At 39.0% G+C, this 247555-nt stretch overlaps 3 protein-coding genes across 8 annotated transcripts in view; 2 read left to right on the forward strand and 1 right to left on the reverse strand.

Moving 5' to 3' along the window:
• The window catches only part of TBC1D5 (TBC1 domain family member 5), a 315237-nt gene extending 308612 nt beyond the window's left edge, over positions 1–6625 (forward strand). For all 5 annotated transcript variants that reach the window (XM_050307600.1, XM_050307606.1, XM_050307620.1 and 2 more), the window contains one exon: positions 2720–6625. In XM_050307600.1, coding sequence (XP_050163557.1) covers positions 2720–3013 — 294 coding nt within the window. In that variant the 3' untranslated portion in view covers positions 3014–6625. The remainder of the gene's footprint in view (positions 1–2719) is intronic.
• Positions 6626–46931: 40306 nt separating this feature from the next.
• On the reverse strand, positions 46932–144416 carry PLCL2 (phospholipase C like 2). Of its 2 annotated transcripts, XM_050311760.1 has the most exons (7): positions 144149–144416; positions 142887–143433; positions 89205–91691; positions 85603–85806; positions 71531–71606; positions 56248–56357; positions 46932–48202 (listed from the first exon to the last, which is right to left on the reverse strand). In XM_050311760.1, the coding sequence occupies exons 2-7, from the start codon at positions 143202–143204 to the stop codon at positions 48023–48025; spliced, it is 3375 nt and encodes a 1124-aa protein (XP_050167717.1). In that variant the 5' UTR covers positions 143205–143433; positions 144149–144416; the 3' UTR covers positions 46932–48022. The 2 variants fall into 2 exon arrangements, with proteins under 2 accessions (XP_050167717.1, XP_050167722.1); XM_050311765.1 differs by lacking the exon at positions 144149–144416 and having other exon boundaries at positions 142887–143441.
• A 73701-nt stretch (positions 144417–218117) lies between these two features.
• DAZL (deleted in azoospermia like) lies at positions 218118–227551 on the forward strand. The gene is made up of 11 exons (XM_050332943.1): positions 218118–218159; positions 219085–219219; positions 219577–219668; positions 220832–220883; positions 222027–222093; positions 222421–222560; positions 223894–223974; positions 224773–224829; positions 225924–226025; positions 226663–226761; positions 227491–227551. The coding sequence occupies exons 1-11, from the start codon at positions 218118–218120 to the stop codon at positions 227542–227544; spliced, it is 921 nt and encodes a 306-aa protein (XP_050188900.1). The 3' UTR covers positions 227545–227551.
• Positions 227552–247555: the final 20004 nt, after the last annotated feature.

Here is a 247555-nt window from a genome sequence, read left to right on the forward strand (position 1 = left end):
TTTGAAATTAGGCTGTTAATTGATGGGGTCAGTTGTTGGCCCAAACCAGGCCACGGCCCAGGCTTTTAGCTCTGCTGAAGAAAATGAGTTGCACTGGTGCCCTGGGTCTTGCTGGGAGTACCTACTGCGAGCTGAAGGGGGATTGAAAACAACCACTTCTACACCACTGAATGCATTTCTTGCTAAGTAAATTTTACTGTATTGGCATTTTCTGTGACTTTGGTAATGCATATAATTCTATTTGGTGTGATTTGTACTGTAGGGATTTTTCTGTGCTGCAATTATAGGGATATTTTCTAGGACAGCTGGAAAAGTTACAGGTGTAGCTATTCTGTAACTGAGATAAAATCTGGTCTTTTGTGCTTGGTTGTTATATAAGTATAAATTATCATTTTTGCTTTTTTTAAAGTGCTCTTCCTCTTTTTTGCCTCAAAAGCCCCTTCTGGAAAGCGAGGATAAGGATATAGCCCTTCTTTAGAAAGGAAAGCTGCAAAATTAAAAATGCAAAAAAAAAATTTAAGATAAAGGCTCAAAGAAAAGGAGCATTTTTTGGAATGTTTGGCTTTGGTAGCAGTATGCAGTTGACAAACAGAAGGCTTCTGTTGCTAAATAATGAATGATAATTAACACATTATCTTGCCTTTATGTCTGTTCAAAGGAGGAGGCAAAACGAGCTGCTGTTCTTCTAAGCTTTCTTAGAATTGTATCCTTGCAGTTAGTTTTAACTCCTTCACAGTGTGAAGGCAATTGAAATAAGCCTGGTCCTAGTAGCTGATATTCATCAGGAAAAATTGTTTGGAGAAGCCATATGGCAACGGGCGTAAGGTTGTTAACTTTCAAAGCTACTGGAAGTATAATTCTGTCATTTTTCATTTATTCAGTAGTGGCAGCAGATGGGAAAAAAACATGCTTCACGTCAGCATGAGTTTCCTGAAACAGAAACAGGCAGAAGAAAAAGGAAGGAGGTATTTTACCTCTGGAAATATCAGTACCAAAATACCAGTGTATGCCAGGGATAGGCAAACATTTTCAGGAGACCCTTTTATAGCATTTTGGAGTCAGTATCTCTGCTTTGCTGCTTCTCTGGTGCTTCAGTGAGATATAGGTCTCCTTAACCAGACCAAAAAGTGTGGGTAGCATGAAAAGTAGTGTTACAAAGCAACAACACTAACGAATTGGATGAGTATTTTCCTTCCTTTCTTTATTAAAGGAGAGGATGATTTTTTAACTGCACAAGAGTGCATTTTTGAAAGCAGAATTCAGGAAATTGCAACAGCAGTACAAAGTGTTTATGATGGAGGGCCCTTGCTGAGTGTCATTGCCAAAGGCAAGACACCCTGTTATCTTTGGGGGTGCCGGCGAGGAAAATACTGGTCTTGATGAGCAAGTCTGTCACGAGGTCAGAACTGTTGTTACCCTACACAAGGTGGAGCCGTCTTGGGTGTGAGGACTTAAATAGAGTATTCTTGATAGCTTGGAATAATAAAGTGTATAATTTGGCAAAATGAGACTGTACTGCATTCCCTGAGAGCATGGTGAGACACTGGAACAGGTTTCCCCGAGAGGTGTGGATGCCCCATCCCTGGAAACTTTGAAGGTCAGGTTGCATGGGGTTCTGAGCAACCTGATCTAGTTGAAGATGTCCCTGTACCTTGCTGTGGGAAATGGACTATGTGACCTTTAAAGGTCCTTCCAACCCAAACTATTTTCTGATTCTATTTTGATGGAGCAGAGCCACGGTTGTGTGCTGCCTGTGTCCTCACCCCCTGGAGATGACAGCTGACTGACTGACAGCTCATGAAGACAGCATTTCAAGCAGACAAGATGAAAGCAAATGGCTAATTAACAACAAATGATGTCTCAGCTCAGAAGTGTTTAAATAGTGAAGTATCTCTGTAGGATAGATCTGTTTGTTTTTAACTTCATGGAAACTGCTTGAAGTTTTTGGTATTTGAACTACTCTGGTTCTGTGTGGATCAGGAAGTTTTGAGATCAATTTTGATAGCACTCAGCAATGGCTAGTTGTTGATATTTCTAAAAGAAATCTGCTGGGTTTTGTATGAATTTTATTAAGTCATCTCAGGAAAATGAGTTTGTATCAAAAAATAATAGGTGTAAATTTCTATCAGTGTGATTACTGTCTTCCGCTGGGACTTGTAAAATTAAAACAAATACCTTGGACTTAAGATGTTTCCATTTGAATTGCAAAGTATTAAAATGAGTTGATTACAAAACAGAATACTATATATTATTATAGTAGAATAATATTAATAATATAATTCTAAGCTTTCTTAGAATTGTATCCTTGCAGTTAGTTTTAACTCATTCAGTGTGAAGGCAACTGAAATAAACCTGTTCTACTTCTACTCAAAACTACTTCTAATTACTACAGAAAAGCAATATAATTACTGAAAATCTTCACAACTGTAATGTATGTGTTTGATACTTAGCTGCTGTGATCACTACATGGGTGCACTGTTATGATGAGACATGTAAGACTGCTGTACCCAATAAAGTATTTTTAGAGTGTTCCATTTTATGCTTTGTAAATAACAAATAAATTATGCCATCTGAAGTTAATATCCGCTTTATTTTTTACTTTATTTGGACATTGCTACTTTTGGATAATAACTATAAATAATATATATAATACCATAAAAGTCATTATTTGGTAAAATTGGTACATACTTTAAGTCCTTTCTGTGCTGTTGTCTCACAGACTACGACTGACTCGAGCACTAGTGAGAGCAAGAGTGCTGATGACTATATTATGGTTTCCAAAGAAGAGGAAGGAAGTAAAAGCACTGTTCCTGGGCCAGTGCAGTCCCTTCAGGCGCACAAGGAGTCGGTGGTGAAGCCAGAAGCTCCGTCTCGTTCTTCTTTGATATTCTCTGACCCACTGATGGGTTCCATTTCGGCCTCCTCCAGCAACCTGAGCTCCAGCCCTGATGACGACAGTAGTAACAACAGCAAAGATTCTGACTTTGCTATTGTCAGCCCACTGGACATCTAAAGAAACAGGTTGGGAGAGTTTTGGAAGTCAGTCATTACAACTCAATTCAAATTCCTATGATTCCACGGGCTGGATATTTCTTTGGATTAGAAGGGCAGAAAATAGATAGAGGTAACCCATTTCAGCTGCCAAAAGCCTAAATTAAAATTTAAAAAAAAAAAAAGGCAACACAAATTTGCCCTTTTCAAAAATAATATACACCTTTTAATAACTGCCTTAAATAAAGACTCAGTAAAACCCAGTTCTAATATACTGTTATTCTTAGTTATGCTGTTACATTACTTAAGAGCTTTTATGCATTAGAACTGTTGCTTTCCCAAAACATAGAATAGTATGTGCTAGGTACCATAATGGAAATGTGTAGATACTTGGCATCAGACCTGAAGCAGCAAAGACAAGCTAGATTTAATGTCATCCTTTTACAAAATATGCTTGACTGGGTATTCTGAGTAGGAAAAGGTACTGCTTCTTATGAGACTGTGATTGGAGAAGTAGGGAATGAATATCAGAAAGATTAAAAGGATCATCCTGGTAGTAAGTTTGTTCTCCCTTAAGGAATCCTAGTTTCTTCATTTTCATCCAGCATAGCCTGAGGTGTGTTCAAGGCAGAGGTTTGTGTAGTTGTTCCTCAGCGCTTACAGGAGGCTATGTGACAAACTCCTTGAGAATGGGAAGCTATACAAAAGAGCCTTATTTCCCTTTGTCTACTTTTTTTTCCCCTTGAGATTTCCCAGTTCTGCTCTTTTCCTTTTTATATTTGTCTACTTTTACTTCCTCTGGCATGAATTATTTTTTATTTTACTGAGACTACCACAGTTAAAACAGTAGGTGCAAGGGAAATAACAATATTTCATAGTGTAGACCTGAGCCAATTGAACTAAAACTAGCTTGAGTATAATAACTTTAACAGGGAAGGTTGCAAAGTGAAATGAAATGTTCATAATTAAAAGCACTTTATGTCTCATTGCTATTATGTTCTATCTTCTATAGACTCTGTTTACATATATACCTATAGAATTTCCATATTTCTAGTCAAGAAAACATAATGGTGCAGCAGCATTAACCAACAGAAAGTTTCTAATAAACTCTATAACTTGTTCTTTTATGGAAAAGTGTATTTCTTTCCCATCAAGTAGATAGTGCATTTCATAAGAGCTTTTTCAAGTAGATAAGGGGGTTTTTTGTGCTCTCTCTGATCCCTTTAACCTCTGTTGGAATTCAGAAAATTAAAACGGTGGTGAGTGGACACCTGCTCTTGCAGGGTCCACACAGAGCTAGCTTGAGGAAGGAAAGCTAGTATGTCACTCTGTAACAGCAGCAAAAAGAAAGTATTGTTTGCTTTGAAGATGCATATACATTATACTATGCAACAACTTCATAATTGCATGACAAAGCTTGTGTTTGTTCGAAGGTAAGAAATGGTAGTTATTTGCTGCTTAGTCTGTAATTGTAGGTGGAGTGAAGTACCATGTTCCAAAGATGAGGTGATGTGTAATTTGCTGATCTTGGATTTTACAAGGTCAGTGCCAGAGGCTGAACTGAGGAGTTAATTGTCATGTAATTACACGGTAGTTGCCATATCCTTACGTGTTCAAAAGCCGTCATGTAGTCCTTTGGAGATTATTTGTGCCTTGTAAAATGTTAAAATACTAGAATGTTATGAGCAGGCATAGCATCATACCTCTCTGCAACAGAGTGATGCGAACAGTCAGATGACTATTTAGATAAAAGATCTTAAATGCGTAACATTTATGAAAGGTGTTTATTTTGGTTTAGTTTTAAGCTTCATAGAAAATCACTGTGGAATTCAGCATGCATGCCTGTTTTCAAGTTTATTTTATTTCCCTGAGTTTGCATGAATGCCAGGGGATTAGGTGGCTGTTGATTTATTTAGGTCTTTCAAGCTTTTCTAGCCTTAACCCATTACGCAAGGCTTGTACCACACCACCAAAAAAAGGAGAATCTGTTCAAAAGGTACCTGTGGAAAGAGGAAAAAATACTCTGGGGACAGAGAAAAAAGTTCTTTTTTCAGTGATACATAAACCTTCAAAGATTCCAGTACTTTGGCAGGAGAAAATGTTTTTACTTCTTTTTTATTTTTTTAAGCATCTGTCTTTTATTTTCTATTCTAGTTGGTTGTTTCAGGGATCACATTTGCTGTTTTCTTGAACAGTCTCATTGCCAACGGAAGAGTGTGATTTGTACAGGTTTTTTATTTTTGTAAGTTAGTTGTATCTTTAATATTGCATATTTTAAAACAGCGGTAAAAGTCTATAAAGATTTTGGGAGTTTCCAATAAGTTTTCTTTGATCAGTGAATACCGATGAGCTGAATGCGTATCATGCCATGGGACATGATAAAAATCTTCCAACACAGAGAGATGATTATACAAATAAGAACAGAGCATCTTCCAGTAAATGAATGTGCTTTGGCTGTACCATGTCCTTCCACATCTCAAATATGTTGTCTCTGATACTTGATCATGGTGCAGAGATAGTTAGAATTTTAGTATATTCATCAAGTTAGAAACTTCTAAGTTAGATAAAATGTCAAATCATTGTCCTGTCTTGTGTTATGTTAAGAATATACTGAGAGAGAAATTGTCATTTAAAACATGAGATTATTCTTTTTCCTCAAAAATGACCTGTTCATAATGCTCATGGATAACAATAATGAGATAGAAAAATTACATGCATTGCAAATTACCGATGAAAACTAATAAGGCATGAAGATATGTATCTGAGACTGTTGTACTGTATCTCACATCTGTAATTTATTACATTAAAGTCCCGTGCTTGTCATGTCAGTTGTATGTACTGCAGAAAGGCAGTATCATATTTTGATTGGGTTTTGATTTAGCGGTGGAGCTTTGCACCTTTACTCTGGAAGAACATCTAGCCCGCTTTATTAAAGGAAGAATTAACAAAGTTTCTGGGCTGCGCTTGTGCTGTTTTCTCAAAAAAAGAGGGAAAGCTTTTTGGCTGGAATACTGGAAGTATGATTTCCGAGAGCTAGGGTGATTAAAAACTTCAGAACTATCAATATAAGCACAAAGTTTATTAGTAGTTTAGTCTGATTTTATATATGTGATCCAGGGAATAAAACTGCTTGTCATTTATCTCAACTAAACAGTATAGAATATTTCCTATTTTACCGTATTTCTTGTATCTGAAAATAACAAACCAGAATTTAACATGGTGTAACTTTTCTGCAATTTCATAAAACTCGATATAGTTTCATCGTTGTGTCTCAGTCACAGTGCCTGTTTCTGTACAGTGCTTACCTGAATCTCAGTACTTTATTCCACCTTCTTAACTGTTTCCCATGATTCTCCAGTGTGTTCTCATTAGGTGGCACTGAGGCAACTATTTAAAAGATTACATTTCAGATTTAAGGTGTACTTGTGCCTGGCAGTTACCATGTCATCTGTTCAAATACAGACACAGCAATCCTAACATGAACAGATTTCCAAGTTCTGGGTGTCAGCCCTTAAATAGTACTTCTGATTTTGTGCTGCATGTGTTGGTCTTGAATGAATGATTCTAATGTTTTATTAGACTTGAAAAGGTGCAATTTCATAAAATAAACTTCCACTTGACTACGGAATAGTAATTACAATGTCTCAGAATCTGTGCTGTTCTTTTGGGAGTGATTATATACAGTCTCTGCATTGGTGTTTCCTGTGTCACTGAATCTGCTATGCTCCAGCTTCAGCAGTTAGCTAAATTTAGAGATGAAAGAGCATGAAAGAAGGTCATCAGAGAAACAGCAACTTCAAGTGTGCACACAGGCAACTTGTTTGCCTGCTTCTCACAACATATTCAACCCCTACGATGGTAAGGGAGGTTTTAGGTACGTGGGAGGATTCTGCAAGAGGCAAAAGGCATAACCCTAGAAACAGACAATGAACCAGAAGGTCTGCAGCTTGAGACTCTCTTAAACTATGGGTTCTTTAGGGCAGGAACCATCTTCTTCTCTGTTTGTACAGACCTTCTAGCATAGTTCACCATGATCACAAACACTGTCAAGATGGTGACAATGATAATAGTAGTTATAATAATAATAATAATACACAGATTATTTCACCAGGTTTTGCTCTTTCAAACAGCAAGCTAGATTTAATTCAGTAACAGTAACTCAGCTGATAGCAGTAGTGTGGTAGCAGAGAAATTCGGTCCCACGCTGCTAAAATAAGTGCAGCTAAGGAGCAGTCACTTAAATAAATAAATTAAAAGCAAAGAAACCCCACACGAGAAACAGGACAAAATTACTGCCAAATACAAAAAGCTGTATTTCTTTCCAGACATATATGAACAGAAGAACTGTTTTCTAAACTGTGCTTCAGGTAGACCTTGTTTGACTGCATCAGGTAGGTTTGTGCAAACCTATCTTTTTTTTTAGCTTGCAAAAGCCTAGCTGATGCAAGGATGAGGGAAGCATTAAAATATGTCAGCTGCAGAGAGAAGACATTGTGGTTCCATTTTCTGTGAATGGTAAGAATGTGATCTTTCAAATCCCACTGATTTAACACTTTCACTGTCCTCCATGGTGACAACATGAAAAACCCTGTAATCATTTCCAGAGACCTGATGGGAACTCTGCTGCTTAAATCATCACATGCAGTCGTAGAGCTTTGAGATGAGAAAGTTTTCACAGCTTTGCCTTTGACCGTGAGCTTCAGGGACTGAGTAACTCATACAAAGAGGCATTCAAAGATACTACAAATTATCGTGTCAGTATTTGAGACCTTTTGGAATATAAATGGCTACGTAATTTTGAGATGTAAGAATAGCTGTCACAATATCTTTACTTCCCACCTGCTGTGTTAGTTGAATTCAGTGGATGGGGAATATAGTAGCATTTTCAGAGTATCATTAAATTGCCCTTTAAAATAAGAGAGAATATAAAACAAACAGATATTAAAAGGCAGATTGTCAGAGGTGTCATATAGCTTACTGGATAATATATACCTCTGTGCAATACTCAGGAACATGTATAATTTTTATCCTTAAATGGGGGGACTTGCAACATGCTGAAACACATGGCAAAAAAAGTAAGTAAACATGAGCCTGTTCTTAAAACCATTCCTAAAGCTCCAAGGATAAAAATACAGCAAAAATATAAAAAAAAAAAAGTTTAAATACACACAAAACTTAATTAGGCTTGCAAAGCTTATCAGGTATCAATAAAGTTTCATCTACTTTAGAGAAGTTATATGGAACTCCAGCCTCCAGGTAATAGCACAGTGTGAGTTACAGAAGCACCTAAAGGTGACAGATTGGGACCACATTCAACTTGTACTTCAGACCAGTAACTTTCAAAACCTGGAGAAAATTAATTCCAGTATATAAGCAATGAATTGCACATGTTTACTACGTTGTAAAGAAGTTGTGATGGGAGAGCCCCTCAGCAGACCCTCTTTCCAAACTTCTTTTGTTCTCATTTCCCACAGTCAAGCCCATCTGGCACTTTTGTGATACCAGGCATAACCCATAAAAACTTCAGCTGTTTAGTCTTCTTAAATAACTGAATTCTCAGTCACTGTGATCAAAGTTAGCTGTTCATCATCTGAGGATTCCAATACCCTATGCCTGCAGCCTGGCCACCAGCCCAAGCAGTGTGCTTCTTGTTCTCATGTAAAATCTGAAATCTTATGAAAATCTCACAATACTTACACAGCAGGTGGTATCCATATTCAGTCCTCATGACTTCCCTGTGGTAAGCTTTATTGTAAGTTTTATTGCCTAATATTTTCTCTATCCATACTTCCGTTATAATCTGTACAATCAAGAAAAAAATTGAAGCATCTTGGCTTGGCTCAAAAATGCTTTGTTTTTTCTTTCCTCCCTCTCCTGGTAAAGTATCTTTGCTAAGGATTTTTAGTTCTTCTACTTGAAAAACAGCCTATGTGTACTTAAACCGCTTGTGAGGTGAAGTTCTGATATGTGTTGTCTTAAAAATGCTGAAACAAGACATTGATTTCTCCAAACCTTTTCCTGTACTAGGGGGGGCTTGAGTTAAGCATCAGCTTTGAAAATGAATGGGAATAGTGTGTATTTTCAATCTCTAGAAAACAGCACATTTTGGTAAAAGCACTGGACCACATCTGGGCAAATAATACACTACAGAACTATGCCCTTTTGCTTTAAAAGGAAATTTAAAATTCACTACTCCCCCTGGTCAGACCACAGAGATGGCCTCAGGCCCAGGAGGTCTGTGTAGTGTGGTAGTGGAACTTGTGTGTGTCCCCAGGAGGGACCACAACTCTGTTTGGGGCAGGGTGCTCGTTTGTGCTTGGGGGAAATGTGGGACACCCAAGGCCACGCCACACCGGTGTGTGCCCTTGAGTGTGGAGCGTGGGAGGCTCATCCTTGTGCAAGGGCCGTGGGCTGCAGTGTTGATGGAAAGATGGATCAAAAGATGAAAATCAGTATTTGTTACCTTTCATGGATCTTTAAGCTTCAGAGTAAATAAAAATGGGAAAGCAATTGCTAAGCATCATTAACCATGCTGGCATTGCAGCCATTGCAATGTGCTTTCTTCAGTATTTTCTTTCTGTGGGATGCAAATTTTGCATCATAAAGTGGCTTGTAGCAGAAAAGAAAAAAATCTCCTTTTTCATGTTTGGACACTTTTGCTGTATGTGAATATTATGGGGTTTTTAAGAAATGTTATTATTGTTATGCGTCCACAGAGAGATTGCAACAACCTCTCTTCTCCATGTATCAGACATATTGAAGTAAGCAAAAGAAAAGAGAGAGAAACAGCATCTTTAAAATTCTTGTAATCTAAGTGTTGAGTTTTTTACTTATGTTTGGTAGCTTGCACCAAGTAGAAAACCAGCATCTATTAAGACATGTTGGAGAGGAAAAAACATCTACAATTTTTCATCTGTGTGAGCACAGGACTCTCTGTTTTGCCAGTGCTTATTAAGGGGCATTTAACCTTATTGAATAAAGGTATATGATGAATATGGCTTCTGCAGATTTTTATTTTTTTTTTTGAGAAAGAAAATCAGTACATGCTTTTTGCGTATAAGATTTACTGTTGTTTTCTAAAATCTTTCATTCTCTGTAAATATGTTTTTGGGCTGCTTCTGTGAGATATGTCAAGACTTTGTTTTCCCTGTCTTCCTATCTGTGCCCTGGCATGTGTACAACCTGCAGAACCATCTCATCTCCCCACCTCTGCCTACCCCAGGGTGGGATTTACGAGAGGTCAAGTTGCAACTCATTTGGGGAAAACCACACCAAATGATGTGAGGGTACAACACAAATCACAGCCTGACCCGAATTAGCAAGTCACACCTTGCCAGAAAACATTTGTTGGTTCTCTGGCCTTGCAAAGCCACAAGCATACCAAAAGTTACAGGCTGTTGAGGAGTCGGGCCTTTTATTAAGGGTAAGCATTCATAGGAAGCAATCTGCATGATAAAGCGATGTACCATTATTTGAGACTAAATTATCCTTTACCTTCACAATCAGAAAAGATAACTTTCAGCAACTTTATGAAATGCACAGCAAAGGCATCATAAGTACAGAGAAGCTGCCAAAAATTCTGTCATTTCGTGAGCCTTTGTTGTCAATGCACACTGTGGATGCCACCACGATCAAGATAAATACAGGTACTGGGCACTGGTGATAAAAATACAAACTTCAATGTCTGCTGAAAAAAGGCTGGTGAGGCCACATAGAAGCATCAGGTAGGAGACAGGTGAGTTCAACAAACTGTGAAATATCACCCCCTTCCTTCAAAAAGAAATCATAAAAGTTTCAAGTATACTGTTTTGATATTTTCTTAGGTAAAATCGCCACCTGGTTCAAAATCACTTCATTTGGAAATTTTATGTAATGCTTTACAGAGAGTATAACATGTAAAATATATACAAAACATATACAAGTAATTATTTCAGTTCATGACATTTTAAAATTCCTTCATCAAATCAGTGATTTTTGGATGGAGGGGAGCTTATCTTCAGTGGGAAATAAAATCTACATCAGGCAGGTGGGCCTGCAGTGCTGCGGGATGCTCCTTGAGAACAGAGCCAGACAAGTTTGGAATTGATATATACTTAAATTGAAAGTGGAGCTTGGCAGCTTACGCTCACAACCAGGCCTGGCATTTTGTGCTGCTGGCTGCTGGATGTAGAAGGATTCTGACCCGAAAACCTCACTCCCCTAGGAGAGCCAGTGAGCAGCACAGTCAGGGGTAGTTCATACACTGAGGCGAACGAAGCTGGCTTTTTACATGCCCCGCCATCTGTATGGCAGACTGGGATGCTGTATCAATATCGAAACCATGTGTTTCGATAGCTGTGTGATTGGTATTCACCATATTTTGGATGAAAGGACATTAGGTTAACCCACGGTTATAGCAGTGTGCTGGGAAATGTCCTCCCTAACCTTATCACGCATGCAGAGCCACCCTGGGGAGAGGTAAATCCACATTTTCAGAGCCTGCAGTTCATACAGACACCCAGCCTGCTTGGATCAGACAATCCTGAATGTAAATCAGCACACTTCTACTGATGCCCACAGTCACAGCAGCTTATTCAGATCAGATTCAATTTCTTTTTTCCTCCAACATCTTGTGGCCTAGATAACCACGGGCATCAGTGGTTCACTGCCAGGCTTGGGGTGGCACTGCAAGCCAGCAAGTCAAGGTAATGAGAATGGTCTCCACAAACAAAGGCACCAAGAGAATTTTTTTTTCCTCATAAGAGAATCTGTTAAAATTGGAGAGTTTTAGAGAGAATGACTGAGGATTAAACCTGTTGAGGGCATTTTGCTTATCAGCTACATTGCTGCACCAGTGACTTAGGAAACCTGGATGCTGGGGAGAGCTTCCTCTCCTCTCCTGCTCCATCAGAATAGCTCTGTGCTAGCACTTGTTCATCTCTGCTGATAGCAAGTATGTCCTCCTGATTTAGGACACCCATAAGAAGTGACAGGTCCTTATCCTATCCAGGGTCACTGTAAATGCTCATTGCAGACAAAGTCCCTAAGTACCCCTTGGTCTTCAAAGATACCAGGCACTGATCACACTTAGACTCACGAATCTGGTTGGTTGTGCATAAAACATCTGTGTTAAAAGCATTTTTACACCTCTGCTGCAGGCAGTTTACCACAGATCCTCCCTGTCAGCTCCTGTCTCAGCTGCTAATGGCACTTAATCACGTAGCAAAACCCAGCGAGGGCGGAAACGGCTGGTGCTTCTAGGAAGTCATCATTCAGGGGAAGTCTAGAAGAGGAATCACAGGCCACCAGGTACCAAGGGCGGGACACTCACCAGCAACCCAGTACTGAGCACTCGCAGCATACAGACAGACACACCTGGCCCTTGCCCACTTTTTTCAGATGCTGCATTGATTTTTGGGGATCCATGGTCTGCTTGGCACCCATCCTGTGACGCACTCCCTGCCAGACATCCTCCCCATGCTCTGCTCCCCAAGCCCTCAGCATCATCTGTCGCTGTTCTGGGGCTATTGTGGAGGTCATGGCAAGGTTGCAAGGGCTGTTGGTGTGAGTGGGCACTAAGCCTCATACAGGCTGCTGTAGTCTAGTTGTCATGCATCCATGTGTTCTCCAGTTTGGCTACATCAGGGGAGAAAGGCTTCCCTTTTGGTTGTAATTGGCTTATTGCTGAAAATCATCACAGTTTTTCTTGGGACTTGAACTCAGCAGTGGCGGGGGGAGGGGTGAGGGCGTTGGCTTTCTTCACTCTTTCAGAGTCAGGAATGTGTTGGGGCTTCTTTTCTTTCTTTTAGATGTGCACAGACCCTCCTTCTGAGGATGGGCACGCTGCCTCTTCAGTGCTGCTCTGTGCCATGGGTGGTGGTCACAAGTCACCAAATTGCCACCGAGCTGTGGTCGAGAGGGGGCAAGTGGTACCACCAGTGATGGTGGGAGAAGTCTGCATCTGAGCAGGTAGGACCATCCCATACACACCCTGAAACCCAACCTTTGCCACAGCCCGTGTCACCAGCAAGCTGGGGAGCACAGCCTCCAAGTTTCTCCGTGAACTGGGCTCTTAAATGGGCAGAGCATGAAAAGCCCTGTTACCAAAGGTCCTCTACAGTGCAGTGCATGGGCCAGGCACTGCCCTGTGGACTGCAAGTGCCACATGGCAGAATGAATCTGCGCTGACCTGAATCAGCATTAAAAATAGATCCCAAGATACAAGACTGGGGAGAGGGGAAAGGCACAGCATAAGCTCATTGCTGCTGCTGACTTTTGCATTTGAATAGATTTTCTTAAACAAGTAAACAAGAAGCTAACATCTGGTTAGACTTTTGTTATGGAGGCCATGTTTTAGCACCGTAATTACTGTTGCATTCATAGTTTTCCTGAATTCCCTTATTTTACATTTCATATAGTTTAATGAAAGTGGCTAAGAGATTTTGCTGAAAATGCTTGTGTAATATTGATTAGGAGGATACTTTTAGGAACATTTAGCAACTAGAACACATTTTCTGTTTCATAAAAAATACTTCTTTTTCCAAAAATGTTTTTTATATATACATATACATACATATATATATATATAGTGTCTTGTGATTTTGAGACCTATCTTCTCAGCTAAAAATTGAAGATGAGTTTTTCAAAGTAAAGGTGTAGGAGAGTAAAAGAAATAAACTGTACTGTGATAATAACGAAGGGAGGGTGTGAGTGCAATGTGAAGGCTGTTGACTCTAGTTGCATCAAAACAAATTTACAAACAGCTCAAAGAATAAATTGAAGTACACATGAATAACAAGTGCCTTAGTCACATTAGGTCTTAATGAAGGGTTTATGAAATAGCAGCCTTGTAGTACTGTCCTTCAGAAGTAATTCACTAGGATGGGTCTGATAGCATCTGAATTTAATTTGTCCAGTTTATAGGGCACTTAGGAAGGGAGTCAAGGATATGTTACATAACATTGCTTCAGGATTATCAATCAATTGCAGAAAGTTAGAAATTCTCCTGGAGCATCTGTGCTTTGCCAGATGCAGCTTGATGTGCAGCAAATTCACAGGCAACATTAAAATCAAGAGCAAAGCCTACACTGAGCTCAGACTTTCACACAACTCTTGGTAGGAACAGTGCAAGAAATGGGGACTGAGAGATTCAGTTCATAACAAATGGAGGTTGCCAAGCACTTATCATTTAATTGCCTCAATGTGAGGCAAAGCACTGCCTTTTCTGCCCCAATTGGACACTTGCCCATGCTGGGGTTTCTTGTTTGATGACCTGTGACTAAGGAGTCTGAGATTCTCCAGGAACAAATACTACCATCTCTACTGTAATCTCTACGGTCATTACAGAAACAGGGAACTACTTGTGCTCCCATCCCAGCTGCATTAAGGTCCATCAGCTACCCAAGAGTCATACAGAGAATCAAGGAGACAAATGCTTTGGCCTTGCTGTTGGAGGAGACTGATGTGACAACTCATCAGCAAGCTGGAAGTCTGATCGAATGGCCAGTGGGCAGAGCTGCACCAAGTGGGAGCAGGAACTGATTGCTCTTTGGCTGTAACCTGAGGCAATCTGCAAGGGTAGAGAGGGCTCATGGGTAGGATGCTGATGTGGGACCAGACGGAGTTGACATCTGAATGGATTAGGTGCCTAAATACCACTGAAGTGGATATTTGGATTTAACAGTTTTGCCACTTCTGAAAATACCACCAGCAGTTTTGAAAGTCTTGTCTGAGCTATTCTGTATGCCATTTTCCAAGCTCTGGAGAGTATAATTATAGCTCTTTCCTAATATTACATAACAAATACATGAAAAATTATATCCTCTGCTGCTGAAGCAGTGGGGAGACCCTGCTTTACTTCAGATTGATAGTTGGAGCGTGTTTATTGAATACAGCATTCCTGAGGACTATAAACTTGGAAAAGAAAGAAAAATAGTTGGTTGCAGAGGTAAGTTTAAAGGTACTGTAGATGTATCATTAATATCACATACTTGTTTGTATAAATGCTGCAAAGAAGAAGCTGCAACGGCCTAGATGCTAAGAGCATACTGGCTTCTCTCTGCTTTGATTTTCTACATGATTCAGACTAAGGCCATGTTTGAAGTATAGCCTGGATCAAATAGGTACATGCAACGGGAGTAATTGGATTAGACTGTGTTTGCTGCATTTAAATAAAGTTGCTGCTCTGACAAATCATTCTGTGACAACAATAACTCTCAGGGCATGGAAATATTGACTGATAGATGCATGACTTCTCCTGAATTATCCCTTCCCTGTGTGTACTAATGCCAAAAATACAGACAGTGCCTACTCTTTGCCACTGACTGGAAAAGTAATTCATGCTCTAGGTTACCTTTGTAGTTTTCAACAATAAAGGCTGGACCAGCTTTATGCTTTCATTAAGGAATAAATGCAGCACAGACAAAAAAGGATGTTGGATACGTCAGCCTCTGCACTGTTACGTGCCAATTTAGCCAATATCATGCAGTGCAATCTCTCTGCAGCATGAGAGAATGAAAGAATTTAGAGCAGGTTCTCTTCCTCGAAGTCTTTCACAAAGTACATTTCCAGATCTTTGCAATTCAACCTATTCCGTGAGGAGGAAGAAGTAATTCTGTATGCATGTGTGTTTTTTCTTTCAGGGTGTTTATTACTTTTGCATAAAATTGCTGAACTGTATTTTAATTCATTAGTCCATTTGCTTAGAGGGAGAGGGAGTTTTCTGAAAAAAAAAAAAAAAGAGTTGTAGAAGTCTGTGCAGAACAAATATGGTATGCTTTGATGTTTGAATCTGGAAACCAAGACTTCTCCTTTTAGAAAGTCTGAGAAAGAATACCAATGAACTCCTACGTATGGGATGACTTTAAATAATCTTCTTTAGGCTGGGAAACTCTAACATTAACAGAGGACCTAGTATTTTGGGGGAGCATAAGCAAGCCTTTATGCAAGGATGAAGGGGTTTTGGACAAGGATGACCTGCCCAAGATCAAAAACCAACTGGTTTGAAACATTTTGGAAGTTGCTATATTTTAACTTGTTCCCTTTGTATGTAATGAAAACCGTCATTAAAACAAGTAATTAGCTTGCTATGTTTATCTGGCCTTACATAAGATATTAGCATGGTGGTATTTGACAGTCATCATAATCACAGAGAGGACTGTTCCTTCAGCTATTAACTTGCTTTATAAAGCAAATTGCTCAGTGTGCCTTTGATACAGTAAGTTCAGTAAGTTTTTAGGGTGGAAAGAACTTACTGCCAGATGGCTGACACTGCCAAACTGGTCTTTCACAATGATCTTCACCTTCCAGTTGCTATGTAAAAACATCTGCCCGTTCCTCCATGTCTGAACATCTTAGATAGTGAGATCCCCAGAGGATTTCCCAACATCCATCTTATCTATCTTCTAAGGGTAAAAGACTAAGCACAGGGCACAAATATTATTCTGTTGGGACTGATTTAAACTTCTTTTGGGGAGTGGGGGGAATGGGGGACTCCTTTATGATGGAGAGGAATCTTACCAGCATTGCTAAAGTTGTTCTTAGAGAAGAGAGCTGCATCCAAGAGCATCACTAGAAAGCATTCCCTAAAGATCAGAGCTGGAGTTTACCTACCCTGGATATCTGTTTTGGAGCTACAAGCTAAAAATGGAATGAAAACTAACATGCTATTTTCCCCAATTCTGTCCTAATACTTTTTCCTTGTTGTTACTATTGTGTTTCTTACAAAATACCCAGTGTGATTACTAAGGCTATAAAGCCCTTGCTTTTCAGATCATATGATAAGTAACCTAGATCAGGGTAATTTTAGTGGAGAAAAAAAATCACCTGCTAACAGTGTACTTGATGATATACTGAAAAGTATGGCCTTCAGGAAGTGGGGAGATGTCTTTCTTGCATGTTATCTTACTGTATTTCCTGTAAGGCTCAGCATGTTGGTTGGAGTAAACAAGGGTACACCCAGACGGGTGCTGCAGGTTATTATGAGTTGAAATAGCAGGTAGTTCACGTTATTTGTGTACAAAGTTTCAGTTCCTGAATAGCATACCAAATCTTGAAAATAGGCTTATGCACCTCTGTTGTACTTGGGAAGAATGAACGTTTCTCTAGGAAGGATTTCTTAAGCAAGTACAGATCTTCGTGCTTTTGATTACAGTTTATGTTAACCAGGATTCTCAAATAGAACCAGTGAAAATGCAAATAATGCTTCTTCCTTTTCATGAGAAAGCTTCTAAGAGCATATAAATATTTTGTTAGGAGCTCCATTTCAGCTAGCAGACCTCCAGAAATTAGGGTACTGAGCTGTAAATTTCACATCCTGGTTTTGCCTTAATACTATCTGGGGAAAATAATGGAATCTAGGCTTTACTGTCTTCCCACAGATTATGCACAAGATAATGGTGCCAGCAAAAAGGCTATCGCTTGCTTTGTTGTGCTAAGACTGTCACCAATCATGTGAAGCCTAAACCTCGTATTAATCTCTGAACCACAATGGCTTCATTTTCAAAGAAGCAAGCTTCATTGAAAAACTGTATATGACTTGAGGTTCTGGCTGCCTGAGGCTGCTGTGGTCTATAGGTCTCCTTACAGTGGCCATATCTCATCTGACTCCTCAATAAAATGTGCTACGCTCACTCACTGCCCTCGCAGGAGAAACCGAGATGGGAAACTTTGGCTCTGGACTTGCTTCTTCCCAAGCATTGCAGCAACATCAATACCACTGGATTTTTTTAGATTTTTTTTTTTTTTTTAATCTTGTGTGTTATGTTGACAAATAAGGATATAGACTGTGCTCAGATCACTAACTCACATAAGCCAAGGAACTGCATGTCTCGCATCTTCTGCAATGCACTCATTGTGGCATTGGTACAGGAAGAGGAGACCTGTCAAGGCTCTTTTTGCCACAGAGGATTGAGATGTTGCACAGAGGAAACTGCAAACCTGTCAGTATTGTTATCTAATTCTGCATTCTTCAAAAAGAAAAAGAACTTCTGGTTTTTTTTCAGAAATGCAGCAATGGGATAGTTCATGATTTCTATCTTGGTCTCCATTTTCAGAAGAAACCTCCCAAGTGGTTACTGCTAAGGACTTGACTCTTTCACATTTAATGTAACAGGAATAATATTAATGGGCTTTGAGTGTTTGTTTGCTCATTAAGCAGTCAGCAGGAGCTCACTTAATGGAGCACAAACTCGCAGTTATTACATTATCACTTAATTATTCAGCCCTGACATCACTGCCTCTTCACAGCAGGCACCCGTACAACTTGGTAAAGGGTGCATTTCACTTCAGCCTTGTATGTCTTTGGTGAAAATAGGGTAACAGGAGTGACTGGAGGCAGCACTGTGGCAAACTGATCCTACCTTACTGCATATAGCCTTTTATGCAAACCAAGCTTTTGGCGCAGAACACGAGCCACGGGAAGTAATTCTGAAATAGGGCTGCTACAGAGAAGAGTAATCAGTGCAAAGGAGCTGACAGTAAAAATGTCACATTGCTGTACAACTGTACTTCCTAAGATATTTTTAGGTTGTTTAATAGATAGAAAGAAAGAGAACGGTGGATGTTTTTGCAGTGGTAAAAAAAGTGTTCACCTAAATTTCCTGAAGTCTCAATTCTTGTGTTTGTCCATAGGTAAAACAAAGTTAACACCATGAATCTGCTGTTTCTCTGTGAGTTAATTTCTAGAGTAGCCTTCCATGTAGTCCTTGGGGAGTTAACTGTTTCTGGAGTCTTTCCCAAGCAAAATCTTGTTGAATATCCAGGCAATGCAAGCCAGATTATCCCACCTCTCCACAAAGCTGTGCTACAGGGGGATGCTGTAGAGTTTTTATTCTCATGGTGGCATTTTAATCACTCTTCTTTCAAACATGCAGCACAGCAAAGGCCAGGTACCATGCAGTGTAAGAACTCAACAGAGTCTCTTTGTACAACAGCTACGTTGCCAAAGTCAGTCATTGTTCAGGTGGTAAAATTGGGGTGAGTCAACAGTGTTCAGCTTTGCAAGGCCATGCTCTAGCTCGCTACAGAAAATGTGCAAAAGCAGCAAGGAAAACAGGCAGGAATACTCTGCTCAAGGGTTTGTGGGTTTTTTCATTGTTCTGTGCAGAAGAATATGTTCTTTTAGCGTTTTCTCATGGGAAAAGAAAAATCTCTTTGGACAGAATTTTGTTTTACAGAAATGATTGGCAGATTCACTCAGCAGCACATGCCTGCAGATAAGTGATTGCTTCTAATATACAGGAACAACTTTTTCAGGAAGTCCTGGAAGTACAACTTTTGAATATCTTGTATTCAATGTTAAGAATACAACATGACACAGGAATTTGTATCCACCACAATGAGATAAAGAGCTGTGAAGCTTCTAGTGATGACTTTACAGATTATGTTCATTGCTGTGTCACTCTGAGATTTAAAGGTGATTTTAAAGGATGATGTGTAAAGGCAGAAATGTTTTTGTTGCATTGATATTATCAGGATGCCTACGTTTGTGTTGAGTCAATGGATCAGGATTTGGGAATTTGCAGCCACAGAGGGATCTCTTCATCCCCTTCCCTTCTTTATTTACCTTTCTGTCTGTCATTTTTTTATTGTACTTAGCAAGACAACACAACAGTCATTACAGCTGGTAAAATTCATAAAACCTTGTTTGGCAGAAATTACTCATTTTCTATTGCTGGAAAATTGTCTGAGAAAAGGAAGCCAAGAACGAAAGGGCAAAATACAGACAAATAACACATGAGGCTCAAGAAGATGGCTCTGATGACTTATAGAATATTGAATATCACAGAAGAGTGATCCTATATCTGTAGATATGGTTTGAACTCTACCTATTGAAAAAGTTACTGCCTGGTATGATTTCACTGAGTTCTTTTGATCTTTTGGGTAGTTTGAGTAGACTTTCGAAATCTTTTGAGTGTCTTATACAGGCAGGAATGTATTGGAGGTACATCAGATCTCTGATATTTACTGTATAGGCTTTATATCATTTCTATGGATTCTATACTAAGACTCATGGAATTTTCATGAGGGGAATGTCCTCTGTATGCAACACAGAAGAGGCAGCAGTTCTGGCAGAAGCTGAGCAGCAGGAGCCCTAGAGTCTGGTGCATGCAGATGGTGGGGTTATGAACTTCACACTAGTTTCCTTCTCAGAGATGCCTTCACTGCATATTTAACCTAGATGATTGCCATTTGGGGCTAAGTACCCCCAAATAGCTAAATATAGCTAAATTCAAGTGTAAGGAACTGCACTAGAATCCAGACTGGTGTCATATTCAGACTTTTTGGGCTTAGGGCATTCTGCAGCCACAAAATCTTCTTCTTAATATCAAAAGAATGACTCAAAGTCATCCTGTGATTTCTTTTCCTGCCCCAACAATGTTGCAGGAAGAGTTTATAAAATTGTCCAGCCACGTAGGAAAGCATGACCTTAATTCAATTATTTATTCAATAAACAATTTCTGACTTTCTGTCTATAGCTTTGTCCCAGTGGAAAATAGCTATAAACAGCCAAGGATGGTGACAACTTGTACTAGTATCTGGCATCAAGACATATCTATTTTTGAGAAAAAGAGGAGGTGCCTAATAAACCCAGGGCATACTGGGGCAGTTCCAGCCGCACATTACCTTGAGAAGTCTGAGTAGCTGCAGCACTAGATGGGCTTTGCCAGCTGCATACTTCTGGTCCAGGGAGGCCAGCTTTCTCAAACAGCAGGTGTTAGCTGTGCCACAGCAGGACACACAGAGACAGAGGAGAGCAGGAAATACTGGGCTGTCTACCTCCTCAGTGCTAGCAGGGACCAGGTCAGATCTTAAGTCGCACCTGTGCAAATTTGCTGTGCGGCCGTCCCTGTGGCTGGTCCGTGTGTGGTGAGGGTTCCTGAGGTCTACATAAAGGGGTAATAGATATTCCAGACTCCACAGCCATCAGGGTGACCCAGCCAATAGGTCTTCTGCAACACCTCCAAGTGTACTATTATTTGCACATCATGAAAGCCTTCACTGGAGGAAGTTAGGAATCTACAGTATACCAGAAAGGTGCCAAAGCATACCAGAAATGCAGTGCTGGGATTTTAAGTTCTTCTTTTTTTTTTTTTTTTTAGCTGCTGCTGATGCTATTCAGGAGTTTGTAACCAGTGGAAGGGAAAACAACTATGTGGAGAACAATGACTAATAATGAAAGTGCAGATGTGACACCAGGACTGGTATTTCTCTGACTTTCAAGTCTCTCACAATAAGCAGAATCTCTTTATGTTTTATTTTTGTAACATCATTCTGACTCCCACATAAAAAATGAACTTTTTATTCTCCTTAGTTTGTTTTGCTCTGCTCTCAGTCAGAATTGTGACTTGTGACCTTTTTGAGCTGTGACCAGTTTCCTGATTATGCATTAGCACAAGCTATTTTATGCATTATTTGAGAACGTTGAGATGAAAGAAATAACAGTAAGTTGATTGCAAACATAACTCCTGCAAATTTTGCCTTGCAAGTACTCCACCTTGGGAATTCATCTGCTGCTTTAACTTGATACAGAGAAAGTTGTGTCTTCATTGCTTACCCGCGTGCAAAGAGATTGCTAATTGAGCTCTTGTCATCTTTGTTGCAAATGAGACCTGCATTCTGGAGCTGTAGTCTCAAGAGGACTATTAATCATCTTAAAGTGTCCTTTTTACTGCAAGCCCAGAGTAATGTAGATTGATTAGGAAACAGGGGGAGACGTGTGAAAACAATGCGTCTGACAGATGTGCCTATGGCCACTGGATTAAAAAAGAAGGAAAACTTACTTTCTCTGGATTCGTATTTAGCGCTATTAAATGCTATAAGGAAAATTAATGTAGCTATCTAAGTGTTCAAGTATTAATAATTCTCCTCAAAAGGATGGAGCTGCCTCTAAAATACCCCTGTGAATTGAAGCAAGGACCTCCAGGAAGGTGGCATCCCCTCCCGCAGCATGAAGAGGTGCAGCCCTCTCTGATTTCTCACAGCTCCTCCTTACTTTGTCACTCTAATCCTGAGAGGCTGAGGCTAACAAGGGAGTGATAATTACGTGCTGACTGCCCTTGTTAACCTTCAGCAACCTCCTCCTGCCGCTGCGCTGCCAGGAACCCCCCTCCCACAACACAGGGAAGTGACAGAGGTGCTGCTGGTGCCCCAGTGGGTGGCTGCAGCCTTACATGTGAGTGCAGCCATCTGTGCTCCCTGTTGATCTAGCATGTGTAAAATACAAAATTAACATGATGAAGGCAGTCGGGGGCAGGTTAGTGTAAAGCTGGAGATAGACTTTTTCTTCCCCTGATCTTTTACTCTACTGCTGTTTTACCGTGATCTTTTAAAGGGTTTTTGTCTGCTGCATGTTGATGCTTCTGAGCAGTGCTACTGCTTCTCTTACAGAAAACTGTAAGATGTGCCTCTTCAGGGCATTTAATTTTGATGCAGGAATCTCATATATGGCAAGCTACAGAGGTAATGCTAGCAGGGATTACTACACTGTGGTTCACATCATGTGCACTTATACAGAGTCTGAGATGAATCCCACAGGAAATTTAGAAGCTGCTTTCCAAATAGTCATGGCTAGAACAGAGAAGCAAGGACCTGCCAGCATGGTTGGTACTTTCCCTTTCAGCAGAGAGTGGACAGGATAATGTCAACCTCTTCTTTCCCTTCTCTCCACCAAAGTTTACCCTTCTGAATCCACCAACAAAAGGCTGATATTGATCTTTGCCCTGAGGAGGAAGAACACAGTTCGGGTGACCTGCTCGGCAGAAGAGGTAGATGCCTCAGTCTGTTCCCAGCCCTTTGCGGCATCTGTGGGGAAAGCAAGGACATTGTATCCCTCTCCTTCATTCACCTCCAACAATTGCTGTCACGACCAGCTCTAGATCGCTTTTTTTTCTTTTTTTAAAATGCCTTTTGTTCTCTGCACAGAAACATGAAACTGAGAGGGATTATTCGTGATAAGCTCAGGGTTGCTTTAGCTTTCATTTCCCTTTTGTCCTGTCTGAGTTGATTGTTCATAAAAGATAGTTTTATTTCTTTAGCTTCCACTCAAGCTGGGGTCGTGGGTGTATATGGACAACACAGCACAGTGACCTTCCAGCCTTGCACCAAGGTGATGTCCATGGCTGGAAGCGGTGGGCTGGTGTTAACACGGTGTTGCACCATGGCTAACTTCTCCTCTCTCACGAGAATATCCTTGAGACTGCCAGCTGAGCAACAGCCAAGTAGTCACGTTCACACTCCTTGCACAATGCAGATGTGCAGTAACACGGGATAATTTAAACTATGTGCTGTTCAGGTCCTGCACAGGAATGAAGTAAGCAATGTGGCAGCTTACCTTAGAGATGTCTGAGCTAGCTGGAGGGCTGCACTGGGCCTGCTCTCTGGCTCTGGTGGAAGTATTCTTAGTGGTCTTTTGAAAATGTTCCATAATGCACCAATTGTTCTTCATAAGCCATATTTTGTCCCTCTACTCTTTGACAGCCATTATTGTTAATGCTAAGTTATGCAGATGTCTTGATCAGCCTTATATAGCATAAGCAAGTTGGGAGGTTTGAAAGTTATTGGACATATGAGAATGGCTAATACTGTGTTGCCTTCAGATTGCCTGAAAACGTTCTTAATTTTATCCTTCTGGGACAGTCCTTTATCACAACCCCCTATAGCCTCCATCCTTCTTTCTCAGAAGAATCTGAATCATATCTGTGCAAAGGATTGCTCTCTGTTGGAAGTTAAGAGAACACTTCTATGAACAGACTTTGCAAGGTGTTCCCACACTGAATTTCTTAGGTTCATGGGACATCAGGGTTTTGAAATGAAAATCCAGAAGGATCCACAGATCCACTACCTGACACAGGTGCAGGTGGGAGGAGCTTGTAATGTTTTTTTGTGTAAGGATTTATCCAGCCTGCTCATCTGTTTGAATTTCTTCTCAGGTTTTTATGGATTCTTTTCATTCCCAAACTGTCTCTTCAATCTTTCAAAATGTAATTAGTAAAGTTTAGCAAGTGTGCCTGCAACCTACGAGAAAGCAAATTTGAAACAAGTGACTTGTGCTTCCCTAGCTGTCTGGAATGACATGCTATATATGCATAATATTCTGCCTCTGCTGAACAGTATAGAAAAGTACTTGCATTCTCATGAGTTATCTTTGGAGGCATAAAATGGTTTCATTTGAGTCTTATTGTTACATGGTTGGCTAGATTAACCCTAATTCACCAATCTTGTCCACACCAGCACATCTTTGTTTGCTCCAAAGTAGCACCTGAATAATCTGAGCAAACTCTAAGTATCTCAGCAAGGGATGCAAAGTTACATTTCTATATTGGCACGGAAAAAGAACAGTTTCACCTTCAAACAGGACCTCACTTCCAGGAGGATTAGTGAACGAGTCATAAGAATTAATTATGACTCTTGGTTTCTTCCCTTCATTCTAATATCCACATTTTTATTTTCGTAAGTGCAGGAATGCACATACAGTCAACCTGGCTGTGTCTTCATGGAATACACTTCTGAAAAGGAATAAAAAAGGGTACACAGAAATGCCATCTAAAGCTGCTTTCATAACATAACCTCTCCCACTCCAGTCCAAAACCGCAAATCACTGATTTCACTCAGCCGTGAGGCACAGAGAAAAGAAGAAAGATCAAGAAATTTTTGACAGGGAATTTGAAGCAAACAGGGACCATAAAATGAATGAATAATTCAGTTAACTCTTATTTAAACAACATTGGTAGAAGTCCTTTGAGTGACTTCCACAAAGCTTTACTGAGGCATCCTTTTACACTCTTCTAAAAGATTAAAGTTAACTTTCATAGCTTTAAATCTCCTCTTTCATAGATGCCATATGCTATCATTCTTGATACGTATAAAAGAGAGCTGATTAGAGAGCCACCTTGAAGACATGACTTTACTGAGTCATCCAGTTTTGGAGACACATAAAATTGTTGCTGGTTTCTGGGCATTTTTCCTGAGAGGGTGAATGAACTGATTAAGCTGAAACTGTCATTGGCTTTTTATTGCCCACAGAACCAGCCATTGCCTCCAGTGAGAGGATAGAGAGGAAATGCTGCGGGCAGCTCTTTCAGCAGTACTTTACCAAACAGATTATGCACGATTTGTCTGGCATTGAATCACTGACTTGTGTAAACACCAGATGCAAGTGAAATGCAATGTCTTAACTAAAATGCTGTGTTTTGGCCCGTGAAAGCAATATAATATTAAAGTTAATGCTACTGTTACCTATATTTGGGTTATGTACCTGTATTATCCTCCCTGCCTCCCCTGGCTGTGCCAGGGGCTGCTCTCATACCCTGGTGCTGCTGGTCTACTACCATGAAAGGGTGCTGCTGAGACCCCTGTGTGTGCCTTGCTCTTGGGGTGGGCTCAGAGGGAATGCTTCTTGATGTCTCCAGAAATCAGGTCTTGCTGTTTGATGCCCTGAAGATGGGCCTGGTCACCAGCAATCTTCCTCTTCTCGCTCTAGTGCCTGCACATCTGTCCTTGGGGTGCACTGACTGTAAGATCCCCAGGGAGAGGCAGACATGGGGCCAGAGGGAAGCTGTGGCCATGGCCTGCTGGGACGTTTAGAGGAAGAGAGGCATCCTGCAAGCATTTAAATTGCAGAGACACAGCCTATGTGGTCAGCTCCTGCCACTCTGTCCTCCAATGGCTACCAAGAAAATCTGCAAGGAGATGCAGAGAAAGGGCAGAAAGCTGTTGTCACAGTGCTCTTGCCTTCCCAGCTCAGTCTCCTCTACACCACTGCTGTCTCCAGTTTCAGGAAGGGCCACACCTTGTGTCTCCAGGTGAGTACAGGACATGGGTCCACGCAGGAGGGGTCTTGCTGGGTGATCAAAGGAGCTGGAGGTAGGTGTCCCTCCTGAAGGTGTTGCCCTGGGGCACCTTCCCTAAGCCCTCCCCAGGTATGCATCTCATCAAAAAGCACACCTGCAGACTGCAGACATAGTCATTCAAGGTGCTGAACCCTGAATAAGAAAAGTATTTAGGTGCTGGCTGATGAATGTGGAGTCACCAGGGTTTTGTAGGTGTTTATAGTAAATATAGTCCTGAAGATGAAGATTTTTTATATATATGTGTGTGTACATATATACACACAGACCATGAAACTTTTCATAGTCTCACAGCAATCACGTGCCTGAACCTAGAACCACACCCGCTCTTGCAAGACCTTGCCTTGGGTTTTGTTCCTGGAAGGGCAACAAAACATTTCATTTCATTCCTTTCAGCTCTTGGAAGAACTGCATTATGAAAACACTCCCCAGGGATCTGCAGAAGAGAATGGAGAAAGCTGTATGCAGAAGGACAACTGGTGACAGTGGTACACTGCAGGTCTCTTGTGAGGAGGGGATTCAAGACTGTCCAGAAGAGTTGCTGGTGTGTCAGAATGGTGTGGCCAACTGGCCAACAGCATAATAAATTACTACAGTTTGCTTGACAAACAAACAATTATATAAATATGTGAGGTCTATTCAAGTATGAAGGCTGGTGCTACAAGCATTAGGTAGTGAAGAGACTGAACTTACAGGGAATTAGTGATACGTGATAGTCTTATGGATTTAGTCACAGACACAAAGAGATTTCTGAAAATTGAGCTAATTCTGCATTTTATGTACCGCCTAGCCAGGGTTGAGTATCTTGTCCCGTCCAGCCTGGCTGCTTTTTCTGCTCTGTAACTATCACAGCCAGCGATGGAGACTGCTTAGTCTCCTCTTCCAGCAGCCAGATGTGGCTCCTCGACTTGACAGGAAAGGAGGAAGAGTAATGCTTCATGCTCAGCGTGATACCTGCTTCATCAACAAAGTAGTACAGCAACTGAGGACAAGGTCTGAGGTTTTCCAGTACTGTTCCACTATGAGAAAAATAATTCAATTATCTGACAAAAAAAAAAAAAAAGAGACTTAGAGGTATGTGGTGCTTAAACGTGTTCCTTCTCAGCAAAAACATATAGTTAGGGAAAGTCATTAATCTTGCTGCAGAAGAGCTGTATCTTGATGCTTTATTAATCCAATGACAAGATGCGAGGTACCTGCTCTAAGTTCTCAGCTTTATTTAAGCCATCTGGGATCTGCACAAGCCATCTGATAGCAGGTTTGCACCACTGGTCTGTTAAATGAACTTCATTAACCTCCACTCCATAACAGTGCGTAGCTTCGTGTAGCTTTCTCTTTCTATCATGCAGTTCATTGAATTACCAAATATCCAAGAAAAACAGTGTTCTGTGAGGCTGGAAATGGACAGAAAGCATAGTTTTGGTCACAGTGTTCTTGAGTCTGAACCTTTTAAATTAATCCCCTGTTCCTTCTGGCCTCTTTAAGAGGGAAAGGTTTGCAACTTTCTCTTTTATTACTGTGGCACCACGTAGCGAGGAATGAACTAGCTTTTCCATTACAAAGCACTTTTTCATTTCTCAGCATGCTGAAGCCTGGCACACAATGCTAACCCAAGATGCAGGAAGGTTTTTTAGCAGCTTAAAGCGAATTAAGCTCTCTTCGAGTTTTGGGAGCAAACAGAGTTGTTTGTTTCTGAAGGGGAAAACTGGGTGGTTTTAGCTGGAGCCTGGCAAAATCGTGTATATGTAGAGCCAGGAAAGCCAAGTTGTTTTGCTGGTCCTAAATATACTCTTTCCCCTTACTTTGAAAAAGACTTTATTTTTATAAACAGACAAGATTCCAGCAATCTTAGTTCTTTCTTTGAATAAGTTCCCTCTTTCGTTCCTGTACTGCGTTTGCCTTTTTTTGTTTTCCTTATTTTGCTTTGCCAGTTCAGCACTGAATAGAGCCATCCCCTGGCCTAGATTTATCTGCACAGGAAATCAATCCTGTTTCCACTGCAAGCAGCTTCTTCAGGTCACCCTTAACACAACACTCTGCAAACAAGGTGATCACAAACAACAGACATGTAATCCCTGCATGATTTCAAGGGAATATAGAGAAGGCTCGTGCTGGTCTTGCAGTAACTTTACCAAAACACATTCCTGTCCTGAGAAACGGTGTCAATTTAATGAAGGTGCTGGGCAATTATGTATGTGTCCACTTCCATTCTTAGCTCTCCCCAAGATGTAGCTCTCATTCCCCAGTGAGAGGGTGGGCTTTTCTCTCCTCCATCGCTGCTGATGAGAAAATGTTAATAACACTACTGGTAATAGCATGTGCTTTATGGTCAGTTGCCTCTGTTTTATTTGTAAAGTATTCCAAGATGCCTGAATAAGTCCAAAATACCCTCCAGCCGTAAGCTGTGCTTGAGGAAAATTGACTGAGTAAACTGAAGTCATTAGAGGAAGTAAACAGTGTTAAGCAAGATATATGAATGTATAAATCTACACTGCTGCTTTGTCCATTTGGAGATCATGATGGTAAGACAGATCTATGATGTCTAGTTTAATTTTGACTTAAATTGGTTGCTGTGTATCAAATGCTATTTTCTGACTAAAATTAGGTATTAAATAGAACTGGTTTTTTAAAATTATTGTCCATCTAGATCCCTTTGAATCACATACAGCATCAGCAGAGGCAGGGGTTATTTTTGCTTTTATAGCACCAATACAACAGCAGAAATGTCCACTGAGCGCTGCCATTTATGTGCTGCCTCCTCCTAAAGGCAAAATTGTCTGTGTGCCTGTGTGCAGTGAGCATAATGAACATTCTATTAATTTAGATCCACCCTCAAAAACTAGACTAAGACAAAACCCAAATGGAAAATCATTAAAAATAAATGTCCCTTCTCTGTAAAATCAGAACATGGAAAAAGCCACCCTTGTATAAAGTTAACCCTTTTGTGTCCTTTTGAGCATGTAGCTCTCAAAGCAATCTGCCGGGGGAGTTTTCATCGGTATGTGCTTCATGCTCATATAACAGTGGGAGGAAGCTGGTATCACCCATCTGTTTCACTTTTGAGGTACAGAGCTTCGGAAGCTGATTTGCCGTGAGTGATTTGACGCGCTGAATGACAACGTCAGGAAGAGAGCTCAGGTCTCGTGTGTGCACCGCTCTGCTCTCACTGGCTAAGATCAAAGCAGCCCCTTTCCCTTGGTGCATCTGTCACAGAGAAGTAGCTACATAAATAGCCTTGCAGCAGCACTTGTGCTCTGACTAGCACATGATTCAATCCCTCTGAAGAAAGTAATGCTGAGCACAGTTACAGTTAGTGTAAGTGTCCCGTAGGAGAAATAATGTCCAATGCACAACTTGCAGGCCTATTTTTCAGTCTCAAAGATTTTAGGCTTCAGTATCATTCTTTTGGCTCATAGTACTACATTTGCTACATGAAGAACCTTTTGCGACATCAATTCTGAATCTTGTCAGTAGTTCTTGTGCCACTAAAACCACAGCGAACACACAACAGCAGCAGAAGAGTAAGTGGTTGGATTTTTTTTGTCCCCCAATTTTTATGAGCAGACTTTTCTTTTTGATGCAAACAGAAAGATCTCAGGTGTGTCCATAGCATAGAAGTCACATTGTGCAACTGCCTCTCTTGATGGCACAGTCAGCTTTGCTTGGACACTTTCTCTGCTGTGTGTATCTGCAGGAGAAATTTAGCTGAATACTGTGTAGATGGTGAAAATAAGGACTTGAATAAAACCTTCAAAACTCTATCAAGCCAGTTCCTCATTTTAACAAAACCTGTAATTCTCTTCCTTTGTTGCACAAAGTAACTTTCTAGCTCTAAGAGCCAAGGACAGAAACCCAGTGAAGTAAAAGACACTGTAAATGTATGATACAGAGAAAGGAATACATTTAGTGTCCATAACAGTGTCAAAATCCCATTTAACAAACGAACAAAAAAGTATGGCATGTTTTTGTAGCTGTGTATTAGCTATTGTAGTGTTAAAGATTGCAGACAGAGCAAAAAAATAGACCAATTTTTTGAGTCAAGGCAACTACTAAAAACTTGTTCAATAGATCAAGGCAGGAGGATTTAAATTAAAATATTTCTGAATTCATATTGAAAATTCTCCAAATTCATTTTGTCCAAATACTGCCTTCCCAGTGGGATCCCTGACCACCTGGACTTTTATTTAACTTTCCTCTTCCAGTGTTGGTGGTCTGTGCTCAGAGACCTTTTGTAGAGCATGGTGCACCACCCTTCATATTGATGGAGCTTTTAATGAACAGTATTAAGTGGAGATGATAGATAACTGCCTCAAACAAGGTGAGGATGATCCGTAACATCAGAGAAAAGCTCAAAATGCACCAAAACCAAAGGCTGCCATGATAGTTCTGGCTTTCTTCTTGTTGAAGCCAAGGGTTTGTTGTTACGTATTACCTCATGTGAGTTTTGTTTCCCATGTACTTCTCCAAACTGGCCAGATCCTTGTGCAACTGAGCTGGCACCTGTCCACTGAGGAGAATTTGCTGCAGCAAACCCAGCTCCAGTGCCTGCCAGCCTGCGAGCCTCTGTGGTTAAAGGATCAGGGCTGAGAAATAAAAGGAAGACAGAAAGTAGCCATCTTTGCTACAGGCAAAGAGATATTTCACACAAAAACAGTAGCTTACTAAGATCAGCTTTTTACCAGAGAGGCCAGGCTGTGCAGGGAGGGAGACAGAGGTGTCTCTGTGGCTGCGTCCTCAGGATGCTGTGAGCCAGCAGAGGGAGGAAGCTGAGCCAAAGAAAAGAGGTTGAGACCCAGCCACAGTGAGCTGCTACAGACTCTTTTATCTGAGAAGGTAACCAGGCATCTTAACCAAGATTAAGTGCTAGAAAATCGCTCACTGGCTGCTGCAGAAACCTCCATTTACAGAACCCCTCTCCCCGAGCCATTAAAAGGACACCCATGGGTTTTGGGTGCTCCGTGAGCACAGTTCTGTCCTGGCTGCATGCATTTGCACTGAACTTGCCCTGAGCTTGCTTAGACCAGGGACATCAGTGTGGTCACCACCGAGGACTGAGGGGCTCCCTCCAGTAGGGACAGAGGCACTGTTCAGTCTTCCCGGGCTTCCGGGCCCACTGCAGGCAAAATAATGGCACTTGGGAATGGTGTAAAAAAACCCACCCAAAACCAAACCGAACAAACAAAAAACCCACACAAAAACCAAAACAAAAACCCCACAAACAAACAAACAAGACAACAACAACAAAAACCACAAACAACCCCCCCACCACCACCACAAAAATATCCCACCAAGTCCTGCTTATTAAAGCTTTAAGGCTGGCAAAAGTCATCATGATGAGCTTTCCCCACCTCTTCATCCAGTCACATTTATCTTCTTGTCAGGCCTTCTTGTATCCAAACAATAACAAACACGCCAGCAGTTTAAAGCTCATTTCCCCAGCCTGCCTAGGAACCACTCCAAGTCCTGACATTTACCCGATCCAGAAACTGTTTTATTTTGCCAAGGTTTCTCCAGACCCCACATAACACCTTCAAAACCCCTACTTCTCAACCTGCACCATAGCTACAGAGTAGCTGCTGTTCTTAAAAGCAAGTTTGTCAAAGCTGAGCACAGCAGGTATTGATAAACAGCTGCTGCTCTTCTTCTCGAGCAAAGCAATGAGAAGCTGCTGAAAATCTGTTTACATGATTCTTAAAAAGCAAAGTTCTTTCTCCCCAGAAGCGTTATTGATTTAATTGAAGAACTCCCCTGGGGGAGGGGGTTAGCTGCAGAAAGGTTACAGCCTGTTAAGAAAAAATTATCTCCATCAATTGTCAGCTCTTTAACCTAATGATGACAATCTTGAATAGCTTTCTCTACTCCGCAAAATTACATAAAGCACTTAATTAGATTAATTAGCTAAACAGAGTTATCATAAAGAGTCTGGCTCTATATTTCAGTGCCTGAAAGGAACGGGGAAAAATAAAAAAGGGGGGAAAAAAGTGTGTACATTAGTCTGAGTGAAACGTACCACTCGTTAAATAGTAGCTGGTAACTGCTGTGGTTTGATTGCTGAAAATTTGTTTTCTTGTCTATCCTGAAATCTGAAAAAAAAAAGCTTAAAAAGCTTGTCTTTTTTTTTCTTGATGGATACTTGCAATGAATGCGATTTAGGATTGCTTCTTCCAAGGAGTAGTTTCAGTACAATGAATCTATCCTTAAACTAGTAGAGAGGTGCTGTAAAGGGAGGTAGGCGAGGCAGGAGGTAAGAGGTAGGGTTGGCTGTGTCAGGTTTCTCAGTATAATAGTCCTGTGCAAGCACAAGCTTTACCAATTTCTTCAGAAAAAAAAGATACGTAAAAAAAAAAAAAAAAGAAAGAAGCGCATAAACTGATGGTCTTGCCAAGCCTGAGACGTGTGAGACTCAAAGAATAATGTTTTGTGGGTTTGAAGTAGACACCAAAGTGAGTCAATGTTGTGTTTCATATTTCCTGCTCAGGGAGCATCAACACTCACATGATGTTCAGCAGCAAAACCCCAAAAATGCTTTGTTTATTGAGCATAAACTCCTGTTTCACACTGAAGACGCCATCTGCTCTCACTGTGTCAATCAGATGTTTCCAAGTTGTACAACATTACTTCAACCAAATGTACATTGCTAAAGGAGTGGTAGCCTCTAAGTAAAAAGGATAGATTTGGTTCCCTATTTTCATGTAGGCCTATTAAAAGAATTGTTCAGAAACTTTCTGAACCTTTGACTTTGTTCCTAACTGAGCATGGTAAGCTGAAAAGTTCCCAGAACATAAAAGTCAGAAGACCTGTAGTACTCCAAAGGAGTAAGGACGGAAACTGCATTAGCTGTGCTATCCTGGGGGGAAAAAGCATAATACATATTTATAGGAGTCAACTGGGCCAGAGGGGTGTGGAGGGAGGGGGAAACAAAGGACGATGACTTATTAAATTTCAATAAAAATTGTTTTACTAAACAAAATGTCAAGTAAGCTTAACTTCTTATTTGATGCAATTATAACTTGATAATTTTGTACAGAAATTACTGATATTTAGAATTTAGATATTTAGAATTTAAAGTAATTTAAACTATCTAAAATTAGTTTAATGGTATTAATATGTAATTAATTTGACTGGGAAGACACTACCCAGAAGAAGCGTTTCTAGCTGAGTGCCATGTAGTGCCTGATGGTTACTTTCAGTTTCTTTGTACTGATCTGAAAAACAATATAATTAAAGATTCCGTTTACAGAGGACACATAACTGGAGTGTAAATAAAAGTGAGGTGAAAACATTTGTACATATGGATTTGCATCACTTGACTGTATGACTGCAACAAAAGGAAATTTCCTAAATTTAGGAAAAAAACCCACTATGACTGGCAATGGGACCTCATGTGATGTATCACTAGCAGGGACTGTGTCTCTGTCATTCCTGAATATGTTTTCATAGTGTCAACATCGGAATTTATTCTGAGAGATCAAAAAGGATTAATAATGAAGCCAAAAGACTAACTTGAGCCATTGACAATGCACTTCAGTGAGATACTTTGATCTGATACATAATATATGTTTCATCATGATTGTACCACAGGAAAGATTTCTGATTATAATGAGATCTGTTATCTGGTGAATGAGTGAAAGCTCCAGGCAGACAAACTCGAACTAGAAATAAAGTGGAAGTTCTACCATGAAAAAAATTAACCTTTGAGAAACATAACCTACAAATATTGTTTAATTTTTAATTTTCATAATTTCATAGCTCTTAGGAAGGGATGTGGATTTAAAGAACTGCTGCAGGTAAAGAATCCAGACAGGAGACACTAGGTGAACTTGTGCTTATAATGTGGTTCTAGGCAGACTAAATTATCTGAAGTGGTTCAACCTAAATTTCTTAATACCTCTTTTTCTCATGTATTGAAAGGGTATTTGCCATAAATTTTCAGTAAAATGGATCTGAGATCAACTTAAGCCTGTACAGTGGCATCCCTCATGCTGAGGAGATGGAGCTGTGATTTTTTTTCTTTCATTTTCTGCAGAAGTACAGAGTAAGCAGTGGCTGCTGAGATTATAAATTTAGCCTTGTAGCAACTTTCAGGAAAGGAGGCAAGAGTGTTATGAATAGGGGCTAGGCAAACCAACTGAGATAAAGTTAGAAACAACCTCAGCCTGGACCACAGACTAATATTTACACAAAATGTGTGGAGAAAATGGAATATAAATAGCTGTCAGTGGCTAAAGTCAGGATGCTTTATATGAGTAAAATAGCCCAGGGAAGGCATCCGATGGTTATTTGCATCGTGACCGACAATTTCAAAGATGCGGCCCCAGAGGTGTAGCCCAACAAAACCTTGATTTTTAGTGGTGTTGCTCTATTTTTCAGAATTTTGGTCTACATATAGCCATTCCCAACAGCAGTGATGACATCCATCTGGCCCAGCTCTTGCTCACCTGGAGCTCAGTCCCTTCTAAACAGCACATGAGATCTCTCAGCATGGAAGTGTTTTAGTTTTGTTGGAGTATACTCAGGGAGAAAATCCACAGCTCTGCCACAGGGTAGCCATAAATAGATTGTGGTGTACCCCAAGTAACATGTTACACATAAACCATACAGAGCCTTCCTGCCAGATCCCAGGATGCCAGCACACCTGGCAGTCTCATGGACACTTAGTCATGTGTTCAGCTGGGCTCAAAAACACAGTATGGTTTGAGGTCTACAAAAATATATTCTTTCTCAAAATAATGCCAGCCAGGCCAGCCTAAGCTCAGTCTCCAAACACCCCTGAGATCTCATTTCTCCTCTCTGTTCCAGGCACTAAACAACTCTTCCTCTACGTGTGATTTTCTTCCTCAGGGAAGCAATTTGGAAGTTAAGCTCAGCAAGCACAGACTTTATTCTACTTGGAAAAAGATGCAATTATATTTCTTAGTAAGGTCTTGGCCACACTTTTCAAGACATTGCCGTTTGATTTCAGAGTTTTCCTGGGTCAATAATAGAACAAGAAGTAAAGCTATCCCAATGTGAGCATTTGATATAGGTCTCTGGAGACAGACAGCTCTGCAGTGAGCTGACTTAGACACTGAAACTAGGAAGAGGCTATACTGGATTTCACCTCAAAATGCCTCTGATGCATGTGATATGTTCCAGACCCATGCACAAGGTCTGCTCATACCTGTATGATGTTGTTATGTCTTTTGATTTATATATTAGAAGCTCCTTTAGTTAGGGCAGCCCTCTCTATCTAATACTCCAGCAGGACTCAAAATCCTTCACCAGTGCTGTGCATCGACATCCTGCTTGGCAGAGCAAGCCCGAGGAAAGCACACAAGTAACAAAGACAACCATTGCTGCAACTCTTCCAGAGTCATTGCACTTTCTATTAACAGCTTGTTTGCTGAGTCCTCTCTGTCTGGCTGTGTGGTCAAGGTGCAGTGCAGGATGGATGCAGTCGTGGTTGGTCATATTCTTACCTGAGAGCATACAAGGCCCAGTGGAAGACAGGCTACATGCATGTGGTGAGCTGTTGGCAACATTAAGCCTAAAACTGTTGCCTTGGTGGGGAGTGCATTCGCACCTAACGTGGAGCATGTGAGAAAAAGAACAACTTGCTAAGTGCCTGATCCCCACCTTACTTAAGGTAAGTAAGTCCCCTTACCAAAGGGGAAAGACCTGACCACTGTCCTGCCCTGCTCTCTACTTGGTCGCTCTGTGTGTGTGTTGGATGCAAAGGCAGCTGCTGTGCTGAGGGGATGAGGGGTTGGGCTGATTGCCTGCCTGCCCACTGCTGTGACATTACAGTTTGAAGCGCTGCAGGGGAAACAGTTAATAAAATAAGCGCGCTCTATTTCTCAGTCATTAAAACTGTTTTCACTTGTGCCAGGTTTCATTTTACAAACCTCTCGTGTGAAACCAGTTGGCAGTTTGAAGCTTTTGAGAACTCTTTCACAATTGATCATCTAGTATGTGGTAATTCATCTTTATGACTAGTGTTTCGTATTTCTTCCCTCTAGGCCTTCCAACTGAATTTGAATTTAACTTTGTTTGCAGCATAAGCATCCCTCCAACTCTGTATCACCTCAGCATGCTTCAAACTTTCAGCTTGTATTTGCAGTTCAACTGACTACAATAATTTACTTGAGAAATAGTTGGTGATCTATCCTATTTTGTCATCTTCCCTGCTTCATTTGCAATGTTAGAGCTCTTTCATTCTTAGAAGAGTTGTGCGTATGAGAAGAACAAAGTCCTACTGATGAGACATTTAAATGCCATAAAATGTCACAACATCAGACAAGCTTCAAGATCTTAAAAAAGGATTAAATGTGCAGAGACTTTATTGGATGCTGACATGCAGTTAATAGCACTTTTGCATGCAATGACTTTACACACTGTTACTGTGCACTTTTAAATGTCATGTAAGTGTATAAATTCCACTCAAACATAACCTTTATTATGAGGGCATCAATAACAGAGAAACCTAATTAAAGAACAAAAGGCATGGTGGAAACATAACCTTTTTCATATTAAATGAAAATGAATTAATAGAATTCCATGAGGGATATTGTTTCAGAGGGGCACTTGCAAGCACAGAGAAAACCCTACCTTTCACCACGTGGTTTAGTGGAAGTAACTCCTCTCTCTTCAGCAACCCATCCTCTCCCTCTATATCCTGTGGCTGCATCAAAATACATGAAAACAGCAGCAGGACCTTTGAAATCCCCCTGTTTCTTTCAGCTCAGTTCATCTACACTGGGACACTTGCCACCATGCCACAGTCTATTACACCCAAGCCTGTGGCTGATGAATTACCGCTCTGTCAGTCCTCCTGTCTAGCAAATTGCCAGTGTATGAGAAGGAACCCATTATCACTATCAGCATTACAGAACACCACGGACAACGTAATAGCAGACTATGTTTCCCTCGCTCAGTGCCTACGCCAGAAAACTAGGCCATGGTGTCCTTCAAACCATAATGAGAATTGCTATGGAGAGGACTGTCAATCTACATAACAGAAGAAATGAGGCTTGACAGTTCAGAAAATTGGGGATAAGTACAGTAGCAGCACCAATTACTGAAAAGGATTCATTTTTTTCTCCATATTCAGTCTGAAACATCTAGAAATGACCTAGGCCATAGTTGTTGCCTAATTTTGGCAATATATTCTTATCTGTTTCCAGCTGTTGCTTTTGGCTGGGAAGACTTGGAATGTGATAAAGTTCCACTTAGGGTTTGTCTCTCCCTAACCATAGCTAAGTGTAAGCTATGAACATGCCACGTCACACTGCAGATGGATGATCAGGATGGCTCTTATCCTTTTCTGTTTCTTTTACTGTATTCCTATAGAATCACTATAAATATAAATATCACTATATATAAAAATAAGAATATTTTTATCTTGTTCTTTGCATTTCCAATCACTTGCTTTTAGTCTGCATTGATTACTCAGGAATTATTACTATCCCTTTCAGACTACTGGAAGATAGTACAAGCCACTTGATAGATACTGTTGACTGACAGTGAGAAGAAAGGTTCAGGAGGGCATCTGAACACCACCAGTTTTTCAAATGCCTTTGCCTTTGACCCTCTGCTCCCTAATACTGCAGGGTTCCCTCACTCTTGTTTCAGAAGTGCTTTCACCATCAGATGCCTGCCCCTTTCTTTCTCAGATCTTGCAGAACAGTCCTTCCTACAGCTAATCACAGAATCACTGAATGGTTGGTGTTGGATGAGACCTCTGGAGGTCTTCTAGTCCAAACCCCGCTGCTAAAGCAGGTTCACCTAGAGCAGGTTGGATATGATCATGTCAAGATGGCTTTTGAAAATCTCCAGAGAAGGAGATTCCACAACCTCTGCAGACAATCTGTCCCACTGCTCTGTCACACTCACAGGAAAGAAGTTCTTACTCGTGTTCAGGTGGAACTTCCTGTGTTCCAGCTTGTGCCCATTGCCCCTTGTCCTGTCACTGGGCACCACTGAAAAGAGTCTGGCCCCATCTTCTTGACACTCCTCCACTCAATAGATTTGTGAGCATTGATAAGATTCCCTCTGTTTTCTCCAGGCTAAACCAGCCCAGGTCTTTCAGCCTTTTCTCATAAGAGAGATGTTCCAGTCACATCCTCATCTCCATTGGTTTCTCCTCCAGTAGTTTCATGTCTTTCTTGAACTGAGGATCCCAGAACACAATACAGTACTCCACATCTGCCCTCACCAGGGCTGAGTAGAGGGGTAGGATCACCTCCCCTGACCTGCTGGCAATGCTCTTCCTAATGTGCCCCAGGACACCACTGGCTTTCTTGGCCACAAGGGCACTCTGCAGGCTCATGGACAGCTGCTTGTACACCAGGATCCACAGGTCCTTCTCCACCGAACTGCTCAGCAGGTTGGCCCCCAACCTGTCCTGGTCCATGAGGTTATTCCTCCCGGGGTGTAGAACCCTGCACTTGCCTTTGTTGAACTTCATTTGGCTTCTCTCCACCCATCTCTCCAGCCTGTCCAGTTCTTGCTGAATAGCAGCACAGCCTTGAGGTGTGTCAGCCACTCCTCCCAATTTTGTATCAACAGCAAACTTGCTGGGGTACACTCTGCCCCTTCACCCAGGTCACTGATGAGTAAGCTGAACAAGACCAGACCCAGCACTGCCCCCTGGGTGAGCACCGCTACAGGTCTCCAACTAAACTCTGTGCTGCAGAACACAAACTGAGCTCTGGTGTTCAGACAGTTCTCAATCCGCCTCATCATCCACTCATCTAATCCATGCTTCCTGAGACAACCTGTGAGTATGTTATGGGAGACAGTGTCAAAAGTCTTGCTGAAGTCAAGGTAGACAACATCCACTGCTGTCCCCTCATCTGCCCAAACAGTCATTCCATCATGGAAGGCCTACAAATTGGTCAAGCATGATTTCCCCTTGGCAAATCCATGTTGACTATTCGTGATAACCTCTTTTCCTCCACATGCTTCGAGATGACATCCAAGATGAGCAGTTCCATCACCTTTCCAGGGATTGAGGAGAGGCTGACTGGCCTGTAGTTTCCAGGGTCCTTCTTGCCCTTCTTGAAGTCTGGACTTACACTGCCTTTCCTCCAGTACTCAGGCACCTCTTCTGTTCTCCATGACCATTCAAAGATGGTGGAAAGTGGCTTAACAATAACATCTGCCAGCTTCCTCACCACTCGTATATGCATCCCATTGAGGTTCCATGGATTTGTGGGATCATTGGGGTCCATAGGTTTGTGGAATCAGGTTTCTTCAAATAGTCTCTAACCGGATGCTCCATGACCAAGGGAAAGTCTCCCTTTGTTCAGACTTTCTCTCTTGCCTCCAGGGTCTGGGATAAAGCTGCAGTTGCTGGGTCCTGCAGTGCATCAGCAGCTCATCAAAGCTGCAGATCTTCATCTCTGCAACTCTTCCACCCTGCCTCAAAACTGCTCTGTGGGGTAGTTTGAGCTCTGCTGCAGCCCAAGCCAGGTCAGTAGTAGTTGTTGGAGAGAACAGTAACCACAATGGAAATGGCAGGTTTGAAAGCTGGGAAAAAAGAATGTTACAAAACCATGTTTCTGGGCTCCCTGAGAAGAGTCTGTCGGAGCATCACAAGGAAAGCTTCCTGTCTTCTTGATGTGCTAAGTGTAAGGACTTTTCTGTTACAGGTAACCAGTGGCAAACAGCAGAAATCACAGATCTAAGCAAGAAAAATGGATTCAGAGATTCACGTAGAGCTGACAAATACAATGGGGAGTTTAAACGCAGACCTGGATGCCACCAGCTGGGTGTCTTTCACTGCTGTTGTCCCCTGCCTTTCAAACTGGCTCTCCAGCTTTATTTAGCAGCTGTGCTAAGCTAGACCCCTCTCAGTGTCGGGTATTTCATGGATCTTTTGCTACACAATTGGGAAATTCTTTTGGATACGAAACCTGTTTTCTGAATCCCAGTATATAGTTAGGGCTTGTGGGACTCGGTGCCATCATGTGGTTCTGAACAGGTCTGAAATCTATGTCTAGTCCTTCCTACTGGCACTAATGCCACAGGGGGGAGGCTTGTTTTTAACATGTTTATGGTGCAATAACACTCCTTGTAAGTCGTGCACTAAACATAAACCATAAATATCTACGGAAAACAGAAGATCTCCTGTAGCAGTGGGCATTGGCCAGTGACCTGTACCAGTTGTTTCAGTAGATAAAGTTCTCAAATATGATGAAATAGAGATTATTTAGGGCCCTCATGCATGACATCTAATCATTCTTCATTTAGTGCAACACACTAGAACTCTGTGTTTCTGTGTAAACTGTAAGGTATTCTTCTTGAGCTTGAGAAGCTGGCCTCAATGAAATCCTGCGGCTGTGACTACTAGCCGCTATAAAGAGAACTCCTGGATGGATTTTGGTATTTTGCAGCCTTTTATTTCATTAACGTGTTCCACCATTTACCTACTTTATCTGTATTTGAAACAGCAATATTTTAATATCAAATATAGCTATTCTTATAGTGTTACAGGTACTATTACTTGCAGCACAGATCATAAGATAATTTTAATCTGGCTCTTCTAATGAATAGTCTATGAACAGAATCTTAAATGTGAGGGTCTGATTTTCAGAGAGATTCAGCACTTGGGGGAATTGCATTGACGTCATTTGCATGTTATATACTCAGGCAATTTGCAAAAGCTGCAATTCCAGCATTGCTTTTTACAGTGCTATTTATTAACTATCTTTCTAGTTTGTTTCTGCACAAGAAAGTAAGTACATGACAAATATAGCACTGCTTGGAAACTGGATTGAGGTTGTCTTTTTCTATGCGGATTATGAAAAATCTCTACCAATCTCTACCAATACAGGTACACATTATCTTTTCAGGGTCCTACTCCTAGGATTGCTCTATTTTTGGTAATGTGGCTATGGTAGGTAAAGCATATCACTGATTAGCTTCAAACACTCTGCTCATATTTAATCATTGTTCTTGCAGTTTTCCTCTGGGCTTTGAGCTGTGGTAGATATTTTATGTAGGTAGAAAATGCTATTTTTCTTTTGCTAGAATTCTTCTGGGGAGATGCTGTCAGAGAGCTCCATCACATGTGACGGATCATCACTTACAGAGAATTATCTCTAATACAAAATTGAGTTTTTATCTTGAACTGTCATGTCTGAGAAGTCTCAGCTGTGACACAAGGAAGTAGAAGGACCTGGATTTAGTAGCTGATTGCTCTTCCAGGACTGAACATATCCTATCTCTTATACCCAGTTCTGTCCTTAATCTTGCAACAGCTGCCACCTCCCCTTCATGGGCTAACATTATAGTGACCAAATTTTCAGTCCAGAATCACGTGTTGTCAGTGCTGACATCACTAGTGCTCTTCACACACTCTGGCTCTTACTATTTGTGAGCTATTAGCTGCTAAAATCATGTTGGAAAGAGTGGCAGAAAAATACTCAGGAAATCAATGCAACAATCTCCAAGCAAATAAACTTTGAATACTGATTGTGAGTCAAGGCTTAAAAAAACCCAAATGGTTGTGAGGAGTAAAGTGTATAGTTCTGTAAAACTGTGTACAAATGAACGTAAGCACAAAATATTGTATACTTGAGAATGCTGTTCAGGAAATGCTGTTTCCAGTCCTGCTTGCTGTCTGCTCCCTGACACATGCATGGGACTCCTTGAAACGCAGTGACAGCCATTACTCCCCTGGGAAGCTCCCTATCCACCCCCACAATTACAGATTCCTGGTCTAAGACATGATCCTTATTTCTCCATCCAAAGAAATTGTCTTTTTCCAGTAATCCTGGCACAACTATCAGAACCAGTACAATATATAAAAAGATATTTGAAGATTTTTGTTACATATTCATACTTGAAAAATTTAATCATTATTGGGCTAAGGGCATATCAAAATCACAGTAGTTATCATCATTTCTGGAATTCAGAACAGGGACAGCTGAATCCTAAGGCTTTTTCTGAGATTTCTGTGAGGGGTTTTTTTTTTGATCCGTAAAATAATGTCTGAGAATAAAAGAAGTGCTTCATGCTGTGAGCCACAGCATAAAGTCTATATTTATAAGAGTGTAACAAATTTTTCTTTTACTCTCTTACTACACAGTCAAAATATTGGAACTCCCCAGGACCTGGGACCCCACACAGGCACGATTAGTTTGTAATCCATTGACAGGACTTGTATTTCATAGTTTAAAATCAACTGATAGGATTTCTATTTCAAAATACCAATCACCAATCAGTAGCACATTTAAGAATGCCTGCTAAGAACATGCCACTAAAAAGCTATGTAGGCATCAGTGCACTTTGTAAAAAGTGAAACCTAATGTACATGGCATTCAGAGTGCTGCCTTCTCACGAAGCACTATTTATATGTCAGTTTATTCTCTCCTAGCCACCATCTGCGGGGATTATTTTTTTCTGCCATTGCACAGTATGTTTCTTCTGCTACTTCAAAAAAGTGGTAGGTGTCATTTCCTCCAATTTATTGATGGAGGAAGCTGAGGGCCAGAGAACAAAGCCCAGGCCTTTGAGTTCCTGCGCTCTGTTTCCTGGCCCTGCTGCTTTCTTCTCCCAGACGGTCACCAGTGCACAGGCCAGCGCTGCATCCAGCCGAGAAGATTCTCTGCTCCTCTGCATTCATCTCCATGGAAAACAGATTACTAATAAAACATCCAAGCTCATTCAGAAAGCTCTTCTACAGACTGCAGGTGGCTTATCGAGGCTGGATTGCTCTTGACAAACAGGAGAGGTTCATGACAGCTGAATCACTATTTGGTTTTGCTACTCCCACTCCAGCTCAAGCTGCCTCCTTTCATACCACCCTCCCACGCTGCCTCTCAAACGCTCTCCTCCTGATCACACACCCCCTCCTTCCTCTCAACTCTGGTGTGCCAAAGTGGCACTAAGTGGGAAGTCCTATGAGTTCAAGTGGCAAAGGTATGAAGGCCAAAGCAGCACATGCAGCTGGGCCCAAAAAGAGAAATTAAGAGTTCAGCATTTGTACCTGATCACTCTCTTTGCCACACCAGATGATACTGTAGAGGAAAGAAACATAACATTTTGTTCCAAATTACCAGTAACCAATGGGAAGCATTAGGGATCCAGCAGGATAGCACTGGGACCACATCATGCCCTGGTTACCTATACTTCTGGGAGACCTTTTTTTTGTTTGTTTGTTTTAATCATCCAATTCTGCTTGTCTTTCTCACTGCTGCATTTCAGTCCTTAAGTGCCTTTCCAACTTGGTTGACTACAATGGATGCTCCCCAAAGCCTGTGAGGACTTTTTGTGGCTCTTGTATACGAAGTCCTGTTTCCAATCTTTCTGCTGTGCTCCTTTTGGCTATCCTATCTTTCCATAGCCACCCAGAGAACAGAGGTGATGAGTCAGGAAGGGAAGTTTAATAGCATCCAGAAACAGAAATAACTGGAAAACCTCAAGAGTTTTACTACTGAGAACAAATAAGTTGCAACGAATAAAGAACATCACATGGGTTAGTTTCGAAAATTATCAGACTGACTTGTCCCACAGCTGCTTTTCATAACAGAGAGCAAAAGGAATCAGGGAGTGGTAAGAACTGTGGAGGGTTTAAGTGTTTACAGGAGTTCAAAAGACTGAAGGTCATTATAGGATACTTACAGATCTATTAATCTTTAAACCGAGTTGTTAAATACTCCATTTAGAAAGCTTGGTCAGGGTGAGTAGGTGTGAATAGAAAAAGAAAAAAATTGTGGTGAAGTCCTACACCCATTACAGTCAAAAAAAAGCTAGCTGGTGACTGTCACCACTTTCAGAATTTTGCTCATAGTATCAAAACCCCATGGGCTAGTCATCCTGTGGCAGCAGCACTCTGACTGTTAGCTATATAGGGATATAATGAAAATACAGTGAAGAACATGCCACTGCAAGAGCATACTGTGCCATGAATATGGTTGTATGATCCTCCTCCTTGCAAATAACACTCTATATTAACTTTTAACCCTCAATTAACAGAAGTGCAAACCTAGGTAGGCCAAGCCTTAATGCAAGATTATTACACTGTGCACAGGACATTCAGGAGTTTCCTTGATCTGTGCAACAAACAATGCATACAGCAAGAAGAAATCAGCATTACTTATAACATCCATGCAGCAGAAAACTAGGAAATCACACAAATGGAAGGGATACTCAAGTACCATAAGAGTGAAGGATTGGTTCCTCTCAGCATATTTTATTTGATTAGTAGACCAGTGTTAAAATTTTTGGAACTCACTTCCAGTTTTCATGCTGGCAACTCTGAATCATCTCTCTCTGATGCTTCAACTTCAAAACAGGAAAAAGTGAATACGGTAACCAGCCACGGAGCCTTATAAAAATATTCCTATGTTGTACAAAGTAGCCGAAAAAAAGGTTGACTCATGCAGCATCTTTCACCATGCCTGCCTGTGAAATTGTGAGGGGCACCGTTCTAGTAGTCTTTGTGGCATCAGTGCAAGAGCGTGAAGAGAAGGTAAAGAAAAAAAGACCAGAGACAAAGGGGAAATTTTGCAACACTGCACTTCAATCTCAATCCTACTGACTTGAGCAGAAGACTACCATTGATGGCACAAGGGTCACGGTTTCACCAGGAGAGATTTGCCCCCAGTAAAGAATGACCCCCAGTTCTACTTTGAAGGCTTTTGCTGTTTTGGTGGCATCAGCAGACTCAGAAGTGCCCCTCAGTAACTGCTGCTGGAGGAATACCTAGAGAAAAGAGTTGTCCTCTGTAGCTGGCAGGATGGAAGGCATGGTCCTGGGCTCTGTGAGTAAATATCCAACAGCTGCTACATACTACACTCCCCGGGCAGATGGAGCTTGTTAGCCCTTAAAGGCAACCCATCTACGTCCTGAGGACCTCGCTGCCACCGTCCAAGCTCGCTTGGCCCCGGCAGATGAACCTTAGGATTAAAGGGTGGGCTCAGTTCCGCGCACACTGTGTCTCACCTAAAAAATCCAATGCGCAGGCTGGAAGGTGTAAAGACCTTCCCTGGATCTTCGCTTGCGAAGACTGGCCATTATTATTATTACCACACCAAGCAAAACCAATGGGGAAGGAAGTTTAGGCAGGATGAACGCAGATAAGGTTTAGTGAGATGCTCCTTTTTCAAACAGGCAATGTTCCTCCTTTTCCTCATGTTTTAAAAAAAGAATTAACTGTCTACATGATTAATCTGTATGTGAACTTTTCCTTTCCCCATTAGCATTTTCTTTTAAATTGAGCAATATGCTGACTTAGGTCTCTATACATACCCACACTCACCCACTGTTTATTGGAGCCAAACAAAAGCAAAAAAAGGCATTCAGGTAAATAGTCACTTGTGTTTTGCCTTCATCTTCCATAGTTAAAAACTATGTAGACTGTTAAACTGTATTACAGTTTATTTAAAAAAATAAAGGCTCAAAAAACTGTGAAGTCAACCTGTGAATAATGTTATTTGGAATACTTCACTGGATATGGGGTGCTTCTTTCTATATAATCTAAAATAAACATTGTAAAAAAAACGGACTGATAATATGGATGCAAAGAATTCTTTAAGAAAAAACAACTGAGAAAAATATACTAATACATTTGGGTTTGAAATTATCATCACTAGGTCAACAATAGAGCCAGATACTTTGCTTGCAGGTGTTTGCCCTGAACTCTTTTAAATGCAACATGTAAACTCCCTGAAGGATTTTTCAGCTACACATCACCTTTCAGAGTGTCTGCTTGACTCAGCTCATTTTAAGACTCAGATTTCAACTGAGCATGAATAATGCATGAAACTGACCTTCATTTTAAGGAATCAGCACTACACTCAAATCCTAACATATTTAAATGGTCACTTAGCTAAATGCATGTATTTTAATTTTTTAAGGCAATGTTATATATCAATTGTTATTCTAACAAGATAGAACATGATCAGAGTAAGCAGATTACATATATTGTGGAGTTGAACATACAAAATCTCTCAAACCTAGCGTATGAGATACTCATTTTTCACTTAACTATTTTTTGCCTTAAAACCAAGGAATAAAGCACCAAACTATGTTGAATGCTTTCAGTGTTCCCTCACCTCTCTTCAGCTTGTAATGTGCTAAACAGAAATACATAAACACTAAGAATTCCCAAGGCATCGGTTCTGGTAACCTGGTTGGAGGAAGAAACTTTACAGAAATGGTTCATTTGTGATATAAATTATGTCATTCCTTACATGCCATGCAAACAGTGGTAGGGCAGGACTGCAAATGGAACCTTACTGGCTTTTAGGCCTCTTTGAAGCACAATGCTAATTCTGACAATGACATTTTCCCACAGTCTCCATCCTTTAAATTAAGACTAAAAGTCAAAACTAAAATTCCAATAGCCTAGGTTTTGGGCTTTCTGATAAACTGAAACTGACATTGTATATTTATGGCACGGATGAACCTTGATGCAACACAGTCATTTTTCTGTAGATAAATCAGATTTAGATGTGATAGATTTGGCCCTGGAAGACTAATTTCACACCAGCTCAGAATACAGTTAGTGACCGTGAATTTCATGTTGCTTCCCATCAACTTCAGGTTCAATCAGAAGACTTCCAGCTGCCAGCACAGAGAAGGACTGCCTAAAAAGCAACACCTGCAGGTGTTTACCACAGGCTAAATGTTTCATTTTGTACAACACAGAATTGAACTTGCTCCTGGCAAGATCATAATATTAAGGCACATGATCTGTAACTAGACACTGAAAGAGCTTAGCACCTTCTAAGACCATTCCTAACCCATACAGTTTGACATTTAAAAGTGCAGGCTCAAGACGTGACATTTACTATGCAAACTGTTTTCATCCCGTTCCTGTCCCTGCTTTAATTTTATAATAACTAGAAAATAAATCAAGTCTCTAATAATTCAGATGAAGTGCAAGTATAGAAATGTTCTTGTTCAGAGCTCTGTTGACTTTTACAGAATGTTATACATATGTAGATGTTCATTACAGTCTCAATGCAGAAAGAGCATCTTGAATTGGTTAAAAAAAGAAAAAAAAATCCACATAGAATGCACATCTTGAAGGCCTCTAATTAAAAAAACGCTTTTAAATAGACATCACCATCTTCCCCGTTTTCCCCATAACTGAACAAAAACTGCATTTTCATCTCTGTAAGATTTTGCTTGTTTTTCTTCAAATTTATTAGCTTCTGTAATTATATAGTCCATTTTATTGTTAAATCAGAAACAGTAAGAGAACACTCTAGGTTGGTATAGTCATTTTACAATGAGCATATCAGCTACAATACCTTTATCTAATGTTTTCAGAAAACCAAAACAGAACCAGAACAGCAATTGATTTATTTTTTTGACAAACTTGCTTATAGAGATATCACCTATTCTGTAAGGAAGAAAATACTCAAAAAATAAAAAAGTTAAAATTTAGTTAAAAGCTTTACTTGTTTGAGAGCAATCTCATAAAACTCTTTTTAATATGAGCACTTCACTTCACAAAATGAAAAACTATTTACATCATTTTACTTGCAATTTGGTCACATTATCTACACACATTTGCAGAAGATCTTAGGCAAAATAGGTATGTATCTTCTTCTGACATAGGCTATCAGATTGATTGCACATTTTCCTTTTACATAATGGCTCTCCAATAGTGCACTGAGGTCAGTGATCACTGTCTAATTACATTCTCATTTTCATTTATGGCTCAACAATAAAATCAATAACACCTCAAACCCAAATATCTGAGCGGCTGAATCACATATAGTGTGAAACGTGGATTCCACTTTTTTTGGACCTGATTTTCAAAAGAATAATACATCTCACTAGCACAATTAACAAATTGTGCAAAGAAAGAAACTACCTGTGCATCGAATTAGTCTGAAAATCAAGGCATCTTGTCAAATTCTGTCAACTGATTTCCTGCTAATTACACCTCATTTAAAAGATGTTCATTTCCCAATGGCACTACAATGAACTTTTCAGCACGTAATTACTGAATTACAGTATCTTTTACATATATTTGTTATATTTAGGCCAATAATGTTAGACCAATTTCCATGTTACACAATGTCATTGCCTTCACAAGCTGAGTTGCTACATACATTCACAGTTTCAATAGATTGTAATTAGCTTCTCCAGTTGTGCTTTAAAAATCCCAAATATTTTCCAACAGTAAGTGCAAAGCAAATGTCCTATGCAGCTACAATTGGTCACAGAGTTATAAACTCCAAAATTACGAGAAGAGCCTTCTCTCATTCTCCATTTTCATCACCTGCTTTTTCAGGTATGACCTCCAGACTTCGGCGAGGCTTTGAGATTTCTGCATTTTCAGTGCCTCGCTTATTGAGTCCACATGAAAGAGTGGCATAATGGATTTGTTTCAGATTTTCCAGTGCTTCATTTTTAGCATATTTGAGAAGATCAGCTTGTCCCTGTAAGAAACAAAACGCAGTTGGAATAGGCAGTTGGTACTAAGATTTCCTTCTTTTTGACCCTTCTGTTTGTTTTAGATTAAAATTATAGTTGCCCTGCTCAAAAAACACCCGAAAAAACAAACAAACAAACAAGAATGAGCAAACAAACAAAAACAAAACAAAACCAAACAAAAACCCACAAAAAAACCCCACAAACAAACCTTCAGAAACCAAACAAAAACCCCTCAAAATTAGATTATTTGATGTATGAACCAAGCTCTTTGCTCTTTCGGAAGCCCATCACTAGCATCAACAGGGGTAATTTCTGCCTAACAGTTTTCAAGGAAGTAATCTATGCTGTACTTTTAATCCATGGTGACTATAAATGTTTCTGCATAACTGAAATAAAGGCTGAGCCTAATACTTCAGGGAGCCATTTAAAGCTTTTCTTAGGTTTTTTGTTCTTAGAGATTTTTTTATTCCTAGCAATGTGATTCCCTCAGTGGTAGGATGGTAAAGGACCAATGCTTCTGGCTCCTGACAGATACTTCTCTTGAAGAGATGCTAATGTCTCTGCTAGAAATATGCTGGCCCTCCTTCTCTGCCCAGTAAGTTTGAAGTGCATCTTTTCATCTTGATTTTAAAAATAAAGGAGGAGAGAGAGAATGGCAGTCCAAAATGTGTGCACTCATGGTCTGATACTTCTGATGCTTCTTTAGCAACTCAGAACATAAATACTATCCTATGAAGTAAGCAGAATTATGCATCTGAGGCACACAAACTGAAAACAAATACTCTTCCTTCAAAGAAATAATACCCCCCCTTCGTTTACCCAAGACTCTAAGAGCCAAAGTCTTCTTTTCTGATCACTAGAGAGGAAAAAATCCAGGAGTTCACTGATCCCAGCACATGTTTCCCTAATATTTTCTTCTAAAAAAAACCCCCAAGGCTACTTTTTAAAAAAAATCACTTTTTTTTTTCCAAACTGACAAACAACTAAAAGCTAATTTAAAACACTGCAGCCCTCTAAATGAGTCATATCTGGAGTGCATCTGTTTCTAGCCCAAGTTCTATTTTACATGGATTAGTTGAATATAGTTCTGGAACTTTAATCAAGTTGTTTATTATAGGCAGAGCTGCTAACAAACAGTCTATTAATAAGGTTGCCCAAAACTTCTCAATTTAAACTTCCCCTGCTTGCCAAACTTTAACTACTTAAGCTGATACTTTCTATCCAGGATTCCTGTCATTGGCAGATTTTATTATTATTTCTGTTTAGTATTATTCTTTAATCTCATCCATATGGTTCACTCAGCTCTAAGAATAAAGACAAGAAAATGCCATCAGAACTTTTTCAACACTCTTCTGTACTGCCTTCCCTACTCTCACTTGCCGTAGGGACTTGTAATTCAAATGACTTCAGGGACCCATAGTAGTGGATCCAAGTTATGAGCTTTTAATAAACAAAAATCAGATTTTGAATGTGGTTAGTAAAATCACTTAGGATTCCATTTTTGATGATCCTTCATCTCTTGACACAGCATGCACAGAGCGATGTGGCCAGACAATACGTATTCCATTCCAACAGAATAATGAATGTGCATTAGGAAAAAGGTTGTTTTTTTCCTGGATGACTTCTCCAAGCCACCAACATTGGGTTGCCAGTGCAGGCAGTCCAAAAGCCAGATTAGAGGAGGGGAAGGAAGAGCCTGAGACTCTCTGACACTCTGAGGTGGATGGAGAAAAGGAGGGGGCAAGAGCAATCTCTTGAGACTGACCTGGCAAGAAGTCTAGAACTGCAGAAAGGGAAGTTGGACTGCACTATACAAAGTCGATATCAGATTTTGCTGAAAGAGGAGATGGTGAAACCCACAGTGCAACAACACTGAATTTGGATCTCAGAGGTGAGCAGAGAAAGATTGAGGCAACACTTGGGGTTAGAATAGAAAAAGAAAGAACAGACTGACAAAATCCACCATGTTGAAAGAAGTCTAAAAATTACAGACAAGTTAGTTGAAAGACTAACAACTCAAAAAAAGTGAGAGAGCTTGGTAATGAGAATAAAAGCTGGTGACAAAGAAAACCAAACAAAAACATGGAGCAAGGAGAAGACTGCAGAATATAATCAAGTACGGTGATGAAAAAATGAAAAGTAACACTTATCAGGAAGGCTTTCTAGAGGTGGCGAGGGGGCAATATGAACTGGAAAGCAGTGGGAAAAACTGACAGAAAATTAGGCACCAAGTGGGAACAGAATAGAGGAGGGAGGCAAGAAGAGAAGAAGGAAGTCAAGAGTTAGCTGGAGTGGCTGGATTTTCAGCAGGGAACTGTGAGTGCCCGGACAATACTGACCAGAGAACAAGAATTTTGTAGACAAAAGAGAATCTGGGATAAAGGGCTGGATTATTGCAGAACAAGAAGTGATCAGATTAAACACCTTTGGCCAAGTTACATCAAGTTTAGACCAGATGTTTGTGAAACCAACTGTGTTGTCATTATCTGCTGGTATGTCTTGATCTCAAGATAAAACAAGAACCAACCCTGCTACCAAATATCCCACAAGCTCAAGTGAGAGAGGTCTGTGCAATTGTTATGAAGTGCCTAGCTCTGTTGATATACCATTATGAAGCCATATGCTGGGGAAAGAAAACAGCATGCATCTTAAAAATTCAAGTTGTACTCACAGTGAACATTGTGAAAAGTAATACAATACAAAGGCAGAGAAGTTAAAAAGTCATCCAAATCTGAAAAATTTGCCTGCATGCACTCAAATGAACTCAAAGACCTTCCTTCTAGTTAAGTATCAAATGTCTCTTGTCCAAGGGCTGCCAAGATCCAGTTTCAATTCTTTATATTCTATGCATCCTGACTTTCACAGTAGGTGCCAATGACTCAAAAGGTCAAAGTCAGTTGACTACAAACTGGAGCACAGCAATTTCTCAGACCTATGGACTACTCAGAGGTCTTTCACCTTCTTACCAGTCCCAAGTGACTGTAGCAACTTGCTCTGATAAAATGCATATTGTGAAGTCAATAAAAGAAACTTACCAACAGCTCAAACTTTATCTTAAGGGAGTACCGAAAAACCCACATTCAAAGAAACAAAGTTGGTTCGTGCAGAGAATTCAATGCTGGAATCTGGAGCGGCTGCAGAGCCAAACCCATATGTTTCTCACCAAGTGGTAGGGCTGTCTTTGTCAGGTTTTCATCTCAGATTAAGTCAAAAGGTAAATGAATTTAGCCCTTAGTGCTGGTCTGGCAAACACACCACAAAACTTGAATTTACTCCCAGAGCTGGGGATAACAGGCAGTTTGTGGTAATTCCCACCTGGGAGCGGCACCGGTCTAGGCCTTGCACATCACAGGTACAGAGCGCTCTCCTCACCGCAGCAGATGACAATCACTGCTCCCTTTCCTTCACCATGGTTAAAATGCACTAACAGAACCGAGCACTACATAACTTGAATGCCACCTATTTCATGTATTGATGTTTACAAGCGTCAGAAGAAGAATCAAGCAGCAAGTTGTTTTTTAGGCAAACATGAAAAAGACCTCAAAGACGATCAAAGAACAAAACTGATATTCAGTCGAAACCTTTTTATAAGCAACAACAATAAAGGATATGGATTACTGTGGAAGTCTAATTCAGCATCCTTCATACCACTCTGTTCCAATATGCCTGTGTCAACTAGTCTGGTTTGATTTTTTTTTTTTAATCAACATTAAAAACATTGTTTTTGTTTTGAAAATTTTGGTTAAAAGGCAGTGTTCTTATATCACAGCTCCTTAAAGGTAACTAAAACAAAACCAAAATCGTTCCTATCAGTTCTCATACCTATGAAACGAAGTATGATTTCAGAGTCAACTGGATATAGGATTGACTGGAATGTCTCAGTACAGCTATCTTTATAAGCTGTTATGTATTCACTCATGATTTTTGGTTAACCGGTTCTTCACTGGATGTGGGAACATGAAAGCAAAACTGTAGAGATGACATTTGAAATAACTGCATGAACACCCTTTCCCCCAGAATCCCAAGAAACTCTATCATTAACGACTGGGCTTTAGCTCAGGTTCTGGAACCCAAAGCTTTTATCAGGAAATGTAAGTAGCCCATATCCCTTTCTCCAAGTGTTTCTCTGAGCAGTGGCTGCTTGGTACAATGGGACATTGTTTTGAGCAACCTGGTCTAGTGGAAGGTGTTCCTGCCTAGGGCAGAGGAGTTGGAACTAGATAGATGATCTTTAAGGTCCCTTCCAACCCAAGTCATCCCATGATTTTATGTTTCTATGACATTACAGTGATCCATGCCAAACTGACATGCTCTGAGTGCAGTTTTGGAATCAGGACATAAAGGACTTAAACTGCCTAACTTTTAAATAAAGCTTTAGTTAGGAGCCAAAATCCCATCAGTCCAGCAACTTCAAGAGACTAGTAGTTTCAGATATTTAAATAGAACTAGGATGTGGGAAGTCATCCAAGGAACTGTAGGACTAGGCAGCAGCTATCAGAGGATTTATGAATGCCTCATGGCTGCCTGAATCCCCTTGGAGATCTGGTTGAAAAAATTCAGATGATTTAAAAAAAAAAGAAGTTGCAGTCCTGTAAGTGCCTTATAAATTTCCATTTATAAATACATTTTTAAAATTAGTGTAGGTGCAGAACCAATGTTATTACAGAGATAACAGATGCCATGAACTGCATGCACTGGGATTTCTTTCAAGAGAAAGTAATTCATGTTGTCTAACCATGACTTGTCTAAAAACTCATAGCCAAAAAAGAACATCTAACAAATGCTGAAGTTAGGAGTCCCACCTTCGTTCTGAGTACTTTAATTGAACTCTCTCTTTGTGTTTAGAACAGCACTTTTTTGCAAAGACTAATTTACAGATGCTGTTATGTTCTTCCTATGGGTATCTCAAATTCTCAGCCCATAGAGAGTTTTTCCTCAAAGTTTTGCTATGCCACACAAGTCCATAAATTTTTACAATAGGTTGTTTGTAGGACTCTGCTGCAACAGCAGTTGAAGTAATTTTCTTTCTTTAACTGTGTACTTTCTGGCAGAAAATGTGATTATCCATGTTTAGAAAATATGAATGCTATCAGTCTGAGCAATAACAATAAATTACTACCAAATGATCTTGCAAATTGCGTATTTGAAAGAGATGAATATTCTAACACTGTACAATCTAAATCTCTCAGGCAACAAAGTTCAGTAAAGGAGACCAAGCAAACTAAGTTTTGAAGTTAAACAAATATCTCTATATACATCTATGGGGTGAATAAGAATGGGCATGTGTGCATATGCATGTACATAAATCGGATGGAGATATTTCAGCTGAACTCAAACATACTCTACCAATAATAAACTTGGCCACATGGTTTCAAATTAAGAAAAATTAAATCCTTTAAAACAGTAACTGTAATGCATTTGCGTGCAGACACACTTATAGATATTTAATAGCTATGTCAGATGTTCTAAACAAAGAGTTCCCCTAGAATTAAGCTGTCAATTTTGTTATTTTATCAAACTTTCCATTGCATCAACTGTATTCAAAATGTCCCAATTGAAAGAAAATGATCAATAAGTATCTTGAGGGTAAAATGCAGCTTAATTGGTTTGGAAAATACATTAGCCACACCATGTAAGCATTCCATGATTCCTCCGTGAGGGAGCTGAGGATGGTGCTCATGCAGAATTATTTAGTAATGCTGTTCAGAGCCACACGGCACCTCCTGAACCGTAGCCAAGAATCCAGGCAAAATACTTTTCCTAACTACAAGAAGAATAAAAAGGTAAATCCATCTAAGCACTGCACTGCCTTCAGTGTGTTCAACTGTCTTGCTTGTTGGACAGCAAAATCTGGAGCCACTGAATAGTAAGGCTTTTATTTTTGCTGTTTGAGAAGGAACTTAATTTTAAGCAAGCAGGGAATTCAACAGATAAAAGAAATTCTTCTTAAAGTGACTCAGATTGTCAGTCTCAATTTCTACTCTAAAAAATGTGGACATTCACTTTCCATCCCTGTTCTTTCACAGTTTTCAGGGAACTGGAAACATGGAAAGAGTAAACCATAGATCGAAATTATGATTGCAGGTGTTTTTCTCCACAGAGGAAGAGTAGTGTCTTGGAAACGGATCAACTTCTACTTGGTTATATGACACAAGGGAAGTTATGCTTCCAGCCTATAGTTGAGAGTTTAGAGTGAAAAACCTCGTTGTGTCATTTCAGACACATTGGTCTCTAACTTTTTGTACATCTAAATGTAACAGCACTTAGCAGATGCCCATCCGAACTGTAATAGCTGTAAATAACTTTTCAGATGTAACAACATACCAGAACTTTCTGTAACACCTCCTGTTAAGTTTCAACAAGAGGCTGATTAAACTCTCACCAATTTTTTAAAACAAAATATTCATTATGGGACAGATTGTACCTTCCTACAGAAAGGATCTTAATCTCTGAGTAGAAAAAAACCACCAAGTCAATGTTGAAGAGATTTTCTCAATAATCTCTTTAAAAGGAAGGCCTTCTAACATCATAATTACGTTAATCCTAAGGACATGTACATAAGCCCTTCAGTGCTCTGAGGAGCCAGATCTAGCATGTGGCTTCTCCAGTTCCTGGCTAACACAGAAATCACGACTTCACATTTCAGTCGCTCACCAACTGCAAACCTCCCCTCCACCATCCCGTATGTTCTGAATGGAAAGCAGAGATGAAGCAAAGGTACTACTGTTTCAGGCAGTATTAAAATAGATTTGCCTATCCAAGGTGGTATCTGACACCTTTGACAGAAAAGAAGGGATAAGAATTTATTCTTTTGACATTAGCCCAAACCCACTGTACTGACTCCTTCCCACCTCCTCAGAAGCACAGGACTGGTACGTGACACATCCCATACACTGTCTTCGGGAAACTCTGTTCTCATAAAGAACACGTGACAGTCTGGTCCTTTACCTATAAGCAGAACCTGCATTCGTATTTTTAGAATGTATTAATGTACATGCCGTAGCAAGTTTCTACCCCTTTTCTCCTTGGCATTGGATTTGTGCAGTATAACACAAGGGGGATGGAGCAACATCATGGAAAGCTTAATAGCTGACACCAGCACGGAAAGCTGCATAAGTATATGTGTATTACTCTGCTTTTCTGTAGTAGTTCACTGTAAGAAGCAGTGATAGGGAATTGTATTTTTAAGAAGAATTAAAAACAAAAAATAACCTTCTTTATAATTAAAACAGACTTGATAGTTTAATGTAGTGATGAAATATTTGATTGAGTGGGAGAGAAGAACTCATTAGCAGATGTAAACACAAAACTTGAATAACTGGGCTAGAAGAATAGTGTCAAGGGAATAAATTAAGGGAGGCAGTTTTGCTGTCTCTATAAATTTTGTTATACTCTGCTGAGATGAAAGACCAGAAACAAGAAACCTGAACTGTTCCACATTCTAGTTTCCTAAGGGTCTCTGGCTGAAAGGTTTTTTTTATACTTCATCATTTACTCTTTTGTCAAAATGTAAACAAATGCGCTCAACAAAATGTAGAGAATCTCCAGCTCATATACACTCAACTTACTCCAGACTGGATTATGAATATGATTTGTTTCTACCATTAATCACCATTCATCACTGACTGCAGTAGTAACAGCCTCCCTTTTGTTTTTCAGTAACTGCATTAACCTTAACACTCTTGCTCCCTTTCAAATCACAAAACAGGCTTCCTTCCAGCCTGAGTCACTTTGCACAAATCAATACTCATTGTTTCACCCAGGTATTCAAGATTACCAAGAATCCTGTTGATGTTAAAAGGTTGCAAGAAGAAAATGTCAAACAAACTAAATGAAATAAGCTTCCACAACAATAGAAGAAAATTTCACATTGAGAGTCTGGTGAGTTTCAGGTTATATAAGCTAAACTGACTGTGGTTATAGAAGTGAATAAATCCAGCTGAACTGTGACACAGAATAGTAATCAGTAACAACATTAGAATATCAATATTAGAATATTTTCTGTTTTGAACAGAAAAATACAGTAACTAACCAAAGGAAGACACATTACCTTTAAAATTGTAATGTTCCACGTAAAACTTTCAACTGATTTTTGCAGTTTTCTTTCTTTTAAGCCTTCTCTTGCTCCTATATTGTGCAGGTTTTCATGAAATTCCATTGCTGTGGAGAATAAAAGAGGGAAGAATATAGTATCTATTTTAATGCATTGTTGTGGTCACAGCAATAGCAATTTGAAACTAATGTGGCAAAAAGACAGTGAAAAAGCTTCAGAAATTTTACTCTTCAAGCACAAATCTATCTGATCTAGTGATGTGCAATGCTATACATCATGCCAATATACACAAATCTCTCTAAGCACAAATCCACTGAAGCACCTGTTGGGTCATTGCTGTACAAAGATGAAGCCCAGCAAGTATTTCCTATACAAAAGCTATCTCTAAGCACAACTGAGTTTGTTGTGCCATATGTAAAAACCTTTTTGTGAATTGCTATAGGATGGAAACGGTAATTTCATTAACTACTTTATCGCAAAAAATTTATTTTGTGCCTTGCTCTTTTAGGCACTAAATTTACATCACAGTTGTCCAGCTAACAGCTTATGTGCTGAGGCCAGCCCAGAAAATAACCACCTCATGTTATACCTGCAGAGAAAAGGAATAACTGTGAAGGAGGAATGCCAAGTGAATTGCCAAGGACATTTCTCAACACCGTGTAAACTACTGTGTCCAGAAAATCTGTACCCAACAAACTCCAAATCAAAAACTGTTGGCAAAATTCAGATTAGCTTGATCTAAACACTGAGTGGATCAACCAAAGCTTTCGTTTTTACCAGCACACTGCACAGATAGAAGATAAAATAATTTCTTTCCATGCTGCAGTTACAAGTCATATAAAAATAAACTTTAAACCGTTTCCTTCATACAGGAGAAGTAAAATGTTCTTCCATGGGTATACACAACGACCCAACATGGACTACATCAACTCTCCTATGAAAGTCATTTTAACTGTGCTCTCAGGATATCTCTATCTGTAATAACATAAAAGGTATTTTGAGGTCAAAAGCTGGCAAGTGGTTCTGACTTAAAACTATGAAAGTAAACCCAAACTACAGTTAAAGTAAAAATTGTAATTTTAACTATGTTGGTTGAGATATTCCACTTGTCTAGTGACTGTATGTGTTTCAAAATGTGCTTGAATCTGTGAGAAGACTAACTTTTAAGGACATTATTACCTCTTCTTTACAATCTCTCTACCTCACACTCATATTTCATTGAAAGTAAGAGATATGGGCAAATGTTTCCATTGTACATTGCCTTACTTTACTCTCACATATATATACACACACGTTTTAAAAAATATTCATAGATTCATTTGAAAGGCAAGATTGTTCTTTTTAAGTTTTCTTACTATTTTGAATTTTGCTACAAGGAAAATAAATGGAAAATATTTTCTCCAAATTAAAGTGCTGTGTATCATTTTTATTTCAGTCACTTCTCTATAGCTCTCACTCTGCCTCTAAAGTCTCAAATAATGTTCCTATTTCCCCAAAACAGATTTCTAAACAGGTGAGAAATTAAAGTTCATTAATCCATCACTGTTTTCAAGTATCCATTTCCTGTTCACATCAACAATAAAAAAAACCCCTCCAAGTATGACCATGGAAAGATTATGTACAGATCCGTATTTACAGCATTACATTTCTAGAGACATCGTGGCAATACAAATAGTCTAATTTGTACCATGAATTCTAAGACAAACTGGTAAATGTCTGGACTTCTGTACTTCATTTCCATCTTTATAATTATTGCTTTTTAAGTCAATGGATGCTAGTGAACAATAATAATCTTGAACTGAAGCCACTCAGAGAGATATCAAGAATAATGCTGAGGGGCTTCATGATAAATGAAGTGAAATTGTTTCTTTGTAGATTTCAGATTATTTTTATGTATATGAAATCCCTGCTATCACAGACATGGACTCAATGTGACCGCATATTCTGCCAGCCAGAAGAGCTCCTTTTTGTTCACCAACTACCTCCTGTGGTGATGCTCTTCCTTCTTTACCCTCATGCTATGGTACATTTCTGTTCTGCCAAAGCCATTCCACTCCAGCTAAGTATACTTGGCAGTTAGCAGCAACATCTCATCACACTTCTTCAGAAAATAAAACGAAGTCAGATCATCCTATCAGTGCACACACATGTAAACCCCTCAGCAAACAGGCGTGTCCTGCTTAAATAGCACTAATCACCTCCCTATCCTCAACATCTCTTACAGACCGGCCAACTCCTCCTCATCATGCTACATTAAACCTGTCCTACTCTAAGCCTAAACATAGATGCAGGGACAAGTAGATTTGAATTTTATTTCCATTTCTGTTATTAGCTCTTGCCTGATAAACTGAAATTATGAAGAGGGCTAGGATGGCAAAAAAAATGAATAAAAAAGCCATGTTTATATATTCGTTCTCCTTGTTCCCAAACAATAGGTATATTTATATAAACAAGCCTCTTTTGGCAGTTTTCCTGGTAACTGTTCCAAAACAAACTGGGATAACCAAAACAATCCCCGTACGGGCCACCAAAAAATATGTGATGGTTTGGACTTGGCTCCCTGCCAAATGCCCAAAGACTCAGTAGGAGCCCCCCCCCCTTCCCCCTCCCTTCTTCCCCCAGGGCAAAGGAAAAAAAAACTATGCAAATTGAAGAACCCGAAAATCAAGCTAGTTATATAAAAAATACATATTTGATGTATATTACAGTTAAGATGCTATGTACACAGCAAAAAGGAATCCAAACACCCCCTGAAGGGATAGGGAAAGGGGAAAAGGAATAAAAGAAGACAAAAAAAGGGACACCGAGCAGATATACGTAATCAAACTTGAGAATTAGTAAAATAACTAGTAAAACAAATCTCACCACGTCCCTTAGAAAAGCAGGATTGGCAGACACAGCCAGCACTCTCCAAACCCCCACGTGGCAGGCCAGTGGTCGCTGCAGGCCTCAGCCTTAGATAAGCGAGACCAATGCAGGGACCCACTGTTCCTGAACCTCACCGGAAGAGAAGAGAGTGAAGGCCTCTCTTCCCTTCTTATTTATACCCCGATTTACATAAAAAATCGTATGGAATAATGGAATATTACTTTCCTTGGTTACAAACTGGTAACCAAGGAAGGCCTAGATTAAAACTACCACATTTTGTCACCTCTTAGTCTCAGTTCTTTCATCTGTTGAAAGGAATGAATTATATTTGCTACACAATATATGGACAATTAAATTTTAGAGTACGAATGCAGCATAGCATTTATTTCCCTTACTTGTTCTTGCTTGGTTTTCTCACATTTTGCCTTGTCAATCTCATCCCATGCATTAACTATGGCAAAGTCAAAATACAAGTGTTAAGTTCCAAAATGAAACTGCTTACTAGAAGATAACAGAAAACAGGAAAAAAGAGGAAAGACCTTCTCAGATAAATTAATAAATTATATGTTCATATAAACTCATGTAAACGTGCCTTTAAGATATGCTGTCAAAGAAAACTGAAAGCTAAATGACTTTTTTTCATAAATACACAGAATTTCCTGTCTCTTTGCAAGTAAAAATTAAGCTCTTACTCTCATTAAGATATAGTAAACAAATCACTTGGCCTCATTACTTCTAGAATTATTAGTCCATTAGTAATTTCAAACTGCCTGAGAGCTCTTGAGCGATAACAGGCATACTACTAACCTGATGTATCACCCAATATATTTCTGTACATACCATCTGCTTAATCAAAAAACACAAATTACTCATGTTTTTCATTTATAGTGGCAGATGTTAAAAAGGATATCATTCACAACTTTCTAAGTGATCATGAAGATTATGGGTGTTCTGTTTAGATGGTATTTCCTGTGTTTTAATCTTTGCCTTTTGCACAAACATATTTATCTATAATGAAATTATTATTGATTGCTATCTTGAGCCAAAAAGCTCAATTCTAAACAGCTCCTTTGATTAGTCAACTTTACCAAAGTCCTTATTTACAAAGAATCACTGAGGTAGGAAGGCACCTCTGGACATTGTCTAGTCCAACACCCTTGATCAAAAGCAGGATCAATCAAATAGAACAGGTTGCCCAGGACTGTGTCAAGTTGGCTGTTGAATATTATCAAGGATGGAGACTCCACAGCCTCTCTGCAAGACCTCTTCCAGAGACCACACCAGGCCCTCACTGAGCCTATTCTACTGCAGGTTGAATAGTCCCAGCCCTCTCAGCCTCTCCTCACAGGAACCATCTCTGTGGCCCTTGCTGGACTCTCACCAATATGTCTGTGTCTCTCATGTACAGGGAAGTGCAGATCTGTATGCAGCACTGCAGATGTAACCTCACCAGTGCTGACTAGAGGAGAAGGATCACTTCTTCAGCCTTCTGGCCATGCACTTCCTTAGGTATATTTGACTTCTTATCCATCAGAGCACCCAGATCCTCTTCTCCACACTGACTTCCAGCCAGCCTGCAGCTAGTACTGGTGCATGCATAGAGTCATTCCTTTCCAGGTGCAGTACCTGGCACTTCTCTTTACTGAATCTTTTTTATGTGGTTCCTATTACCCACTTCATCCAAGTCCCTCAGAGTAGCAGCACAACCAGCTGTCGTATCCACCCTCCACAGAGTTTGGTATCTTGTCACCTTGCTGAGGATGTTTTTGGCCCCATCATCCAGGTAATAAATGAAGATATTTAAACAGTAGTAGCTCTAGTATCAACCTCGGAGGCACATCACTAAGTGACTGCCCTCCAGATGGACTTCATGCTCCTGATCACCATGCTTTGCACCGGGCTGCCCATCTAGTTTTCAGCCTCTACACACAGTTTGTCCAAGAGGATTTTACAAGAGACAGAGTTGAAAGCTTCAGTGAAGTCAAAATAAAAAACACCCGCTGCTCTTCCCTTTTCCACTAAGCCAGTCACGTCATTATAGAATGCTGTCAAGCTGGTTAGGTCTGATTTGCCCTTTGTAAATCCACGCCGATTCTTCCCAACCATCTTCCTATTCTGCATGTGTTAGAAAATGGTTTCCATGAGAATTTACTCCACCATTTTTCTGGAATTGAACTGGTTTGACTGCGGTAACTCTACTGCTTGTGACAGTGTGATGAGGTTTCAAACATCATTATCTGATTGCCTTCTGAGCTGGGGACACTAAGTTGGCATAAGCTGCTTTAAGAAGTCTGGTCACCGCTACTCCACCATAAGTAAGGGCAAGGTGACAGAAGCCATACAATTTGCAAAATAAAAACTGATTCAAGTCTTCCATGTTAAAAAGACCAGCTCTTCAATGACACATTCACCCCACCTATTAAGTCATGTAAATACACTGTAATATATGTAACAAAACAGCAATAGCATGATTCAACAGCAGGATTTTAAACTGAAAAAATAATGCAAATAAATTTTCCTAATCATAACCAGAGATTTCACAGCATATCTTTCTCCCCTGCAGTACACTTATAAAGCATACTCATAAAGCAATCCTCCAGTATTTCCAAATAATATTTTCCCCTTTAGTGCTGAATCTCTTTCTGGTTCCCAGTGAATGCTGGTTAGTTTGAATTTCCTGATTGTCTCAGCTTCTCCCTCTCTCTCAAACCCTCTCCCCCAACCCTGGAATGCATTAGATGGCTTTAACACTTCTTCATCCCCTGGGAATACCTTAGCATTCAAGATGCTCTTCTGAAATTTTACATACAATTCTTTTCTCCCATTTTCAATAATTTCAAACAGCATGAGAAAAAGAGAAGTGCCATAAAACTGCTCAATGAGTAGCAACCCTATATCATGTGAGGAGACTAATAAAAATTTGCTTGGCTAGTCTAGCAAAAAGAAAACCAAAAGAGGAGCAAGTGCTCTCTAGATACGCATCAGTCAGGTAAGACCTTGGACAGCAAAGGATTGCTTCAGCTACAGGAAAATATTAGGATGAATGTCCTTCAGCAAAACTGGAATATATGTATCATTTATAACCACTGCAGATGTGGTTCTGTAAACAGCCTTGAAAAGGAGAATATTACTCAAATCAAAAACTTTGACATGATCAATTTCCAAAAACTGTACTGGGTAGTTGACTTCAGGACTTTCCAGTCCTGCGTATCCTCAGCCAGCTGCATGATGACCTCTCTAAATAGCATTACATGGTAGATCTCAAACCTGCATTAATTTATGCTTAACATATTCTGATGGAACATTTATGTCTATAAACTAAACAAGGACTACATGACAGTATTGAAAGCAAGGTGTCTTATTGCTATGACATACTTTAATAACAAAAATTCGTTTCCTAAATAAAACATAGAAGCCAATACCACAGTCTTGACAGGCTGAAAACAATTCTGAGCTATCACTTGTCAAAATAACTTCCAGACTGGAACTTCAGCTTTGTTTAATGTCCTAGATTCTTAATATTTTATTTGTCACAAATATTTTCAGAGGATACAAAATCTTTCATGACTTACAGCATGCATATAAGATTATAATATGTGTTATTGTTTTGCTGATGCTTGAAATAGCAATATATCTCAAAACCAACACTGTAGATACTACTAAAAGTTAGTCATCTTCAACTGTATTTAGCTTGAAAAACCAGCTTTTTGATTTCCTTAAAATGAAGTTACTTCATAGGAAATTCACTCTCCTTAATTACTAACTAGAAATGACACCTGCTGAAAGCTGGTTAGCAATTCCTCCCATTACTGGGATTTCACTATAGCTCCAAAGTACTATACTTAAGATATTGATTAAAATGTGACCTATACAGCAGCATAAGTGATTCTGCTATTTTTAAAGTAATTAAGAAAGATACATTAAAAAGGAAAGTGCCCTTAAGGTACTGAGCTGCACGTATTTATGTTTTCACTTTATTGGTATACAATATATGTATCTTTGTTGGAACACTCTGATGATAGTTACACATTTATTAAAATCAAGATGTGAAAAGAAACTGAAACATGGAAAATTGGAGTGCATGTGTGTACTGTAGGAGTTCAGGCTGTTGGAACTCTGAGATTTGTTTGCCTTTGTAAGAGTTACTATCACAAAACCCTGGCATACTATCTCAGTTTATAGGAAAAAAATTCACGCCTTTTCTTTAACTGAGAATCGAGATACTAATTTTTCAAGGAAAACTCATTTTTCTTAGCACAACACTTGCTAGACTGTATTTCTAAAGCCAAATCTCTACTTGACATGCTCATTTGTTTTCTTTGATGAAAGCTTTCTTGCCAAGAGCATGATTTACAACCTAGCTGAGACATGACTACACAGCAGGTGGGCTCCTCCTGGTATAGGATTTTTCTCTTAATAAAGAACTTTATCAATGAAAGAGCACAATGGTAAAACTTTGGCAACAAATGTATATACTGAGTGGGCCTAATATGAAATGAGTAGCAAACAAAATCTGACTATATTTATATGAGATAAACACTGGTAATACTCAGGGTGTGAAGCACTTAACTGCAGTCAAGACAAATATATTTTATTTCACTCCTGGCAGAACACTTTGATTTAAAAGCAAATTAAATACTTTTCAAAAGAGTAAAAAATAACTATCAAAAATTGAATAAATATTACATATTTTTAAATGAAAGGAAAATACCATACAGCTCTTGATTAGGTTACTCCATCTTGCAGGTCAATTACTATGTAGACTCATCTCAAATACTTACAAAGATTCTGTGAGTAATTTGCATAAACAGATTTGTTCTTTACTGGAAAAAAAATCCAAGTGCTTCACACATTAAAATATTTCTTTCTACACTGTGTAAGTTAAATAGTAATATAGGAAAAGAAAGAGTGCTAGAAAAGAACTTAAGCTGTAAGTATTCATTTCACATATAAATATGTAATTTGTTCTGACAACTGCTATTCTTGCCCCCATCTATGAAATCAAGGGCTTTCATTTTTAAATATATTTTAAAAATATTTTTAGTTTAGATTATATTCCTTAACCACTCAGGTATTTCAGCCTCATAAACAGCTTCCTTTTAAAACAAAGTTTATCAGAAGTAGTGATTGGGAAAGAAGTCTGGCAACCAGATCACATCACCAATAAATCAAATCATGTTAGAGAAGCAACCAAACTCACTATACTTAGAAATTCTCCCATATTTTGCTTACAGAACACTCTTCACTCAAAGATTTAGAATGAATCTTAATAACTTAACGTTTAGAGTACCTTTGTATTATCTAACAACTACTGACTGCAAAACCTGAGTCTTAACAGGAACAAGGATTATATCTTGAAATACTTCCAAGCACCTACTTTCCACTGAAGTCACTCGAAATATTTTATGTCATAACTAGAGAATCGTAATTTTTTTGTGGATTTTAAGTGTGTTGTTCTTCAGCTTCAAGAAGCTCAAGGTACGAATTATTTGCATTCAACATATTTAGATTAATACTTGACAAAAGAATACAGGAACTTAATTAGTTGTTTGGTCTTTTTAAATTACATCAACTTCTTTGGCAATGTGCACTGTCTCTGTAGTAAGTGGAAACATTCCCCAGACACAGATGTCTATGCACTGCCCCTACTTAGCTGGTTAAAAAATGTTTTTGTGCCTGGTACCCTATTATTCTTCATAACGGGTAAAGACAAATTGTGTGCTTGAGATAAACTTCTTATCCCAGCATCCCGAACAACAATGGCATCACAGCCTGCTGAACACCATCCTCTTTGCAAGGACAAAATTAGTATTTAGTCTTTCAATCCAGACTCATCCAGTCATATTCAGTCACAATAATTCAGTTTTCAATATAAGACACTTTCTTTAATGCTGGAGAACCACTTAGGACATAAGATGCTGACCAACTTCTTTATGAACCACTGTCAGAAGAGATTCAAAGTAGTTGTAGCACCAAGCTTATGCTGGTATGAAGATAAAAAGAGGACACCTGTAAATCTGGCCTCTATTTAATTACAACTTTGTTACTTCCAAGAGTTAAGTAACCAGCTCCACCTTCCTCGAACACTTTCAAGACAATCCGGTATAACATTAACCCTCTCGAAACCAAAGTAAACAAAAATAGCATCAACTGACAAAACACATAAAACCCACACCAGCATTCTCGACTTCCAAAACAGCAGCACAGAAAACCAGATCTTCACATATTAAAACGGTTGTTCTGGAAAATTGACACATAGTATTCTACCTCCAGTGTACAGAAAATTTTATTCCACAAGGACATTTCTCCGTGAAGACAGACTGTGTTTCTAAATATGGGTAAAGTTAAGCCACCACATGTATTAGAATGAACTAAGACTGTCAATAATGGGCGTAAACATAGAGGTACAAGGGAGAGGATTGCTTCCTACAGAGTGCTGTTTCCATCTTTTATTTATCAGCCTTGATCCTCAAGAGAGACCACTGAAATTTTATGGAAACATTTCTGATTTTATTTAATGTTAGAAAGCAGACTTAATCAAGTCACTGATTTATGGCACATCAGAATTTCTCCAGTGTTTAGATCTGGCTGAGCCCCTGTTGTTTCACTGACAATAGTAATGAATCTCTTTCACTTGCACAGGAATCTAACTACTTTCTTTTCTAGTACCTTCTGCATATGAGAAATTTGCTACCCTTTTCTTTCAAGCTGTCTGATTAATACAACTCATTTAAACTCAGGGCCATTTCCCCAGCCTGTATTTAACTTGGTATTTGTTGTTATTGCTTAAACTATAAAGAAGAGGAATGTCTATCTGAAAACCTGTTCAACTTTTCAGCCCTCCAGCTAATAAAGCATGTTACCAAATTTGTCTTTCAACCATGCTGATTGTAACACTTTACTATCTCTGTTTTTTCATAATTCCCATCTCTGGATAGTTGGAACTGTTGACTGGTCTCAGTCAGCAGCTGTTGTACTAGTTTGTTCTCACATATTGATACAGAAAGCCCATGGGGGAGTAAAGGGGCTCCTTGTACTTTCCTCTCATTTTGGATTAGATAGTAGTGATGATAACCACGCAGCCTTTGAGCAGATATTGGTACATGTGTGCTGTATTTGTGCACTCTAGTATACCTCTTTACATCTTAGGAGATATAATTAATCTTGTCTCCTTAATTTTTTGCAGGTATAAGGCAACTGCTAAAAATACAAACTAATATAATAGATCAATTTTGTAAGTATTTCTGTACTGGGAAATGTCTATTTAAAATCAAGAATTCTACTTTAGCCTCCTACAATGTCAATCTGATTTTGAATACACAATCACATTTTCCAACAATTTTTGCTCACTGAAGTTGCTGAAAGTTGTAAGTGCAGTTCTAGATAGTCATCCTTAATATGATCTGCTCTTTTACTGGGCTAGAATTATATTAACAGTAGGGGAGAAAAAGACGTATGAAGGGGTAAAATCAAGAGGGTAGTGCAAAAGTCAGTGCTAGTAAATTATTTACCCTAGTCGCAGTGAGATCATTAAGAAGTATGGGAGATGTCTCCTAGGAATCATCTACCCATGTGCAAAATATATCAGATTCCCCAAAAAAACAGTACCATCCAAGGTGTTGCAGTGAGATATGTATGAGGAGCAATACAGGGAAAACATGGTTGTATGTCTGGTGTGAATAACCACGGTGAAAAACATCTGAGCATAAAGAAAAATGACTGATCATCTATTCACTGATACCACCTAAGTCGATCTAAATGCAATTCTTCATGTCCCCCTTCCCAGCAGAATGTGGCTTCAAGAATATTCAAGGCACAGGAGAGGAACAGGATTACAGAGCCAGGGAGTACATGTGTGTGTGTGTGTGTGTATATCTATATATATATATCTCAGCATAACCTAAGGTGCTGTGGAGCTGTACCTGAAGGGGATTAGTGAAGTTGTTTGAGGAGGAAAGACAAATAGGAAGGAAAAAATATAGAAAAAATGGAGCAGATAGAGCAAAGAAAAAAAAATTATGGACTGAATACAAAAAGAAAGTTAAGAGACATAAATGAAGGATTGCCTCGAACATGTCCTTTATTTCCTTAACTATCACAGAAAGCCTATTGTGCTAATAAACACTGAAAACAATGTTGTGACAAGTGTGGAGAGAGGGAGCTAACACAATTTGATAACTGGCTTAGAAAAAATGGAGACATGGAGAAAACGAGGAAGAGCAGGTGTTTCAGAAGCATGCAGGCTGGCTGGGAAGGGCCTCAAAGTGCTGTTTTAGTCATAGCAGGTGATGTTGGTGGTAAATATTGTAGATGGCTTATTTTTGACAGTGAATCTCATGAAAAATACAGTGATGGACCCAATTCTAAGATATAACTTAAAGATCAGCCATCCTATTGATGTAGTCAAACAAATTAAATATTCTCAGTCATGGAGTCCAACAATAATGGACAAAGCAGCATTCCTTCACTCCCTATTTATGAAATGATAGCTTAAATGCCGTGGCTTCTAATCAAAAGCCAAGACTTGCTGATGAGAGGCAAGACATGGATTAACAAGTTCTGCTGAATTTGTGTAAACTCCACAGTAGCCAGACCATAAACACTGCAAATTCTCTTTCAAGCCAGGGATAACTGCAGAAATATAGGGAACTTAGTCATTGCCTTTCACTGTTCAAATAAAAACTCAATTGCATGTCTATATACCCAGTCAAAAGTGCTCCTCAATATTTAATTATAACAATTTCTTTTGCAGGATTATGTAATCTGTTATAAGACAGAATTTTACTTTTTCTTACATGCTTTGTTTTGATGGGCCCTGAAGATTCAAACCCCAATTCAGAATGCAAGTAAGAGGAACAAATAGTAAAAGAAACAGCTCAAGAGCTCCACAAGTGTCATTTTGCTGCAAAGCTTAAGCAGTAATGAAGGGGAAGTAAGAGTTACAGCTACTTGAACAAAATTGATTTTACTCCATTAATTTTCAACTACAGAAGTATCTGCAGTATTTTGGTATGGCCATCACCCTAATATTTTTCTGCATGCAACCCAGATATAACTTTTTCCCAACAGATAATGTGTACTGTGTTTATCTTCAACAACATCCAGGATGGCTGAATATTTCCCTTCTTGAAACTGTATCCTGTTTCTGACACTGCTGAGGGACTGCTTTGGAGTACATGTACTCATTTTCTGTCTTTCACTACTTGCATTATTAAATAAAGTCAGTTACTGTACAGATGGGATAAATAAGACAGTCCCTGCTCCAACAACGCAGAATCAAAGTATGAGGAAGAAAGAGAACAGATGGATCCAGAAAGAGTAGGGAGTACATGGCAGCAATGAAAACTATTTTGGTTAAGGTGGTAGGAGGACATGTGTCAATCTAGCTATATTTGTGGGATAATTTTAAAAACAAATTCAAAGGAAGTAGCCTGGTGGATGTTTACAGTGAGCCCGTGGGACAACATGATAGAAAGCATGATAATGGCTGACAATCTATCAGGCAGTGGAAACTCTTGCTACCAAATGAGCAAACACAAGAGAAGCGAAAGCAGCTCAGTCCTGACGCACAATGAGGAAAAAATATCAAAATTCATCTAGGACAGACATCATCAAAACTACAGCCAGGAAAATGACGTGCGTAAAGCAAAACTGTAATGGTCAAATGCAGAAAAAAGATAGTGTAGCCAAGATCCCAGAAAATAAGAATCTTAACAAGAGTTCTGGCAGCACAGATGACTAGGGATGGCTATGCCTCTAAAACCACATGGAAAAAAATATGTATGTTTTTAATGAATCTGAATTATCAGCCCACAGTGCTGAAATGCATATTTATGCATCATTTTAGTCGTAAATTGACGTTGCTAGAACTGTATAAAATAACTTCATTTTCTGAATTAAAACAGAAAATTCAGAGACCATTCCTTGCAGGTATTGTCAAGGCTACCTTTTCCCCAAACTCATTAATTTACCCCTACTGATGTTATATTTCATAAGATTATAGAATCATAGAATGGTTTGGAGTTGGAGGGATCATCTAGATCCAAACCCTCTGCCATGGGCAGGAACACCTTCCACTAGACCAGGTTGCTCAACCTTCTTCCTGTACTGTTTCACATTTGATTACATGCAATGATTGTCACCAGCAAACTGTATTTGCTCATTATTTGCCTCCCATCATTTAATGAGTACTTGGAATATCACATGTCTTTTTGAGCTTCTGCTGCTAAACATGAAAATGAATTCCTAAGGTGTGGTTCTCTTTTAACCAGTGATGAGCTCAGCCAGTATTTGAATTATAAACTAAAAGAATGCAATGGAAGATTCAAAAGAGGAGATGAAGATTGATGTGAGTTGGGTACAAAGGAGGCTATGAATGGGGTAAGGTGACCTAGACATTCAAATTCTTTACTCTAGCAAAGATTCCCTTTAGCACCTACGTTGTATTTTCTTGAAGGATCTTTAACTGGCTTAATAGCAACAAAATAAATGGCACTGCAGTCATCTTGAAGTTATGTGGATTTTTTTCTTAATTCTGTGAATAAGAAAAGTACAGTGGGAACCAAACCACTGTTATGTTATTATTTGTTTTTTTTTCATTATGTATCTACAATGCTTTCAATAACTAATTAAAAACTGAATGTGCTGAGCTGAAATTAACATGCTGATATGAAGAAAACAGATAATTTTTTATATGGTTTAAAGAATCAAAATGAGAAGAGATGTTTACAGTTAATGCTCTTGAGAGTATTAACATTAATTCTGAATTAATTCTGAAAATAACTATCTCAATAATCGTTTTTTTGCTCATTCAACAGGCCATCAACCTAAGTAAAAAAAAAACCAGTGTATTTATTTTAAAATTAGTTCTGAATTTTATAAGGCCAAAATTATTATTAAACTTAGGACAGAAAACAGTTTAATAGAGTGAGTCTACTTTGCGTATTTAACAAAATTCTATTATAAGCCTGTCCATGATAACAAAAATTTACTGCTTATTAGCAGCTTGCGTATTTCTTCTTATTTTAGCAGCTTTTTGACTCTTTGAGCCATAGGATGAAAAAGCCCAGACAAGGGCATGATTTTGCTTTTTCCTTATCAAGAAACTACATAGGAAAATGTATAATCTTTTACTTGTAATTAAATAGAGCAGCATCTGATGAAATCAAGAGATCAATCAGTCATAAGATAATCTTCAAAAACCATTGATATTAAAAAGTAATCCAGTTCAGCTCATTCATCTTAAAAAATGTCTTGACCCTTCAGGGCTAAAGCTGCCCTAAATAGCAGGATCTATTACATAATCCATACTTAGGCTTATGTACCATGCTGGAGGGTTCTCATTTAAACGAGATCAAAATCTCCACTATTTAGCATGGGCTTTAAGTCTTTAGCATCCTTAAACAAAGGATTCTTGGACCCAGTTGTCCTTCAAATAAAATAACGTGGTAAGACTCAAGAAAAACAGATATATGGAAATTTACTGGAATCCATATAAGCTAGGAGGAAGAAATCTTTTCTGAAGGGCAGCAATTCTAAAACATGAAAAAAAAAAGGGCAATTAGCCTTTGCCTTACCTCCAACCAAGGATCTAAACTGCTTGAGATACTGGTGATGCTAAAAAAATATGGCTCACCATCACCACACGAATGGGAGATGATTTAAGAAGCACACGAGTCTACCAGACAACATCTTTATGACAGCATCATGTATTTTGCATTTGGTATTGTTGTGGTTTAACCCCAGCCAGCAACTAAGAGCCACACACTTGCTTTACTCCCCCTGGGTGGGAGAGGGGAGAGAATCAGAAGAGTCAAAGTGAGAAAACTCATGACTTGAGATAAAGACAGTTTAACAGGTAAAGCAAAAGCTACACATGTGAGCAAAGCAAAACAAGGAATTCACTCTTTGTAAGCACTGCTCAGCAGTAACAAAAACATCTCAATATTATCAGCCCTGTTTTAAGCACAAATCCAAAACAAAGCCCCGTACCAGGTACAAGGTAGAAAATTAACTCTATCCCAGCCAAAACCACCACAGTATTTTAGATAAATAATTCTCATTAGACAGATAGCTCTCTTTCCTGTAATCCTACATTTGCATTTCTGGAAATGACTATATTGACAAGCTACTGTCCATATATGAAATGCTCATGATTTCCAAAGTCAAGCTGTAATTCTATGGATCCTTGATTTCTATGGCTTGAAATGTCCTTTTCACTCTTACTGTATGTGCCTAAATTACAACAATCTCTTTTTTTGTACGTTTTTTTGTTGTTGTTTGATTGTTGAGTTTTGGTGGGTTTGGGGTATTTTTTTGCTACAGTTAAATAAATAAACTCAATTTAAAAATTTGGGAAATAAAGAAAAATGCGGTAAGTTCTGTATTTTTTTAAAAAGCAGCTTGTACTTACCTGCTTTCTGACACTGTACTATCCTCTCATATAAGCTATCTGTATTTTCAACTAGAGTCCTGATTGCGTGAATCATCTGCAGAGAAAATAAAATATACAGGAATATCAGTAAAATTAAATTTTTACTGAAAATTTTTAATCTGGAAAAGATGCTTAAAATTAAACTCAAATAAATAATATATTTACCATTAACATAATGAATACACTCATTTTCATTGCCATGACAAGGTAGAGAAGTGCCCTAAATGTAGCATAAAGACATAAAACATATGATGATTTTGGGCTGGGATCTGTGAACACTGAAGAAAAACATCTACCCCGTAATTCATTGCCTATCAAAGCAAGTGGAAATGATACAACCAGGTAATTCACTTTTGGTGGCTTGGGTGAGATAACCTGGATGCAAGTTTCCTCTTCTTCACTCCAACATTCAGGATGATGGCCACTCACCACCCACTGCTTGATTTTTCCTAGGGATCATGCCACCGCTTTTCCAGATTTTCCCTTTTTGTGGCTTGACCTGTACATATGTATGAGACAACACTCTATGGAGGAAAACAAATCATTTGAGGCTGGTACTGGAGGATAAGAAAAATAAATTATTCCTTTACCTGATCTTTCTAAACAAAAATCCTTTCAGGGAGGCTCAGCTGAATGCACAGTAATTAAGATGGAACTGTGCAGACTTTTCAGCCCTAGGGTCTATATTGAAAAGTAACAACTTTGCTGCACCTTACCCACTGACAGCTCTGGTATCTACTCAAGCAGACAATTTTCTCACCACTAAAACAATGACTAAAATTTGGCATGTTAGTTATGTGGGTGTTCATGTGGAACTTACTTATTCTTAGGAGACCACAATTTGCTGTTATGAGCAGGAACATTCCATGATATAGGAAAACCACCCCCCCCAAACTTCTCTAACACTTTCCTCAGAGAAAAATTGCTGTAAGAGGCATGACTATCATGGCAACCCTTCCTCACACGTATTAGAAGGACCCTCCTCCAGCTGAATGACATTGAGGCTGTTTGTCTGAACATTCCACTAAGTGAGGCATAAATCAATTTTGAGAAGCAGACAAGTAAGCCTCAGATTTTTGATCATGACAAGTGTGCAAGCCAGTGAGGAGGAAAAACACCTGCATAGACAAACTACTCTACAGACTTCTATAATTGTCAGCTACACAAAACTCTGGTTTAAACAAATGACACAGCATTTAAAAATAATTCTAGTTCTGTTTCTATTATTTCAATTTAAATCAATAAAGAAAATTATGCAAACCCTGAAGTTTTTGGTTTATTCTACATATAAACAGCATGTAAATAAGCAACTTCAGAGTATGTGGAGGTCATCATACTGGATAATTTAATTTCATCTTCACGTCCTGATTAATCTGTATTTAAATTCAAAGTATCTATTTAGCCTGATTTATAGTTTGTCAGTTGAGAGGGTTTGGGCTTTTTTAAAATAAATGTAAATCATAATAAATGAAGTAAAAATAATTTGATCAGGTTGCTAGGCTGCAAATGAAAAACTTTATCTTACCCATTTTTAACTGGATTGTTCTTTGAATATAAATATCAATGTTCACTCAAGCAAAAACTACCTATAAATAGAATTATGCTGATTATTATTTAAGTGTAACAAACTGAAGACAACTTGAATAAGAGAATACTATATTTCACCCACATAGGGAGCACCGCAAACTGATTATTCCCAATTGGTCAAGGAGAAAGCCCTATTTCACTATGTTTCATTACTATTAAGTCTTTAAAACAGTATTCAGAAATTGAAATAAGGTCACTATAAATTTGCTTGAAAGGCAAGGATTTTACCTGTTTCAATATGTATGTCATGTAGCACATCTGCTTCTGCAATGACCTTAAATCAAGAGAACTAAAACACAGCCGATGTCCATCACAAATATACTTCCAGTAACTGGTGTTATTTTGCTAACTAGCTGAAAGGAAGCTGTAAAGCAATTTTTTTCTGCATTGAAAATCCCCTTAAAAAATGAAATGCTGACCATATGTGCCTTTTGGTTTTTTCAAGATGCTAACACACAATAATAAGGACTAGATTCCTTTCACCTGAGCACCCATTTGACTGGAGTTCATAAAAAAGAGAGACCAATAGTGCTGCCTGTTCAAATATTTGTTCTGTAGGAACTGTAAGAAATATTGCAATATTGCAATATTGCCCTATTTTTTCCTGACCCAATATGTATAACAATGTAATTTCTAAGTCATCTCAGTTAGGTCCCATTCCAGACACAGAACATATCTATCTGCTCTGCTTCCCTCATACAATACACTCTACATGTACATCAGATAATTCAGAAGCAGTGAAGAACAAGTCTCAGCTGATTAGAAAACTTACTCTGAGACACTGCACTGATTTTCAGAAATAAGATAATTCGAAGATGAATAAAAATGCTTACATTACTGCTTTTTGTTTACTGTCTGTATTGACAAAGAAAGAAAGTTGCAGTAGTTCTGCAGATGAAAGGAAATGAAACTAATCACTGTATTAGTGCTCTTTCATCACAGCAAGGCTAACATGGAAGAACAATTTATAGTAACATGCCGATTTCATATTTCACAGTTTCTGTATGGAAAGCTGCTAAATACTCTGAGATCAAAAGCAATGCCCACTTTTCAACTTTGGAAGAAAAAAATGTCACTGCATTTATGTGACAAATTATTCTAATATCCATTTTTATATTACCAGGACCAGTAACAGTTACTTTCTTTATCTTAGGTCTCTAAAATACATACCAAGCTGTATTTAACAGCACTGCAGAGCAAAATTGACTTAGCTAGCAATAATTCAGGGGTTGTCTGCCACTACCATTTGATCAATACTGTGGAACACCCCAATTTTCTTATGTCCTTCACTAAGAAAATAATGGAACAGTATGCTGTGTGCATGAATAGATGCACCTTCTAGTTGTGCTTGATTAATAAAGTAATAGTATTAGTTCATTATAATTTTATTCTTACATTGCTCTTCACCATGCAGTCACCTTTTAGTATGTATTCAGCTGTTAAATTATTCTTATGGAGTGTTTGAACATATGAATCCTTCCTGGTGCTCAGGCCAAAATTATGACATCATGAAAACACTCTTGTAGATATTAACAGAGACTGAAAGACTTTTGGTAGACACAGCATATGGAACAACTAAGTATAAATGGCTATATTTAAATAGAAAATTAGCCTAATCCAAATGATACTGGTATGTATGTGAATGCTTGATATAAGAGCAAAATAGAAAACGATGAGTAAGGAGCAGCTTCAGTGTGAAAAACACTGTATCTGCAGCAGATTAAGATAGGGAATTCTCAAGGCAAATAAGTTGTGGAAACGGAGGAGAAAGACCAGGTAGAATCTGCTATATCCTACACTAGTCTATACTGAACAAGCCAGTCAATAACCAGCTATTTGCTAAATACAGCCAACTTTAAGAATATTATCAGTGACAAAACAGGAAGGAGAAATGCAAACAAATGTAATAGGGAACAAGCAGTTACCAACTGACCATTAAAAATGTATTGCAAATTACCTATGCTTGTTCTAAGAAAAGAACAGGTATTATATGAAGTTTAGTAAGCTATACTTTCTAGCAAGTCTTTCGCAATCCTAATTCCCATTTCTAACCTACATTGCTTTTTTTCTGGAAGTAAATATTCAAAATATCCAAAAATATACTTGAAATACAGAATTTGTAACGCTTTCTGGAATTGCTTCAATTCTCCCTTCAATTCCCACCACCACACTCCAGTCTTGGTATGACCACAGAACTTGCCTGGTACCCATTACATACCAGACTATGTTCTTTTTTATTTTTTTGCTGGTCAATGAAAAATGGGAAATGCAGAAAGGTATGCCTTATGAGCCTTGAAGTCATCACATTTTTCCAGAGGTCAGGCTGTCAGTTTGATCTATTCTTAAAATTTGTTAAATCATATAAGCATTTTACCTAGTTATCAGAAAAACTGCCATAAGTTCTAACAAAAGGAGAAAAGTCAAGAAAGATGTAAAAAAAAAATTAAATTATTATTAGGAAGTTTTAGAAATAAACACTAAATATTAGTCAAGAGTTCTCAGTGAGGATTGGAGATTAGTATATATTGTTCCTGCCTTAAAAAGATGATGATGGTAATGGTTAGAAGTCACAATTTTTGCTTCAAACTGATGTAACTGTACTGTTATCTGTACCATTCACCCCTTATACGACACTGTCTTCACAAACCAAATTAAAAAGACATATACTGAAAAATTATATCCTCCCTCTCAGCAAAATAGAACTCTGTCATTAAAACAGTTACAGAAAATTAAAAATAGATACATGTCTAGACAACCCCTTAGAATGTTTTTTTTTTATGTTTCAAAGTTTGTTAAGTCTGTTTTACTGTTCTTTGAAAGAGATAAATGCTATGAACTAACGCTGTGTAGATCTATGTGTGTATGGAAGTGCTCACACATATGTATAAATGCATGTTTTTGAGACCATTCATTCCATTTCAGCTGAATTTGAACAATGAAGATCAATTTCTACGAGGCTCACAAAGACAAGTCTTCTGGTAGAAGACAAACCATCCTGTTTATGCCTTCAACTTAGGGAAAACATGTAGATTGAACTTAACACTACATATTCTGAATACTGTATTTAACAAAGACTACAGATCTCGAGAAAGAAATCTTTCAAAACCCCCAGGATTTAGTCATTCCTCCACATGTGGAACTGGTTGGTAGCACACCAACAGAGACATCAGCTGCATTTTAAAACAGAAGAACCAGCCAATGATAAACTGTGTCTGGCTGATGAAACTCAGTGAGAGAAAATACCTTCAACTGACAGAATTGCAACACCAAGGATGAATGTTATTTTTAGCAAGTAAAGCACACCACACATTTACATCTCGAAATCTGTGAATATGTGTTGCCAATACTGTTAGCCTTACATTCCAACAGCAAAACTGAAACTCTACTTACAGTAGGTATAAACCAAATCTTCATTAAAACGGTGCTCACATTCTACTTTCACCCAAATCTCAGCATATTAGGATTCTGAAACCACAAACTACAATATTTCTGAAAACATTTTAGTATTCAGAGGCCAAAATGGAGCTCTTAACAGTAGTAAGAAAAATGTAATTTGCATTGTCCGGACATTTTAAGTCCAGGATAATAAAAATGGCACCAATAGCAAATTTCCATCAAAGCAGTAAGGTTTTTAGCAAAAGGTTTTTAGTCTAAATCAGAAATTATTTCTTCAACTAAGCAAGTAAATAAATTTAGCAAAGAAACAGAGTCATTGAGGTTAGAAGGGACCTCAAGAGGTCATCTGGTCCAAATCCCCCATCTCATGCAGGGCAACCTAGCATGGCTGGCTGCTCAGGACCATGTCGAAAAGGCTTTTGAGTATCTCCACAACCTCTCTGGGCAACTTGTTTCCATGCTCAGCCACTCTTACAGTCAAAAAGTCTTTCCTGATGTTCTCGCAGAGCCTCCTGTTTTTAATTTCATGCCTCTTCTCCTGTCACTGGGCACCACTGAAAATAGCCTGTCTCTGCCCTCTCTGCATCCCCTCTTCAGGCATTTATACATGCTGATGAAATCCACCTTGGCCTTTTCTTCTCCAGACTGAACAGTGCCAGCTCTTCCAGCATAGAAGAGATGCTACATCCCCTTAGTGACCTTTTGTTTGACTCTCTTGTGCATGCCCGTGTTTCCCTTGTACTGGAGAACTCAGCACTGGACACAGCACTGCAGATGTGACCTCACCAGTGTTGAACAGGGCAGAAGGATCACCTCCCACAATCTTAACATATATTATGATATAATTAGGCATTATGTTTCTCTTTAGACTTCAAATCAACTGTCGTTTTCCAAGAAAAATGCAGATGAAATTTCCATTACGCTTCCTGAGCTCACTGGCATATTACAATATAAATGTAATGCTGTACCTCACTGACAGTGGCAGTATATCTCTGTAAGTAGAAAAAACACAGGAATAGACTCATGGCTTAACTTTCTCAGCCTTCCTTTTCCCCTCTCACCTCTTTTTGGAATGTTTTACATTCTAGGAAACACATACATGGAAAAGGGATTTTTGTCTTCAGAAAGAAGCACACTGAGATTATGCCATAATACAGCCCAGGAGCATAAGGGATGAAATCCCCTTACCAAAACTAATTCTTGTAGGCCCAAGAAAAAATATGACATAATCTGTTCTTAATTCTCCAGTATCCCAAAATGAATTAGATTTCCCACAGGTCAAGAAAATTTTTCAAAGGAACAAACAGTCCACGAGTTATCCATTAAGAAGTCTTCTATTATTTCTTAATTCCTCTTGAGCAAAGTAGAGTAAATATAATAATCAGCAGCTCTCTTCTAAACTATGTGCCCAATGACAATAAACTCTTAAATCCGATAGTCATTTCTCTTCGCTTTCCTGATACTCTGGTTGTTGTAGCAAAATGATTTTTGTAAGTTTTTAAGCTAAAGTTGATAGAATGAAAAACTATACAAAAAGTGGACAATAAAGAAGCACGTGTATATGAAAGGAAAATATCTTGTATCTGTATAAGAAGAAAAATCTATCATCTGTGTGAGAAAATTAACAAGTGATGTTTTGTCTGAAACTAAAACTGTCAGTAGCACAAATGTTTTCACACAGATGTGAGTCAAAAAGACAAACAGAAAATTTGGAATTTATTGAGAAAGAAAAAGAGAACTACTATTGGAAACATGGAATACAGTTAAGAGAAGTTGCTACGCATCGGACCTATTTTTATGCTCTTCCATAAACGTTCCATTGGACTACATTAGAAAGAGGACAGTCAGCTACATGAACTCCTCTTCCTAAGTAGCTGTATTATTTTATGCTCTTATGAATACTGTGAGTCAGCCATTAGACATAATGGGATTAGCAAGAGGATACAAAAAGCTTCCCCTTTCATGCTCTGAACAAAAAATGCAGAAATCTTGACTTCACAGAAGCATCAAGTTGTCATTATTGGAGCTTTTTAATCAATGCAAAACAGCTCATACTTTACAACATTTGGCACTGGAGCCTGAGAATCCAAAATTAGACGTTTGCTTCTGCCCTTGTGGACTGAAAAGCCCAGCGTAAGCTGAGGTTATCATCTGCAGTTCTGTTTTTGGAAGCATAATTACAACGATCACAACTGTTCTGTTATAAAACAGGAAAATAAAAACTGATAATAAGCAGCATAATTCCTTCTGAAGAAACTGCCCAAGCTATTCACTATATTTTCCATCAATACTTATTTTTCCATCAGTTTTTGTGACAGACAAACAACTACACAGTCAGTAACAATTTCAATTCATCTCAAAAAACAGGATCTACAATTATTATAATTTATTAAACATGGCAAAAAACATTACCTGGGCTATTTGCAATATTAAATTCCACTGAATGATGTATGTTTTCCCTTAGATCTGTTCACCACTGAACTGTATCCATTTATTACCTAAATAAAGACAGTTCTACTCTGCAGAGATTTGATAATGAAAGCAAGAATACTGTAGAAAGCCAGAGGCAGTAATGGAAATAGTGAGACAGTGTGTGTAATCGCAATTTAAATGCTGCGTTTGTATTGCCAACTCTGAAACTTACTGTTTTAACACGCATTATAACAATCTACCACTAAGACTGAGAAAGTTGTTGAAAGTCTAAGCAGCCACATACCTCACACCTTGATGATCTTTGCAAATCTGGAGGCGTCATTAATTCAAACATCTTCAAGAGTACCTCGTTACTTTAGAGAGATCACAATTGTTGGAGCTATACCTACCGTCTCTAATCTGCTTACTGGAAAAACATACCCTAATGCAAAAATCAATACAAGCAACTGTCTTTAACTGTTGTTTTCCTGCTGGAACATCAGGTTAAGTTCAACATTCACTTCAGCTATCAGAGAAGATCTAAGAATTTTAAAAAGTTAAAAATTTAACGGTTATCTTCATTTCAATATGAGCATTTGAAAAGGGACTTTGTCAAATGCTTTGGAAAATCCAAACAGACTGATCTTCTGTGTCTACGTGCTTCTTGACTTCAAAGAACTCCAAGGGATTAATAAGCCCTTCATTTTATAAAAGCTGTATTGACTCTTCCCCAACATGACACGTTTCTCCATGTTTCCTCTAATTTTCTTCTTCAAAACAGTTTCTACCCATTTTCACAGTACAGATGTCAGCCTGTCTGATCTGTAATTTCATCATATTCCCTGGAAATCTCTTAAAACACTGGCACCACACTAACAATTTTGATAGTCAGTTGCAAGTGAGAGGATACACACAACGATTAGCACTTTTAATACATAACTCTTGAGATCTTTCAGAACTCTTGACTAAATATCACCTCTTTCTGATACATTATTTTCTCATTTTGCCATTCCTGTGTAATATCTTCTACCAGCATTTCAGTTAAAGATGAATTCTTCAATGAGTCCCTCACAAAGAAGCATTTCATATGGAAATTTAATCTCCACAGGTAAATGCATGCAAAAACTAATTTAGTGTTGTGGTTTTATCTCTTTAGCTGGGGCTTTCTTTTATATGTTGATCAACTAGTGGTCTTACACACTCTTTGACAGGCTTCCTGTTTCTGGTATATTCAGAAAAGAAGTTACTGTTATTTCTAAGTCTGTGCAGGTTATTCTCAGCTTTCTCATATTTCTTATTTAACATGGCAGGGTTAAATATCTATCCTGTCTTCCCCATTTGCACATGACTTCATCTTTTTGGAAGAAGCCTTTTTTTATTTTTTTGTTCCACAACAACCTCCTTGTTTTTGTCCTCCACAAGTCTTTTTTGATAAGTAGTACATATTTATTTCAAGCTCCCCATTTGGTATCTTTAGAATGTCTGTTCTTTTGACTACTTCTCTTATCTAACAAGGTTACTTATTTTTATGCATTTTTTTAAAAACTATTTTTAAGAGTAGTTATGCTCTTAAGTGTAAAAGCAAGAAATAATAGTTTTTCAATCTTCTGTGCAAAGCCTACACTGTTTTCTTTATAAGCCAGATAATGCTAAGAGTTAAACCGTAACATGGAATACCCATGGAGCTCGACTGCAGAAGACATGGATTCAGGAAGAACATTCTGAACCAACCGGAAAACACAACACAGCTATCATGGCCTATGCCAGTCAAGTATTCCTCAGAAAAAGTACCAGATGGAAAAATCTGGATTTTCTTCAAGTGCACAAAGCAGACAGTGGTCAGATGTTACAGCGTAATTTAAAATCAAATGAGATCCAAAGACTGAGTTCTAATACAAGAGACTGGTGACCACGCTGAACTCGGCCTCCTCTGATAGAGTCAGAAACTGAGTATTTAGATCAAAAGAAAGCTGAAGAAGTATTAAGATCAAACAGAGTTGAAGTAACCTATTCACTCACTTAGATTTAGGAGATAAACTGGTAGTTACCAGCATTAGATCCAGTATTTTTTTTGGTAACCCCAGAAGTTTGCAATCTTAAAGGGCAGTTTCTGGAACAAAGGCTTCTCAACCAAGTAACTCTGGCACATTAGTAGGCTGAGATGAAGTAGAAAAGTCTTGATCTACTTGTTTTCTCAAGATACAAATCTGTAACCACAGCACAACAACTGTAATCCTTCTTACCTTATTTGTAAAGTAACCATAACCAAGGACATACATCAACAACAAGGTAATTAATACAGATTTTATGAGCTAAGCATATCTCAAAACAGATCTGCTAATGACTCCTTCTTAGGCCCTGGGAAAGAGGCAATGGATATATTCTTTGCTTCCTTCAGAATTATGAGCTTCAATCCAACATGCCTGACAAAGAAACGCTCCACCCAATTCATCTATATGAATATCACACCGAGTTTTGAAGGTGAAAAATATTCAAGATTTTGAGCAGTAGCTGAACTTTTGTGAAGTAGCTGAAGTATGAGAAAACTATTAACATTTTACCAAGACCTTGACAATCAACGCCTTTTAGCTTGTCTTTTAATAAGCCTTACCAGTATCTGTCCAGTCCATAACTCTACAAGGTTTAGTGTCAAACTATCAACTTCCCTATGGGACAGACACCTTCAAGTTCCAAATATAGACTATCACATTTAGTTTATGTCGTTGACAAAATTTTAAACTCCATAACATGAAGTTAACTTCTGTATGATTGCATATGCAGTCTGCTGTATTGTGTCAGTAGCTGAAATGAGGCAACAATAAAGCACTTGGATTTAAGCTCACTACAGAGCTACTAATCACCAATCATATGGTGTTTTCCAACTTAACAACTTCACTCTGTTTTAATACCTCCCATTTTCATTATCTCACAGCCCCCACCACCAATAAGTTCTCAAGTCCATCCCTAAGGTAGGTATACAAAATCTATTCATCTTACTTGATTTCACTTAAATCAAATACAGACCTCCTATACTGCAGTCTGCAGATTAAAAAAAAAAATCAACAACACCCCCCGCCAAGAAACTGGGGGAAAAAAAAAAGGAACTAGCAGCATTATCTAATTAGGATTTAATAAAATTTAATCCTAACTATTGTAGCAGCATTACTTTATCTTTTGCACACAGGTACAGTTATCTGCCTGTTTTGTGTTAGTTTTTCTCTTAGAAGTAATTGCCTGCTTCCAAAGTTCAGAAAACCTTATCTTCATCAGATGGGGCACTTCATCCTCCACTAAGGGCAGAGAGAGACAGTCAAATTCTCAACAGTATCTGGTTTCATTTGAATGCTCCTCTAGCATATCTTTGCAGTGCTATTATACTCATCACTGAATAATGCTGCAGACTTAGGGCAAGATAATTTTGTTTTGTCTTGCCATAGCATAACTTCTTAAGGCTTACTTACGGTTTATCTTAAAGGTTATAAGATATTAAAAAAAACATGCAATGTTGTGGAAGAGGCACTTGCCTTAACTCCAAAGCTTCAATCTGCAGCACTGATCAGTGATGGGTGTGATGACACCAACAGAGTGCATGCTGAAGTATCACATAAAGGAAGCTGAAGTTCATGAACAAGAGGGAAAAATAAAACATTGTTAAACAGTGAAAAGATGGTAGGGTGAAAATTATTCAGGAGAACGGAGAAGTGAAAGAAAAATACACAGCTTAAACTGTTGCCTTTCAAAAAACTCCTTGTTATATTTGGTTTTCATTATCCTGAAAAGATATCCCAGTTCTTATAACATGGATAAAAGGTTTTAACCCATGAATAGTACTAGCCTTGATCACTTACAGCTCCTCTACTAATACAGCAGTGCGCGCAGACAATTTAAGAAAGCGTTATGTGCTATTTGTTTAAAGGTAAAGACACCAAGTATCCAGTGATATACTAACTTATTATGATTTGCCTCGTTGTTTCTTTAAAAAATACATGTACCTGTGCTACAGTGAAGATACTCTCTCCTTTTCATGTGCCCCTGCAGTATTGGACGTGTTTGTAATTATTTCAGTGTAGTCTGACTGTCCCGCTCTAAAGGTCTTGCATCCTTTCTCACTTTACAGACCAACAAGTCCTTTAAGCACTCCCAATGTAAACAAACTCTGAAGAACTAAAATCTCAGCTGAATATTGCTTTCTAGGTTTATTATCAGTTTATAAAAAAGAGAGTATTTCTTACAAATAAGAATTAGATGAAAACATCATGAACCTGAAAGAGCCATACTTTGAGAATGCCATTACATGTGCCACATTGAGAGGGCACACAAGGTAATGACAAGCCTATGCATTTATGGTACTAACCAAGGTTTGTTTAATAAACATTTAACACTATCTTTGTTATCAACACAATTTCATACAGGACTTAACACACTGGAAGTACATAGTTACATAATTTTGACCTACACTGAGGCCTAAGCCAGCAGAAAATAAGACAAGTAGGTAATCCTCAGTACATCAACAGTACATCTATCCTTTCTCAATTCTGGATAAGATTCTCATTATTAAGCAGGATTTTACACCCACATACTAATTAATCATGACAAAAATATCCCCAAGTTAAAACAAACAACTGAGGTAAAATGTGTCATTTCGAGGGTTCATTATATGAATTTACACCAAAACCATACAACTCCCCTGTGATCTATAATAATATCAGACTCTAAACATCTGCCACTATAGCAAATACCAATATATGAACTAAACAGCTTCACAACTCTTCTCAATTTGACGAAAGTATGATAGAGATGTATCCCACTGTTTCACAATGTGCTTTCAAAAATAAGAGCATAGGAATATGGCTCCCATGGCTGACTTCATTTCACAGTATACCTGAAAGATTTTAATTGCTTAAAATCTTTTGTCAAACTGAATAGAGTATTGGCAAGACACAAATTTCACAAATTAAAATGGATCTCATTATTTCAAGTTTTGATTTAAATAATATTAAATTTAATTATCTTCTTTAAATATCATTTAGAGTTAGAAGCACTATCGTACTCTTTGTTTGAAATTGAGTATCTTTTAGGGAAGAGAGGATGGAAACATTTTTGACGCTAAATTAATATTTTAATACTCTTACATATGAAAGTAAAGTATAGATTTCTGAAGTACACAAATATTCAAATGTTGTATAGCCTGTCAGATGGGGGTGGGGAGGAAACATGAGAGACCAAGGGCAAACCAAACTCAGATTGTAAAGATTTCTGGAGTCACAAGTCACCTTCAAGTGACACTCAAACAAAAAAAACTTATTCCAGACTTAGAATAAGATTTTAAGTACCTGGAAGAGCTTAATAACTAACAACCAATATCACCACGTCAGAACTAACTGCAGGTAAAGACATTTTGGTCAAGAAGACAGAACTTCTTTACTTATGTGTTACAGGTGTAATCCCAACAATCAAGCTTGTTTGCATCCTAATTATAGTGATACTCTGTAAGGCACCACTAAGAGGATATACCACTATATCCTTCTAACTGTGCTACTATTTCAATCAAATTCTGTTGTATTTACAGCTTCACTGAACTATACAAACTCTGTCTAAATTGCTAATTATCAATGAGTGCTTTTTGGACTTTAGTATAGCATAGTTCTAAAGCTACTTTTTCTTTAACAAACAGTTTACAATATATATATGAAACTGGGCTACTGGTTTCTTTTCCTCTATTTTCATTCTTTAAATGGCGAGTGACTTGGGCCTACCAGGTGGGGTTTCTCATTTTAGTGCACAAGATTAATGTAAAATTATCCTACAAACATTTACTTATTATCAGATGATATATTAAATGAAAGAAATGATATATTAAATAAATGAATAAATAATCAATTACTCTGTGCCAGATTACTTCAGTGGAAGTAAGGAGGACATTTCAAATCACACTCATCTGGATTTTTTTCCACATTTCAAATTAATGCAAGGCTGATGTAAATCATTATTTATCACTGAATTAGTTCTTCCTTCCTCCCTTCTTGCAACATGTTTAATTTCTAGTCTCTAAAGACAGAATTTACATATTTACTGAAGTATAAGGGCTGAAGTTAACATTACAGCTACTTACATATGGAAAAATGCCTAATCAAATGAGATCTGTAAGAAGAGATAGAAAAGGAAAATAAAAATGCATGTGTAGCATTTTACACTTTGAGGTGCTTATAAAACTAAAATACCTAAAAGCAGTGCCTGACACTTTTTTATTCCCTGTTGAGTCAAAGCCAAAATAAATCAAGGTCCACAAAGTGGAAAATGTAGCATTAGCAAATTAACATAAGGTGTTTATAGATACACAATAGGTTTCTAGTTACTGCAAAACTGGTAAATTAATACATCCTCTTCATGGTAAATCCTCTTGATTATAACCACTTTGCTTTCTGAAGTGTACAGACACGTGTTCATATGCAGTATATTAATCTCTCTGTTCTACTCTGTATGAAAACACTATCAATTGCTGTACATTCCTGGGAATAACTTTCAAGTACACGTACTGAAGCACGAAATAGGAAGTCACAGGTTAAAATGACTTTTCAAAACAGGTATGGTAGTGGATATTAGATATATTTTTTTTAAAGTCTTTCAAATAGCATATTAGACAAAGAACTACTCACCATTTCATATGCTGTTACAATCTTTTTCAAGACCTCTGGAACAATCCCTTGGAGCTCCATAGTCGGATACTGATCACTGAGATTCAGTACTACCAAAGGTGTATTATCAGGCCCAACCAAGTGCATAGACACTGCCAAAATGCACTGCATAAGATTTGCTACAGGAGAGAGGCCACATAATTCTTTGAATGAAACTACTGCATTCTGCAAAAAGGAAAGAAAGAGTTTCCTTTATAGTCAAATATGAAATTTAAAGTCTCATTCTCTCAGGATAAAATACTTTAATGTTACTACAATGTGGAATTACCACAGCTTTTCCCTGAAGAACTGTCAGTTTTCCAAAGCAACCAATATTGCACGTATATTTTTAAAATATGTTAAAAATTCAAACAATTCAATACATGCCGTAGAAAAAACCATCTATTTAGAACAAGTGTATCAGCTCCCTATCACTGCTAAAATTAACCATGCAAATAAACAGTTTCTAAAACATACTGGTTAGATATTTTGAAAAATTCTATGACATTTCAAAAACATTTTTTAAATGCCACCAAGAGAAACAAAATATTAGATGCTGAATGTCCCAATTAAGCAAAGTGAAGTGGAAGGAATTCAGCACATTTGTAACTTTAAACATACCTGAACTACAGTCCAGACGTGCTGTGGATCTGTTGGCTCCCATTTGGTGTGATTCACAAACCCAGCACTCCATTATCGATGTATTCCTATCATAGAATCACACTTAAGTGAATTTTTAAGGTACTTTAATAAAAAATACCAATTTTGTACCTTTCCCTAAGATTTATCACAGTTACATTTTATATTCAGTATGGTAGAATGTAAAACCATATGTTTAAGCTTGGAGAAAATTTACAGTATTAGAAATACAATGGGACTCCAAGTAGCCACTGAAGTTCCATGGTGCAAATATTGTCAGCACTGTATTGAATTTAGGATTTTTGTACCAATTGGGAGCTGGTGATCTATGGCAGGTCTGGAGTTTGTGTTCCTGTAGGAAACAAAAACAAAAATATGGTATATTTAAGTTACAAATGTGCTCAGTGTTCCTTTCTCTCATGTCATACCCAAGCAGGGTATCTGACAGAGATTTTCATTTTAATTTAAAGCCCTTTTCACACTGCTGGCATGGTAATACTCATTTGTGGACATGTCTCCTAGAAAGACATAACACCAACCTTAATGCAAACGGGAATCAAATGTGAAATATTTTGCTGTCCCTTTATCAGAAAAATACTGAAGCAGACTTCAAAATATGCACATATAACATATTCATGCAAAACTATGTGAACACTAAATTGCATCTAGCACAGTCACTTACACTGTACTTGAAGTAAATGTTTAATAGCATCTAGTAAATGTTCAGGAAACATAAACTACTTTTATTAACTGGACTACACCTTAATGACACAATAATTACATAGCTGAAAAGACAGACATCGGGAAGTCCATTCAAACGTATTTTGTTTGAGATAAGTATTATGAGTAAGACATTATGAAAAACAGTTTTACAGAGAGGTTAATGAGGACCAGGGAATGTATATATTCACTAATGGTAGGCAGGACAGGAATACCATATGCTACTACTACAACCCTTGCCTTTGCACTTCTCTATATGCAGAGACCATTCCTCATACTGTTGAATAATTTAAACATGTAACATCACATTCTGTTTAATCACTCATGTTATACTTTTATCAGTGATTAATATGTAGCAGCAAATTATGACATGAGCTTTTGTCACAGAAACATAGGAACAAAAGGAACAAAAAGGCTATTTGTATACAGATTTAGAGAACATATTAAACTCACTGTTACACACTTTCCTTTTGTCTCTTCTTCCATCTTATATTAAAGAAACACAAACCAATCAACTTTGCCCTTTTATAATCCGGTTTGTGGTAATATTATTTCTGCATCATAGATATCATAACAATTTATAATGTAAAATTTCAGTAATATAGAAATTAAACAAACCTCACATTCCCTGTTATAAGCTGATACTTACTTTACCTGAGTGGTTTATTTACTTTTATTAGCTGTAAAACCTTAGTTACACAGGTTACAACCCTAAATTGTGCACATTATATAATCTGTTAAAGTCTAAAATACCTTCTTGACAGCATTTTGAGAGATGATATTGATAAATTTAGTTGATAGCACATCTTTCAAACTGACAGAATAAAATACATAGAATACCTTTTAATATCTCATGTTCAAAGAAACCACACTGTAGAGTCTGTTTTCAATTACATCATTATACTGTGCATATTGCAGCGTGCACAGTAAACAGTTTGAAGTAGCTACACAAAACTGCATGTTTTCACTGATTTCTCAAGTCAGCTCTTCCTTAAAAACTGTCTTAAAATACAGTATCCTTTACATGACAGAATTCTAGCCTTCAATAGTTTAACTACAGGTAAAGTTCACCTTATATGCAGCCTGTAACATGAAACAAGTCAAAATACCATTCCCGTATTTTTTAATTATTTTTCAGTATCGAAATTTTATATACCAAGTGGAAAGGGAGAGCTTCATAATGATGTACTAATTGCTTCTTTCATATGAAGAAAAATTAGTTTTAGAATTGTATTACTATTAAAATCTGTTTAATGTAAGATTATTCAAGAAGAAAATTTATCTTATATGCCTTTCAAATCCAGAATTAAGACTCAGATATTTTCTTTAATCAGTTTCTCCTTAACACTGCCTAAGAGCAAGAGGATTTAACAGGTCACTTCATTTGAAATTACTATGCTTAATTTTACTGATCACTGCTAGTATTCCATCAGAAATTCATAGATAGTTAAAAGCTTTATTAAATGGAACACAACTTTACAATTCAACTTTAATCTATTTCTAAAAGGGGTTGTTTACCTGGAATCTTTACTGGAATCTACAAATAATAGATCTTTTGAAGTGAGATCTCTTGGCTTCCACAAAACCAAGCACCTCAGCCTGTACTTTTTACTGAAATTCAATGTGTTTACTAATACATGACCTTTAAGGTAAGAACAATTTCTTCTAGAAGATGCCTTCTAATACCTTAGTGCTAAATCTATGTATTTCTAACATATTACAAGGAAGAATCATGGAAAGCAAATGGGTCTTTCTGAAAGCACTGCCTCCTATTTGTGAATAAAGAAAAATCATCAGTGAAACTATGCTAAATACACTTGGACATACAAGAAGGTCTCTAATAAACAGTAAAGTATTCTTTTTCTATCTGCTGTATTTTCCTCCTGCATTTATACTTAAGTTTTAAAAACTAAAATACTGACACACATTCTTCTAATGTATTTCTAATATTCCTTCAAAGGCATAGGACAAGTCAACATCATTGAGCTGAGTTCTAACGCTGGAGTCACATTTCCAGTTCACATTCAACAAAATACCCATGTGCATTCAAGGTCTCATCAGCAGACAGTTTACCTAAAAGGCTGCTTTGACATAATCCACTTGTAAAGCTGTTCAGAATCAGACTCAAATAGCATAACTTACAACACTCTTAAAAGCATATATTCGATACGCATCATAATACAAAGACACATATAAGAACCAGTAAATTCATTATCGAACCGTACCTGCATATTTTCTCTCAAATCCGTAGCATCCCGAATAGGTTGGAGGGCATTCTTGAACACTTCATCTATTGTTTTAATCCATAATGTTCTCATAGAAGCATATTCCCTTGATTTCTTGCCCTTCCTCACAGAGAGGCCCCGCTTATGAGGTTTCCCACCACCCCTTCTATTAGTAATGGCCACATGCACAAACAAGGAAGCATGTGCTAAACTTTCACCAGTCAAAGACTGCAGAGGGACGTGCCGGTAACCAGTCTGTAGACACTCAAAGGGAATAGTGTATTGCCCGATAAACTCGTCCCCAATGTAATCATCATCCAGTACTACAAAACGCACCATAGCTAGTTCTGGCAAATTTATTTGAAATTCAAAGCTTTCATCAAAAATTGGATTATCCCCGTTCTGATGCATAGTTTTCGTCCTTTGCTCTGCACAGTCAGCAGGGATTCCATGTATTTCGACATAGACATAAGGATCCACGACATCACCTTTGGCACCTGATCCTTTGGGTTTAGGGAAGTTTTGCCCACTAATGATTTTAATATGAAGCAGCTGAGGCGAAACTCCAGGCACGGTGTCTTTAGTATTTGCGCTAAAGAAGGATACTTCTTCTCTCATGATAGCAGGACGAAGGACATAGCCACAGTTTCCATTTTGTCGAAACCAGCCAATGTTAAGGTCCATCATTAAGCCAGGTGTTTGAAAGTTCATTGCTACTATCTGACAACCACATTTCCAAAAGTCCTGGGGATTCATATTACTAGAGTCAATCCTCATAGGACTGGGGAAAACCCTTGCAAGAAAACGCTTGTTATAATTTACAAAGTCTCCTGGGTTTTCGTTGGCATATTTGCTAGCAAGCACTTCATTAAAAGAGCACACTTCCCAGTACTTCTGGAGCTGAAATGAAACTTGAAACTCTTTGAACTGAACCGATTTACATATGCTTACCAATTCAGAGAGATCTTTGCAGAGCTGAAATCGTTTCCCAGTCATTGAGTTTTGCTGTTCTACCCCCTCTTTTGCCACTCTCTGTGACATTTCTGCTCCTTCATCTTCATCTGTAACATCTCCCTCCAGTCCAGAACAACTAGCAGAAAGCTTCTTTGCTTTGATTAGAATTTTCCCTTTAAGTGATTCGGGTGATGGAAGATAAGTCTCTTCAATGTTTGGAGACTGTGTATGCAGTTTGTCCCCCAGAATTTTCTTCATATGTTGTACCATCACTTTCTGCTGCTTAATGGAACAATGATTTTCTAAACACAAAATAAGAGGGTATTCTGAAGCAAAAAATGCATACTTGTTAATAATGTCAATCACACTACGGAAGACAATCTGTGATGTCATCGTATGCCCTGTGTAAATCACTGGCTCGTTATCCGGACCATCCCATACATCCAGTTCAACACTTCGACAACCCATTTTTAGAGCACGAATGTAACCTGTGATGTCAGAAGGCCCTCGAAACTGATCCTCGATCAAGTATGTATTATGAGATGAATTTATAAAATAATGAGACAAGGGTTGTTTCATATCTTGGCAAACTTTTTTATGCTCTGGATCAAATATGTGGCAGTCTGGTGAAGTAAGGTAATTCGTAAACCCATCTATAGAAAGACAACCCTTTTCCTGGCCCTCTTTGGCTGGCTCATATTTCTGAATAATTTCAAGGCTTATTTCTTCTGTGACCTGTGCCATACCCTGTTCTGCTTCTAAAAACATCATGAGATCCTTGGTATCTAGAAATTCTTTATTGCTTGAAAATTGAACTAACAGAAAATAGATTTCAGGTCTGGTACAAAGCTCATGAAAAACTTCAATAAACTCTTCTTTTGTTACTTCAGTACCAGTTTTTTCCCTGGATCTATGTAACTCCTTGAATTTTAGTTCAATTTTGTTAGTTTTTAAACCAGGATTTAAGTCTTTTATAAACTGTACAGCATTACATAGGGGTATATGTCCCAAATTATCTACATCTGATTCACTGAACATTTGTGAAAGCCATGAAGTCCGCATATTATCTTGAGTACTTCCTATCATATCTAGAGTATGTTTTCCATAGGAAATCAGGTACCTTAAGCCAGTAACCCAGATATTTGCAACATCTGCTGAGTTAGCAACAAGATCTAGCGTCTCGTAGTTTTCTCCATATATAATTGAAAATGCACAGTCTTCTGATATCTGGTCGTATATTCCATTGCTGCGAAAAATATCCGTATTTTTCCCTGTTCTTACTTCTTTGATTGATTTAATATCAATCTTTGCTTTCTCAGAATCCTTTTTCGAAGGTTCCCAGCGCAGAGACTGCATATCCGCATCCAAAAGAAAGTATCGGTGATACACCCTGGAGTTGGATCGAATCTTTCTGAGCTCAGAGCCTTCAACCATCGCGTTTATACAGTCGCTTGCACTGCTGATCTTCTTCTCTGTCGGCATGCTGCTAAAGGACACAGTCTTCTTCCGTTCTCGCTTTTGTTTCGTACCATCCTAGTAAACACGAAGAGGGGAGGGAAACAAAACATCTCTCAGTATGATTTTGCTCAACATTGAAATAGGTTTCATAAAGTAGTTCAGTAAGGTCTGTGCAATGACAAATAAGATAGAAATTCTTACTAGAATCACCACAATCAAAATACTAATAACAGCTTAATATTTGTTCTTGATTAAATAAATAATCTTCCAGTCTTTTTTTAAAATGTTTTTTAGGAGAACAAAATTTAAAAAGCAAGTTATAAATGCTAATGAAACAATAATGTTGTATTATTGCCTATATGTACATGCATTTTATTTTATGAGTAATATCCTACTTACAGAGGCAACAGGTTCTACAGTCAAGGGAGTAGGAAGTAAGCTTTCCTCCAAGTCCTTATAGATACTTGCTGAACTTGTCAGTACAGAATATAATATTTTGATACCATTTAATGCTGACAGGGTATATTAAAACACAATTAACTGCATAAAATCCACAGGACATGGTCCTAATCTAAGCATACAAGACGTTAACAGCACTTATTATGCACAGCTCCCTTCACTGCTGCACCCATGTGTGCTCTTCCCACAGATCGCCCACAGCACTCACACATGCACCTCACTCCTTTACTAGGAAACTATCCATGATAGTCTAAAGAAGCTGCACAGAAACACAAGGGACTGGACTCGAGCAGATGTAATTCACTGTAATTCTGAGTTTCAGAAAACACAACAGTGACTCAAGAGGGAACTTCTGAGAGGATTAAACTGTTTCCAAAGAACCAGTGTATCATTAGAAATAAATTGAATGGAAGAGCTGGTCAGGAAGGGAAGCAGAAGTGATTTACCTTTGGTCTTAAAAAAATGAGGTAACTTGGAGGTCTTACTTTAATAGAGGAACTTTGGGTATACAAGGATATATAAGTCTAAAAGAAATTCATTTAGCTACCTCTATTTCTTGTTTGTATTAATTCAAACAAGTGCAAATAAATCAGTAACACATGACTTAAGTACAATCAATTCCATAAGAACTGAATTTAAGAAACCTGTGTGCTTTCATTATTTGCATTTTCTGAGACTGAAAAATGCTGTGGGTTTTCTTTTTTTTTGTCTTGACGACCCAACTCTCAGTCTGAAATAATACTTCCATTAAATAATCTTTTTACATTAGATATCCTAATTAGAGCACAGCTCAAAAAATTACTTTTCAAGCTTTATAAAAAAACCAATGTTGATATTCCCTCCAACAGTTTTCTATTTGAAGTATGTTCCAGTGCAAATCAGCACTGCTTGTATGGCAGAAAGGAAAGTGAAAGAAAACCTTTAACGATTGCTACGCTGAACAGATGTTCAAATAAAAACCATCCATTACAAAATGCATTTACAGTTCAGGGCATATGTGTTGTATGTTTAATTTCATCAATTTAAAAATGCAGAATCCTGGTTTTGTCATTTAATTTATAAGCATTCAAAAAGCCATACATTGAAAACAATGATTAGTAAAGTGAGCAGACTTAATATTCGCTGTTCCGTGTTTGAGAAAATTAATCAACCATACAATTCTTGCACTTTTAATGACAGTAGAATACAAATTCTCAAGAGACCAGTAAAAGCAAATAACCCTGTAGAAGACTGTTTTATTTCTAACTGCAGATCAAACACCTGCAATGGATACTGCACAGGGTTGACTCTCAGAATCTCATTACATGTAATTTGGGCATATGGATTGTTTTCAAACAAAAGCAAATTTCCTTTAAAAAAAAATCAAATGTGATTTTTGTTGACAAAGGTTTTTGTTTTGTTTTAAGCCTAGCCTCTTGTCTGGCTACCTATCTACATCTCCTAACCTGAAAAAGTGGCAAGGGTTCCCACAGAAATGAGCAATGATGTTCCCTGTCTGGTATTTCAGGGCTTGGAATGAAGCATTTTTTAATTCCTTAATGCTCCAGATTTATCACTCACAGGAATGAAATACCTTTCTCAAACTGTTTGGTGAGAGATAGCTGACAGATAACCTTCTGACACCAAAACCATCAAGGCCTAGAAAGTATTACCTTGACTAATCATGATCAGAAGAAAGGTCCATGCCTTTCTCTGTGGTCACGACTGTACCTGATCCAAGACACTGAACTGCAAAGGAAAAATAAAATCTTCCATTTCTCGATGCCATCTGATGTAAAGCAGTCCATCTCAAAGCGACCCCAATCTCAGTGCTAGTTTCCAAAACACTGAATAGGAGTTTATGCATGTGGATTAGAGGAGTAATTCAATCCACCACCTGCAAGATCATTTGGCTTGCCTGCCAGATGAATTTGAAGCCAGTTCACAGTATTCTGCATTTCTGCAGGGTGAAGCAGTCTAGCCACTCAGTTTATTTATATAAAGCCTGCAGCACAGTGTAAATGACCGTGAAGACATTCTGAGCTCCAGAACACCCTTCATAAGTTTTTGCTTGTCCAGAGATCAATGACCCCAAGCTACCAGATTGCCTGTGCAAGTCCCCATCCTGACAGAGGCATGGCAGTCGTGATCAGTCTGTATAAACAGAACTTAAAGGATAATTTACCAAAAACATTGGTGAGAATTATTTGCCTGTCTGAATTACCCACCTGTCTGAAAAGAAACAGAGAAGAAACTCTCACTCATAAGCTGAGAATGCAATTGCACAGAGCGCACACAAACTGTGTGAAACAAGTTGGTGAGCCACAGGGATACAGTCTGGCATGGAGAAGGAGACAGATATATTGTGTTCTACGATGTGGAAAATTTCACCCTTACAGTTGGGTGGCATCCATGAAATGGGTCAGGTCTCTCACAGCCTTAGGTGTGGTGTGCCTTGAATCAAAAAGACTGGCCCATCAGAAAACTGTTATATGTCTGAATGAACACGTGATTTTTCGGCATTCATGAGACTTACAGTGCTCTTGCTGATCAAGATGTTTGAAGTGACACTGACTCAAGGGTGCAGATGCACAATTCTGTCCAAGGAGGCAGCTACAATTTTTGTGCTAAAACAACTTTCAGTCATTCTAGGATCTCTCACACAAGGAAGATTATGTCAATCTTCAAATTATAACATGTACTGGCATTTTAACAGGACTTGCCCTAAAGACAGTCTGTGCTTCAGAGGACTCTAATCACTGAAATCAGAATGACCACCTCATCAATACATTTCCTAACACTGGGTTCCACAGCCAAGGTCACCTGCAAGAAGTTTTGCGGAACAGACCAGAAAACACATAAAACCGTTTTGAAACATTGCTCATAAGTACTACAAGCAACTACACAGAGTTTAGTTTATCCAGGAGTTCCTAGCAACAGAAAGAAAAGCATCTAGCAGTTTAAAAACCAGAAATAATCCCAGCTGTCATTTGTGGCACTTAAGAGACAGAGACAGCTGGAGAAAACAGATTAAAAGAACAAACAGGGAAGAATATCTCCATGATAACTTTATTCCCCTCAAGGTACCGACAAAGAAATAGTTGAGTGACTAAGACAGCACTATCTCCAAAACAGAATTCTGGAAACAACAGAGAATCTTGAGTCAGACACTGGGAGAGATACATCATCCCTGAATTGCAAAGCTTTTAATTTATGCAATTCTAAGGTAAAATTACTTAAAAAGCAATTCAAATAACCACTGGTACTTACAGGGACAGCAGTGGAGTTCAAACAGCAATCTGATAACTTAATAAACCAGGATGACAGAGGAAAACAATGACTAGTATAAGGTTTGTAAACATCTACTAAAGGGAAGGAAACAGAGAATGAACTTTATGACCTGTAAGTGTCCAAATGAATCATGCCCCAGAAGCAGTACTTCAAAAAAAACATTCAAACATGGATTTGCCAAGATGTTTAGGTACAGCTTGGTCCGATGGAATTTAGAACACTTACAGCTGGAGGCGGAGGTTTGCCAGCTAAGTGTGGGGCTGCAACCTGAGCACAGTGCAGGACAGTCCTTCCACCTGTCAATACAGGATGATCCTCCCACTCACTAATGGAAAGTCTGAAGGCGAGTGCCTGCGATTCTGCCTCTCTCTCTCCATGACTAAAGCAGCCACCTGCAGCTTTGATGAGGTAGTGTTGCTAACTAGGACTGGAAGATCAATGCCTCTACCTGCATTTAGCCCAACAAGGTACTCTTTGAGACAGAGGACTTTAAAAAGAACAGACAACGGTAACAAGAGGAAGTGTCACAATGACACATTTTTAGAGCACTCATCTGGCATCTGGGAAGTGAAAGTCCCTGATGTCATTGCTCCATAAAAAACATTCCACCTGGTGACCCTGAATGCAAAATATACCGACAGTCCATGTAGCAGGGACGTGAACCCTGAATTTTACCTTCTCAGAGGAATACCCACCTCCCCAGGTGCCAGGTCCTGCTGCTACTTGCTTATGCTCTAACCGTAAAAAATTTCCATTTTTTTTTTATACACCAGAGGTTAATCGAAATGTGGAAGGCAGCTCCATCCTAGTCTTGAGAGCATGTGGCTGAGCATTTGAAGATCCCCAGGCAGAGGGACTTGAGCCCAGTCACTTCATGAGGAGGTGAGTGCTCTGCCAACCAAGCAAACCCAAGGAACGGAGCACAAAACACCCCCTCACCCCGTCACAACTGCAGCACCTCAGTGCATGTTTTTTGATTGTTAATGGCTGAGCTTTGACAACCTGTGAGAAAACTCACACACTCTGAGGCAATGATGGCACACAGTCTACGGGAGCCACAGCCCCAAGAATGCCTATTTAATTTATCGCAAAAAGGCTTAGAAACAAGATAAATGTGAGCCATTCAGCCTAGCAAAAATGGCAATGTCCATACATATGTGTGGTAACAAGGCTGCAAGTATGTACAGTGTCTCAAAAGCTTTTAAATAAATCAGTTGGCTTTTTTTTTTGCATATAAGTTCTGAATTAAGTGACAAGTTTGTGAATCTGAGGGCTAGTGTTGTGCCAATACTTTGAGCAATTACTGGTAAGTGAGAACACAAGCCATGCCTAAGTTTGGTTAATTTTAATTTTTTTTTTTAAATTACACCATTATTTCATGTCATATAGTGTAAAGGCCATTTTAGATGTAATTTAATGTATATCTGCAGCCAACAGTTGCAGTACAATTCACTGCTTTATGATAACAGGCAGCCTAATGATCTTCATGATGAACACAGAGTGAACTACTCTTCTGACATGATATAACCCATTGATGACTTGCTTTTATAGTGGATGTGATGCTTAAGTAGCCAATTTGAGTACAAAAACTGCCTGTCTTCAACAAATGCAATTCAGCAACAACTGCAAAATTACCTAGCTTAACAACATGATGTATAACAAGCCTATTTCAGGAAGTGGTTAGTTAAAAAAATAATTGAAACTTCATTTATTTAATTAAGATTCCTACGCATTTTCCTTCAGAACCTCGCAAAACAAAAACTTGAATTTTACAGATTTTCTTCACACCTCAGAAAGCATTCAGGTGTGTCTATGTATAGTTAGGTCTACTCAAAGGTAAAAAAACCACAGATATTTGAAGTCAGTAGTTTAAAATATTCAATTTCCAAATGCATTTTGTTAAAAATATTATAATATCTGTAATTTGGTTTTTTCCAAGGCTTAACCTGTGGTTTTAGAGATATAAATGCAGGCACAGAACAGCAAATTAGTTACATATGCAACATAAATATCAAATTATCCTTATGTTTATAAATATTTTTATCACAAAAATATTTAGGGTTTTCTTGGAAAAAATACCTGTAACTGAAACAGCAATAGTAAACAGGATCGCTAATTTTTGCAAACGCACACAAACCCCCTCATATTATGCATAATTTACCAATGTACATCTGCCAACACGTTCCAGAACATAACATGCAGCATTGTAAGAGGCTAAGCAAGTTTTTGTGTGAACGAGCCGGTAGAAAAAAGGAAGGAAAATAGCAGGTAACTCAAATCAGCAATGTTTCATCTTTGTTACACAAAATTTAGCATTTCTTTTAAAAGTTACATGCAGTTAGAGGCAGACTGAGAGTCTTCTCTGGAAGAGGGTGGGCGAAAAAAGGGAGAAGAGGGAGCAAAAGAGAGAAGGTGGTGCAGGAAAGGCATTTCACCATTAGGAGCCATGTCCCAGAAGACAGGAGCTCTATGTCCTCAATGCACCCTCTCTCAGCCTAATTCTCCTGGAATCAACAACTCAGCAGACGAATCTGCTGACAGCCACCACTCAGCCTCGTTCCTCCAGCCAAGCATCTCCATTCTCTCTAGTCAGTACCTTTTAATTTGCCATTACTAGAGGGTTCTTACTAACACAGTGACCCAGATTCACTAAAAGGCACGTAACTTTGTAATGCTTTAGCACAGCAGTCCAAAGCTTCCAGAGCATGTGAAAGCCAAAACAAGAAAAAAACTCTCCAAGTAATTAGCGGTTCAGCTGACAGGATCCCAAGCACTTCAGAAATGGCACACGTTAAATCACACTGTGTACAATAGTTTCTGAATGGAACTGTAGCCGCTGTTTAACTGTACACAGCACCAAGCAGTTCTATTTAAGACAAAGTAGAGTCCTCAACTGAAATAACAGCCATTTGGGAGGATTCAAAACATCAGCTATTTGGAAAACACAGGGCCTCCTACTTGTTGTGAATCACTATATTTGTGCTCAGCATTTAAATATTTCTCCGAATTGGTATTCACGACATATCTGTTCTTTGCAGACATTTTTAAAGAGAATTTTATTTTTCCAATGTGTGGTAGGTTGACCCCAGCCAGATCCAGTTACACAATGTTATAAATAACAATGAGAAGGAAAGAAAAATATGAAGATTAGTTGCACAAATAACAATTCTTCCTCCTTTTTCTTTTTTCCCCTCATCTTTTTTTTTTACTAAAGGAATTCTGTGCTTAAAGGAATATGGACACAGGGGTAAGCCTTAGTTCAATAGTCAAAAACTACCTATATTATTTCAGATGGGAAAATTGCATGGTTCATGATACAGTTAAACCAATTCCTTCTTCAAAACATTAATTTTCTGTCCTGTCTCTTCCTCCTCCTGTCTCAGCTGCATCTCCATTCTCCCCACTCCAGCTCCTCAGGCCCTCATTAGCACCTGTCTGAACACAGTAAATTAATTTACCTCACTACCTCAGGAAACAAAAAATCTATTTTCTTCCAAATTAGTCCTGCAATTTTAGTACACTGAAACAATTTGCCATTTGATCAGCTAAGTATCAGAGCTGGTTCAAAATAACCACTAGAAACAGGGAACTGATTAAAAATAGGAGGAAAGAAAAGAATCACTCATTTTTACCAAGAAATTAATTCAATTAAAATGACTGCAGTTGAAACTGTTCTGTTGATCTTACATGACCTGACAAGAGCTCTTTATGTCATTACGTTAGTGGTAGACTTTACAGTGCTGGGTTAACAGCTGGATCTAAAGGTCTTTTCCAACACATTTCCTTTTTCTATTAGGTAAAACAAAATCTCCTATCTTGGTCCACCTCATAGAATGTACATCAACAATTTCATAAAACATAATAAACATAACGGCAAGATATTGGTAATGCCAACAGAATAAAATAACAGAATTAGGGTTCTCAGGTTCTTGGGCCCATTTGGCTCTGCCTCATTTCAAGAAAACAGACACCAGAAAATTCACGACTATGATATGACAGTATCACTTCCACACTACATATTAGAAAGGGCAGCAAAAAATGGTAGCCTGTGTTGGTCTTGCTGCTTTTATAGTAGGCAATTTAATTCAAAGACTGTGATGAGCAAGGAAATAACAGGTTATGCTTTTGTAAATACAGTATAGACTAAGGCTTTCTTTGAGACTCTCCTGTTTATTTAATCATTTGATCAGTTTACCAGGAGTATAAAGAAACCACTACTTAATTTTTTTTGTACGTTGGTGTCTTCAGAGAATCACAGAATATGCCGATTTGGAAGGGACTCAAAAAGATCATCGAGTCCAACTCTTAGCCCTGCACAGGACCACCTCCAAGAGTGCCTGAGAGTATCATCCAAACACTTCTTGAATTCTGTCAGGCTTCCCTGGGTAGCCTGTTCCTGTGCCCAACCACTCTCTAGGTGAAGAACCTTTTTCTAATATCCAACCTTAACCTTCCCTGACACAATTTCAGGCCATTCCTTGGGTTCTGTCACTGCTCATCACAGAGAAGAGATCAGTGCCTGCCCCTCCTCTTCCCCTCATGAGGAAGCTGTAACTGCAGTAAGGTCTCTTCTCAGTCTTCTCTTCTAGAGGCTAAACAGACCAAGTGTCCTCAGCTGCTCCTCATACAGCTTCCCCTCAAGGCTCCTGACCATCTTCACTGCCCTCCTTTGGACTCTCTCCAACAGCTTAATGTCTTCATTATATTGTGGTGCCCAAAACTGCACACAGTATTCAAGGTGAAGCCACCCCAGTGCAGAGCAGAGCGGGACAATCCCCTTCCTTGACCGGCTGGTGATGCTTTGCCTGATGCCCCTTCAGACATGGTTGGCCCTCCTGGCTGCCAGGGCACTGCTGACTCAGAGTCAACTTGCCCTCAACCAGGACCCCCAGGCCCCTTTCCATGGCACTGCTTTCCGGCATCTCATTCCCCAACATGTACAAACATCGAGAGTTGCCACATCCCAGGTGCAGAACCTGGCACTGTCGAATTCTCTAATGAATTCTTAAATATCCTTAGATCCTTCAACATTCAAGTACTCCCCCAGTATGTCACAGGGGAGCTTTCCTTGATCCTCTGCTACAATCCACTTCTTCCACCAAGACTCCCAAGACATCCACATGCATGATGCTGCTTGATCCGCCACTTCTCACTCAGTTCTTACATAAATCCACTCTACAATTTTTTCCAAAGAAAGGAAACAATCTCATATTGCTTATTCTGCTGAAAATAATAAAGGAGCTGTAACTACTTTTACTATGCTTAACGTTGACCTGAATTTTTGAAAAGTCCAGAGTTACTAGGGCTTCTCCACTCTGCAGTTTCACGATGCTATGTTTCATGCTGCCTTCTAGCAGCAACTACTATAACTTACAGAAACATAGGTATGTTTACAAAGCAATGCACATCATGAGAGAACTTCAAGGCCAGGCTGGATGGGGCAACCTGGTCTAGTGGAAGGTATCCCTGGCCATGGCAGGCAGAGGGGTTGAAACTAGATGATCCTTAAGCTAGGATTCTCTAATTTTATAACATAATTTTGTAATATAATTACATTATAATATACACATTATAATTATATATCAATATGTTATATTATATAGTAGATAATATATCTGAATATTACAATACAGTACCAAAAATGAAATACAAATACCATTGAGGAATTCTTTCATATGTAATTATGTCTGCATATTTATGAAATCAAAATGAAGTGGCATTTGGTTTCAGGGGTTAATTTACAATATAGATGAGTAGGGGAAAAGGGAAAAACAGTCTGATCTCAAAAGAAAATAAATAAGAAGCATTTAAGGAAACTACTCAGACTGCTGTGAGCACTGAGAGAGCCAAAGCCTGAGTTATCCTTGGCATGAACATCTCAGTTCTTAGTCTTTCTGAGTCAGTTACAGTTCAGGCTTCTGGGTAAAATTTCCAATGGAGCAAAAGAGGTATCTCGATTTTCAAACTCAATAAAAGCAAAACATGTATATCTCAGATCAAAACAACTAATATTTTAACCCAAATTCATATAAACTACAATCATTATTTATGAAAACCAGCAATTAATATGTACTGTTTAGTCTTAAACTGAGAAAACTGCACTGACAGAAAGCTGTTAAAAATTACTTGGTGCCATGAAAAGAATTTCAGCCCTAGATAAGTAAGTAGAAAGTATTTCAGGCTCCTAATTTCTCACATACTTAAGAAATTATATCTAAACTATGCCAAACAGACGATTTTAACTACTATAAACTTCTGTTTATTATAACCATTTATTTTTCAGCCATCAATTATCAGAAAAAGTAATAATAGTTACATATGCTTTCAGCTTGAACAATAACTGATGATGACAAAGCTGACACTCTACATGAAGGTACTGAAGGATTTGAACATGCATATTGGCTCAACAGGTTTCACTGTGGCTCAGGAGTGAAGAAGGCTCTGAGTCTTCACTGCCATCCCTAAAACCACAAGATGCTCTTCCTGCATACATGCACATCCATTTAAGCTCTCAGCATTTTCATTTTCAGTTCTACAATAACGTTTTAAATACCCAAATGTTATAGCTACAATGCACTTTCAGAAGCATTTTAATCAAGAAGACCTATCAACAAGATTTAATAAGCAGAATATCACAGCAATCAGTCTGAAGTTGAATATCAGATTTTTTCAAGTATTCATAGCTGCATGTCAGTCCCACTGTTAGAAAGCACAGCATTTTTCCATTTCTTGTTTCAGTCATAAACAACAATTTTACTGAATTGGCAAAATAAGTAACACAGCTGTCAGGCTTTAAAGCAAAAATACAGCATGTGGGTGATTTCAAAATATAACAGAATAGCTGCATTTAAGATTTTTGTAATTTCAGATGCAGGTCTGCAGACAGCTGCTTCACTTCTCCAGCATTGCAGAGGAAAGATAAGCCAATGGCATGACCAGCAAGAGGGGAAAGTGAGCACTGGCTCAAGCCTCCCTACCCTTTTCCCACTCCTGTTGGTAAAGCCTTCCCAGCAGCTTTTCCAGGATTTCCCACAAATCTAAACTGTTGGTTTTGGTTTGGTTTGGTTCGGTTGGTTGGGTTTTTTACCAACATTCCTACCTAGCAGGCCGAGACACTATGCTATTCGATTCACAACAAACCACCCGGCAAAAACAAGCTTGTAGAGCATCTTAGGATGTCATTACAAGTATATACTCCATGAAGTTACATGTATTTAAATACTATAAAAAACCAAAGGACACCTCATTCCATGCAGGCAAGATTCATATTTTTTCCATGCTGCAAATGTAGCCAACAAATGAAAATAATTGTGTTTGTTATGAATGACTAATGTAGTTGGAAAGCAGAAAAGTACATTATCTCTCCTCTACTGTGAGAAATATGATAACTACATGATAATCCCTTAACTGTCAACAACTCTTGCTCACGAAAAATAAACAGCAGATTGACCATGAATGTGTTATATAATTTAAAGGACTGGCTTTTTCACACATCCTTACAGGGCATCCCACCCAACCTCTCAGCACAAGGTTACTACTAAATCACACATTTCACTTTCACTGATGTCGCAAAATGTTCACCTCCACCTGTACTGTCAATTCATGTGTTTTGTCCAAATTTCAATCCAAATGTCATCTCCTCACTTGGAAAGTTCCTGGTGTTCTTTTGTGTTCCTTCCTGTCGCTAGGTGTTTTCCAGAGAACAACATGGAAGTAAAAATATCACCTAAAGGTTATTTTATGCAAGTCAAACTTTCATGCTTAAGAATAATAAAATATAAAAGGTTTTTTTCATTCTAAAACCTATCATTACCTCTGCCCTGAAGCTTTCTATTCATCAACTGATCTGCTTTATTCCAGTGATTGATGAATGGTGTCTTCAGATTTGCTTCTTGACTAATGGTAATTGGATGAACAAATTTCACAAGATAACTTCACAAGCTGAATTGTTCTCCTTTTGTGGTTTGAGGTAAGTTCCTTTTTGTCAATTAGGAGAGTGACTATTATCAACAGTCAATGCCATGAAGAGTTCATGTACATAATTCAGTATTAAATTATGTTAAAAAGTTTGAATTTTTAAAACCCTCCTACTTCCTAAACAAATACTATCTTGTAAATTCTTCTTGGAGTTGCTACTCTAGCCTGATTATTTAGATGGTAATTATAATTAAACAGTGATAACTAGCTGTTGAATTTCAAGCAGATCACTTCCTATGAATTGGATAAAAAAATACTTATTAGGTTATCACTGCTCAGCGATCACACAGGCAGAGAAGATGTGAGTACCCAAGTACCTTTGCTAACCACATAAGGCTGCTTCTGACTTGCTTTCCTGGTTGATTTTCAGATGTATTTAATTTACAGTTGTCAAAAAAGTATGGGAAGTTCTCATTCTGAATGCTACATCAATGTCCTTCTCCCCTTAACTCTGTTCTTTAATTATTCATAACAGTTACAAGCACTTAGGAAAGAACAGTGAATTATAAATATTTAATATTTAATACAAGATGCCTGTAACAGAAAGACATGAGAGAGCCTACAAAAATCAAATAGTATAAAGTATTTGTTTATCCTAAGCAAGGCATATGATCTTTGTATTTATATAAGCGTTCATAGCTTTCACAACCCAAACCTAATAAATCGTCTGTATGCTTTACCAAATAATTACAACAAAACAAATAAAAATTAACAGGTATATCAGTCCTCTCTAGACTTTTAGTATTTTAAAGGGATCTATTTTGAGACAAGCTTACCTTGCAAAGAATGCTGAATAAGCATCACTACAGGACATTACAGTTTGAAGATGTTAAAGGACGCAAGAGTCAAGAGCAAATACACTGAAGACAATTTCCGAATTCCCAACCACAACAGCATAATCTTAGCAAGTAGTTGCTAGAAAATTCTCTGTACATATAAGAATTATAGCATTTGGGGTGGTAAGAAAGTATGCAAGAATTTAAAATACTGTAAAACAAGGTGTACAGCCCTTCTAGATATGGAGGAAGGCTATGGATATAGTGTGCACTCAAACTGTTGTATAATATGGCAGGTAAAAATAATGCTACTTTTAATTTTCATAGCTTACTGTATTTGTGGTATGGGCAATAATGAAAATATGGTAATACCATATCTGTGTTCTGTGGAGGAAAAGATAACTGCTAGGAAAACAGGACTTCTTTTTTTGAAACCACTAAGACATACAAGATAAATATCATTAATCTTTCATTAAAATATTCATGTACCATATCTCTATACACCATATACAGCTTTCTAAGTATCTTACATATCACAAATACTCAAAAAAGTCACAGTCTAGAGCACAAACATAACATCCAAAACTAAAACCAATCACAGAAGCAAAATAGTTTTGTCATTCTTCAAACTGAATTACTGTCTGCTCACTCTGAAACCAAAGGCCTCTATCGATTCTGCTCAGCAGCAAAGGGTGCTGCTACCCCTGTCCTTTGAAACCAGGTCAGTGTCCCACCACACAGGCTCATCTGCCTAAACCAACAGGAAAAAAATGGGCATGCCTGGAGTGGTCAAGAAAAGGCTGCAGAAAAGTTTAGCTAATACTTAGAAACTATATTAATTTTTCTTATCTCAACCTTATAGCCACCCACCATGTTAACTCACAGTGATTAAATGACTTCATTGGGAGAAGTTTTGTTCTTGTTTGGTGCAGTAGAGAGACAGAAACTAAAACTGGTCCACTGTAGTCAAGCCCTTCACTCTCCCAGCCTTCTACATTCAACTGCTTATTCTCTATTTTGTTAAAATTACTGATTTAACAAAACTTTTCAAATACATTTTATGATTTTAATAGTTCATATTTTATTATTTTTAAATTATTTGAACATTCACCTTTAACATGGAAACCTTTGTGCAAAATATGGGGTTTTTTTCTTTTCCTTATACTGTTAATCAGAACTGAAGATGTATCACAGGAACCATTTTTGTACATAAAGCATGCAGATAACATAATCAGATGTGGAGGTGCAGAGTATATTTAGATTGTAATTGAAATTCTGGCTGTACAGTGGACAGTAACGTAAAGAAAATCCCAGCGGTAAATGACACCAGTGTACCAGAAAAGTACTAGAATGGACACAGTTATATTTGGAAATGTGTGTTTTAGTTACTTAGCTTACTCCTCCCAGTAGCTGGATTACACCAGGAAAATAAGCCTCCTGTTAGAATCTGTGTGGTCCCTAAAAATAGATTTGGCCCTCATGTCACCTGTACCAATAAATCTATTCGAAAGCAGACAAGCCTTCAGTATTAATACTTACACTTGAACCCTGCAAATAAAGACAAGCATTCAAATGGCATAATGAAATCTGAAGGAAGAATATTTTATATATGAAATAACTCTCAGAATAGTTTATCTGATACAGAGACTAAAATACTAAATCTTTAACTTTTTTCAAAGTCAAAGAGATTATCAGACTTCTTTTTTAAAAAAGAAATACAACAACATTAGAATTTAAAACTCTTGCCTTTTTTTTTCTTTAAAAATAGACTGTATGCAAAACATTTAAAAAGCAAGTCTTTAACCAACTTTGCTTGGATTTCTAAGGAATTTTGTAAATTTATGCTGCAACATGACTCGCTCTGTTGGACTCAACAGAACTTAAGTTTGAAATGACAGAGGAGCCAAAGGGAAGCATAAGAACTGAGGGGAAGCAGATGTGCCATTAGCAAAATAGAAGACTTGGAAGATTTACATTTCTGTACTAGGCCAGAATAGAAAGAATACATCTAAAAGAAAATAATTTGCTGAATTAATTTGATTCAATGGCTAATTGAAAAGTTAACAAAAATATTAAATTATTTGAATACTGTATTTTGCATATTTGTATATTTGAATATAGAATTCATTATCTACTATCCACTTTGAATCCTGAACTAAAAATAGTAAACTTATAATTGAAAATATTATAAATCAACAAATTCTCTGGGGTACAAAGTTAACTGAATATAGCAAAAGCAATCTGGCAGTATTAGTGGAACTATCTTATTTGTAGCAACTTGTTGCTGGTCAATTTTCCATATAATTGGATTTTAAGCTTCAGTATAGTTCAGTAGGAAAGAACAAACAATAAGTGGTAAAACTATTTCACTGATCTTTGGTAACTTCTCATTCAATACATGTTGAATCCTTATTTCAGTAACTTGCTTTATGCTGCAACTCTATTTCAATCCTTTAACAAAGTGTAAATTAGCTAGTTGAACTTATAGAAATAGGAAAGTAACTTTTAATGGAAAAGTGCAAAAATTTACAAATTTGGAAAATCAACAGTGATTTGGTTCCAGCCCATTGCACCGGATAATTTACTTCAGCATTTTTTAAGAACAGTTGTAGTTGCACACATTCCATCATAAAGGATAAATTATGCCCCCAGTAATTTATTATAAATACCCTTCATTTAAATACCCATCATCTTCTGCCAGTCCCATCCAGAACAATATTATTTCCAGAATGTTAAGGAACTCAAACCTTTAGATATCTATATTAAATTATCTGCTCTCAAATACAGCAGAAATGTCCCAGTTTACATAGAACCTTTTCCCTACCACAGTATTTGCACACTTCTCACAATGGCCTTTAGTTACAATGAAAACTATTTCTTAAAAGATTTATGAGAAGGAAGGAAATCATGGCAGAGTAAGCTTCGTGATGATAAAAGTGATTGAGATAGAAGCAGGCTGTTTCCAGGGCTACCAGTGAACTGTATATTATGTTTTAGATGGTTTCCTAGGAAAATAAACCTAGGGAATCACATCATCTATCTCTTATGCATTCTTTCTCCAAACTTTAAAACTTACTCCTTGATTTCAAATAATTCTGCAAAAAGAAAAGGTCTAAAGACAACAAGGCTTTCCAAAGCCAGGAAGCTGAGAAGAAAAGAAGAATCAGTAAAATTCAGATTATAAACAAAGCACATACCAGAGAGTTCACACCTCCTTCGATCCCCAAATCAACCAAGAAGACACCATCCTACAGGAGTTCTCATGTCATTAACCTTGTGGCACACACAGCTGGGTTCCAAGAAAAGCAAATATCCTGCTACTTTCCACAAAGTCCTGACTCCCAGAGGGAAGTAAAATTTTAGCCCAAAGAACAATTTTTTCCTTCATTTTTTCATTCTGGCTTCACTGAAATGAAACAGATATACAGCACTGAGATCTAAACATCTGAACACTTTACTGCCTCTCGCTAAGAGTTCCTCAGCAGACATCAAGGCACTGCCAAGATCTCTGGAGGGCTCAACAAGAAAAACAAAAGCTTGTTGTCTAACATTATCAGTCAAACCCTGCTCCAAGAAGGGCAGGTGTAGAGTACCTGCCTCTTCAAAGACTACACCCTCTCCTACTACACAGATCAAGACTCCTTATCTCCTCTAGGCAAGACACCACAGAGGGGCTTATCTCATCAGAGCATGACCTCATGTCTTCCCACAGAAGTTCCTGGCAATTTTGAGAGAGAACAGGAAAGGTTTCAGAGCAGATCTAAACCTGTGTCAAAATCCCTACTGTGGTATTTCTTTCAATGCCAGAAATTCAGGTATTGCCTGAAGTGTTTAAAACCAGCATTGTACTTACTATTCACCCTCTTTTTCTATCAAGGTAGCTGTAAACTGCATCAAAATCAGCCATCCTATTGACCTTAGCAGATACTGACAAACGCTGGATGCACACAATAAAGTCACAAAGCTTCCTTTTATGAGCAGGCTTTTGTCTGCATTAGAACACCTAAATTAAACCATAAGATTTCAGAAATTACTTCTCTTCAGATTGCCCTAATCTCAAATGATTTCTTTTCTTAGGGGAGATCAGAGTTTTGTAACACTGGAACATTTTTCTGTACACGTTGCTACTGAGGGGCAATGGGCTTTGAGCTGAAATAATACCAAAAACCTGAGGCATGTCAGGTTTTAGCCTGCCTAGTTGTGACAGCAACGATCTAATGACCAGGTGATTATTATCTGCTTTGGGTCAGATTTTGGTGAATTGTGCAATGTAACACTATACATTTTTGTAGCTGAAGGACAGTAGTAAGGAATAGATGACCTGTGTAGAATAAACAGGCTGCGACTCCATAATAAAGCACAGAGCCGGGAAGATGGCAGGGGCCTTGAAAATGCATGAACAGAATGATACTGGACACCCAAAGGCTTTAACTGTCCATGACTGATGGTCAAAGGAATGCAGACTTGGAAGTGTGTAAGAACAGTTTTAAAGCGTAAAAAGAACAAATAGAGAACTGAGCCCTGGGGAGCACCACTCGTGACCCAGTGCCAGCTGGATGTAACTCCAATCCCCACCACCCTTCAGGCCTGGCCAGTGATCAGCTAATTCACACATCTTTCTGCGTTCTGTTAATTAGAGAGTAGAGATACTATTAGAGCACACGGCTTATGCACTGGTTAATAAAGAAAGCACCGATAAAAGCAGTGCTGAAAGTCCTTCATGACATGGTACACTACACATACCACAGTTTACTGCATATTAATGTCCATTATAAACATTCTGAAAAACCTCAAGAGAACATCTTCTATGCTTTTCAAGATTTATGACCTACAGTCTACATTTCTCTCAGAGGTTCTGGTTAATTTATAAGTGATACATGAAATGTAACTCAAAGCAAGCATGATGTTAGACACTTTCCCTATTATAACACTACCAGGTAACTCTGGATGTCCATAAACTAGGTAAGACTAGAATACATTAGAAAACCATTAAGAACTTCAAAAATGTTATGAAATGTTGTTATTAGAGAGACCCAAAATTTCTGGAACAGCTATTGATTTTTGGAGCTTACTTTACAGCTGCTTCCACCAAACCTGTTTTAAGTGATCCATTTTCCTGACTCCTAGCAAAAATCAGTCACTCTTTTAAGGAGGTGCTGGAAGTCAGGAATCCCTAAATGAACAGTACCACTTGCTATGTTAGTGTATGTTCAACTTTGAGCAAATTTTACACGACTGTAATCCTTTTTACTTCCTAACTAATTAATAGTGGGTAAAGCAACATCATACCAACAACATTATCCTTCAAGACGTATGAAAATATATCTAAAAATTTTCTCCTCCATTTAGCTGTTCACTGCACTTTGTATGACTCTATTGCAGCTACAGAATGATGATTCAAGTTTTGCTCCCATATGCCAGATTGAACACATGTTATGCAGAGAAAATAGATACATTTTATGGATGTATGCAAGTATATTATTCACTGATTTAAGACACTGGCAGCTAAAACGAAATGTTTACACAGGCAACCTTCCTAAAATTCTATGTTGTATGGTAATAGGATTGCAATTCTGCTTGATGTTAAAAGTAAATACTGTATCCAAACCCAGACTCCAGGTATAAACATAACTTTATGAATAGCAAGTGTGCCATACACATCATTTTGTTGTGGACACAAGTGAACAACATACACATTAGCAATACAAGACTCTTCAAGAAAAACTGGCAGACTTCTCAGAGCTTGGGATCTGTCAGTGTGTGCAGAAATGATAAAAATGAGTAACTGGATGGCAACAAGTGCTAATGGTGAGACTGCACACACATCCGTTGGCTGGTTCCAGAAACAAACTGAACAGCTGAACCCGAAGGCTAAACAACAGCAAATTTTTTGGATGCTTCTCATCTAAAGACTTCAACCAGTTTCAGGAAATTGTTCCAAATTCAGTCAGCAATTCTGCCTCACTATGTTAGATTCATTTGTTTTAACTGATTTTAACCTCTATAAATGCAGTCCAAAGTCTGAGGAAAATGGATGGGCTCACTTGCTGTCATCAGATGAAGAATTATAAAGACTACCAAGAATATAACAGGAAGACTAAGATTCAGGAACATGAAAGACAAGGTACTTGATTATGTATTCTTTGCCTCACAGTCAGCTCCCTAATACATAGCAACAGAGATGAGGAGTACTTCTGTAAAGGTTTTTCTTTGGTTTATTGTATGTCATCACAGCAGGCCAGTATTTATAAAATCGGTGACCTTCTGAAGCTTGTTTGACACAGTCATAACATTCACCTGGTAATCTTTTTTCTTTATTTAAAGACAGTATTTAGATAAATTACTTCTGTTAAGTAATATATAGTAATAGATAAATTGCTATTACAAACTAGTTTAAAGAATATCACTTAGGTTCCCTTTGAAAAATAAATAGGCATTTCCTTTAGGAATGGGTCACTCTCACTGTACTACAAAAGCTTATCAATTGTATATGCTGTTACACCTTTTGATATTTAAATATAATTTTTTTTATTCATCATTCAATAACTGTGGTGTATACATTTCTGATTTTCTTATTTTATAGAAATTACAGCAGAACCAGGAAGTCTTCATGACAGTAGTCTAAATTCTTGTTTTACTAAGGAAATTCCACTGAAGTATGTTTTGAACCAAGCTGTACAGCTACTAAATTTAAATGTGCACCACACGTCAAGATTTAAGTACAGATTTAGAAGTCCCACTTTGTCTTACGTGGAATAAACTAGACTGGTTTCTACAATTTCTATTTATAGCTGGTCATGAAAATCCACAAAACAAAAGAAAAAGCATTTCAGGCATTCTATGGCTTAGGCAATACTATTCACCTTCCAACTAAAAGCTAGTAGTAATACAGCTCACTCTTTCTCTGAACTGCATAAACAAATGCAAGGTGCCAACACTACTAAGTCACTTCCTGCTCAGTGTTCACAACTATGAGAGAAGGAGGGAAAGAAAGGGAACAAATCCTTAAAATGAAGATAATTATTCCTTAAAATGACGAGAAATTATATGTACCAAAACTCTGCTGAAGTATCAAACATTCAACTGGTAATACTAATCCATATGGATTTTCCATATGGGGGAAAACAAATTTTATTGATTAATTTAATCATTTATTATTTACATTCATTAAGTTTATTAATGAACATAACCACTATATAATCTACTTGAATACTGGAGAATTAGATACGGAGAGACTTGTTCAGTTGACTATCCCACCACTGTGTAACTGGTTTCTACTGAAGCTTTTAAAAAAGAACAACTCGAGGCGGTATTACTTTTGTCTCCGGTTACAATATTGTATCTTAGAGGCTTCTTCTAGAGGCCAACAGTGTGAAAGTACCTTGATCCACACCTCTTTCTTTTATATCTTGTGAAGGCAGAAGTCATTCTTCTAATGACTTAAATATAATTCTTACTAAATTAGCTTAATTCATTAATTAGGTCATTAAAGTAAAAGTAGAAGGCATCATCAAATAATGGCTCATAATTTGGAAGAGTGTTCATGATACTTTCTTAGGAATTTCCAAGCCACATAATCCTAAAGATTTTTCTTATTTTTATATTCAGGTAATCCAAACCGCCTCGATATAGCAATTTTAAACATAAACATAATTACTCAATATTTTTAGACACTGCACTGGTATGTAGACTTTCAGACACCTTTAGGGTATATTTACAGAGGCTCCTGGGACACAGTTACCAGGGCAACCTCTGAGGTCACATAAGTTAATGTAAATTACAGAAGTTTCAAGAGACTCCAATTCACGTTAAAATTGCACATACCATGCATGAGTGCAGCCCGCTGCACCGCACCGAGCCAGTACAGCTGCTGCAGCACTGCAAGGCAGCCCAAGTCCAAAAGGATGCTTCAGGGAGAACTCCTCTTAACAAAACTGATTGAGGAGGCCATGGAGAGGAAAATAGTGATTCTCAGCCTCAACACACCTGAAGCCACATCTTGTCACATTCCCAGGTTCCACAACTGCTGTAAGGCTCATGTTTGATGACATTCCTGATCTTCTCAATCACACTCACTCCCTTCCATTATCTCTTTCCATCTTTTACAGCCCCCACCCAATGCCAGCAGTGCTCCTACCTAGCTCATGCAAATCCTGATCCTACCCTTTGCTTGCAGGGCTTTCAGACGGCCAAGGGACAGCACATGTTGCAGCTCCTTTGGAACGACACCTGTGCAGAAAGGTCTGGCAATGCAGACCTGGTGCCTTCTCAGAAAGTCATTACTGAAAGGACAGATAGTGACTGTGCTTTCCCCGAGTTACTGCAGTGATGAATAAATAGTGCCTCTTTTTTTCATTCAGCTGTAAATGTTCATGAAATCTAGAAGAAATAAAAAGTACATCTGAGACATCTTTCCTTTAGTCTCATTTGCTAGAAATTAGTTAGCAGCAGGCAGATGCTGTAACTCACGTCCTCAGGACACTTCGCTGCAAAAATTATCTTCTCATAGAACGACAAAGTAACTTTTATAAATACAACTGGAAATCCTTGGATTAAACTCTGATATCAAGATAATTAGTTTATTATATACCTCATTGACTTTTGGCCTTTTTTTTCTTTTCCTCCCAGCTAAGTAAGGAGATGCAATTTGTTTGGATCTCCAGATCATTAAAGGGAAAACACATAACATGGAAAACATTGTCTGAGCACTCCAGACAGGAAGCACATACAAAAGATGTGCCTCCTGCTAGCTTTATAAAGACCAGGTATCTTTTATAGAAGAGAAAAAACTACAGACTTGAAGAAAACACAGTAAAAGCTGTGATGTTTTCTCATTTATCAAAAATGTTTTCATGCACATACAGTTAAGTCACACTGCCACACAGAACCTTCTAATTTGTTTATTTTACTATAGCCACTCCTACATTTGAAACTTTGTGCTATTCTCTGAAAGAATCACATCTTTATATTTATTTAATTTACACACCTTTTGCTAAGATTTTTAATCAGCAATAGAGAAGAGTATCTGCTCTTTATTATGTCTTAGTTTTGAAAGGAGACTGGCCAAGCCAGCCTGTAGTATAAAGAAAAAGCTTATTTATAGAAGATGCCATCAGTCAGTAAAAAAGCCAGTAGAGTTCTAGTATCTATAAAATCTTGCAATAAAACACACTGAGATGATCAGTAAGAGTTCTAGTATTGTCCTCCAAGCTCAGGACAGATAGAAGAAAGCACAGCTCTGCAACCACTTTCAAAACAGTTGACCCCCTACTCCTCTTTAGCACAGTGGTAACAGGGGAAAAACTGATCATCACACTCTCCAATAACTAATATTAAAAAAACAAAACAAAAAACCCCCCCACAATATATTCAAAATTACAAACTGATATAAAAAGATAAAAGATTCTCTGAGTTTTTCCACTCATTAAACAACAAACAAAGTAATATCCTTAAAATAACATTAAAAAAAAAAAAGGACAAAATACTCTGGCTTTTTTATTACATTTTATTTTCAATATTAAAATAATCTCTTATGCACAGCTTATTTGAGTTAAAAACACTTCACAGTAAAGATTCAAATTTCTGAAAGAGAAAAGGACCTGTTTTTACAGTGGAACCAAGGCATGACTCTAAAGCATTACACATCATAGGCTATACTATATGAAATTAAGAGTATAATGAAACACCAATGATTCTACCTGGGAGAGAGAAATTTAGGGGTACTGGGTGTGTACACGAACATACACGTAAACGCAAAAAATAAAAGAGGATATGGAATAGCCATCTTCCAGTCACACATATTTCTACTTTTGAAAAGAAGCACAAGGCCCTGCATCCCACCAAATTTCACCACCAGTACATGTCTCATGTACTTTCTACAAATTAGTATTAATGATACAAATATGACCAAATGGCAATTTTATAGAATGTTTGCATACCATTTGTCACATGCAGAAGTGACAATTTCAGAACAAGTCTTTCAAACTTAATCAAAACACACGTCAACCTGATTTTTCAGTGCTTTACAATTAGCAAGAATTGCCCAGATCTGTAAATTATGGGCAGTTTGAGTGCATTCAGTAATTTATATACACAAGCACTGTAAAAAACAAATTTACAAGAATTTGTAGAAACAATGTTTTCTAGAAACAAATGTTTTCCTTCCAGTGAAACATGTTATTTGAATTACAAGTTCACCCACAACATCTGAGGCCCAAATGATGCATAAAATATCACATGCACTAGATAAGTGAGAAATACAAAAGAATAGTTGGTATTCATACTGAAAGCTCATTCCAAAAAGGAATGAAAATTAAAACTGAATTATAAATGTTTAGTTAGATTGGTCTCCAAGTATTACTCAAACATATTCTCTAATACTTCACATATGTACAACACGTTCTCTACATTTTATAATAATGAAGGTATGCAATATTGTTCTCAGGAATAAGAGTCAGAAAACATTTCTAGGCATGTCCTCACTTCTAAATGCACAGTCAAGTGATCATAGCTACAGATTGGAAGCAGAAAGTCCTTTGTTGCTGCATAAAGTGACATTCCCAACATTCTCTAAGTTTTGAAATTCCCCCCCCCCCCAAGAGTGCTATTCTTTCACATTTCAATGTAAATATTTGTAGATACATTCAATTACTATCAAGTAGGTACCAAATTATTCTCAAAGGAATGTCCTGTACTTTAGGAACAAATATTTTGAAGGGTATTAGCTACACATTCTGATTGGAAAGAGGGAAGGACACTTTGACCCATGTACTTCTGAACCATAGTTTTTTTCTAACATCCTCTAAAAGTGTCTGCATTTAGAAAGCCATAGCATGTACAAAGACACATATCAGTGACTGATCTGGAACTTCTGTGATATAGGTAATTTTTGAATTCTATATGCCTGCTTGAATAACACATAACCTCATAGGTTTAACCTGAAAGAATTGTCTGTAAAACACAGACAAAAAAAAAGAAAAATTAGGGATGACTAAAAATAAGCTTATCCAGTGCCAGTGATCTGAAGATCCTGTCTGCTCTGCAACCCATCCTTGCAACTGATTCTAATCCTGTAAAGTCAACATTCACAAATAAGCAGAAACTACAGTGGAGTGAGAAAGAGTTCCTTTTAGAGAAAAGACTATATGCGAAACAAAACTACTCATATGGCAAATAATAAAGGCTGCACTTACAATCAAATATATTTCCACAATTTTTATATGAACCAAGTTTAATGACCGATTCCTCTCTTCTTATTGCATGCATTATTTGCCTTCAACCTAAATTTCTTAGCTAAATGCTAGCAACTTGCAAAATTAAATCCTACTTGAGGTCTTCTGGGAGTTACTGCAAAGCACATGAAACAGTTTTGTAAAAAAAATTCCAGGCAAAAACTGAAGTTAAAAAATTATTAGAAAAAAACGGTAACAACTTGTTTAATAAGAACTTTGTATTCCAAAATTTATGACATTTATACTCAACCCTGTCTCTAATTCCCCCCAATAGAAACCTTCTTAGCTTAAGCATGCTCTAACTATTAGCTGCAGAATAGCATCCAGATTCCCCTTGCTGATCTCCTTTTAAATCAAGTGTTAAAATCAAGTATTCTGGATTTGTAGTGCAGTGCAACTGAGCAGAACTTTTACTCAACATGAAAATTACAGCTAGTAGAACTAGCTTGTTCTGGCCACTTTTAGAATATAACTGGTGACCTTATTGTTCACAGTCTCCATGGACTTCCTTATATAACTTTGTAGGAAATTGAATCTAGTATGTATAAGTTTTATTTCATGGATGGGTTTTTTTTCCCTTGCAGACACTACAAAAATCTTCATAGCATGCATTGCAACAGCAATAATCATGATGAAGGAAGCCAAAACTATTCACCATTTCCTAAACACTGTTTTGTAAAATTCTACAATTCTCTACTGTCCAATATTGTAAACCAATTGCTCCTAAGAAGACAAGAAAGGGTGAAACCAATTTTTCTTAATTCAGTGATAACATGAAGTTAGAAAGCGAGTTCTTTAGTAAATAGCAAAAATGTGTTTCTTCCTCTGCTAATGCTAGTTTAGGTTGCCAGAAAGATTACCACCCATTTTGCAAAAACTAGCAAGTGTTTTTCATTTAAAAGTATTTGTCAAGTCCTCAACCACAAGAGCCTCTAACTACCACTTGTAAGGTCACTGATTGTACCACAAACATTAATTAAACAACCACTGCAATAAAAAAATAACAAAAGAAAAAAATCATCTCTTAGAACATGTATTTTAATCTTACAGCCTTTACAAAACATGTTTACTAAAATTAGCTTGCAAAAGCACTGGGCCAAAAAGAGTCTAAGTACAGTTTATTCTCTTTCCTGTTGCAGCTGTTTTAAGCATAATTAAAAAGCTTCCCTGCTCCCCTTTCAAGCTTGCAAGTTCAGCTGACAGAGCAACCTGGCATCAGGATTTAGAAAGGATGCAGCAGATCACAGGAATGCAAAATAGTAGGAAACTAGTCAGTCAGGCTGCAGTTCCAAACTACAGTTCATGAAAAACTTACATAGCTTCAAGTGGTACAAGAGTTACATTACTATCACTTATCAACAGTCAAAAGCTCCCCTAACAAGAAAGCAAACTCTTATAGAAGAATGTCAAGCAGAAAATTTATGGCCAACTGACAACTGAAGCACAAGAGAAGTAACATAAGATCTTGGCATTCTTCTAAAAAAAGGCTTTTTATCCTTATTGATGTAATTAAGTTTCTTCCTTCAGACACAGATAAGTCTGTATTTTATACTAACTTACTCTAAGAACACATAACTATGTAAATACTTTAAACAGTCACCTAATTGTCTGTCTTTCCCTCTTATATTCTTTCCCTCTTACTTATAGCTTTTAAATGTATTAGCCTATCTTAAAGAAATCTGAGAAACAAGACAGATATATCTTCATATCATTTTATTCCAGCAGTTTTCCTAAACAATGGTGGGAGGAGGGAGATGTAAATTAGTATTTCTCACTCGAAAAAGTGGGCAAAATTAAGCTGTTTATCAAAATCCACCACTCAATTGGCCTACACAGCTGCCTCTTCAAGAATGGAGCTTAACATGAGAACTTCATTGTCGTTATTGTAAAATTCTTAGTTTCCTAAAGATATTTATCAAACATTACAATCATTATTGTAAAGCTTTATTTTTTCCAACTACCTGTAAAACACCTTGATGTTCCTAACTAGGAAGATGCACAGAAGTCAAGTGTTCAAGAATCTCAAGATCTGCATTGAATCAAACGTCTTAGATACAGAATTTCAAACAAAACTATATTCTACCTTCATCTTCAGGTTCTCAGGAACCATAGCTGCTGACTTGGTAAACTCCTACAAATCCATTTTGGCTTGTGCCTCACTTTTAGACCCAAGAGATTACATTTCCAATTTCATCTTCTCCAAAATGGAAAAATATCATTTAAGGACTAAAAATCTGTGTTTTGACTGAAGAACTGTTTCATTAACACTGTGACTTCCAAGTGCCACATTTCTTTTCCTGTAGACAAGGGCTCAGACACTCTACTCAATGAGATTTTACGTAGTCTACACTACTGATAAACAGCCTACAGCTGGATTTAAGATCTTAAAGTCCTGGTATACATAGTTAATCCACTCTGAAACTCAAGTAGTTGCAGCAGATGGTAATCAGAAATCTCTCATCAGCCCCAGAATACCCTCATGGTATACCATCCTATAAATAAAGCATATCCCCTTCCCCCTGGGCTGTAGAACTGATTATGGAACATCAGAAAATTCTCTAAATTATAGAATGTTCAGAAAGATACTATGCTGCAAAGGCTTACATCTCATAATTTTTGAGTGGAATATTTTTAGGACGAAATTAATGCAGTTTGTAAAAATGCCTGATTCATTTGAAGATTATGCAATTGCAATTTTACACTAGAATTTCTAACTTATAAATGCAGTTTTTAAAGCATGTTTTGTCTTACTACTGCTACTATCCACATATTTTGAGTTTTACAGAATTGCAGTCAGCTAAGAATAAAAATAATGAAGACTGATGACCTGATTTGGTTTGCAGAATAAATTAGCTCTACACATTTAAGAGCTAGTGCTACTTATTCAAGGCAGAAAATGGTACATCTGAGGTTTGATCACTGTTGATAGGTAATGAGATATATTAAAATCAATTATATTCTGGTTTCTTTCCAGACATTTTCAAGAACAATTCAGCATAAGAAAGAAAACAAAGAATCAAACATCATTACTTCTGACTTTGTTCTTATTTGGGAGGGGAGAAGGGATTAGCTGGCTCCAAACATAATAAGCCACTATTTCACCTTATTCATGTCCATTGCTTTTAAAAAATAAAACCTGAACCAAAACTTGCATCTCAAACTTACTTCCCAAACATCAAAAAGTAGTAACTATTTCTTCCCTTAAAATATTAATTTGCAAATGAGAACATCATGTTCTGAAAATTTGGGAAAAAAAAGGTTATTTTTAATTACTTCTTGAATGTGACAAAGTCAACAGTCTTTGTTACCTCTCCTGGCAGCTTGTTGCAACTTCTGGGATTTCCTTGGTTGTAGGGACAAAAAGGAACTTTGTTTTCATCTACTCTTATAGGAGGTTATAAAAGTTTACCAAATAAGAACAACATCGGCATCAAGGGTTCTTGTTGACCAGGAATGTTATTTCTAGAAATGTGAAAAAATGCAGACTCATCTTTTGGTACATGTTTACATTTGCAAAAAAAAAACAAATTTCCTCAGACAACCCAATCCAGCAGATTTGAATCCTCGAGCACAATGCAATCCCTATCAGTACTTTACAATCACATGAAATACTGCAGAATACTTCTGAAATACTTTATAACCAAGTGAACCCTGACATGACATTAGCAATTAATTTATAGCATTCTTCTTGGAGATCTCTTCTCCCAACCCATACTTGTCTATACAGAATGTCAACAGATTCAGCTATTCTGAAACTTCTGATTGCATCAGCAGCACAGTCGAGTACCCAAATAAACATAAGTAACTGAAGTAATACTGCTTTTATTAAGCAATCAGAAGCTCACACATTTCACTTTCAGTATTGCACCACCTAGTTTTACTGACACAAGGGCAGCAGCCACAATCAATGTGTGAAAACAATTACATTGTGTTTCTAGTGATATAGATCCTAATGATGTGATAGACAAAAAATTATTAGATACCAAGGGTTATGCAAGTCTTTCAGATACTGGGGCAATTCAGACAACTTTCAACGCCAAATGTGGAATTGTTTTGGTTGGGAGAGGAAGAAATTACTTCCTGTGACTCCTGACAATCGCACAAACAAAAAACCTCTTCCTGCTTCTTAGTAAAGCAGTGAGAAATATGCCTGAATCCTGTATTTTACTAAGAATATGTCACAACATGGTAGAAATGGTTAGATGTTTCCCAAAATACCTTAAAATGTTAAAAAAAGTTAAAAAATATTTTTCAAGTCTTGATTTTTTAATGAAGCTATTTAAATAACTGTATGGTTTTGGAAGTTTTCTGTTACAGATCTTATTAGCAATGGTCAACACTGATTTATATTCATTATACTTGGGAACTTGAAAGTCAATTCATACCCATTTTTCTGTCATTACACTGTTTATAACCTTGCCCACTTCATGTCCTTATTACTATTACCTTGTGATATATAACACTAGAATTTTCTACTTACAAAGTCCTCAGTGAAGGGGGATATTCTATATGAATAGCAAAAGCATACTCTATATGAATAGCAGGAGCAGCTTTTAAAACACTGCCTTATCCACCATCTTACTTGCAGCTTTGTTTTAACCATATATACACTGAAATAAATACAAGGAAATTGATGTCAGTTGGACAAATATAAATATTTTTAAGTTTTACTAAATTATAAAATCTAGATAGTACACTTACATAAACATATTACAAAAACAAGCTGCTAATGTCAGTGCTGCATTCTGTGCCCATCATTATTTACAACTGGTAACAAGCTGCTGCTTTGTAATTAACTAATTTCTGTTAGTTAGACACTCACACTTCTAGCTGCCATGCCATAAAATCTAAGCAAATACCAACAGCTACTGCAAGCATACTAACTACAGAATTATCTCAGCAAATTTATTCTGCTCTTGGGTGAGAGATTACAAATGTTTGCACACATTTAGCTAATTCCTGAAGGCCAGCAGCAGGAAGAGACATAACCTCTATACTGTCCTCCAGTGTTTAAACAGAAGTGGGTGCAAAACTATGTCAGTTAAACAATTACTACAGTATGTTGTGATAGTGCCTAGAGGTACAGTTAGGAAAGGCACCTGAATATAGTTACTAGAAACTGCTAGTCTCAGAATCTACAAAAATAAATCAAGAGTCCATAGGTTTTGCTCTACAGTCTGTAAACTGCTAAACATTAAGCCTAAATATGCCATTGAAGATCAGGAATTTTATCATACACTGGAGCTAACAAATCTTGCAACATTAAATCATGTACAGGTATACTGCCTTTCACTGCTGTCAGGGCACACAGAACGAACCTCACAGAGAGAATAAGACAGCATTTGTAATCAGCAAGCCTTGAGGATATCCCACTGGGAGTGGGAGAACCTACGGAAAGCATAAATAAAATAAAAGAAAAATTATGAATAGAGAAGTGAGGGAAACAAGGAGATATTGTATCACAAGTGGTGTGATGAGAGCAACCAGAGGAAAATAAGCAGCACTGGTGAAGTAGAAGGCAAAAGCCATATTAGTCTTGTATGTTTGGGGATTTTTCGATTTTTTTTTTTTTTTTAATTAAGACTGGATTTTGTGCCAGTTGATGAAGATTGGGAAGCAGTTCTGCTTGACCCACAAGGTCACGGAACTGGAGGAAAAGGCAGCCTGAAGAAGCCTTCACATGGAAAAGAGGGGAAGAAAGAAAGGAAGTGGTGACTTCTCAGCAATGTTTCTCATGGTAACTACCCTAACCTTTGAACCACTTAATGAAACTCAATCTCAAGAAACTGTGTTCACAGGACAGATAATACTCCTTCCTCAGCACACAAGTCCCTTGCAAGGTAAATGCACAAGCCTCAGAATGATGCTGTGCAGGCACTTTTATAAATGGCAATACAGAACTACTTTCACTCTTACTCCTTGGAATAAGGATATTAATTATTGTTAATAGCATTAATAATGATTACCATTTGTAATCAATAGTTCTGAACATCTGCATCTTAGCTGAGTAAGTCTGCAACTAAAGGAGATTGACATTTCCTTTTTTTTTTTCCCTTTCAGAGGTATATTTATACTGTGACCAAGAACAGACAATATTAGGGCATTCACTTGGCTGCCATGGCCTGCTTCTGTCTCTACAGAAGTACAAATCTTTATACAGAAAGATTCTGGAAGTGGTCATGCCATCTGTGTATTTCTAGAATCTTGTTTAATGAGTTATATCCAAGCAACTTAAGAATCACCTATCTATGTGCAAGCTTGGGTGATTTTTCTATGCTTTTACTGTGTTTTATTAACATACTTCTCCTGCCTAAATATTACAAGTACTCTGATAAAAGTTAAAATTAAAGGAAAAAGTTCCATTTTTAATTTCAAGTGTCTTCAAACTACATACACCTGCAACTTAGAGAAATGGCTTTCCTCATGACACTTTCTTTGAAAACAAAGGACTGAAACTCATCTGCAATTTTGTTATTGTTTCTGACTACAAGTCAAACAAGCAGTGCTGTTCAGCTGACCTCAGAGTCTAGATAAAAGTTTCCTTCCATAGGTAAGTTTAATAAAGTGAAAGGGGAGCCAGCTACTCAGAGTCACATCTTTGGAGGCAATGCAGAAAAGCATCACAATTATCTCATCGTTTAGAATTAGCAAACACTGCCTTTCAGGTCAGATCTTATTCTGAGAACAGCATATGAAGAAATTCTCCAACACCACACAGGAAGTTAATTTTTTGCTTTTACTGGTATGACCCTTGCACTAATGTGTTTAACACTGAGCCATATAACAGCTGCTTACTTCTGCTTTAGTGAGTGCAAAGTGCAATATCAGTAAGGTTTGACTTCTTCATTTCCACACTCCACCAAAAAAAAAAAAAAAGGCCAACTGGCTGTTCAACATTCGACAACATCTCACATATCCTTTCTACTTTCATCTATTAAACATTTTTTTTTTCTTAAGCTTTAAAGCATTTCTTTAAAAATGTATTTTATATTGCAGGGAATAGGAACATAGTAACAGATATCAGTACTAGAATCCAGCACAAGTATTAGATTCTGCAAAGGGACTTTCTTCTCCCACCACTATTCCCCAACTTTTAAATGGATGCTAACTAAGAAGTATTCTCTTCCTACATTCTGTTTAACTTTGGCAAGTTTTACATGTTAAATTACAACAAGTAAGGTGTGAGTGTAAAACTACCAAGCAAAAAAAACTATAAAAATACCCACTTCAAACTACTGTTTTTAATAGTACAATATCCTTATTCCAGTATTAACAATTCTAGTAGTCTTCTATTCCTAAATCTTAAAACAAGAGCAGTTTCTCACTACAGTTTGCTACGGAAGACAGCAAGTTTAGTAGAACAAATGCGCCTTAGTAAGACTAACAAACTTAACTTAAAAATGCCCAAAACAAAAAAAGCAACTATTTCGCATTTTAGCAACAGTTGATCAAAACTTGTTTGATAGTGGGTGTAAGCACAGCTATCCTTTCTCTGCAACTTCTACATGGTGTGAAAGAAACACAGTCTGCAACTCACTCTGTCCTTCTACCACTACTGCAGCATGAAAGAAAACTGGCCAGAGGATAATCCAACATTTTCTTGGCACTGCCTCCTCCTGTTTGTAGTATTAATACTGTGCTTCTTTTTAACCTTTTATCCCTAGCGTTTCAGACAGACCATTCAGAGATATTTTTGGCAGTGACAGACTCAGACTGCAAGCTCGGGAATGTATTTTTCCACCAGTAACAGTTCAGCCTACTGCTGCCCTCCCGGCTGTCTGGTTCTCAAGCCTTCTGATGACCTGTTTGCCAGCCTGTTCAGCAGCTGCATGCAAAGCTAGAACACTGCACAGTACACCAAAGTGCAGGTTCAGGCAAAAGGGCTTCCCTATTCCTGCCTTCGTGTTGCATAAAACCACAAGAAGGGCCTAAGACACTAAGGGCTCTCACATTCTGAGCTTTGTAACAATACAGATGTAAAATTAACACTGCCTTGTTTTGTAAAATATTCAAAGAAACATTAGTCAGAGAATGTACAATATATATTCACATGTCAACCAAAGAGCACTTTAGCTGGCAGTATTCTGATGGTTACAGAAAGTAGTAATAGATATATGCCAATTCAATTAATGCTAATTTAGCATTTGGTGTATCTCTCATTTAATTCCAAACCATCCATGCATAAAATTGCAACTATTTGTGCCAACGTAGTTAGTTACAGGAAAACACTTCAAGTCAAGCTTTGCCTTTTCTGTTAGCATATAATACTTCGCTTTTTAAAAACCCCACATATAATCTGAGGAACAACTAAGAGAATAAAAAAAAACCCAACAGTTTTGTTTACAGAAAGATTACATCTTTAAAGTTTTACCTATAAGTTATAATATGTCAACCATCTAAACCAAGCTTTTATACAAACAAAAATATACAGTAGATTTCAAAAGCAGTTAACTTAAGGTTCTGTTGTAAATACCTACACATAGAAAAAAAAGAATAGGAGACTAAAAAAAATCAGGAACTGATTTCTCTAACTCCTGCTAAGCTACTCACCTGTATAATAAAGGAAATAAATCAGTCTGAACAATGGAACAATAACTATGATCATTTGTCTACAATTTCTGTGTAAGCATTTTTATGTAACACACAAATTTCCTTTTCCCAAATGTAAGTACTTTAAATTACAAGCCAGACCACTTTTCCTTTGAATTCAAGACAAGGCTTTTACAGTTCAGAAGCAATTAACTGTTTTAAAATGTTTTAAAAATATTATCTTAGACTTTTTGACTTGTATGTACTAGATCGTTCCTAAAAACTGACATATGATTTCTGAAATTATAAGGAAGTTTGATGCACTGGGTAGATTGTGAAATGAAAAGTAGAATTGATCAAATCCTCCCTTGTTACAAATGTTAAAATTAGTACTTTGAAAACCTATGAAGATTTTATCTCTCTGGCACTGAAAGGAGTGAAATTGCTAATTTTCCAAATGACCTGCATCTGTCTTTTTTTCTTGTTAAGACTAGAATTACATGATAGCCTGAAGATTTTTTTTATTAACACCACTCTCTTCAACTGGCAAAGTGACAGAAAGATGCCTGTATGATTTCAGAAGAGAGAGAAAAGGGTATTAGTAGCAGCCAAAGACATTTGAAGACAGAGTAGTTTTAGAACCAGCCTTGATGGCCTGCATGCCATGCCAGCTTTGCAATGATTCAATCTCTATGACAGATTGAGCCAAAATTTTTAATTAATGTATGTAATACTTGAACAATTAAGTACTCTGAAGAGTTGTTAAGCATTTAAAGGCTATCACTTTTCAAAGCCATACTTGCTATACACAAGTTTTCTGATCACAAATCTATCATATTTCCTACATTCATCAAAGTCAAATCACAAGAAGTGGTTTATTTGAAAGACATCAGTGAAATACACACACACACAAAGAAACTCCAGACCATACATAAATGTATTTATTTAAAAGAGACTATATAGATATGTACTTATTTGGGAGAATTGTATTACTATGATACCTTGGGACATGGAAAACCATGATCTGGCTGGGATCGAGTTCATTTTCTTCATAGCAGCCTCTGTGGAGCTATGTTTTGAATTTGTGATTAAAAGGGTGTGGATCACACACCGATGTTTTGGATGCTGCTGGATAGTGCTTGCACAGTGTTCAGTCTCCTTTCTCAACCCCTCATTCTAGCCCCCATGCAGCAAATGGGCTAGGGGTGGACAAGAAGCTGGGAGGGAAAAGAATCAGAATAAAGAGCCTGAATTGGTCATATACATACTGTAAAACATCATGCTCAGCAGTAAAACTCAGAAGAAAGGACAGGTCTGTCTTCCAAGGTGACTTTTGCCACCTTGGTGGCTTGGGAGCCACCAAGCTGTTTGTGGGAGATAGGAAGTGATTTCCTTAGCATCACCTGTTTTTCTTCCCTCTTTCCCTCACTTATTAAGCCGTCTTTATCTTGAACAAAGAGTTTTCTTGCCTTTGCTGCTCCTACTGTCTGCTCTGGCCGTGGGAGGGGCAGCAAGTGAACAGCTGCGTGGGTGCTTGACTGATCGCCAAGGTCAACCACCCCACTACACATGATAAGTTAAAGATCCTTTCCAACCCTGTTTTCTGCTAAAAGGCTCAGCAACAGCACCTTCTTGGGATTAATAACACTGTCCTCATTGTGTTTAAAATACCAATACATAGAGGGGGAAAAAAATGAAGAAAAAGCAGCCAGGAAAAATGCTGCAGAGCAAGTGATAAAATAGGTTAAGTATGTGACTAAGAAAACTTACCAACTCAATTTCTTCTGGGTTTGTATTCTCATTACTTTTGACTAAACCTATATACAGTTCTAGAAGTCACAGAAATAACTCTAGAATCTTAAGTTAGAGAGAGTTATTTTACCCACTGGTGCCAAAGTATTCCCAAATTTTTTCTCGGTACCCCAGAAACTGCCATTTGTTTAGTCTAACCAGTCACAGTCCAGATTGTTTCTTCTAAATTCTACTTCCAAATTATCTGTGGTTTCTAGACAGAAAGTGTGTCCAGCAATCTTCTGAGGAACTATTCATTCTCTATATTTCTCTGGGGAGAAAAAGAGATTTCTCCCAAAGGTCTTGACAGAGACTGGCGTTCAAAGCCTCCAACTAGTATCAAAAGTAACGAAAGAATTCTCACTTGAAAATGAAATTACAATTCCTGGGAATCCTCCAGGCAGAAACTGTAATTATAAGCAACCAGGTTTACATCTTCCTTAAGATTTTGGGATTTGTACTTAATTCTATGTTCCAACTTGAATTTACATTTTAAAATAAAAAATACTTTTTAAAAAAGCATGGAATAATACAACTAGTTTTTGTCTCTTCTTTCTTTCAATCAGTAGTGAGTACATGGCAGCAATGAAGCTTGAATCTGAATCAGGAGCTGTGAAAGAAATCTCTCACAGCCTAAGCTTTTAGGGATGAACACTGAGAATTGTCTGCAGAATATTCTCCAGTTCCAAATAATTCAGATTGACCTATTAAGGACCCTTCAGATTTGACTGAATTTTATCAGTTCCTATCAATTCCCATTAGTATATAACTAAACCACAGAACAGTTTTCTGTTCATTTTCATCTCTCATACACACCACAATTTCCCATCTCTGCGGAGCAAGGAGGAGTAATTTCAGTGCCTCTGATGAGATTGCCACAGGTATCTTAAGTCCAATGCAATAACTTTTTTTAAGGATTCAAGCAGTAAGCAATTTCTCTTAACAAAAGGCCAGCTTGAACTCCTTGAAAAGAGAAAAAGGCAACAAGAATGAAGAAAATAACCTTCCTCTCTTCCACATGCAGAAGTCATCAAATCATTCCAATCACTTTCAGAAATAATAAGGGGTTTTTTCTTACATGGGTAGAAGACATGAACGGAAGGGAAGCAGAATAAATAAAAGAATATACAGCTTATATCTCCCTAGAGAGGCTAATTCTGGGAAGAATAATTCCAAGCAGATTTGACAAAACTAGAAGAAACAGGGAGAGGACATGTTGGAAGAAGGCTTCATCTAAACCAATAAAGAACAGTGTCAGTGATTTAATTCAATACTTTTTTTTGACCTTTTAATAGCTGAGAAAAGCCACTGAGGATTCAACAGCTCACAGTTTAAGATTTCGAATCCATTGTGGAAGAATCACAGTCACACTGTATACTCAAATAAGAGAGGATAAAATGTGACTACACTTCAATAGTGACAGAGGATAAAACATAACAGATGCATTTAAATAATGCAGACAAACAAAACGGATAAACATGAATGCCAAACTTTAAACGAGGATGTTGATGTGACAGATGTTTCAGAAACTCCAGGTAATGAAAACTATCAGTGGGAAATTACTGCCAGCACACAAGTTCATGAAGTCAAAACAACCCGTGAAAGGTGGCTCACAGTTAAATCAGATAAACTAAGTCTGCCAAAACATATCAGATGATCCCTGTGCACTGGGATTCCAGGTGTGGCCAATCTGCTTTCATATACTGAGGAAAAAGAGGCTGAGGGACATAGCACGTTATTAATAATAGACTCCGTTTTCTTCCAAGTAGGTTGGATAGATGTTATGTTTAAAACAAGATTCCAAGAAATCTTTTAAGCCATACATCACACATGATTACTTTATATGAGAACAAACATGACATCAGAATACTAATTAAAAAGTGAAATAAACAACAAGGAATGATTTCTCACCATCCCACCCTATAAAAAGAATTAAGGAGACATCAAATTAGCAGTTAGCAGAGTCAAAATAAAGAGGAGCCAGTATCTTTTACTTATCAGCACATTTAAGCTACAGAACTCTGAGCCACAGGATGTGCTACAGATGCCAAAGTGCATAGGGTTCACTGTGAAGTTGGTACATCTAGCTTCTTGCACTGAAAGAAGCAGGGAAAACATAAGGGGAGCAAAACCTGTCCTTTAAATGTAGATACAGAATATGAGAATACAACCTCTCGCTCAGAGGATTCTTGAGCGATAGGTCACTGAAAAATATTAGGTTAATACTGAGGCATAATGATGCATGTTAGTTCATCGTTGCACTTCTCTCTGCAAAAAGCAGGGCAGGGAGAGGCAGTGAACTTCCATTACTAGAGTAACAGCACTTCACTGCCTGTCACCTCCTTTCTGCACACTGAGGTTTCTGAGACAACGGGGGCTACTGTCCTTGCTTCCCACGCGCCGTGGAGCTTGAGAGGCTGTTACAGCACCCGGGCACCTCCCTGAGGCCTCTCAAACTCCGGAGAGGCTGAGCAGCTGGATGCTTGGTTTCACAAAGCTGCCTTGCTGCAGCTCCCACCCAGCCTCCCTGTGCTGGCAGTCTTGGCTGCAGGCAAAAGCTCAAGGACAAAGCAGCCCAGGAGGCAAAGGCAGCAGTGATGGCTGCACTGGCCCCAGCAGGACCATATCCCCCAGGTGACCTTGCTGTGAAGCACCTGGGTTGCCAGAGGGGCTCCAGTGTGGTACTTTGGTACCTTGTCCTTCCCCATGCTAGAATCCAGTCAGTGCCTGTGCATCAGGGACAGGGCAGCCTGCACATCCAGCACTGAGTTCTTTTTCAGTTATGAGTTCATCCTTTACCAAGCCATGCAACTCCATATCCTGTACTTTTTTGAGCAGATTTTCCCCATCTAATACTTATTTAGGGGGTACACACAAGTTTATTCTGTCCTCTTGCTCATCTTTTGCCTTGATGACCTTCAACTTTGCCTTCCTTGCATGCTTCTCAGAGCCTGCACTCAAGCACTCTTCTGCACGTTCACTGGAGATAGGATGATGGGCTAGATGCAGGAAGGCCAGTCTTAACAGAAGAGTTCATAAACCTTAAGAAGATATGTGTATTTAAGAATTTGTTTATTTGAGTGTTTCACTTTAATTTATATTCCAGTTTTTAAGTCTCTGATCCACTTCAAATTACGGAAGTTGTTGCATCACCATGCTTGCCTTGCAGCACACAACTGAACAGAACAGCTGATAATTATCAGTTTAAGAGCTTCCAAACCTCATCTTTTTTTTCCAACAGGAACACAAGCTACATGGAAGCGAAGAAGTTACACACAAGAGCCTTTGCAACAACTCATGAAGCTACTTTAGCTACCACCACCTTTGTGGATGGCCCCATGACAAGAGGAATACATAATCATAGAATGGCTTAGGTTGGAAGGGACCTTAAAGATCATCTAGTTCCAAAGCCCTCCCACACACACCTCCACAGGCAGGGATGCCACACATTACACCACGCTGCTCAAAGCCCCACCCAGACTGGCCTTCAACACTTCAGGGATGCGGCACCCACAACTTCTGTGGGCAACCTGTTCCAGTGTCTTCCTACCAGCTGAGTCAAGAATTTCTTCCTAACATCTAATCTAAATCTCTCCTCTTTTAGTTTAAAACCACTTCCCCTCAAAACATAGTTTTGAGATATTTTCCATTTTCTTTATCCTTGGCTGTAAAAGGATGAAAGTGCAAAGGAAAATTAAATTTAAAAGAACCAGAGAACAAGATGTGCGACTCCAGTATTCTGTAACTTTCCCTCTTCCCTTTAAATATCCACTCTCCCTTAATGCTCTGACCTGCTTTGCTACATGTAAACTGGTATCATTATGGACCAGAAGCTGATTGGCCCATTCAAACACCACAGCAACAAAATACTCTCTTCCTATGTACTTAATAATCTCCAAGCCACAAAACAAACCTGAAAGGGAACTACTATTTTTAGTCTCAAATTAAATGAGTAATACTTTAAATATGTCTGCTTTTATGTTTATATTGACAATTTTAAATGCACATAGAATTCTATTTTATTCCCACATCTGGCTCTTCCAATAAATCCTATGAATCAGGAACAAATACCATGAAAACTACAATTCTCATTCAGTGATACAGTAGAGAAAAATAAAATTACTCTATTCTTTTTATTGTTCTTAGATATCAACACAGGTCAACTACTGGAACTCACATAGCAGTAAGGCCAGAGGAGAGACTCTCCCAGTCTAACACGCAAAAAGAAAAAAACCCAAATAAACAACAACAACAACAACAACAACAACAAAAAAGGTAACATGGGCAGATTTAAAAGGGAAGGACTTACATGAGGCCACCTTAAAAGACAGCTTTTTGCATAGTTTGCTTATTTCCTCTATTTGAAAAACTGACACATTTATTTCCAAATTATTTGTCAGGGAAGATCTTCTTAATCACAGTTCTACCCTTTACACTGATTTCTCAGACTTTGTTTCTCTATGATATACAAGTGGAAAAAAAAAGTCTCAGCCCTAATAAATTTTGCAATAACTGAAGGAAAACAGATTGTGAAAAGTTGAGCATAATAACTATCTTTAGTAAAGAATCTCAAAATTATTTGGTCAAGGACATGGAGAAAAGATGCCCATCATCTCCGAAATTTTTCAAGTTACAGACCAAAAAGGGTTTGGTTTTTTCCCTAAATTCTTACATGTAAGCAAAATAGGGTTATAAAATTCTAGCAGGTGTCACCTCCTCCCAATCAGTTAATGTGACCACTGAAAGAAAATGTATAATGTGAGATAATTACATTTTTCAGTAACAGTTTGGTTCAAAGTTTCCTAGAGTTTTAGAACATTTCTTATTGTGTTTTACAGTAAAAAATTACACTGAAACAAAGATTTCCCAGAGGCAGAAAGAAATGGCTTTTCATTGCTCATTTAAAATAAGTAATGACTTTGGCAAACTACAAAAACAGCAGAGATGGAAGTGAGGAAGCTTCAAGCAGCACAATTTTTGCCTCACAGAACCGTGGCCAATGTAATGCACAGAATGACCACAGACAGTGGAGTTCTCCTGTATCATCTAAACATAGCAGGATGTAAATGTTTCTTAGCAGTAGTGTAACATAAGACAGAGGTTCAAACATTTTATTTTCTTTAAAGTGTTGCCTCTCTCCCTTCCCTCAGTGTAGCAGGTGCAAGAATGGTAGTCTTGTTTCTTGAAGGAGAAAGACAGACAAGCAACAAAGCATTGGGATTTCCTTCTAAGATAATACTATGATAATTGAATCAATGTTGCAGGACACAAACTTCTAATTATTTTTGTTGTTCATTGCTTACTGCAACTATTTAATAATCTTCTTAATCCTCAGATGAATAATTCTTTGCGATGAAGTATTAGATGTTCTATTTTCAGGAAGCTAATCTGATTGCTACACTTTGTGTGAGTTTCCTAAAGACCAGAAATACCTTCTTGCTCTTCTGGAATCTGACATAGGTATCCTGAAGAGCCTCACACATTATAAAAGCAAAAGAAATCAAAGATGAAATATAAATAATCCATTAACGTGAGTGTTCTACAAGAATTTTAAAACTCAGAAATCTATGACATCCAAAATAATATCAGATTGTAATTACAAACCCAAGATCCTTCCTATTTCAAGCTTGCTATAAAATGAAATCACTTTTATCAGTACTATATTTTTTTTCAGCTGTATGCAATGTCCATGCCATTTTATTCTGGGCAAACAAATATACTCGACCACAGCTGGAAGCTAGATGTGCCAATCAGCAATGCTTTGTGTCACCAGCACCATAAAAAGACTTTATAACACATTAAAAGACTTCTAACAGAATTTCTGCCTCCTGCAAAATTGTTAATGGCAGCCACTTCCAACACAAGCATCATCACTAGCATACCCATTCTTACACAGTTCTTCAAAAGGAAGGTTTTAAATATTCAGCAAAAGGTTTTAACAGCACTCTTCCATTGCCAGTTAGCGACAGTGATACCATTTAAATCTTTGATGATGACAACACTAAAAATAAATAAATTACAGTCCAACTTAGCATCACAATATTGCTAAACCTTCATTATGCCACAGTGGATTTACGTATTTGACTGGCACACACTTGGAATAACATTTTAGTCCTGCACTGCAAAAAATTAATAAAATTGAGGGGAAAAAAATACATAAAAGGGCATCAGAGTGAAAAACACAGAGAAAAACTTAAATAGGTGGAAAAACTAAATAAATCAAGATTCTTTAGCCCAGGAAAAAATAATTATACAAAGCAAATGTGAGGAACACCTTTCAACTCATGTGTGGAAAACAGTGTTCTTCTAACACAAGAACCTGGGGATAACAGGTGAAAAAGTAAGCAGCAGGCAGGTAAAACAAGGCAACAAAAAGGACTTCTTCACACAACTCATAGCTAAACTGCCCCAGGATGTTACAGTGGAGAAATGCTTCCAAAAGTCAAACTGGCCTTTGATAATTAATGGGGAGAAAAAGCCCTTAATGATTAAACACAGAGACATCTTAGCTCCAGCTCACTTAAAGCTGGAAGTAGATGTCAGGAAAGGAGGCTTTTTCTATTCTTCCCGTTGGAGGCAACGTAATGAGCACAATGGACTTTTTGGCCTGACCCTGGCAGCCACTCTTAAATTCACAAGGACTGGCAGCTTTTGAAGACTGGGAGAAACAGATGCATCTACCCCAAGCTGTGCAGTCAGCCTTCATCATAGATAGGTTCAAGCCCTGTGGGACTTAAACCCCCTGTGAAGGACGACAGCCTTACACTGGAATCTGTTATACCTTTTTGCCACTGCTTTTTGAGGATTCCAAGCAAGCACGAACTATTGCAGTGCAGCACAGAGCACACAGAGTTCTGCTCCAGCACTCTGCTGGGAATAGAAGGATCTCCACCAGCAGTTACAGAAGAAAAGCAGGGTATGACCAGTCTGTTACTGCTGAAGCAAAAAGGCCAGGCTGTGAGAGGGATGGGGAGAGACCAGAGGTGGAGGGAACAGGCAGAGGGACACAACAGACAAGGTGACACAAACCTGAACCAGGCTGAGTAAGATAGTGAAAGACTTATGAATTCTTCCACAGCATACTACTTCTAAACCTACAAAATACAAAAAGATGAGACTCGCAGCTAAAAGCACGCGGTGCCTTCACGTTCCACCACCTCTCTTAGAGTGGATTCCAGATCAGGCCAGCCACTCACTGAAGAGGGACCAAGCATGAGGCAAAAGGTACATGTTATTTAAGATGAGGAACAAATAAAGCTGAAAAAGTGTCAGCCTCAAACAATGGTTGTGAAACTCATCACTGCAACTACTACAACTGGAAAGCACAAAGAGAAATTAAAGGAGAGTTGGGCTTAACAAATGAAGTACATCCAATAAGCTTTATAATGCTCTTGAGGGCTCTTCAAAAGCAAGAAAAACATAAAACTACATGGACTCAAACTACTTATGTCTGCTCTTTCTCCACTATGTGGTAGTAACGTGCCATGACTGAATACAGTAAACTATTTCACATAAATATTAGTCCTAAACTCTAGGACTTACACTGGAAATGCTTTTTGCAACAAACTGCTATCGACGTATCTAAAAAAAAAAAAAATTATTTAGTGACTATTCTCTGAAAATGACAAAGTACGTTCAGTTGATTCAAGCTATTTCCTTAAGCAGTTTATTTCCAACTACTACTTTCTTCCCACCTTATGTAGCAAAAATGTATGTATTTGTAAGCAAATGAATATTGCAATGAATGTAAGTGTTATTTCACCAACTCAGACTTTTCTTAAAACATGTACAGGAAAGATACTCATTCTGCTTCTAATTTACTAAAGGAAAAAGAATGGCAGAGTTAAAAAAGTTGCTCTCTCGCCTTTTTTTTTTTGTGTGTTCCTGTACCATTTACAGGAGTCAGCTAAAATCAATAAACAACTGCCTATCCTAAAAACACCAACAATAGGAAGAAAATCTAAACAAAAGCTTTGACAGCAAGCTGAATTCCTGTCCTTTTAGCCCACCTTACACCATGGTAATACAAAGAATTAAGCAATTAAATTAGTTTATATATTTTAAATAAGCAGCCATTTATACCTTATTTAAGGACTGTAGTTTAGAGTAAACAGTTGATAGACAACGTCAAACACTTCTGTCATCCTGGACTAGGTAAAGAAATATATAAAGCACCCAGGATTTTCTATCATAAGAGATGCTTCACAAAACAAAACCCATGCAGACCATTCTGCTGCTGCAGAATTTCACAATCATTCTCCCTCGCCTCTCCTGCACTAAAAAGGGCAGTAAAGGATGGGGATATGATCACATACATGGATACTAACACATCAAAGCACGTAAAGAACTTTATAATGCTCTGCCTTTTTTCAGTGAAAGCAAAATAATAATGCTGGTAAGAAAGGGGGGGAAAAAAGAGATAAGCAAAAAGGGAGGAAAAAGTTATTATCACGGCAACTTAACCATAAAAAGATCCTGAAAATTCTATGATTCTATGAAAAAAGCAGCAGTTCTTTTTCTTCTGCAATACTGATTAACTCATAATTTAGAGAAAATATCAAACTATTTTCACCAATTTTAGCAAAGGTATTAGGGCAGTCATGACACTAATAGACATAATATCAATTGTTTGCTATATATTTGTAAGGTACCCATTTCTTATACCAAAATAAAACCCACAAATAAGTTTCTTTTATTAAAGTAAATATTTTTTTACAGTGAATTTTGAAGTCCAGCTCGATATCTTGTTATTTTTTAGTTTTCACTTTATAAAGCTGCCAGTTGCTATTCTGAAAACGGGTTGGTTTGTTTGTTTGTTTAAAGACACTTCTTGTCTGCCTGCATTTATTTCCAGAATATGAATGTTTGGGATCTGAAAAGATCCCTGAGCATGATATACAATCTGAAGTACTCAGGGATATTTTATTAGTTATTCCAAAGGGTCAAATGACATTAAAAGGAATCCCAGGAGAGGCAGAAATGAATCACAGATATTTTAGTTTCCCAAGGCTGCACCAGTTAACACTGTAAGCCTCAATCCTGCTGATTTCCAGTCACATGCCATATTGCATTCTTCACTGTCTTGAACATTGGTGTTCCGTGAGGTCAGTGTCTAGGAGGGAACAGGTGAGTGAACTCAGGGATGTTCCCCTTCAGAAGCAAGAGACAGATGAGTCTATACAGACATCTCTAGAAATGAAGCTAGTTGAGTACATACTAAGAGATGTACTGCAGTCAAGATGATAGGTAACATATCCTTCCAAAGGACTGTTTCATGCATAATTTCCAAAAACAGGGAGAAGTAAGTATGGCAATGGCACTACCCCATGTCTAAAAGGTATGTCAGATGTGAAAATCAACTGTAAAACAGTAACAACAGTCTTTATAAACCCAGCTGTGAAACAGGGAAAGAGGCCACTTACTACTTACTCTCCTTAAAGACAAACAAACCAGCCCCTTTGAAAGGACCCTTTTTTATGCCAATGCTGTAATGCAGTAATAATAGTATAAATTTGTATTAACTATTATTTTAAAATATTTAGAAGGAACAATATTTTCTCATGAATTATATTTCTGAACTTGATTCTACAACATCATATTGCCTAATTTACAGGTGGTAAAGGTATAAATAACCAATTTTTATTTTAACTATGGAGTATCGAATTTGATCTTGTATGTAAAATCCATAGTCTACAATCACTTAACAAAAAAAGAAAAAAATCATGCATCATATATGATGGAAATGAGAGCATATTTAAAACTGGATCTTTACCTGAAGATGGAAGAGGTGCCTGCATATTAGAAGGTAAGTTAAAATCAGAAGGAACCTGACAAATTGAAGATATAATCTGAAATAATTAGAATGCAGTTAGTAGGACAAGTACAAGCTTTTAAACTCTGTGCAGATGATTACTTTTGCCCATTGCAAAGCGGAACAATCAGCCAGCAGCCTGCATAGAAGGATCACGAACAAAAGGTGATTAAAAGACAAAGAGCATCATACTGAAATTTATTAACAGTTGATCCTGTAGCAGAGCAGCAGAGCAGAGTAGACTGACCTCTTGAGGTCTCTTCCAGCCCTATTTTCTAACATTCTTCAATGCATATATGTTGCTGATTTTTCTCATATTTTCCTCTTCTCTGTGCACATTAAACATCAATTACTATATACCTTCCCTCCCCTAAAATCTACCTGCTAGTCTGTTTACACTTAGACTTCTGAATTTTGAGCACAATTCTACATTTATGTGCAAAGATGAGTAATTTGGAATCCATGTACTAGTATTACAATACGTATTTCAACTTAATTTGGCCTGTAAGGATTGACAACTGGCAAATTTTATTTAAGGGTTTTTCCTAATAGAGTCAGTGCAACCAATACAAAAGTTGATGGCAGTATCACCCATGGATCAGCAAAGGCTGGGAAGCTACACAGTTAACTTGTCCTGTCAGTCTCTGCTGAAATCTTTTTTAATTTTCCATGAATGCAATCAAATAATGGGAGCAGCTTTTGAGCCACGAACAGGAGACCACGGCTCTAATTCCTAGTTTAAAAATAGAGTAAACTAATAGTCGTATCTTTGATCAAGCATAGTAGGCATAAGTAAAAATTCATCAAGCATTCATAATGACTTTAAATGCCATTGAATAATTTTTCACCACTGAACAGACAGAACATGTTTTGTGGACAGTCTCTGGTTTTGTGGGAGGAGGGGGTGAAGGAGTTGCTATTATTCACACTAGCCAAACTCTTTATTCAGTCAACAGAAATAGACACATACACTCTTCCAGAAGAGAAGTCAGAGAAGCTAAATTCATCCAAATTAAGCTCCTGCTCCAAGTCAGTTTTTGGAAAAAATACTTTATCTTTGTGGGCTATAATACATAAGCTAACTAAATTGCATACTGAACTTGTGTAAAGTGAGTATCCACATATATACATTTCTACAAACACCTTTTTCTTTTTTTTTTAAATTGTGTTACATATATTCAAATAAAACTTTGATTACTGCGGTCTGCAGAAACTGCTAATGCAAATAAAAATACACACCAAATGCAATGCATAACATACCCACTCAGTGGCCATCACACATCTCAGTCCTGTGTCACTGTTAACAAATAGCAAACTGCCTATGTGTTATGTATATACATGATACTCTATGCAAATACCTAAGGCTTACAGCTTTTGTATCTCACAGAAGATATAAATTTTGGATTGTTGTGGTGTTAAGTATTCTTTTAAAATATAGATTATATTTTTAAAAATTAGGAAGCCAGTACACAATCAGTAGTAGAGGATGGAGGAGAATGAATACAAATACGGATAGGTGCTGGTCATCTTCTGTAGTCTAGCTAAGAGTCCAACAAACCTTGGAGACAGCATCCTCTAAAAGAAAGCTCCAGGATTCATGGAGGTGCAGTCAGCTATTCAGTTCTCTCATACTATGTGACAAACCAAAGAGATGAGACAGATCTACAATAAATCAACAAGAGGAAACTAAGAAACAGGCGAAAGCACATCCAGAAACAGCCTCTCAGAAAAACCTATTTGGCTGTCTAGCTGAATGGCCGTATAAGGTCAGACGTAGGAACAGCTCAACTATCACAGCTTCCTTTCCTAAATATATGCCTTTTTTGTGCTATCAATTTCGGTGTCAATTAGCACATGTGCTCTGGGCAAAACATCTTTCACTGTTGGGACTTTCAGAACCACAGATCTTCTGTTACCTAGGAATTCGGATGATACTGTAGCATTTTGTTTCCAAGGGGAAAGAGCATGAGGAAACAAAATACACCTTAGTTCTCTCCTTTCTTCTCTATGACTCTTTTCTTTGAACTTAAGGAGCCTTAGCACCTTTGAGTGTATGACTGCTCAATCAAGTTTACTTGCAAACGTGTGACAAAGTAAGAAGTTACTTGGGCATAAATGTATGCACATACAAATACATAAAAGAATCTCCCCACAGCAATATTTGCAATATGAAAGATGACTGAAAATCAGGTAATTTCATATACTTTAAACTGAGTCCAGCAACCTAGTTCCTTTACATCCCTTCAGAAGGAGACCAAATATGCATGATCTATTCCTGGGCCTTCAGAAAGACTTCCAAACGTGCCATTGTGGCTAAGGTAATTTAGGACTACAGAGAACCTAAATCTACTGAAAATACCACTTTAGAGTTTACCAAGAACACAAAAGGCTTTGCGTTAAAGCCTTTAAAACAATCATAGTGGTAGAAAACACTGAATAACATTCTCCATATTTCATATTTTGAACACCTGACACAAACAGGTATACAGTATGAACTAGAGACCACAGAAGATCGAACAAGATAGTAACGTAGACTGGTATTACAACAAGAAAAAAAAAGATCTTGTTGTATATGCTGTATGTGACAGAAAGACACAGACATAAGCATGTTTAGTTTTAAAAGCAAAGCTCTGCTGAAAATTAAACCCTAGAATATCTACTTGCTAAATTTGGCTTCTCTCTTCTCACAAACTTTGAAACTTAGGAGTTGACAATGTTAGCAAGGTCATGACTTTACAATATGAAAGCTTGAGTTTACACCCAGAATAAAAAAAGAGATACAAGTTTGTTTAAGTTATCAGCCAAGAAATTTATTGGCACTGACATCAGTATTGGTATATGCAAAACAAACACCCCGGACTTTGCTTCCACGCACATGTTGATAAAAACATTCCTGCTCACAGAATGCCAAAGCCACCTTTCTCTGTGTATTTCTCTCTGTTGTCTTCCTAAATAACTGCAGTCTCTCCTAAGTGTCTCTCTTCTCATTTTATTACTGCAACCTGTCTCCTAATAAGGATGTATCTGTCCTCCTGGATCTCTCTCTCTGTCTAGGGTTATAGCTTTGAGAAACCACGAGGTTCTGTAAGCATTTACTGGACACCCCTGGAAGCAAGCAGCTCTGAGGAAACATACCCATACACCACAAGGCATTTGCTGCCTTAAAGATTCTCAAATGCCCACCACTTCAAAGTCTCTTTAAGAGAGGCATGGAGGAACCTCACACAAAAATGAAGCAAGCTCATGGCCAACTGTCAGAGCAGCTAAGAAAAGTTCACAAGATGCTTAAATCTACTTTACACTGCAAGATGTAAATTCATTTTACAGAGTATTATAGGAAATATTGTAGGAAATTGTGTAATAGGAAACCATAGCTACTTGCACCAAGGAAATTACTATGGAAAAACAAAACAGTGACCCCCAAACCCACTACATTCAAATAAGTGGCACATAAATTAGTTCACAAATCAGCTTTCTGAGAGCCTAACTCTCATGAATGCACAACGCATCATCAGCATCTGACTCTTGAAAAGTCAGAATCTCATAAATACAGAGAGTAAGAAATAGAAAGGGAAAAAATCTCTGTAAACACAGGTATGTAGGTCCTAGCCCTCAAATTTGGTTCAAAGGCAAGCAATGAAATAGGCTATTCCACAAAAATTGCTAGAAATGAAGAGTACAATCTTTAATCCTTTCAGCCTAAACAGTTTATATATTAGTGAAAGGCCACATAAACTACTATGTATGAAGATTGTATTAGTTTTTCCAGTAATAGTGACCCTACCACCTGTCATCATCCTAGGTGACACTTCAAACTCATATATCATCTTGTACCAAACAAGAAAGAAAAAGACAAATTGATTAAGGCAAAGAAAATTAATCAAAATAGACAGAAAAAAAGTATAGAGCTACCAGAAAAAGAGACAGAACGGAGACTGCAAGTAAGAAAGGAAAGGGGAAAAAGGCAGCAACTGCTCTTCTCAGAGTTATGAAAATAGACAACCAATGGAAGCAGAGACTGAAACCAAAATAAAATGCATATCTCTGCTCCTGATTTTCATGCACAAACATGTGGTTCTATAAGAATTTAATCTGAACTGGAACTTTATTTAAATGTTAAGTTTTTCGTTTGCAACTCAAAAGCCTACACAGTAATTAGCAGACACAACATTTAAAGTATTAGATTTTCCATAAAGGTGTATTTTACAGATCAACAAACAATGTCATGTTTTGCATGAACGTATGAAATCTACACCTGCATGGAACAGACCTGTTTCCTGAGGTTACCCTGTATCTTCTTTAAGAGCAGTTTTATATCCTTGGTATAAATTATTAAAACACTTTTCAAAAATATATTACATTTTACTTTTTCCTCTCTGTTTACAGACTTTTGCTCTGCAAGAGCAGGCAAGAAGCATCTTAAGGTTTACTACCTATTCCAAAAGGTTTCACAAAGAAAACCAGGCACCAGCACAACCGGATTCAAACCACCTACGAACTGCTGAACTAAGCAGGCAGAATAATATGCAGAATATATGAAGATGAGTGATTTTTCCCAGAAGTATTAAAACAGTCATATCTAAAATAAATATGGACTGCACAACTTTAAACGTTATGTTGTCGCATTTTTCCACTCATGATAATTATTGAAATGATAACACATTAGTAATCGGTTCTTGGCTGCTAAAACAGATTACTGTTCACATCTGCAAAATGGTATTCATTGGTAATAACAGCAGAAAGTTGAATAATTTTGTATTCCAAAGTGCTATCATTCCTGTAGAAACTAAGAACCTTGATTCGGGTATCCGTGAAATGCAATTCAAAACCTATTTCCTTATCTCATGCTTCTTGATCTTAATATATCATGAATCCCTAGGCACTGTGACCTTGTCTGGTCCCCAGAGAGGCAGAAGGTTGCTGTATAATTAAATCACACACTACAAAGTAGTACAGTGGCATGATAAACACTGCAAACAACACTACTATCTTTCTTGGGCTACTACAGAGGAAACAAAACAGTGTTAATAAGTATCAGACCTGTAAAAAAATCACTGGCAAATCCAGCAAATATTAAGTCATTCCAAAACCAAGCTCGGCTGCCCCTTGTCCATTGTTGTAATTTCTTTAACACACACACACACATACACACCACATGTACACGCCCAGCATCACTGCTCAAACAGGAAGGGTGGGTGCAGGCTGTCAAATGTGTTTCACTGCTCACTGCCCTTGCCCTCCCCTTCGTTTTTACAGCAAGATCCAGGAGACAATAATACAACTTTCGATACACTACTAGTTTTGAAATCCCACATGCTTTTCTACCATCCAATCATCAGAACAAGAGGGGTAACAGGTAAAACATAGACTGTGTGAAATTTCTGTTCTGTGGTGAAGAGGCAAGGGATGGATTGTGTGTGTAAATTGTCCCCTTTTGTTTGGTGTCGTGATGGTGTTGTTTTGATTTTGGTGTGGTGAATTCTTTTTTTGTTGATGTGACTGAAGTTTGTGAAGACTGTGTGATGAATGTGGATTTTAATGATAATTCTTAAATATGTAATTCACAGAGGCAAGGAGTGGAATGTCTTGGGTTTCCGGGACTAGATTTTGGTAGCAGGGAGGCTACATGGGGGGCTTCTGTGAGAAGCTGCTAGAATCTTCCCCTGTGACTGACACAGCCAATGCCAGTCAGCTCCAAGCTGACCAAGCCTGGCCTCATTAGTGACTGGGGGATAACAGATTTAAGAAGGGAGGGAGGAAGCAATTGCAGTCAGAGAGAGAAGGGACAATATACAAGAGAAACAACTCTGCAGACACCAAGGTCAGTGAAGGAAGAGCAGGAGAAGGTGCCAGAGGTGCTCCAGGTGCCAGAGCAGCAATTCCCCTGCAGCCCGTGGTACAGACAATAGTGAAACAGGCTGTACGCCTGCAGCTCACAGAGATCCACAGTGGAGCAAATATCCACCTGCAGCACGTGAAGGACCTCATGGCAGAGTAGGCAGATGCCTGAAGAAGGCTGTGACCCTGTGGGAATCCCACACTGGAGCAGATTCCTGGCAGGACCTGTGGAGCCCACACCGGAGGAGGTGTGCTGGCAAGACTTGTGACCCTGTCTCCCATGGGAGGAACGCATGATGGAGCAGGGGAAGAGAGTGAGTGGTACTGCCCCTGAGGAGGAAGGAGCAGCAGAAACAACTGACCACAACCCCCATTGCCTATTGCCCTGCACTGCTGGAGCGTGGCAGGGTGAACGGGAGGTGTTTTTAAAATTTCGTTTTATTTCTCATTCCTAATCTGATTTGATTGGTAATACATTAATTTCCCTAAGTCAAGTATATTTTGTCCCTGACAGTAACTGTTGAGGGATCTCTACCATGCCTTATCTCAACCCACAAGCCTTTCTTCTATCTTCTCTCCCCTGTCCAGCTGAGGGGGGAGTGATAGAGTGGCTTTGGTGGTCATCTGGCATCCAGCCAAGGTCAGCCCACCACAGCTGATTTTGGAAGTATATAAATATCAAAGAAAACATTACATTTAGCTGATCTTGATTAAACTCAGATTTTAAACACTCGCAATTGTGCCTCATTTTACAGCTAGTCCAGCTGTTATACCAATGGAGCAATTTCTCTATGTTCTCTCAACCTTTTCACTGGAGTTGGGAAAGGCAACCCAAAACATCTTTCAGGAACCGTAGACACAACAAAAGAGAACAACTGTACTTGTAGAAATAATTGTATTTTAAAAAAGCAATCCCATTCCTTTTTTTTGCCCAAGCTACATTCTACCATTGATGCTCCCTCTACTTTTCAAGCTGAAACATTAGCATTCAGAATATGCAGAGTTAAGTATAAATAAAGATGTTTCTATAGGTGAAGTACAACACAGCCTACTGTTAAACGAGCTGTCACTTTTAACAAGAAGAATGTTCCCTATTCTACCTCCTCCCACCCCCAGCCCAATGAGATCCTGAATCTCTCATCACCTGCTGTGTGCCTGTCACACACACAAGCCAATGGAGCCACAAAATTGCTCTGCACAGGTGCATCCCAAATAACAAGCATACTGTGCAATTCACATCTTTCCCTACCAGGCTGGTGCCCATGTTGTCTTGTCACAAGCCAGCCAGTTTCTCTCGCCTTTTCTAAGAGGAGTTAAAGCCTTCTGCTTTAATAAACCTCAAAGCACGACGTTCTCCACCCCTGGTGTGGATGTGTACAAAGCCATCCTCTCACTGTTGTCCACTTCTGACAAAGGAAAAATCAAGTCCCCTCACCACAGGGAGGGAGGAAAAGAAGAGAAAGAAAAAAGGCGCCCTTCTTTTCATCTAGAGCCAAGGCTCTGTGAGCCAAATCTATCGCCTGCATCTCCCTGCCCCTGTCACAGAAAAAGACCCAAGACCCCGATGGGGAGGAGCAGGAGCTCTTACCTTAATTATGCTGCTCCTCCGGGGGATGCCAGGTTTGCCTTCTCGTTGTTGACTGGTGGAAAATCCTTTCTCTTTGCTGCTGCTCTCCGGGCTTGCAGGAGGAGCTGATCCCGGTTCCTCGCCGGCTCCCGGCTGGGCACAGTCCCCGTTGGAAACCCGGCTGCCCGCACTGTCAAAGCGGGATCTCCCACCACCGCCGCCGCCGCCTCCTCCTCCTTCCCCATCTCCTGCCTTGAAGGCCACCTTCCCTTGGAGCGGCCCCGGGGAGGAGGGCAGCCCCCCGCCGCCGGTGCCGCCACCGCTGCCAAACTCCGCCATCAGCCTCCCTGGCTACGGCAGAAGCACCGCCGCTGCCCCCCTCCCCTCCTCCCGCGGCCGCTCGGCGGTGGCTCTCCTTCCGCTTTCTCTCTATTTACGATCGGGGGATTTTGAGCCAAAGTCTCTCCCCTCCGCGCATTTGGCAGCCGAGGCCGCGTAGCTCCAGGAGGGGAGGGGGGACGGACGAGACGCGTCGGTGGCGGCTCGGCGAGCACCAGTCCCGCAGCACCTGGGGAGGGAAGCGGAGACGAAACGTGACGGGCTGCCCTCGCACGAGGCGGGGGAGGTCGCACCGCGGCGCGCTGCCCTGCGCGCACCCGCGGGCACCCGTGGGAGGAGAGGGGGCTGCGCGGGGTCCCCGCCGGGCGCCCCGCAGGGTACGGGCGGGACCCGCCGCGGGGGCACCGAGCGGGCAGCGAGCGCAGCCCCGCCGCGGGGAGAGGGGCCGGCCCGCCCCGGCCCCCGCGGGGCGGGGGAAGCTGGAGGGGGGAACTGCGCTGTTGGGGCTGCTCAGCCGGGGAGAGCGAGAGGCGTTGATGGCGGTATTTTCTCACCCTGACACAGCGACACCCACAATCGCTGAAGCAACGAAGCGGGGAGCAAAAAGAGAACTTGCGGAACAACACGCCCCGAACCCTCCGGCCCCGGCCAGGGGGGGAAGCCCGTCCCACGCGCGGCGGGGACGATCCGCCGCAGCCCCTCTCCGGCCCCGGGCGACGGTGAGAAGCGGCGGAACGCGAGCAGCGCCGCCGCCGCCCCGCGGGGCAGCCCCCAGGCGCCCTCAGCAACTTTTCTCCCCTCCCTCCCGCTGCCCGCCGACATCCAGCCGCCCCACAGCGGCGACAGCCGGCCGGGGCAGCGGCACCCCCGGCCCCCGCACCGCTACTCGCGGTGCCCCCGCCCCGCACCGCCCCCCTCCCGCACGCTGCGGGCCCGCTACCCACCTCGGCGGCGAGGGGAGCCCCCGGCTGCCGCCGCTGCAGTAGCCGCTTTTCCCCCTCTCCCCTCCTCCCCGCTATGGTCGCCGACTCTGCCCGGAGCCGGATACAGAGAGAAACTGATTCATGTGGCTGCTTCCCTCGCTCTCTGCTTCTGCCGCTGCCGCCGCCGCCTTCCCCGGCCCAATGCTCGGCAACAGCGGGAAAACGCCGGCAGCGCCCAGGGAAGAGGCAGCCCCGGACGCCCCCGCGAGGAAACTCTCCGGGGAAGGCAGAGCCAGGGATCCAGGCTCGCCCCCCTCCCCGGCGCCGCCAGTCACAGGGGCCAGCCCCGCGCGGATTGGGCGGCCCCGCCGCCAGCACCCCCCTGCGGCAGCTCGGGGCGCTCCGCCGGAGGGCAGGACCCGCGCCCGCCTCTTCCCGCGCCCCGCGCTCACCGCTGGATTCCTCCGCACGCTCCGGCCCGCGCCTCCTACCCGGGCTCCGGGCTGACACAGGAGAGCCCGCACCCCGGCCCCCCGCGCCCGGCGCATCCTCCGCTCCCTGCTCCGCTCCGGCCCGGGCCGGGCCAGGGCTCCTCCCGTCGCGGCCTCGCGCCCTTCACCCGCCCTGCCCACCCGAGGGGCCGCGGCCGCCGGGGCGCGCAGCGAGGGCGGGGGGCGCCGCAGGGGGGGCCCAGCGAGCGCTCCCCGCCCTGCCGGGAGCTGACAGCCCGATGAGAGCCCAATTAGTGCCATTAATTAACAAAGGAACGAAGGTGGTGGAGTGCTGGAATATTAAAAGCTTAACGGAAACAGCAACTTGAGTTACCCTGCACCCGCAACACAAGCGTGTCTGGAGAGCCCTCCCATACCCCATTACACTCGTTTAGGTTTGCTGCGAGACAAACAGGAGGGACTTGGTGGAGGTACGAGGAATAATTCAGAGCGTTACATGTTTATTTTTGCCTCTTGACATGGCTGCATATTGCAAGAACTTGATATTTCACGATTAAGTTGAATAAAGGGAAATAAAATGCCTCCGTTGAGGCACTTGGCCCTCTGCTTGAAAGTCAGAAGTTGAGTCAGTCAGGGAGACATTAAAAGCATAGGCAAAATTGAGAATCACATACATAGGACTGCAAAGAGTCACAGTGAGCAAGGAGACACCTAAGACAGCCCGTGCCATCTGACCTTCAGCATTTGACTGAAATGCTTAATGCAGGAGCTCAACTCGAATTATAGTTGAATGAAAGCACTATGCTTTTCATTTAGGTTCCTCCATTTGTCCTCTGAAGATCACTGACTGTTTCTGGAGCCTTGGCACTCGAGGTCAGAAACCTAGATACCCTGAATAAGGCAGCATAAATACCCACCTTCAGTGTACTGGTGCAGAGTATCATGGTGGAAACACTGGAGTAAAGGGTACGTTTTCAGTTCTGTTCCCTGTCTCCAGGGCTTTACCATGGACTGCAGAGCAGTGTCACCATACCTTGGTGGCCCACTGCCTTGCTTGAGCTGTCTCCAAAGGGGAGGCACCTCCCTCTTCTCTTTCAGAACACAAAGGGACAGCTCACTCCTCCAAAACAGTGAGAGCTACAAGGATGATGTCTTCTGTCTGTGTTTACTGATTAGATCACTTGGAGCATGAGAGCCCTTATTTCAATGCTCCTCTTTCTGAAGGGGTTCACATCTGTCCCCACCACCATTTAAACACTTGCCAACTTGCAGGCTGGTTCTGGTGAGAGCATTTTCCTCGGGAAGATGTGCCACACCATAGAAAGGAAACCAAGAGACACGGGGCCAGAAAGAAGATGGAGCATAAGTGGGAATGTGACTGCAGTTTAGCAGTAATCTGCTCATGGGTGTTTTTAAGTAGTCATCTTGGAAGCAAGGAAAGGACCAAACAACTCACCACTGAGGTGAGACATCTAGGAACTAAGATACAGGAACCCACTCGGGTTTGTGTCATGGAAGTGCCACACCACGCCTGCAGAATAAATCTGCTTCAGGTACATAATAATGACATATAATAAACTGTTAATCTCTGGTCCTTGACTCGCAGACAATATCCTGGACAATGGTGTTTGTTACTGCAGCGAAAAAGGACCATAAATGATGATCCAGGTTGGAAGAAATATTAAGCTATTTGGAGGGTATTACTTATTCAGTATCATTTGTAATGAGTAAAGAAAGTTCCGAACCTGACACTGCTACATCACTCATACATGGTCTCAATTTTAATCAAACTATTAACAAGGCTTAAGGTTAAATGAAAACCTAGGCATTTGAAGGATTTAGGTAGTAAACACTGAGGGACATTAATATTAAACTTAAGATCTGAAAGAGCCAAAGTCTGTGTTTTCCAGGAGCTGGAAATACAGTGATTTTACTACTTGCCATTATCTGAACATCTCTTGCCCTGTCATTTGACTAGGAATAGTCAGCCTTAAATATTAAAGGAACGCTCAGTATTGTATCTGCAGATGTGGACATCACAAACCATCCCTACAGGAGACACTTTGTCATTAGGATCATCACTGTTTCTTCTGGAGCATGAGATTTATACGCAACAGGTACCAAATGTTATTAGAATCATTTGTCACAGAGTGTTGCCAGTAAACTGGTGAGGAAGATGTGTGCTTCTGTCATTTTGCTACTTAAGATGCACAAACTAGAACACCAGTTTTAAGGCCTTTAGCAAAATTTGATCAGTTCAGTCTCAGAGAGGAAAAAAAAAAAGATGAAAAAACCCCTCCCTTTTCAACTCGGCTTATCTGTCCAACCTGTATAGAAACAAGATAACACCACTGAAAAAGAAATCATTTAACTTTAGCCTTGGCAGTTCTGTAATGAATGATATCAAGACCTGCAGACATTGCCAGACTTTTGACTGTAAAGGTGATGATTCAATACAAAGGAATGAGTAAAACTTCTGAATTTAATCTTAAGGACACATGCCTGCAAATCAATATAATAGTACCAACACTATGCTTATTCTAAATAATGAAATTTAATTACTGATAAAAACATTGTGTCAGACACCAAACTAGAAAGACTGTACTAAAAAGATGGAGGTAGCAAATAATAAAATCTTTCAATCTGAGGTTTCTTCTGAAGAACATTCACTGATTTTTATTATTGCCCCATTCTGTTTTACAGAACTTCCTTACCTTAGCAAGGTGTTTATTCAGACACGTTTTGAATGCATAAGGTTGAAAAATATTTCCATATACAAAACAAAGCATTTCTGACAAACCAAATCCCAGAAATGGCCATTGAGATTGAGCTACTCTGTAGAGACCTTGTTTATCCCCGTGAGCTCAGGTTTCCAAAGCAGTTCCTGTAATACCAATGTAAACCATATACTTTTGTTGCCACAACTTTCTGAAGATCGTAGGGCGAAGAAACTTTTTTGTTATCATTATTCAATAGTAGCCTCAGCAGGCTCTATTTGTTTAATTGTTAAATGAAATAAGGATTATAATGGAATCAAAAGATGCTTCTGTGACAATATTTAACTGTGAGAACTTGCTGTCATGTGCACATATTAGCTATTTACATAAAATCCTATTAAATATCACAGTTCCACAGTTAAGCTAATATTACCCATTGAACTTTTCTAACTCAAATAGTGTGGCAGTAGAAACATGCCAAGAAACAGGCTATGTTAAAACCCCTAACCGGTGAGTAAATGACCAGTGTTTAAATAAGCCAAATACCAGATCATTACAAATATACAGAATACTTTTTATTCCAAACATGAAAAACTTTAATTAGCAATTATCTTGTTTGAATGTTGCTTTTCTGACATCTCTGCTTGGAATATTTTTTTTTCATCATTGTAAGTATCTCTGCAATTCCGGTGATAATTTCAATTGCTTGACTTGATTGTTCAGGTCACAGTCTAGCACATACTTGTTTATTATACTTGTTTATGATTAAGTATACACGTTTAAGCAGTCCCATTACAGTCACAATCTGATTCATAATTAATCCAAAGCAAAGTTTAGCTATAAATAATGCATTATTTTATACAACATCTGTAAAGTGCAGGTGTGTCATATGCACCTAAGAGAGAGCAGACAGTACAAGTGGGGGAATATGTACGGATGTGCACTAAAGACAGCAAAAATAAGTAGGCAAACATAGGCTAAATTGATAGATTTGTTTACCACAAGCATTTATTAACCTTGTGTACTTGAAAGTAATTTTGTTTATACTTTTGGAAAGTTCATTATACTAGCAGTAAGTATAGGAGTAAGTCAGGAGTTGGACTTTGATGATCCTTGTTGCCCCCCTTCCAACTCAGGATATTCTGTGATTCTAAGTAGGATGTTTCTTTTTAAATGAAGCACATTTTATCCTATTTAATGCACCCTAAGGAATGTTTACTCTCTATCCTACCTATAATGCCAACTAGTTTGGCTACCAGCCTATTAAATTTGATGGCTGAGAATTAACAAGATCTTAACAGTAAATCTACTCTTCCACTACAGACTATTGAATCCAGAAGGAGTGTTTTTCTAAATCAAAATAATTTGAAAGTTCTTCACTAAACTGTCTGTTATTAGGACTGTTATTAGTTGGTTATGTGGTTGCAACATAGCTTTAAATCATGTTGCTATGAAAATGAGAGTCTTTGTTTATATGTTTAAAAAAGGTCAAGATTTTTTAAAACTGAAGAACAGTATTTCCTCTCCGTCCTTTTAAGAGAGGACACTTTAAGGAAGTTAAAGAGTGGACAGGAAGGACTTTCTGGAAATCAGAGATCTCCCTTAAGGCCTCGTTTTGCAAACTAGAAATTAAATCTTTTTCAAAAATCTTGGCCTAGGCACTAATTTTGAGTAACTCTTTTGGGAATCCTGGAGTTACCTTAACTGGAAATTAGAGCTTATCATACTCTAATAGCATGATGTTAGTTTGCACTCTTAACAACGGTGATATATTGTAGCAATACTAATTGAGGTTATATTGTATAAGGTTTCTAAGGAGCAAAATTTGTATTTTCTTCTCCTAGGAAAGGCAGACTCAGTGGAAAAGCCTTGCATCATGAACATTTCAGCTGAGGCACACGTTTTACCAGAGAGACTGCAACAACAAACCTGTTCTTGAAGCGTTTCTGATGCACCACTGAAAAGAGCATACAGTGTTTGCCATCTCCTAGCGTTGTACTCTGCCCTCTAAGGAGGAGTTACAAAGTTACAAAAACGGGCTGAGAGTCAGAATTCTGCAAAGAATTGGATTTCATTTTGTCCCTTCGTACCATTTGTTGGTAAGCTCTGGGTATATACAGAGGCATTTGACTTGTGGGACATGAGGCATTTCATAAGTCATCTATTTTTGTAATCTGAAGCGTCTGACTATTATTACAGGAACATGCAAATAAAGTAATCCACAAAGAGCTTTTATAACTTCTTCAAACCTAAACTTTTGCAAACTAACCAAAGTGTTAATAGTGATCAAACACCTTCATTAAATTTGCCCATAGAAAAAAACCACAGAGCTTTTAGTTTGTAATTTCAGCATTATATGCTTTATGAATTCTCAGCATAGCAGAGTATTAAACACTTCCACTCCTTTGAGGAAAATTACATCTTCTACATTATAGATGGGTAAATAAATAAAATAGTTTGGTGGGGGGTGTGTTTGGTTTTTGTTTGTTTGTTTTGTTTTGTTTTGTTTTCCGACAGGCTGAGTTCCTACTAAAGTTGTCTTCATTTTATCATGTCCATGAGGGTAAACACTGGGTCTACACGTGCTTAGTAGGAGTTGCAGTGTGTTGTGTTTTCAGCTTCGAGGACTTACTAGGAGAGTAAACACATACTCACTTCTGCTGATAAATGGTGAACTGTAGGCTGGTATCAGTTTGTCTTATTCGAAAGCTTACAACAGAATACCACAGAAAGGGGAATATATATGTATAAAAGATGAACTCAGTTCTATTATTGAATGGCAGTCAAAATTCACATTATTCATTTTAGCCTAGCAACTTTTCTGAATTACAAGAAATCATATGTTATTCTTAGTATATGCCCACAATAGAGGTAGAGAGAGGAGTTGATTAAACTCACATACTCCAAGACATAAATGCATTTCTTTCAGTCATTTGAGAAAAATCACAGAGAAAAATACCCATTTCCATTGGTAAATGGAAAAAAAAATCACAAAATTATTTGAAATAGATTTTAAAAAGGTTTGGTAACAAATGGGGAACATAGTTTTTCATGCTGTTTGACATGAAGACAAGTAGACTGCAATATAACAGTCAGTGGCATTGTATCCTGTACTAAAGCTTGTAATGCAGTTCCTTAATCCCATTAATTTTCGTATTGCTCACATTAGCAATAAATATCAGTTCTTGTCCCATAGGGATGGTAGGTTTGGGTATGTTGCACTAACCAGCACAAGTCTTAACAGAAGTCAATTCCACCATTTAATTTTTTATCCAGTCTTCCAACTTCTGAAGCATAAGACAACAGTCATATTTGTGTTCTTTATTTTTAGTTCTAAAAATGCTAATAACTTACAGTCTTTGTAGGTGCTTTCACATGCATATTCAAAACTTTTTCACTAGAAATAGCTTTATGGTTGAAACATCTGGCCAGAAGACCTTAACTAAACATCCATTGTACCATTACCACAAACTGACAGGAGTGCAGTAGGCAGATAATAGTCTTCTTAATTTCTCTGAAACATTTATATTTTGTATAAACCACACATGAAAATCAGGGTCCTGACCACTAATATAACTTACCCTATACTTCAGATAACTGTATATATATATATATATACATAAAAACCTCTGTGTTAATATCCAGCAACTTCATTTTCTGAGTAAACAGCAGCTGAAGTAAGGGGAAAGCACCATTTTAATTCTGCCAAAAACCAGAAGAAAATTCCCCACTTCTGTTCTTTGCTATGGCAACATACTCCGGGAGGAAGAGTCACCAGGAGGGAGAATCTCTAGTGGGACAACAGTAAAACTAAACAGCACTTGAAGACTTTCTAATTCTCTCACCTATTTGCCTGCATATATCAGGAGGCTGTGAAAACAAAGTTGTTCCGGCTGGCATTCCTCTTACTCCTCTTAGTCCATAAAAAATCCTTCCATCCTTCCTTCTCCCATCCAGCTTCTCCTCTCTGTAGCGATCTATACAGTTTTCTTGAAATCACTGCACAAATTGCTTCATCCTCCTCCATATAAGATAAGAATCTACAATGAAGTTCAATGCTCTGAGCATTTCTAAGTCACTGCCAAAGGACAGAAGAAACTCCAGAAAAGTCAGGAAAATAGTAAATAGGGAAAGAGCATGAATGAAGAAAATTAATGAAAAGGGACAGCAGAGAAGGACAAAAGAACATAATGGTAAAACCTCTTAACATTTACTTATAACAAGTTTCAGGATTACTGTCATCATATTCCATAGCACTAATATAGTGACAGGCAAAAATAAAAGAGTGAACAGCGAGGGAAAGGGCAAATGAGACTTAGAGAGGGACATAAAGCTAAGGAATCAGTAAATGGAAAGTAATGGTAGGAGAAGGAGAATAAGGACTTAGTCATTGGAACTGGAAAAGACATTTGAAGACAGAAGAGGACAGAGGGAAATTAAACAAGATTGATCAGATGGAAGAAAAAATATATTATTGCAAAGAATGTTTTGAAATATAATATTACAATAACATTCAAAGAACTTGACTTAGCTGTCAAGGATTATGACTATACAGAGGAAGAAGGAAACTAGACCAATCACATGGAATGATTATGAATGCAAGAGCTCCTCACATTCCCATACAATGAGGAAGTAACAGACACAGGCTAAAGAAGAGATTTTCTCTTTCAGACTACATTGCCAACATTGATATGTTCCATATGTGTTTTGTCCAGCAGAAGCAGCTGAGGCCTAAATGCATTCTTGGCTATTTGACATTAGTCATCAATACTTAATAAAGTCACTTTCTGGGGAAAGGGTCACTTTTAGGGGGGTGGAGGTGGTGTTGCTGCATTTAAAATTCTCTCTTTTTTCCCCTTAAGTTCCTAAGTTCTTTCTAAGCAAGAAACAGAACATGAATTTACATATCTATGGAGAATAAGATCAGATTACTGATTTTAATATTTTTAAAATTAATTATATTTGTATCTGCATTACAGAGAAGAATAAAGACCTCAGTCAAGATCAAGCCTCATTGCTGTTGACAATGTAAAAATATACGGCATCATCCAGTTCTTAGCTGGCACCTAGACATCCAGCTTGGAATACAAACAGTGTGATCTTGCATCTGCTCGCAGAAGGCCGCATAGACGTTCTCTGGGTAATTTAGGAACCGGGACCTCCAAGATTTCTGACCCTCTTCCTGAGTACTTGATCACCTTTCTCTAGAATGTCCTTCCCTAGAAAAATGTCTTCTGGTGCATATATGTGTAGCTAGAAGGAATTTAGGAAAAAGGGCAGTGGAGAACTGAAGCACTGTGTGTGCCAGAAAGATTTACCATCATACATCACTGGCTTCCTGATTTCTACTAGTCTGCATCTTTGTTTTTTCATTTGTTTTAATTATATTAAGGCACCTTATACACTTTAATATGATTTGAAGTCTCAAGTAAGAGGCACTATAATAAAAACAGCCATTTTGCATAAATGATTCTGTACAGGTGCAAAGGATGATGGTGTCAATGAAAGGAGAATTATCTTGATTAATCTTCATTAAGTACAGCATTTTAACGTAAGATTGGCAGAAAAATTCAGGGACTGATTTACTTAACTTCATATCTTTTAAAACCTTACAAAACTTCCCTGGGTATTTAAAGATACAGAGTGTGTTTAACCCAACTCTCAGAACTTAGTTCACCTCTTTTCTGACCAATTCGCTCAGAACTTTCAATTCTGCTGATTTCAGCAATTCCTTCTGACTGAAGAGGCACCACTTAAAATGCTTAAATATTGTTCATCTGGAAGAAAAAATCAGTTTCTTTGGCTTTTTTTTTTCCTGTCTAGCTTGTTGAATTATTAATAATGCTTTGTTTCACATTGCTTATCAGCATGATTCCTGCATTATGAGTATGGACACACATACACACACATTCCCAACTATTTTCTTTGTTTCCCCATTCTGTGGTGAGTATCCTTTGGTTTTCCCAATAAAATACAAGGTTGTGCTCTGTAAAAAAAAATAGATGAAGTTATATGAAGCAGATGAAGTAGATGTTTGCAGGAAGGCAAACTAGGTGAAAGGAGCGAATAAAGCTAAAGAACAATGTACTGCACTGTTCCCCATACCAAGCATGGAAAACACCTCACAAATACTGGTTGTAAATGTAAAAATTAGTTATCCAAGGAAAAGAGAAAAATTGGCCAGAAAAACAGTAAGTTCCATAAATAGGTACTTCATTTGAATTTCTGAGTTTTGGAATCAACTTAAGATTTTAATATGGGAATGACTTACAAATCCAGTGGGAATTCAAAATTAATTCAGTGGAAGAAAAATCTTTAACCTAAGGCATTAAGATTGTTTCATTATATGTGAACTAGTTTTCCTGAAATTGTCTAGTATATTTTTAAATTTAAATAGAGGTAATGTAAGATATACAGATACACTCCATAGTAATTCTTCCTTCTACTTGTAGTTAAAGACTGACCTCTCAGTTCACTAGGACAAATTTCTCTGAAATATCTGACAGGCAAATCAAAATTTCCACCTTGGTTGTACACCTCAACACAACAGTTTTACCATTTCAAATCACCAAGTATTGAAACATGCTATTCTACATACGGGGCTGCTTTCCTTTCAAATGTAGACTATGATCAGCTGTAGCCTCCCTTCTGCTCTACCTCAGCCTAAAGAGTAGTGCTGGCTGTGTGTGGAAGTATGAACAGTTAGATATGCAGGTATAGCTGATATACAGGTTCCTTGGCTCTCAGGCTGGCAAAAAGCCAGTATAATACAAACAGTTATTCCCAGTTATGCCCAGCATAAAGTGCTGGGCAGCAGCATGACATTACATATTTTACATCTTATTATCTGTGACTCAATTAAAACTACAGAAATTATCTGAATATCTGTGTTTTGTTCTGTAACATAGGGCTCTCAGGGCATTTTTTTATCATGCTTTGAACTAAGAAGAATTACGTACAGGACATGTCTTTCTTGTACAAAGGCAGCAGTTAGAAATTCAACACATAAATTAAAGAGTCTCTATCTACTAATATGAGCATGAGGTTAGGTTGGACACACCAGCTGAGAGTATGACCTGCAAAACCACACATCTACATTAGCTCCCCTGAAGGGAATTCTATTTGATTCATAGTGACATGCTTGGGCTCACCTTATATTCACTTTCATCAAGGTAGAGAGAATCACTTGTACTTGGATTTTTCTATTTTTTGCTAAGAGCAATCATCTACAATGGACCTTTGTGGGCTGCAGTTCATGGACCCTCCAGAGACATAAGGATCAGGAGGGAAAGAGTGTACACAGTCCTTCAGGCAAGCTGGTTGTGAAGCTCCACTGCTGGGACAAAATAGTCCCCTACTGCAAAATGAGTGCAAAAAAACCCCCATAACTCCAAGTCACTAATAAGCTAATCATGATCTCTGTCAAAGTCCCTCTGCTTTTCAGGCCTATTCCATGTTTCAAATACCTACTCATGTTTCCTTTCCATTCTCTAGTATTGTTGCCTTTATATAGCAATAGTCCTGTCTGCAGTAATGCCAATCATTAATGATAAACTACATTCCTTAAATAAATGAACAGCTGTATTATAATGTGATACTGTCCTTTTTTATTTTTTTACTTTGCCTTTCCAGGACTCTGCAGACTACAGCCATTTGCAACAGGTTTTCTTAGGACCCTGTGTTACAGAAGACAAAATGTTCTGGCCCTAATCCAGGAAAGCACTTAGATACATGTTGACATTTAAGTAGATGAGTGGCCTTAGTGAGGTCAATTGGACTACTTACTTGTGTAAAGCTAAACCTGTCCTGAAATATTTTGTTTGATGGACACGGACTATTCAGCACTTTGAATGACTGAACCCTTCATGAGATCATACACAATTATTATTATTGCACAAATATTTTACACAATAATAATTGCTTTCCAGATTATTTGAAACATTCAAGTTCATATTCAGTGAATAATTAATGTAGCAAATTTCAATCCAACCCCACGGAAAAGGTATATGATTACTTCCAGTAAGTATAAGGTATCTCTAATTGTTGTTGTGTTTTTCTGCAGTGTTTTGGTGTGTTGAGATTGCCAGGATAGGACATACAAGGGTCTGAGTGTGACCTCAAACCTGCCTCCTAGAACACAGCTAAGTCTCTGTCACCCCTCTTTTGCTCTCTGGCAAACACTTGCAGCAATGCTAGTTCCTGCATGTTTGTGAGGGGTGTCTTTTTTAAATCAGGGCAGATGACCAGACCACAAACTTGTTAGTGTTTTTGATGGAAAAAGAACATCAAGATACCTCAGCATTATGTTGCCTCTCTAATCATAAACTGGTATTGCAGCATGGAAGCTGAACGTTGCTTCTTTGCCCTATAATCCAGCAAGTCGATTTTTCAATGGTGTGAGACACAGCTCAGACTTAGGTTTTATTCTTTCTCTACATTCACTGAATGGCTGTCTGCCCTCATTACTGATGCATTTTTCCTATGCAGCATCATTAAGAGAAATTCACAAAGAGGGAGATTTTGTGGCCACTTACAGGTTCTTTCTTGCAGGTACCAAGCACAGAAGGGAAAGAGGATACACCTTTTCTGAGGCCTCATAGGAAAGTCCAGCTCTATGTGGCACCTACTTATGCTCCAAAATAACCTGCTTCTGCTGGGACATACTGACAACAAGGCTTTAAGATCTCAGTGGACCACTCTACTAGGATAAATTAATTTGTTAACAAGTGAGATGATCGTGGAGCCAGAACAGCAGGGCTTATCTTGCAGCTTCCTTCAAACTTTCATAAAATAATTTAGATTAATGATTTTAGCAAAAATTCCAAGGTTTCTATTAGTGAAAAATTTCTTCTTAGTCCTGATATGTATACGTTACCTATATAAGTAAAAAGGAAATATTAATCAGTGAGATCCTAAGAATTTTCTGCTACTTGTCTACTTACATTTTTTATGATCTTCAAGGTGTTATGGAAGAAGAAATGTGAAAAGCTAACACACCAATCTGAAGGGTATCATCTTCTTTATGCATTCTTTGTCCTGCCCATTAACTCTGCCACCAGTTGAATGCCACAGAAGGTTATTATGGAGGAGTTAATTTCTGACCTTAATTTTTCCAGTACACACTAACCAGTGAAGTGGTCAACATCCAAAGATGTGCAGCTCCTCCTTCCTGTCATACCGATGTTCAGCGTGACATAAAACACTGCTCCACAGTTAAGGCCAACAAGGTCTACAAAGCCTCTGAGTTTAACTAGCTGCCAGAAAAAAAAAAAAAAAAAGTCACATTCTGTTCTATTCAAATTAACGCCTTAAATTTGAAGACTATCTCGAATCACAAAACAACGTTGCAGCAATAAACTGCCTCGCAGGCGCTCGGCACTTCCTGCTCGCTCTACGGTGAGGAAGGCCATGCAAAAAGACCGTCAGAGGCAGGAAGCCAGGGAGGCATCAGAGAACAACACGTTAACCCAGCTGGTTAAAACCCTCACGAGCGCTTTGTCTGAGCTTGGCCAAAGGTTAAACTGGTTCCTATGAACTAATCTCTTCTGCCTTGATTTTGTGCTGACTTTCTGTTGCTTGTAAAACAGGAAGCAATGGCCAGGCTGCACTCCAGCTAAAATATTTTCTGGTTTTGTTTCATGGCTGTTTGCTTGACTCAGCAAGTCTGTTGTTTGTTGATTGTTTTTATGACGATACCTAGGACTTCAGTAATTCAGAAACTGTCAGAGCATTTTGGCTTTGGAAATGTGTTCATGACCATTCACAGTTCTTAAGAACATCCATTCAAAACACTTCTGCATATTTGTTTTATTACAACAATCACTATCAATGCAGTATTCTAAGGGGAACACACCTTAAAAAAGTATTCAGAATGCATATTAAGAAAAAAGGAACATTTCTCTTTCCAAAGTACGCAAATTGTAAACATGGCTTGAAAAAATAAACCTAGTCACTGAATTCCAACACAAGAAAATACCCTGCTGGGTTTTCCAGTGTGAAAGAAATTCACAAAACCTTATGAGTACCTTGACCCAAACTCCTCTTCAGATCTACCTGAAACAACTACCGGTTTTATAAATCTTCTGCTCAAGTGTGTGCAGTTGAGCTTTCTCTTTCTCTTTTTCTATCAGTGTTTCCAAAGTGCCTCCCTCTTGCTTGTTACCAGGCAACAGAACAATATTGCTCTGCATGCACATCCAGCAGTAAATGACATTATACTGTATTTTTGCAGAGTTTCTCAAGAAAATAAAGACGTCCTGAAATACTGTCTTGTGAGATAAATAGCTACTGCCCAGAAGACATTTAAATGCTTAAAATGCTGATTTCTTTCTTCATAGAAAGGCAGAGATTGGGGAAAAAACAAAACAAAACAAAACAACAAAAACCAATCCCCTTCTCTAATAGAGGAGCTCCCATCCAAAGTGAATTTATAATGCTAAAATAGACCACACTGCAGAAAAAAAGCTGCTTCCGCTGTTATTTCAGACAATTAACAGCCTTTTAGGTTCTACAGCCACTTGCATAAGCCTTTATTTTACAATCAAGGCAAAACTAATGAAGCAGCAACAGACATCATGTTAAAGTACTTGTCAGTGTCCTAAATACTAAAATGCTGTCTTTATGACAAGCCTCTTTTTTTTTTTTTCCCACTTTGTTTTCTGGTTTGATGTGAATGAAAGCCAAGAAAGTTTAGCAGTTTGCCCAATAATCTTTGCTTTTGATAGCAGTTCTTAAAGATGGGCCCAGATCCAACCTAACAGCACACCTTCTCTTAACCCAAATCATCACTGAGGGGGAAGGATCGTTTGCACCCCTTCATCTGGAGTCAAACTGCATTTAAGAAAGGTCTGATTCTAGGCCTTGACCAAAGTAAGTCTAGGTTCTTTTATGTAGTTTTGATTCAGTTTCAGATCTCACACTGTAGGTCAGATGCACTTTTATGTAACAGTAAGATAAGAAACTGAAGGCTTTTGCAGCTTTTTCACCTCCAACCCCCCCCCAAAAAAAAAAAAAAACAACAAACAAATCTTTAATTTGAAACAAATAGCCCATGTAATCCTACCAGAACATAAAATGTACTGAATTTTTAATTCCTAATTCTTAAATACAAAGATAGGCAGTGGCAAGAGTGACTAGCCCTCACAGGTGTGTTACACAAATTTTTCTTAAAACAATGTCAGGTGTGAAATCTCAGAATACTCATCAGCTTATAGTTTGATTCTGCAGTGGTCAAATTGCATCATTTTAAAGACATTTTTAATTTAAATTTATAAGGGTAGCTTTCATTTTTGTTACACTTCTGTTAGACTTTTATTTTCATTTGCTTGGGTTTAGATGTAAAACTGTAAGTGATTAATGTTTTCAGACTAGATAAAAATCTATTCCCAGAATGACTTGACTCATGACCTTCAGGACAGACAGTGCATCAGGATATATATGACACCTGAAAAAATAGCTCCATCCCCTGCTGCTGTTGATTTAAAAGTGGTATACAGTTACTTGCTAGATAACAGCAGAAGGATTTGTGGTTTGTTTTCTTGGATCTGGGAAAATGCAGTACAGCAAAATGATGCATTGTCAGCTTGTCTAGATAACATAAATAGCATTGCTCAATGCATATATTTGACACCTTATTTACTCCAAAAGTCAGCATAGATGAGCATTGAGTCTGTACAATAAACATCTCAGTTCTGTCTCTAGCTCTTACAAGAGGAACCAAATGCAAATACAGGATTAACTTATTTACAGAATGGCTGGAGAATTAGCTGGTGATTGCCTGTAGTGGGGATATTATTCCTTGGTCAAAAGAAAGACTCCAGTCTGCACTGAAGTATAAATAGCAATCACAAGAACTAACACCTCAAGGCATGACCTGGCTTGTAGTTTAGTGCCATTTCTTGTATACCAGTCCTTCCCCATGTACAGCTTGTTTTTACTGAACAAAAAGTATTATCAGCTTCTTTCACAATTCATAAAATCCAGTACACTCAAGTGTACTTGCTGAACCTTATATAAAATCCCCGAGTGGTAAGCAACAGCATATTTTCTCTGCAAGAAGAAAGCAAACAATTATATCAAATGGCATGAGAGTGAGTGATAAGATGATATGTCTAGAGAAAACAGCTAGATCCCTTATGTGTTCATTCTAGCAGTTGACTTTATTCATAGAATTTTTTTGAAGAAAAAAGTTCAAGTCAGACAGAAAAGAGGAGATGGTGGCACTTGAACTGCTCTGAAGACAACTTCATTTTCTACCTTATCAAAGTTATAATATTTGAGTAGTCCTACTAAATAACAGGAAAGAAAAAACACTTAAAAGGGAGCACTTATTTTTTATATGCTGCCAATGATGAGGAACAATATTTGCATATTGAGTCCCTTTCCACATATACAGGCATACAACTTGCAATTCCAATTATTTTAAGCTAAGCTAAATGACAAAATAGACTGTGCTATCTCCTAAAAAACAATCAATAGCCACTGTAAGGATCAATAATCTAAAAAACTATTGACTGCTCATGTCACAACCTGTACTTTCCATTACACAGTAAATACAACTGTAGATCAATATTTGCCAGATGTCCATTTGGAAATTAAACATTTTGGCTATGGTCTCTGCCCTTAACTTGCAAAAAAGTACTGGTTCTTACATGCCATTTAAGCATCCCCTGGTGTGCTGCAATATTCCACTAACAGCATGTCCCAGAAGTCTCGTTATCTTCTTTGTCTAAACTTCGTGAGGGTGGTACTTTCAATGGCTTTCATTAATCCGCCCCACATTGTACGAATCAGACTTCACCATTCTGACAGTACAGATACATTTGTATATATGTGTATATTTGGAAAGGGATGAAAGGGCCTGCTCTAGTAATGAGGGGGAGTTCCTTATCTTTAAAGATAGCTGACTATCAAGACTAACACCTTCCTCAAGCAGGCACGTTTCTCTTATGCACCTATATTAATGATACAGGTGTATATCCTAAAAACAATTACCTCTTTTTTGTTAAAATGAAAGGCTGAAGAGTACAAAAGCTCCTCAGCTGTTAAAATCCCACTGCTGCTCCCCCAAATAGATCTGAGGCCCTGAATTTGTCGAGCAGGGAAATGTTCCCATCTCTCAGTTTTAAGTGGCATGGGCGCAAGGTGCTCAGAGCTGCAGCTCTGACCAAGGCTCCGCTGGTGGGGCAGAGGGGTGGCGCTGCTGACAGGATTTCTATCCTCTGAATTCTGTGATGAGAACTGAGAAAGCCCTGTGGCACTTACATCTGAAGGAGGAGCTGGATTTTGTGTTGTCAGAGAGGGAGAGAAGGTTTAAGTATATAATTTTTAGAGACTGTCAAAACCGAAAAGTGTAAACATTGTTAACATCTCTTTAAAATTCTATCAGGGAATAAAAGCCACCTGGATGTGTGCCATCCTACAGTTGAAAAAACGTTTAGCAAACCATATGCTGCCCTAGAAGACAGGTCCCAGACAGATCCTCCCTGACTGGTCTGAGAGAAGCAGCCAGTAGCCATTGCCCAATCCGTGCAGCACCACCGAGTTTCCTCTTTCTGCAACAGCTGCTGCACAAGGTCCTGGAGATAGCAGGCTCTGCTAGGGAAAGTATGGATGCATCTGTTTTCAGGTGTGCATAGCACCTCTTTCCAATTACATTCAGGTGGTAGGGATTCCAACATCCTCCTGATTTACCTGTGGTTATTAAATAGAGTCTAAATTTCCTTTGTGTTTGATTTTGCACAATACGGTTCTATAGAGAATAGTTCCCCTTTATCAATATAATTCTGCAGTAACTTTATGGAAGTCTTTAGTTCTACATCAGTGAGAAATGGGTACAAGTGATTTCAGTCAGACATTAGGATTTTTCACAAGTTTTCTGTAGCTTTGAAAAAACTGATTTAGTAACTGCAATGTGGATGTTTTTAGCATGCTGTCAAGGACTGCTGTGCAATATGACTCTGAAAATTAAAAAGTCAATTACTTACATTTTACTGTCTTGTCTGAGCAGTCCTGGTGAATTTATCAGTACACTAGTGCCTCTGAAGCAGGATTTGGCCCAGCGATGCAAGATGCCATCAGCATTTCAAAACAGGCAATGTTTTGCAACAGTGACATATTACATATACTTGCACAGACTTCTGTTTGGTCACACAAAAGACTAATTTTTTCCCTAGATTCCAAATGGCTAAATCTGGATCCCTTATTCTCAGTCCTGCATGCCTACTGTCTCAACATTAATTAACTGTATGCTTCTCAACCCTGTATCTTCTCAGTCTCATAAATTATTTTGGCCCTTTCAGCCTGAAATTAATTACAGTGCCTCACAATTCACACTGACACACTTTATCTTGGATTCAAACTGTCTTTTATGGTGATAGTTCAAACTGTACATACCAGTCCTACAGTTCATACCGGTCTCTCTCACCTTTAGTATCTGTAGCCTGTAATGTATTCACCAGCTTCATCACCTTATCTTCTCTGCTGTCCATCACTGCTCCTTCTGCATTTACCTAGGTTCTCCACTGCTTTTTCATCCTCAGGGAGGAAAGTCCATAGCCCTGAACAGCAGGCATAAGGAGAAAGAGGGCATTGTAGCAAAGACTGGGGCACAGACTAATGTATATTCTTAGTGGATTAATACAGAAGTTGTTTTGAGCTATGCACTCATATGAAGGTCAGTGATTTTTCAGCTACTAGCTATTTCTGCTATATTGAGGAAAATGCAAAGTTCCCAATAGTGACTAATTTAGACATCCTGGGCGGGTTTGCCTAGCTGGGTAAAAGAGCAACAGTGTGGTCAGCTCCTGTGGGAATTTTCCAGCTCAATGGCTCTGCAGCATCTGTATTTTGGCGGCCCCTGGGAGCACACAGCTGACAGCTGGAGGCTGGCAGAGCCTGCAGGGATGATATCTGCCAGCAAACACCCTGGAGGCGTTGCTGCCTTCCCCAAGGGCTTCTTCCCAGGTACAGGATGCTGGTGCTGAGCAGAGAAGCCACAGCCCTGGAGGCAAAACAGCAGGGAGACAGAAAGGTCTCAGGAAAGCTGCAGCAGCAGGAGGGTTGCAGAACATCACACTGAGAGAAAGAAAATCATAAGCTGAAGGGAGGGAAAAAACCCAACCTATTTCTAGCTATGTACAGTTCCTCTACTCCTCCATCCCTTTTTCAGGATTTTTAGGAAGAAGTAGACCCCTGCCACTCTCTCAAATACCCCATCTTTACCATGACCACATTCCCAGGAGCCCACAGCAGCCATGGCCTCAATAAGGCTGTCGCAGTCACAGACAGACCAACCCAAGGATGGCAAAGCCTATCCTGCTGTCTCAGGATGCTGTTTCCATTCCACACAGCTGCAGTGAGAGGTTGGAGCTGGATGTCTTACTTCAGCTGGGGAGCTTGGCACCATGCACTGCCACACTGTAGTGAGAAGCAGGATTGGAGGTACAGGATTGAAGAAATTACTCTGTATAAGAGCTGTGCTTCCCTAAATGTCACAACTGTTGGCCCTTTTGTGACAAGAAAAGAAGCAGAAAGAGTGGAACAGCACAGCAGACAGAGAAAGAATCTAGGCTTGGGGATAACACCAGTAAGGGAAAGGATTACTTCCAGTGAGAGAGCAAAATCACGGCTTAGAAGGAGGCATTAGGAAGGGACAGTGTCCATGAGGAAGGAAACTTGCTCAGAATTTGCATTTTATTAGAGAAATCTAATTTGATCTTTACAAACATATATACCAGATCTTTCCTTTACTCTAGCAGGTTATTATTTTCCCTCTCAGCTTTACAATCAGAGGGCTAAACTCCAGTAGCAAACCCCAAACCTTTTTAAAAATAGCCTACTTAAACTCTTCTTTATTTGATTATAGGGCCATGAAAATTTCCAGGTGCATTTTTTGAAATTATGCTGCCAAGAAGCTCAGAATCTTAGCTGTCACTGTCAGCTAACACAGTTTCTCTGGACAGCTGCATTTCAAGGAAAAATACCAGCATCCCAATCCAAACAACAGTGACTTGGAGAAGCCTGAGCAAACCAGCGAGAACATGATGCAGAATGCTGTAGAAACCATCAAGGTATTTTACTAATTAGACTAGAATTAGCTGGAGTTTTAGTCAAAACATGTGAACATTTGCTGTACTATGTACCCTGCTGACGTTAACATGATGTTGAATTACAGCTACATACGAATAAAAGCTTTTTCAATGAGCAATGAAACCAGTATTTTCCTACTGAACTTTTGAACCTCTATTATTTCAAAATATATCAACATTGCTGGTAAAGAAAGAGAGATTTATGACTGATGGTTTGGAAATTTTTGCTTTGTGAGGCATTCTGAGGACAAAACAGTCATGAGAAATCTACCCCCTATCTGCCCAAGCAACCTGTGCTCCAAAGCCAACCAGGAAACAATCCCAGCCAGTATTCAAACAGAAGCCAAGAACAAAGATAATCTGTTCAAGAAAGTATGTTAATATTTCTTAATCCCCAATAGATGGGATCCATATATAAAAAAGCCAACAAATATATGGCTGGAGATGTCACCATGAAAGACTGTAAAGAATCAAGCTATCAAAATCTGTCCTGACAGTAATCAGGTGACATCTCATGCTTCTATAACTTGCTGAAGAATATTTCTGGTATCATTGGTTACAGTATTATCTAGTAATTTATAACATAATGAAATATTCAGTGCAATTTCCCCATTTCTAATGGGAATAATGGAAGTTTTCACTAGTTTATTGGAAAAGTTAATTCAAATCTATTAATGAAAAGCACCCTTTTTTTAACAGATAAGTACTAACCTCAGTTTTCATCCTTGTTACTGTCTTTCTTGTATCCCAGTTCTTATTTTCCATGTTATTTTCTACTGAATATGCTGGTAAAGACTGTCTGGTCTGGCCACAGGCATGACAGGCCAAAGAACACAACACAGCCATCTATGGATCAAGCCCAGAGAGTCCACTTGGGTTATGCCCAACAAAAACGCCTGTTTTTCACTCTTTAGTTTCAGTGCTTTTTCCTTACTCTTTTCTTCTCCTCCAGTAGGCTGAAATAATTCATACCACCAGAGACACAGAAGCTGTATGACGCATTTCCTTGCCTGTGGGGTCCATCAGCTGAGAGATTGTGTTTGATTTCTTTTTCTTTATTACATAATTTTAAAAATATAGTAATAAATAGTAGCATGACTTTGAAATTTACCACAGGCCACAAAGAGAAGTAGTGCATTTTATTGGAGTGGAGTCTATCTGCACAGATATTGTAACTAATGAAATACCCCGTGTCTCAGTTTTGCTAAGGAGGATGAGTTATGAGGAAGAACAAACTCCTCCCTCTAAGCAATTGTAAATCCGAAATTAAGAGGTTGCCACTGAGGAAGTATGGAGAAAGAAAGAAAAAAAATGACAACCCTCTATTAAAGGATATATGTGTATTGGCAGAACAACAACATAACATAAAACCAACCAAACAATAATCCTGTACTCCAAAAATCTCCTTCAAAAAGGAAACAGTTCGGTACTCTCTGCCTTTTGGTGCAATTCTAACCACGATCAGCAGGGGCGCTGTTGGATCTCTGGAGGAGCGGAGCCTGCAGTTGCTCCGTGCTGGCCGGCAGGGGGCGCTGTTGGGCTCTGGCGGTTGCCACGTGGGACCCCCGTGTGCAGGAGAAGCCAAAAATGGAGATCTCCCCCACAATGAGAAGGGGAAGGGAGAAAAAAGGGGGCTCTTCCCACAAAACTCACGCTGTCTGTGGCTGGTTGTGGCCAGGACCTCCCCCTTCGTCAATGGGCACAAGCCGCTGCCAAACAAGGGAGCAGAGGAGTCAGAGGGCGACCTCATCCCCAAAAGGTTCCTCTGTAGGTGGGTCAAGCCTCTCTGATGAAATCCGAGCAGGTCTGGGCTGGGGCAGAACAGGGTGCAGGAAAGCAGAGGCAAACTGGGGCCAAAAGCAGCCAGGTGACCAGGCCAAAACCAAAGTGAACCTTGCACCCCTCCAACACACACCTTCCCTGAGTTAGGGGCAAAAGTGAAAGTGCCTCCCCCCTCCCCAGTCTTCTCAGGGCTATCATTCTGGCTTGTGGATCTGCTAGCTAGTTCCTGTGTGTGTGTCCACTACCCTGGGCAAACACCTTCCCCCTCCCTCATTCGACATATTTCTTCTTCAACAGCGATGCAGGGGAAAGAAAAAATTCTCCCTTGTGTTTTTTGAACAAGTAAACCTATGACACTATATCTCACAAAATCCATAACCTGGGACTTGATTTAATAGATTGGGAATATTATTTAAATGGTTAATTTATTGACTGCCTCTCTAAAAAAATTATGTAGAGAATTCAAATCCCATTTATTCTAGCCATGCAAAGAGCTTAGAGAGTATCTGATAAAAGATGTAACAAACTGTATGCAGTATTGTATATTGATACTGCATTCAATTTTTTAAAAATAAATTACTTTTTTCAGTGGATTCATACTTACAGATCATCATAAAATTTCTCCTTCCCCCTCTCCTTACTGTCCTTATCTGCCTTTCCCACTCCTTCCCTTATTTTTAAATACCTCCCACATTTCCTGGCCCTCATGCTCCCCCTCCCTCCCACCTCCATCTTTTCCACCTTTTTTTGCACTATTTTCGTTTTCTTCATTCTTTCTTTTGACATCCCATCCAGGATCTATGAAATAATTCCTTCTGTACTGTTCATTATTCCCCACCTCCATACAATATCCAAAATACCATAAATGTCTGCCTGCATCCCTCGCTCCCTTCTCAGAGCCTCTCCTTGTCTCCTGTGCCTCAGAACGCTTTCTGCACGTTCTACATACCCTGCAATCTTCTCCTATTATCCCTCCCGCTATTCATTCAAGCTCTTGAAGCCCATCCAGTTTCTCCTCTGTACTCTAGCTCTTTTCGCTGCCAGAAAATGGTTTAGTTCTCATATTTCTGGGCAAGGAAACAATCTCCATTTCCTATCTCATTTCCTGGATACTGTTTCACCATCAAATGTCTCTGTCCTTTATATTCAACCTCTTTTTCCTCTCAGTCCTAGCAGTTCTTGAACTGCTAGCAGTCCTAGCAGTCTTGCTTTCTGCCATTTAGAAGTTCAGGTATCACAGCATCATTTATCCTTAATGTGTCACTGCCTCTTTTATTTGTAACTAATCCAATGTCAAATATAGATAACCAACCTATCCCAAATTCCTCCCGGAGCACGCAGTTCTTGAGAGACAGTTCTTTCTACACAAATTATTTACAGATCCAATGTCATTGTAGAATAAGGAATGACATTTCCCCCTCTCAGAGGTACAGCTGAAAATCCCATTCAATACAATTTCGTGTTCTGTGGTGTTTTGCATTTAAATCACAGAAGAGATTTAAATTAGCGTGTTAGCCAGGTTAAAATCTTCAGAGAACTAGCAGTTATTTTCCCTCAATATCTTGGTTTTCGCCCATTTCCTCACTCATTTGTCAATGCTTGTTCTCTGTTGTAGATAGCAAACATTTTTTAGGTGATAACTGCCCTTTTGATCAGTTCTATTAGAGCCTTGTATGTAATTTTGATCATAATTTCATTACAGTGTCCCAGTCCCTAAAACCAAGGTCAAGCTACTCTTTTTTCCTCTAGGAATGTCTACTTTACAGCTTATATATTTAACCTTCAACTCAAGAAGGGAATTCTCTGCTGGATTTTCCTGACATTACATAAGCCATATGTGACCTGGCCATCTTCTCCCTCTTCGGAAGAATTAATTAAAGCAGTGCTTGCTTCAGTTCTCCAATAAAGTAGCAGTATTCCTAGATATAGTATAAACTTTCATATTCAAGGGGAAAAAAAAAGAGCATTTCACTTGGGCTTACAGTTAACTCCTCTAGTCTAGACTTCAAAGTGAGACTGTATTTATGAGATACAGTAAGTCCTGAGGGCTCTTAGTCTGAAAGTCACTGAAAAAGTCTCTGAAAAGCAAAGAGTGTGGAATCTTCCCTTCCTCTTAGAACAAAGTTATGATTCATGATCAGCTAGCAGGCTAAAATAAAATTAAAAAAAAAAAATCAAAAAGGAAAAACAGTGATTAGAGAGTCCAGTCGCATCAGATCTACCATATTAAGGTTCAAGCTGTTAATTCCGAGTGAAGGTAAATTCTGCATTTTCTCCTAACAACTGCCGAAGAGATCTTATCCAAACTGTTTTCATTATGGACAGATACTAATCTCAGCTTCTTAGAAATGTGTCTGTAACAGTAACCAGGGATGAACCCTATGTTATTTTTCAGTGCTGCCAATTCTACACTTAGGATAGAAACCTGAAGATTAACCCTGTCCATCATCTGTACTCGTGATCGCTGCAGCTCCTTGTTGCTCAGGATTGCCCCCTTTATCTTAGAGGAAGCTTCTTGTGGGTCACAAAAACCAGAGAGGTCTTCAAATAAACCTGGTCAGAAAATTCCTGTCCTTCAGCCCTTTTCCTTTGCTTCGATATACCAACCGCAAGGAGAGGGAAGTAGGAATGTTGCTGGATGGTCTCTACAGCACACACACACACACAGCAATTCTCCCTCCTTACTCACCAGTTCCTCGGTCAGAGGGCAGCTACTGCCATTATTTTATAGCACAAAGTGGTTGTACAGCATCAAAGAGCGTGACCAATTATTTTCATTACTGTCTATATGGCATGTAGCAGGCTGCTGCCAGCTTGTAAATTCTAAATGCTGAAAAGTAGTTTTGATGATTTTTTATTATTGGAAGAACAGTCCACTCTTCTTGGAAACATTTCCTCCTTCTCTCTCCTCCAAGACACCCATAAATAATTTCAGTCTTTTCGGGATAGGGATTTCAAAGTGCCTTTTCAATTAAGAAGAGTTTTTACTAGCTTGGGTGGTTCTCTGGTTACAGTTTGGTTTTTATAGTTCTATTTTTAGGAATATGGTAATCTGAAACTACAAGCGAGGGAATACCACTGGTTCTTCCAGCAGCTGGAGATGAAGCACATTCCAGGGTTAAATGGCCCTTGGTTAATATTTTTAGTAATTTTGTCTATAATTTTTCTCAGTGCCCAAGAAATGTCTGCATAAGGGGGAAGACTATGGTTTTGTGGTTGTTTGGAGTTTCTGAAATCCCCCTTGTTCCACTGTGTTGCATCTGTGAGTCTGCTAAAAAAGACTAAACATAGCTGAAATTTGACATTTCAAGTCAAATTCGTGTGGTGCAGCTCCAGAGAAAAAAGACAGCTGAAATTCTTCCAGGCGTGCCATCCTCAAGCACATCGCCATAGACATTCAAGATCAAACACTTCTCAGGTAGCAACAGCTTTAGGATGGATGGACCCATCTCCTCCCTCCTGCCACACTGGGCACAGGTGAACAGCGTGCACTGTGCCTGCTCACTTGCACAGCCCCAAGAGACTAAAGAAGCCCCTGAAAGACAGGAAGGGAAAGCAAATGATGAAAGTGCACAGGGACAATTTATCTCAAAGGTTGCTGTTTACAGAGCGGATCTGTGCACAGAGTGCCATGCTCACTGTAAGCCACAGGCACAGACGAAAGAAGAAAAGATTTAGTTCTTTTCAAAGAGAAGGACAAGGCTTGTTTGACATCCCAGGAGTGACACAAGGAGAAATGAAAAGTCTCTGAAAAAATATAAGCAGGTTAATAGTCTGATTTTGATGAAAATCTGATTTAGCATAGGCAGAAACTGTCTGAGAGAAAAAAACCCCACACCATTTTCACTTATTTTATGAATTTCACTTATTTTATTAATATTTCATATTTTACAAAAAAGTCTACACACACTTTTTTGTTTGTTTAAAAAACCACCAAAACAAAACAACAAAACCAAAAACCCAAACAACAACAATAAAACAGTAGTGTGGATGACTGGTGCTACAAAAAAGAACTAAACTAAACTCAGACTGAGGAAAGTGGAAGAGAACAGTAATTTTTGAGAAGCTTTGAAACTCTACATGGGACAAATCAAACCCATAAGACCAAGCAAAAACCTGAGCAGTGTAACAGAAGTCACAATCTCTCTTATCAAATTCCCAACCTGATTCACTGCAGAATTACCCTCAGTTCAGTCAGTATAAACAAGCAAGATAACTGAAATTATTATTTATATTTCTCCATTTTTCAATTTGTTTGTTTTGTAGGACTTCAGATAATTTGGGCAAGACTCTGCCAAACTTTGACATTAAATGCTCCAAGAGAAGAGGGGAAAAAATAGGAAGAATGTTTTCTGGGGTTAGGGAGATAGATAGGTAGGTAAGTAGGTAGAGAGACAGACAGACAGAGAGAGAGATGGAGAGAGAGAGAGAGAGAGAGAGAGAGAGAGAGAGAGAGAAAGGTAGATAGATGCTGAGCAGAGATAGAGGGTGGATGGCTCTGAAATGCTCAGTTGCAAAAGGGAGGAGATGAGGTAGGTGTGATAGGTAGAAATGCAGGTCTGCTGACCCAGTTTAAAAGCTGAATATATATCTTTACCTAGGTCAGGGAAGGTAGATCAAAACAAGACTCCCCAAAACCTTGTTCATAGATTAAAAAAAACTTTCCTGCCCTAGTGTATCAATTGTATTCAACACCAGTCATACTATATAAAAAATATTTTTAATTGTAGTTTTATTGGTTTTACAGCATATTACATAATACTGTAGGTGCTACACAGAGACCCTAAGCCTAACTTTATGCTAGAAATTGTACAAATACATATAAGGAAATGTTTTTTGCTTCAAAGAACTTGAATCTACTGTTGTTTATAAATTATATTTTACAAAAGAAAGGGGAGGAAGAGAAAACCATGAACAGAAGTATAACAGTCATAGAGCCAAGTAAGCAGTGAGGTTTGACTTTGATGTTGCTTATGCTGGAATAAATTTGGAATGGGTTGAACAGAAGTCCTAAATGAGTTTAAAAGCTGCATCAATCAGGAGAAAAGGACAGGAAATTCTGGGATTTCTGGGGACTAAGGAAAAGCCACAAATGCATTTTACATCATAAAAAGAGAAAATGTGAAGATAAAAAATGATGCAGGGTTGAGAAATAAGATGCTGCCACTTGTTCAGGAAGCATTTGAGATGCATTCAGGAAGCACACTGATGCCCTTGCTGTGAACTGAACCTGGATGAGACCAGAAGGGACTTCATATAAGCAAAACCAGTTGGAAAATTGGGAAAAAAATATTTTGGTGGAAAAACAGCTTCTTGAAAGTCCATCAAGCTGGGAAGAAAAGGGAAAAAGGAATATACTAGTACAATAACATAAAACAGAAAATATGATGGTAGGCCACTAAAGGTGCATCTCAGAAGGGTTAGAGTCTTCCCATTTTCCTGCCCACACTTCCTGCATGGTGTTCCCCAGCAAGCCTCCCCACAGGTCTGACTGCTGCTGTAGAGACCTGAAAGGTGCTACCTAGAAGGACACACAGGAGGGTAAGCCCAGCAAGGGCTCTCAGGCATCACAAGTCCTCTTCCCAGGCAACCAGTGCCTGGTCAGCCAGCTGTTCTGCCCACAAGCAGCTTCCCAAGAGAGGATGTGGAAAGTACAATTTGTCATAGGTGGTACCTACAGCCAGGAACTGGGATTGTCAGTGTGAGTGACTGACTGCAGGAAAAAATTCTTCTCTGGACTACTTTGCTATTTCTTAGGGTGGTGCATTGCAACGCATGAGCCAGAAAGCAGTCAAAATGTCTTTCAGGTGGTGGCGGCAAAAGAAGTTACTTGGTGGACTAACTAAAGACTTGGAGGGGATGCAAGGCACCTTTCTTGTCTGAGTTTCACTTTTAATGAGATGACAATACAATGGGAGAAACATAGAGAGTCTGCACACAACAAGCAAGTGCAGGCATGATCAGCAAGATAAATCTGAAGTAACAGGACTGTATGAAAAAAAAGATTCTAAGTGGATTGATTTTTTTCCCCCTATGTTGCCCAGTGATAAAATGAATACACAGATAAATGAAAGTGAAAGGCTTCAGGACAGACATAAGGGGTAATTCTAAAATTTTAACATCCTTCTTGTACCATCTGATCTTCATGACGGAGAGGAAAAATTAATTCCTTTTTTGTATGCTGCCCAAGTGACAATCACCAAATTAGGTGTATTGTTTCTGTCGTTTTATTTTATTGTGCTGTAGCTAGAAGAAGAAATCAATAAGTAGACACTAAAAAGGTACATCTCCAGAGAAAGCTAATCAACCTATTATTGACTTACCTACAGTTATTTTTTGAATAGAAAAGATACCAAGACCATTTTCAAGACTCAGATACCTTGACTGAACACAAAGCCTTGGCAGCACATGGAAGAGCCATCACAGTGGCAGAAAGACAACAGGAAGCAGCTTTCACTGGGCAGAGGTCACTCCTAGAATACAATACTTCACAGCTAAGGACTCACTAGGCATTTGAAAGGAATTATAGAATTTGCATTATATTTTCACCTCTAAATACTGTAACCAAAAGAAATATGCAGATGTATTTTGGAACACCCTTTTTAATATTTACATGTTTGATTTCAGTAATATAAATGCTCATCCAAAGTTAGATGCTCACTCACCTGAAACGTTTTGCATATAAGTCTTCCTGGCAGGAAACTATCAATGTCCACAACCAGAGGGGACGAATCCTGAGAAGTTATGAGTAATACAAGAGCCCGCTCACACTGCACAAGTCCCAGGACAATGTGTTATGTACCATTTAACATTCCTTAGTTTTTCTGCAGGGCAATGATTTCATCTGCAGTGCATCTGCTCTCTGTCTGCTAGAATAACTCACCTCATTCATTCAGAGGATATTTTCTAAAAACAGAGCTGCTCTCACGTCTCAGTTTAAGGACAAATAGCCCTTTTAAAAACAAATGTCTGGCCAAAACTCTTATAGTAATTGCAAATGCTATCCCATAATTTAAAGGAAAGATCTTTACTGAACAAGGTTGTTTCCCCTCATATACCAAGAAGACTTTTGGTTAATTTTTCATGCCTCTCAAATATTTTGAATTCATTTAAATTTCAATTAAAGAATTATTAGAATCTGTAGAATTTGCTTCCTAAATGAAATAGTAATTTTTTACCATCAGTATAACCTAATGGATCAACGTCAGGTCAAACTTGATTTTTCTGATGCACTCAAGTTTATTGCTCAGAGTGGAACACATCTCAATATAGCATTCGAGTTTCCTTTTTCTCTACAGATCAGAACAGTAAGCTGGCTTACAGAATTAATCCTCAGAATCAGATGAATCAAATCACTGCTTATTGATTTAATAGATGAGGGGTTTATTTGAGTTTGAAAATATTATTTGTAATTGCTAATCATGTTTTTATCTATGCCCATTAGTATTTTTATAGTGCAAAATACATGAGAGGTAAGTCATCTTTAATAGATATAAAAAACTGCATCGTCTACCACCTATACACCTATCTCTCATCATGCATAGCACTGAAATTCCAAGTAATCCAGTATTTCCAATTGCACTCAGAAACAGTACTGGTGAAAATGTGTACACGACACAGTAAGTGTAGTAGCCTAGTTATCTGGAGGAAAGCCTGTTTTAAAAACTACCAAAAGAAGTTGGAAATAAGTATCTATTCTCAGCCCATAGACAGATGCTGATCTTCTCTGAAGATTCATGTATATCCATGGTGGAAGAGGGTGGACACAGGAACGTGACCTTCCACCTGCTGTGGAGGCTGTCACCTCAGCAGTGTTGTTCTCTCTGACTCAACAAATACCTGATACTGTGCAAAACAAAAGTTACTGCGATATTTCCCAAAGCAGTTAGTTTAAGCTCTGTTCGTTTTATCAGGCTTTCTGATACCCATTAATAAGTAAATTTCACAATAAACAGGATTTTCAAAAGTATTTAAATTACATTGGGAGTGTAACACTCTAAATCCCATCTTGCCTAGACTTTTCTTTGTACAGGACCTGTTATGATGCTTTAAAGAAAGAACAAATGAAAGAGATCCGTTCTTTCATAGTTCAAGTTCTAGTCCACCATTTGAAATCCTGAATAAAATGTGTTCCCAAGGGATTTACAGCAAAGGAGTTTATAGCAAAGCCCCAGGGTTTATGGGAAAACCCCTCTGGGAGACAGTTACTCATAACTTCCTTTCCCAAACACAGCAATGCTAGCCAACAACATTAACATAATTCAGACTTTCACATACTGTATTAGTTGATGGTATTTCAGTTGCTTTGAAATGCTGCCTGAGCCTACAGATGCTGCCTTTAAGCATCAACACCAGCTTTGTCAGGTGGTAATAATTCCACTGCTGCTGCATTTAGGAACAGTTATGTCTTGCTGCTAAGGCTGCTCCATCCTGTGCTGGTTGCCTGAGACTTTCTCATACAAAATATTTGAATCAAAGCACTTATCTCCCACTTTCCTGGTATTTAAATAAAGCACTCTTCCTCCACAATCTGCATCCCTCTGATGTAAAAAGAAAAAGCAATCATGTAGCCATTGCCTAATTCTTGTGGTTGGACTGCTTTTTCAAATATAATTTTGTACAGTAGACATGTGCAGAGTGTCATTTTCACAAGGAAACAGCACACTATGAGAGCCAAATCACTCTGGTGGTCTGCTCAATCTACCTGTCTCTTCATCTTTCTGTGAGTCTCCAGCACTTCTGATATCAGTTTCCAATTTATATGATCATATTGTGCTTATGAATCCAAAGGTTGAATGAATTGTATGTACTGAAAATCTAAGTTTCAATTGTTCTGTTCTCTAATTTGGCAACCCTAAATATGATTCAGAGTTTAAGTTCACAAGTCTTTAATAGTTTGTTTCTTATTTTGACAATCCCACCAAACTGTAAGATTGTCAGTCAACCAATATTTGTACAGTTCAGCTGTACTTGTCTGCAAACTACTTAAATTTATGTCCAATAAACTGTAGCCTGTGGCAAACCATAATGCACCTAATTTGTAGCCAGAATTTCCTCAGAGATTTATCAGCAGTCTACGTTGTAAATACATTCTGTATTTTCAGCAGAAAGCATTGTTATTCATGTAGTACTGGAAGCTCAAAGAACCACCTGCCCACAAACGCTGTCAAGCAAAGGCCTAGGGAAAAGCTGACCTTGTGGCCAAGAAAATGTTACTTGCCTTGAACCCAATTTAGTGATGGCATAGAGTAGGTGTGGTAGTTCTGAAGACCACAACAAGGAGGAGGGAATGAAAGTTAGGGTCGGTGGCAGATGGACAATGTCCCCGATCAAACAGATGGAACAAGCTCTGCAGAGCTTCTGGGCGTTCAACCTCACAGGCTCAGGGTCAGATTTGAGAAAGGACAGCTGGTGGCCTTGAGAGAAAGAGAACAGAGGTCAGCAAGGGCTATCCTGCTTCACAGGATGCTGCTTTTAAGCTGAGGCTCTTGCCCTTGGTTCCTGCCTGAGGTGTCCCAGCTACACCTGTGCCTGGCCAGGGACCATTTATCTGGACCACCACACTGAAGCTGTGTATTGAGGTTGTCCCTGCGTCCCAGTGGAGATATGTCTGATGATGGAGACTCCAGGCTGATGCCAGCAGACCCTGTGCCTGTCCTGCTGGCTCCAAGAGGAGACCAGGACCCTGCTCCTGGTGCCCCAATCCCCAAGGAACAGCCCTCCCTGACAGGTGTGAAGAGTGACAGGCAGGTGTGAAATGGAGAAGAGAAAATGGAAAAGAAGATCCTGGCCCTAATATAATCCAGCCAGTGCTCCAGGAGGCAAGGAACAGAAGAATCCAAGTGCACAAAATGTATAAAGTCTGATCAAATCTCACCCCCAGTTTTTCTAATCCGGAGTAGGCAGAGGGTTAATTTGATGTAGCCTTGAGCTGCTGACAATCAAGTCACACCTCAGATGACACAGCAGGTGTCTCAGTTTAATGAGACTGAAGTGTTTTGCTGAGGAGGATGAGTTATGAGGAAGACCAAACTCCTTCCTTACAAGCGATTGTAAATCTGAAATTAAGAGGCTCCAGTTGAGGAAGGGGGAAAAAGGGGCTCTTCTCAAGAAACTCACTCTGTCTGCAGCTGGCTGTGGCTGGGATTTCCCCCCTTTCGTGGATGGACACAAGCCACTGTCAACACTGGAGTGGAGGAGGGAAAGGGCAACCTCCTCCCCAAAAGGTTCTTCTGCAGATGAGTCAAGCCTCTCTGATGAAGTCCGAGCAGGTCTGGGTTGGGGGCAGAACAGGGCGCAGGAAAGCAGAGGCAAACCAGGGCCAGAAACAGCCAGGTGACCAGGCCGAAAACAGTGAACCTTGCACCCCTCCAACACACACCCTTTCTCTGTCAGTGGGAAAAAAGGAGAGAGAGAAAAAATACCCCAAAACTCATCATCCCTCCCCAAAGTTTTCGGAGGGCCATCAGATTGGAATGTGGGTGTGCTGGGTTAGTTCTTTTGTGTGGGTCAATCACCCAAGGCAAAACTACCTTCCCCTGTTCAACATCCCCCCTTTATGGCAATGCAGAGAAAGAAAAATTCCCTGCCTGGTTTTTTAGAACAAGTAAACCTATGACAGTTGTTCACTCCATCCCTGCTTTTCCTTTGAAGTGGTGTGGCAAGATGGAACTGCTACTCATCCTTACAGAGGAGTATCTTTATCAAGCATCACGAGGGATTCCCCTGCCCTCTTCTTTTTAAAAACCAGCTGGTGAGTGGACTGAAAATCTTCCTTGAATTGTCTGGACAGTCTGCTAACCAGCAGCACTCTGCTGCTGGTGTGCAACAAATGGAGTTGGATTTTTTTTGCAGCCTGCCTCAACAAATCCATGCTTGTTTTGCTTTAAAAGCCCAGCATTTTCCCTGCTACCAGCTTGTCTCTGCTTCAAGTATTCACTTTTCTGTGGATTGTCACAAATAATGTAGTAAATCAGACTCCACATTTCATCTATCTCTGGCTAGGTTTATTTGGTCTTGTCTTTTCTTTTCTTTTTTCTTTTCTTCTTTTCTCTTTTCTTTTCTTTTCTTTTCTTTTCTTTTTTCTTTTCTCTCTTTTCTTTTCTTTTTTTCTTTTCTTTTTCTCTTTTTTCTTTTCTTTTTTCTTTTCTTTTTCTTTTCCCTTCCTTTCCCTTTTCTTTTTCTTTTCTTTCTTTTCTTTTTCTTCTTTTTCCCTTCCCTTCCCTTCCCTTATCAATATATGTATAAACAAGTTTATGTATAAAGCAGTTTATTACAGTGATCTGCTACCCAACAATGAAGACAAGGTGTCTGCCACCACTGAAATTTATTCTGGAGGTGCAGTCTGCTTGTAAATATGTATTTGGAGATAAAAACATTCACTGCACTCTTAGAGAGGTTGTCAGCAAGGCCTTTTTGACATGAGTAGCTTATTACCAGCGCTGCCTAATGCTAATGACTCACACAGGAAGACAAAAGGCTTTCTTTGCCTACAGATGCCTGCCAGAGCCTGTGACCCCGCTGTGCACACAGGCTTTCACTTTTTAGTATTGACTAGGATGTGCAAGTGCTGCACTCCAGATTTCACACCTCTGCAGCAAGACAGCTTCCTTCCACAGCAGCAGTGAGATAAGGCAAACACCTCCCCTCTTCACATATTCTCACCTTCGAGAATAAGACTCAAGTTTTGCCAGTTTACCCTCTGACGATTATGCCTTCTCTTCCCAAGTTAAGGCAGCTGTTGCAGCTGCAGCAGTGACTGGTGCACTTGACTCCTACTTGAAATTAACAAAGCACTTTCTATTTGCTTGGACAATGACAGTCTGCTTGGTTTACGCTGCGATGCTCTCCAAGAGTTCTGGGAAGGGTTATTCTCTGCTGCATCATCCAGATTGTGCCTGGTTTGGAGCTGCCTACAATATTTATTTCTGTGTCTGGAGTCTCTCTCCCTGTGGTGTCCCAGTCACAATCTGGGCTTTTTTAATAGGATCTCTGTCCCCCATCCCCAGTTGCAAAATGCCTTAGATCAGTTGCAAGCATTGCTCTCTCTCATACTGATTTATTTTCATTCAGAGCCATCTCTTAATATGCTTTCTTCTTCTGCCCCAGACTTCAATTAAAGCTATGGAATAAACAGAAATATGCTTCACTCAGTGTGTGATTTTTTTAATTGATTTTTGACTTTTTTATCAGAAACAAATTAATAAAAACAACTCTCCAAAGGAATGTGACCTACAGAAGTACTCTAGCTTTCAATAAAGGCAAGCACCACAATGCAAGAGAAAATGCTCAAAATTAAGACCTGAACTCCTGATAATTGACTGTGTAACCTAGGCATAGTCAAATACTTTCTCACTCAGAGCAGATGATGTTCTATAGAGCAACAGAACTGAGTTTGGACAGACAACTGCAGCTTGATCTTTTGGATGTAGCCTACTTGATGAAAATCAAGATAACCTCTGTGCATACATTGGCTTATATTATTTCATACAAAAAACCTCAACAAATCTCCCAGAAATTCTCCAGTGAAAACCTAGCTAGTATTATTTCACACTCAAAAGGTTCCTGTGAGAATTACACAAACATTGTGTTTTTACTATAGGTTACTTCTCAATCTTTTTAAATGTCTTTTCTGTTATTCTCCCATTTTATTTTCTCTCTAACCACATTTTACTCCAGGATCACGGACATTTAGCCCATGTAAGTGCATAATGAGGACACTGAGACTAAGATTAAAATCCTTCCAACTAAAATGATTATTTATTCAATTAATAGAAACATACTTAAAATTCTTCCTTCATTTTAATCTGTCGACAGTGGCAGCTGCTTCTTCCAGTGCTCTTTCTGTACGCATTGACTCTTCTAGTCAGCAGTACTACATCAATAAATGTATATGCCTGTCATGCCCTGATTAAATAACAAAACTAAGTTATCTGAATTTTATCCAAAACTTTCTACCTCATCTAATTTAAATTTTATTTTTCCACAGTCTGAACTTCAGACAGCTACAGTTAAAGCAAAATATTTTTGAAATTATAGGAAATATTAAATATTGAATATTTTGGAAAAAGACTACATTTTATGCCTATGTTGCATCAAATTCCTCAAGACCAACCTACGTTTTTTCTCTAAGTTGCAAACACTTTAAGAGGGAGCATTTTAAATAGTTAAAGCAGAGAGCACACTGCAAGATGCAACCATTTGATTTTACTCTGTTTGTGTAGAAATTAGCATATTGAAGACAGAAACTCAGTTGAGATTTTCCTTTTACTACCATCAGAGAAATCATCATATAAATAGCTGAAACGATGTCACTTTAAAAAGGTACACAAAACAACAGTTGAAAACACTCAAAAATAACTTGCAATATGACAAAATGTATTACTACACCATAGTGAAATATAAGGAAGAAAAGGCATGGTTTTCGAGAAAAGGAACTGGAAGTACCTTTGCTATATAGTTTCCAGATTTTATCATGTCAGGTTTACTTGCTTTGGCTCTTGCTCTCTCTTCTCAACAAAAACAAAAAATCAACCAACCAAAAACCCACAAAACCCACCCAAAACTGCATAAATAGCACAACAAATTATATATAATATTAAAATAAAAACTACATATATATGTGTGTGTGTATATATATATACATATATGTATGTAACTGTTGGCAACAAAAAACCCCAGTCATTCCCAGAGTGCCCTTCGGGACCTCAAAAAGCTCTGGAATGTGGTCAGTGCGGTGTCTTCTGTCCAATTTGAAAACAAGGAATATTTTTTTCAAACTTTGAAACACACGGAAAACCACCTGGGGAAAAAGCATAATTTATGAGCAAACATTATGAAACCTTTGAAGTCTTTGTGCTCCCTCTTGCATTTGGAAATATCGGTGCTATGCGTGCACAGCAAATGTGTCGCCAGCTGTCACAGACACCCGATACGCCGCGTGCCGCGATCTACGTACGTTGTATACGTGGCCTGAAATAGGGGTGAAGGAAAGCAGCAGGGAAACACGGTGACCCAAGGGATCAGGTTTTAAGCTTTTGGCTCAGGAGAACGTGTTTACACACCAAAATTAGACACTCTTATTCTGCAGGAGTCAAAAGAGTATATGAGTAGCTTGTGCCATCCCTGGTGCATGACTTAAAAGGTGCTCACCTTGTAATAGTTTATTCCCTCACAGCAGAGTAAGCTGTAACAGTTAGTCTGTCCATAACTGGAGTTGTGCAATGCAGCTCTACTGGAAAAGAAATTGTAACCCTACTACCTTACATTCTTCTCACGTTGGTATAACTATGTGTTGATCAAGGCTTAAGAGGGACAGCAGTTTGCCAGGGCTGAGAATGACCCTGCAGATAACAGAGAAAAGCAAAACAGTCATGGAAGAAAAACCTGAAAATATATCAAAAAAGCATCACAACTGACTCAGGTCTTAATAGTTAATACATAAAACAAGTCAATACTTTAAATGAAGGCAGACATTACTCAGTTGAGAAGCAGTCATGAAGTCTTTTTCTAATTCAGGAAGTGCTTAAAACTGATCAGGGAATTGGAGTATGTGTTTTTTTATGGTTTAGTGACTGAAAATGATGATACAAATGAAACCACTGAGCAAGAAAGTTCATTTCAGGCTAATGCACAAACACAGCTAGAAAAACTCAGGGCTCCATTACCTTTTAAAAGTAATCACAGCATTCATCTCTACCTGATGCAGCATGCTTTTCTAGTTAAACAGCCTTAGAGATGATGAGCATAGCTATAATTTTTCAATAATGAACTCACTGTTCACAAATTTAAACATAATTGTAAAAAAATCAGTTCAGGAAATACGTACTTTACAAAACTTGTAAGAAGAGGAAAGTCATTAAATTAGAAACATAGAACTGTCCATCCTGCCATCCGAGCTTAATGTTTGTCACTCAAGGTACGTCCTTGTCACGCTTCTGTTCACTCAAGGGCACCTTTTATTAAGAAGGAGAAGAAACCATAGACAGGAAAATGCAATTTTCTCTTTTTAAAAAATTCTTTGTTCACTGTTAACCACGTCTAAATGAAATATAGGGTGCAAAATTCTTCATTTCTGCTGATCCAAACAGCCAGACAGAAGGTAGGGGTAAGATCTGTCCTCACCTGCACAGCCCTCATTGCCCTGTGCATGTCCCAGCTCACTGTGACAGCGTAACTGCAAAAACCCCTTTCCTCCACTGACTATGTTGTGGCCACATCAACCTCTACATGCATTTAAAGCAGCCCATTTACATCCATAGAAATGTTTGGTTGTCACGGAAGGGAATTTGATTCAAAAGCAACATCCACTCCTCCAAGTGCAGAGTCCCCGGCAGCCTCCCAGCCAGGGGTGCAGAGCCACTCACACACAGGCTGCTCAGATCCAAACAACAGCAGTGTCTCACACATACAGCCCCGATTTCAGGTCTCTCCTGTTGTCCTTGCCACTCTAAAACTCTTTTTTTTTTTTTTTTTAACCCCACCTTTTTCCATTCCAAGTGCCAAAAAAAAAAAAGCAAGGACAGTGTTATTGTAACATGATGCTGAGGGCATGTGCTGTACACCATGAGGGCATGTAGGGGTTGAGATGATGTTGGGACAGCACTGGAGGGCTGGGAAGAGAGAGAGAAAGAGCATGGAGCCAAATAGAGTGCAGTCTCTACTGCCATCTGGAACAGTAATTGAGGTAGAGCCTCCAGACACATACAAGTTTTCTCCTACAGAGAACCAGCTGCTTTGATCCAAAACACAAGCTGGGACTGAAGCAGCATGTGTGCAGTGTGCACAGTTGGGCACGGACACAGGAATGAAGCAGAAATCTAGCGCAGATTCACTCTATTGTAGCCCTCCACAAATCCGTAGTGGGGGGACAAACTTGAAGACAGCAATGTAATGGAAACTGAAGTTGGAAAAATTCAAACCAAAGTGAGAGAAACACGGTAAGGGCAGAATTAATGACTCATGGGAAATGATATATTCATTGTAACTGTAACTGGTTCGATATTATTGAGCTCCTTCTAAGAGTAACACAGTGGAGTGATGGGCACAGGATAACAGTTTGTGACAGAACGAAGATGAACACCCGCCACTGAAGCAGCCCTAAAAACCAATTATTTAACTACATAGGTTTGCATCTGTCTTCTACAAAATTTTATTAGTCTTATGTGACACTAAATAACTTAAGAATGCCTCCACATTTGAGAGAAATTCTAATCTATCACCATTCAAAAAAAGGATGTGCTGTTTTTCTCTGAAAATTCCCTCTGCTGATGTGCTAATCATATTACTGCTGATCCACGAGAGGTGAGGGGGTGGAGTAACCTAATACAATGACAGAAACATGAACCAATGAGTATAACACAAGGCACAGACATCCATTCTCATAAGCCTCATTTCACATTCAGTATAACCGCTCTGTTTTACTGACAATTTAAATCAGAATGACAATGAAACCAAAGACTCCTACTGACTGTAATATAACTATCCAGCACATTCTTAATTTCTTCGAGCAGCTTGAATACATTCAGAGTAATAAATAAAAATGTGTGTTACAGTTTATGGTTGCTGAGCCAATGTAAGGTTGCGGATAATTATTTATTATTTTTTAAAAATAAATTTCTTTCCAACCTTCAAACAAGCTATTGTTCCAATCCACTTAGATGCATAGGGGAACCAGGTTCTGAAACATTCCCCTAAGCAAGATTAAGGCACAAACAAGGCCAGAAGCTGGAACTCAAAACCTCAACTCTATTTTGTAACACAAAGGAGCAGAGAAAAAGAAGGAAGAGGTAAAACTAGGAAAAGCCAAGTGTAACTTTTAAAAGCACAGGACAGGAGCTACAACCACCATGAAGTGCCGCTGGCTTGCAAGATGGTAGATCTCCATCGGGCTTCTTCCCTGGTTGCCTTGTAGCCTCTGAGAAACCAGCCGAACTGGCAATTCACCAGTATCCAAGCAAATTCGCCTGGTACCAAGATGGGCCCCGAGTGTCCATTGGCCAGTTCCCCAGTCTCCAAGCAAGATCTGCCTGGCATACCTTATGTGGGAGAGTAAGCCCTTGCCGTGTTCTTGTTTGTAACAACTTTTTATCTTTTTTTGCTCCTCTCCCTGCCCCTGATGGCTTGCTAGGTGCCTCCTGGAGCTTTTGCAAGTAGCTCAGCTCCTGCAGCAGCTGAGCTGTGGCGTCAAGGCTTTTTAGCTCCATGCTTGAGACAATGGCAAAGCAGACTCCATCTTTTAATCAGTCAATCACAGCTTTCAATTAGGCTGGGTTACTAGAGGTCAGAAAAAATAAGATTTTTTAAAAATCGTTCAGATATCAAATCCTTTTCCAGAACAATTCAAATCCTGTGAGACCTCCTTGTATGTCTTCTAGTGCTCACTTGAGCAGTAATAGCCTTTTATCAAGGATTGAGTGCAACGAGCTGTCCCCTATTGCCAAGATCTTCCTTCCCTACAGTACTGCAGGATCAAAGCACAAAGCTCAGAAAAGAAATATTTAGGTAGCAAACTAGTTCTTTGTCTAATTAAAATGCCTGAAGCCTACATGTGTTAAAACCCAATTTTCTACATGATGACCTTTATCTCCAGTAACATTCAATGATGAACACTTCTATGAATATATAACTCCCAGCTTGTCTACACAAGGGCACTCATACACCCCTGCTTCTGTCCAGGCATCTGCACCAAGTACCACATGGTTCAGCCAGCACATTTACTTCAAACAACTCCTTCAAGGTGTCCCCCAACAGCTTGTTTTTGGGGAGTGAGGCAACCCATCCACTTTCTAATTCTGCTTTTTCTGCTGTGGCTTTAGCTAGATTTTCTGATAACCAGGTGGTCTTTGTCTAACAAACAGCAGGTCACCAACTGAGGAGCTGCAGACACAAAGCGAGGTATGGCAGGTAATTACCAGACAAGCTCAGAGTCTTACTATGATACGAGCCAATTTTATGTGCATATGAGAAACCACAGCTGGATCACTGGCTGCTTGAATAATAGAATTCAGCCCTTTGTACATTTTTTTCTACAGAAACAACAGATTTAGGAACTCAAGTCCAATGTTAAAAAAACTCCAAATCAACACCACCATCCTTAAAGCCACTCCACTGTGTATTGTCAGGCCGCACATTCACAAACACACTGTAGTCTCTTTTCCCTTTGCCTGTCACCCAGGGGTCTGGCTACCACTCTTTGATACCAGCTTCGATACAACCAAACTGCTTTGAGAAGTATAGCGTGAGAAAGAGCTGTAAGACATCATATCAGGGGCCTCTGCGCTTGCATTTGGGCACAGGCCCCTGCTATCAGTCCTCGCCTGAGTTGCATTACAGATATGGCTGTGCCTGGCTATATCCTTTGCTGATCCTGTGATTGCTTTCTGATTTGAATTTGCAGCTTGGGCTCATACCTGTCTCATCATTACGGCCGCTTTTGTGTAATTTTGTACTTTGTCATTCAACAAGCAGTGGAATCAGTGAATCCTGTCTATTATGGATTCACATACACTACAATTACTCTCCTCCACCCCTTACATCCTTCACTCTGAAAACAGCAGGGTTGCTCTCACTGTGTCTACAAGAGCTCACTTATATTAAAAGCCTGAACTCCCAACCCGTATTACCTCCCCATCTCCACCATATCTCCAAATCTCTGACAATGTGAACATTAGTTTTTTGAGCTTCTTACTCTGCTGAAAGGAGTAAATGGAAAGTCATGACCAAAACAGATGGACCTGTGATAGAGGCTACTTCTGGCCATTTACTGAAGAAATCCATTAATACGGCACCAATGGCAAATGAGTAAATGTCTATAGTGTTGACTGTCAGCTTTTCAAATAAAAAACTAGCCTGACACCAGCCTGTACCAACTCATGCTTGTTTTGTTAAGCAAGAGAAACTTTTGGAGCAGCTTGAGCATCCGGTCCTGACTACTGATGAAGAACTTATAATCACTGTTATGGCAACTCACTGATGTGCACCATGAGCAAAGAGTACTGATTTAGTCTCTAATTCCTCCAGAATACATATATGAGTTATTCTCCTGTCTTGCAGAGTAAGTTCAGTCCAGCTCAAAGTATAGCAGAGATTAATTAAATTTGTTGTTATTATTAGTCTATTTTGCTTTCAGTATGCCATGAAATTTCTGCTCAACAACACAGACTAAACAAGTAGCTTTCTATTATTCTTCTGAAACACCAGCAAAAACTTACCCAGTTTCTTCAACTGCTTCCACAGTAGAAGACAGTATTCAGAGTATTTAGGAAAGATAAAAATGAGCAAAACATTGACAAGCAGTCAAACATTACTTTTTCATTTCCTGATTTGTTTTCTATGACACATACAAAGAAAATCACACTACTTCACAGTTCTCTGAGTCTTTTCAGTGTTGACTGTACAGTAACAGGCAAAGGATCATGATCCAGTGGAAGCTGAGTTATGGCCACAAGACTCTTCCTATTATGCCTGTGCATGCCAGTATTTCTTCTCCAAGGGTGAAGTACTTTTCTCCTGGCTTCTGTAACTGTTCTTGAAGAGCCCATAATGGTCTTCTCAGAGTTGTGTCATGTACCTGTGTAAATGTGGCTACAAAACACTATCTCCAGGTATTTTTAACTCATTCAGCAAAGATAGAGTAGCATCACATTATAAACTCTGGTCACTTGTAACTATGATTTTCACCAATTCAGAATGAAGATGCACTTCATTTGTTCAGGACACACCTTAGATTTCATGCATTAAACAGTTTTATGGATGAAACATAGTTTGGACCAAAGTTTTCTTATTGTGATATAAGAATTAAGGATGATTAAAACACTTGTAATTGTCTTAGTGGTGGGGCTTGCACAATTATAGCAGCTTATTCTGCACCCTGGTTCAATTCCACTGGACAGCATGTTTCCCTGAAAAGACAATTCTTTCTGAAGCAGCATTTGAAAAAGTGAAATTTCAATTCTGCTAAGCTGATGTACTGTAGTATGTACTGTAAATGTTCTTGTTTCTCAACTCACCAGCTAACACTGGATTTCAGGCTGTTTATTAAAAACACTAATCATTAGTTCATTTAAAAGCATTAGATTCAGTTTCAAATATACAGCATATGTTTGAGACACAAACATGATCCAGTGAGCAGCATCATTTGAGGTCTGTGAGTGCTCTGTTAATTTGAAAAGCACACTGTAAATCAAGATTTAAAAACATCTTCGCACCCTGAACACTTGCATCAATCCTGTGTATAGACAGAGTTGGCCTGCAATCATTACAACTCTACTTAGCCTTTCTAGATCTAACCAGAGACAACACTTTCTTTTTTTCCTTGTCAAAATATCCACTCAGGAGATATGATTTATTTGATAGAAATGTTCCGAGCAGACCTTTAAGTTCTCACAGTGCCTCATTCCTACAGAGATTGACAGCTGACTGAGAGTTTATTGCCTGGTTATCACACGAAGTCAAATTCTAACAACAAATAGCACTTTGCACAGCTGTAACTGCTCTCTGAACCACCTCATGTAATCGATTAAACCTGAATCAATGTTATGGGAGTGTTTTACAATGTGGAAGCATTTTTGCTCGTTCAGTGCAGCCAACAAACTTACCCCTGTAGGAGTATACACATCAGGGACTCCAGCAGTATGAGTCAAAAATCACATTTGCATGCAGGCAGGCAAGCACAGGATTTGTTTCCTCAGGTGGTTTATGAGGTACAGTCTTGATTAAGTTGCAACCTTCTAAAGCATTGATTTGAATAGTACAGAAACTTCAGTGCACATATCCAACATTAAATGTATAAGCTTACAGCCACCTTCTGAATGCAGCGTAAACTGTAACAGCATCGCTCGATCCCCGCACGCTGGACTCGGGATTTCCAGCTACATCAAAACACTACTACTGCTGTTCATGCAGTCTTTATCAAAGTGTCCAAGCAGCTCGGAGTGTGCAAGCGAGCCCTTCTCCAGGCCACACAGTGCAGGCTGCATGGGCTTCCACAGCCTCGCTGCACTGAGAAAGTTCTCCTTCTGCGCTGGGAGTTTGCCGACCTCTGGCTGTTTTCAGTGTCCACAGCCAAGGTCTTTTTTTCTCTCAGGCTATCTGAAGGGCACCCTCTTCTGTCCAGCACCCAAACTGCAGCACCGCAGTAATTTTCACAGATGTTTCTTGATTCTGTAAATGAAAACTGCAGTACTGTAGTTTTTCTGTGTGATCAGTAATACCATGATCCAGCCTGCTCCATGATAGATAGAAGGGTGTTCTGCATATGTTAATGAAGACAACAGGTGTAAAGGAAAATTAAAATATTACATGGAAAGTAGGAAAATTTACAATGAGTAGGATTGTTAGAAAGAACTATTTTTCCAGTAGAAATGCAGGCACCCCAGTTAAAAGGACTATGATGAATGTTATTCACTGCATAATTCTCTGAAAAGCTATCCTTGCCGAGTAAACGTAAGAAGCTTACTGGGTTTTTTTCGAGTGGATTGTCTTAAACTCCAAGCTTTCATTAGAACAATCCAGGACTGGGAATTGTTGTGATGTCTACTTCAGAAAGAGGTTGTTTCACCTGGTTTTGTCAAAGTTTTAGGGAGGTAGTGCTGTCCAAGTTCATATCCATCCCCACAGGTATGTATTTATTTAATTGAAAGGAACAAAACCTTTCATTTAAGCTACGTCATTTTCAGGAGATTTTTAGGTGGCTATCCTAAGGAAACAATGCTTCTGTGGCTTCCCTGTATCTACACTGACCCCTGATAATGATGGAAACAACCGACCCATTTGGGACAAATCTGACAGATGGACAGAGATCTCAAACATCATAAGCACTTATGAATTTTCTGAAAATTGGCAGCTCGATAGAAAAGTCTAATAAAAAGGGGCACCTAAATTAGTGCCCCTACTCAGCATGAGTCCAAAGTCTGTTCAGATTGAGACCAGCCATACCACATGTCATCCCATGTCCTTAGTGGCTGCAAAGGAAGAGGGGAGAGAATGATGGGGAGGAGAAAGGAGATACGGAGGAGGAGGAATCTGGATAATCAGATGTGGAATACAAATGTCCAGGAAAGGAGATTTCATTATGAAATTATGAACTTATTTTCTGTCTCCTTGGTGGTTCATACTGTTTTAGAGCTGTGTTATTTGGATTGACTTTGGCAGCAGGTAAATAGAGGATCAAAATGCTGTCCATCCAGCAGCTGTGTTGATTATTGTAGTTTCTTCCCCTATGTGCTGTTTGTATCATGTTTAGATGTTATTTTGAGGTTTTTTTTTGTCAATAAACACGGCAATAACTACCAAGGCCCACAGATCTTTGAGAAGAGGGAAAATAAAGCTAAAATAATGTGTTTGGTAATGCTTAGTGAATTAATTCTTCTAAACATAGCAGTTTTATTAATTGCTTGAGTGCAGTATAACAGTTGCTAGGAGAAAAAATATCTCGTCAACGTTTTATCAACTTTAGTATTGGTCAGCTGTTAGGAGAGAATAAACCTAGAGAACATTAGTGAAATATTTTTCACTGATCAGGCCAGGTTCACTTTTTTTTCTTGGAAACAAGAGCTGGCCTTCACCTTCATGTCATGTATAATGCACCAAGGCTGCCCTGGTGTCTCAGTTTAATGAGACTGAAGTGTTTTGCTAAGGAGGATCAGTTATGAGGAAGAACAAACTCCTCCCTCTAAGCAATTGTAAATCCAAAATTAAGAGGCTCCAATTGAGGAAGTATGGAGAAAGAAAAATAAATGACAGCCCTCTATTAAAGGATATATGTGTATTGGCAGAACAACAAAAGAGCACAAAAACAACCAAACAATAATCCTGTACCCCAAAATCTCCTTCAAAAAGAAAACAGTTCAGTACTCTCTGCCTTTTGGTGCAATTCTAACCACGATCAGCAGGGGCGCTGTTGGATCCCTGGAGGAGCGGAGCCTGCAGTTGCGCTGTGCTGGCCGGCAGGGGGCGCTGTTGGGCTCTGGAGGGCACCACATGGGACCCCGGGGTATGGGAGAAGCCAAACATGGAGATCTTTCCCCCAAAGAGAAGGGGAAGGGGGAAGAAGGGAGCTCTTCCCAAGAAACTCATGCTGTGGCCAGGATCTCCCCTTGGTCAATGGGCCCAACCCGCTGCCAAACATGGGAGCGGACGAGGGAAAGGGCGACGTCCTCCCCAAAAGGTTCCTCTGCGGATGGGTCAAGCCTCTGGGATGAAATCCGAGCAGGTCTGGGCTGGGGGCAGAACAGGGTACAGGAAAGCGGAGGCAAACCGGGGCCAGAAACAGCCAGGTAACCAGGCCGAAGACAAAGTGAACCTTGGATGCCCTCCACACACATCTTCCCTGAGTTAGGGGAAAAGTGAAAGTGCTGTTCCCCAAGGAGTGAAAAAAACCCTTCTCACTCCCCTCCTCAGTCTTCTCAGGGCTATCATTCTGGCCTGTGGGTCTGTTAGCTAGTTCCTGTGTGTGTGTCCATTATTTTAGGCAAACACCTTCCCCCTCCCTCATTCAAGATCTTTCTTTTACAGCGAGGCAGGAGAAAGAAATAAATTCCCCCTTGGATTTTTTTAGAACAAGTAAACCTATGACACATGGTCATAGCAAAATAACCTCACAGGCTTTATAAATTCAAGATTTCGTAACATATTTGAAGGTAATAAGACACAGTGCCTGTATCAATAAGAGATGCACTGCCACACAAATGCATAACTAAGCACTGACTTCACTGAATTTTTAACATACTTCATTGCCATACCCTGTGTAATTTTAGACCAGAAGAATATTTACCTGGATGAGGTATAAAACAGAGTGTATCTCTTTTGATCCTGAAATTTTTCATTTTATTACAGTCACCTAATTGTGCAGTTAGATTCAGATTTATCTGGAGGATAAAGAAAAGATCCCTGTGTTTTCCACAGTTATGGGTATTTAAGCATTTACATTAAATCTATTTTCTTTTGCACAATTTGTCTTTAGAGTAGAGGCTAAAAAAAAGACTTCAAAATCAAATCAGAATTTTAGAATGAGTGATTCTATCCTTATGCTTGCAGAGAAAATTTCTATAATGTGGAAACATTCTTTTAAAACATAAAGACGGGAATTGGTAAAAATGTGTACTCTAGCTATAGAACTAGCAAATATAAGTCTCCTTGCTATCAGAGCTTGTATACACCAGACTGCCCCCCTAACCCTGCTAAATACAGTTGAGGAACTTGAATGAATTTGCCGCCCTAAACTGCATGTATGAGTGACACCTGTGGGATCCTGGAGGAGGAGAAGATGAATGTTCCTTCCTTTGTGACTTTGCTCTTGCATACACGGGGTACTGAACCCAGAGACACACCAGGGTATAGACTAGGAAAATTTGAATGCCCTTAAGGAGAAGAATAATAAAGTGGAATGAAGTATGGTAGTGTAAATGCTCTGTTGTTCTGCTGGGCAGCAACAAGAAGAGTCTTCACAATGAGCTGAGAGCTGGAAATATAAGATAAGAGACAGTCACAGAAAACTGTGAGAAAACTGTCAGCCACTGTGGGCCACTATGAGACACTCAAACTATGAGGCAAAATGGGCAATAGCTGTGAGAAAAGCAAGTATCACAAAGAATGCAAAAGAGAGGTGTTTCTGGTACAGATACCTGAATATTGAATAATGCTGAATTCTCATCTCAAATGCTGTGTACCCTCTGTGTACCCTTCAGGAGAGATGAATTCACACTGGACTACAGCTACTTGGATAAGTGCACAGAACGCCCCTCTGACACATGCGGTATGATTTAGTCTGCAAAAATTAAGGCTGACAGGAAAAATGACCACACAGAAAACAGATGGTAAGTGACATTTTGGAGAAAGAGGTATAACCTAAAGGATGGAGAGTTTTTATATATGAAATGTAATATAGTATAAATGGATTGAGAAACACATTTAAGCTAGGAATCAGAAAAATAATCATCAGAGAGTTTAGAGGCTCTGGAACAGCTTTTCAATGGGAGTAATGGTAACAAAAAACTTAATTTCAAGATGAAGATAAATTAATTTGTAAATGATGGGATCATGTATGAGGTGTGACCTGTATTGGGGACAGAGTAGCAAAATTGTCCCAGGAAACCCTTACCAGGCCTACATACATATCAAGAGCCGCTTAGAAACAAGAACTCTGAGTGTTACAAGAGCACTGTAAAAAGCTCTGAAACATAAATTTGGAAATCCAGATATCACCACAATGTATTAATTATTACATGGCTTCTTACTCTAGTGGAAGTCTCTGGGTAAGTCAGGCTTATGTCACAGTGATGTATTTTCTTCCAAAGTGAAAGAGTAAGTTACCTCTGAGCTATTTAAGTTCCTATTTTCTTAACATGCCTTTTGCCTTGCTTTTTTTTAGTTTTCATTTACTCAGTTTCTGTACATGCCACCTTCAGTTTAAAGTCATCTTGTTAAAGGGCAGGGCTTCTCTGTAGTCTTATCTCTTTAGGGTTTTTTCTGACTTTGGAAATTTTCAGATAAATTCTTCATAACTTTTCCTATTTGTTATTGTTAGTGCGGCTTACTGGAGCCATACAGTCTCTTCTGTGTAAAATTATGGACTATAACTACATTCATGCAGAATTGCAAAGCACTAATTCAAAGGTTTTGTCTTTACTGCCACTGCTCTAATTGCTCCAAGGATAACTTTACAATGTCTGCAATCCCAGTAGGCAACAGTACAGAAAGAGAAGCCACAGTAGCTTTGTTTTTCAAAACCTGTCATGTACTGTAAGCAGTGATGACTTCAGATACAGAATATCAAAAGACACACACAGTGTTTCCCTTCATTAAACAAGCATTTGATTTTAAAGCATGTATTGGCTGCCAACTACAAATATACTGTTTTCTAGATCAAAGAGTCTCTGTGAGGTACAAAATCATTGACAGTGGTTGTCATCACAGTACTGGATATGCCTATTCTTTCAGGATACTTTAAACAGGTGCAGCCAAGTGTATAACCAGACTATCTTGGTGAGAAAAATTAACCTGGCTGAGCTCCATGCTGCTGCCACTGGGATATTTGCAGTACCTGTGCATATACACGTATAAGTAGGAGATTTATGGAGCCCCTGGTGGTCTAGGGGTAAAGGCGCCGCGCTATCACCGCGGAGACCCGGGTTCGATTCCCGGTCAGGGCCACTCCCGGGCAGGTGGGGCTCGTTAGCCCTTAAAGGCAACCCACCTACGTCCTAAGGACCTCGCTGCCACCGTCCAAGCTCGCTTGGCCCCGGCAGATGAACCTTAGGATTAAAGGGTGGGCTCAGTTCTGCGCACACTGTGTCTCACCTAAAAAAATCCAATGCGCAGGCTGGAAGGTGGAAAGACCTTCCCCGGATCTTCGCTCGCGAAGACTGGCCATTATTATTATTATTAGGAGATTTATGCATCCACTGCACTGCAGTGTGCAGCATAAATATATCTGCAGATTTGGAAGAAGCAAAGGAAGTAAATGGTGATGCTGAAAATGTCTCATTGGATTTCAGGCAAGCAGCTGGAATGCTGACTTTGCACAACAGCTGAAGAACAGAACTGAGGTTATCCACCCTGCACCCTACCTGCAGGGGGAGAGGCAGTGAGACGTGGGGCTGAGGAAGACAACCTAAGTAGGAAAATCAGTGGGATTTTAAGGTGAGACAAAACTGCTGAGGTCTCACTGTTATTCTGCTGTTATCAAATGTCTTTGAAACAAGGCTAGAAATGGCCCATGTAAAGGATGACAACCATTCTGTTAATATGAGCTGGCTTGTCAGCTTGAGTTGGCAGAAGTTCCTACAATAAACATAGCAGTTACTGCTTTGCTGATGACCTCTGTAGATGTCAGCAATGACACTTTTTTTAATTTAATATGCACTGATAAAACCAGAGGCAATGGAAAATTAAAAAAAAAAGTAAAATGTCTCCAGTACAAGGAAAAAGTATTTTATAATGTTTAAAATGCCAGCATTAGGACTGTCTGGGATGCCTTAACTTCCACTTTGTTTATATTAATACAGTCTCTTATGAAGTGATCCTATAACACACACACACACACACACCTTCCCCTATGCGTAGCGCACAGGGTAAGTGTGGTGATTGAGCCTGTTATCTGCAACATCCCTTCCCACTTGCTGCCAACGTGGAAAACTGCACGGTTAGTCTGAAGACTACAAGAAGAGAAAGGAGAGTCCTATGATGTGAAATCACATACTGCTGCCCTAAGAACTGTTTTGAAAAGCTGTTCCCGTTTGCCTTTTCACTGCTAACCTGTGCCATCAGTCAGCGTTCACACCAGCCATACCACACAGGGCTGGGAGCCCTGGCTCATTTAGGAATACCTGGTTGTTCTTTGACACTTGGTATCTGGAAGGTTTCAAGTTGCAAGACTGGGGTGACACAGCTGAGGTTTCTGAAAGGTGTTCACAGTTGGGTGACAAACTGACCTCAAAAGCAAGCTGCCTGAAAGACAGACATACACTCAGCAGTAACAGAGGGCTGTATTAAATATCAAAATATCCATTAAATATCAAACCCTTAGGAGGAAATTCAGTATTAAATGCTTCCTCACAAATAAGGACTACCCATTGTTCTCCTGACTACAGCATGACCTTTTTGAAATAACAGCAGGACTGTGCAATTAAAAATTATATCACAGCTCACGCACAAGATGGCTAAAGGCAATTGCTCTGTTACAACATGAGAAAAGCTTTGTGTAACTTTTTGTGCTTAACTTTGCAATATTAGCAATGTTTTTTGAACAATATTTGCAAGCTTTATAGCTTAATATGAAAGGTACTAAAGAATTACAAAATCACATTATAAGATTAGGCTGAAGTACAGAAACCTAATTCAATTCTTTTCAGGACATATCCATTAGGATCAGAAACTGATGATAGAGTTTAAGGTTATATGGTTATGCCAAGAGTTATAGTCACACGAATTACATTTCCTTGAGCAAAGCAGAGATCAGTCTTTGACTGCTGAAGCAGAAGAGAGCAACAGGTCAGCTGGGATATAGCGAACAACTGTCTATTTATGGTATGATTAACATTATGAATTTTCAGTACTGTAGGAGATTAATAAGAATTAATTACATTTTCAGGTGTGCTGCATTTTGGCTATATTGTCTGATATTACTGTACACTGTAAGCTGCTGCCTACAGATATATTTTCATACTGTATTTTAAAATTTTTATACTTTGACAGCCATAGCTGAATCAATGCTGAGATTTTGATCTCTTTTGGCAAAAGACCATAGTTTTATTATGTATTTGTACTACAAAACACTGGTGCTCTCCTGATAGTACAAAAATATAAGTAAACTAATAGATAGTGCCAGAAAAAGCAAAATACAGTAAATCACTTTTATTCTTAATCATTTACTAAAGCTTAATGAACTTAATCAGTGGGATTTTCTAAGGATTACATAAATAGCTTTCTTTTCCCAAGGAAATTAAGAGAAATTACCAAATACTGGGACTAATAATTTTCAGTGGAATTATATTGATATAAGTGAGCTGATTAGCAGACCAATAGATAATAATTTATCCTTGGTTTATTAACACTAATTCTTATAGTATTGCAAATAGAAATACAAGTGGAAAGAACAAGCAATTTGCTCCAGCAATCAAACAAATACTACATCAGAAGTACAGAAGCTCAGCTGCTGCAAAGAATATGCAAAATGTAAACATGAAGATATATATATTAACATTCTGCTCTATTTAGGAGTATATTATCTATATTCATTCAGAACATCAGAAGCATTTTTCATCTTAGTTTGAGCCTTGAAGTAAATCATTACTGTATTAAGAATTAAATTTCTGTTTTAATTTATGTCGAAATTGGAGTGGACTTACCCCTATGGGTTGTATTAACAGCTGTTCAGATAATAATTATATACATATATTATATATATGCTTAAAACTTTGGTTTGTGAAGCCTTTTTTTTTTTTTTTTTTTTTTTGCTTTGAAATCGATTTTTAAGCAAACCACGTGTGAGTTGGTGTCAACAGTGAAGAGAAGCAGTTTGGTTTTGAATACATAAGCCAATGAAGAAATTTGTATCATTCTTTCAAATCAAGTGAATTACTAACATCCACAAATTTAAGGAAGTCAAAGCACGAATATGAATAGTCAGGAAAGGCATTGAAAGCTCTGAAAGAACCAAGGAGGGGAAAAGATTAGCACAGATGTAGAAAGCTAAGAGGAGTCCGGTGGATCAAGACTCAAGCATAACACTGGGAATCAAGTGATATAACAATAAGCCATTTAGGAAAAGAAGAAAGGTAACAGGAGTATTAAAAAGAAAACAGTAAGACTGACAAAACTAAAATTTGTTTTCTTATGTACTTCTAAATGGTGCTGAAGAGGCTAAATGTAATTCCACATTAAGACAGAGTATCTGTTGGATTTAACTCATTGTCAAAATGATTTATGAGATGAAAATCAGATACTAAGGGTGAATAAATAGTAAAGTACGGTCTTATGGCATTGGAGGTAGATAGAGTTATGGGAAGCTACACAAGAAAATCTTGCAGTGATGGATGAATGCAGATACATTATGTTTTATTTTAGTATGCATTCAGATCTATGATAAATACGAGTTTCAAAATGCAGCAAATTGCATACATAAAGGATTAGCAAAGAAACATTGCTGTACAAAGATTTTACATTTATCTGAAGAAGTGAACTGCAAATTCAACATTAAAATTCTATGTATTTCACTAATCTATCTCCATCAGCTATGGAAAAAGAAACATTTATCATGCTAGATATTAAAATGCATACTTTAATGTTATTCTTACATCACATATAAACTAACTTCACTCTACTGCTTCCTCATTTTATGATAGCCCAGTTAGCAGACAAATCTTTCAGATCACAGACATGTCCAGCTGTGGGCAGTTATTTAATAAATGGAAAAAAACCAAATAACCACATATTCCAAATACATAATTATTTTAAACTCCTCTTTCTTTCTAGGTGGAGAGGTTTGATTTATAGTGTGGCTAACTATACATGCACAAAAGATAGGTCTGCACAACAGCCAAGGAATATGATTGTATTGCTTACCAGTAGTTTAGGATTTGAATTACGCGTAGCAGTTGAAGCAGCACAAACTTTTCAGTTATGGAGCAAAAGACATCTATTTTCGTGATTTAACCCCAGCCAACAACTGGGGTTGCCAGTACCTTGCAGCTGCTTGCATACTTCCTGCCTTCCCCTCCCCTGGTGGGAGGGAGAATCAGCAGAAAGGACAAAACCTGTGGGTTGAGATAATAGATGATGATGATGATGATGATGAAAAGGGAGTTGAAAAAAAGAGAGAAGAATAAAACCCAAGACAGACAAGTGATACACAAGTCAATTGTTCACCACCTGTTGACCAATGCCTAGCCTTCCCTGTGCAGCCATCAGCCCATCACGACCAACTTCCCCCAGTTTATATACTCAGCACGATGTTCTATGGCATGGAATGTCCCTTTGGCCAGTTTGGGTCAGCTGTCCCAGCTCTGCTCTCTCCCAGCTTGTGCCCTTCCACACTGGCTGAGCATGAGACACTGAAAAGTCCCTTGACTTAGGGGTAAGCACTACTGAGCAACAACTAAAACATCAGTGTGCTATCAACATTATTCTCATACTAAATCCAAAACACAGCACCGTATCAACTACTAAGGAAGAAAATTAACTCTATCCCAGCTGAAACAAGGACACTTTTCAGGCCAATCTTCACACTGCTCACCTGCATTGCAATAGGCAACTAATCTAGGAATGCTGACATCTGCTGCACTCACATGTTCCTATGATCTCTAAATATGCCTTCAGAAAAAAAAAACGGTCTCTAAGTGAGCTACCTGAGGAGACAAAGAAGGATTTGTGAGTGGCATGAGTGAGAATGGTAAAAGGTTAATTTGTAGTTCATGTTCTAAATGCTCCATTTGTTCTAGCTTCTGATGTTATTCATCAGACTTAACTTCTGCATTTGCAGTTTGCTTTTCAGGTGTGTAAATTCTGCTTGGAACAAAGTTTGTAAAATTAAAGCTCTACTAAGTAATCCCTTAAGGATAACTTTAAAAATAATCATCTGTAAAGAAACAGAAAGGAGACATTTACTCTGAGTTAAAAATACAAACTTACTGTGTAGCCTGGTGTACGATGTTAACTTCGGGTGATGGAAGAGAGAAAAGAAAATCTCAAGGAAAACTATATTTATGGATTAGGGCTTCTATTCAGAAAAACACGGTAAAACAGTTTTAAGCCTTAAGAATTGTCTACCTTTGAATTTCTAAGTAGGAAACCTTGCAAAGATATAGGAAGGCCTGCAATAGCAGGAAGATGAAGTAGATGAGACACTTCCCTAACCAAAAACTGATACTGGTTAAATTGTTCAAAATTAATAATAATTTTAAAAAATCACTGAGAATCCTATGGTACCTGTTAAATGAACCATTACAAGAAGGCAGGTAGTCTAATGGAGTGAACAGTCTGTTTTATAGTCAACACCACATATGACAAACAAATCTATAACCAACCTTGGTTGGTACACAGACTGCAAAGGTGGATATAAACTCCCATGTTTAAGAAACTTATTATCAAAGTAAATAAAAACCTTCTTGAAAGGAGTTTGGCAGAGTAAATAAAGAGAAATAGCTAAGTATTTTATCTTCTTGAAGATAGTACAGCATGAAGACTTATGAAAAGAACACAATTAGCTCTTTGTTTCAATTTAAATATGAAAGGTATTGTATTTGGAAAGGAATGGTGTAAATTTCAGAGTAAAGCTCAGAAGAAAAAGACAAGTGATTAAATTGAGTGCTAGGTAAAAGAAGCAATGGTCATCTAGGAGATGAAAACACTACTAAACATCTCTCAACAAAATTGCCAATGGGATGACTATTCTTACAAGGTAATAATTTCACTCAGTATTCTTTGTTCACTGAGGTACAAAAACTAACTTTTTATTTTAATTATATGCTTTTTGCTACTTTACATTGTTTGGCTCTGTAATGTCGTATTCTTTCAACCAGTATTTAGATGAAGTTTACTTCTATTTTCACAGTATTCATATAATCACAGACTCACAGAATGGTTGAGGTTGGAAAGGATTGCTGAATGTCATCTGGTCTATCCCCCCGGCTCAAGCAGGGCCAACTAGTGCAAGTTGCCCTGGACCATGTCCAGATGGCTTTTGATATCTATCTCCAAGGATGAAGACTCCACAATGTCCCTGTGCAACCTGTGCCAGTGCTCAGTCACCCACACAGTAAAGAAGTGGTTCTTGATGTTCAGAGTCTCCTGTGCTTTAGTTGGTGCCTATTGCCTCTGGTCCTGTCAGTGGGCACCACTGAAAAGAGCCTGGCTCTGTCTTCTCTGCACTCTGCCTTAAGTATACATTGATAAGATCCCCCTGAGCCTTCTCCAGGCTGAACAGTCCCAGCTCTCTCAGCCTTTCTTCACAGGAGAGATGTTCCAGCCCCTTCATCACCTTTGTGGCCCTTTGTAGGATTCTCTCTACCCTTCTACTGGAGAGCCCAGCATTGCACTCGAGGTGAGGCCTCACCAGTGCTGAGCAGAGGGCAAGAATCCCCTCCCTCGACCTCTTGGCAATGCATCTCCTAATGCAGCCCAGGATACTGTTGGCTGCCTTTGCCTCAGGGGCACACTGATGGCTCATGGACAACTTGGTGTCCACCAGGTCCTTTTCTATCAAGTTGTGTTCCAGCCGAGTGACCCCCAGCATTTATTGGGCGTGCCTGGTGTTGTTCCTCTCCAGGTATGGGACTTTGCAGTCACCCTTGTTGAACTTCATGAGGCCTCTGTCAGCTCATTCCTTCAGCTGTATAAATCACCATATTAGAATGCCTTGATAGCTGTAATCTACCAGATGCTGTTGAACAGCTGAGTGCATATCTAATCTCACTTAGGAGTTTACGTCACCTTCTAACGGATTTGAAAGAATAAAGAATGGTTATAGAAAATGTAACAAATTATATCACCACAAAAAAAGGCTTAGCTTAATTCTTATTCAAATCCATACAAACTAGAATTAATCCTCAAGAAGTAGCTATGAATTATTGTTTCACAAGAGGTGAAATTGAGGGCATAGAGAACATGTCCAAGGCAAAAAGATAATCATACTGAAGGTATAAACACAGAATCTGCTAAATTTCAGCCCTACGTCTATTTACCAAGACCAAATTATTCCTTCATCCTGATAACAATAATTACATTTATGCATAGCTAATATTTAATAGAAATGTCATAATAAAAATACAAGACAAAACAAAACTGAGAAGTAAGTGTTACATTTTGATAAACATTTCAGACTAAATCCTGGTCTCAGTGAATTCAGTATTAAAACCCACACAGATTTCAACTAAATCAGGACTTAATGTTTCATGCAATTGTAATGTGAAAACTGGCTCTCACACTCAAACAATCTTGATGAAAATGGTAAAGTTATAAAAGTACAATATGCAAAGTACATCTGGCAAACAAAAGATAAAATTTTCAAACATTATTTCACAGAAATGTAGGACTAAATGAGGCCTTGAGAAACCACCCTGATTGAACCTCTCATTTTTGTTCACTTCTTCTGCACCTCCTATATTTTGTCTACATCTTTTTAGAATAGTGCAAAAAGCAGACACAGCGTTCCAGCTGAGGTCTCACCAGTGTTCAGAATACCAGAATAATTTTTTTCATTACATTCATGAGCTTCCTGCAAATATTTCCCAAAAATACATTATTTCACTTTTTTATGACACTACTGTATCACTGTCTTATATTTGTCTTGCTATCCAGCATAAGCTCTGGATTCATTCTGCTGTATAACTGACAGATGGTCATTCCTTGTTTTGTGCCTGTGCATCTGATTTCTGGCTTCTTAAGTCTTCATTTTCCAAATCTAATAAGAGAATTCATCCTGCTGATTGTGGACTATGATTCCAATTTGATAAGATACTTCTGCCCTTCACAGTACTTGCCCTCTCTTCCAGCTTGCTCTTACTCATAAATTTTGTAAGCACATTCTTCTTTCCACTATCCAAGTGCTTAATTATCATATGAAATAGAAATGACCTTAGGACAGTCTCTGCTGGAACCTAACTTAAAATTCACTCTCAGTTTGAAGCAAAACACAGGTAACTGAACTTTGGGAGTAATTTTTCACTCTGCCTCTATATTCTACTGTTTGCAAGCAGTATAGAACCATGTCAAACCCATTTCTAACACCAAGATATATCACCCACAACCCCTTTGGTCATGAAGTCAGTTATTTCCTTACAGTGTAGCTGTTGATGCCTCTTCTACTCTCTTCTCTTCATAAAAGAATATCCTGGAGGTTCACAGGACAAGAACAGGAAGGCAGTGCTGGATCTCTGACTCTTCTTGCCCATCACTAAGGCCCTCAGCACTGCTTTTCTCCTCCAGACAGTAGTAAAGCTAGGAGAGAGGCAGAGAGCTAGTTGGAAAAACCCTGCTACATAACCCCACCAGTTCTGCCTCTTCCCCACCCCATTTACCCAGATCTGCAGCACCTTATAGCTAGAGAAGAGCAAAGGCATTGCAAGTGGGGGACATTGCAAAAAAATGCCTATAATGGTTGGGAACTGGTGTAGGAAAATTTGATTATGTTCTCCAGTTCTGAACATCTCCCACTCTAAATTTTCTTTAACCTGTTCTGCCTCTTTTCAAGCAAAATTTTAAAGAGGAAAAAGAAAAAAGAAAAAGAAAAGAACTGGATCAGTTTTTTAAATGTGTTTTAAAAATCCATATGGTCATATCAAAATGACATCGCTTAGTCGCTAAAATGCAATTATAAATTATTTGACGATAAATTAATAACGTATTGCAGGAAGATGTTAATAGTTTAGTGTCGATCTCAATAGCAAGAGAAATCAAATTAATCAGTTATACCTATTGCCTATTTTCCTCCCTTTCAGATGAACACAAAGAAAGGAAAAATAGCAGAGATGAGGAAAACCTACCACATCGAGGTTTGAACAGTCACTTGCTTGTCAAGATATTAAAAGTTCAGTTTTAATTCCTCCTTTTCTTCCTTGCTGCTAAAACATATGGTTGATTTTAAGCATATGCAAAAGTTTGCTACTGAAAAGCATTCCAGAAAAAAATTTCTTTTTTTTCAGGATTGGAGCTGTTTTTTTCAGTATTGGAGCAGGTAAGAAGCTGTGAAGTATCATAAAGTGGCAGAGGTAAAAGGAGTGAGATCTGCATAACAACAGCTCCTATCAATGCTGACATCAGCTAGTGCTCTCAGAGCTATGAATACTAAAAATAATTTGGGCCCATTGATACAATTGAAAGAATACTTTTTAAACAAAGATTTTGATGTTTGAATCTCTATATTAAAGGTGATATGCAAACAACACAATAGTAGAATTTCCTAAAAAAACCCCAAACCCTAAAGCCACGCACTACACAATTATAAAACACATCTTTTACGTGAATGGAATTCTACTTTTAAAAGCACACTTACCCTCTTAGAATCATAGAATCAGAGAATCAGATGGGTTAGAAAGAACCTCTGAGATCATCAAGTCCAACCCTTGATCCACTACCACCACAGTTACTAGATCATGGTATGAAGTACCACACCAGTCTCTTCTTCAACACCTCCAGGGATGGTGAATCCACCACCTCCCTGGGCAGCCCATTCCAATGCTTGATTACCCTCTCTGTAAAGAATTTCTTCCTAACATCCAACCTAAACCTCCCCTGGCAGAGCTTAAGACAGTGCCTTCTTGTCTTAGCTGCCTAGGGAGAAGAGGCTGCTCCCCACCTGGCTACGACCTCCTTTCAGGTAGTTGTAGAGAGTGATGAGGTCTCCCCTGAGCCTCCTCTTCTCCAGGCTATACAACCCCAGCTCCCTAAGCCTCTTCTCAAAGGACTTGTGTTCAAATCCCTTCAGCAGCCTGGTTGCTCTTCTCTGGACCTGCTCCAGCACCTCAATGTCTTTCCTGAGCTGAGGGGCCCAGAGCTGGACACAGTACTCGGGGTGTGGCCTCACCAATACTGAGTACAGGGGAAGGATCACTTCCCTGCTCCTGCTGGCCACACTGTTCTTGATGCAGGCCAGGATGCCATTGGCCTTCTTGGCCACCTGGGCACACTGCTGGCTCATGTTCAGCTTCCTGTCAATCCAAACTCCCAGATCCCTTTCTGCCTGGCTGCTCTCCAGCCACTCTGTGCCCAGCCTGTAGCACTGCATGGGGTTGTTGTGGCCAAAGTGCAGGACCCGGTACTTGGCTTTGTTGAACCTCATCCTGCTGGAATCAGCCCAACTCTTCAGTCAAAAAGTAATACAAAAGAACAAAGAAAATATTTTTCTTCAGGGATTTCTTGCACATTGTTTTACTGAGGGCCAAGTGAAAAGCACTCTGTGCACTCCTGGCCCCTATGAAAAAAAGTACATTGTGTAATTCTAGGCTCCAAAGGATTTCTCAAAGATGCAAGACAAAGAACATGTGTCTCACCCATATTGTCCTTTTGGTGTACAGAAGGAAATATTCAAAATCCTAAATCCACCAATACTGTTGTATGTGTTGGTATGAGCTTGCTATATGGGTTAAAATCCCTCCTGAATTTCCTTCAGTAAATGAGTTGAAGTTTACACTTACATATATGCATGTATACTGTATGAGTTTGTGTGAGATTTTCTTTTTTAGAGCAAATGTTTAACTATAACAGATGTTCACTTTGTTTGCCTTTATAGTGCTGGGGAAAAACATGAAAGTTGTTCCAATATATGGTCATAATATTTTCTTTTGGCAGACTGTCTTCGTTTAACAAGATTACAACTTAGAACTTAAGAAACTTCAGGTGGAAGTGTGGAAAAGAACTGCTTTTTACCAACGAAATCTGAATAAGCAACAAATGGTGCAATCAAAAACTTTCAGAAGGGACAAAACAAAGCGACAATACCCGGGCGGGGGGAGAAACCCATGGCAACCTGGGGCGGGGGTGGGGAAGAAGAAGGGGAAGGGAGGACTATCCCAGCAGTTCAATAGCGGCTCGCAGCCACGTGCGCCCGCAGCAGCCAGCAGCCGATGGCTTCACAGCCAGCGATGAAGGAGTCCTTTTTCCCATAGTCCTGAAGGCAGAACACCTCACTCTGAGATGGGCTGGTCCCTCTCTCTCAGTCGTTCTCCGCGACGTGTCCCGTGGGGGGAAAAAACCCCACCTTCCTCTCTGGAAAAGAAACGAAGGCGGCTGAACACCCCGCCCGTCCCACCCCGCTCTGCCCGATCGGCCAACAAAACAAAAGAACTCCGAACAAAGGACTCTCCAGCCGTGCCCCGCGGCAACCGCGCTTCCAGGGAACCTCCCCGTTCCCCTGCTCCCGCGCTCCCCAGCGGGTATGGCTTTGCTCCGTCCCGCTAACCACCCCCCCCCATCCCCGACTACCCCAATCCAAGGAAACAGACGGGGGGGGGGGAAGAGGGGGAAACAGGACCCTAGGGAAAAAATTTCAACACCTCTTTACAAACCTATGACACAGTCATCACATAGCTTTAACTTCATTCAAGCTCAAATGAGCAATTCTGAAGAGTGAAAGGTCTGAACTCATCGCCTGTCTAAAGTGATGTAAATGTAGGTTTCTGGGACCGTTGTTCCATTTTGTGTTACTGATCTCTCCACCTGTTCTTTTGCTCTTAAGCTCAGAAAAGGACCCCCAGCTTTCTGGTGTATTTAGTAACTAGGAAGACAATAAATGCCCTTCTGGGTTCAGCTAAAGGTTCATGCTATCCCCAAAATCAGTCTCTGACAATTACAGTAACAAGTGCTACAGAGTGAGAAAAATCTCTCTTCAGGATGATTGTTGACACAAAGTTTAACAACAGAGGACAGGATCCAGGACAATGCCAGATACACACTGCTTTTGAAAATTAGGAATTTATGATACTTTTTAGAAAAGAAAACTCTTTAAATATTCTCTCAAACAGGCATAGTCTATCGACTCTTAAAAGGGACAAGGGGAAGATCTCTCTCCTGTTTGGTCCACTGTTTTACATTATCTTTTTGCTTTCTGGCAACATGTCCCTATTTCTGTGACCTTTCTTGTTGAAAATACTTAGACACACATTAATTACTATAACTTCATTCAGCTCCTCTAATTTAAAAGATGCAATTCCAGATGTGGCCCACTGTTCGCTTCCTGAGCACAATCTCTTGGTTTCCATTACTTCAGTGGGCATCCTGTTAGTTTTCATAATTTGATCTTTTTTTATTCATTGCACTCACTAATGCAATGCTCTCTTTCCTCCAGCATGAGTATAGAATATACGTGTGGATTTAAAATTCATGAACTTGGCTTGCTGTTAAGACCTAGAAATTGAGATATGTATTGAGATATTACAAGAAATGTTGTATAGCATAGTAGTTATTTTACAGAGATGGTATTTCCAAGCTTCTTTAAAGAAGGTATTTCTTTAAAATTGATGTATGCAAATGTCTACTATAATAACTGGGGGGAAAAAAACAAACAAGGAAATAAAATTAATGATTACAGCATCTCACTGGCATGGCAAATGTCACATGCTTCCTTTCAACTCTTCCTCTAAATAATTTTTTTTCTGTGTCACTTTTTCTTTCTATGCTGCTACCTAAGATTGCGTATACCTAATCCTTAGTCGACTTGAAAATTTCAAGAATGGCTACAGTTTATGACACCAGTATGAAATCACAAAGCACCATTTATGTTTTTATTAATATTTTTGATACTTCCCTTGTGTTCCTGACAGCCATACAGTCACATTCACTACCTCAGTGACAAACTCTCTGCCCCACCCCAAAACTGAATCAGAGAGCAGACTCTGGAACTACTTCTTCACTATTTCCCAATTCCCAACACAACATAATCAAAGATTATTTGCTACTTCGGTCATTTACACAGACTGCCAGTTTTCACTCACGTCACTCCAGATTTGCTAAAGATTTTTTTTAGATCTTTTGCTGCCAGCACTTAAACCACAGGGCTGTTCAGAGACATTCTGTATCAGTGAAATTTGAGTGGGTGGACCGCCTTAAAGTCCTTTGTTATGGGCAAATAAAATTAAATTTTGGCATTAAAAGCCGTGACATCATTGGCACAGTCACAGAGATAAGAGATTAATTGTTCAGTTTCTTGCAAGATCTTTCAACAGTCAAAACAGATCGATGGTTTACTACATTTAGTTCTAAGCCTATTGCAAGGTCAAGTGACATGGGAAGAATTCAGAGATGCTGCTTGCGCTGTACGGAGAAAATTTGTGTGGCCAAAGCTCAGCTGGAGTTGAAGCTGCCAGAAATGTGAGGGACAATAACAAGAGTTTTTTCAAGTACATTAATGGCAATAGGTGTATAGAAATATCATCGGCTCATTACAGAATGAGGATAGTCACCTCACAGAAAGGGAGAGATAACACAGAGGTGTTTAATGCTTTCTTTGCCTCTGTCTTCAACCCAGATGATGGACCAAGGGGGTCTCAGTGCCCTGAGCTGAAGGACCATGACTGTGAGAGTGATCAACTCCCAGCCAACCCTGAAACTGTGCCGGATTGGCTGCTTCACCTGAATCCCTACAAACCTACAGTGTCTGAGGGGATTAATGCAAGAATCCTCAAAGAGCTAACTGATGTCATTGCAAAACCTCTCTTGACGATTTTTGAGCAGTCTTTGGAATCCAGAGAGATCTTAGCTGACTGGAAGCTGGTAAACATTGTCCCAGTTTTCAAGAAGAGTAAGAAAGATGATCCTGGAAACTGTAGGCCTGTCAGTCTCACTTCAATGCCTTGTAAAGTTATGGAGAAGATTATTCTTGGAGGTATGGAGAAACAACAGAAAGACAACACAGTCACTGGTCACAGCCAGCACAGCTTCATGAAAGTCCTGCTTATAAAACCTGATTTCCTTTTATGACAAGGTAACCCACCTAGCTGATCAGGGAAAGCCAGTTGATGTAATCTTTTTGGATTTTAGTAAAGCTTTCAATACTGTCTCTTACAGTGTGAAGGAAGATTATGTGCACGCAGCCCCAGATACCAAGCAGTGAAGGATTTAGGAAAATTTGTTTTCAAAAGCTGAGAACACTAACATTACAGCACTGGCTACACCAGGAATTTTAAGACACACCCCATTTTCTCCTCAGGGCTTTTATTGTCTGTCTGGTCCCCCTGCTGCAGGGGCCTTCAAACATGTCTGCAAGAACTTATCCTCTCTTGTACCAGGGAGTCAGCCCCTCTGAAATGCAGGAGGAGAAAACATCTAAGACGATCCTTTGGAAAGATTCCTCTTTCCCAGGTGGCAAAGCTTTCTTGAGTGACATAAACTCTTGCTTCCTTGAATTAAATCTTACAGGAAGATTCTTCTACACTTATACACAGTATCCTTCTGGACAAACTGTCCAGCACACAGCTGGATAAAAACATCATGCAGTGGGTGAGCAGTTGGCTCACAGGTCAAGCACAGAGGGTAATAGTGAATGGGGTGACATCAGACTGGTGACCTGTTACTAGTGGGGTTCCACAGGGATCTTAGGCCCTGTGCTCTTCAACATCTTCATAAATACCTTGGATGCAGGACTGGACAAGATACTGAGCAAGTTTGCAGACAACATGAAACAGGGAGGAGCTCCTGACTCCCTCAAAGGCAGGAAAGCCCTGCAGAGAGATTTCAACAAATTAGAGGACTGGGAAATCATCAACCATACGACATTCAACAAGGGAAAGTGCTGGATTCTGCTCCTGGGATGGGGCAAACCCAGATGTACAGACAGGCTGGGGAATGAGATGCTGGAAAGCAGTACCACAGAAAGGGACCTGAAGGTGTTTTGATGTTCCCCACCTAACAGTCTGAATGACTGAAATATCATAAATATTTCTTCTGAAAATAAATGATAAATCATCTATTTGACTATTACAACAGTCTGAGAGAGACTTCAAAGGATTTGTGCACATAGCATTACATTTTAATCTCTTGGAGAGCTGAGCAGAAGTGAAATATAGGAAACTAAAATAAAATTGTGCAGTGATTTGTCAGTATGTTCAGGATTACGAATTTGTGTCTATAAATTTTCAAAGGTTTGCAAAGATACCGTTTTAAATACTGTAGCATTGAGAATATGCTATTTCATAGTTGGAAAATTTGATTTGTACTTGGTTAATACTATTTTCTATGATAACACTTGTACAAATGCCTTGATTTGCAAGGCATTTTGTAAATACTTTTCTATGGTGACTTTTATAAATCAGGTATGCCAAATGTCAGAGTGAGGCAGCGAGAAGAAGAACCAGACTGACTGCAACAAGGATTGGGGTTAGTGAGGTAAAGTACTGATTTCTTACTATTGGAAGAAGTTCTTAACTGGACCTCTAACAGTCCTTATTTTTACTGTGCAGGAATCATACTCAGAGGGGTTGTTGGCTCACATCCACTTAACATAATCCTGTCAAAAGCAACCCAACTGTAGGTGTAAGTATGCAAAATGATTAATGGTAATTAAGTCAAATGCAATTCAAAAATAAACATTTGCCAATTGTGGCATCAATAGGTTGAGAATTCTCAGTACTAGGAAGTCAACTTAAGCCAAGACTGTAAGGCTGAGTGCTTATTTCAGGTCCATGATTTATTAAGCGTTTGGAATCCAGGTAGTCTTTTATTCCTGAGAAAAGCTCTTGGCTTTTAACAACTTCTCATACCAAAAGTCTTACTGATCTCCAAATCGTCAGCTACCAGAAGTGACAGCTTATGACAAAGATTTGGGCAGCTTCTCAATTAGCAAGGAATCAGAATTACAATTAGGTAGTTATTTTTCTTTTAAAAGAATTTCATAGTCTTACTATTGACCTGTCATGAGGTGCTGGCTGAGATCACAGCCAAATGGCTCAGTTCAGGACTCCTTTGATCTCTGGCAAAAGCCCGAAAATACTATTATTGAAATATTTCATCACCAGAACTTTTTAATCTTTTCCTAATTCCCAAATGGATAAGGTTATTGCGTGTAAAGTCATTTACATCAATATGAATAAAACTCTCTTATGTAGGCAAAGTTCCATGTAAAACTATCCAATGACTTCTAGTAATTTGAATTTTATGAGACAGAACAAGGAAGATAAATTAGCTAAAGCACAATTTGATTCCAAATGAAAATAAAACTTAACACTATAACAGTTGAAAAGAACACAAATATTGAGTAACTGGTACAACAGATTAAAAGTCTTCATCTCTCCCATGAGGTATATGTAAGTTAGAAAAATATAAATGCTTCAATTATTATACCACATAATACTTCTCTCTCCACCCCTTCAAGTTCAAGTACTTTGTTAAAAACCTGAAGGAGCACAAAAAGGTGGATTTTTGTAATTCAGTGTTCTTTTGATTCCTGTAGTATCACATGGTAGAAAACGTGGATAGCGAACTTTTTCTCAGCCACACTATTACTGGTCAAAGTTATGTACTTCCACTGAAGTCAGTGAAACTGTGGTTTTAAGGCTTGAATTATTGACAGAAAGAGTAACTCCAGTATCCAGCTGCATAACTTCTAACACAAGTAAGTCTCCCATTTAATTAAGGGAAAAAATAACCCAGCTAAAGTCATGTCCCATAACCATGATGCCAAGGAAAAAAAGTTTCAGATTTTGTGCTAACCTTATATGAAGGACAAAGGCTTTAAATCCTCCATCAGAGATGTCTTTGGACAGCCCAAGGCTCCTATGGGGGTCCTGCAACAGCCATTTTTCTCTCCCTGAAGACGTTAAAGAAATAGAGGGCAAGATGAGACTACAATGGTCTGTCCTTTCTTTGGCACAGTTAAGAACGGGCACCAGGGCTGCTTTTGTTCTCCTTCCTGATTTCTACTCTAGCACAGAAATAGAACAGCAAAAATCTTGTCAGAAGACTATCAACTGTAGTTTTTCTGTAATTTTTGAGCAGTCTACTCTGCAAGTAAAAGTACCAATGTAGCTGTAAACAGAGTTGTTCATACTTTCACTCATACGCACTCCACTTCTGTGTTCTTAGCAACCACTACAGTGTAAACAATCCCTGAGCTTGCCTCCATATTCAAAATGGAGCTACCTTAAATTAGACCTTGATCATCAATTTTTTCTTCTTAAAGAATTTCAGAAAATAGGATTCTTCTGCTTCTGATAGACTACCCATCAGTTTTCAACTTGTTAGCCACGTAGACTGGACTTCTGAAAAATAATTGTTCCTCTACTTAGATCACGTAAGTTAAAAACACACTCTTAATTTAATGAAGACGGACAAATTTACTCAGCTTAATGGTTTAAATAGGAACTATTCTAGACAAGACGTTAATTCAATTCTATCTATGGTTCCTCAGTATTAGAATATAAGTCAATGAAATCAAAGTACTCTCAGCATAGACACACTGGATTTGTACCACTGCAGTAAAGGTATAATTCCTGGAAGGAGTATAATAATTTACTGTAATACCATCACTAAATGGGCCTTAGAAGCTTAATTATGGACATTTGAAGAATCTCAAGTTGAACTGAAAGGTAAGAGCAACAAAAATTAAAATGTGTAAGACAATCTTATTTACCCATTACAATACTTGGTCTTAAAAACTGTGTAATTTCTCCCTGAGTGAACAACATACTCCAACATTTGTTTTCTCATTTTCTTGGGTTTTTTTCCAGTTTTTTCCCTCCTAAAACCTGATGCAGAACATTTGTTATTTACTGTCCTGCTTTTTTTAAACATCCTTCATAGCTGCTGGAAGCAATATTGTTTGAATCCATCACAATATTGGTATCAGAACATAAAATTATATTTCCAAGTATCATGATATTCAAAGTTTTTAACAAAGACTAGGTATTATGGTCTAAATCTCTCTGCTTCATTGCTTCCTCATTAATGTGATCTTGTCAGACGTCAGGACCTGCCTGGCATCATCCTATGATGGAGTCTGCTGATGTTGGGATCCCACTGATGTCTTCCTTGACGTGTTGTGGAATTTTTTCAAAACCACCTTTCCTGCTGGGACCACAGCTCTTTCAGATCCATTTCTCTGACACAGGTGTTCTGCCTACTATACGAAAGGAAAGCCCTCTCACTTGACAAATGAGGGACAGTACAGCCTAACTTCTATCTCTCCACCTTCTCACTTCAGAGAGTGAAGAGGTCAAAGCTGCCTGTCCTAGTCTTTGGAAGACACACTTGGGAGAAAGATGCCAAAGACTGAGCCACAACTGCCCAAGCAGGCTGTGCAGCCCTGGACATCCCTTTACAATCACTGTTACATCATAATAATAATAATTATTATTATCACAGTTCACCTTCACATTGCTTACAATCAGTGATACTGTAAATACAGGAAGATTGAGATAAGGCAGGACCTGTCCACTTCTTGTCAGACAAATGCATATTAATTTTTAAAATAGAAAGAAATAATGTATTAGGTAACAAGCTGCCCTTCTCTTGCTTCCCTGTATAACAACTATCATTTAGAATACCTAATATGGAATACACAACTCTCCCAAACTCTATGCTGTATTTGTAGTCCCACTCCACAGCACTGCAATGAAAGGGGAAAACGTCATGTAAAATGTGCAAATGAACCTGTACTGTCAGGGAACTAACTAGCTGATATACCAGGAACACTGCAAGAGAACGTGTTTCAGTGTGTGCCATAGAAGCCCACCTGGGACTCTGGTTACTCATATGGATACATCTAGATCAAGCACATTTCAGCAAAGACATTGCAAATGAAACTCACTCAAAAGTTAATTAAGGCTTTTTATACAAATGGAACTGTTCCTAATTAATTCCATATGAGGCCATTCTTAATACAGAAGTGCCTCCTTCCATTTTAGTTAAAACAAACTGGTCTGTTCAGGAATGAGCTGCCCATAAATAGAATTAATCAAAATCATTTATAGACTATTTTAATTACCTGTGACAAAACAAGATTAAAATACCTAACCAGTATGCTTTAATTCCTAGATTTAGAGGTCTATCTGTAGGGATCTCCCTGTAGGAGCACCTCAAATTAAAAATCTGATAAAAAATATTAATTAGCAATATTTTGACTTTTAAAAACAGATATAGAAAAAACCAAAGAAAATACATCATTGTGAAAAGACACAAGTCTCAAATTTCTGAAGAATGGCTTTTAGTTTTCAGGCCTTTTAAATGTCTCCCTCTTCTCACTTCATAGACAGCTTGATAGTACTTGAGGGTCAGGATTGTTACACAGGTCACAATAACTGCATGACAAAGACACATCAGAAGAGGACAGACAGAACCTCTCCTTTTTCCTCTGTCTGATGCAATAAAGGAACTTTAATAATAAAATAATAAAATTCCAGAGCAACAGCCCCACCTGACTATTTGCCACATGTGCACATATAAACTATATGCCTACAGGTTTTGTCCTGACAAAAAGAATGGAATGAAGTCCTTAGGAAGAGGAAAGCAAGAGGAAAATGCCCATACAGAGGTTTTGCAGGAAGGCTTTCAGAGAGTTCAGGACATAAGATTAATATCGCACATAACACAGTAGTATCACCACCTCATATTTTTGGCCTAACATCTGTCTAGACCGACAATACATTTTTCGGACTTGTACACAGCACATTCTCAGTATTTGTCATTCCTCCTCTTTGTTTCCTTTGATTCAAACATTTTTGAATGCTTGAAAAGTAGCAATTTTGACTGCCTTTTCAGATGACCAACCACCAAATGATACTGTGATCCTGTGGAGGAAAAAAAAAAAAAGGAGTTTTTACTTTTTATAACTCTACACACATCAGCTTTGTGAGATATACATCACAATGTATAGTTAATACACTTATATAGTCAATACAGACTTATATAGTCAATACACTATATATATATATCTCTTACATGATTTAAATATATGATTTTCACCTGGTAGAGAGAAGATTGAGAAGAATTTGTAAAATCACATTGCTCTCAAATCAAGTGTACTTAGGAGGGAGTTAATGACTTTGGGCTTAGTGAGTACAAACACTGCAATGGGAAAAACCATGGTAAAATACCAGAAACTATCTGAACATATTTGTTGGCTTCATTTGGCAAAAGCATGTTTAAGAAGCTATTGTCTTTCCTACAGGATTCTGTTTTAGAGAAGAGGCTTTGGATATGAAGTTTGCAAAAGATTTTGTAGGATTTACTTACACGACAAGAATTTTAATATGCCTGCAATACAGATTAAATGTAACTTTTTTTTTTTTTTTTCTCTTTGGTAGTATATTCATCTTAGCTGTGAGTTCCACTGCAAATGCAGTTATACTAAACAAGACATTTGGATAATAATTCTCCTTTAGTGGAACACTGCCTGTTTCAGCAAAAGGGCCTTTCCACCTACTTGCAGACATGAATTGTGTTTAAATCATTAGACTTGGTTGACGTAAAGAGTTTGCTTTATCAGCAAACCTGCCAACTGTAGACAGTCATATGCAAATAATCCTGGACCATCGAGCAGACTCCAGTAAAAGGTCTGTAGTTACTGGATTAATGGCTTTTAAACAGCTCATCAGCTATGCGGGTAACTCCGACAACCAATGAAAACCCTATTATCCTACTCTTAGAGTATTTAACGCTTTGTGCAAGAAAGGAGAACACGAACTAGAAACGTCGTGTTTATTGTAAATATTTAATTCTGCTACCGATCTCATGAGGTGATAAGTACCGTTCATTGTCCTCCTCCTCCTCACTTCAGTCGCGGCGTCAGCCCTTAGCCTCATGGCATCCATAAATAAACAGAAGCAGCCTCATAATTGTACCCGATTCTTGCTGTTTGGCAACTCAGGAAGGGTTGCAGGATTACTTATAGGATAGGTAAGACATCCTTCTAAGCAGGAGAGAAGTTTGAATCAACGCAAGGCAGGCACTAAGGTGAAAACTCCCTGAAGGAAGGGACATGGCTCCCATCACTGCAAGCAACCCACACTCGGTTCCATGCTGAGGGAAGAAAAGTTTTCAGTGTCTGTAAGGTTAGAGAAAATGCAGAAGAATCTGCAGCACACCCAATAAACTGATGAGAAAAGCAGACAGATATTCAAACTCCCATTGCAATGAAAAAATTCTTCCTAGAAACCAGAGGTGATGTGTACAATTTCTCATAATTCAGAGCAGCCCTGGAGGCATAGGATGGCAAGAGAAGATTGTTCATAAACATTTTTTATTTCTCTACTGTCTTAGTGTATTTTTTTCTTTCAGGGAAAAAATTAATCCCTTGTCCTGTTTAATTACCACTTCAAACAAAATCAGATGTCTTTTGGCTTTTAAGCCTTTTACACCTTTGGGGAACTCATTTTAAGGAAAATACCTAGAGAGACCCACTTCCTAGCTCCAGCTGACTTGGTGGTCTCATCACCCTTGGACAACAGCATTTTGGATTTCTGTTTGGAATGCAGGAGGGTGCCTTGGGCCATTAATGGCTGGGAAGCTCCGTGCTGACCGTGGCCCGCTGTAGCTCAGACCTTGCTGTAACAGGAGTCAGCGACACAGGGGAGGCGAACCCAGGAGCCGCTCCCCTGCCGAGGCGAACCCAGGAGCCGCTCCCCTGCCGAGGCGAACCCAGGAGCCGCTCCCCTGCCGACCCTTCTCGTCCATTCTGAAAGCTGAGGACGAAAGGAAGGAAACAACACAGCTAAAACTGTAATCTGAAAGCTAAAGTGGCTGAAATATAGCTACGACAAAAGTTTATAAAATGGTGCATGGCATAAAAATGTCACAAAAGGGCCACCATTTTCTGTTAAGTCCTGAATGAAATGGCTCTGAAAAGCTTAAGCAAGTACTTTTTTCATGGAATGCCTATTTGCCTTGTGGTCCCCAGTGCCAAACTCTTTTGCAGACCTGAGTTCAAGAAGTGCCCAGAGAAATTTATAGGAAAAAAAAAATCATTATTTTCAAAGCCACAGTACAAAATAAAGTGTGTATCAGCTTTCCTACAGTGGTTAAAGTTATTCGGCTTAAAATTTAAAGAACCTGTCAGAATTTAAATGCCTAAAGGCTAATCACAATTAATTGGTAGTGTTAAATATAGACTTGATGACAGAACAACCTAATACAATGATTTCAGCATTGTCCTGATTTAGATTATGGATAACTCAAGTACACGTGGTTTAGGTCTTAAGTTTTCACTTAATAATTGCCTGTATGAGTTAAATTTTCTATCAGACTAATTAAGGTGCTCTAAAATAATGCAGTTTCTAGAAAAATGAGCTCTTAAAGGAATTCCACTACTGAAAAGTAAGTAAATGGATTAATGTTGAAAATAATACTCTGGTTTTCATCTCAATCAAGGGAAAAAAAATAATTTTGTTGGAAACTTATCAATGCAGAAATTAATTGTGGGGGTTTTCTTAATCTCAGTTATTAGTGTTCCATTACTTCTTAGAGTCAGGGGGGGAAAATATAAGAAAAATCAGTCACCAAATGATCCACTACATTTCAAAGGATTTTAGCATGCCCGTAAGAATACAGATTCTGTTTTGCTTACTAAGGCCAATAGAAACTCTACTAGTGGTTTCAGTGCAAGTTATAACAGCATGGAATTTTTTTAAAAACGCAGATGTTCATCACAACATTATGATATATCCTCTTAAATAGCTATCCCGATGCAAACAACCACAAAGGAAACGTCCAAAACTTGACCAGATACAGAATAAGCCTTTAAAGCTGACTGCCGTGAAACATGTGGCATTTTCTCTTCAGTACAAGACAGGAAACTCAGAAAGCAGACATTCAAATTCTGTTTGGTAACTCAGCATGTTTTTCTCCGGCACACTTGTCTAGTTGTCTAAAAATTCTTCTCTTTTTCTTAACCTAATAGTGTGAATATCTTTTTTATATCCTTCTTTTCACGTTCACGTATCTTCTCAGAATAGTTAGTTGCTTTAGCTTTACAGAAAGACTCAACATGATTCTCAAGAAAAGATCCCAAAATTGCAGAGTCATGAGAAATGCTGTAAAAATTCAAATGCTGTATGATACTCTTGCTATCCAATGTTAGTTCTACTTCTAGGAAGACTAAATCTAACCTGACTTTTAAAGTATGCAGTTCTGTACTTCTGACTATTACATTTCAACATGTAACCACTAATACTTCTATCAGATTGGCAATTTTTCATCACACTTTTTGTAGAATCCTTATCCACCGCGGCCTAGCAGATCTGGAAACAGAGGCTCTCCCGGCATTATTCTGATTTACCAAATTAATTGATTTACCAATTTACTAGTTAAAGAAAAAAAAAGGCAAAAGAAAACCTGTGTATTAAAGTGGTACTTACTATATGGTGTAGCAAAATACAAAAATTGTTTCTTCTTCTGCTATTTAGTGCATTCAACAAACTATTGAGCAATAACCTTTCCAACAGCAATATTCATAAAAGAAACCAAGACAATAATTTCCTACTCCGCTCCCTCCACCCCTTTTGAGATTTGTGTATTGGCAGCAGAAGATAAATTACCCTCTCCTTTGTTTTAAGCAACAGATGTTCTCTAATTTTAGAAGCTAATACCAAGTTAAGGAAAAACAGGACACAAACCTGACCCAAACTCACTCCACAGAAGCTCAGGACAGCTTCACAAAACTAGAATCTATAATGCCTTGTTAAGGGTTGCTTTTCTATAGCAACTACACTGCTCTGCTCTTGCACTGGAATCATACTAGTTTAGCTAAAAGAAGACAATATTCACCATAATTTCCACAGCAAAAGTTAAAGAATTCTTTATCTTGGACCAGCATTCATATTATCACTTGCAGGACAGCTATTTTCCACTTAATAGCAAAAAAGAAATCCTTTGGAATTCTTCCAGTTAGGGCCATAAACGAGGAGTAAAGAAAGTAAAGTACACATTCAATCCAACTCCCAATCTGGCTTCTGCTCTATTTTGGACAATTAAGAATAGGTTTAGTTTCATGATTTATTAAAAGGAGAAATACTCCCCTTGCACTTAAGAAATAGTGGTACTAATTTGTCACTCCTAAGGTTATTCAATTTTTTAAAAGTAAATACTATGTATTATTTGCCCCTCATTGTTGGAAGTCCATTTTCAAAATCTCAGCCACTGCAAATAAAAACATAGATCTTATAAAGTATCGCAGAGTATGTCTTTTATTTAAGTAAGTGGGCATTAGCTGCAGGAAAGCCCACACCTACCTTTAGATAATACTGCAAACCAAGAAGCTTCAACAAAATGTCTCCTACAGTTAACATAAATACATCTTTTGTGATCAGGGCTTTGTTATGACTATTACCTAAACCAACTCTGGGTCCAGGTATATCTAGTGCAACAGTTTACTTTTAATTTGTGATTATTCATATCACATCTGGAAAACGTGATCACTTGGTACACTGTTAAAAAAAAAAATCTAAGCATTACAAGAAATAAAATTTCATAGAAAAAACCAGCTTACATGTTAGGTACATTTCAGTTTATCAATTTAGCCTTCTACTTTCATTTTTTCATCCTAAACAAGAATCATTCTTATGGTTTTGCTATTAAAAAAACCTGCATAAATCAAACATCTTATTAACCTACATCAGTTAGAGGTTGGGTTAATTTTGTCAAGACATCCATAAGTTTCCCCTCTCCCTGGAACTTTTGAAAATCAGTATCTGTTCTAAATATCTGATACCCGTAGCAAACAACTATTTAAAACTCATTTCCAAACCCCATGTTATTACTGTGGAATCAGAAAGGCTTCCAGAGTTTCCTTCTAGAAAGCTCTTGGGCCACTGGTGATGAAAACAGCAGGTTGCTTTTCAGTATAGGCCGTCACATCATGGAAACAGATTGCTCTAAAATAGCTATATAACACTGGTTCATGAAAACAGCAATGAGAAAGCTCCAAAGCTTCGTCTCAAGCTTCTTCAACTACACAGCACTGCCAGAAACCAAGTTAAGTGCCAGTTCTCATCAAAATGCCAAGAGCTGCTGCCACCACACAGCACTCAGCAGCAACATCCCGCACAACAAGGCCACAAAATGACAGGCCTAACCTGATTTCCCGACAAAGAAAAGCCACAGTTTCTTTGTCCCTTTGTCTCCAACCTTTGAACTAAAGCGTGGACACCACGCGAGCGGAGCCACGAGGGGCGGAGGGGACGCATGCGAGGGCGGCCAGGGCTGGTGTAGCCTGTCCCCGCCCCTGCCCATTTGGGGCTATTTAAGGAGAAGGCCGGGATAGTGAAACTTCGTTCAGCCCGAGAACGACAGCGAGACTGAGCATCGCCCTCGGGGCTACTTAAGGAGACGAACGGCGACACCGAGGAGCTGCCTGTGTACCTCTCGAAGAAAGAAAACCGGCTGCCCGCGGTTTTTCTCGAAAAATTTCATATTGGTTTTGTTTTAAAAGCCTACTTTCTTGGTGTGCGGGCGCAGCCTCCTCGGCTTCGGTGAATTATGGTAGGTGGGGGGAAGAGAAAGGGGAGCCGTGCTGGGAGGGAATGGGGGTGCTCGAACGCGGAGCCGCCGGGGCGATTTTTGCTGGGTGATGTAGTGGCGTGGTCGGGACCCGGGCAGCGGAGGTGGGAGTTGCGTAGTAACTTTTGCCAGGAGAGGTTTAGGTTAAATATTAGGAAGAAATTCTGTCAGAGAGGGTAATCAGGCACTGGAATGGGCTGCCCAGGGAAATGGTGAATTCTCTGTCCCTGGAGGTTTTTTAAGAGGAGGCTGGATGTGGCACTTAGTGCCATGGTCTAGTAACCACGGCAGTAATGGATCAAGAGTTGGACTTGATGATCTCAGAGGCCTTTTCCAACCCGTATGATTCTATAATTTTGTGATTATTTTTGGTGGTTTTTGGGGTGAGGAATGGGGCTGTCTGCAGCTGGGGTGGTTTCGCCTTGTTAGCGCTGTGACGGGGCTGAGCCCCTGAGGGCTTACTAGCATTTTAAACACCTTGAAGGTTTTAAAATATAATGGGGCTGAGGGGTTAAGGTTACGGAGGGAATACCGCCAGTGAAAAGCCACGGACTTGTGCGGGAGAAGGGGTGGCTCGTAGCCCTCGGCCTTACGGTCTGGCGAGGGCTTGGCGACGGACCGCACTTCACACCCACGAGCGGCCATTTCATGGCGGCGCCGCCATATGGGCTCCGTCTGGCAGCCGGGGTGCCGCCGCCCTGCGCACGGCCGGCGGGACGTCTCTTTGCCTGTCACCGGGTGCCGTACTATCGCGCTTAGGGTCGGCAGGAACCGTGGTCGGGGGCCTCTAAACAGCTTCCATTGCCCTCAGAGAGGAGCTGAGGAACGCGAAGCCTCCTTCCCCGCGCCACGTCGGCGCTGGACAGGCGACGAGGTGCGAGGGCTTAAAATGTCGGCGGCGGCACCACGGGCCCCGATGGCCCGACGTTCCCCGTCTCGGCTTCTCTCACCTGCCAGAAACAAAATCCGCCCTCGCCCAGTGCGCTGCGGGCGCCGTGCGGGCAGCGGGAGCCGGTGCCGTCTGAGCGCGCACCCGAGCCCCTTGCTGTTTTGTTCTTAGGGTTTTCGGTTTTTTTTTTTTTTTTTTTTTTTTTTTTAAAATTTGAAAAACGGGACTTGAGTCTGAAGCCAAACAGTATACGAGTAAAGTGTTCTTTTGTACAAAGAAAACCCCAAACCAACAACAAAAAAACACACCCCAACTTTTTTTTTTTTTTTTTTTTGAAGCCTTTTTAGTATCAGCTGTTAGCGTGCAGTGCTGGGCTGAGGGCTCCACTTAGTGCCCAGCGGGAAGGCTGCGGTGGGAGCCATGTTCTTCCCTCAGGTGGCGGCGCTGTCGTCGAAACTGCGCAGCGGGACATGGACCATAGGGTTTAAATGTTAAAATTAAAAAAAAAACCCCAACAACAAAAAAAAACTCACTTAAAGTGTAATGCCTACTTTAAACAAAGAGCGTGTTGAAGCCAGCGAGAAGCCTGAGAAATCGGGGGCTTGTGCTTCTGTGGCCAGAAGAAAAGTGAAGGTTTTCCGCTCCTAGATGAGCATTAAATTGAGCGATGTTTGCAACCTATTTGAGCAGGTAGGTATTTCTACCACCTGGCCCCAACGATAGTCCTTTTTCACCTTTTCTTTTGCCAAAAGACTACTGTAATGAGGACCTTAATCCAATTTCTAGGCATCAACTTAAACTTCATGCTTGCTGGAATAATGCAGAGAGCAAACTGACTAATTTTACCTTGTAAAGAGAAAAGGCAAAGGGACCTGTGAATTCCAGTAAGCTGAAATTTATTTTTGATTTGGCAAAAGATCTGCATCACAGTACTTGAGCCTTGAAAATTAGCTTTAAAGGAAGAATGTGTTTCTTGTCTTCATACTGTGAGGCTTTCACCACTGCATTTTTCACCTCTTTTTCAAGTTCTAAGAAACACTTGTATTAACAACTATTAAAGGTTATTTTTGACGCTTAGCAATTTGCCAGAATGTCCAAGTAGCCTATTTATTCTTTCAGTTATTTAACATGCAAAAGGGTTAAATAGGTGTATTATCCTTGAAGGTTCTGTTCTGCATCATTAGTGTGAGACAGGAATGCTCCTCTTCCACGGCAGCCAAGGCTGTGCATGACAGGTGTACCAGCAGTATCTGTGCACCAGCCAGCGTCCTTGTGCTTGGTTTTGGCGCTTGCTGGGTGGGTGCTTCTGCTGAGAGCTGCTTCCCATTCTAGGCTGCCAGAGAATTTGCACAGCGAAGTGAGTACTACTTCTATCTTCGTTTGCTGGAACAGATCTAGAGAGAAAGAAAGAAAAGCAGAAGCCAACAGTTACCTCAGCTTGAGGTTGCTGTTGAAATGCCCTTTAGCTGGGTATGCAGCTAAAGAAGTGGTCTTCTCACTTCTTGCCTAATTTTTTTCCTTGATGTCTGTTATATGTACAGGAAGCTGCAGGCATTCTGGTATCTTAAAGTGTAATAATTTGACTGTAATAAGTGTTTCTGTTGATATTTTTCAGTCTGTGAATGTGGAGACCCAGTATGCAAGTGCCTCAGAGAGTAACACCTATTCATCAACAGTCAGTCAAGGTTATGTTTTACCAGAAGGAAAAATCATGCCAAACACAGTCTTCGTTGGTGGAATTGATTTAAGGGTACTTATATATGCATATATTTTTTAAGTGTTTAAGATATATATGGGGCACTTCAGTGGGAAGAAAATTGAAATTTTAACTCTGTGTTTGTGGGGGGCTTTTTTGCGTGGTGGTGTGTTTAATTTTTTTTTTTAAATGTGTGCATTTTGTCAGTCTTAAGGTATTGAAATGTCATGGGAGAATTTTTGAACAGGTGTGCCAAAACAAACCTTTAGTTCTTAAGCTAGTAGGAGATGGGTTTAAAAAGATGGTACTGGTTGCTTTAAGTCAGTTCTAAGCAGTTGAATGTGTTTGAAGAAGTTTAAGACTTTGGTTGTTTTTTATTGGTTTTTGTTTTTTGTTTTTTTTTTTTTTCAGATGAAAGAGGCAGAAATTCGGACTGTCTTTGAACAGTATGGTACTGTGAAAGAGGTGAAAGTAATCACTGACAGAACTGGTGTTTCGAAAGGGTGAGTACAACATGAGTAGCTGTTTTAAGGTGCTGCTTATACATAATTCTGTCATAGGTAATCTGAGCAGATACTTAGCAACACACTTGACATGCTTCAGCTGTAGTGCTAGCTGGAGTTTTCCTATTGTGGTGAATTAACACTGTGAAACCAGTAAATCTGTATTACCTCTGACTAAATCTGTTCAATCTTACAAAAAATGGGCTGATTTTTGTGGCTTCAGTCTGTCTGTTCAGGGAACAGAGGGTTACTGTCCCTTAACTAGTGGAAGCAAAGCTTGAAACTTGTGTCATGCTTATGCAGACAGTTCTTCTGCAGGACTCTTGTATTATTGTGTTGAAAAAAAATCTGGATTATTGTGCTGAAACCCTTAAATAAGGACATGCAGAACCTTAGCCTATTGAGTTCTCTGGAAGCTATCCCAGGTTTGAGGTTCTCTGCTTTGAGGAGGAGACTGCACCCTTTGGGGGTTCTCTCCAACCCAGTTTTTTCTAAGATCCTATACACAGATCTGAAAAAGTCACTTTTTTTAGGCATATGTAGTAATACATGAGCTGGAAAGTAATTTTATGTGCTCATATCCATTGCTAGTCCTCGCAGTGAATCTTGACATGCAATTAGCTAGTGCATGTTCTGAATATTGATAATGAATTGACTGACTTGATTAATTGGACACAGTTTTTAATATAGTGCTCTAAAATGATCTAAATTTTATAGATCAGGTTAACTAGGGAGTCAGTGAAATAAAGAGAAGAACCTCTTCAAGGATTGCTTCCCCCACTGGTATCACTGTTCCTGTAATGCCTGCTTTTGTCCAGATCTCTGTAGTAAATACAAAATTTGATGATAATTCAGATCTTAATTTTTTTAATGTTCTGAGTTATTAATACCAATGGCAGTACTCCTTTTAAGAAGTTAAAATGGAAAAATAGTCTTTATTTCTGTTTCGTATTAGTGTAGAATCTGTCATTCAATTTCTTTCACCTGGCCCAGTAGTAGATGCTGCTAGTTAGCAATAAATACTTTCTCAGGCTGAATCATAATGTTCTATTTGATGTGCAGTATGACACACCTGGCATAGGTGTTGTTAACTTGTTTTAAGTTAAGTTAAGTCTTGTTTTAAGTCAAACTCAGATCACTGAATACCTGTTTTTCCTTTTTAGGTATGGATTTGTATCTTTCCTGGAGAATGTGGATGTTCAAAAAATAGTAGAAGTAAGCTCTTCTGCTATATTATTTGAAGTTGATTTATAAAGGCTAGAGACAGGTTCAGGGGAAGCCAACTTATATAACCTGTAGAGTTAAGTTAGAACTAGGAAAGTCTAGGGCAGCCAAAAAAGTAAACTTGATAAATTATCTGCCAGTGGTAGTATCTTCATGTGTTTGCTTAAGTAAGAAACAAAATTAGTGTTAACCTTGGTGTGTCTGGCTGCTTGCTTTTTATAGTGGGTGATTGTCCTAGAACCCTTGTACTTAGGGCAGATACATAGACCATTTATTATTGGAAATAACAGTATCATGGAAGATAGTTTTTTACTTGACTTATCAGCAGTTGCAATATGTTTCTCTTGCAGTATTTGTGCATTTTGATACTACTTAGATTGCAAGTGTATTTTTAAGCCTCCTGGACTGTGCTGCGGCTGTTTATGTGTTATAGATTTTCCTGTAGTTAACACAGGAGATGGGGGGTAGAACTGATACAGCCTTTCTGCTCTTACAGTTCATTATCAGAGAAAGTTTAAATCTCAGTGCTTACTGAGCCAAATCAGCTGTTCAGGATGTCTCAAACCATGGACAGAGCTTTGTGTTTTCCCTCTTCCTCCCTAAACTGAGTACAGTAACTGTGAAAATAAATGTGTTGAAATACTTTCTCTCTGAAGCAGCCATTTTGTTTAGTATAGGGGAACAGTTTCTAACATGTTACATGAAACCTGTCAGGAAGTTAGTGGGAATGAAGGGAAGTGGCAATGTAAATAGAGTTTTAAGGGAACCTAGGCTATGATCACTCATTATTCTTACTGAGGCAAGAATAATTAAAACTTGGGTGTATAAATCCACAGGGCTAACAGTCCATTAATATGTAGTTGCAAGCTACTAGTGTGGTGCACCTTGCTGTTAAGAAAAGTGATACAAAATAATTGCAGAGGCAGCGAGTATGCAAGTGGAAGTGTGAAAGGCACTGCAGGAAATGAAAGATTAAAGACATACAGTGTTAAAGAGGAGAGGAGAATCAAGGCTGTTACCTTGAACGGTATGAGAGTTGATGGTACTGTGGTATGGAAGCAGAGTCCTGTCTTCCTAGAATCCCACAAACCACTCACTCTGCTGATTCCTTATAGAGAATTAACTGTCTTTCAGACACAAATCAACTTCCACGGTAAAAAGCTGAAACTGGGGCCAGCGATTAGGAAGCAACAAAACCTGAGTAAGTATATCTAAATAAAATTGTTCGTGTAACAAATATGTATTAACAGTTTTTTTCTTAATTAGACATCAATATTCTTGCAGATACATATTGCATCAGATAAAGAGTATGTTACAATTAAATCTTGGTTCTGACTTATATGACCTCGCTTATATAAGTGATGTATAGCTGTGATGATAAAACTTGGGTTGGTAGCACAATGTAATACAGTTAATGTTGAGTTAAATTTAAAAGTCAGAATTCTTTAAAAGTTTTTTTTGGCTTGATTTCAGATTCCTAATGAAATACATGTGAAAAGGCCTTAATACTGTCTTGTCTTTGCTTCAGAACAAGCTTCTGCCGTACATCCCAGACCATTAGTCCTTGGTGCTCCTCCGCCACAGTTCCACACTGTATGGAGTGGTCAGAATACAGAGACGTTTTTTCAGCCTCCACCCATAATGAGCCCAGTAACACCATATGTTCAGGTAAGGCTGTTCATGTCACTGATTTTGAACAATTAAATATTTCTGAAAGTGCAATCAGATCAGATTCTACTGATTTACCTACTTGTTTTCATACTGTCTTCCTATGTAAGAAGCTCCCAACTTCAAACCACTTCAAAAGATTGCCAGCAACCTTGAAAAATTGCTTCAGTGTTGTGATCTCTTTATAAAACAATAGGAAAATACCTTCTAAGAATGAGAACTGTTGAAGGTGGAGCTAAGATTGAATTATTTAACAGTTCTTAAGTGATCTGTTTCTTGTTGATACACTTAACCAATCAAATCTGTCCAGGTTTTTAATGTATTGCTGTCCTACCTCAGAATAAACTACAAGCTTCAAAATGTATTTTTGTAAACAAGTATGGAACCAGATGTTGTCTCTGGTACTCTTCTCTCCTCCTAGCCAAGCAGATTTTTGGTTTTGAACTACTGTTGTGTCTTAGGAACAGCAGATGCTGTTACCACATCCTCTGCTAATGGCTGTGACCAGTACAGTGTTGCCTGCGGGGCACCACTGTATTGGTACTTGGGATAAGCACTCCTGCTGAGGTGTAGGTAGAGTGAGTCCTGTACTGTGAACAGACCAAATCAGACTCTTATTGCATTAGCCTGTGTGATGTGGCAGTGCAACAGGGCAGTATTAATTACCAAATGATTCTGCTTTCTGTATTTTAAGCAAGTAAAGAAGAGCAAACTGCAGTGACTCACAAAAATAAGGCAGAGAGCTTGATAATAGTAGTTGCTAATTCTCTTTAAGTTTATTGGTAGAGTGGAATAGCGTGGGAAGAAAAATACTCACTTAAATGCTGGAATGTGCCTTTAATTATTTTCTGAAGAAACTGAGAAGGTTCCAGGTTAATGTTGTGTCAGAGTTGTTACAGGGAAGAAATACTGTAAAATGTCTAAATCGGAGTATTTAGCTTCCCTCTGGCTCCTAGAAACTGATGTTCAGGCTGTATCCATTATTGCATAGTAGTTAGTCTGCTTCAGGTCTACTTCAGAAAGTTTATGGCATAACTTGTACTTCTGAAATGACTTAAAAGATCAGCTACAAGCAGATATTGGATTTTTAGATGTATAAGACACTTTGGAATCCCACTTTCTAGAGATTATTAGTGCCTGAAGTGCTGAAGCCAAGCCCCATGGGAAATCTGTAAGGGTTGCTTTTAAATAGTGAGCCTAGTCTGAACAGGAATTGAAGTAACAGTGTAACCACATACTTCTAAAAACGTGCTTCTAGCTAATATCTTTACAAATGAAAGTACTTTTATCTTGCTTCAAACTTGCAGTTTTAAAAACAAAGCTTTATTTGCAGCCCTATCCATACAATTCATCACCAACTGTACTGCTAAAGCAGCAAGTTCCCATAGGATATCAACCGGCTTACAATTATCAGGTACGTAAAGCTTCAGTAGCAGCAGAAAGGCTATTTGATACCTGACAAAACGGGAATGAAGTGTTAACTGGAGTCCGATCTCTCCGTGAATTCTGTTTTCCTTAAGCTCTTCCTTTGCAGATACTAAAATCTAGTGATATTTTTATTCTAAAAAGATGAAAACTGTTGAATACCCTAGTATATCCTTTGGTTTCTGTTTTTTTTAAATAGAATGTAAGTCCTTAAATACACAGTGATAAAACAGATAAAAAATTGGGAAAAAGTACATGGTTTAGCAGTACTGTGGGAAGGAGCTTTGCATTTGTACATGCTGTAGTGTGGGTAGGTGGTGTTAGGTACTTAAGAGTCTTAGCAGACTATACAAATGTGGGATGTACATGGGGGGGTGCACTCTGGCAGTCTAAAAACGTCAGAGAAGGCACTTACCTGATAGTGGGTTTTGAACTCAGAAGTGAGATGTGTGCATAAGTCCTGTTACTGAAATTAAACTAGTTTAGTAACTGGAAGCAACTAGAGGTTTGAGATTGTTTTCAGTGTGGCTGCTGTGATTTCCCTTATTTTTTTCCTAATATTTAGAAATCCTATTTTTAACACTTTTTTTTTTAAATTTGGAATGAGAAGAGGAAGGAGGCAGTCGAATAACAACATAAGCAGTCTGGTTGGACATAAGGGGATAGACTTTTTTAGTGAAAAATCCAGACATGAAATAATACAAAATGGTGACTCTAGCAGAGCAGTTACTTATCTGTGTTGGAAATCAATGAATTAAAGCTGGTTCTTGTCCAATTTTTGTTTAAGGGTCAACCACAGTGGGTTCCTGGGGAGCAAAGAAATTATGTTATGCCTCCAGCTCTGGTGAGTCTACAAAGTTAAACTTCTGAAACTTTTCTCAAGTAGCATGTGGTTTTTTACTGTTTGATTCTTAAAAAAATCAAAGTATTTGTTGACTGGATCTGTATGTAATTAGATCTATAAAAATCTTGCTGACGAGAGTGTGTAATTGTTTAAGATTTCTACTGAAGTGCCTTTTTAAGTTGACAGAACAGACCTGTTTGTTTTACGGCATTACTCTATATGTCCTGGTCACAGAACTCTGGAATTTAAAAATGAATGGAGTTGGTCTTTTCAGGAAAAGTCAAAGAAAAATAGATGGTCATCTGATGGACAATGTCTTTTTTTAAATTTAAAAAGTCTCAATGTTATTTACAAATACTGATTTATTTTTGGCTCCTTTCAACAGCTTTTAAAAATAATTTCCCTGGCTGCTACAAACTGTAGAGGGTGCTGCTGGCTTCTAAAGAAATTACTTGTGTTCTGTGACTTTATGCAAGTGACATCCCTGAGAAAGAGGGAAAAATACTATGTATTTCTTTAACAGTGTTGGAAGTTAAACTTTTCTTCTTGGGGGCAATTTTTGTATTCTTTAGGTATAATCCTGTGGTTATTGAGTGCAGTTTCAATTAAGTGCTTAAAAGCTGTAATACATAATTGTATTCTGAATGATACTCTCTGAAAGATTGATACTTTTCTGAAAGATTTCAGAAGTTGCTGAAACGCTGATTAACCCTGTTGGCTTGAAGTAATTTTTGTTAAATAACATCCATGAATGTGATACAGCCACAGTATATTACTTAACAACTAAATGGTAGCAGGTCGAAGAGTCTGTAGAGTAGAAGTGCATAGGAGTTTCATTATTGGATGTTTTAAGCTTGGTTATATGAATGGCAACTCTTCTTGAACTGTCTCAGTTAAACAACTGAAAGTATCATTAGAAACTGCTTAATATAAGATAGATTAGGATACAGCATTTCCCCCACTCAGGAAACTTCTGGCAAAAGTGCGAGGATGTAGGTGGCACAGCTTTACAGATAGATTAGATGAGGGTCAGTGACAACATAACTGTGCATGCAGTGTTACTGAAATATTGCCATGCTTATAAAACTATACAGGTTTATGCATCAGTAAACCATCACGCTGAGGATCCGGGATTTATACAGATGGAATGTGCCGTTCCTGAGCCCATGCAGTTGCCTGCTAACATCCCACAAAAGGTAAGGTCTTTCTCAAAACTTTAATGTTCTTCACCATAAATCCTATTCCCAGAAATTTGCACATTAGGATTATATGGCTTGGGTCAAGGGTCTCTGACGGGTATCCTAGGAATTTAGGTTATAGTTGCCACTTTAAGCCAGTTGCTTAGTCCTGTATATATGATTTGTGTGTAGAGCTTCAGAAGTCTCATGTTTCCTTGAAACTGTTAGTGCTTGTCTGCAATGCTACAGACTGTATAAAATATGTGATCTACTTAAGTGTACTAATGTTTTGAAGTGACAAGACTTTACCTAATCTGTATTACAAAAAAGCATATTAGATAGCACTCCCTGCTGTTTTAGATTTATTTTAAGCTTCAAACATCTGTGCTGGTAGTGGTTACTCATTTTTTCACTCTTTTGTGGAAGGTGACCCCAGTTTAGCCAATAGTTAGCCCTGAATTCAGTTTTCTAAAAGGGACTTCATTTTTCAGCTGCCAGTTGGAGGGGGTGTAGAAAAATGGCAAATACTTCAGAGAACATAAGGCAGTTGAGAAGAATCCTGAATGCCAAGTGAACCCTATGACACAGCAGCATTGCTAGATAGTAGTGCCCTAACTAAGAAAATCAGTATTGATGCCCTATAATTGTATTTCAGAAGTCTGTGGACAGGGGCATACAAACAGTAGTGTCCTGTCTGTCTAATCCTGAGAACCAGATGAGGAATGACTCTCAATCACAAGATGACAATGTAAAGGTATGTAGTGAAAGCAAAGTGAAATCTTAAAACACAGCTGACCTTCATTTTTTTTCCACCTACAGGATGCCATAAAGATGAAGGGATTAATATCTGGAATACCATTTGAATTTTTTTTCCTTGTGCATGTTCTGAGATTTATGCATTTGGTTCTCAATTGGTTAATGCTGGAAAGAAGTGCTGAAATCAGATTCAGTGGGTTTAATCAAGATGGCATAAATTGCTAAACAGTCAGCTAACGAACAGTTAAGAGCATGTGTCTGGCTAGTCATTTCTCAGTGACAAATGGCTAAAAGCAGTGGGTTACTATGTAGTTTAACAGAGGATGTTGTGTTAAGAGCCTTGATAGTCTGTACAATAGTTATGTACCCACTGTAGATGGTGACTAGTTCTGCTTTGTCTCTGCTTTAACCAATAAGTTGTAGTTCAGGTTGGTAGCTGGTCATCATATTTTTGCTGTATGTGTTCAGTCTTTGTAGAATTGCAATTTCTGATTACATTCCAAATTTATTAATTTCTAAGACCTTGCTTCCTTTTTCTAAAAGGATAGATATGTGACCCAGGCATGTGTTTTCTGAAACAGGAATGCAGTCTGTATTTATCAGTTTTGTAGGGGGTGAATAAAGTACAGAGTATCTTGAGATAGTTTTCATGAAACATCAGTTGCCTTAATCTGATTATTATGTGATGATTTTTTTTCCCCCTGTCTTGTCTTCTATCCAATTCCAGGAGAGCAAAGTGTACCACTTCCGAAAAGGAAGGACAGGATTCAAAAGTGTTTGATGAATGAAGACGTCGAAGTATTTAAATTAATTAATTTAATGTTATTACAGTTCAGCATTACAGTCAGCGTAACATTTCTCAAAGTAGCTTCAAGTAAAGTTTGCATTCATGTTCGACCTGTTTTGATACAGTTCTTACTTGAGTTGTTTGAAGTTTAAAGTTGTAAGAGTTGACAAACTTCAGTTACATTGTTTTCATGCTTCCCCAGTTTGTTTGCTGCATTTGGATTCTCTTCTGAGTTGGAATGTACACTTTGCATATTACACAGGTTTGCTTTAACCACAGTCTGACTCACCCTGACCGGTTAATTCTCACAGTTCAAAAATGGAAATAGTTGTTTGCCCAAGAGACTGTATTTTAAAACCAAGCTCTTAAATCAGGGCAAAAGAAGACGACAAGTTGTAACTGAGCTGAAGCCCTTTTTAAGTGCTAGTTGCCTTTTGACAACATAATCAATGTGATTATGTTCATTAATGACACTTTATGTACTTGCAGTCTTGAGCATCACTATTATTTTTGGGTAAGTAATGAAGAGAATCCTAAAGTTCCTGTATGTAACTTAAAATGCAAGAATGTAGTTACCTGTATTAGCTACTCAGCAGAGTATGATTATTTTAAATTAAAAAAACCTAAAAATATCTGTATGTTAAAATTCTGAGAAAATACTGCATTTAAAATGGGCCTTTGTTATGTGATGCAAACTGTTAATCAAAGATTATCTGTAAGAGTATTTTAATAATCATGTATATTTTAGTTGTATATTTTGAAGTAATGAAATAAATGTTTATTTTGCCTTGGCTACCAAAATTTCTAGTGACAAATCTAACTATTAATTTGTTAAAGCTATTAAAGACTTACTACGCTATAGAAGAATTCCAGTTACTACGAATGTCCAAGGAGTGCTTCTAAGGAGTGTTCTGGATAAAATTTAATCAAAGGGGGGTGGGGGAGAATGTCAGTTTACTGGTAAAGATAATTGTTTCTTTGCAAATGCAGATGTCATTTTGACTTGATATGCTAGTTGGTTTGGTTGTTCTGGGTTGTATTTGAGGTTTTATGCTGTAGCTGTAAGAAAACACAGAAGTGCCTGTGCAGTTCTCCTTGAAGAATCTCAGTATCAAGAGAAGCTATAAACCTGAAGATACCTACACAGAGTGCACATTTTTTTGTTTATTCGACCAAGTTTTACCCCCAGAACCATCTGGTGAGTGAGTTGATGGTTCAGTGTGTTTGAAATGGTGGTGCTGGATATGAACTATTCTTACAGGAATACTGAGAAGGCTTATCACAGGGAAATGCATAACCAAGGCCTTGCAAGTGCCATTTATTTTCTCTTCCATTGCATCATGTCGTGCTGGTTTTGTTAGCCACACCCTTAGGGAATGGAATTTTTTTAAAAATTCCCACCTGGGAATTGTACCTTTTGTGGTATATGCCAGTAAAAGTAACAAGCTATAACTGAGAACATACATTTATAATGTTGTTTCGAAGTACCCTGTAAACATAGCACAAAAACAGTAGGTAAATCTTTTTTGTGTTACATTCTGAAAGTTGAAACATCTATTTAATGTGTCTGTGACTGAAGGCATTTCTGAAATGGGTGCTTGGTTGAAGCTTCTTGCAAATTTGTCCCTGTTGTATTTTCAAATCAAGTGGACTGTGTTAATTGTGAGCTGGCAGGCAGTAGTGAGGCTTGGTGGATCTGCCTGGGCTTGCCCACAGTACGTACATTCTGTGTGAGACTCAAAAGCATTGAGTCTCCTTTAAATATTAAGATAACTCTGTCAAAAGAAGCAGTTGTTTAGACAAGATACCAAGTAAATGCAAGCATTGAATTTGTCTGTTCTAGAGCTATGACACTTGGTTTGTGTTACGGTTCTTGCCTGAAGTGCCCCAGTTTTCTGCTTGGTGGCCTTTTCATACTTTCTTCACAAGCTTTGCCCCCTGACAGAATTATTCTTGGAATGAGACAGCCTGACAGATGGCATTCTTGGATCTCCATTAGAATGATTGTCTGGCACAAACACTAATTCCCTGTCAAAATGGAAATATTCTTTTCCTTTTAGGTATTTGTGTGCTAAACCAAGATGAATTGTCTTAACATGAAGGTGATCTGATTTTTGATTGCTACAAAGAAACAAAATAATTTTCCCTAAAAGTCCTGTAACAAGTATACAGTCTGTATTCCTTGCAGGGATGACTTGCGTTTTAGGATAGAAGATTATTTTAAGAGCTTTAGTGTCTGCCACTTTCAATTTTGCTAACAAGGTAAATTTTTTTTAAAAAGTGATCCAGCCTATCAAGATAGTGGGGCTTCTTCAGATGAAATATGGCATCTCAAGAAAATCCTAAAGTAGCTTTATAACCAGATGGATATTTACTTTGTACTTTTTTATTCCTACTCCTAAAATTCAGGCTTGACTGGGGGACACAAGTACACATAGTTTACTTGTAACTTCTTTTAAAAAAGAAGGCCCCAGCTGAGTTTATAGAAACTGGGCCTTTGTATTGCCCCAGTGATTCTTCTGAGAGTAAATTCAAAGGGAGGTTTCTTTCCAGTAATGGGAACTTGTATGTACTTGGTGCTCAAGACAAACATGAAAGGGAGTTTTCTGCCCATTTACCTGAAGGTTGGGAGACTGTAGCAAGTACATTAATGAGGGCAGGATTTATATTTAAAAACATACTGCTGTATAACACAGTGTGAGAGCTGAAAATAAGGCTATTCGTGACGCTAGTCCTAAAATAATTAGTGTGTGGAATCTCAAAGATTCTGAATATGTAGTCAAATAAAGATGCATGCTGTAGTTGATATATTTCTCATGTAGTGGGGTATTACAGGTACTACTTGTAGAACAGTGCCTATGTGTCTGCAGTAAACCTGCTCTGGTTGGTGTGTGTGTGTAATGCCCTCTAAGCTTCTAATTTAATCTGTTCCTGTAGGTAGTTCTTTAGGTCAGGTGTTCAGATTTCATTGTATTGTTTGAATTAGTTGGTTTTTGGACTAGATGACCTTTAAAGGTCCTTTCCAACCCCACCTGCTCTATGATTCTATTAAGGAGTCTGCTTGCTTTTTTTGGCTGGAACAAACCTAACCAAGTGTTTTTCTCCCCATTATTTTGTGCTTGTTCCTTTATTACACTATGAATGAGTGTTTAGGGAATGCTTAAGCTTCTTTTAAGGTCTTCTAGAACAATTAAAACAACTAAACCCACCAATAGCAATAGAGGTCTTCTTTCCCTGGGGAAGAATTTGTGCTTAGAACTGCAGATTCATACAGTTCATTTTATAGAACAGCTTGGACTGGAAGGGACCTCTAAAGGCCACCTAGTGAACCCCTCTGTAATGGGTAGGGATATATTCAACTAGAACAGGTGGTTCAGAGCTGTGTCCATCCTGTCCGTAAATGTGTCTAGGGATGGGGCATCCACCACCTCTGGGAAACCTGTTCAGGTGTCTTCGCTGACCTCATGGAAGAACATTTCTTCATTCTGTCCAATATACATCTGCCTTCTTAGTTTAAAACCATTACATGTCCTGTCACAACAGGGCCTACTAAAATGTCTAAATCTTTCATACAGGTTCCCTTTACTGTTGGAAGGGCACAGTAGTGTCTCCCTGGAGTCTTCTCCAGGCTGACCAATCGCAGTGCTCTCAGGATGTCTTCATGGGAGAGGTGCTCCAGCCCTCATGGCCCTCCTTTGGACCTGCCCCTCTTTGTATTCCAAGTGGATGCAGTACTCCAGGTAGCTTCTCACGAGCGAGGCAGAATTGATTCCCTTGAAAGGGAAAGGGCTAACAACTCAGTGTTTTGGCTTGTAGCACAACGGTGCAACCATCCAGTTCTTGCCATAAGCTGATTTTAAACTGAATATCTGTTGCAGTTAGGATGGGATTGTGGTTGCTAACTGGGCTGAGGTACAGAGGCTGCATCTCCCTGTGGTCCCAGTGGATACCCTGAGAGGTAACTGAGGCAATCTTTGCCCCAGTGTGAGAATTACAGCTGCTCCTTTCCTATCAAGGGCATTCACTGCCCACTTGATAGTATCACAGGTGAAATAGTGATCACATCATGAACCACCAAGCCCTGACTCATGGGATGGAAAAGCTGGGTGGAGTGAGGAGCTTGGAGAGTAGTGCTGCTAAAACTGATGGGACCCCCACAGGATGGCCTAATGCTGTCTTGCTGGTCAAGCAAGCCAGGGTTGACCTCTGTGAGCTGCTGCCATCAGGCTCCACGCTGGCTGCAACCCAGGGGATGTAGAGACGGGTGAGACATGTCAATACCAGACCCTGATGGGGGTGATGGTTGGCTGTAGCCCCCTCCACACTGAATTTGACAGAAACCAAACTGGCAGCTCTAACCTGCTGCACGGCGGGAATTGTGTCCATGACCATTGTGATGATGTCAGTACCATGTAGGTGAATTGTATGCATTGCCACAGAACATCCGCTTGGGGTCATATGACATGTCACATAACACATACCGTCGATTTTGGACAAGATTTTACCAATTTTGACAAGGGTGGATGGGCCGCCTTAACCTGGAAAAGGGGATTCATCATTAATTGGTGGTATGCATGCACTGTACTACCTACTATTCAGCAAAACCACAGCCAAAGGAATGGGCTTGGAATCACTGGGGAAAGGAGCCTGTTTAGCTTGACTCTAGTCTGGCACTGTAAAGAGAACAAGGGATGTAGAATTAAGTGGGAGGATAGGCATGTGTTTGGCAGTGTGGGGGGGGATCGGCCCTCTGGAGTCATGGCCATTGGTGAAATACCACTACTGTGGTTGATTTTTCACTTCCATGGTGGGGGAGGGAGGGGCAAGCCTGGAGGAGGTTGAGTCCTGAAGGGGGCTCTCACTTCTAGCTGTGGACCAACTTCCTGATTGGCATGTCCTTTGCAGCCCCCGTGTCCCTGCAGCTGTAGGCTCCATGGGCTCTCAGAACCCTAATGGCAGCTTGTGGCTGAGGTGCCCAGCAGGATGGTCCTTTTCTGCTGTGCAGCTTTCCATCTGCTCTTCCTTAAGACTGCAGTGTTTCATGCAGTTCTTGTGACCCATTTGCAGGATCCAGCACTTGGCCTTGTTGAACCTTCTAAAACTGGACCATTAGTCCAGCCTTTCCAGATCTGTCTGCAGGGCCTTCCTGCCCTCCAGCAGGTCAACACTCCTGCCCAACTTCATGTCTTTTGTAACCCACTGAGGGTGCACTGGTCTCATCCAGATCATTGATAAAGATGTTAAACAGGACTGGCCTCAATACTGAGCTTTCAGGAGCCCCACTACCCGACCAGCTGAACGTAACTCGATTCACCAACACTTTCTGGCCCCAGCCATCTTGAAGAGTTTTACCCAGCAAAACATCTGCTTGTCCAATCCTTGAGCATCTGGTTTTTCCAGAATGCTGTGGGGAAACTGTCAAAGTCTTTCTGAAATTCAGGATCCACAGCCTTGCCCTCATCCACTAAACGGGTCACATTGTAATAGAAGATTAGGTTAGGCAAGTCCGTCTTTCCTAAACCCGGACTGGCTGGGCCTAATCCTATGCTTGTCCTGTATCTGCCACTGATGATGATCTGGTCCATAACCTTCCCTGGCACTGAGATCAGGCTGATAGGCCTGCAGTTCCCTAGATCCTCCTTCCAGCCCTTTTTGCCAAGGGGCATCAGATTTGTCAACCTCAAATCAACTGGTACTTTTTGGTTAGTACTTGTAAGTAGTGTAGCAGGTCACTGACCATTTCCCCTTGGATTATGGGGCCCTCACTTTGCTTCCTGGCCCTGTCTTCAGCTCAGGTGGCTGGGTACCCAGGGAACAACAGGTGACAGTCTGAAGTCAGCACCTTTAGTTACTGGGGGAAAACTTCCACGCCAAGATTGGTGGGACAGTGCCCCATGGCACTGAGCAGCTCATCTGCGATTTGCAGGAAGGTTTCAAGTCTCCTAGAAGTGATGTTTTCCCTACAGCCATCAGAGGGCTCTCACTTCTAGGCCTACATAACAGGATCTTGCTGTAGCTATGAGATGTCAAACAGCAATTGCACTGAAAACCTTCGTCAAGGTCTGTGCTTACAGCATACAGACAAAACCTTAAGGCATGAATAAGATTTCCCCTAAGGCTGTTAATTACCTTTATTTTGAGCAAATATGCAGAAATTATTTGCTTAGTATACTGGATGAGAAAAAAAAAAAAAAGTATGTCTCTCATTTTTGTTAAAAGTTTTACTAGTGTAGATAAAAAATTACCAATACATCATTAAATGTTAGGAATGCTAAATGAAGTTGCTTGCTTGGTATTCCTGATTCTACTTGCACTAGAATAGAGACCTTTATGCATAGGGAAGCAGCTTATTTACTGAATTTCTTCTAAGGAAAAGGGTTGCAACAATAGGAGGTTGTGGTTTTACCCCAGCCAACAATTAAGTACCATGTAGCCACTTGCTGTCCCACCAGCAGGATCAGGGAGAGAATTGGGGTGGCAGCTAGTAAACTCATGGTTTGAGATAAAGAAAAGTGAAAGCCATGCACACAGGTAAAGCAGAACAAGGAACGAATCTACTGCTCCACGTGGGCAGGCAGGTGTTCAGCCGTCTCCAGTGCATACTGGTTACTTAGGCAGACAAACATGATCACTTGAAATGTTCCCCCCTTCCTCCTTCCCTCTCCACTTGATATATTGAGTGTGATGTCACATGCTGTGGAATATCCCCTTGGTCAGTAGGGGTCACAGGTGTGTCTCCTTCCAACCTCACACGCGCCCTCAGTCTCTTTGCCAGCATAGCAATATAAGAAGCAGAAAAGGCCTTGCTCTGTGTAAGCCCTGCTCAGCAATAACAAAACCATCTCTATATTATCAACATTGTGTCCAACACAAATCCAAAACATAATCCCCATGCTAGCCACAGTGAAGAAAACTAACTATTTCAGCCCAAACTAGGACACAGATCTTTATTGATAAGACATTTCTTGTAAATGCTGGACTTCATCTGTTTTGACAGTGAAATAAGTCTGTCTGGTCTTTCTGTTCGAATGTTACGGTATTCATGAAACCTGAATTGTCAGTTGTGCTTATCTACTGTTGCATTAGACATCCCCTGACTTAGGAGATGGACAGACTCTGAAATTACTTGTTTTCTTAGGTGGTCTTGGGAAGTTTAACTAATTAAAAGCATTAACAGGTTTTAAAAGCAGATTTTTCAAAATAAGATAAAGAGGATTAATAGTAGTGGAGTTTCAGAAATTATATTTTAGTGCCATGTTACCTGTTAGTAGACTGTGAATTCTGGGCTGATGAGCTTTGTTCTGCCGTGGTTTCTGGGGAACTCACTAAGGTGCCCAGCACTTCAGAACAGCAGGCTGCTAGAAGACGGGGAGCTGCTGTGTTGTGTGACAGCTCCCACCAAAGCCTGCTTTCTTACACTGACACAGTACCAAACATGGCTACTGGGGTGAAGGAAGCCTGAAAAGGGATTTTTTTACTTCTACTACACATAACTTGATTGTATTTGTTCAGCTTTTAAAAACAGCCGTTTAGGCAATTAATTCCATGCAGGAGTATCTGCAAGACATTCAGAAGTCTTGAGCTGTTCAGTCGGTAGATTGAAATAAAAGATAATCCTGGAACTGACGTTTCTGAAAATTCTTCTATGCCCAGGGAAAGAACATTTTCTAGGCTCCTGTGTAAACTCAGGGCCACTACAGAAACATTTTATGTCTCAGCACTGAGACACCTGAGCAGGTGTCTACTGATTCCGTTTCCCCAAGCTTGAGGGGATGAACAAAATGAAGCACATCTACTTCTAAAATGGGCTTTATTCATGGGTTTTTTTCAAATTATTAAGCAGGTCCTAATGTCATGCCAGCACTAACTGCAAGCAAATGAGGTTTAGTTACTTATTCTTTAAAGTAAGCTTTAAAACTGTTCTTCCAAAGAGCATTCTCAAATAAACAAGACTGAAATATTTCTGCATTATAAGCCTTGACTTTTGTCTTTTCTCCTAGACTCTTTGATGTATTTTTGAGAAACCATACCTGAACATAACAACATGCACACATGAGCTGGGTGCAGATGAAGGTGCAGGAATTCTTACAGGTTAAAGATACATGAGGAGTTCATTGTTTTTGTAGCATTTCTTATTCATGTTATGCTTTGTAATATTTCAGAGAGGTAAGTCTGGCTAACGTCTGGTTTATAACCATCTCTGTTCTATTTCTGCATGTTAATCTTCATGCTGTGGTGGACCCAGCTGTGCAGTCCATCTTCTACGCAGAATGGTACCAGTTGCCATGACAGCGTAGAGCTACCTACTGGTGACAGAATAATAGGCATGTGACTTCTTTAGAAAGTGTCACACTGCCATTTAGGTCGTCAGCCAGCAGGTGGGGCATGAAGCTAACAGAAGCCAAATACTGTAATTTAAAAAATCCTTCTCTTTGGGAACACTACGGTCTGCCTTCTTACAATAAAAGCTGTCCATCGCAGAATATAGCAGTTCTTATTGTAGGCTAATTAATTTCTGGGTTAAAAAAGTACAGCTGTAAGAAATGCAATGAGAACACTTTGTAAGGTTGCCAAAGTAAGTTGTGTTATGAGTCGTAGCATGTTTGGCAGGGTTTGTGAGCAGTTTTGACACTGGTTCTGAGCGTGTCAACAGGATAGAGCTGGGCACTCATAGGGAAGCAGGACTGGAAAGTTTAAACCACTGATGAATTCCATAGCTGAAAAATTTTTGTCAGCTTATTCGTAACTCTTTTCAGTTCCTCCCTTTATTTGTACAGTGCTTACAAATCAAATCCTTACATGAATGTGACAGTATTTCAAAGGGGCATGAGTCAGAGAAGGCTTTGGTCCCCTTTTCTGCTTTCAGGTAAGTCTAGTTTATTCTACAATCCCACGAATTTGATAAATGCACAACAGTAAAAAAAGCCTGTAGAGATACTCAAAGCTCAGTATATTCGGAAAGTACTAATTTAGCAACCTTGTTTGTTCCCTTTTTTACAGAGGTGGGGTTGAAATGAGTAAGAACATGGACCACTTCTTTAAACTGGATACTCATTCCTGATCTCTCTGTTCTTGTAAATGGAACACAGTCACAGGCAATGGATGAGAACTCAGTGCTGCCAGTGCTCAGTGTTACCTGCTGTTTTCAGTGTTTCCTAGGACCAGATCCCTCTAGGTTGGTTGGAGGAGGGGAGTTGGTTATCCAGCAGAAATTGTAGATAATTTAATTTTCCGTTGCTGTGTCTGCCTTCCCTAGGGAATTGTGATCTCTATGAAATGTTTGCTTTCTGGGGTGACATTTTCCAATATAAATGACACTTCATGACAGAGTATTATGAAGCCAACAGTGAATAGACTTAAAAAAAAAAAAAAAGGTTCACTTTCGTATTTGCTTATCTTGTTATTACAGAAACACCACAAAAGAAGTAAAAAAAAATAAAGTAGCATTTTTACTGAGTTTCTACATTCAACAATCTTAGTTAATAAATATATAAACACATAAAAATAAATAATCTTAGTTAAGAACTTCTATATATGTCTAGTTCAAGGTTTGTCTAGTTCATTATTGTACATCATTATTGGAAACCTGTCTGTAAATGGAAGAGTAAAAAGGCAAGAAAATGGATCCTTGAGAACACACCTTCTAGTAGCTTGTTTTGCTCAGGTTTTGATCTTTTATTCTTCCTTTTGGTATATATTGAAGAGAATAGCAGAGCAGCGTGTACTAGAGTATTTTGCCACAATGTCATAAAATGCAGGACATTTGTTGTGTGACTTCATTATGTTTTGATCCTTGCCTTTACAGACTTAGTAATGCTTTTACCTAAATAGCAATCCATTAACTTGCAACAAAGCTGTTACTCAAAAAAAAAAAAAAAAAAAAAAGAAGAAATTATGAAGCAAAATTCTTTCACAGATCATTGGGATTCTTTAATGGATTTTTTGCCATACTCCGTGTTCTGAAAAGAGTTCAAATTCTGTATAAAAAAACCCAAAACTGTGATGACACTGCTTAAAAAGAAGGTAGCAGTAGATAGTACTATGTATTTATACCTAGAGTTTTCCAGAAGTACTCACTGCCTGTTGTGAATATGGTAGTTTCAAGTGCAGTGTACATGCTGCCTAAGCAGCCAAAAATATCCTGTATGCAGAATTAGAGGCAGCTCCTGAGGCCACGGGACAATCTAAGTCAGGAAAGTTCTAGTGTATTCGATGAAGTATCGTCTGAGTAAGGTTCTTGTAAAAAATGTAGGGGACATACATAGCCAATGATGATTTCTGATGGCATCTTGAAGCTTTGAGTTTTGGCAACAGATCCGTTACAAGCTACTAGAGTGGTCTCTTAATCCAAGTGGCAGGGGTCTGTGTTTTGGCAGCAGATGATGTATTATCTCAAACCAGCCTGCTTGGCTTGTAACGTGCAGCTTCAGAAACTATGAAATTCATGTTTCTGTGTCTGTTCCCTCACATATGCACAAGCTAAGGATGACACAGAATTGTATTATAGTACTGTTAGTTATTTTGGAAAGAATGCTTTTCAAGTTGGAAAGCAGATGTCTCAAACCTAATTAGAAACAGAGTTCTGTCTTAGTTTAAGGACAGGAGCAGTTAAGGGGATTGGCCGAGATGCCCATTAAGTGCCCCTGGCAAGGCTCTGTGGGAAACAGAGAGAATCTCTGTCTTGCCTTACTCAAGAACAAAGTTTCTTTTACTTTTGCCTGAGTTAAATAACATGGAGAGTTAAACTTCAGACTCTTTTAACACGTTAGGAAATGGAAGTTTGCAAACTAGATTTTTATGATATTAAATTTTAGGAGTCTTATTATCTGCTCTTTCAACCTGTGTGTTGCACATCATACCTAGTAACAAAGAGAAGGTGGAGCCAGTGGGGAAAATGAAATTCTGTAATTAGTCACAAATGCCATTAGTTATCTTACTGTATTTGTTAGTTATGACAACAAGGGTATACTTTAAATATGCATACTTAATGTAAGGTCAAGGATGAAACTAAATGGTTTTATTTTTCACATACTGTTCCCCAGGTGTTTGGCGTGGCAGAATAAAGTTTCTAAAGACTTGCAGCAGGTTTTGCACCTTAACATCCCAGAAAAGTAAAATAGTGCAGAAAATACCAGCCTTTGCACTTACAGAAAGTTGGTCAACTTAAAATATTTACTTATTAGTACAAGTGCACAGATAACATCAGACAAGTTTATGTTTTGTGTCCACGTAGAAATGCTGATAAGTACAGAGTCCACATTTATCTTGTTTGAATGCTACTTGCTTTGTTAATTCATCATGTGCTTAAGCATCTTCTCTTCAACACCATTGGCTTTCTGTCTCTGGTGTCCCAAGGTTGTGAATGCTGAAATCACTTTCAAAATCACTTCTATAATGGAACTGCCTAGATTGGTATGGTTTTACAGTTTTCAAAATCTGAAACTATTCTGTAGCTACTCCACTCAGGCGTTTCTCTTGATAACTCAGTTACTTCAGAGCAGGCTATTCTTGTCCTGCACTGCCTACTTGGATCTAGACTAGAAAGTGCTCTTTGATACTCACTCTTTATACTACTTCTTAGGAGTCGAGGTTAGATTGTGGTTCTTGTTCACATTCTCTTTTGTCAAACTTTATCTTATTAGCTATACTTGATCCAGTTACACAACAAAGATATCTGAAAAGGGTCTTACACTTTTTACTGGGGAGGGTGAAGCACTGTTTGAATACTTCTAGGTCTGAGAAGTTTAAAGAAAACTTAGAGGTACAGTAATTCAGGCCACAGTGATACTTCTGATGTATAAAACAACACACTCAGAATGCACAGTTCATGTGCAACTTGTGATCCGGAGTTTGCAGAAAGGATGAATTCATGACAACTTACTTTTTTAATAATTTTCAGATCTTTGCATTAAGTACTGAAATTTCTAGGACTGTATCTATTCAGATGGTAATGAGCAAACTCTTTCCGCAACTTATTACCAACAAGGCTAGAATCAGGTGTTCGTAACTTTAGGATAGTGGGCCATTATAGTTTTTGCCTAATCTAGTCCTTGTTTTGCCGTTGGAACAACTGGGCTGCTGCAAATAGCAGTCTACAACTTCCTCAGGAGGGGAAGTCAAAGGGCACACACTGATCTCTTCTCTGTGGTGACCACTGATGTGACCCAAGGGAATGGAATGAAACTGTGCCAAGGGAGGTTTAGGTTGGATATTAAGTAAAGGTTTTTTAACCAGAGGATGGTTGGGCCAGGGAAGTGGTCACAGCACCAAGCCTGTCAGAGTTCAAGAAGCATTGGGACAGTGCTGTGTGGCACATGGTGTGACTCTTTGGGCTGTCCTGTGCAGGGCCAGGAGCTGGGCTTTGATGATCCTTGTGGTTTCCTATTCTATGAAATTTGTGGAATAGTATTTTTCTGGGGTGTATTTTACTTATCCATCTACTACAAAGATAATAGACTGTTTAACACTTAGTAAAAATTTCATGAATTTTTGCATTATTTAAAGCCTGGTTGTCTAGTAATTTTTTTATATTAGTGAAATCTATTCAAATGAGAATCTCAGCTGACCTCAGTAACACATTAGGGCATCAGATATCAGGTAGGTGGAAATCTAATTCAAAAGTTCCAAGAACTACTTTCCTTTATCTGTGATTTAGTTTAATACAATGGAGAAATGGAAATATGCATTGATTGGTTTATAGTGTTCTGTTAAACTGCTGGAATGTTCAAGAAACAGAAATATGTATGAGTGCATATCTAACTCCTTACTGATGGTACTAAGTAGTGCTTAGTCTGGATATCTAAAGGTAGGAAAAGGCATGTGTTCCAGCTCCTTCAGTAATTTAGTGTTTCTTGTTAACATGAAGGCTTTGCCTTCTGCACTGGCTTACAGCTAGCTGACCTTTTATAGAGGGCTTTCACTTGCAGGTTTTTGAAGCACCCGTGCAAGAGAAACAGCTTGTGGAATGTAATCTGAAACAGGTCATAGCTTCTCTAATGCTTGTTAGACTGGCCCTTATGACAGGGAAAATTTGGCCACTGTTCTCATGACATAGAGAAAGACTGGCTTTAGTGCCAGCTTGATACAGCAAATAAATTTCAGTCTCTGGACAATGGTCTTCTATATGCAGCCATTTGGGGGCATATCTCTCCTGCTTCTAAAGGTTCTTCTACAGCTTGGATTTAACCAAAATTATGAATGAGATGAGAATGTGAAATCTGTGTTATCTGTCAGGTGTGTACTGAAACATTCAAGAAAGGTAAAATAAATAGGGATGAATTAAATATACTGTCAGTAATTCTTAAATGTAGCCACAGCTTTCCTCTTGCTCCTACAGAGGCACATCCTGTCAGATACTGATCACATATTGTTATATAACTATGTGTAGTCCTCAGAAATGTATGGCCATAAGTGTATTTTAAGTTTCAAGACTACAGAAAACACCTTTCAGAAAGAGCTTCCAAACTGGTCCGTAATTCTACCCAGCTTCTGTAGCTCCCTAGTAGTTGCTGACAAATGAGCAATAGAAGCACTTTAATAAGAAGAAATTTTAAAAAAATTTCCTGTGCCATTAAAATGCTCTAGTGGTAGAACTCCTGTTGAAGTCACTCTTCTTGAGAAATAAAATATGAGCTATGTTAAATAACTAATCGGGCTAAAATTTTGAGCTAGTCTGAGGCATAGGCTGCCTCCATCGGCTGGAACCCTGGAAAGGCATAAGGAGCTTCTGCTTCTGAGCAAAGGTTGGGTTGTGTGCTGCTGCTTGGGCAGAAAGGGTTACACCACCATCACTGTCTGATACTCTCTTTAGCAGATACTCTTTTCAGCAGTAGTATAGATCCAACTTCTCCAGAGGTTTCTAGTCTGTCTGAGTTCCTTTAGATTTGGAAGCAGTTTTCCTGGTATTACTGAGAAGCTATGGCTTAGTTCTGAATAATACCTGATGACATAATTACTTTGCAATAAGTAACGAGTTCATCAAAAATTGAAAGTTTATTTCCACTCAAGCTTATCATCACCTCTCTGTGTTGAGTGTTTCAGCCTGCTGAAGACTCAAATGTTGAAAACTACAAGACATGCAAGACCTTGAGAGTGCAAGAGTCTTGGAAACACAAATCAGAACCAGACACGGGTCAGACAGTTAACAGATCCTTTCTTGGAGCTGCCACAGCCGCAGGTTGCTTGGCACTAAGGAATTGTGCAAAGCTAAAGGAATGGTTTTCCCTAGTGATCATACCACTTCATACCAACTGAGGTGGAAATGGAAGTGAGTACAGGAAGGATGATGTATTTGACATTGGTAAGACAGAGGTACTTTCTACTACAGGGCCCAAAATAAAAACTAGATATCAAAAATGTGGTATCTCAGTAAGTAAGAAAAAGGTCTGATTCTTGGGCAATTAAGATGTTTCGTAGCCATTTGCACTGGTGATCTGAGACTAACAATAAATGTGGAAAATATGCTAAATGATTTGTCTACCTCAAATGGAGCCTAGTTTTTATCATTTTGTATTTTCTTTCCTATTTTGTCCTGTTAACAAAAAATTCAGTAGATCCTAAACATGCTTTTGTAGAGTGGTAGGTAAATAACAAAACTAATTTTCTTTACTGATATTTTGGTATCTGTTTTTGATTAACAGGAGTTAGTCAGAAGTAACTTAAGTTTTGCAGAATCCTGTTCAGTGTGATGTTGCAGGTGTCTGTTGCTTTTTGACAGAGGAAACAAATTTTATTCTCACTAAGTTTTAAGTGTTTTTCACACAGCTGCAAAAACTAGAAAAATGGGATGTGGTTACTTTGAATGCTGGAGTCTAACTTTGTAGTGAAAATAACAGCAACTGGCATTGCACTGAGTGTCATGCAAAAAAAAAGTCTTTGCTTTGCACCTATGTGTATCTTTCCAATTAGTTGTTCAAATTATGCTTGGAATAGCCAAGCAAGGGGTTATTTAGTCGCATAACTAGAAACACCTTGCACAAGAGAGAAATGCTGTGCGTGTGATTTCATGCTGCTTTTCACAATATGTAATAATCTCTGCCTAGGCCAAAGTAAGTACAGAGATTTGGCCAAGCAGAATTATTCAGTGCCCTACCAGTAGCAATTTACACCTGCATTGAACTTGCCTTACCCAGCTGCACCCAAGACTACAAAGTGCAAATGGAAAACATGATCACTCCTGCTTGTGATACAGGAGGTTGTAGAGCTCTGCACTGCTAAATGTGGGGATTTACAAAAGAGATTACACTGGCTAGACACAGAAATAAAACGTATCAAAGCCCTTTTTAACTCCTAAGGTAAACTAATATTCCCTAATGGAGTGTCTAGGGGCAACATCTTACAGTTGATTAAAGCAATAAAGTCCTTCAGTTGTTTATAGTTAAATGGTTGTTAGAGCAGTATTTTACTATTTAATTACCAAGTCACTTGCGCTTTGCAGTAGTTTATTATTCTGCAGGAAGGTATACATGTGTGCCTGTGTTTGTGTGTATATATATATATATATATATATACACATCACAACTTTGAAACGTCTAGGATGCTTGTTCAGGTTTTTTTCAAGTTGATCAGATTTCTTATGGAAATAATGTTGCCTGTTCTTGGAGTACCATGTGAAATAGCTATTACAGATAAAATAAGTTCTAGGTCATATCTTATCAAATCTGTACCAATATGGTCTGAAAGAGGCAAATAATTTCAAAATATGGCAGAAGAGCATATTAAAAAGAATATGTGAATACTAGTGAGCCAGAATTGAATTCTGAAATTCTTACAGTGGTAGTCTAGAAACAATAGTTTAGATGTACAGCATCAGTTTAGATTTTGTGCTATGCTTCAACTTACATGCCTTGATATCAGGCACTTGAACCATCTTTGTTTTGTTGCATTTCAATGTTGGCACACTGAAATAGGTGATAGTAGAAGTGTCTATCCTGGTAATCAATGTGCTACTTCTCAAATATACTTTTGTAGTCAGAGCAAAACATCTTAATGACAAAAATCCTATGGAACCATCTTTTAATTCAAATTTGCCTCTAATAAAAAGTGCAGGAATGACATAATGGCTTATGTATTTAATGCTGGAGTAGAGGAGTTCCAGGTTGAAACTGGTGCATCAAAACACCTCATATCTGATCCCTGTTAAGTTTGCAGACATGTCTGATGCATGACTGTGAAGTGGGCAGTGGAAAGATGTTTTGTAGTGCCTGGGTTTGTACTGTGTGACCCACTGTAAACACTAATTGGAAACACTTTTCATGTATACAGGACTGCTACTTCATAACAACCTACAGACATCTAGGAATGTTGTTTTTCTAGTGTCGATGTTCCTTTATGTATCTGAGAAGACTCCACCAGCAAGAGTCTTCAATGTTGTCGGACATCCTTTCAATTCAACGCCCGAGGTGCAGATCTGCAATTCCCATGGTGTCAGCAAGCTCTGGTGCCTAGGATGCTCCTTCTGGAGCCATCTATGACCTGATGTGTTTACAGTACAGGGAAATCTGCACTTTCACGTCTTCCTACACACTTAGCAATCCTTCCCCATATGCTTTAACAGTAGTATTAGAAAAACAGCTCAATTACATGGCACCCTGATGGGACTGCATGCTGCTTTCTCACATGGTCAGAAAGCCAGAGAAACTAATGAGTGGAGGAAAAATGACAAGGGAGAAGGAAAGGGGAAAAACTGTGTGTATAATTAAAAGAAATGGAGAGGATAAAACCAAAACACAGAAGGAAATAGAAAAAGGAGATGGATAAAGTTCTCAGACAAAATGCATTGCTAGTGTTTGCTTCATAGTTCAGTGCTGGTGAAGGAACTTGATTTCCTCATTTCCAGTGTTTTGTGTTATGCTTTTGGCTACTGACTACTCGCTAATGGTGATAGTTGTGCTTTAGGAGGACTTGAGGCCACTGAAGAAATTTTTTTGTTCCCTGACAGCACTTGAGGGAAAAGTGGGGGCAGTGCTTTCAAATAGATCTTATCCATCACAATAGCAGCATTTAATACAGAAATGTTCTGCAGTTAGGAAGGAACTGAGGTGCCAGTGTAGTGTTGGCTTATATATTTTTACATAAATTAATTTTATTTACGCACCTACACAGTAGGGAGAGAGATTCTTAAGTGGACCATGTATAGCAAATGTAGTTGTGCCTGCTGAGCACAAGGACTTCAAGAAGCTTCTGTATTAATCAGGGGTGTTTTAGGAATTGCAGAGCAGGCTTTTGTCCTAATAAGGGAAAGTACAATGAAGGCAGTACGCAAAGTTCCAGACTTGGTCCACAAGCACAACATTTGGGATGGATAGATGTTTTTCTGGAGTGACAGGAAAGATGAGGATGGAGGGTTTCTCACTCTGTAAAAAGAGTAGCTGGAGTGTGTGGAGCTCTTGGATGGACAACAGGCTGGTCCAGAAGGCTAAGGCTCAAAAGAGTGACTACTGAGGGTGATGGTGAATTACAGATCAGCTACTCATGATGAAGGTTGATTAAAATAGCAACTCAATGACATCTAAGGGTCACAAATCCTGATTCTTGAAAGGGGCTAGTCTTCCTGACAGCTGGATGGGTAACATGGTGGGATGGAAACAACCCTGTAGACTTCAGGAAACCATCCTGGTAGATGCACTGAATGGGCCAGCCAGGGCCATGGATGTCCATTAACAAGGAAGAATTGTTTAGGAATGTGGCAATAGCAACTCTGGCTGTAGTCGTGGTCATACAGTGGAGCTCAAGATCCTGAAGGGAGTGAGGATGGCAAGTCCTTGGACTTCAGAGAGCAAACTTTGGCTTATTTGGAGAACTGGTAAATAGGAGGAAGCTTTGAAAAGTGAAGGGAGCACAGGAAAGCAGGCAGATTTTTAGTGGGAGCCTTTTTCCTATGCAAGAGTGACACATCCAAATAGGAAACCATCTTGATGAATTGGGATACCAGCTACGCCAAGCAGGGAACACCTGATTGGACTTCACTGCAAAACTGTCGTGGTGGAAACAAGAAGAGGTCATGGTGAAGGAGTTACAGCAATGTTGTCAAAGCACTTAGGGATGGTGTTGACACACAAAAGGGCTTGTGGAATCTCATGTTGCTCTCAAAAAAGCTCTGTTAACAGTAAGAGGCTGAACAAGGAACATGTAGGCCTGTTGAATGTGGGCACAGGTAAAGCCGATGTACTCAGAGCTGCTTGTGCCTCAGTGACTGGACCTGTGTGCTTAGGGGCAAGATTCAAGCAAGCAAAAAGCTGCCAGCAATGGATGAAGATCAAGAGAGGGATTCTTCTGAGAACTTGACCTGTACCAATCTGCCTGGGCCAGGCTGGGGTTCTGGACTGCATCTGAGGGTGATAAGAAGAGCTGACTGATGCCTTGAGAGCAGCTGTATTTTGTGGTGTGTATCAGTGACAGGAAGGAGAGTGGGGTGAGGATAGTCCACAATTAACTAAAGCAAGGCCATTTCCAGAAAAGGCCAGGACAACTTGGAGAACCATGAGGAAATCAGTCCCTGCTAAAATCATTGAGTCCCCTTGGAACAGATGTGTATACGTCGTGTCTAGAAAGGGTGCCATCCTGCTGTACCAACTTCTTGCCTTCTTTGATAATATGTAGGCATTTGCAGGCATAGGGATGGTAGTGGATGCCATGGCAACTTTAGTAAGGTGCTTGGCACTGGCTCCCATGCTATTTTTGTATGTGCTTAGAATTCTGTAGTCTAGATGGGTGGACAGCTTGGTGGGTAAAAAGCTTGTTGCATGGCTGGGGTCAGGCAGTTGCAGTTTAAGGGGTTGCACTTTGCCTGGAGGGCAGTACCAAGGGGAGGCCTGTTGTATTTTAACATCTTTTTCAAGGTCCCAGAGGAGATTACAGGACCCACTGTTTGCACATGACTGCATACTAGGGGTGCTGTTGACAAGCTTCATGGCTGGGCTGCTGTCCAAAAGGACCTGGGCAAGCTCAAGAACAGGCCAGTATGAGCTTTTTGAAGTTTAACAAGGACAAACATTCAGCCTCTGGAAAGGGAGGATACCTTGCACAGATCCAGACTGGGAACTGCCTGTTTGGTTAGCAGCTCTGTTAGCAGGCAACAAGCTGACCATAACCAACAAAGGTAACAGCATATCAGTAGCTTGGAAAAAGTGATGATCCTACTTGGCACTCATTAGGGCCCTTCTAGAGCATATACTGTGTCCAGATGTGTCATTCCCCTCTCAGAATCCTGCTGCCAAGCTGGGACAAGTTCAGTGGAGGGCCACCAAGGCTAGGGCTGGAGCATGCATCCTGCAAGGAGAGGCTGAGTGAGCTGAATTTGTTTGACCAGGAGCTGGGAGGGCTTGCCACCATCTGAGAGAACAGGCATGTTGAAAAGAGATATGCAAGGCACTGGGTATAAGGAGACCTGTTCCACTGTGGTGACCCCAGCTCTGGCTTGACAGCGTGGAGCTGAAAGCACTGAGCCTATGCTGGCTGGGGCCAGAGGGGAAGGAGCACAGCTGCAGTACAGAGTCACAGAGTACCAACTCTGTGCCAGGTTGGAAGGGACCACAGTGTGTCATCTGGTCCAACCTCCCTGCTCGAGCAGGGTCATCCTTAGAGCACATGGCACAGGATTGCATCAGGACGGTTCTTGAATATCTCCAGTGAGGGGGACTGCACAAACTCTGAGCAATCTGTTCCAGTGTGCAGCCACTTGCACAATAAAGAAACTTCTGTGCATCAGTTTCTGCCTGTTGCCTCTTGTCCTAGTGGTTAGCACCATTGAGAAGAGCCTGGCTCCATCTCTTCACACCCAGCATTTAGATATTTATACACATTAATGAGGCCCCCTCTCAGTCACCTCGAGACACCCAGCTCTCTCAGCCTATCATTGTAAGAGATTCTTCAGACCTTTGACCAGCTTTGTAAGCTCTCTGTTGGACCTGCTCCAGGAGCTCCATGTCTTTCTCGTACTGAGGAGCCCAGAACTGGACATAGTACTGCAGATGTGGCCTCATCAGGGCTGAGTGGAGGGACAGGA

This window comes from Myiozetetes cayanensis, unplaced genomic scaffold (genome assembly GCF_022539395.1).
Source record: "Myiozetetes cayanensis isolate MyiCay16 unplaced genomic scaffold, myiCay2020 scf1, whole genome shotgun sequence".
Classification (NCBI taxonomy): domain Eukaryota; kingdom Metazoa; phylum Chordata; class Aves; order Passeriformes; family Tyrannidae; genus Myiozetetes; species Myiozetetes cayanensis.

Excerpts from the sequence above, each read along its gene's own strand:
- PLCL2 (XM_050311760.1), bottom strand. The coding sequence starts at position 143,204 with ATGGCGGAGTTTGGCAGCGGTGGCGGCACCGGCGGCGGGGGGCTGCCC. Across the intron at positions 91,692-142,886 it reads GGAGGAGCAGCATAATTAAG|GATGGTACGAAACAAAAGCG; the intron begins GTAAGAGCTCCT and ends CGTGTTTACTAG. Across the intron at positions 48,203-56,247 it reads GGAACATTACAATTTTAAAG|GGACAAGCTGATCTTCTCAA; the intron begins GTAATGTGTCTT and ends TGTTTCTTACAG.
- DAZL (XM_050332943.1), top strand. The coding sequence starts at position 218,118 with ATGAGCATTAAATTGAGCGATGTTTGCAACCTATTTGAGCAG. Across the intron at positions 222,561-223,893 it reads CAGTAACACCATATGTTCAG|CCCTATCCATACAATTCATC; the intron begins GTAAGGCTGTTC and ends CTTTATTTGCAG. Across the intron at positions 223,975-224,772 it reads AACCGGCTTACAATTATCAG|GGTCAACCACAGTGGGTTCC; the intron begins GTACGTAAAGCT and ends TTTTTGTTTAAG.